Below are 236,009 nucleotides of genomic sequence, written 5' to 3'. Positions count from 1 at the left end.
CATAGCTTTGTGAATCTGCTCCTGGAATTCTCAGGCATTTCCTCTTCACCTGCCACTCACTGGGAATGCTTCACTTGAGTCTGTTTTCCTTAGTCATTCTTTGCTTTATTCAACTTTTTTTTACAAGTTTACGGGGAGTGGCCTCCATTTCTAAAATCTCTCCCCTTATCAAGATGGGATTTTCTACCAAGCTATCCCTTTTTAATAAGGAAAGAAATAGTGGTATATAATTTCAGTAGTGATCTTTGTCTACTTAGAAATCTATGTAGTATTTTTCTTCACTTATAAATAAAAAACAAAGATGATTTGGTCTACCCCCTTTAAAAAAGACTTTCCCCAGTTGTAGAATAGAAGTATTTTAGTTGTGTAAACTGTTTTTGGCAAAAACAAAAACAAAAAACCACTGAAGCAAGAAAGAACTATATGTAGCTGTGATGAATAAAATTGCATAGCTAAACTATATACTTCTTTGATTTTAACATCCTTAAGAGCTGGGTTTAATTTTCTACTGTTTATCATATATAACTGTGTTTTTTGATTGAATAAATATTCATTGTGGCTACTATATGCAAAGAGGTATGATGCTTAGTGCATGCTGAGACAAGGGTATTATTGTTGTTCAGTCATTTTATATCTATCCAACTCTGATCCCTTTTTTTTTTTTGGGCAAAGATACTTGAGTAGTTTTCCATTTCCTTTTCCACTCATTTTACAGATGAGGATATTTGAGACAGGCAGTGTTATGTGACTTGCCCAGGGTCACATAGCTAGTAAAGAATGCAGAAGTTGAACTCAGGTCTTCCTGACTCCCAGCCTAGCACTTCACTGCATTATGTAGCTGTTCCTGCTCAGAAGGAATTAAAAGTGCTTAGATATGTACAAATGTAATACAAATAAACTTAAAAGTATCAGAAATTATAAAGTACTGTAATAACTATTGAGAGGGATGATTTAGAAAAGAACAGGAAAACTTGTTCAATAAAGATTGGATTTAATCTTGGTTTTATTTATTAGGTTGAAAAAAGTATGCTACATCCCTATTTTTTTTCCTTTATCCCTTTGTCCATATGATAATGGTTTTCTGTTTTACTTTTGGTCTTTGCAAATATCTCAAGAGAATCTTTTAGAATGATAGGATTCATTTTCCTCTCATGAGCATCTTTTGTTGAATTATTTTCCGATTATATGTGTCTCTTCTTGATTCCATTTGGGGTTTTGATGGCAAAGAGATATTAGAGTAATTTGCCATTTCCTTCTCCAGCACATTTTACAGATGAAGAAATTGAGAAAAACAGGGTGCCCAGAGTCACAAAGCTAGGAAGTATCTGAAACGAGATTTGAACTCATGAAGATGAATCTTGTTGATTCATCTTCAAGCCCAGTACTCTGGCATAGGCACTATGATACCTGGTTGTTCTCTTTCATCAACATCCTAACTTGTTAAAATTCTGATCACCTTAAAAGAATGTAGTTTCAGTTTCTATTTCTCCTTCATTCCCCAGTTAGATCATGAATTGTAATTACCATCCATAATCAAGGTAGTGAGATTATTTAAATAGCACTGAATTTGGAATCAGAGGACAAAGGCTTAAATAATGGCACTAGTACCACATATATGCCCTTGTGCACTTTTGTTTATTTCAGGGCTTTTCTTTCAGTATCTGTAAAATGAAGAAGTCAAACTTGATGGTCTCTGCTATCTCTACTAGCTCTAGATCCTGTGGTCTTTTTTCTTGATCTTAAGGACTTCGCAAGAATTTTTCCAAGGAACTATTTTTTTTTCTCTAAACTACTTTCATCTCACTATTTGAGGTTAGGACTAAACTTGCTATCCTTCTGGTTGCTAAAGTTGCTATTCTTAGGATAATTACATTTGGGTCATGTTTGTACTTTGGAAGCAGATTTTAGGTGAATTTGATTTTTGTCCTTGTCTATGGTGGCACCACAGTGCTTTTAATTGTGGAGGTTCCAGTAGAGTTTCTTATTAGTTTATCTTAATTGAATCCTGGGTAAGTATCAATGTTTTTTTCCCCCCTTTCCTCCTACCTTCTGGCTAGATCTCTAATAATATTGTTTGCCCAGGGAGAAGAGCAGACAGTTTAGTCCTCAGATGATCCTAAAGGAAAGTTTGAAAAAGTGTGCTAATACTGATAACTCACCTAACTAGCAAAGAAAAGTTGTTTAACAATTAGAAAAATATCAAAAGTAGAGTAGTTTTTTTCCTCAGTATGGGTATTCAGAAGGAATCAACATGAATACCCATTGGGCTTGTAGATCAGGTAAGGATTGTACTAGAAGACTTCTGAAGTCTCTTTAAATTCTGTTGTATTCTCTTAAAATCTCAAGGACTTTATTTTTGCTTTTTTTTTTAAAATTAAAGTTTTTTATTTTTCAAAACAATGCATGGATAATTTTTCAGTATTAACCCTTGCAAAATCTTGTGTTCCAGTTTCTCTCTCTTCTCCCATCCTGTCTCCTAGATGGCAAGTAATCCAAATATTTTTGCTTTTAAAAATTTAAGAGTTAATTTGTTAATAGAAAGGATTATGAATAATCATTTAAATTTTTTTGATTAAAATGTTTTTCTTTGCTTGTATAGTGTTTACCTAATTAATAATTGCTGAAATAGCATTTTTCCTACTAGAAATTTGCTTGATATGTAATTTTTTTTTAAACAAAACAAAAAACTTGTTTTTATTGTAAGGGAACTTAATTGCATTTGGTGATATGCACCAGTTTGCTTTTGTTTGTAAATTAAATTTTTCTCAGAGAACATTTTATAGTGTTATAATCATAGATTTAGAATAGAAGGAACCTCAAAGGGCATCTGGTCTAAACCCCTTGTTTTTCAGAAGAAGAAGAAACTGAGGCCCAGGAAGATTTTTGACTTCCTTAAGATCACACAAGTAATAAGCATGGAATCTAATGTATATGCTCTTTCAACTTTTTATTATTGGACATTTAAAAATTGAATGTTATGCAGAACATATTTTCTGTGAAACTGTACAAAACAGGAAAAATAAAAATGAACTTCAAAAAGACAGAAGTACCCTTTTTACTTTTGGGAATAGTACTCAGGATTGTTCTGGAACAGGGTAGGTTGTGGTGACATGACTGGAAATGATCATTACCTTCATTTTCCCTTCCTTATCCCATCCTGTTTGGTTTAATAACTCAGTGGTGAGGCAGTTAAGTTGTTTTGTCTTTAAGATCAGTTTCAGGCACTCCACTGTCATGAGTGGCTTCTTTGCCAGTCCAGAGGCTAGAATTCTAGAATTTTGATCCTTAGATGAAAGGACCATAGACCTGGTAGACAGCTTAAGAGACTTTGTCCAAGATTCACTGAAGTAAAGCTACATTTTCTTAAGTCTTCCTGTTTCTCCCAATCCTGGATGTTCTTTTCACTTATGACCTCATGTCCCCACCCACCTCTCTCCACCCCATCCATCCCCTAGAATTATGACAGTTTTACTTATAGAAAATCTTAGGATTCAGAGCTGGAAGGAACTATAGAGATCATTTACTCTACCTTCTCATTTTACAAGGGAGTGAACTGAAGCCCAGGGTGGGTAAGTGACTTACCCATAGTCACACAGCTAACAAGAGGCAGAGCCATATTCTAGTCTTGTTTTCCTGACTTTTAAATCCAGTGGAATGAAGTGAATTATAATCCCTAATGCATACTCCCATTTAAAGGAAATTTATACGGTGATTTATACATAATAAAAATAGTCCTCTAGTCAGACTGTTATAAAATTCTGTATTGCTTTGGATGTACTTAAAACATATTGACAATACCACAGTGAAAAAATGCATATCAAAACAAAATAAAATCTTAATTTTAGTGATTATAAATATTTAAACTTTTTTTCTTCCGATTTCTTAACTTGGAATTATTGCTTTTCTTTTAGGGATATTCAATTATTGACCAGTCAAGTGCAATAAAATTTCCCTTAATTCTCAAAGTCTGCCAAGTAAGACTGTAACCAAAAGAAATCAGATCATAGAGCATAGGAAATACTAAACTCATATGCTACCACTTTTTCAGTTATCTGTTTTTGAACTTTGCCTTTTCACCTTGATAAAATTCCATTTTTAGGATATTTTAATACTATAGGGTCATTTTTACAAATTTAATTTCACTAGTTCCATAGCTTTGTTTGAACTGTAGTTTCAATAAAAAGGATGGAGTAGAGGAAACATTTTTAAAAAATAAAGTGCCACTAATAATTAATTAGTATTAACTAACAGGAACAAAATACATTGAGGGCCATAAGTAATGTCATGTTAGTTTTCTTTTGTTTTTGTAAATTGAAACTAGGAAGTTTTATTTTATTTTAAGCAGCATGATATGAAAAAAAATTTTAAATTTAAAAAATTATATGTATTGATATGTATATATATTTCCTTCGGTTAAGGAAGAAGACAAAGTGAATATAGGAAGAATCAAGGTATATTGACAGCAGGGTGGGTCAGATGTGACTGGCCAGTACCTGCAAGAGAGCTACAGCTCCATGTGCAGGGAAAACAATTGGGTACAATTAGAACAGTAGGTCACAGTAGGAGGAAATATAGAGAGTATGTCTTCTGAACCAGTCAGATGTTTTAAGAAGTAATATTGACATATGAGCAGAGCTTGGATAATCATTGAGGTTTGACAGTAACTATTGGGTGGATTTTTTTTAAGTATTAGGTATGTCAGAGACTGAGCATCATCACTCTGTGGCATGCAAAGGTGAGAAAAGTAAAACTCCAGTTATTGGATAGTCTGAAAGTACTTGAATCTTGCAGGAAAAGGGGATCTTGGTATGGTACTTCAGCAGAATCATAGACTATTCAGAGATGATCTAGTTCAGCCTTTTCTACATCTTCATATGTGTCTTTTGTTTTTATGTAATCATTTGTGGAATTGGAGATGCCTTCTCCTTGCTCTAGAAAGAGCTACCCTTGTGTATCTTTTCTGAATCCAATTGGTTGATAATGAATTTTTTTTTTTTGTTACATTACTATTGTGTCTGTAAGGATTTTATTTTAAATTTTTTTCATTAGTTATTAATGAAATTGGTCTATAATTATCTCTATTTTGTCTCTCTCTGGTTGGGTTATCAAAACCATGCTTGTCCTCTAAAAGAAGTTTTTAATTTCTCTTTTTGAGAATAATTTTATGCCATAGGAATTGTTTTCCAAGGTGTCTTCTAGAATGTATTTTGAAATTCATCTTGCCCATTTTTACCCCTATCCCATGTTGGCAGTTCTTTTGGGTTGTTCAGCTTCACTTTCTTAGCTTAGGTTGAGATCTTTGTTTTTTGTTTTGTTTGAGTTTTATTTTTGTAGAGATTCTTCTGTTTTGTTTGAAGTCTCAATTTTGCTTGTTTATAATTATATATAGTCATTTGTGAAAATTGTTTATTTTCTCTTTCATAAATTTGTAATGTTCATTTATTTTTGTTTTGCTTTTCTCAGCTTTCCTGAGCTTATTTATTTATTTTCCAATTATCAAGGAGTCTTTCCCCCTCCCCTCTACCTGCTCACTGAAAAGAAATACAAAACTCCTGTATTGTAAATATTTCCTTATTGATCACATCCAAAAATGAATATCTTACTCTCCCTATTTAGTTCATTATCATTCATGAGATTGGTGGCCACTATTGAGTTTTCCAAATTTGCTGACATCTTTTCTTAACAGCACAGCAATACTCTATCACATTCATCTACCACATTTTATTTTTCTGTTGATGAGTGTCCCCTTAATTTCCAGTTTTTTACTCCCACAAAAAGAGCTGTTGTGCATATTTTTACATATAAAGTACCATTTCCTCTTTCTTTGATTTCCTTTGGTTTTAGATCCAGCAGTGTTATAGCTGGGTCACAGGGCACCCACTGTTTAGTAACTTTTTCTATATAATTCCAAATTGCTTAACAGTACATCAGGATGCCTATTTTACCACAGTCCCTTCCAGCACCTGTCATTTTCCTTTTTTGGTCAGATTTGCAGTTCCAATAAGACCTGTAAAATAGGTCCTCAGAATTGCTTTAATTTTCATTTCTCTAATTATTTGTGATTTGGAGCATTTTTTTTTTAACATGACAACAAATTAATTTATGTTCTAATCCAAAAGAAGTGCAGTGCTAAGGAATGTTCAAATTAGTGAACAGTGGCACTCATTTCAGCCAGCAGGGTTTTGCTTAAGATTCTGTAAGCTCTAGAATTCAGCAAAATGTGAACTAAGAATTACCAGAAGAGCAGGCTAGTTTTTGAAGAGGCAGACAATCAGCAAAAACCAAATTGCCAGAATTTGTCAGGTTATGGAGAAAACAAGGGAGTTCCAGAAAAAACACCTGTTTTCTGCTTCATTGACTACATTTTGACTATATGATTGTACAAAATGTAGGAAGTCCTTAAAGAGATGGGAGTACCAGATCATCTTACTTGTCTCCTGAGGAGCCTGTATGGAACAAGAAGCAACAGTTAGAACCAAACATGAAACACTTGATTGGTTTTAAGATCAGAAAAGAAATATGACAAGGATGGGTATTGTCACCTTATTTACCTTTTATCTAGATCAGTTATGCCACTATTCTTGTTATTCTACCAAATCCCAGATTCCTTGAATTTAGTTTATTTATCTTTTCTCATTTTTTGTTCATATGTCATATCTTGCAATTTTTCTTTTTATAAGATATTCATCTTTTCCTCTCTATTCACATAGCCACCTACTTTGTTCAGGTCTATCACTTTTCTAATACTTCCTTAATTGATCTCTGTGTTTCAAGTTTGCTTTCTGTCCATTCTCTACTACATTCTCAACAAAGTTGCCACAATTTTAAGTGCCTACCATTATTCATTTTTCCCCTTCAAAACTCTATGGTTCAACCAGTGTGTCTTTCTTTGATTCCTTTACCCATGAAATGCTACTGCTCATCTGTGCCTTTTGCCTAGAATGTATCCCTGCCTCACCTATGCTGCTTATAAATGCATCTCTGCATCTTTTACAAGGAGGGTAGTACCCCCCCCCCCCCCCATATCTTCTGTTTATTTTGTATATACTATTATGTACTCAGTGTCTCTTTCCATAAGACAAACTCCTGGACATTAGAAACAGTTTCCTTTTTATTCTTTGTACTCAGGGCTCAACACAGAGCTTAGACAAAGTATGTACTTACTAAGTACTTGATGGCACATTGCCAGAGTCAGCTAGATGGTGAAATAGAGCATTGGATATGGAGTCAGATTTGGCCTTAGACACTGATAAACTGTGTAAGTCAGATTTCATTTGCCTTAATTTCCTCATCTTTAAAGTGATAATAGTAACAACATTTTTCCCCCAGGGTGGTTGTGAGGATAAAATGAGATGATTGTAAAGTGCTTTGGAAAATCTAAAGTGAAAAGTTCTCTGTACCATAAACACATTGGTCTAGTTCTTACTCTTTGCTTTTCTTATCATAACTTTTGCTTGCTGATGTCATGTTTTCCTCCCTCTGAACTTTTAACCCTTTCATTTGGACCAGTGAGCTGCACAAATATGGAAACAAATCTCAAATGTTATTAATTCTGAAGAGAAAGGGGACTAAGAGAAGACCAACAACGAACTATGTTATTCTTTTCCATCTCTGTAGAATCTTTGAGAATTGTCCACACGTATACACCCCATACGTTAACTGTGTTCTCAGTGAAAACATGGAATAAGGAATAAAAAGGCTTTTGCAAACAGTATTCAACAGTGAACCACGTATTTTACCATATTGTAAATGACTACAAGATGTAAAATATACAAAACCCTTAAAATTTATGAAAAAGCTTTTTATTCTTTTGAGCAAAATGTTCTTTTAAATGCTATCTTTTGACAAAGTATCTTCCATTTATGATTTGAAAACATTAAATGAACCTTATTCATTTGGTATACAAGAATGGGATTCCAGAATAAAAGACAGTATAGAATTTAATTGATTTAAAGGGTTTAGATTGTGAAGGAAGGAAAGAGAAGACAACTCAGTACAAATGACCTGTGAAAACTATTTGGGGATGAAGTGGTTGGAGGTCAAGCTGAAAGGAAAGACTAATTTTAGGAGGACTAAAGCATAGGGACAGAGAGAATTATAGGTTATGATCAGATAGCAAAATGTTGAGATTTTTTAATTGTAGAAATGGGATATGTCTGTAAAATGACATCAAGAAGTAGATTGTTTTGGTCTGAATTGGAAGAAATGGGCCACATCTGGGGAAATTTAACTATTTAATCCAACAAATATTAATGTAGTTTCTTGAATTTGATAGTTTTAAGTTTTGTTCTTTTAACCCCATTGCCTAGCACTCTTATAGGTGTAGAGTAATACTTAATAAATGCATATTTAATTGATTTGAATTAAGTGCCTACTTTGTGGCAAGTCCTTTTTCAAAGGTCAGCAAAAAGCATTTACTTGGGCAGCTAGGTGGTGCAATGGATAGAGTACCAGTTCTAAAGTCAGGAGGACCCGAGTTCAAATCTTGTCTCAGACACTTGACACTTCCTAGCTGTGTGACCCTGAGCAAGTCACTTAATCCCAATTGCCTCAAGGGAAAAAAAAAGCATTTACTTTTAAATAAATACTCTAATAGGATTGATAAAATATATATGCAAGTAAATAAATAAATACAATAAAATGCATAAATAATCAAGTCATTGGTATAATGGCATATTATATATGTGTGTATATATGCATGTATATATATGTAGTTCCTATATAACATAAGTATATAAGTATAAGAGAAATGAAAAATCATTTTTACCTTCTTGGGAGCATGAGGGGAGGCTTTATGAAAGAAGAGAGTTTACAGATGGCAGAAATATGTAGATGATATTTCAGCCTCTGTATAGGAATAAGCCTGTGTAATGTCTACAATTAGGAGAAGTTATCAAGAGCTAGTTGTTCAATTTAGTTAGAACTTACATTGCGGGGAAAAGGAGTTGAGAGTACTAAGTTTAAAAAAATCGGTAAAAGATCTTAAATACCAGAAGTTTTGGTTTTTTTTCCAAAAGCGATGAGGATACAGTGAAGGTTTCTGAATATAAATTGTGCCTTAGTAACATTAATTAATATTAATTAAATTATTAGTGATTAGAATTAAAAAAACTTGACTTGAAATGCCATAACAAGATCCTATCATCTTATTTTTTAGTATGTTAATCTTATAGCTATCTGTTCCTTTTTCTTTTTGATACCTTTTGATTCCCACCCCCACCCTCCACCCCTCCAATAATTACAGGATGAAAAGAAGTTAGTTAAAAGATCTGGCATCAGATGGTTATTTATTTATGGAATTTCAGTCATTTATTTCTAAAATCAGATATCTTGAGTTTATACATCATAACAAACTTCTGTTCAAGGAGGAGGATGATGTCTTTTATGGTACACAATACAAAATGAAAATTATTGATCTAAATTGTAGTAGAAGTGGTCTCAGAATACATCTTCTTTATTTGCAACAGTTTTTTGAGAGACTATAAAGAAATAAGTCATTTACATTTAGGAGTTGTAATGTTTTAGATTGGGTGATTTGTTTAGAGCATGAAAAATATTGGGGATAGCCTTGTAAGGTAATATAAATGTCAGACTTAAACCTTATTTGTCTATACTTATAACGTGAAGATGGTTCGTGGTATTGATTTAAATGGAAACTAAAAATTAAGAATTAATGGAGTAGGTTTTCCATTTAACTCCACAGAATGATTTACTAGGCCAACCTATTTTGATGCCTTTGATATTTATAGAGTTGTTATTTTCATTTTGCTTAGTGCTAATTTGTTTTTATGCACTGGTTGTATTTTCCTACAGACTGAAAGCTAGCTATCATTTTTTTAAAATGTTAGGAGTAAAATTAAAAATGTTGATAAATAAATCCCAAGAAGACATTGTCTCTTGACCTTAAGGAATTGTGAACTCTGAGTTGAGATGGGATATTTCACTTATGTTATTCACCACTTAAATTTACTTGGATTTTTGTTTTATTCTTACTTTGGGAAGATAATTTCTCCTTCTCAACTCCAGCTCTCCTTTCTTGTTAACTTGATCTTAAATTGATAGGACTAATCCCAGTGATGATGTATATACTAAAGGGTGATGCTGGTGAGACAGGAGGACAGAAATTTATTTCAGGATAATTGATAGAAAAGGTAGAAGACCAATTTGTTTTTCATTTCATTCAATATAAGGTAATGGTTCCTTTCTAAATTGAAATGATAAAAGAACTTGTCACAACATTTAGTTGGAGTTTGACTATTTTAAAGTAATTTTCAGCTTTAAAGGATTTTCAGTGATCTAGTGAAAAGACCACTGGATTCAGTAATAAGACCTGCATTTAATTCTCAGCTATGGTACTAGATCACTTATATCTAACCTTAAATTCTTTGGGCTTCAGTAAAATGAGGAGTTTGGATTAATCTCTTATCCTCTTATAGCCATCAATCCATGATTCTATGTTCAGCCTTCATACTGATCAGAAATGGTTTCTTTATTTGTTCAAATTGTTTATTTTTAAGAAGAGATGGCAAGGATTCTAGATTTATATTTTGAGTTAACTGTTTCATAAAGGGTCCAGTAGGGCTCATTGAAACAATATTGAAATTTTATTGAAATGTTTATTGAATTTTTATTTGAAAATTTATTTATAAAAGCTTCATGCATAACGCTTTTTGTATTTTTGTGTATACTATTAAATTCCAACTAGAATAGATGTATATTATTTTCTAGCAAGTGATGATTTAAAACAATGAAACAACACCTTGGTTGCCCAAAAAAACAAACAAACAAACAAAAAAAAAAACCTGAAAGCTTATTGTTAACTCCTTAACTTTTAGTTTTTTTCTTTTGTCAGATTTATATCATTGTAATTATTCCCTCAGATAATTAGATCATTTAAGTCATTAATGATTTATAAAAGTTAGGAAATATTTTTCTCTCAATTTCTCAAGATATGGGTTATTTCCATAATTTTCACACCTCTAAAATTTTATTCATTTTGTCTTGTTTCTATTGTTAATAAATAATAATTCTTTCATTTGTTTGTGTATGTATATTTATATATTTCTCCTTCTTTGGGTTCAAATAAGAGTGAAATTCAAGTGTCAACTGTCTTCCTACCCCTAATCCTAACTCTTCTTTCTTGTTTATGTGAACATAGCTTTTGCTCTCTGATTACTGATTACATGACATTATTTTCCTTAATCTTCCTTTGCCTCCTCACCTTCCCTATTGCATTTCCCCTTTATTTCTTATCTCCCCCCTCAACACCCCCCTACCCCCTACCCCCCCCCCCCCCGACCCCCAGGCAATTGGGGTTAAGTGACTTGCTCAGGGTCATACAGCCAGGAAGTGTTAAGTGTCTGAGATCAGATTTGAATCCTGATTTCAGGGCTGGTGCTCTATCTACTGCACCAACTACCTGCCCCTCCCATCAACCCAAAACCCCTAACTTCTGGGAAAAGAATTCATTATTTGGTAAAAACTGCTGGGATAATTGGAAATTAGTATGGCAGAAATTAGGCATGGACCCACACTTAACACCATATACCAAGATAAGATCAAAATGGGTCTATGACCTAGGCATAAAGAACGAGATTATAAATAAATTAGAGGAACATAGAATAGTTTATCTCTCAGACTTGTGGAGGAGAAAGAAATTTGTGACCAAAGATGAACTAGAGACCATTACTGATCACAAAATAGAAAATTTCGATTACATCAAATTAAAAAGCCTTTGTACAAATAAAACTAATGCAAACAAGATTAGAAGGGAAGCAACAAACTGGGAAAACACTTTCACAGTTAAAGGTTCTGATAAAGGCCTCATTTCCAAAATATATAGAGAACTGACTCAAATTTATAAGAAATCAAGCCATTCTCCAATTGATAAATGGTCAAAGGATATGAACAGACAATTTTCAGAGGATGAAATTGAAACTATTACCACTCATATGAAAGAGTGTTCCAAATCATTATTGATCAGAGAAATGCAAATTAAGACAACTCTGAGATACCACTACACACCTGTCAGATTGGCTAAGATGACAGGAAAAAATAATGATGAATGTTGGAGGGGATGCGGGAAAACTGGGACACTAATGCATTGTTGGTGGAGTTGTGAACGAATCCAACCATTCTGGAGAGCAATCTGGAATTATGCCCAAAAAATTATCAAATTGTGCATACCCTTTGATCCAGCAGTGTTTCTATTGGGCTTATATCCCAAAGAAATACTAAAGAAGGGAAAGGGACCTGTATGTGCCAAAATGTTTGTAGCAGCCCTATTTGTAGTGGCCAGAAACTGGAAAATGAATGGATGCCCATCAATTGGAGAATGGCTGGGTAAATTATGGTATATGAATGTTATGGAATATTATTGTTCTGTAAGAAATGACCAGCAGGATGAATACAGAGAGGACTGGCGAGACTTACATGAACTGATGCTGAGTGAAATGAGCAGAACCAGGAGATCATTATACACTTCGACAACGATATTGTATGAGGACATATTTTGATGGAAGTGGATTTCTTTGACAAAGAGACCTGAGTTTCAATTGATAAATGATGGATAAAAGCAGCTACACCCAAAGAAAGAACACTGGGAAACGAATGTGAACTATCTGCATTTTTGTTTTTCTTCCCGGGTTATTTATACCTTCTGAATCCAATTCTCCCTATGCAACAAGAGAACTGTTCGGTTCTGCAAACATATATTGTATCTAGGATATACTGCAACATATCCAACATATAAAGGACTGCTTGCCGTCTAGGGGAGGGGGTGGAGGGAGGGAGGGGAAAAAAAATCGGAACAGAAACGAGTGTCAATATAAAGTAATTATTAAATAAAAAATTAAAAAAAAAAAAGAACAAAACAAAATAGCACATCTTCTAAACCTTGTCTAAAGGACTCCTTCTGTGAATAATGATGATAGAGATTAGAGGGATGCTTGTATCATCTTCTTATATTCATACGTAAGCAGTTTTCATTCATACTTACCTTTTTGTGTGGTTTTTTTTTTCATTATTGTGTTTGACTACCAAGAGTTACTCTGTATAGCGCTGGTCTTTTCATCAGGAATGCTTGGAAGTCGTCTGTTTTGTTAATCCATCTTCCCTTCACCCCGTTTACATTGTACCATTATACATAGTTTTGTTGGGTAAATTCTATTTGGCTCTGTTTATATCTTTTGCGTTCTGTCATTGCATATTTTATATTCTCAATTTCTTTATAGTGGTGGCTGCTAAATAATATGTGTTTCTCACTATGGCTTCTTGGTCCTTGAATTCTTTTTTTTCTGTCAGTTTGCAGTCTTTTTTCTTTGACCTGAAAGCTGTTAATTTTGCCTTTGTTTCTGTAGGATTTCCTCATAAGATCTCTTTCAGAGTGTGATCTTTGGACTTTTTTCTATTTCTGCTTTCCTCTGTTGTTCTAACACTTTGAGACAATTTTCTTTAATTATTTGTATTATTAAGTCAAGATTTTCTTTTTGCTTGTAGCTTTCAAGTAGTCTAGTTATTCTTATATTTTTTCTTCTTGATCTGTTCTACAAATGTATTGTAGCTGTTTAGGGGAAGGAGAAGCTCCTCCCCTTCTCTTCCCCTTCCTCCCCCCCCCCCCCCCCCCAGTATCATTTTCTGCAGATGAACTCCAATTTTCCTTATTCTCATAGTAACTTTTTTTAAATTGGGCTCGTCTCCTTTTTCTAATCCTTATATAGTAGATTGTTGGTATAATCTTCTTTAGTCCTTCAGTATGAGGGATGGTATTTTTGGCTTCAAGTCCTCCATCAGTTTTCCCATCTGACCTTATAGATATTTTGGAGCCATTCTCTTCTGGTTTGTGGGCAACATCCCTGCAACCTTAATAGCTCATTGTGATGAATTTCTTTTTTTGTTTTCCCATTCTTCCAGGCTACTTTCTTCAAACTTGATATTAAGGTAGGATTCTGCAGTACTTACACAGGGGAATGTCTGATCTGGTCCTGTTGTTGAGTATTGAATGTTGTGTTGTTTCAAGATCTCAAGGACAGACTTGGGACTTGCAAACTTTCCATGATCCCAAAGGGGTCTGATGTGAGGGCAAAGTCTGTGGCCTCCCTGTCTGCGCTCTGCAAGTTCCTTAGCTAGATTTGGATCTAAGCAAAGGTAAACGGCAAATTGGACTTCATCCCTTTACTTAGCTAGAAAGCTTTACTGGTTCAAAACATCAGCATTGTAGGCCCTTTTTGGACTGAGATTTTCACCTTGATTATTCCTCTTTGAGTTGGACTAGATGCTTGCGGTGTGATCCTGCTTTTTGGCTAAGGTTTGTACCATGCTGCTGCTGCTGTGGCTTCTGAGTTTCCTCCCGTCTCTGTATGTGGTCATTCAGGTTTCCCAACCAGCGAATGCTACTCCCCTGCACAGAAGAAGTGAGGCCTTCTCATACCACTCTAGATTTGTATAGGGGTGACAAAGCTGCTAGTTTGTACTTGTCCATATCACAGTGGCCCTTGTAAGAATCTGGGAGTCCCCTGAATCTGAGACTTTCTTTTGCCCCAGTACACAGCCACTCTACAGGTAATAGAGCACTCCATATGCCATGTGTGCCTCTCCTGACCTCTCCTCAGGGCCTAAAGACCTCCAGTCTATTTCCTAATTGCAAGCTGGAATAGACAAAGAATTTACTGTGACTTTTTATGGATTTGCACACCATGATTCTGTCTAGCATATTTTCTAGATATGTTTGGAGAACTTTGCCCTGTCTTGTGCTAAAAATATGTAGAAAGTTTTCAAGACTTAAATCTCCTTCCTTTCTTTCATGGATTCAAATCCCAGCTTTGCCAAATTTTAACTCTTTAACTTTGGGCAACTCTATTTTGCACTATTATTCCTCATTTTGAAAATAAAAGATTCGGACTAGATGATCTCTTAAATCCTTTTTAAGTCTGAACATGTGATCTTTCTTATCTTCTTAATATGTGTTATTCCAATCTTTCTTTCATTCTTGTCTTTTATCCTGCACTGAAATTAAAAAGAAATACTCTTTTCTGCTTGGGCACATATTATTATCATAGGGTGGATTGGTGATTGATTTTATGTACATGTATATATAGGTGAGACTAAATTTAACAACCTTTATTTTTAATTAAGCTTTGTTTAAAAAGCCTTTAAAGCCAAATTTCTCATTTATATGTACTCTTTTTATATGCAAGCAGACCTATTCATAGTCCATATATAACACTTAAGAGTCTTTGTGCCTATTGTCTCAGAACCTTTTCACTTTATTCTTCAACTCATCCTTAGATTCTTTCCTTCACCTTCCAAACTTTTGAACTGTTCAATCTGATTCTCCTTCTGAAGTATATATTTTATAATTTATATTGATTTTTCTTCATTTTCATAGTGTGACTACCTTTGCCCATTTGTGCTACAGCCTTGTAATCTCATACTAGACTGCTGTAATTGTCTTGTAGCTGGCTTGTTGCTTCACTGAATTTTGAACAATGTTGTCAGAAAAATCTTTCTTGGACATTTTGATTTTGACATTTTTTGCCAATAATTTCTTCTGATGGGCTAAGTAAGTAAACCTTTCCAACTACCCGGATTCAACCCTTGGAGTCATTCCAATTTACCCACATATTCCCTTGGTCAATCAGTTGCCAATTGCTCATTTTTCATCCCTGAGCTTTTATTCTAGCCATTCTCTTTACTCAGAAGATACTTGGTCTCTTCCTCCACTTACTACTTCTTAGAATTCCTGTCTATTTTCAAGACTCAATTATGAGAACCAACTTGTGCAGCAGGCCTTTTCTCCTCAGCTGGTCCCTTCCTCAGTGAGGTTATTTCCTGTCTTTTTAAAAATGTCTTTTAGCTGATGTGTGTGTATGTATACATATGTGTATTTATATGTGTGTGTATGTATATATATGTTATGTGTGTGTGTATATATATATATAAAATATATCTGTATAAATAATATGTGTAAATTGTCTCCTCTATGTTGTGCTTCTCTTTTTTGTTTTGGTATACCCAGTGTTTACCATGGTGCTTGATACTTGGTATTTGCTTAATGAATGTTTGTGGATTAATTGGTTTTATTTTCACCATACCTCTGGTATCTATCTTCTCTCTACTCATAGGATTGTAAAGCCTCTTTATCACTTGTTGCCTGGGCTATTGTAATAACTCCAAATTGGTATTTGGCAGACCTGACTATGTTATCTTCTTGCTTAGTCACTTCAATGACTCCCCATTACCTCTAGGAAAATCTCCAAACTTCCTTGTTTGTTCTTTAGTGCCATTTGTATTCCAACTCTAGCATACCTTTTTAGGCTTATTATACATTACTTTCCAAACTAGACTACTGACTACTTCCCATACACAACATTCTATTTCCTACCTTCATACTTTTACAATTTACTGTGTACTTGCCTTCAATTCATAGAATACTAGCTTCCTTGTACTCAGATGACATCTCCTAGATTAGATCTATTCTGTTCTTTTCATTTTTAGCATCCCCTATTTGCTTTGTATTACAGCTTTTATTTCTACGATGTGCATATATGTTATGTTCTCCCAAATGGACGATAATCTCTTTGAGAGTTGGAATAGTTTTAAGTTTTCTTTCTGTATTTTTAATGCCTAGCAGAGGCAGGGTTTCTTTCATATGTTGAATAAATGAACGAAACAAATATATTTGGTTTCATGTACTATACCTTTTTTCCAAAGTAACATAGCAGCAATATATATCTTTATAATGGTATGATGCCTATTTTATCATTGTGTATTTTTATGGGAAAATCATAATCCATCTATCTTTTGTTCTTCTGAAAGTCAGTTTCCCATGCATTCTTGGTTTGGTCATGCAAATTACATGTATGAATCTTAGGTGGGCATGTGAATAAAAAGGGAATCTGTTTGCTTTGTCGTATGTTTATTTGGCTTAGTTTCCTGCTGTTCATATGTAGGAAAGGAGAGTTTTAGGAAGCTGAAAACTCTTATCTCCAATATCATTTTTTATTGTATGTACTTTGATTCATCTAAAATAAATCTTTTGCTCTCCTTGCTCATATTCCAAGAATATTTTTATGTTATAAATCTTAAAGGATACATTAAAAGCATTTGTTTTTAAATATTTAATATGTACCTAGTGCTATGTTTTATAAGCATTGGGATAGAAATTTTAGGTGAGACTTGAAGGAAATAAGGAAAGGCAGTAGGTAGACATGAGGAGCAAAAACATACCAGATATCAGGGACAGTCAGAGAAAATGCCCAGAGACAAGAAATGGAGTATCTTGTTCCAGGAATAACAAGGAGAGTAGTGTCAGTGGATCAAAAAGTATGTGATGGTAAGTAAAGGTATAAGAAGACTGGAATGGTAGGGGCGGGGAATATAATGCCCATATCTTTTTCTCTCTTTCCTTCTCCTCTCCTCTTAACCAGCTTTTCTTTCTTTAAAATTTCAATTATATTTCAATTTATATGACTTGGCTAAGACATCTCAATTTACTGTGATGAAGAAAATAAGGAGTTTTACACTGATCACTTTACAATTTGTATTGTTTTCTTATATTTTTGAATAAGCCTTAAGTTTTTTAGTAGTTATAAAATATGATTTCAGAAGCAAAATACCATAACTGTTGCAATTTCAAAGATTCAGCCATTGCTTGAAACTTTTTGAAACTCTGGTTTTTAAACTTAAAGGTTCTTTTAAATATCTTCATTGGTGGTAAATTTTTGGTAAAGTGATGGAAAATTTTGCTAGAGTATGAATTAGAAAGATCTGCCTCAAAGATTTAGCATAGTATCTCTCATTTAATAGGCAGTTGATGTTTATTGCTTGCTTGATTGATTACCATAGGCATTTGTTAGCTCTATGATCTTGGACAAATCACTTAATCTTTTTCAGCCTATTTCCTCATCTGTAAAATTAGAATAATATTGGAAGATTTAAATAAGATATTATATGTTTGCATATATGGAGTCTGTATATGTGTATATGCAGTACTTTAGTATTTGTGTAGCACTTTAAAATTTGCAAGATGATTTATAATATTTCATTTTTGTCGTCATAACAACCCTAGGAAATAGGTGCTGTTATTTCCTTCATTGTAATAAATGTAGACGCTGAGGTAGACAGAAATTAAGTTACCTGTCCATAGCCACACAGATTGTAAATGTCTGAGAGTGGATTTGAACAAGACTTCTTGACCCCAGGAATTAGACTTTTTATCCTCTGTACCATTTAGTTACTCCTAAAGCCTCCAAAATGCTCTATAGCACTTGTATGAATGTTAGCTAGTATTATCTCATTTTAGAATTAGAAGAGACTTTGGAACTCTTGTTATCTGATCACCTCATTTTGTTGGTGAGAGAAGTGAGCCAAAAGAGTTGAGTGGTTTGGATAGTTGAGTAATTCTTTAATGGTAGCTTTGCCCTTAAAACTCAGGGGTTCTGACTACATTGAATAATTAGTTCAGGCTAGATTTGAAAAGGCAAAGAATGAGTCAGTATTATTTCATTACTGTATCACATTGACTTCGTCACATCAATCTTTATCCTATTTGTTTGCATTCCCAGTGGAGCTTTCTTGTTCTTTGAGTTTAAGACGCATTTCCTACCTTGACCTAATTGTTCCTTCCTTCTTTTCCTTCCCAGTTCTCAAAACTCTTTTTTTCTTTAGGATGAGTTAAAAAAAAAAAAAGACAACTTAGCTGGATTTGACCATTCGGAGTCAAAATGTTAATTTGTTATTATAAAAGAAGTGAATGATTTACTTATGTGGCTTATGAACAACACTAACTTTTATGGTTTTTTTATGGTTACAAAGAATTTTTCTTTATCTGTAATAATTTTAAAGTGAGACTTTGTTTGGAAAGTGAAACTTCATCTGAGAAATAATGATTTAAAGTGATCGGAAATATAGAGTTCCAATCTTTTTTATTTGGTTTCCTCCTAGCCTAAGATGCCCAGGAAGTCCCTGTTTGGGCACCAAAATGTGGTGTTCTCTTCTTTTTTATAATATGATTGTTCTCTCTGGGAGCAGGTTTCTTGGGGAGGTTTTTTGGAGGCAGCCTTAGTATCAGTTCAGATCAATAATCACCCCAAATACCGCCAGCTGATAAAATCCAAACATTTATTTTCCCCTTCCAAGTCTTATCTCTTTCTTTGGACCCAGTTAGCTTTCTTAGAGGCCTCTCTCCCTCTGATTCCAAGAGCTCTTTCAGCTTGTCTTTTAGCTCTTCCAGCTTCTGCCTCTAGCTCAACTCCGACTCCTGGCAATCTTCCTAACTGACTGACTGACTGACTGAAGCTCTAAGAGCTTCTTATATATGATCTCTATGAACCCAGAGGTTGACTCCTCTTCTGAGAGAGTGGGATTGTGGGTTTCTGACTTGTGAATCTCCAGAACTTGTGAACTCCAATGTGTGAGCTAATGTGCGAACTCTCAAAGGTGTGAGCTCTAATGTGTGAATTCTCCCAAAGGTGTAAGCATTGTTTCTATCAATACTAGTGACTTAACACCTTGTAAGGATTTGCTCTAATGTGTGACCCAATAAACATTGTATCAATTCCATTGAGTTAACACTAGGATTCTAACAGGAAGTGAAACTTAATCTGAGAAATAATGATTTAGAGTGATCAGAAGTGTAGAGTTCCAGTCTATTTTATTTGGTTTCCTCCTAGCCTAAGATGCCATTAAGTTAAAGCCACCAGCAATTTTTGTGGCACACTGAGAGCTAGGGCTCTGGATTTTGGAGTATACAGGGAGTTCTCTAGTTAATCCCCAACTGGCATTTTTGTCTTCAACTTTGTAAACCATATTTTAGGAAGGACACTTAATAAACTTGAGAATATCTGTAAAATGGCACCTCATGTGATTAGGGAAAACACTGGGACAATTGGCCTGGAATAGCAAAGCAGGTATAATGGGGAGAGGGACAAAGCAAACAAGAAAAAAAACAACTATTTATTAAGTACTTAATATGTTCCAGATTCTATCTCTGTGGATAAAACAAAAGTTGGAAACATAGTCTCTGATCTGAAGGTGCTTATAATGTAATGAGGAGAAAAGATGTAAAATATTGTTGTAGAGTGTATGTGTGTGTATGTGTCCGTGTCCACATATCCACATTATATGTAAATGGTGGAAAGTAATCTCAGATCAAAGGCACTAGTAGCAACAGGGACAAGGAAACAGAAAAAAGTTTGCAAGTATTTAAAGGATTATTTGTGAAAGAGGGAATAGACTCTTCTGCTTGGCCCTTGATGATTGATTCTGGAACAGTTAGTCACACAAGCATTTTTTAAGCAGTTTGTATTGATTGTGTGCTAAGAACTAGAGATACAAAGGCAAAAGACAGTTCCTGTTCTTAAGGAATACATAATTTTAATTAAAGAACAACATGCAAGCAACTATATACAGACAACCTTTGCCTCTCCCCCTATCTCCCATATACGTGTGAGTGTCCATGATAAATTAAAGATAATCAGCAGAGAGAAGGAACTTAAGATTAAGGTGAGTGAAAAAAGACTTCTTTTAGAAAGTAGGATTTAGCTGGAACTTGAAGCAAGTTAGGGAAGCCAAAAGACAATGATGAGAAATGAGAAAATTCCAAGTACAGGGGATAAGTTAATAAAAACACCAGGAGTTTGGAGATGGAATGTCTTATGCAAGGAATGGCAAGGAAGCTAGTGCTATTGTCAGTTTTCTACAAATGAGCCGAATTTTTTTTTTATACAAATGAATGCTTCTAGAAATGTTAAAATTTTTTTTTCAATGAGATCAAGTTAATTAGTGCAATTTTTTTATTGTTTTTAAATCAAAAATAAAAATAAAGTAGAAAAAAAAGTAGAGCCTGAGCTGTTTCTAAGATCCTGTTCTTCAAAGTCTCTCCTCCCCTACCCTTACCCTTTTTTTTTTTTTTTTAACAGGCTGGGTATGTATAGGTTCGAGGCAAATGGGGCTGGGGTCCTAGAAATGGAATAAAGCAACTTCCCATTTCAACAAGCAGCATAAAAATCTAGTACCATTCTGACTGGGCTCTAGTACCCACTGAGGGAGGTTGTGTTTTTTGTTTTTTGTTTTTTAACAGGGAAAGGGAAGAAGAGAAGAGAATAGCTGTCTATCCAGTGTTGAACCTTTAATACATTGTAAAAGTAGAGATGGTTATGTTGGGCCATAAAACCAGTATTTATCTCAGAATAAGAGCTGATCTGCCCAACAGAGTATGGTGGGAAAATAGTGTGGCTATTTTGGCCAATGATTATATGGGTGTGGGTGTAAGATATAATAAGAAAATTAGAAAATGGCCAGGTTATGAAGGACTTAATATGGTTCCTGGAGTTGATAGATGGTACTAGAATTTATTGAGTAGGGGCAAGAGGGAGCATGGTCAGACCTATTTTTTTTTAAATATCATTTTTAACAGCTGAATTGGAGGATAGACTAGAGGGAAGAGAGACTTGAGGCAGAGAATGACCAACCAGAAAGATTATTTTAATAGTCCAGGCTTACGATGATTAGGATCTGCATTATGGTGATATTGCAGAAGGGAGCATATCTTGGAAATACTACAAAGATATAAATTCAGCAAAGAGTTGAGTTAGAGATAGTGATGAGTTGAGGGTGATACCTAGGTTTTAGGCCTGGAGGTCTGGGATGACTGTACTCTCAATAGAAATAGTGAGATTAAGAAAAGATAAGGATTTAGAAAGAGAATTCAGTTTTTAAAAGGCATGTTGATATGTTCAATAGGAAGCTGGAGATATGACACTGAAAGTCAGTAGAGAAGGTACAGCTTGATAAGTACATTTAAGAATCATCAACAGAGATGATAAGTAAATCCATAGAAATTGATGAGAACACCAAATGAAATAGTATGGAAGGAGAAGAAAAGAGGACATTTTGGTAAAATAAGGGAAAAAACTTCCTCAACAACTCCATGACAGAATGATTTTGTCTCAAGAAGTAGGGGTTTTCCATATAATTTGCAGAGGTGGTATCCAGTTATTGGAGAATTTGTGCTGAGAAGATTCTTATTGAGGGACAGTGCATCAAATGACTTCTTAGTACCTTTTCAACTTGGAGATTTTTGTAATCTTTATTTGAATGGAAAGATATGTTAAAACATAACCCAGAAAACTTGTTCACGGGAATTTTCTGTTTATAGGACTTAAAAGCCACAACAACACTTTTTTTTTTTTTTTTTTTTGGATTGGACCTGTAAAAGTAGGGAACCTAAACCAAAGAGCTTCCTTTACCAACTTTATTGAAATGCTCTGATAGCTTGACAAGATTGTGACTTTTCTAAGTTTGCAAACTAGTAGAAACTCTGTATGATTTGGAAGCAATTCTAAAGCTACTTCTGAGCACAGGAAATTTACTTTTCAATATAAAACTATGTATTTCTTTCTTTTCTTTCTTTCTTTCTTTCTTTCTTTCTTTCTTTCTTTCTTTTTTTTTTTTTTTTTTTTTTTTTTTTTTTTTGAATCTGAGATTTCAGATTTGGGGCATGATTTTTCACCAATCCTATATTCAATGTATGGCTTTCATAATCAAAGTAAGACCTTCTTTTTGTTTCCACTTTTTTCCTTCATAAATACTTTTTTTTCTCTAAGTCTTTTTTCATTTCCCTCTCAGAAAATTAAGCAATGTTCTAAAAGTTAGGGCTCCCTAAAAGTAAAATAAGCCATATCAAGAAGTAGTAGATTAAGAATCATTGGAAAGATAAGCTGTTCTTGTTTACTTTTCCCTAAAAATAAGAATTTATTTGTCTATAACATACCAGTAGTTGAATAAGTATAGTACAGTGCCAGTATTTAGTATGTATAATTTTTACATTTTAAAGTTTGTGACATTTTTTGATGTCTCTGAAGTTAAGTATTTTGAAGATATGCTAAAAATTACACTACTTAATATAATCTCCCCTCCCTCTTCCTAGTAAGTTTTTAATCTTTGCCAAGATGAGGTTGAAACAAAATAAATTATGCATGCTTTGAAATTTCTAAATAACATAGTTCCCTCTTCTGTCTATTGTGGCATACTGCAGCATATAAAATATTTGAAATTCAGTTCAAGAAATTATTATGTAGAAATGTCATAAAGTGTGGCCAATAGAGAACTAAATTGCTTTGTGAATCCCTGGAGCTCTCAAGAAAAAAATTCAGACTTCCCTTCATTTCCCTCTTTTCCTTTTTCCTTCCTTTTCTTTAATTTAATCCCACAGTTTACCAGGAACTGGGAAGGAATGCTTTTTAAACAATAACATTCTTGCTTTTTTTTTTTAAAACTGTAACATTAGGGAATGGGGATAGTCAGAAAGAGAGTGAACACATTGAAAACTACATAGCTTGAGTAGTAAAACTTGACATCAGTCTCAGAAATGATTGTTCTTTATGAAGTGAGGCGTAGGTCATCTTGGAGGCTAGCTCTAGGATGGCCAGATTTACATATTTATAATTTGGATTATATGTTTGAAGTAGGATGAATTATCAGAACATCATATAGTTCTCATTCATATTTTTCTTTATTTATTCATTCATTCATTTTTCCTCCATTGATTATCCTGACCTCTGTTGCCAAACCTATCACTCCAGAGGAGATACCATCTCATTCTAGTATTTTTTTCTTCAAGTTTCTTGGGTTTGTTACTAAAAAAGAATCAAAACACTTGGACCTCTATAACCTGAGGCAAACGAGTAGCTATTGCCTTCCAGATCTGATTCAAGCACAACTTTGCAGTGTTTATTCATAACACTGCACATTCATAATACATCCAACTAAATTTCTTATCAAATCCTGATCCTCTGCCCTTACCAAGTCAGCCTTTGGCTTTGCTCTCTTCAACCTTGGAGTAAATTGCCCTACCTTTTTATTCATTGCCTTTTTAATGTTAATATCTCTGTTGGTCTAGGGTTAGCTTAACTATAAACTTTCATCCAATTAAAGGTGATTTCTTTCTCCTTGAGTCTTTCTCAGACATTGTCTGAATTCTTTGTTCTTTTAATCATTTTATAACTTTTAACATAGTTATGTACATGTTTCTTTTCTCATTTTCCCAATAGATTATAAGCTTCTTCAAGGAAGATAGCTTCTGTTTATGTTTATTTCTGTAATAAGTGGTTTTTAAAACTGAATTTAAATAAATCTGAATATGAATTATAAACATTGTTATCACAACAAATATTAATATGGATAAATCTGTCAGTCATTTTTTCTTCTTTGTTTCACATAATCAAAAGAGCAATGTGATATTTATTCTTGCCTTGTCATTTTATCTCCCTTTCTGTTTCTTCTGCTTCTACTCTGGGATGGGATTCATATTCCCATCATTCCACTCTGTATTATTACATTTGCTTCCTAATTGCTATCTTGTTTCATTCTATTCCTTTTTCCATGGTACACTGTTGCAAGATTAATTTTCCTAAAATATTTATATCACTTTCTAGCTCAAAAGCTTCTTTGGCTCCTTTTTGCCAGCACAACAAAGTCTAAAATTCTTAAGTTTTCATTCTTGGTCCTCTACAGTTTTGCTCTCTCCTAAGTCTTTCTTATATCAACCCATAACTCCACCTCATTTAATCTATACCCTATTTCTTGAATTCGCCATCTGTATTTCTTGGTTATAGTGTCATCCCTTCATTGTCCTGTTATAAAATTCTATCTTGCCTTTTCTTTAAAGCCTAATTCATGTACCATTTGTTTCACAAATTCATACATGAACTCTCCCCTGAAATTACAGTGCTTACTATATCACTTGGAGCTTTGTTCTTTCCTATTTCTTGACACCTTGAATATTTTTGTCCTCTTGTCATTGAGAGAGAAAAAATGTGATGTAGTGAAGAAAGTATTCTGTGAGACAAGCTGAGCTGGATTTGAATCAGGCTTTTGCCATTTACCAGTTAGGTGATTGTTTTTGAGTAGCTACTTCTCAGAACCCTGTTTTGGCAACTAAAAATGTAAGGGATTATAGCATCTCTACTTATCTTATGGTGCTCTTGTGAAAATGAAATAAGGGAATAGTAAGAAAGCACAATTAAAGTGTTAGTTAACTACATAACTTTTTGTTTTTCTCTTTTCCTTCTCCATTCTAAATTCGCTTGAGTATAGGAGTCATGTATAGGGTGTGATTATAAAGTAAGTAAAAGTATTTTTTTTAACAAGCCATGCCAAAAAAAAAAAAAAACAGTTATTATCTTTTAGTCTCTTAATCTAATTCTTATGACTCCCTTGTACCTATCAAGTTGTCATATAAATAAAAGATGATAAATATTTTTAAATGGATAATTAAAATTTCAGGTTTAGATGGATTGTATCCTACAGATTTAATCTGAAAATTTATAGCGAAAAATTAAAATTTGGCATATGGTATTCCAAAATGTGCTGAGGAAGTAGGGAGCATGAGGAGAGAAAGAGGAAAATAAGGGATCTTTGAAACTTATAATATTAAGTTCATAATTCTTTCGAGACTTAAGATTTAAATATGTCTAATGTGTAAATGCATAACATTCTATTTTTCTTAAGGGACATTTGAATTTTTTTTCCCCAAAAGAATGTTTAGTGCTATATTGGACTTTTTTTTCTTTCTTTACAATACATTCTCCCCAAATGTATTATATAGCCAGAGTAATTTTTCACATTGATATATGGAAGTCAGAATTAAATTTTTTCAAAATAGTTATTTGCTACTGGATAGTGCTTTTATTTAAACACATACACACACGCCCTAGAAGAGAAAAAAAACTGAAAATATGTTTGATATTTGAAGTAAATGAGACTTGTTAAATTTATAGACATAATAAAAAATGCAATTTAATGTATGATAGAAACAACTTAGTTTTACATTAAAAAAATGATGACTGTAGTCCTTTTAAAAACAGTATACATCAAATAAAATAATTGTCAGGATATTTACCTTGATTAGTTTGGTTAAATGTGTCATCTTATGCCAACATAACATAACTTTACAAACAGTTGGTTACAACTGTTTAGAAAGTACGAATGTGGGAGAATTTTTTCCCTCTCTTTATTGGAAATGAAATTATAAATTACATTTTAAAACAAAGTATATGTGTGTGTGTGTGTGTGTGTGTGTGTAATATATATATATATATATATATATATATATATATATGATCTAATAGATCAATTTAGGCTTGATTGTTGTTTGCTTTGTTCCAGATGAATCATTGTCAGTCTGTTATTTGCAGATTTCTCAACATTTCTTTCTGGTTATTAAAGTATTTTCATTTTTCTCTAAAGAAGGTAAAATCATTTTTAGTACTCTTCTCTTTAAATGTCCTTATTTTTGTGTTTTCCCCTAAGGCTTTAAAAAGATAATGGGATAAATTTAAGTATTCAGTAATTTTTATACTTTATTGAAGAATACTTATGTAGTTTAATTATATGATAATTGAATCATTGGCATTCATTTACTTTTGTTTCATAGAGGTAACTAAAATTTTAGCAGTAGTAGCTTTACTATTTTTTCTAAATTATCTTGTGCTTGTTTTTATGATGTCTTTTTCATTTGTATATATGATCTTGCCTCTTGCCCTATCTATATGCATCTTGAAAATCAATAGTACATTAAATTAGCTGACATAAAGGGAAAAATCATAAATAATGAATAATAGCCTTTACTGCTCACATTTAATTCCTATTATAGCATACTCTTGGGTTTGAAAATCTGGAGAGTCCACAAGCACTTAATGCTTCTGATTTCCTAATTATGTTGTTGCTTTATGTTTTTATTCTGAAAGTGTTTAAATTGTAGAGCTAAAAAATGTTAATAGTTTTGTTAATATTAGCATGTGTGAAAAATTTTATGCAGACATACCTGTAGTGTACTGGAAACAATTAACTAAAAGTTTATAGCTGTTGTACTTCTTGAAAGAGTTTTTGCAACATATATTAGTAATGCCTTTGCACATTAACAATATATTAATTTTGGGATTCCTTCTCCAAGTCTCCATTCTGTATGTTTGTTAAAAGCATCTCATCTATAAGACCTTTTCTAATAAGTCTGACAGGCAACTAAAAATGTGGCAAGACAACCTATAACTGGGTTTTAGATGTTCTCCCCAATATTATGAAAAATTTCAGCAGATAGTACTTTAAATTTTCCATATAATATACTCTTTCGATGAATAGCTATGTAGAAGCAGCACAGAACAAGCAGAGTCCTTGGCAATACCAGCTCAATTGCATCTGCAGATCAGGATTTAAAATTCTATGCAGCAGATAGTACCTCCAGCAAGCGAGTAAAAGGTTACTGCATTGTTTTGCTTGTTTGTATCCCTAGTCTTTATGTAGAAAAGATCTTTTAAAAAAAAATTCAATTTGAAGTGCATGCCTCTTATTGGAAACTGATTTAACAGAAACGTGAATATGAAAAGGGAAATACAAGATGAAGAGAGAGGCATTACCAACTCATTTTAGCTTTAAGCCAAGGAAAGGAGAGAGTCACAAATAAGGAACCTTTCTTTCAGTGAAGAAGATCATGAAAAGTTTTTTCTTTATATATATATATATATATATATATATATATATATATATATATATATATAATACACACATATACATATACCCACATACCTTAAATTAAGCAGTTCTACTTATAATTTAAAACTATATCTAAAGAGAAGTTTGTTGACAAAATAGGCAATTGGTACCCAGGAGATGTTCCAATAGGTGAAACTTACTTGAAATAGAATTACTTTATAAATGTGCAGAACATTTATTTATTTATTACTATTACCCTTGAACCTGGAAACTATAATGTCTCATAAATAGATGGAGGAAAACTTTTTTTTGGGGGTGGGGTATTACTGTCAAAGTAAGAACATGTTTTAAAGTTTTTTTTTTCAGCTATAAAATCTTAAATTATTAGTAACTACTTTTTCACTTTAAAAAAAAATTGACTGTTTGGATAAGGTTAAGACAGAGCATTTAATTTTACAAGTAGTGAAATCTAGTACCTAGAACACTTGGTTCTACTTGATAGTTAAATTACTCTCTTTGCCCAGCTGTAGCTATGCATTTCCTTTTTTCCCCCTTTAAATACTTTTCTAACTTTTTTATTTCCTTTTGCAATTCATTTCACATATTACAAAATATTGATATTTTATATATTTCTTTTCCAGTTCTTCTGTAGTTAAAAAAAAACAAAACATAACTTTTGTTTGCTATATTCCCTTCCCCTCCTCCCCCTGTGTATAGTTTTATATTGGCCACATTTATTAGATGTACGTAATTTTCTTTTTATTCCTATGTTTTTAGTTATGTAGGGTTAAAAAAAAATGTAGTAAAATAATGTTGTGCCTAGTAGTAAAATTAGTTTATCACTGAACACAGGCAAGTATCTGGCAGATCTTGAAGTGTAGAGTCATAAAAGGTCAGCAGTTCTGATTGGTAAGTTAAAGAATCCATCCAATAATTCACTGCCTGTTATTTTTGTAAGCAATGCAGCAAGCAGTTCTTTTCCAGGTATTGAGCTGTTCTTGAACAGTGTGTATATGGCAAGGGAGGGGTGAGGCTCGTTTCTGTTGGTCGTGGAAATAGTGTGCATTTACAGAGGAAACAGGTTGGATAGGCTGAGCTGAAGGAGTCATTAAACAGATTTAAAGTGATGGAAGACAGAAGCAGTGATTAGTGAAATTTTAAGGCATCTTATCATAAGTTTACTCTTTTATTAAGTACTTCAATTCCACTACAAAGCATTTAGGAATCTCTAAGCAACTTACCTTTAAAAGAGGACTCTGGGAGACTGCTTTTTCTTGAGTTTTCCTGGTGATGAGATCGTAGCTGGTATCTGGAAGATCACTGTTGTTCTTTCAGTCTAGCAGTGTTTATTTCAGCTAGGGAGCTGCAGAATGAGGCAGACAGCCAATTTTGAGTATATATGGGGCAGTACCACTTCTGATTTCTTAAGGAGAAAACTCATCTGATGAGCAAGTCAATGTGTGGCTGTAGCTGCAGCATTATTTCTTCTTTCATGAAGAGGCTGGGCCGTTCGACCTGCTGCTCCGATCTGCTCTCTTGCAGCCATACATCAGACCAGTTACAGAGACTATCCATCGAATGTCCCAGTCAACCAAAGGTAACTGTGTAGATTTATTTCAAATCAAAATAATACAGTTAAACCAGATGCATTATAATTTGAAACTAATGATAAAAGATAAATTTAAGGATGTTCTTAGCAGTTTTCTTGACCTTGCAGTAGCTATCCAATATCATTTTGTCATCATCGGGTTGTGTAGCAATGGGAATGCGCTGCAGTAATTGATTTTGTAATAGGATCAGGTGATTTACTGGCTGCACTGACAACCACTTGCTTGCTCTGAACTGTGCAACACACTAATGGATGTTGTGATTTCAGCCCAGAGTTTATCTGAAACTGCCGGACACTTAAAGCCATAGCACTTCTTTAGAATCAGGATAGGATTTTTGTTTGGCATAAATCCAAAAATATTATAATAGAATTACAGACTTCTGTGGAATGTTATAAATTGTGTATTTTTTCCATTTGTTTTTTGTTCATAAAATGTTGGTAGAAATTAGATATTATTACCTGCCTTTGATATGATTGAATATAATTGTCCAGTTTTTTAGTTCCTGTTATTTAGTACACATTTGCATGAACATTGTATATCTTGAAAAATGAAAACACAACTATCTTCATGATATGATTTGTATAACTTTTCTTAATGGCCTACGAAGCTTACCTAAATGAAACCAAGTGTATATATTGCTTGGCTTAAAACTGAAAGTTTATCACAAAATCAAAGTATCTAGAATTCTGTTATTATTATTATTAATTATTATTACCATGATTATCTTTGATTCAGTATTTTAACTTCATACTAGATATCTTGACAGATATATCCCTGCTGGCTTGATGTTTATATAAGTAGAACAACTTTTCTAATATATTATCTTGTTAAACTTTTCTTAAAATGCCTCGGTGGAATGTATATCCCTTGTAGAAGCCTGGGCCAACCAAAACAAACAAAAAGAAATGTGGTTTAGAAGAATGTCATAGAACACCTAGTTGTTATACTTATGGCATTGAAAAATTATTTTAGTTTTTCAAGGATTGCCAGTATAATTCTTAAAAATTGTCATTTTAGCTTCTTAACCAGGAACATATCAGATTTCTATTATTTTCTATATACTTCAATGAGATAATAGATATTTTATATTTGATTATAAATAATATAGTATAGAAAGTGCTCATGGTAATTAAGAAAAGTGCAAAGTTAAGTTAAATTTTTTTAAATTTGAAAACAGTGGTGGATAATATAATAACACATGAATTCATATGTCATAGCAACATATTAACTAATAACATAAATGGAAGATTTAGATAGTATAATGAGAGAATGTTATTTGTGATCTAGGAAAAATATGGAAGAAAGAGGCAGAGAAAAGGTAGAGCTAAGAATTACAAAGACAAGCTCAACGTATTTTGAAATTTTGCTTAGGGCCTACCCTGTACCTAAAAAGTAGAAGGAAATTCTTGTTTTTCCTCAACTTGGTACCACATGGCTGATTGTTCCAGGAACTAGAACCCAAGCTAGTTTTACTAATACCATAGTTCAATTGCCTTGTGTTTAAATAGTCTTTTGTTTGTTGGCCTGATTCTTAACTTGGAAAATACATTTGGGATTCTCAATTGCTTTCTTACTCATTAATTTTTGGTCTATACTCCATCGCTAGTATAAGGAGTATAAGAGACTATCTTTACCTATTCTTTAGGCTAATTTTATAAAAATAAAATCTTTACTGATTAAAACACTTGGCAATGTTTTAGTGATTAAATTGTGAAGGCAAATTTTGATTCATTCATATACATATATACGTATATATATATATATATACGTATATATGTATATAAAACAATGTATATTATGCTCTTCTAGACACTTAAGGGAGATATAGATTCCTTGCCCTTCAGGAATTTTAATGCAAGTAGTGGAAATAAGATCTACTTTATTTCAGTTTTCAGTCTTTTCATTGGTACACATTTCAACTCTTACATGACTTCTCATCTCATGCAATTCTGTGAATTTTTCACAGGGATCTTCCTGTAGCTGTCTTGAATATTGCCTGAGTACCAAGATCTTTTGCTCTCAGTATATGACCAGTATACCTATTTTGGTAGCCATGTAGTTTTCCGAGTTATTTGAAAAATAGCAGTTCTTTATTGGTAATGTATTGGAAGCTGCTCATGCCTGCTATGTAATTCTTCATTGCTCTTTACTTTAATTCTTCACAGATTAGCATCCCTTGCTCTACAGCTATTTAACATTACCAGAAATTTTGCAGTTAAATGTTGGGACTTTGTGTCAGGAAAGATCATTAAAAACATAGTGTCATTTCCCAAATGAAGTTTAGGCTGTATGGTTTATACAATAGACTGCATAAGCAATTATAAATCACAATTGAGTGAAAGTGATATAAAGTGCTCTGGGGGTTCCAAAAGGGCAAAAGTGATCTCAAAATATGAAATAACTAAAGAAAACTTCATGAAGAAGAAAGCATTTGGAATTGAGCCTTGAATAATGGGGGAAGTGAATTGGCTGAGCAAAAGGACTAGGACATTCTAAAGAAAGCTGGGTTAAGGGAGGGAGTAGAGATCTGTATTCCAGGCAAAGTAAAGAAAGTCACAGAGGTGGGAATGTACTATATTTAGGAAAAATAATTCATTTTGATTATAACATGAAGTCTATAAAGATAAGAAAATATATGTAAAAAAAACCCCAAATACTAAACAGGATGGAAAATTTATGTTAGACTTTAGGAATTCTTTTAAGGTTTTTTGAACAGGGCAATGACTTGAACATATCTGTGCTTTAATAAGATTATTCTTATAGCATTTATGTAGGCCAGATTTGGGGTGAGAGAAACTTTTTCGTAAGGAAAACAGCAAAGAAGCTAACATAGTCTGGGAGAGATGAGGGCTGTAACTGGTGGTGGCAGTAGAAACAGAGAAGAGAGATAGAAAAATACTTTGTAAGCGAACACAGCTCAGCCATTGATCTAGCATGGAAGAGAGAGGACTAAATGTAACTGATTTCTCATATCTGGCAGATGAGAAAAATAATACATTTCATTTAAAAATTCTCAAACTTTTTGTGTTTCAGTGCTTGCTTATAACATATATGTTGCTGTTGTTCATCCTTTGTTCTTGAAGAGGATCAATGACATCAGGAAGGTGATGTCTTGAATTGCGAATGAATTGTTTTTAAATGAGGCAGAACTTGGAAGAATAGTTGACAGCCTCACTCCTCCAGAGTCATCAAAGTCCAGTGGCAAGACAAAAGTCAAGATGACTGGCTATGGCCTGAGATGTAGTGGATGACCTTGGCCTTTCTAAATTAAGGTCTTTCCCAGGTCTCAGTTTGTCTAAGCCATGCCCATTCTATGACTAAAGGCTAGGTAAGAATTGATGCAAAGGATGGGCTAATTTACTATCACAAAAATATCCTTTTGGGAGAGGAAGATCTTCAAATTTCTTGCTCAGAATGTTATTTACACTCATTCTAAGCTACCAAAACCTAAACAATGAGCCATAGTGGCTTGGGCTGAAGACTATTATTGGACAATGAAAGAGATTTGAGTTTAAAGGCTAGTCTAGTAACTCCATTTCAAACACAGTGGACTAATCCAGAGAATCATTGGATTTTTTAAAAAAACATTATCTTTGTTTAAAAAGTCATTTTTTTTCAGTTATAATTCAAGAATCATATGTGAAAATTGCACAGGACAAAAAAGTAAATTTCCCATATTTAAAAAAAAAATTAACCCCCCAACTTCAAGATAACATAAACAACCAAAAATTGTATTCTTACAGGCAGAACCCTCACATATAAAGAATCGGAGCTCCCCATGGTGAAAGAAACCACATCTAGTGTGTGGCTGCAAAAGAGGTGGAATAGAATCTCGAACCTCATTTTCCCCCACCCTTTTCTAGGAGACACATGGCTTTTATCAGAGGTAGTTCTGGTGCTCTGAAAGCCCTCAGTTCTTCCAAGATGGCATGATCCAAGGAAAGGTATGGTCACTACTCTCCTGACCTCTGCTCTGTTCTGTGAGTAACCACAAGCACTTTTCACCACTCTGGAACCATGACCAGGGCCCCTGTACCCCACCTATAAAATGTGAATAATAATAGTACCTACATCCCCAGGAATGACCAGTGTGATTGAATCAGCTATTAGTTATTATTGGAACTTTACTTGAAGATGGCCATTCCACAACTTATCTTTCCAATAGTTTTACAGGATATTGGTATATATTCTTTTTTTGTGAATTAGATAATATTGTACTTAATTCAGTTTTTTCATTATAGCTAAGTCTTGCCATAGTATTTTGGGGGTCGTTCTGCATGTTGGTTGTCCTGGAAGTCAATTATACTATAGCATAATCTTGATTAACCAAAATTTAAGTAGTTGAATTCCAGATGTAAATAATTTTAATACATTTTTCCTTTTAGGGAAAAAAAAGTCATATCACAAGAAAATAAGACCATAGCACAAATTAATTTGCATAAAATAAAACTGGTAGGATTTGTACTGGGGTTAGTATAAGCAGATTCAGATCTGTATATCTTTTTTTTTTTTTTATCTGCAAGAGTTTTGTTTTGATTAAGGCAACATAGTATAATAGATAGAAAGCTAGCTTTCAGGGTTAAAAGACTTTATAATGACTGAGTGACTATGGGTAAATTACAACTTCCTGGTATTCTCTAGGAAACTTCAAATAAATTGTTTTTTTTTTTAAATTATATATTACTTTGTTTAATTAGCATGAATTCATTTTTTCCTCTTTCCTACCCTAAACTCCATGTCTCCTTTTAAATGTTTACCTATGTCAGGAGGGAGAGATAGGTAGCATGTTTCATGATTAGTGCTCTGGAACTGTGGTTGGTCATTATACAGATTATATTTCCCATGTCTTTCAAAGTTGTTTGTCTTTTCAACATTGTTATTGTATAAATTGCCCTCCTGGTTCTGGTCACCTCACTCTGCATTATTTCATAAAAGTCTTCCTAGATTTCTCTAAAACCATCCTTTCATTCTTCTTATAGAACAATAACATAACTTGTTTAGTCATCTGCCATTTTATGGCTACCTTTTCAGATTCCCCTTTTTTGCCCTCTCCAAAAGAATTGCTATAAATATTTTTGTTCTTTCATAGAGACTGTTTCGTTTAGAGCTGACTCAGTCCTTTAATCTATCCTCCTTCTAATTTCCTTTTTCTCTTTTCCCTTCTGTTATATATTCCCTGTTGAATGAGTACTTGGTTTCTCCTTTCTTTCCATTTTGTCTCAAGATCATAAATATTTAATAGGACTAATCCCAGGCCTTTTACCTAATTAGACTTCCATTATAGGTTTCCTTGATGATGATAAGGGTCAGTGGGGGCCCACGTAACATATTCCCAGATTAGAATGTAAGCAGTTTATTCTTGTTAAGTCCATTATGATTGTTCATTTGTGTTTTACCTTTTTATGTTTCCTTTAATTTCTTTGTTTGAATTTCAGAGTGTCTTTGTAGCACTGGTCTTTTCATTCACTATGCTTAGAAACCCTCTATTTGATAAAAGGTCCATATTAATTACAGTGTGGACCAATAACAAAAAAAATTAATTTAATCTACCTTATTGTCTTAAGAAAATGGATTGTAAACTTCAAGAAGCAGTATGAAATTTAATTTATATGTTGTTCAAATGACATCCAGAGTGATTCTTGGTAGGAAGGGTAGTGATGGTGATGGTGGTTGTAGTGACCCTTATGGTAGTTGTGGTGTATGTGCCTTATACCAAAATCCCTGGTCAGTTCCTTTGCTTGGAATTTAGTTCTATGTGAATTTCTGAATCAGGGTTGTTGGGGAATGTCTTAGAGCTGACAAACTTGTGAATAAGTTTTTATGGTGTAATCGAGCCTATAGTTGGAAGTCTTCCATCGAGAAGAAAATTAGGAACTAAGGTAAGAGACATGTATTCTACCACAGAAATTTTAGAATTGATTAGCCTCTTTGTCATAATGAGTTATTGATTTAATATACTATTTATTTATTTTGTAATGCATCAGTCAAGTGATAAGCATTTATTAAATGCCTACTTTTTACTAGATATTGATAATACAGAGTAAAAAATGAAACCATTGCTGCTTTTAAAGAACTTACATTCTATCAGGGAAGAAAATATGTGCAATATGCAAAATAAATAATTTTATTATATTTTAAAAACAATTTTTATTAAATTATTTAATAATTTAAAGGTAATTAATTTTTTATTCCAAGCACAAGATAATGTTTTACCCTAAGCACTACCATTGCGGGATATGGTGGAAGATGAGTAAAGGCCTTGTGTATAAGGTGGCACTTGAACCGACTTTGGAAGGAAGTGAAATATTCTTAGAGGCAAGAGGTGGGAAGGATATCATGGATGACATATTCACAAGTCCAGAGATGTGACATGAAATGTCATGTGTGAAAGGAACAGTAAGAAGGACAGTTTGAATATGCTGAAGAGTATGTAAAGAGTTATAGTGTAGGTTGGACACAGATTATAAAAAGATTTAAATGACCAATGGAAGGGTTTGTGTTAAATCTCAGAGGTAGAATCAAGGAGTTTTTATTGACCAAGGAATGGATTAATTAGAACTGTGATTTAGGAATATTACTTTAGCTTCTATGTGGAGAATATCCTGGGAAAAGGAGAGAATAGAAGCAAGGAAAACATTTAGGGGGCTTTTATAAGTGGTTATAGTGAGAGATCATGAGAGGCTTTACTAAGAAAAGAGTATAGTTGGAAATAGGTGGAGAAATTAAAATTAACAAAACTTGTCATTTCATTAGTTATGTGAGATAAGATGGAGAATGAAGGATGGTCTGGGTTCCACATTTTTATATTTACCTTTCTTGTCATGAGTACCAATTCATTAGCTACTATGTAATTTAGGCAGGGTTTCCTAAAAGAATAAGGTAAATCTGTAATGTATAAAACTTTTTGTTTACTGTTCAACTTATTCCACTGAGAGTTTTAAGACAGACAGAATAGGAGAGTGAAGATCACAACTGCCTAATTTCATGTAAAATATATACAAAATGGCTATTGGAAAGACCAAATTAGATTCTGAGTAGAAAAACCAACAAATACTCGGAGTACATCATTGTCACAGAGCAATTTAGGGAGATATGCAGACACTGAAGTGAGAAACTAAAATTGAAGCTTGCCGGGAGCACACCACAGTTTTTGGTAGAAGAATAACCAGGCAGTGTCCCTTGGATGGGGATAGCTTTTTAAATAGCTTTTTATTTTAATACATATATGCAAAGATAGTTTTCAGCATTCATTTTTGTAAAATCTTGTGTTCCAAATTTTTCTTCCTCCTTATGCCCCTCCCTATAGATAGCAAACAATCCCAATATAGGTTAAAATGTTCAGTTCTTCTAAACTTATTTCCATATTCATCATGCTGAACAAGAAAAATCAAATCAAAAGATGAAAGAAAAAATCATGATAAATCCCCCCCTCCCCCAGCAAACAAAAAACTACAGAAATAAGGTGAAAATATTATGCTTTGATCCAAATTCAATCTCCATAGTTCTCTCTCTGGATACAGATGGCTCTTTTCATCCCAAGTCTATTGGAATTGCTTTGTATCCCCTCATTGTTGAAAAGAAAAGAATGTCCATCACAGTTGATCATCACATAGTCTTGTTGCTGTAGACAATGTTCTCTTAGTTTTACTCATTTCAGTTAGTATTAGTTAATATAAATCTTTCCAGACTTTTCTGAAATTAGCCTGCTCATCATTTCTTATAGAACTATAATATTCCATTATACTCATAAATCATAATTTGTTCAGTCATTCCCCAACTGATGGGCATCCACTTGATTTGCAGTTCCTTGCTACTACAAAAGGGCTGCTATAAACATTTCTGCAGATGTGGGTCCTTTCCCCTCTTTTATGATCTTTTTTGGTATACAGACCTAGTAGAGGCACTAATGGACCAAAGGGCATGCACATTTTGATAGCCCTTTGGGCATAGTTCCAAATTGCTTTTCCAAATGACTGGGTCACTTCACAACTCTAGCAACCATGCATTATAATGCCAGTTTTCCCACATCCCTTCCAGTATTTATCATTATCTTTTCCTATCATCTTAGCCAATCTAAGAGGTGTGTAGTGGTACCCCAGAGTTGTCTTAGTTGTCTCTAATCAAAAGTGAGTTAGAGTATTTTTTCATATGAATAGAAATGGCTTTAATTTTATCATTTGAAAATTGTCTGTTCATATCCTTTGACCATTTATCATTTGGGGAATAGCTTGTATTCTTATAAATGCATAGAGAACTATATTCTTTATGTATTTTAGACCTTAATCAGAAACATTGGATATAAAAATTTCTTTCCAGCTTTCTGTTTTCCTTCTAATCTTGGCTGTATTGGTTTTTGTTGTATAAAACTTTTTAATTGTAATTAAATTCATCCATTTGGTATTTCGTAATGTCTCTAGTTCTTCTTTGGCCATAAAATCCATCCTCCTCCACAGATCTGAGAGGAAGCAAAATATCGCTTGTTCTCCTAATTTGTTCATAATATCATCCTTTATGTCTAAATTATGAACCCATTTCGATCTGCTCTTCGTGTATGGTATTAAATGTTGGTCATTACCTAGTTTCTCCATACTATTTTGCAGTTTTCCCAGCAATTTTTGTCAAATTGTGAGTTTTTACTTCAGGAGTTGAAGTCTTTGGGAAGGGATAGCTTTAGCAACAGTAGCGGGAGCACCAGACACAAACATTGGAATGTCAAATCAGCTGGATACTTAAATGGAAAGAGATTCCAGGGGATCCCTTTGCTATCCTTAAGTGCAGGATCTAGGGCCATTTGGCAGTTTCATAGATTATTACCCAATTCTAGAGTACTTTCAGTGAAGAGAGAACTAGTCCCAGTATGTGAGATGGAAAGATGAAGAACTTACAAGATATGTATTGTATGAATCTCCCCCCCCCCACTTTTGTCCTGCATAAGTATAATATATGCAGACATATTTACTTAACATTAGTCAGTGACATTTATCAGTACTTGACATTTATTGATATTTAGTCTATTAGCTTGACCACTGTCAACTCAATTATCTAAAGCCTGAAGGCCTAAGTTTTGGTTTCCTAGAAATCAGGTGATTTTGTAGAAACTAAAACCTTCCATCCCAATGTTTTCTGGTAGCAACAACCAGTTAGATGGCCCCACGCCTCTCAATGCTCTCTAACTTGTGATGTAATCCCTTGTAACAAAATCTATAAAAGCTGTGTGTATTCACTGATTCTTCTGCCCTCCTGCTGTGAGTACTTTCAGTTCCCTTTTTCGCTCATTGCTGGATCCCCCCACTTCTCATGAGATTCTACAATAAACATTCTTCTACTTTCTACTTTGAGTGATCTCTGAGTAGTCGTTTTGGGTAAGGGTCCTTGTGTCCCCACACAACAGTAATAAGAGATCAGGGACTGAATCTGGGTAAGGATTTGAGCCCAGAGCAGGACACCCTCTCTGGATCACATCACTGTGGAAGTATAGAAATCTTATAACCCCCTTCCACTCTGAAATCAAGCTACAAAAGCTCAAAATAGTGAACCCCTCCAGAGGTGAATCGATCTGAATTCTAATATGAAGGCCAAAGTAAAGAAATAATCTGGAAAAATGTTGAAACGAACAAAAAGAAACTTGATCATAAAAATTTCTCTGGGGGCAGGGAACCTTAAGAAACAAATTTGGATAAAGGTAACATCTTGAAAACATCTACAAACAAAGCCTTAAAGAAAAGCACAGGTAGGACTCGAGCCCAACATGAATTAAAGAGATTTTTTAAAAAAATGAACAAAAAAAAATTTTTAAAAAATCAAATAAGAGCATTAATGAAAAAGTTGAGAAAAGAAATGAGCAATACAAGAAAATTATGAAAAGAGAATTAAAAACCTAATTTAAAAAAACTTAAAACTTCACTAAAGAAAATAACTCCTTAAAAATTAGAATTGATTAAATGGAAGTTAATGACTTCATCACAGATCAAGAAATGATGCAACAAAATCAAAACACTGAAGAAAAGTAGAAGGAAATGTGAAATACATCATCAGAAAAACAACTGACTTGGAAAATAGATTGAGGAGAAATAGTTTAAGAATAATTGGATTATCTCAAAGCCACTATTAAGAAAAGAGCCCAGATAATCAGATTTCAAGAAATTATAAAGGAAAGCTGCTCAGATACCATAGAGCTAGAAGGAAAAGAAGAAATTGAAAGAATCTACTGTTTACTTCTTGAGATACCAAAATGAAAACTCCTAGGAATATCATAGCCAAATTTCCGAGCTCTCAGGTTAATGAGATATTGCTACAAATAGCCAGAAAGAATCCACATATCATAGTATCACATAGAAGTGGAGAACTTGTAATAAAATGTTCTGAAAGACTAAGGAGCTGGGATTGTAACTAGTTAACCAATCCAGCAAAACTGTTGAATATACAGTGTTACCTTGGTACTTAGCCTTAAATGGTTACAGAAGGCATGAATGAATTTTTCCATAAGGAGTACATCTCCATTTCACAGCTTAACCATTCCTCCCTACCCAGTTCCACAAAGAATCAAGAGGAACTTTGAGTTGTGGAGAAACAAGCCTGCTCAGCCCAGCCTAACTAGGTTCCTCTTTTCTTGACACAAAAGCATTTTCTGAGAAGAATTGAGACCTTTATACTCTTCCCTCTACTCCACATCATCCAGTCTTCCTTGGGGGAGAGGGCGCTGCCACAAGTCCTGGTTCCATGCTACTGCCTCCACTTACACTTGAGACTATGATCCAGAACAGTGTTTGGGCAGTGCAATGGAGCCCACTACTTATGCCATCCAAGGGTCTCATGTAATCGACTTCTGGCTAGTTTTTTGATCCCCTTATAATCTGTGGACTAAGAGCTCCTGAGGCTGTTACTCCTAATTCAGTTTCCTATGAAGAGTGTTCCAGTTTGCTGGGTGTGTGGTCTGCACCAGCCTATGTTGGACTATGCTCCACTCTTGTCCCAGTAAGACAGAACTTTATTGATGACTTTTTAAGTTGTCTTTGGCCGGAAAATTGTCTTAGCCATACTTTTATTTGGTTCTTCTCCAGAATTCATTTTGAGTAGTTATTTAGAGAGAATTTGGGAGAGCTCAAGTAAGTCCCTAAATTTACTCTGCCATCTTTATTACTCTCTCCTTCTACAAAATTCTTGAAGGAAAAATTAAAAGGAATTACAGGAGGTAATAGACAAGTAAAAACATTCTGGTGAACATCAGTTTACTCTTCTCAGAACCAGACACATCTAACCTTAAAATAAGTAAGGAAGAAATTATGGAGATGTGTGATGACCACGTATTTTAAAATCAACCAGAGTCAGGAAATGAGGTTAAGGGAAAATCTTCAATCTTCATTCTTTTTGAGGGGAAGGGGGATTAGCAGTGTGAGCAGCTGCAACAGGACCCAGCTAGCAGAGGTGAAGGGAGATCGCGATTAGCATTGTGTGCAGCTGCGACAAGAAGCCAGCCAGCAGTCCCTCCCTGCTTCTCTTCCTGCTCCTCAGCCTCCACCCACCAAAATCGTCATTTCCTATCCAACACATCAGGACTTGCACAAAAAGTGGGCGGTGGCTTGGGACTTCAGTGCATCAACTCGAGCTTCAGCCTATTACAGAGATAATACAATTTTAGAAAAATTAGGTATGATAGATCTCTAGAAAAATGCTTAAAGAAATATACTTTTTTTTTAGTTTGTACATGACACCCTCATAAAAATTGAACATTCATAAAAAAGTCTTAAACATGTATAAAAACCTCACAAACAAAAGCTTATGCCTTTTTGAAACCAGTATGCAATTTAAAAAAAACTATTTGATAAAAAGTCATGGAAACTAGTTCTAAAGAATAAGTTGGTCAAAGATCAAATCATAGATAGTATCAATAAATTCATTAAAGATAATAAGAACAGTCAGGCAATATATCAAAACTTGTGGGATGCAATCAAAGCAGTGGTTAATGGAAATTGTATATGTATAATATGCTTATGTTAATAAAAGAGAGAAAGAACAGATCAAATTGTACATACAATTTACACCAGTGAAGCCTCAGATTCTAAAACAAACACTGGAATCTGTGATGCACTGGAATGATCTTTAGATCACAACAGGAGGAGTGGGTGGTGATAACCATTTGCCAACTGGGCATTTGCAATCTTTGATGATTTTTTTTTTTGATCATTCTGTCTTAGAAATTCAGTGTTTATTGGAGAATTATTGGAGAATGCTGAAGATTTCTGTATTCCTGCGTTCCTTCTTTACTATCGTATCTGTTCCTGTAGTTTTCTCAGTAGTAGTCAAGTGGGTTTTACAGAATAACTTTTGGTGGGGTGGTAGATGTGACTTAGAGTAGAAAATACATATTATCCATAGGGATCTTGGAGGGAGTCTTCTTAGGGGACTGAATGTCATGCTCTTGTGCTGTTACAATGTCAGAAAGCAATGAGAAAATGAGAAAGGACAAATGAGAGCAGGGGTTCATTGTGAGTACAGAAAGCACACAAGGGATAGTTTATGTAGGTGAAGAGAGGGGGCCACACTTGAGCCTCACTTTCACCTAAACTGCTTTAGGTAGGGAAGAACACCTGCAGAAATATTTTTAATTCCACACAGGTGAGGGAGATAAGGTTCTAAGAGGTTAAAAAACCAGACCCAAACAAAACAAAATAAGATAATGAGCCGGAAGATAATAGTTTAAATCTTGGCTCTATGGGCAGGTCATTCTTCACTGAGCCTTCTTTTTCTTATCTATAAATAAGGTTGAGGGAAATTAGAATTATTCAAAAAGGTCCCTTTCAGTTCTTTATTTTTTTTTTGATTTAGTCTCTAATCACGTGGAGCAGGAATTCAAAAGCCACTCTTTTTTTTTTTTTTTTTTTTAATTGAGGCAATTGGAATTAAGTGACTTGACCAGGTTCACACTGGTAGGAAGTGTTAAGTGTCTGAGGACGAATTTGAACTCAGATCCTCTTGACTTTAGGGCTGGTGCTCTATCCAGTGCACCACCTAGCTGCCCCAGAAGCCACTCTTTAGTCTAGGTTTTTGTTATTCATTCATTCACACACATGTATTCTATCATGCTATTTCTTATTGCTCTATAGTGTTGTTAAAGAGAGGACTGGACTCCTCATGTCTGAGATTTAGTGATTGAAAACTAGTTAATCTTTATGTATGTTAATCACCTCATCTGTAAAATGGAAATAACTCCAGTCCTGCCTCAGGGTTATTATAAGAGGTAAATGAAATAAATGCATTTTAAAATTACTTTATAAACTTTATATAAATGTTAGCAATTAATATTCTTGAAAGGACACAGCAACACTTTATAAATCTTATGGTGTATAGTATAAGTTGATTCTTGAATAACAACACTGTAGGTATACTTTATATAGGATAAGATTCTAGGAAAGTGGAACATCAGAGACATTTTTAAATGAGTCTTCCAAATTCATCTCAGGTACTATTATATATAAATGTTAAATAAGACTCATTTCCTAATCATGGAACTGATAAAGTCTTGCTATTCCAGGAAACCATTGGACTAATATTAATATAGTGATTAACACATTACTTAAAAGACATATTGGAAGTAATTGTAGCTATCTCTTCTAAAAAGCAGCAAAAGATTTGAATGCATCTGCTCAAGATTTCAGAAAACCAATACCTAGTAACTTCCCCCAATATGAATTATATTTATCTGCCAAGGCCTATCTCTTCTGCAGATCCCTCTCTTATTACTTGTGGGCCTCAGAAATGTCTCTCTTCTAAAATACTATAGAACTTATTTCCTACTTTTTTGACTTTTATATTTCATTATATTTTGTTTATTTTTCTTTGTACATACATTATCTTTTCCAACTTCCAATGGCAATTTTTTTTGAAGAAACTTGCTGTTATATGCCTCAATGAATATATTTGTTTTGTGATTAAAGTTTCTGCCGGTTGTCTCACTTTATGCAATACACATTATTTCTTCAAAGTTTGTATATTATCATTTAAAAAGAATCATTTCCCATTACTTTTTGTCATAATTTCAAACAAGATTCTCTCATCTCCTGTTTGCTATTATTTACCTTAAGTATCTTTTTCCTTATCTCAATCCAATTGAAGATGGATTTAAATGTACTGTTGGCAAAATTGGTGATCCTGATCCTTTATAATCCAATAGATTTTTATTCAATTATATTTTCTAACAATTAATATACTCTGTATCAGTCAAATATGTATTCATATTCATATTCATACTTCTTACTGAATTTTCTGATTGCTTATGATGTTTCATAATGAATTCCTCTTCCTATTTCTCAAATTGAACAAGTTCCTAAAGATCCAAGTACATACTTTTTACCTTTGTGACCTTGAGACAAAACACTTAACCTTGCTGAACTTTAGTTTCCTCATTTATTTAATGAGAGTTGAACTATATCTCTAAGGGTTCCTCCAGTCTAGATTCTCTGATAAGGAACTTGTTTAAGTTGAAGTCTCTGAGGATAGGGAATTCCTGAGGGTTTTTGCCTTTGCTTCTACTATACTGCACTATGCCCTTGTGTAAAGTAAGCATTTAAATGCTTCTTGATTGAATTAAAAAACTAATAACTTTCTTCTAGGTTGAGTGGGAATAGGGTGAACTGGATGGTAGTCTTTCTTGGCTTGAAGAGAATGGAAAATATGAAATTTTTCCTGAAACTTGAGATTCTGAGAAAATTCATAGAACAAGCTTCTTGTCAGGCATTGTATAGGTGTTCAAGAAGGACTAGTACCTCTGTGAGAGCTTGCTGAGAGCCATTTTCAGAGCTGTTTATCCACCTTGGTATCTATCTAGCACTCATCTCCCACTTGTGGCTCTAAAAAGTTTTAGCAAGTACAGTGGCCACATGGCAGAAATTGTCTTGGCAGGTGGTCTAAACCAGGTTAGGGGTAAATGGGCTTGGTTGGTGAATTAGGGAATGTTTCCTCAAGCAGATAAAGACTTTTCTTAGCAAAATGAATAGTTGAGAACAATTTGTTCCAGTGGCCAAAAGTGACTGAAGCAGGCACTTTGGCACACTTAGAGCTTGATCAGGCATGGAAGATGCCAAGATAATCTATAGCATCCTGGGCATTGTCATGAGTCATCTTGACTTTTGCTTTGTTGCTGGACCTTGATGACTCTGAAAGGGAGAGTGAAGTTGATGACTTTGAATTGGTTTTAAATAAGGCTGAATTGCACTATCACATGTCAAGATGAGTCATTGGTCCTTTTCAAAAATGAATGACAAACAACAAAATGGTAAATGATTTGGAGAGTTCTGCGGGTGAGGGAAGCTGAAGTGATTATGAGTTTGTAGTGTGTCTAGTTGATTTTTTTTTCTTTTGTTTTTAAAGAAGCAACTTGGCATTTGTTAGTTGTAGAGGTTTGGCAAAGAATTGAAGAATCCTAGGATTCTGAAAATATCTTTGAAAAGACTGCTAAACACTGATCCAGGTTGTATGGAGAGGTGAAAGAAGGAGGTAAACAAGTAGAGATTGTGGTCAGTCAGAAAAGAGAAATTTTAGGGTTTGAAGTCTCTGAGGCAAAGTGATGATAGATATATTTGTGTGACTGAAATAGATTAGAGTTAATGTGAATTGTGATGGAGGTCAAAGGACTATAAGGTAAGGGAGAACTGTTTAGTATTCCCTTCACTGTTACAATTAACAACCCGACCATGTGTTAGCCTGAATGATTCTTATTTGTGTTCTTTTATAGACCATCTACAGAGGAAATAACCAGGTTGCTAGAGGCCTTTTAGGACTTTTTATGTTTTTATTGATATAATGGAGTACTTGAGCTGTTAACCTCTTGTGCTTCACATTTGTGACACAAGTGGTTCATGCTCACACATTTCTTCAGTGGTAATCTGTAAACTACTTTTTGGCTTATATGTCAAGAAGTTAATATCGGATTTCTTAGCTTGCTTTTTCAGATCTTTAAAGGATTCATGAAGAGATTTCATGGGGGTCCACAAATTTGGAGGAAGAAAAAAATAACATTTTTATTTCAATAAAATTTATTTTTCTGTTATTTTATTTGATGCTTTTAAAAACATTGTTTAAGAAGAGTTCATTTGACTGCCTGCCAAAGGGGTCCATAACACAAAAAATTAATGGGTCCCATTTTGACAATTTTTTCTGTTCAGATATTGATGATGATGAGCTGTTGATTTTTTAAAAGGTTTTTAGATAAGGTTTTCTCTTGAACTAAGTTTTTTTTCCTATAATATTTCTACTCTTGAGTGAAGAATGCTATATTTAATGTTTTATCAGCACTTCCATTCATAGGCTTTTCCAGTTTACTATAAAAATTTTCCTAAACTGGATCTAATACTTAAGTGTAACAATTAAAAATAAATGTATTTTTGCTTTTCTTCCTCCCTCCCTCCTTCCCTCTCTTTTTCTCTTCCTTCCCTCCTTCCCTTCTTTCTTCTTTCCTTCTCTTGAGGGATGAGACACCCCTAGCAGAGTTCGGGCCTTCCCAGGTTGGTGTTGGTGTTTCAGGTATTGTGAAAGAATTCACAGTCTCAGTCTCCAAGTTAAGTTGGCCAAAAAAAAGAGTTTATTTTGACACTGAGAATTCTTAGTGGGTTATGTTCCTGTTTGGGAAATAGAAAGCATTGAGAGACAGAGGACAGCCTTTAGAGTTAGCCTTAAGAGCTAAGGTTAATGAGTATGTGTTGATTCTATGTTTAGGGAGCAGTCTCCAGATGAATTAAGGATGGTAGGCTAGGGAGTAATCTCCAGATGAATTAAGGGTGAAGGGTGGTGGGCTAAGGATAATCTCCAGGAGAATTAAGAGTGGTGATTATCCTAGGAGTTTCCTGGAGGCTAGAAGCTAAAGAGTGGTCAGAGTCAGGAGAGTTCTCTGAGATTCCAAAGCCAGAAGAATCAGGGTTTCCTGACCCAGCCTTCTCATCCCCTTCCAAAAATTAGGAGACCAAAGAATCCTGTTACATCCCTCCATCTATCTCTTTGTTCCTCCCTCCCTCTGTTCCTCCCTCCCTTTCTCCTTCCTTCTTTATTCCCTCCCTTCCTCTCTTCTTTTCTCCCTTCCTCCTTCCCTTGAATTTTAACCAGACGTTAAAAATTGTTTTCCTAATGTTTTTGAGAACAATATTTTGTGGTTTTTTTCATAACTGCATGATAATTAAGAACATAGACTTCTTTTCTACTGAGAAAACTTTGCTGAAAGGGAACTTGATACCTTGGAGACTTTCCATGTTATAAAACTAGAAGAGTAGAAGGAGAAAGAAGCAATTTTGATTTATCAAAGAAAGGTTAACCAGCTTTCCACAAGTCATATAAATTTGCAAATAACCCCAATCTCCTTTTAATCAGATTGTAAAATGAGGTAGAGTTGAATTATAATAGTGCTCAAGTTCCTATTTTTTCCTTCCTCAATTCTCCTCATTTCTTTACAAAATTTGAGATGTGGCATCCTGACGTGGAGTTACCTCAGACCTAAGTCTGAAGGTCAGATAAAGTCTGCTTTGGTACAAGAAAAGGTGTAAGGTGACAAATTCCCTGAGCTCTAGCTTTCAAGCATAGGTAAGGAGCCGTTTTAAATTTTCTCCCATACGTGATGAAATTAGATCTCATTGGCATCTGTGCCTAAGGAAATTTATTTGGCTCAAGTTGAACATTTGTTTTTTTTCCTGCTAGTAACACTGCTATTTTGCTTTTAGAACTCAGAACAGAGATAAAACAGGTTTAAGTATTACCTTATTTTCTCATTAGGGTATTGTTCTTTTTTTTAATAGCTTTTTATTGACAAGTTATATGCATGGGTAATTTTATAGCATTGACAATTGCCAAACCTTTTGTTCCAGTTTTTTCCCCTCCTTCCTCCCACTCCCTCCCCCAATGGCAGGTTGACCAATACATGTTAAATCTGTTAAAGTATAAATTAAATACAATATAAGTATACATGTCCAAACAGTTATTTTGCTGTACAAAAAGAATTGGACTTTGAAATAGTGTACTATTTGCTTATGAAGGGAATAAAAAATGCAGGCAGACAAAAATATAGGGATTGGGAATGCTATGTAATGGTTCATAGTCATCTCCCAGAGTTCTTTCGCTGCTCTATTGGAACTGATTTGGTTCATCTCATTGCTGGAGATGGCCAGGTCCATCAGAATTGATGATCATATAGTATTGTTGTTGTAGTATATAATGGTCTCCTGGTTCTGTTCATTTCACTCAGCATCAGTTCATGTAAGTCTTTCCAGGCCTTTCTGAAATCATCCTGCTGGTCATTTCTTACAGAACAATAATATTACATAACATTCATATACCACAATTTATTTAGCCATTCTCCAATTGATGGGCATTCACTTAGTTTCCAGTTCCAGACCTGCCACAAACATTCATGCACATACAGGTTAGGGTATTGTTCTTGTCTTGTGTCATAATAAGTTATAAATCTAAGTTTCATTATTATAATGTGCCATTTAAACACTTTTATTGTTCTCTCATTAAAATGATTCTAGATTTCAAAATAATGTCTCTAGGTCTAAAGAATGTTCCCTACTAATCTTTACTATGTTCTATGTATTGGTGCTGATAAAAAGAGAGACATGAAGTAGTTCCTTCTTTCAGGGAGTTTTTTTTTTTTTTTTTTTGTGGTAGACATTGCACATGCAAGTATAGTCAAGAAAAGTGCAAAATAAATACTAGTTAGTTTAGGGATGGTGAACAATTTTGGGATTGGGGGGAATCCAGAAAAACCTCATGTAGCTCTTAATATGTACATATATACAAAATAGCCCTTGAGTCATTTGGAAGGAAGGAAGAGATTCTAGGGGAAGGTCTGGGAATCCTTAAATAGCCTGAGGTTTTAAAAGAATTTACACTAAGCCAGAGTCAAACTTAGAGGTCCTCTCCTATCTCCCGGTTTTATAGGCAAGGAAATTAAGATCCAGAAAATGGAAAGTGTCTTGGTGTCAATTTACTATTTTCAATGATTGAGCTGCAGTTTTAACATAGTTTTTCTGATTCCAAACCCAGAGTACTTTTTGTGGTATAAAGATGACTTCTTATTCTCATCTTCACTTTTTTTTCTTGGAATAGGAATAGAGCCTATTCTGTCTTGTAAAATCTTCCTATCTTTATACTGGAATTAGGCTGATGAAACGTTATGCATTTTCTTATAACATTGATAGTTGAACATAAACTGCCTCACAAGTATTTCTTTCTAGTTATACAAAAGTAATTAGATAATAAGAAATATATTTACCACCCCTAATTCCTACCTGATCTTCTTCTGTCAAATTTCTAGTTGATGGTTCTTCAAAGAGAAACTGGGATTTGCAATGATAGATATGTTTTCAGGGTCATGAACTGTTATAGACTGAATAAGATTGCTTATGTTTTTTAAGGTTTGCAGATCTGATGAGATTTAAATGGAATGTAATAAACTATCAAAGCCTAAATCTAAACTTGGTTTAGGAAGTGCTGGGCTGGAGAGGAAAGAAAGATGGCTTGATGATGCTATGGACCTGGTTTCAGTAAATAGTTTCTTGACACTAGGCGAGTTACTTAACTTCTTTAGACACAGTTTCTTCGTTCTGTAAAATGAAAGGGATTAGGTCAGATGAGAGGCACAAAATCCCTGCTAGTAGCAACACTCTTCAGACCTCTGGTTTTGTTTTCAGTCTGGTCCTTACAACCTTCATTCTGGTAAATAACTTTCTCAACAGAGGACTAACGTCTGTGGAGAATGGACCAAGAATCCTCACCAACTGTCAGCCAAATGGCATGCATGTGGCAGGCAAGCCAGCTTAGGTGAGAGATAGGGAAGGAGGCAGCATGTGCCAGACAAGTCAGATTCCTACCACCTCCTTAGTTACCATCTTTCCTTGGATCCTGATGGAGATAGCCCAGGACCCTGAGCCCAAGAGCCTTGGAATTAGCAGTGATTGCAGCTCAGTGCCCTCAGCCATCATCCTTGGAAGCAGTCCCTGGGGAGATTCTGCCTAGCACCTGCTCCTGCCTCTGCTAGTAATAAGTAGTTCTTGCCACTAAAGTCATTGGCACTGGCAAATGGTTCAAAGTATCAGAAACTGATATTTTATCAGTGGAAATGACATTAAGGAAGAGGCATTTAAAAATCTGGGTTGCCATTGCACTTTAAGGACTTTTGGGGGTTTCCATTTGACATCTAGATGAAACCATCTGCATATAACCATCCAGATGTATGTTGTCTCCTCCATTAGAATATGAACTTCCTGAAAGCTGGAACTTTCTTACTTGCCTATTTTTAGTGCTTAGCGTAGTTCTTTGTCCATAGTAAGTCTTTAATAAATGCTTCATTCGTTTCTCCATTCATTTGGTATAGTGTGGTACATAATAATGATGTTCATAAATAATGCTTTAAAGTTTGCAAAGCTTGTCTTGAGTTTCACAAACAACCTTGTGAGTTGGGTACTATAGCATTCATTTTACTGCTGAAGAGTCTGAGATTCAGCAGTTTAGTGACTCGTTCATGATCACAGCCCTATACTTGACTCCAAATCTCTCCTGTGACTCTTTAATGAAAGAAAAATACTGCTTGGTGACAGGAGTCGTAAGTTTGAATGCCAGATATGTGGCAGGTCATTTAACCCACAATTTCATTATATGAAAAAGGCAATAATACTTGCTTGTCAGGATTGTTTTGATTAAAAATGTTATGTAATCCTTTAAGATCTTCATTAATGCATTTGTTATTATTGTGGAAAGAGTTAAATGTTTTTGAGAAGTTATAGACAGTAGCTTACATATAGGGCCTTTGAAATTCAAACAAAAAGAAATGTTATTGGAAATTGTTTCATGAAGGTTTTATTTTGTATGAGGGAAGTTGGGTTGGAAGCTCTTTGTAACAGGGATACTTCGTGGTGGAGCTTGATGTCCAAATCATTATCACCTAAAATAGAAATGCTTTTGTACACAGCAAGAGTAGGAAGTATTCAATATTCTGTTTACTAAGTTAATATCCTGATTTTGGATTCTTCTTTTATGTCTTCTTTCTTTTTTGGATAAGTATGTTTTTCTTTAGACTTTGCAATCCAAAGTTTTGACACTGATGGTATGTTTGATAATTCAGTTAATAAGCCTTTTGCTGTATATTTATTTCAGCTGAAATCTTTTATTGCTTATTATTATTGTTTATTTATACTCTACAAGGAGGAAAACTGGGGAAACAAAATAAAACTAAAATCTGTTACATATAATTTTAGAAGTTTATCACTATGGAATAAGTTCTATGGAAATGATAAGCAGGATGCTCTCAGAAAAACCTGGAAATTCCTCCATGAACTCAAGCCAAGTGAAGTGTACTGTGTACATAGTAATAGCTATGTTGAGGGATGATTGGTTGTGAGTGACTTTACTATTCTCAGCAGTACAATCATCCACGACTACTCTGAAAGACTTATGATGAAAAATTCTATCCATATCCAGAGGAAGAACTGATTGTGTCTGAATTCAGATTGATGCACACTCTCTCTCTTTTTTCATACTTTGTTTCTTGAGGATTTGTGTTGTTGGGAGGAGGAAGATGTATGTTTTCTTTTACAGCAACATGATTTGTAAGGAAATGTTTTGTGTAATTTCACATGTACTTTTTTAATGGGGATTGGAGATGGAAATAAGGGAGAGAATCTGGAATTCAGTTTTTGAAAAGGGTAAAAAATTTGCTTTAAATGTAACTGGGGAAAATATATTTTTAAAAACCCTCCAAAAAAATTAAAAAAAAAAGAAGTTATTAACATCAATTATATGTTATGACAGGCAAGCCAGCAATCATTTACCCGAAATATACAGCCATTTACTATGTTTGTTGTAAAATAAACATATAAATAAAAAACCCCAGAAGAACTTGAAGCAGACCTTCTTTTGAGATAGCTATTATTATTATTTTTAGAGTACATATGGAAAAAACATGTGGCGTTTTGAATTTAAAAAACCTTGGGTTTAAGCCTCAGGTCTGCCATTTATTTTACTTTGAGATTTACAATGGATTATATGGAGGGGAAGATTGGTTATCTACTCCTTCTCTTAAGTCTCACTGATAACAGGTTGAAGCCAGCATTTGAATCTAGGTATGTCTTCACTTTAATTGATTTATATCTAAACTGTCTCCTTGAAAATTCTGTTCAGTACTCCTAGTTTTTGGACTGTTGGAGTTAGAATAAGCTCTTCCCTTTTCCCATATGAAAGCCCTCTGTCTGTATCAGATATTATCAAACTGTATCTGTATTAGTGTAAATGTCCTCATTCTCCTTATCTAATCGTCATCTGGCATGTTATTGATAATCTTGACCATCTCAGATGCCCCTCTGAATTCTTTAAAGAATTCTTTAATACTCAGATCTCCTTCCTAAAATGGTAGTACCTAGAACTGAACACAGTACTCCAAACTGAGTTTGAACAGGACAGAGTCCTTGGCTCTCTAGCTCTGGACACTGCTTCTCAATTCGGGCTACAATTTCATTACTTTTTTTGGTTGACATATTAAACTGTTGGCTCATGTTGAGTTAGCAGTTCACTTCTACCTCCTCCCTTCTCTGTAATTATTGTCCTTTACATTGTCCATATAATCATTTTTCTGGGTTTATAGTCTCCCACCTTTCAGAGTACCAGTTCTCCATTGGAGCTCCAGTTGCACATCACTAATCCTTTCCAAATTAAACTCATACCAAATTCCCAATCTTTTGTCATAAACAAGATACTATTCTCTTTTACTATGGAAGAGTTCTTTAGTTTCTTTAAGAAATATGTTGGCTTGAGAGCCTCTTGTTTTATTTCCCTAGTCAGTCCTTTGTTTTTCTGCCATCTCTCCTGTTCATTTTCTTATCAGGAGACTAGCAGCTATTTTTCCTTTGATGTTCATCCATAAACTTGATAAGTGTATATTTCACATTCCCCACTATCTTCTATATTTCCTGTTCCTATTTATTACATTGATTCACTGTAAAGGGCTTAATAATATTAATCCATTATGTTTCAGACCTGTTTTTCTACCATCACTTTTCTATTTCTTTAAATTCTGCTTTCATTTTTGGCATCATGGTACCTTAAAATAAATTCTCATGATAATTAAAAAAAATTCCTTAGGTTGATCATATTTTCAAAAAGAAAACTCTTGAGATAGTTATTTCTTTGGTAGTTGTACTTATCAATAATTCTTATCTTTCTTTTGTTTGCAAGTTGAATAATTTTTTGCATATCTCTTTTTCTTGTCTTTTATTTAGATTTCATCTTTTTTCATTGATAATCAGATTTAGGTTTGAAGGATATATAATTTTGAGTTGCATATTGAACTGTTTTTCTTTGTGGAATAATATATTCCACTCCCTTCTCTGACCTCTAGTGGGTACAGATTAATCTTGAATTATTCAAATTTCTTTTGCATTATCTTTGAATGTGTATTTCCTAGATATTTGCAGAATTTATTATTCATCATTGGAATTGTTAAATTTAATCACTACATGTCTTAGGATTTGATATGTAGGATTTTATTGTGGATATGAGCTATGTTTCTTTTTTTTTTTTTTTTTAATTTTTAATGCTTTGTTTTCTGTTTTCAAAAGTTTTCAGTATTTTTTGTTGTTATTTCCTACCATGTTTTTTGACTTGTCTTATTCTTTTTGGAGAATTATAATCCTTAAATTGTGTCTGTACAGCCTCTCTGAGATCTGTGGTTTTTGCTTTTGAAAGATAATGTGTTCTTTTAATGTTCTTGCCGTTTTCTTTTATGTTATCTTTCCACTGAAAATTTTTCTAATTGCTTATTATTTTTTGCCATGAAAGCATTAATTTCTAAGCTTTTTTCCCCTTCTAACTTCTTTGTTTTTCATTTCTCTTTTGACGTAATCTGGAACATCTTCTTGTTTTTTGTGCTCTGGGAATGTAAGTTTTTGTATTCCACTAGACCTCCCTTCATTTTGTAATATTTAAGAGAACATTGCGATTTCTTGGAGAATGTAGTATTATTACTTGGGGGGATGGCTACTCCAAGCACATGAAAGCTTTCCCTGGCAGAATGGTGAATGAGAACATGTTGTTTCAAAAACTCTGAATGAAGATAACTGAAGCAGGCATTATGGAGCATGGTTAGGCTTTGAAGACCCTAAGGTTATCTGCTGCACACCAGGCCATTGCTAGTCCAAACTTTTGTCTTCCTATTGGACTTCAGTGACTCTGCAGGAGCATGAGGCTGACAGTTTTGTGCAGCTGTGTGCCTTATTTAAATTCATTTCATATATGAGTCCCATGATGCCATTGATCCTTCTCAAAAACAAAGGATAAACAACAACTTTATGCTCATCCTTCCTAGTATCTTTTGATTTGTCAGCTAGTGCTCTAGGGTATTGCTTGAATTTCCTTTCCCCTCCCCCCTCATCTTTAACATTTTAAACTTCAAAGCTGATTTAATTTTCTCAAAGAAAAAGATTTCCTTTTCACTGACCTTGAAGGCCTAGAAAGATAGGATTGAGCCCAGTAGTTTTATTTCTCTTTTGGGCATATTCTACTCATACTGGTCCTCTGCTCCCGTTTCTTCCCCAGTAGCTGGTCTACATCAGCTTCTGACTTTTTTTTTTTTAAAGAGTATTGGGAGTAGTGGTCTGGACCAAACTTTGTCCTTCTCTAACCTGAGGCTACTCTAATTCCAGTACTGATGCATACTTATAGAGCCTCTATAAGAGAATGGGAATTTCTATGTATACTCCAAACACAAGCTCATGATTGAATTTGTGCATTGCTACTTGAGCATCAAGGCTGATTGGGGAGTGTTGCTGAGTGAGCAGTGCATTCGCCATTATTGAGCATAGCATTTGGGTTTCTGTTTCTTGTCCTGTGGATTGAACTCTATTTGCTTAAAGTCTGGTTTATAATAACTCTTTGGGTACATTTTTGAGAAGTTATAGAGAATAAGGGACGGAATCTCATCTTAGTAGTTAGATAACCAGAATCTTAACCATGAGTTTGTTCTATAACCAAAAACCTGTCTCTGCCTAGATTGTACTGCTTGCCATATAATGAATTATTTTTTATTATCTATCTTTAAGGCAGTGATGAATGCAGATGATCTTGTGACATCCCAACTAGTATGTTCTGTTCACTTGTTAGGCTCAAGCTATCAATTTATTAACAAGATTTGTTTTTAGTAACAACTAGCATCAGTCCTCTATGGACTTTTAGATTTTTTTTCAGCTTCATTCTTGATGTCATATAATTCATTTTTGGTGTCAGTTGAACCACCTAATATATTCAGGTGAGTCTGCTGTTTAAAAGAAAAACAGCTATGGCTAACAACTTTGGAATTTGTGCAAAAAGCAAGCATTTATTTTCATTTTAAAGTTGACTTTTTATTTTGAAGCATATAGCTTTTAATTTTCTTTTATTATTATTATTATATTATTATTATTATTATTATTATTATTATTATAGCTTTTTATTTAGATGTTATATGCACAGGTAATTTTATAGCATTGACAATTGCCAAACCTTTTGGTCTAATTTTTCCCCTCCCCCCCACTCCTCCCCGAGATGGCAGATTGACCAATATGTGTTAAATATGTTAAAGTACAAATTAAATACAAAATACAAAATACATGTCTAAACAGTTATTTTGCTGTACAAAAATAATTGGACTCTGAAATAGTGTACAATTAGCCTGTGAAGGAAATCAAAAATGCAGGTCGACAAAAATAGAGGGATTGGGAATTCTGTGTAATGGTTCTTAGTCATCTCCAAAGTTCTTTCACTGGGGGTAGCTGGTTCAATTCATTCCTATAGCTTTTAATTTTCAAAGAAAAATGTTCTTTGCTCTAATTTTGTTTCCTTAACTTTTTGTTCCTTTATGTTTTTAGGGTTCTAGACTTTTAAAAGTCATTTATAATATATATATTTACATGTTTGAATTTGATAGTTAGTTACAAAAGCCATTGTTCTGTGAGACTATATTTTTCTCAGAGTATACTTAAAATTTCAAAAATAGTTCTCTTGTAACATCTCATTCTCAGAAAAGAATATAAGCCCTTTGAGATGATCCCACACTACTGTTTTTTTTTTTTTTTTTCTTCTTCATTGTATCCTAGCACTTAGTAGAAAGCCTTCAATATATAGTCCTTAATAAGTGCTGGAAATGAGTAAAATATTTGAAAATTGGTAGCTGCAAAATTTCTTGGAAAAAAATCATGGACCTTATGTATATCTTCTCCATCCTATGAAGGAGAAAAAAAAAAGAAAGAAAAGAAAAAGATGATCAGGAAAACATACTTCACTGGGATAATGTTCAAAAACCCAGCATCAATTCTATTGTAAGATGAAGCATCAGAATAGTACTTGATATAAATACCATATCATTAAGGGAATATTTTAAAAAGAGATTCAAACTTTCTCTTGAAAAATTTCTGTAATAGTATCTTTACTATTTAATGTTCTGATACAGATCTTAATTCCTTGATATCTAATATATTTGGTAGTAGAATTTTACCTGGGAGATGAACCTATTTATATAACTTGCTGTCCTTTTATTTTGCTCTTTATGAAATTAGAAAAAAGAGAAACTATTTCCATTGATCTTGAATTATAACATTCTGTGAGAACAAAGCACAATGATAACTCTCTCTAATCTTCTGCGGCCAAAAAAATCCCATTTGTTCTTTATGCCTTTGGTCTTGTCACTACCCACAAGTGTTCAGCTTCCATGTTCATGAATTTTGAAATTTCCTTATCTGATCATAATCTCTTGTCATTCCATCTTTTCTTTTGCCTTACATCTCTTAATTCTATTCTTCATCTTCATCATGACTTTCAGTTTTCCTACCCTTAAGTTCTTCATTCAGTAAGTTCTAACATTCTAGGATTGGTTATACTTTGCTTCTAACCGCATCTTGATCTTATGCTGAACTAAATCATCTCTAAACTGCTCTCTAGGTTTTTATGATATTCTATCCTGACTTTCCTCCCTATTTAACCATTCCTTTTCAATACTCTTTGCTGGAACACCACTTAGTTTATGCCTACTATGCTTCCCCTCCAACTCTCTATCCTGAACCTTCTTCTCTTTTCTCTCTGTTGATCTTTTGTTGATCTTTTCATTTCATGTGGATTCACTTATCTCTATGCTGATTATTCTCAGATCTAACTATCTATCTTTAATATTTTTCCTGATTTACAATCTCACATTTCCACACATTGAACCTGGGCATCTCAAATTGAATGGCTCATTCCCATTTTAAATACAGCATGTCCAAAACTGAACACCTTATCTTTCTCTAAAAATTCTCCTTTCTTCTTAAATGTTCTATTTTTTCCACTATCTTACCAGTCAGCCAGGTTCATAATCTAAGTTTCATCCTTGAATCTTTATTTTCTCAAGGCTGGCTTAAGTATCAAAGTAGGCAAGACAGGTATATACTATTTTGACTGAAATGTAAGAAGGGTAACATTAAACGATACTGGAAAAGGGTAGATTAGATTCAAATTGTAGAGATCATTTAACACCAAATCAAAGCTTTTACACTTTGTCCTAAAGGCAATAGGTTAGCCACTTGTGCTTTAAAAAGATGATTCTCTTCCTTTCCCTCCCTCCCTCCTCCCCAACCCAGTTTTCTCCCTAGCTGTGTGGAGGAGAGAAGGAAGAAAGACAACGCTGGGAGATCAGTAAGTAAGTTGGGAGAGTTGTGATTGAGATGTACAAGATATAGTGTAGATAAATTGATAGGGCTTGATGATTGATTAGGTATAAGGAGATAAGGGAAATAGAAAAGTCAAATATCATTATGGGGCAATGATCCTTAATCACTAGAAGGATAGTTGCAACCTTCATAGGCATGGGGATGTTTAGGAGAGGGGCAATATTGATGAAGAAGATGACTAATTCTTTTATGAACATTTAGATTTTGAGATGCCAAATGCATGTTCAAGTCAAGGCCAACAGTCAGTTGGTTATGTGAGACTGGAGTCTAGGGGAAAGATATGGTTCAATAAAAAGATTTGAGAGGCAGCTGTATAAAAGTTATATATAATTGAGGCCCCACCATAGATAAAATTGGCAAGGAAGAAGGCGCAGAAAAAGAAAGTGGTCCATTTATATACCCATATACAGGGTCAGGAGATAGATTATGATCCTTCAAGGAAAATGAAACATTCAGAAAAGGGAGTAAATCAGCAGAGAATAATTTCATGAAAGCCAAGGGAGGAAAATATTCGGGAGAAAAAGGATGGTTTCGAATGTCAAAAATTGCAGAAATTTACATTGGGATCAAAAAAGAAAAGGCTAGTTAATTTTGCCATTGAAATCACTGGTAATATTTATAAGAGTAGTTTTAGTAGATTGATAGTTAGAAACCAAATCAGAATAGTCTGAGAAGTGAGTGGGCTGTGTGACATGGTTTGTTTGTTTCGGGAGTTTGGCAAGGGACAGGAGGAGAGGTATGGGATAGTAATTTGTGAAATTAATAGGATTATGTGAAGATTTAAAGATTGGAGAAAATGTTCTGGGCCTCAGTTACCTCTTCCATTGTTTGGACCAGATGATCTCCAAGGCCCTGAAATTTATTCTTTATTTATTATTCTATTAGATATGTCCCCAAATCCCCAAAATGAGTAAAAAAGAGACAAAGTGAGTCACAAAGTTCATATATAAAATAAAGTATGTCTTTTTTTCAATAAGAAAGTCCATCAGTTTCTTATCTTACTTTAGAAGTAGACAATAACTCAAAAAGTTATCAAGCTGTGCATACCCTTTGACCCAGCAGTGTTTCTACTGGGCTTATATCCCAAAGAGATTGTAAAGGGGGAAAGAGACCCACATGTGCAAAAATCTTTGTGGCAGCCCATTTTGTAGTGGCAAGAAACTGGAAACTGGAGGCCCATCAGTTGGAGAATGGCTGAATAAGTTATGGTATATGAATGCTATGGAATATTATTGTTCTGTAAGAAGTGACCAGCAGGATTATTTTCAGAGAGGCCTGGAGAGACTTACATGAACTGATGCTAAGTAAAATGAGCAGAACCAGGAGATCATTATACACAGCAACGAGACTATATGACGATAAATTCTGATGGATGTGCTCTCTTCAACAATGAGATGATTCAAACCAGTTCCATTTGCGCAGTGATGGAGAGAGCCATCTACATGCATAGAGAACCATGGGAACTGAATGTGGAACACAACATAAAATTCTCACTCTCTGTTATTTGCTTGCATTTTTTTTCTCAATTTTTCTTCTTATTGATCTGATTTTTCTTGTGCAGCAAGATAATTATATAAATATGTATACATATATATTGGATTTAACATGTATTTTAACATATTTAACATGTATTGCACCACCTGCCAGCTAGAGGAGAGAATGGGGGAAGGAAGGGAGAATTTGGAACAAAAAGTTTCAGTGTTGAAAAAATTACCTATGCATATGCTTTATTTAAAAAAAAAAAACACTTTAATTAAAAAAAATGAGATTGAACACCTTAAAACTTACTTTAATTAGGATGGGAATTACTTGATTAAGTCAATCAACTAATTTTCCACTTAAAATCTGTTCTAACAACACAAACTGATAATTTTCACCAGTGTTGGGACAATAGAAAGCATTGTTTTTATAGTAAGGAGTAATATGGATTGGGGTTCTAGTTCAATACATTCTGAATAGCCCTGGGAAAATTGCTGAGGCTCAATTTGCTCTTCAATAAAATAGGAATTTTTAAAAAAGATAGTAGACTATAAGCCTACCAGTTTCTCTATTTTTCAATACCCAACACATTAGAAGAAGGTATACTACTAGAGGTATGCACTGTGAACAGAAAGTGACAGCTAATAGGGAGAAAGAACCTGAATTATAAGAAGTATACAGAGGCCAAAAAAAAAATAGGAGTCTTGTGCAATTTGGGGCATAGCATATCATTTCTATATTGATCTTGTACCATCAATAAAATTATTTTGTAGGGGCAGCTAGGTGGCTCAGTGAACAGAGCACCAGCCGTGAATCAGGAGGACCTGAGTTCAAATGTGGCCTCAGACATTTAACACTTAGCTGTGTGTCCTTGGGCAAGTCACTTAACCCCAACTACCTCAGCAAAAACAAAAACAAAACAATAACATTATTTTGTTATATAATATACTAAAAGACAAGAATGAATAGGTACTTTTAGCAAATTTTCATCTAAATTTGTTAAAATTATGTAAAGTTTATATAGTAGTCAATCTTCAGTTATACAGAAACTTCTTGATGGGTCTGTTGAAAATACATGGGAGAACTTTAAAACTAATGAACTTTTTCTACTAAATTGCAAAACAGTTCTGCTTAGGTAGTAAATATTCCAATGAAAAAATAATTTACGGTAGTTATTTGCATTTCAGAGAAAAGAGAACAGTGATCATAGATCTTAGCAGGGAGTCATCAAAAAGTTAGGATTTAAGCAAGAAGTTGAAGGTTAAGTGGTATTTACAAGGACTTTAGAATCATAGAGATAGAAAGACTTCAGAAGCTAGTCAGGCCAATCTTCCCATTTTTACCAGTGAAGAAACTAAAATTGAGATATGTCAGATAGTAAAGCAAGATAGTAAGTGACAGAGCCAGAATTTAAACCTTGAACTTTGAACTCCCAAAATAGCACTCTTTCCACGTAAATTATACACTTAGATTTTTTTCCTCAAGCTATTTTTATTGCTGAGATCACTAGATCCCAAAGAGATGTATCGACTTGCCCAAATTGCTAATTTTCTAAGTATTTGGATCTTAAAATAGTTTTTGTATAGCATTTTAAGGTTCACAAAATACTTCATTATCTCTCATTCTCACAGCAACCTTGGGAGATAGGTGCTATTAGTATCCTTATTTTACAAATAAAGAAACAGGCAGACATAGGTGTAAAGTGTCTTGTTCAGGTTCCTACAACTAGAAAGTGTCTATTGCTGGAGTTGTACTCAGATCTTACATTCTTAAGTTCAGCATCCTATGCACTGAATTGTCCAGCTATTTTTTTTTTTTTTTTTTTTTTTACCTATAGATATGTCACTTTCTTAAGAGGTATTCTATTTCTTATTTCTCATACTATACTAGTTTAATGTGTTTTGCACAATAGATAATCAGTAAGTATGTTAGTTGATTGATTTGTAGATATTTATAAACATTTTGGATTTCAGAAGAGTATACCTAGAGTTAATTAGCCATATATAATCTTTCAATTCAAAGCTTGTATCTTAAAGACCAAGGAGTCTAATTTAAAGGAAAGAGGAATAGGAAATACACTAATTTTAAAATGACTAATAGTAGATCATTTCCAAACATTCATCTGGTGTTGCATAGCAATTAGGGAAAACAATTGCAATTTAGCTCTTCTGTTTTCTTTCTTTTAATTGTTTCGTTATTTAGAATAAGAATTTCAAGACTTTTCTTGTATTTTGTATGAGAAATCTGCACATAAAATGATGATCTGCTTGTAATTGAAATATATCACTGGTATATAACGAGGAATTCCTTGCTTTTTAAGTTTCAAGCCCAATTCTTCTGACATAGTTGTAGGTGCATAGCATAGTTTATAGTGGGTAGTCTGTAAAGCACTTATTTGGTATAGTTCAGGTTCAGAGATAGTGGAAGGAGTTGAGAAACCTCTGTATTATATAATATGATGCAAAGGGTAATTAGTTCTTCTGTAGCCACTTGTGAGCTACTGTGTATAATTTTGATTTTTTTCTTCTCTCAAAAGATACATGTTCATTTTGGATGGAGGGATGGGATATAATATCAATGAGAAGTCTGGATCAATAATCATTTTAATAGCTTGAATAAGAGTTTCATTTTAGGAGGCAGAAAGATGCTTAAAATTAAAACTTGATAATTCTAGCCCTTCCAGTTTAATACTGAGTATACCAGAATAACTAGTTCCTTTGTTGATTACAGTTAAGGTGATTTTTCAAAATATTTATAACTCTTGAGGGACTCATTTTTGTCAGTCCTTTTCCTTATGTAGTTTACTTTCTCTTAGAAAACCCTAAAATTTATGTACTCTAGTTTTTAGGAAAAAATCATTGCTTAGTAAATCTGTATTTGGTAATCAGTTAGCACTTATTTTATGCACAATCATATATTATGAGTGAATTATGTGTGGAAGAATATCCTGTGGTTAGTATTGTTTCTGAAAAGAATCTCATGTAAATATACTAGCAATTTTTAAAAAAAACATACCCAGCTGTTTCAAAAAATAATTTAATAGCTAGCATTTATGAAATTTGGCTTTTATATATTGTTTTAAGTTTTGCAAAGCACTTTATATATGTTGACTTCATTGATCCTTAATGATAATCTTATGAGGTAGATTCAGGTGAGGGAATGGAGGCAAAGGTAAGTTAAAATAACTTTTCCCTGTGTCATATAATTAGTGAATGTATGAGGTAGCATTCAAGTTGATTCTATTTGACTTAAAATCCTGTGCTTTATTTACTGTGCCTCTTAGCTGCCTAAGTTGTCAAATATTTTTAAGCATCTTGGGAGTTAAGATCATTATTCTTCTAGAACCTGTTTAAACTATCATAGATTTAGAGCCAGAATGAACTGTGAAGGTCATGTAGCCTAACCCTTTCATTACAAATGAGGAAACCACTCCAGAGAAACAGCTTTTCCAAAACTACATAGGTAACAGAATATGAACCCAAGAAGATTCATCTGATTCCAAATTTGGTGCTTTTTCCAATCTACCATACATCTGCTTACCTATTGTTTATGTGGACCTGAGTGTAGTATGTTAAATATTAGCATGAATCTCAAATTAGGAGAAATTGGGCAGAGAGAGTGTAAGAAGGGAAACTATATTCTTCAATCATGCCTGCCACAATGATTTTTTACATAATTACCTTTGCAAATGTATTCAGAAATATCCTTTAAATATTTCCTATACTTACAATTGTTTTGAACAAATAATAAGTACCTTCTATCCACAAATTACTTTATTAGATGCTTAGATTTATCAGGGCAATTAGGTACCACAGTGGGTTAGAGCACTAGATCTGGACTCAGGAAGTCTCCTTTTCCTGAGTGCAGTCTGGCCTTAGAGGCTTAACTATCTGTGTGACGCTAGGTATGTCACTGAACCCTGTTTGCCTCAATTTCCTCATCTCAAATGAGCTGTAGAAGGAAATGGCAAACTGCTTCAGAATCTTTGTCAGGAAAACCCCCACATGGGATTGTGGAAAGTTAGACATGGCTGAAATGATTGAACAACAGATGTAGCAATATACATCTGAATATAACAATGGAAATGAAAATGACAAGAAAAATAAAAAAAAATAAAACTCAAATGATTTGCCTTGAAATAGTAGTTAAAATAGTATGCCTGTAATAATTTCTGAGATGGGAGTTGAGGGTGAGGGGATGCAATTTGGAAATATGGAGATGCAATTTGAAATCTTTTCCTGAACCTTTTTTTTTTTTTTTTCCCTGAAGTAATTGGGATTAAGTGACTTGCCCAGGGTCACACAGCTAGAAAGTGGTAAGTGTCTGAGACCAGATTTGAACTCAGGTCCTCCTGACTTCAGGGCTGGTGCACTAGCCACTGCACCACCTTGCTGCCCCTCCTGAACTATTCTTTAACAACCCTTTCTTTGTTTTTCTTTTTCTTAATAACTTTGATTTCAAGTTATAACAAACACTTTCTGGCTTTTACTTAAGCTTAAGGTGAGCCTTGACAGTTCTGGTAGTACTAATTATTTACATATGAATGCATATTCCTATATTTGTACTTTATTAGATACTTGACTAAAAGTTATAGCTGTAAGTCAGACAAGAAGTCAAAGATTCAGAGATGTAAATTTTAGTTTAATATGAATTTCTGCCTCAAGTGCAATGAACTTGTTACTAAATGGGAGTCTTATAAGCAGAGGCTGCCAGATGGTGTAGTGGATACATGCTGGATATAGTCTTATAGATTATGAGACTCGTTCAAATAATACACAGTATTGCTTGATCAACATAGTAGAGAATTGTCTCTCCCTCCCCCCCCCAAAAAAAAAAAAAAAAGCCCTGTGATGTTCAAAGGGGAAGGGTTTACCAAGTAGAGGAATCAAGGAGAAATTGGCATTTAAGTTGGACTTTAAAAACTGGGTAAAACAGGTAAAGATAGAGGAGAGTGGGTCTTCCCATAGAGGTGCAATCTAGGTAGCAAGACTATTTAATTGACTTTATTGGGAGAGTTTTTTTCCTCTGCTGCTGCTCTGCCAGGACTTTTCCCATGTGATTATTAAGCTCTCTTCTTATTTTAATCCCTTTATTCTAGTGAAACTGAATTCTCAATTGTCAAAAGATATAAAACATCCCCTTCTACTCTGTATTCTCTCATTCCTATCCATCCTTAACTGAACTCCTCCAATGTCCTAACTCCAGTTCCTTCTATACATCTAGGCTATCATACCTTTACCTGTGGATGCTCTGCCTAAAGGAATGTAAATTTTGATCCCTGAAATCTCTCTAGATATATTGAGGTATATGGTCTAAGACCATGCCTTAAATCCCAATTCAGGGCTATCTCCAGTCATTCTGATCTCTGTCTGGCCACTGGACCAGATGGCTCTGGAGGGGATTGTCCTTTTTAAGAATAAAGGATAAACAACAAAATACTGTGTTACTCAAGTTTTAGTCATTCTACCTTCACACCTCACTCCTTCCATTGCCACAACACTAATAAAGCCTAGCCATATAATCTTGGACATGTTACTTAATCTTTGGGAAGGGTCACTTATCTCATTTGTAAAAATATCTTGCATATTTAAAGGTAGTATGGATGAACTAAGTTGAATAAACTTGGAGGCAAATTGCTGAAACAATTGCTTTGAAATATTTGAAAGGCCGTCACCCAGTAGGATTAGATTTACTCTGCTTTGCCTTGAGGGGCTGAGGTAGGAACAAAATGTGAAAGTTACAAGGAGGCAGGTATAGGCTGCAAGTAAAGGAACTGTTCTTCAATAGTAGATTATTCCAAAAGGGAGGTACTTAAATCTGTTTCTGGAGGTTGTAGCTTTCCTATCAGTAGAATTCTTATATTGGATTGCCATTTATTGAACTAAATGTCATCCAAATTTCCTTTTAGCTTTTAGACTGAGAGCAGATAATCATTTGAGGCACTTTTAAGTACAAGTTTATTACATATATATGTATACATATATTTGTATGTTTAATTTTGATGCAGGAATCACCAATATAATTTCCTTTTGGAAATGATTATGGCACTTTGAAAAGAATGATAACAACCTTCATTTCAGAAAATTATAATAGCCATAAGAACTCTATATTAGCGTACAAATAATTGTGGTTTTATTAAATTCTGACCATACCAAGAATTAAAAAAAAGAAAACTATTCCTAGTAAGAGAAATATTTTTGAGAGGACTTGGCTGAATAATAGAGAGAGAGAGAGAGAGAAAAAGAGCGCGAGTGTGTGTGTGTGTATGTATGTATCTGAGAAGAAAAATACCATTTGTTAAATACTCAATTAGTCTTTAAAAAATAATTATAACTTTTTATTGACAGAACCCATGCCTGGGTAATTTTTTACATTATCTCTTGCACTCACTTCTGTTCCGATTTTTCCCCTCCCTCCCTCCACCCCCTTCCCCAGATGGCAAGCAGTCCTATACATGTTAACTAGGTCACAATAGATACAATATATGTGTGCAGAACCGAACAATTCTCTTGTTGCACAAAAAAGCATTGGATTCAGAAGGTAAAAATAACCCCAGAAGAAAAACAAAAATGCAAACAGTTTACATTCATTTCCCAGTATTCTTTCTTTGGGTGTAGCTGCTTCTGTCCATTATTGATCAATTGAAACTGAATATTCAATTAGTCTTTATCTAGCTATGATTTTTTGTCGTTTTCATTTTCAACATTACTAGGCTTAAATCTATCTTTTCTGCTATATAATTACCTTAAAGTTTTCCTTTAAAGTTTATATATTTTTAGGTGAAGAAATTTTTTTCATGTCCTAGCTTGATAAAACTTTTTGTTGTATGATTCTATAAATAGATATAATTAGGTAAATGAGGGGAAATGATCATTTTTTTCCTTTTTTTAAGTCGGGAAATTCTTGGCATAGATATGTTTGCTACTTCAAGACTACATACAATACACCCATGATAGAACTAGGAACTAGACTATGATATTTTCTGTAATAATCAAACAATTCTCAATCAAACAACGTCTCCCATTACAATTTTTAGAGTTGATTTTTAAATTTTATTTAAATTTTTTAAAAATGTAGATTGATTATTAAGTAAGTATAAAATGTCTAAAAGTAGCTTGTTAGCCTTTTAGCCAATTGATAAGTACTTAAAGTGGAATGCTGTGGACATACTTAAATTTTTAGGGCAGCTAATTTATCACAGACCTGATAAAATTGCCTATCTCAATTTGGAAGGAGTAAAAAATTTTTTCTGCAGTTTTAGTTCTGTCCCATTGGAAAAAGATTGGAATAATTTTCCTAGCCATTGGGGTTGTACAACTGAGGTTAATATGATTCAGGAAAACTTATATTGTACTGTTTTAAGTGTGTGTGTGTGTGTGTGTGTGTGAGTGTGTGTAATTGAAATCATTTAATGCCTTTATAAATTTTACAAAAATGTGTCCTCTCACCTTACTTTAATTTTTGAGTAGTTTTTCCTTCCTCTCCCAAAGGTTACTTTTTTTCTGATTATTTGGCGTATTTAGCATTTTGTTTTAAATTTTTATACAACATAGTTTTAATATTCTAGCTGATGTATATTTATAGTTTTGTGAGAAATTTGAAATATTTTTGAGATTTTGGAATCATGTACTAGAAACCTCAGAGATTTGATCTTATACAATTTACCTAAATTAATGCTATTAAAAGTAAAGTACCATATGAATTTTGTGATTTTTTCATTGATGATGTAAAAGTACTAGAAATGTATTTCTTCAAAACAAATGAAAGTTTTGTAGTAATGATATTAGTGACTGTTTTTTAGTGAAAAGATTTTGTGAATGTGTAAATGTACTATCTATCTGTACATATGTTGTTGCATATATTTTAAATTTTTAAAACCATTCTGATTTTGTTGCATTATGTCCTCCTCTATATCTGATCTGGCACATTCATCCTCCACCCCTTTTTATCCCTCACTTATTGGTCATAATGTCCCTAGCTGCATGTCAGAGTCTGTAGTGTCAAAGAAAAGGGATACAGCATCTAGGATGTGGAATTATGAGGCCAGTATGTCCATTTGAAAAATTTATGTTCTTGCCACTGAGAGGAGAGAATACATGAAAACAAAATATGCTGAACTTCTAGGGTAAGCAAAGGGGAAAAGAGGCAGTCAGGTTGGTTGAGATGTCCTGGGCCTATTTCAGGTATTGTGGTATGGTACATTGTGGTATAGTTTATTATAGGGTAGGGTAGGATAGTATAGTATAGTTTAGTGTTGTATAATTTAATACAACATAACATAATACAGTGTAATATAGTAAAAGATAGTATGGCACAATTTGTATTATAGCATTGTGGTACAGTATAGTCTAGTAAGGCACAGTTCATTTTTCCAATTTTGTTCTTTTGTTTGTGCAGTGTGGCCTACTGGATAGGGCACTCGACCTGAAGTCAGGAGATCTGTTCCTAATTCTTCTACTGATTTGCAGTTTGAATTTGGGCAAGTAAGTTTTTGTTTTTTGTTTTTTGTTTTTGTTTTTGTTTTGTTTTTTGGTTTTCTGTATCTATTTGCTCCTGGATAGAACGAGTCTAAAAATATCGGTTCACCCATTTTCCACCAAGAGAACTTGTGAGATTGCATCTTCAAAATATGTGGAATTTGGAAATTTTAATAATATGTAAAATAATATTTCAAAAATATTTTAAATTGGTATTGTCGTAAGTATAGAAAAAATTGTCTATTACAACCTTTTTAGTAAATGTGACATTTATGAAAAGATAAATTATCTAACTACATCTTTACAAGTTAATATGGTAACTATTGATATTTTAAACTTTGAATTCATGTTTACAAACTTGGAATTTGTTATTTTTGTTAAGCAAACTTTTGGTTATTTATAGTATTCACCCAGTGTCTCAAATATTGGAGTTTTTTAAACTTGATTTTCTATAATGGATGCTGCATATAGTCATGTTGAACAAAGATCAAATGGCATAACTGAAATAGAACATTTTACTTTTTGAGCTAAAGAAGTATTCGTTAGTTAACTCTTTGTTGGCATGCATACACAGCATTTACTTTTGTTGAAAATAAAGGGGAAATGGTAGAACTCTTGAATTGCTCCAACTCTTTTGGAAAGAAGTTTGGAATTTTAACCTTGCAGGGGTCCTCAAACTACAGCCCACAGGCCAGATGCGGCAGCTGAGAATGTTTATCCCCCTCACCCAGGGCTATGAAGTTTCTTTATTTAAAGTCCCATAAAACAAAGTTTTTGCTTTTACTATAGTCTGGCCCTCCAATACTCTGAGGGACAGTGAACTGGCCCCTATTTAAAAAGTTTGAGGACTCCTGCAACTATGCATTGACCCAGTGATATCACTATTGGGCATATACCCGAAAAAAAGAGAAGGAAAAGACTTATGTTCATAATTAAGCAGCACTTTTTATTGTAGCAACAAGCTGAAAATAATGTCTGTGCCCATTACTTAGGAAATGATTGTACAAAGTATGAAATAAACTGATGTACCATTTTTGTACTACATTAAGTGGAATAGATTCAGAAAAAGGGAAAAAAACTGAGAAATTTTTTGTAAACTGGAAATGTGTGAAATGAGCATGAGTGAAGAATGGTACACTTTTGAGATCTTGCCAATGTGTAAAAAAAATTTTTTTTCTAGACTTATTTATTATGAGAGGGCTTTTTTTTGGGTGGGGGAAGGAGCAGTTGTGGAGAAAAGTTGGAGATAGTGATGGTAATGTCAAAGTAAAAAAGAAAAAACATTTTAAATGCACAGTAGAGAAGGAAATTCACAAGCAGAATTGGCAATACCATATTTGATTTAATATACTTAACAAATAAGTTGTAATAGATTCATAGTTTCATAAAAATAAAGTTTTGACTGAGTCACTTATACAAGGGAGCCAACTCTGAAAGTGTTAATGCAGAAGACCGATTAAGCAAATTTAATTAGCATATAATCCACTTGTTTTCAAATCTGTTTAAAGATGTACAAGTTAAGTAAAATGTAAAATTGAACAAGATTAAATTTGGGTTAAAGTAACTGTTACTATGTAAAGAAGTCTTAACTTTGAAACATGGTTAATTATGTTTCTTCAGTAAATAGGACTGATCACTATCTCACCCTGCCTTTTTTTCTCTGTTGGTATTCTGTTAATCTTGCCCTATAAAATGTCTTGCTTGCCTCCAATCCTTGGAATGACTCTATAATTCTTCTCTCCATCACCAACTATATAAATGATGCATGAATATAGAATGGTTTTGAATCTTTGATCATTATTTTCAGGTATCAGCCTTAATATATTAGCTGAATTACTTTTCCTACTTTATCTTATGAGTAAGAAATCAATTTGTTTTCTGGACTTGTTCCTTAAGTCTCAGATCTCTTACTTTGTTGGGGTATAAAAATGTGCATTTCTGTTGTAGTATGCACACTTAAGTTAATTATAAACATGCCAGACCTGGAAATTTTGGGGTTCTAAGAAATGATACATTTTATTTTTTCTCACACAGATTAGACAATCATCATTTATAGATTATTTTTGTGAGCAACTAAATTTCTGAAAATCCTTTCTCTTCTTACTATATAAATTATAAGTAATAGAAAACCAATCAATTTTTTTTCTTTTTTTCCCTTAGAACTCTCATTTCATTGGTTCAGATAACTCCTAAGTGAAGAAACTTCCCTCCTCTTATTCAGATCAAAACCAGAGTACTATTAGTGGTTTTGGAGTTAGCAAGATCTGAATTTGAATCCTGACTCACACCTAGCAGTTTGATCCGGGACAAGTCACTTAACTTCTTTATCTGTAAAAATAGAGAGCTGGTCTCAGGTAGCTCCAAGGTTCCTTTTATATTTTGAACTATGAATAGTCTTAGAGAATTTAGGGCATTGAGAAATTAATTTGACTTGCATAAAGACATATCTAATTATCTATTACTGGTGTTAAGACTTGAACTCCAGTATCTTTTCTAAGTAAGTTCTCTAGCCATTATATCATACTTATCTCTCATGTTCATACTCACACCCACATCCACACCTACTCACCTACACAGGTACATGAATGTTTTATTTTGAAAGATTTTATATAAGTTGTCACGTTATCCAAAACAGTTTGGTTTGTTATAAATGAAATGGCAGTTTCAACTTCTTCAAATAATATCTTTGATTTCTTTGAGCAAACTTGGCACCATGTTCAAAATTTCTAAGTCTTATGATTTAAACGATGAAGCTATTTCCTCTCCACTTTCTTGGAAGATAGCCTTTAAGTTGCTGCAACCCTGAGCAAACCAACCTTTGGCTTGGTGATGATTCTTTTCAATTATGTTTGAGTTGGTTATACTCAATGAGTTTTACAATAAGTGGTTTTTGAGTCACTGTTACATGCACAGTAGCATATTAGACACTGGTGTTGCAAAAACAGCAGAGAACTTAGTGTCATCTCATTATAAGTAAAAACTCCAGAGTTTGAATGTAAATCAACATATTATGCTAGGTTCGCTTTTTTTTTCCTGGTTTTTTTTTTTTTTTCCTTTTGTGGTTTTCCCTTTTGTTCTGATTTTTCTCCACCACTATGATTCATAAAGAAATGTGTGTTTAAAAAGTTAATATATATATGTAACCAGAAAAAAATATTAAAACAATTACTTAAAAAGCCAACAGTGGTGTTCATCATGGAGTTTGTAATATTGGCAGAATATGTATCGTATGCTTTGGGTGACCAGATGGCTGTAAGCCAAAGTGGTCTGGATAGGAAGTTAGGAAGAAGTGGCACTTCCAGCTGATGCTAAACATATATTCATCATCTACTGGATTTGAACCTTGCTGCCTAACCAATTATTTTTACCCTCTCTGAATCTGACCCTTACCTATATATCTGGAACTTTATGTTGCTTTTTTTTTTTTTTTAATGTCAGTTTGAATCCTGCCTTTCTGACACCATTTTGCCTTTTTTCTCATTAACATTTTCCTAGGTATTCATTTCACTTTTGTGTAATAGTAGCAACAGCAACCGCAACATCTAGCATTTGTATAATGCTTACCATGTGTCAGGCCTTGTCCTGAGTACTTTAAATTATAGTTGCATTTGATTTTCATAACAGCCCTGGGAGGTAGGTACTATTCTTATCCCCATTTTACAGATGAAGAAGCTGAGAAAAACAGTGGTTTAGTGACTTGCTCAGGGTTACACAGCTAGTAAATGTCTGAAACTGGATTTGAACTCAGTCTTCCTGAGTTTAGGTCATATGTACCATCTACTGTATCACTTAGCTACTATGTATATGGCTGTGTATGTAGTTGTATATATATAGGTATATTCTTATACATGTGTTACAGGTGGGTACTTAGTCCTTCCAGATTGCTTTGGGAATGATCATTAGGTCAGTTTCATCTAGTTGAGAAGAATCTTAGTCCCTTTGGAGAAAACCAGATTTAAATGTCATGGTGAATCCTTATGTATAGGATATCAATATGAAGCATTGAAAAATTGGTGGTAAATTAAATTTTAGGACAGTGTTATTTAAGACATGTTCTAATTTATTTCTGTAATTAAGTATTATCTTGGAAATATCTCTCAAAAGTATAAATTCTTTAGATATAGCTTACACAGTTCTCTTACAATCATAATATTATGAAAGTGTGATTATTATATTATCAAATTGTTGTAATTTTCTTTTGACTAATGAGCTGAGTACTTTCTGTCCTTCTATCTTCTCATTCTCTGTTATTATAATCCTCTCTTTTCTCACTTTTTAAATCTCTCCTTTCTGGCAAGCATACTCAATCTCACCTATCCCTCTTTCTTTCTTTATATAGTATTGTCCCCTGTAAGCTAACTGCACCTTAAATTTAGTTATTGCAATTGCTAATTAGTATTATTTAATCATACATCATAGTTATTTTGTATACACTTACATTCTTTTGAATGTAATGATTAGGGTAAAATTGTTCTTCTAATATTTAGAGTGTATATGTTTAAGAATTAATTTAGACTGACACCTCTGAATATTATATCATCTAAATGTTTTTGTTTATGCCCTCTTGCTTACATATAGATTAAGTCTCAGGATTTTTCTCTGCCATAACTGGCAAACAGCATGCTATGGGTTACTGTGGGCTGCTTCCAGGGTATCCTGGGATGATCATTCTTCTTGCTAACTAAAGGAAAGAGTGGATTATATATAATTTTGGTATCCAAATTATCCCATATCCCTTGGTGCAGATCATTGCGGGGCTAATTTTTTAAAAATTTGCTTGGCTTAAAATTTTAAAATAATAATGGTGTTGTGTGGTTTGTTAAAATGCTAGTATGAAAACTTTTTACATAGAATTTACATATTTTGTATAAACTTTTATATGTGATTTCACATGAATTTCTTAGGTGTGCTTATTAGTATTGTACAGTATGCTATTATAGGATATCTAATTGTCTGCATCTTTTTTATTTTAAAGAAATTTTTCATTTACATGTTAATTATTCTAAATGTTATGGTATTATTTTCATTGTGTTAAGTGTATTTATAAATATCTTCTTTTTTGTTAAAGCATTGTTTTTAATTGAATTGTGATTATCCCATTTATGTGGCAAATGAATCTCTTCTAGTGATTCATCAGGACATGAAGGTCAGTCACTCTAGATTTCTAAAGGCTATGCTAGTGAAACATAAGTTTTTGCAGGGCCCCCCAAATTTAGAAAGGCTTGGAATATGCCTTTTCAGCAAATTTTGTGTCTGTCAGAAAAAGGTCTCATTAGCAAAGTTCAGGGAGATTCATCAATAGTGTTGACCATCAAGTGATAAATTATTTTGGCCACATCAACTCAAAATGTTATCTACTAAGTTCTTTTTAAAGAGATTACAAAGCTGAGTAGAAATAAAAAGTTTAGAAAAATTAAAAACAAAAGAATTGATAAATACCATTTTTGTCTTAGAATATAATGAAATTGACAGATCATTGATAAATTTAATAGAAAAGCAAGTGTATACAATCAGGAATTCAAATGAAGAAGGAGAGAAACAAAACAGAAGAAATTAAGAATATTACTAAATAATGAGATGCATTGATATAATCTAATAAATTTGTGAACTTAAAGGAATATAGCTATCTTAATTAATCTTTTTAGAACTGACAAAACAGGAAAATGATCATTTAAATAAATATCAGAGGAAGAAATATCAACACATTTTCTGCCTCCCTCTTTTTGCACTTTTCTCAAAAATTCTTAGTCTAGGTTATTCGTAGCTAAATTCTTTCAAATTTTTCAAGCATAAATGTATGTAGATTATATAGATTATTCAAATGTGGAAAAAGATGAAAACACTATCCAGTACTTTTATAAGGCAGATAGGCGATTCACCTTAATTCCTAATAAAATTGACACATATTCCTAATTAAATATAGGTACTAAATTGCTAAACAAAACATTAGCAGTTAAAATGCAATACTGTTTTAAAAAAGGATTATTAACTACAATCAAGCAACAATACATTTTCATCATGGATGCTGAACTCATTCAAAATCAGAAAAACTCGTAATAAAATAATGTGCACAATGGAAGAGAAAAAAGTCAACATCATGATTTAGATGGATGCAAAAATAAAATTTAGCAAATGTTTACCAATAAAATATATAATCTCTCTCTAAAAAATCCTTAAGACCTTGTCATGAGTTGTTTGTGGACAAAAGTATTTATCACTTGATGGTCACACTGCACCTACTTTTCCTCATATAACAACCATGAAAATAAGCACCTACTCTCAAAGTCAGGCATTTTGCCTTAAATCATAATATTTCATATACTCATTCTCTTTTCTAGTTTTTTTTTCCTCCATTATAGGTGTATGTGCCATATAATACTGTCAGTATCTTGGGGCATACAGGTGGGAGTGTGATGACAGATTGGTATTCCGAATATAGCTGGAAGAAGACAATATTTATATTATTTCAGCCTGTTGACTGATGTACTTTGGCATAAGAAAGAGAATACTGGGAGTAAAGTCAGGAACATCTGAGTTCAAATAATGCCTCCAGTAATGAGTAGCTAAATAATTTTGGAGTCATTTAAAACTCTTTTGAGCCAGAATAATTCCCTAAACTTTATTAATTTATGTATTAACATTGCAGGGTTTTAATCTTATGCTAAGCAGCTAGCTGACACAGTGGATAGAATGCTAGACTTGGAATCTGGGGAAGATCTGTGTTCCAGTCTAATCTCAGCTACTAATAGTGTGACACCGAGCAAGTTCTTTAATTTCTACCTCACTTTCCTCATCTGTAAAATGGAAGTAGTACTAGACCTAAATTCAGGATTGTTGTGAAGAGCATATAAAATATATTTGTAAAGGATTTAGCATGGTGCCTGACACAGAGTAGTTGTCTACTCTCCTTCAGTATTTTTGGGTGTATCAAATTCTGGTGATAATGGCAACAGTTCTCAACAATATAATTAAAAGAACATGAGAATGGAGAAATGCTTATGGCAAATATGACAGGTCAAAACTTGACTTCTAAATTTAAAAGGAATTGTTAAAAAAAAATAATGGTGTAATTCCCCATGCACTATAGATACATGATCAAATACTATGAACAGTTTTCAAAACAAGAAATGTAAAGTATTGTTAATCTCTTGGGGGAAAAAAAAACTCAGAAAACTGCAAAATAAAACAATATGTAATTCACACCCATGAAATTCACAAAAACAATGTAAATCTATGCTATGTTCACTTCTTTTTTCTGTTTTTTTTTCTCTTGTAGTTTTCCCCTTTTGTTCTGATTTTTCTCTCCCAACATGATTCATAAAGAAATATGTATTTAAAAAGGTAATATGCATGTACAATCCAGAAAAAATAAAACAATTAATTAAAAAAAAGAAATTTGTAAAAACCATTTGGTAAGTATTGAAACTCAGTATGTAAAGGGTAATGGAGAAACAGGAACTCTTTCATTGCTGGTATACTTGCAAAACTCACAGAATCTTTCTGGATACCATTTGGTGGCATACAGTAAATTTTAAAAATTTTCAAAGTAGTATTGGTAATTGCAAAAAACAAAACAAAAACAAAAAAAACCCAAAACTTGAAAGCAACCTAAATGTCTACCAATGAGGCATTTAAATTGTACATTGATGAAATGTAATATAATGTAATTAAAATTGATGAGTATGAGGAAGAAAAAGAAATCTACAAAGATCTTTATGAAATATTTATAAGTAGAGGAATGAAGAGCAGAGCTATAAGAACAGATTATCTAGTAAGTATGATCATATGAGGAAATGAGAATCAGAATGGATGGACAAAGAATCCTGACAGACTTAAAGAGGAGTGCCTTAAAACTCCTGCTATCTTCAATCCTGTCATCTTCAGGTGTTTTTTATATATATATATATATATATATATATATATATATATATATATATATTAGCACCTCTGGATGGTATAGCCTTCTTATTTATCTAAATATTTGGAAAATACCAGAAAAAAATATTTTTTGTGAATAGTTTTGTGGAGTCAATATGGGAAGGGCTTTGGAACAATAAGCATACTAAGGTTCTCTTGTTGGACTTATGAATTAATATAATCATTCTTCAGAGCAATTTGGAATTATCCTAAAAAGAAAGTGACAAAAATATACATATACTTTGACTCCAAGATCCTATTGCTAGTCATAATTTCTAGGAGGTCAAAGAGAAAAAGTTTAATTTACACCAAAATATTCAATAGCAACATCAAAATGTTCATAGCAGCACTTTTTGTAGTAGCAAAGAACTAGAAAAAAATAATGACCATCAATTGGGAAATGACTAAATGAACTATGGCTACATTAGGAAATTATCCTTCTTTAAATGAATGTAAAGAAATCAGAGAAGCAATAAAGGATATCAATTGATGAAAACATAAGCAGGAGAAAAGGCTGCACAATGAGTATGATAGTGTAAGTGAAAACAGGAAGGGAGGGAAGAAGGAAGGGAGGGAGGAAGAAAGGGAGGGAGGAAGGGAGGGAGGGAGGAAGGAAGGAAATGGTATGTAATTATAATGATCAAGTTTGGTGACAGAAGAATTGATACAAAAAATACATCTTCCTCCTTTCTTTGCAGAAGTGGGACTCTTTATAGGTTTGGACTATTGTCAATAGTAATAAACTTTAGTTTTTCCAAGCTGCTTTTTAAACAAGGGTAATAATAACAACAGAAATAGTATTAATGTAGTACCCTAAGACTTAGGAATTGTTTTGTTAATATCTCTTTTTATTCTCACAACACCACTGGAAGGTAGATGATATTATTTTATTTTACAGATGAGGAAACTGAAGCACACAGGTAAAGTGACTTTTGTAGTCATAGAAGATTGTGTGAGACTAGATTTGAACTCAGATTTTCTTAATTCTAGGTCTTTATCCATTGTGCCACCTACTTATTTTGTTTCCCCTCTTTTAAAATATTTGTTATTGTGTGTAGATTGCTGGAGAGGAGAGGGAAGGAGAGAGAAATTCGGATAATAGAAATGCTATTATTAGTAAAAAAAAAATTAGATGGAAAAACAAGGTCTTTAGTAGTCTTACATTTTTCAGGGAATGGAACACTGACACTGAAAAAAATGGTGGATCACTGTAATAATAATAGGGTTTTTTTAAAGTCTAGAAATGGTAGTTTTAGATCTTTGTTTTTCCACAACTTCATTTTCAAATACTTAAAACTGCCCTGACTTTTGAGGTACTTTGTATATCCCTTCCTTTTCTTCCCTGGGAACCATCTTTTATAATGTAGAATAAACAGAATAAAAAAGAATGTAAATAAGGATGGGACAGTTACATCATACCTGACCTATTCTTATTTGCAAATTACCATATACCTAATTTTACAAAAGAGGAAATACAATAAAGTGTTGAGCTTGATAATTGTAATTGTGTTCAATTTCTGAATGTTGTTGTTTTACTATATTTTGTTTTGGATGAGGTGGTAGGATCATTTACTTATTATTATATATATTGTTTTGCTTATTTTGTTTGCTTTACATTTTATCAGTTCTTGTTAATCATCCTGTAGAGTGCTCAATTTTGTCACAAATTTAGCATTTTATTATGCAAAGAACAAAAAAGGATTTTATATGAAACTTAAATTATAAAAAGTATGTATATTGTCTTTGCATTAAGTATGTATATATTCTTTGTATCTTCATATTCATTATTATTGAATAATATTAAATAACAAAATTCCTATTGTATTTATTTAGCTATTCCATTGTTGATGGGCATTTGTTTTCTGCTTTTCTTATGACAGTAAAAACTCAACCATGGTGTTGTTTTTTTTTTTTTTTTTTTAATGTATATAGGACCTTTCTTGATGGAGTGTATATGGGACCTTTCATGATGGCATATACCTAGAAATGATATGGCTTTAGTCTAGTATAATTCCAAATTGTCTTTTAGAATATTTCAATTACATAGTTCTGGTAGCAGTGTGATATTATTATTATCTTTATATAACACCTCCAATATTCACTCTTCTCATCTTTTGTCTTCTTTACCAATTTGATGGGGATGAAGCAAAATCTGTTTGAATTACAAGGATCATTTAATTGGTTGCTAATGATTTTCAGTAATGTTTTTGAGGATTAATTTTAGAAGTGTCCTTTAATCATTTATCCTTTGGGGAATGGTTCTGGGTCTTAGAGAATTGTTTCAGTCTCCTATATGCCTTTTGCATATCAGTCTTCAACAGAAATATTTGATATAAAGATTTTCCCATTTGAAAGGTTTTATAGCTGCAATGATTTTTTAGAATATAAAACTTCACATTTGCAAAATCAATTACCTATTGTTTCCTCTGTAATCTCTGTCTCTTGTTTAAGAATTCACTCAAAGGTATCATATTTTCTTCAAATTAAAAAGACCTTTAACATTCAGATCTCAATCATTTTGTGCTCACCTATCATGATAGATGTAAGATGTTGAACTAAATTTAATTTATACTAGTTGAAGTTTGTTGATATTATGTTACCACTTAATATGTATGCGTATTAATTTGATCCAACTATTTCAGCTACATCATTTATCAAAAATTAGGAAGATGAAGTTGTGAAGAAAAAATAATAGATTTGAAGTTAAAATACTATTACCTTCTATCCTTAAGCAACTAATTTCCTTGTAAAAATGAGGTTGGACTAAATTGCCTCTACTTAGAATCTCTTCCAAATCTAAAATTCTGTGATATTTATGACTTGGTAGTAATTCTAACCTAGTATTTTATATTCTTATAATACAGTGTTTCTAGAGGGGGAAATGGCTACATTAAAAAGAAATTTATAAAAAGTTAGTGATATTAGATACTATCTTGTTACTTAATGATCCTGGTTTTTGGTAGCCTTATAATATCAAATTTGTCACTGTGGTACCTTCAGACCTTTCATTTTTTCTCCCCTATTGCCCTATTTATTTTACATATATCCAGTGTTTGCTTTTATATGAATCTTCTGTATTCCTTGAAAGTAATAATGTAAAATCTTTGAAGTCATAGATTATCTTAATTTTATATTGGGGTTCCTTAGCATATTATCTTATGAAAAGTTCATGCTTACTAAATGTTGCTGTTTCTTTATTTCAGTTTCAAAGAACTAGAATTTTTGTGCCATATACAGTTTCTTGCCTTGTCTTCATCAGTAAAGAAATTTGTTCAAAAAAACAACAACAATAAAACAAACCCTAAATTCTTTTTAGAGAAATCAAAGAAAATAATTTGTTAGTATATAAATTAAAACTTTTAAAAGAAGATAACAAATTTTTAATTTCCTTAGCTAGAAAAAAGTTTTGGTGGCAATTCCTGATCTTTTGCTTGATTAGGCAGATACATTTTTTTTTGACATTCTAGAAGTTAACTTATTTTAAAATTCATTTCCCTTTCAAAATGTACTTTCTTGAATTACATGCAATGTTAATGATAAAATACTATAAAAGCGTGGAATCTTAACAGTTAGAAGAAGATTCTCATGGTTCTCTGTTCCAATTTGTAGATGAAATACTTTGTTAAACTTCTCAAAATGTATATGGTCCTATTGTTATTTGCCTTTGTGGGGATTGTGTTAAAAATTTTTACTTTCTATTTCTGGCAGACGTTTATCAAAATTGGCCTTGGAGATAAGACCTTGGGCAACTCAAAAAAACAAACAAAACAAAACAAAACAAAACAAAACAAAAAAAGAACAATCCCACTCAAGTCAAAAGCCATTTGATAAAATGATTCTAAATAATAAAGAGTTTGATGGCTATAAGATTTACCTAGTGGATTTTTGTAATAATAATAATAATTCTAAATATTACAGAGAAATACATTAATTATCATTGACTTGTAAGTATAACATTCTACAGGATCTTTATTAAAGATGTTTTCATGCCATTTTAGGAAGAAGAATCAGTTAGGATAGTCTGTGACCATTGCATGATGAAAGATCATTTTAGTTTATATAAAATTCACTTTAAAGACTGTACTGAATACTATAGATAGGTTTGGATCCCCCTCTAGTGGTGACAGATGGCAAAACTGAAATTTTTTTTCTCAAGATTTTTGTGACAGTTTTAATATTGACTTACTAATATTTAACATAGAAAGTTAATGCTAGCAGATTGAGAATACAAAGACTAAAAGCAAACATTTATATGCCAGTTTATGTGCATCATTTTCTGTGTTTCCCTTTATATCTCAGATATGGGTTTAATTTTTAGTCTGGTCAATGGGAAAAGTTACTGAAACCAGATTACTTTAGATGTGATATACCTATGTTTTATAATTCCAACTATGATGTTCTTATACTCATACATTAAGTTCTAACTCTCCATTTTTCATGTGTTATATATCTTATATATCTATATCTATATATTAAAGAGTCCTATACTAAATTATTTTTAGTTAAGCATTCTAGTTTGTAATTATAGTAAATATGTTTTTATAACCCAGGCAAAATTACATGTATAAGTGCCAACACTGGTGAGAAGAGGATAGAAAAAGTGCTTCCTATATTGTATATTTAGAATAGATATGAATTGATAATCCTAAACATTATTATTCAAATAGCCTGTTATTGCCTTGATGACTCCAAGCTTCCATAGCTTTTAAAGATGCTTTTGAGATATGACCCAGAACTTTTTGATTTGAGAATGAAAGAAAAATAGATAAATAGTAAAAATATGTGTTTTTTTTTTTCATTTTCTCAACAGAATGTGAAAACCTTTGCATCTTCAGATAGTCTAGCCAAGGTCCAAGAAGTAGCAAGCTGGCTTTTGGAAATGAATCAAGAACTGCTGTCTGTGGGCAGCAAGAGGAGACGAACTGGAGGCTCTCTAAGAGGTAATTCTTCCTCAAGCCAGGTAGATGAGGATCAGATGAATCGAGTTGTGGAGGAGGAACAGCATCAGCAGCAACAATTACGACAAGAGGAAGAGCACATTGCAAGGAACGGGGAAGTTATTGGTGCAGATCCCAGACATGGAGATCAAAATGATTCCCAGCAAGAACAATTAGAAGAAAATAATAATCGGTTTATTTCAGTAGATGAAGAATCCACAGGAATTCAAGAAGAACAAGAGGATGATGAGGAACATGCTGGTGAACAAGATGAAGAGGAGGAGGAGGAGGAGGAAATGGACCAGGAGAGTGATGATTTTGATCAATCTGATGACAGTAGCAGAGAAGATGAACACACAAATAGTAACAGTGTCACAAATTCCAATAGTATCATGGACTTGCCTATTCACCAACTTTCTTCCCCTTTCTATACAAAGACATCAAAAGTAAGTATGTTATTTTTCAATCTATGCTTTTGTTAACTAAAGGGAAAACTCTTGTGTTGTCATTCTTATATGTGACCATATATATGTTATGTTTACATAACATGTTAAAACATATATCACCTTAATTTTTACTATGTTCAGCCAGAAAACTAAAAGCCATAGGTATCTATATATTTATCCATCAAATTATTTGTCACTTGCTTAATTATGAAATTAAATATTTACATTCACACAAGCTATGTTCAATTTCAAGCATAGTAATAGTACTTCAGCAGTCTTCTTATAGATCATTGTGAAGTAATTTGACAGATTCCTTTGAAAACCAGAATGTGAATAATTCTTTCCTTTGCTTCTTAATATGCTATGAGTTACTTTGTGATTTGTGGCCACCAATAATATGGATGTCATCTTCAAAAATGTCTGCTTGCATACCTGCTACTACAAAGCCATTTTGTTTAACACGTAGTGATAATATTATTTAGATCAACTGTAATTTTTGTAAGTAAATCATTTAGAATTTCCTTTACAGAGCAGACATTATATGTAAAAATTATATTCTTCAGTTTGATTTATAAATTGCTATTGGTAGTCCAAAATTTTCTCACTGTTTAAGGTGATTAGAACATAATTCTCTATTAGAAAATAGTCCTCAGTACAAAAGTAAATAGGCTGTTACTTCACATAAAATCTAAATGAAGTATCAGCCTGAAGTGAGAATTTTTAGAAGTATTAGAAATATCAGTTACTAATATGCTTGTTTACTTTCTGGAGGATTTTCCCTTTTTCTTTTCATGTAATATAGAGATCTTTAGTACTTTTGTTTTAATAAAACTATTTTACTTAATTTTTTTATATAACAATTGAGTACTATATTCCCATAATATGGATATAGTCTTCAAAAAGCATCTGTTCACAGTCGTATTACCACAAAGCCATTTTGCTTGACCTGTGAACATAATATAGCTCCAGTAGGGGTTGGGATCAAATAAATTTTCTAACTTATAGAAAATTACTACCACCAGTTCATTCTGTAAAGGTAGCCATGCTGTTCCTGACTTTGGCTCTCCTACAATTTGTGGGGGGCAGCCAGGAATTCTGTTAAAGCAGTATATGCTTCACTCAGCTTTACCTAGTGACCATGTTAACCCAGGACTTTAATGACTAGTCCTCTAGTACTTTGGGAAGAATAGTCCTGCTGATTGGATAAAAAACCACTTTGGGAGTATATTAATCACTACTTTTCCCATTCTAGAGATAAAAAGAATGGAAGACAATGAGTGATTACAGGAAAAGAGGAGGAAATGACGAATTGTTAATAAAAGTGTATACTTACACCTTTGAGTTATCTTGTTCCCTACCCTGAAAAAGCCTGCATTCAAAATTTCCTGGATCTTGTACCACCCAGAACTCTTATTTTAAGCAAAATTTTGGAAATGGAAGAAGACAGGGAAGTACTAGTCCTCATAACATTTCCTATGTCCAACAGAGTACATCGTTGGCTTCAAAGTTCTTCTAGACCTTGGTTTTATTGATTGGGACCTAAGTCAAATCAGTGCTGACCCTCATTCTATATAATTTATGTCCTTTGCATAAATTGGTAATAATGTCAAACAATACAGGAAACTCAGTTAGGGCATTAATATTTTGGATAGTACTTGAATTCTATTCTCAGAATATTAATAGAAAAAGGCATCAACCCTTTGAATGGTAATATGGATGTAGCTGTCTTATTAGGTATCATAGAATTAGGAAAAGGAAGGAAATACATATTTCAGATTGAATAAAGAGATCTTTTAGATTTGCCTCTACCTTGTTTTCTCCAATTTTTTTTTTTTTTTTTGAGCTTGTATGTGAATACATGTGTGTGTCCTGTTGGATTTCCTTTTTGGAGTTTCGTTGAGAATAATGAATGTTTGTGGTACAGAAGAGCAGCTGAATAATTATTTGTTAAGCTAAAATGGTTAACCAGCATTTTATCTCACTCTATCCCATACACAGACAAACTATTAAAATCAATTCTGATGAATTGACTTGCAGATAGGCACAATAATACAGTTATTTCAATATAATCTTGAGTAAGACTTTTTCCAAAAGTTGGGAGTTTGCCCTCTAGAATTTCAACTTTGTCTTCCTAGAACTTAGCATATCACCTTGCTCATAGCAAATGTGTAGAAAACTCGAACCCTTTTAGATTTTTCCCTGTGATTTCATTTGTATAGGAAAATCACTTAATGAATGTAGATTGACTCCTCTTCTGCAATTCAGAAGGTTAAGGGTATTTCCTCTCTAATGTTTAAATTGAACTTAGATCACTATGTATTGAAGCTTTTTATAAACAAAAATGTTTCTAAAATATATTATTAACTTCCTACCTTATAGAATATTCAAATATATAATTTCACATTTTCCCAATAACTTTAAAACTATTTATGAACAAATTGTATTAATACTTATAACCACAATAAGTAGTATTTATGTATAATATTTTAAGATTTGTGAAGTGCTTTACATATATTATTTTATCTGATCCTCACAACATCTTAATTTTATATTTGAAGAAACAGAGGAACACAGAGGTTAAATGACTTACTTTCAGTCACATATTTAATAATAATAGCAGGAACAAAAGTAATCTGAGACTGGATTTGAACTTGGCTTTTCCTGATTTTAGACCCAATGATTCATCTTTTCTGCTATCTAGCAGAAAATTAATAACAAATGTCATGGAAGCTTAGGAGGGGAAAATCATATTCCAGAGATATCAGGAAAATCTGTCGAAAATGGCACATAGACTGGCCTGGCAAGGGCTTCTATTACTAAGGGGGCAAACCACTTCAAGGGCAAAGCAGAAGGCATTTTGGAATAGGGCAAGTAATGCCATTTAGCTAAGTTTCTTTTTTTATTTAACCCCTTATTCCAGTCCATTTCTTTATTTTAGATTTGGTTTAGGCTGGAGTGAAGGTCTGGGCTGATGATCTTGCTGGTTTCTTAGATTATTAAATGTTGTGTTATTCTAAAATCTCAGGAAGCCACTGGGGACTTGCAAGCTTTCAGTGTTCAGTGATCTAAGGCAAAGTCTATTTGCTGGTCTGAGGTGTGTAAGTAGCTGTTCTGGATTTGGATCTGAGCAAGAATAGATTGTTTTTGGATTCCACTCCCATCAGTCAGCTGGAAAGCTCTCTTGGTTTAGAGAATCAGAATTATATGCATTCCTGCCTTGTTTATTAGGATGGGTTAGATGTTGGAAGGCAGACCCTACTCAGATCTTGGAGTCTGAGCCTTACAACTGTTGCTCCTGATTTTAAACTTCCTTTTTTTTTTTTTTTTTTTTTTTTTGATATGTCATCCAGAATCTTCTTCCCTATAAAAGGAGATGTGTAAACTTCCAAAGCACTTTGCTCTGGCTTTGTGAACTGGGAGTAGAAAATGGGCTGTTAGTGGTGCCCTTGTGTTAGTCTAGGTATGCTCCAAAAGAGGCCTGGGATTTCTTTTTGTGTTGGTGCATAGACTTCCCTCTGAGCCATGTGCTCTTGCTCTAACTCTGTTTCCAGGATCTATAGACCTCTCAGCTTCTCTCTGCTGACCTGGGACAGACAAAGGACTTGCCAGATTTCTTTAGATTTCTCCATCAGTATTCTCTTTGGTGTTTTTGTTTGTTTGTTTGTTTGTTTTAATGGAAGAAGTATAGAGAGGATTTCAGCTGCCTTGGTTCATTCTGTTCTGCCATGTTGCCATAATCTTCCTCCATCTTCCCAACTCTTTCCTTCTAAAGTTCGTAAAAAGTCTTTGAAAGGAACTTCAAAAGATAAATTCTGAAAATATTTTGAGTAATCACATCATCATGGCACAAAGGCTATGACTTCACAAGATTCCTGCTTTGAATATTAGTGTAATCATTGGTTATATAGATTTTTGTGCTTATTTATGTACCTTCTCATTAACTTTTAATCAAATCTCTTATTTTAAGTGGTTGGTTCTTCCTTTATTTTGGCAGGTAAAAGGCTAATTTGGAAGGAAGATAGGTAAACTGAAGTCCAAACCACTGTCAATTCCTCTTTAACTTTTAAAGGACTGACACGATAAACAAAATCTAGTCTAATCATAAAGTCACTGTCCAGCCTAAACTTAATAACTTCTTACACTTAAAATAAGAAACAAATGGTAAGTGGCACTTAGAGGCAGATTGAATGTTCTTATGACTGGACGACTTTGCAACTTCCAGGAGATGCTAACTTCTCTATAATTGCTAGTTTTCATTTTTCACATACTGTTTAATAAGAATTTTTTTTGGTAATTGTACAATATAGCTTTGAATATTTTTTTGGTAATTGTACAATATAGCTTTGAACTTAAATTTATCACTAAAATTTTAAGTTTAAGTAGTTCTCAAAATTATGTTTTCAGAACTGCTTGTAATTTTAAATATTGTTGAAGACCCTTTACTTTTCATCCCCCCTCCCCAAGAGATTTTGTTTATGTGGGTTATATCTGTCAATATTTACAGTATTAGAAATAAAAGTCTTAGTATTATTATGAAATAATTTTATTTGATCTTTTGAGTCTTGGGGCTACCAAACAGCACTTGAAAACTCCACTGTTGTAAAAGATACAAAGCCTGTTATTACATTGTGAAGTTCCTTTAGGACAAAAAGTATGTCTTTTTGTTATTTTTCTTTTCTTTCTCTAAAGTCTTAACATTATGCTGGTCTCCATGAAGTAGTCACTCAATAAATTTTGGCCAGAAAAAAAATGCAATATAAATTGTGAATCATGGACTTTTCTGACAATTGCTAGACTTGAGAATGACACCTTAAGGGTGATAGATTCTCCCAAGTCTTTCTCTGGATAAGACTATCATCTTCATTCTTTCAAAATAAATCAACAAATTAAAAAGTTAAGATATTTTAACTTGTTTTAGTATGTTATTTTTCCTTGAGGTTGATTAATTTTTTTCTTTAACAGCCTGTAATGAAAAGATTTTTATCATTGTTTATTATTCCAATATAAAAGGAAATAGAGCAATTTATAATATGAATTTTAGAGCTCTTTAGAATAAAAATGAATAATATATATGTATGTATGTATTTTAAAATTAGTTACACTAACTTAGAAATATTCATTTTCTTAACAACTCCTTTATCATGGTAACAGAGGAAAAATCATAGATCACAACTACATATTAATTTTTCCCCTTCTCATTGTGTGTTTTGTAATATAAACACATCATTTATCCCACTTGATGCCTGTCACAGTGAAAAAGTTGATGAGAAGATAGGAATGAAAAAAGGAGAGGTAGAATTTAAAAATCCTAAGATAGACACTGTTCCTGATAATATATATGTGATATAGAACACAGACACACACACACACACACACACACACACACACACATACACAGAGTTACTTTTTATTTTTATCACTATTCAGATTGCAAAGTAAAAGGGTGATTAAATATGTAAGATATGAAAATAGACATGAGAAAAACATACAGGAATTTTTAAAATGACAGAAGTAGCTTTCTTTTTTACAGATTTTAGAAATGATTTTTAATAGAGAGGACCATCGTAGGATAGTTGTAGCACAAAATATCATCAAGGATTCAAATTGGTTTTAGAAATGGGAATGCCCATAGAAGTCTTAATTAACTGGATGCCACATATTCCTACTGCCCAAGAAGGTCTCAGATATGCTCAAGGGCAGACATTCATCACAGCCATGTTATACTTCAGCCAAATATTTCATTTACTCAGTAAACATTGAGTGCTTACCTAAAGTGCAATGTTCTACTTCTAGTAAAGAAGTGAATACTGGTAAAGAATAAAGAGTAAAGAATGCTCGTCAACTATATTGTAGAAGAGTTTCTTTACTAATTGCCAGTCAGACTAAGTTTTCTGAATTCTTTTCACCTCTGAAATTCTGCAAATTTAATAAAACAGTTTATTTCCTTTTTTATTTTACATCATTTACATTTTACTTATGCTATACATATTATATATTTGTTGAATACTTGTTTTAAGAAATTGATAATTGTTATAATAAGGGACAAAACACCATACTGGGATAATGCCAGTAATTATTTAGTGACCCTACATATAGTGTATACAGCTAAAGTTAGAAAATTAAACTTTTACAATTGTGCTTGTCAAAGCTAAGCTCCAAGACTATTGGAGAATCTTCAAAAGGTATATGAGTAAGAATAACTTGAATTAAAATTTGAAATGTGTATGTGGGAAGTTTCTTAAAAGGAAACAAGGCTTTGGGGAGTAGGACTTATCCCTGTGACTGACTGTTCTTTAGTTATGTAGCTAGCCTTTTTATTTTTACTTCTGTCACAGAAAAAAATATTTTGGTCCTGTCACTAACTTAGTCTTTAAAATTATGAATGATACACTTTTAATTCTTAGTCTCTTAAGACTTTGAAGGTCCTTTTCAGCTATAACGTTTTATGGATCATAGATCCAGAGCCTGTAGTAATTAGATCACTAATATCTTATTTCATTGTTAAACACTAGAGGGCATAAATGATCATCATGTTATATTTAATAGTCAAAGTTACTTAATGCATTTGATGAATGCTTTTTTCCTTTTCCCATCTTTTGGTGTAATAGTTTTACAGTTTTAATGAAATATTCCTAAAGCCGATGTTGGAATAAAACATAATGTTGCATTTGGCCTTGTAATTTGGTAAGAAACTAAAGAAATTAATATGCTTTAATTTTGCTTTAAAATAAATACTGATTAAAAGAAAGTTTTTGGAGCATGTGTATGTATTGGATCTAACTATTTTTGGTCATGGAACTATTGAGCCCACTGAAGGCAGTCCAACCAAACAAAGCAGGTTGAGTCTGCTACCATTTCCTGGTAGTGGATACCCATTCTGCATTAGAGGATTGTTTAGAATGGTCTCTTCCAGGTAAGGTTGTCTTCCTTAATTAAGTTTTATTTCTCAAATCCTTGACATATCTAATCATCTATTCTCTTAGTTGTTTTAGGGGAAAGTCTTATTCCTTGAGTTTGGTGAGGTAAATATGATAAGCTATGGTTTTATTTGTTTGCATTATTCTTTTACAGTGCTATGTAAAACAAATTTTTATGAGTTATGCTTTTTATTTTTTATCATTTTTTGAATTAATTGATTTCTTGAGGGGATAATGGCTACTTGAGCTTAAAGACTGCTTAAAAAAAAATGCCTGTATCCCTTGAAATTTGGCTGGGTTACTATTATTCTGTAGCTCCTTTTGTTCTTTTGACTATTCAAATTGAAATGATTTGAAAAACAGTACACTTGCCTCAGGCCTCAAAGATGTTTAGGGCCTAGATTTCAGGTCCCTAACCTTTATTCTGTCATGGACATTTTTGAAAGTGTGATGAAGTAGATGGACTGTCAATATTTTTAGATGCTTAAATTAAAATATGTAAGATTACAAACAAAATCAGTTATATTGAATTATCCTTATAAAATAGATTTTTAGAAGTGAGGTCACAGTTTAAAAAAAAAAACTGTTGTCATTGAAACCTTAAACTTTACTTTTGTCTTTGAAAAAAGATTTGAGAGAGATCATTTTATGGCAACATTTTCTTATAACAGATTCTTCAGAGTCTTCATCATTTCTTGTTTCCATTTTCTTTTAACGTAATTTAGGTGAAGTCTGGAGAAAGAAGTTAAGTTCATGTTCTTAAAACCCCCAAAATAGATATATTGGGAATGGATGGTTATGTAGATAAATTGACAGAGAACATTTAAGTACCTATTGTGTGTCAAGCAGTCATTTCTAGGAAATTCATTGTAATGATGGAAGATAACACACACACACACACACACACACACACACACACACACACACACATACATACATACATACATGGATTGGAAATGGAGGTGGGATCTAGATAATCTAGAGTGGAGGAAACCTAGGTAGCCTGTACTCTTCCTAAAAATAGTGGGCTAAGCAGGAAATCGCAAATCAGAGGAGGCATCTTTAAGGAGAGAATGATTTATACAGAGATTTGGAAAATCAAGAGTGAAGCTGGAAAAGAAAGGGAAAAAGTAAAATTTATGTAAGAAAATAAACTGAGCATTAGTTTCTGAAATTTTTAAATATGAAAGTTTATTATTTTGTGTTATTGTAAAATCTCTTGAAATTATTTTCTCTATGGTAGAATAATCACTTCAATAGTAAAGTGAGATTCTAATCTCTTGATGATAGTAGGATAATAATTATTGGTAGGGCAGCTAAGTAGATGACTAAACTCCTTGGCTTCTCTTCTTACATGGGAATGGATATGAGCTCCTAGTGATTTCTATTGAGGAAGCTGGAGCAGGGACAGGGGAAGAGAGTGTCAGAATAATCAGACTTAATTGTCCTTTCTTTGAGAACATCAAGATTTTGTCTGGAAACAATTTATAAAATGAAAATAGTATCCTCATGTTGAAATACTCAAGCATTTGTTCAGCACCAGACGAAATGGAAGAATCATGTGTTCACCTGGCAAAATGATGAATTCTCTCTTTTGAAGATACGGTAGTAACAATTATCTTTTTAGATGACTGTTTTAACCCAAAGTTGCTATGTTGGGAAAGCTTGAAAACATACTGGGTTAGTGAAAATCAAGGAGGATGTAACAAGGTGGAATAGAGAATAGAACACTGGGTCTAGAGCAAGGAAGACCTGAATTCAAATGCAGCTTGAAGACTGTTACTAAATGTGTAATCTGGGTTGAGCAACTCACCCTCTGTTTGCCTCAGTTTCTTAGATGGTAAAATTAAAAATAATTATGCACCTATCTCTCAGGCTGCTTGTGTGGTTCATATAAGATCTTTGTAAAGTGCTTCACACGGTACCTGAGAGATAGTGTACATGTGATAGGTACTATATAAATGCTGTGCTGATGATGATGATGATGATGATGATGATGATGATGATGATGATGATGATGGATGCACAGTCCCTTTTTAAAAAATGAATTGACTTTTTGCCACCTGATGCAAGATCATGTTTAGTATCTTCAGCAGGTATATCAGATGCCCTGGGTTGTTACATTAAGTCTTCTCAGTAGTGCATTTAGCACTCTGATAAAATAAGTAATGTTTGGCATTTTAATTTTTTATTCTTTGTGAAATTAATAGACATCTTTTGAGAATTAAACCCAGGCAAGCTTTGCCTCATTAGATTGATACTATAACAAGCTCAGCTATCTTGTCCACAAGGTTGTGCCTTACACAACCAAATAAAATCTCACAGAATCATATAAAGGTAAATTAAATAACTTTAGCTAGCTTATTTTCATTCAGTATACTAATCTATCTTTGAAAGGCTAAACCATTCCAATGATATGTTAAACTTAACCTGACAAAGAGGAACAATATTTCAGTTAATTCACAATCACCTCCTAATGATAATACTTGGAGAAGATGCTTGACGTTCTTGGACCTAAACTTCCTCTCTGGACTAGTTATTTTAATCTCTATCATATAATAATAACTTATTATTACTGAAAATGAAATTCATCCTATCTCTACCAATTTTAATTTGATCTCCATTTGGCTCTTAACCTGGGAAAAATATAGAGAACTTGAATACCAAACGTCTTAATCTGGAGGCTTTTAATTGTCACATGAAAACATTTCCTGTAGTGTCATTTTATCCCACCAAGCAGAAAAACCAAATTTCTTCAAGTTTGATTCAGGGTGGCTTTAAAAACAAAAAAAGAGAGAATTTTCTATGCATTTTAAAAAACTTTATCAAATTGTTAAAATCATTTTTGGGAAAACAAGAACTGTTCAACATTATCATAGTATCTAATAGAGGTTGTTATAAGTAAATAGAGTTGTTAACAGCAAATGTAAAATTTGACTCTTGTTAAAAGCATCACTACTTAGATGTGGGGATAGAAACACATTTATTCTTCCAAGTAATGGTACCATATCTGAAGTATAATTTTAGTCTGTCTTTTTTTTTTCTCCTGGCAATAGGGATTGTTTATAGCATAACATTATAAATAAACAATTTAAAAACACTTTATTATATGAACTATAAAATGATCAGGAATTTTAAGAATCAGAAGGGTTAAGAACTATGCATTTGTTAACTATAGCTTTTTTAGGTTCTTGACTAATTTGTCCTATATAAATATGCCATTTATCCTTCAAGCAGATGGTTGTATTTATTAGGCTAAGTTTCTTCAGCCCAGAAACTAAAAGGACTTTTAATAAATGCCATTATTTTCAGAAGTCAGAAGAATTTAATTTTAAAAATTTTTTGCCTTAAATTGCATTTATTATGAAATTTCACATGAAATGGACAATAGGAGTGGGAAGGAAGTAAAAACTACTTCTGATATATTTGGGGAATCTGAATAGTTTTTTTACTTGTTAAGCTTTTAATGTTGGTTTTATATCTCTGTACTATTAATGAAACTTCTGGGAATAAATGCACTTTGAATATACTGCCATTTGCCTTCCTATTTAATAAATGTAAAAGACTGCTATACCTTTTCTCTCTCTTTTAAAAATTCAGTTTATGGACTTTTATGTATACTTCTGACAACTAATTGTACTATATTAACTGATTTTGTGATAACAGATAAAGCTTTCAGATGGAATGCTTATTACATCTGTATTTTATTTTTAGATAAATGCTTAACATAATTGATTTAAAGCTTGAAGGAACCTTAGGAGTCTAGTTCAGCCTCTCATTTTACAGGTGAACCTAACATTTATACAGTGCTGTATAAAGTGGTAAACTACTTACCTTCTCATTTAGACCTTGTAACTGCTTTGTAAAATAGGTACTAGAGATATTGTCCCCATTTTATAAATGAGGAAATTGATCTGACAGATTAGTTAATTAATTAATTAATTTTTTGAAATGTATTTCAGAGGTGAGAATCAAACCTAGGATTGTCCTTCTAAGTCTACAACTCTATCCACTATCACACATAGCTTCCATGTAGCATATAAGTTACTCAAAGTTTAAAAAAAAAAAAAAAGTACCAAAAATTATTTTGGTACTTATCATCTTTAATGGGTAGCAAATCTTGACTTGTGTAATACGAATACTACTTCTCTTTCTATACCTGTTACCAGTTTAAAGTTTCTATTTTTCTTCATGAAATATATTTATTTCTGAATTTTAAATTGGCTTTAATAGTATTTAGATTTTTTTCATTTCTCTCAACAGAGAGATATCCAACACAGAACTGTAAGAAATGCTTTTGCTGGATGACATTTTTCTACATTTAACAGGCGCAAGCAAAATTCTCAGTATTTACTTTTAATGGAAGAAATGTGCTACAATGTGGCTAAATAAATTTTTCAGAAAACACTGAAACCATAGCATGAAAATTTTAAAAGATTACCTAATGTGAAGGAAATTGTGTTTCAGTGCCTTTTCTGCATTTAAATAATTTTGAGTACTAGAGCAATGATTTCTCACCCTTTTTAAAGGTATTGTATGGCTGTTAAGTAAAAAACTTTTCCCAAAGCTTCTAAAATAAATTCTGAATTTGTAGATGATTCATGTCATGGAATATTTGTTTGCTTAAGTATCTATAAAAAAGTATTTATGCCAATATAATAATGATTTCAAACATATTTTATGCCTACTTATCCACATTATTATACTTAAGAAAAAGTTTTATAGCTGACCCATAATTTTGGCAAATTTATGGGAAGACATGTTCAAAAATTTCACAGAATGGATAGCTTGTTGTAATTTGCATCATTGGAGGGAACTCCCAAAATGATGAAATCCAGTATCCATAATTTATCATTGTCACCCTCTCATTTTAGATATTGACAGGCTTTTTTGCTTTTGTTTTCTATTTTTATTAGGCCATGAGAACAAAAGTACTCACATTTCACTCATTAAAAACTAATTGCCAAACCAAAGGAAATTACTTTAGAATATTCAGTAATTTGTGCTGTTGTTCTAATTTATTTGAAGTTTATATGTACAGTAATTTACACAGATGATTTATGTCCATTCTCTGCATTGGACTCCTTATATTAATCTCATCTACATTAGATTATTAGCTTCTTCAACATCCTTATATTTGCTAAAAAAACAAAACAAAACAAGACAACTCAGTGTAGTATAGTGTGTACTATTGGCATTATTTCAAGAATATATGAATGTAAGTACTTTATAGAAAGTATCAAATGTGTTTATGCTTCTCATTACAGAGATCTCTATAGTCTTATTAGTGTAGTATGTACCAGCTTTAGTTGGCCACTGAGTCCCTAGTTCTCTTGAATATATTGCCTATGATTTGGAGAACCAGAAGACTATCCCACTTTGGTTTTCTCTAACCTCAGAATGTGTGAATGAGGAAGGAAGTTCAAATGGGGTTCTACATTTATTGGGCACATGTAACTATTTTTGACTAATGAAATGATGGTCATACATTTTCCCTTTTGGGGGATGTGGCAGTTTTATCTACTTGACAGTAAACTAAAAGAATGCCTATTCCGCTCTTCCTTTCCATTAATGGAACTTTTACTAGAGGTAACAGAAGTAGAGGATGCATTCTATTCATTTCAATAAGCATTTATTAAGCACCAGCAATGTTCATGGTATTGAGAAAACAAAGTCAAAATCAAACTATGATAGCCTTCTAAGAGGATATATTTTAAAAAGCAATAATCTAGGCTAAGGTAATTTTCAGACTTACAACTATCAAAATGGGACATCTATATAATGAGAATTTTTCAGAGTGAAGTCATATTTCAGGTAAGGTCTTTTTAAAATGTATACTTCTAATGTCACATGTAATAGAATAAATTATCCTCATTATCTTTTAAAGTTTTGGTTCATGAAATTTTTGCAGATTATTGTTAGAAAAATAAATTCACAAAGTTAAGATAAATTTGCATAGCTGTCTTGGCATAAGTGGAAAAATATATTTGCTCAGGGTTATATAGCTAGTTACCTTGAGACAAAATTCAAACAAAGCTGTTCCTGATTGTAGCCCCCAACACTCTTTCTGATAAATCATATGGCCCAATTTAATTGAATGCATTACTTGTATTGTTCAGTCTTTTTCCATAGATTAGATGAAATTTCAGAATCAGAATATTTAACTCAAATTTAGATCTTATGGATAATTAGATAAAGTTTTTTGAATATGCTATTTTAGAATGATTGTTTTCACCAAAAAACAACCAGATTTACCCATGAATTATTGAACACATTATTTTCTTTGACTTAAATAGAAATAGGCTTAGTACTGTGTAATTTTTGAAAATTTACTTTGTTAAGTTTCCTATTCTGTAAAATAGGATAACAATAGCTTCTATGTCCCCAGGGTTAGAATAAAATGATATAAAACTTGAAAAACACTTTGCAAACTTTAAAGCACTTTATAAACATCAACTATATTAATAACAGAGTAGGTATTTGGATATTTTAGATATTTCAGTGAAAATATGAAATGTTTATTTTTTTTTAAAGTTTTCAACTAGATCAAAATAAGAAGCTTAAAAAAGTGAGCTCTGCTGATCATTTTGGTTTTAGACTATATTATACAGGTAAATTTTTCTCTCATTGTCAAATGATTTTTCAATTTTAAATAAGTTACTTTAAAGGAAGAAAAAAAATTTCCCTTCTGCATTTGCAAACTCTCTGAAAAGCAGCTTCACTGGTCCTTGAGTTTGAGGTTTGAAGTGACTTTGATTTGTTATCTGGGATAATTTTATTTAAAATATCTTTAGCAAGCATATATGTCTTATACAGTTTACCCTTAATCTTTTTTTTTTACCCTTAATCTTAGTTGTTGTTTTAGAAATTTGACTTCTGAATAAACAAAATTTTGTCAGATCTGTGACTTATTTTTGTATTGAATAATAAAAATATTGAGAAATTAAATTGAAAGTATTAAGAAATAAAAATAAAGTAAATCAAGTGATTTGTTTTTGTTTAATTTATAATTTCCCAAAAGGTTACAGAAATGTGGTATTTCAAATAGGATAATATGTTTAAGCCATAGTAATTATTGAAAATGTTTGTAAAAAAACTTGAAAGCCTAATAAATATTAGCTGCTATTATTGTTGTGTGTTCTAGATCAGAGCGACTGCCTTTTTTTTTTTTTTTTTTCTGAGGCAATTGGGGTTAAGTGACTTGCCCAGGGTCACACAGCTACGAAGTGTTAAGTGTCTGAGGCCAGATTTGAACTTAGGTCCTCCTGACTTCGGGCCTGGTGCTCTATCCACTACACTGCATAGTTGCCCCAAGTGCAGGGCTTCTTAAATTTTTCCCTCTTGTAACCCTCCCTTTTTTTTTTTTTTTTTTTGCCCAAGAAATTTTTGTGTGACTCTGAGTGTATATTATATAAAATTGCTATATTAGTCAAACATTTACTTATAATATACTGATAATAATTTTGTGATCTCTACATTGTAAGACTCTACATGGAGTGAATCACAATTTAAAGAAGCTGGACTCTAGATAATAATTTTTTTTGATGAAAAACCCTTAATTTTCTTGGGCAGGGAGAGATAATGTTACATAGTGAGATAGATATGTTACATCTTGAATTGAGAAAGTAGATATAAATGCTGACCTTGGCTATATATTAATTCTGATCAGCAGTACACTCTCTAAGCTTCATTCTCCCCATTTGTACCTATCTGTCAAGGTTGATGAGAAACCCAAAGCGAGAATATTTTGTAAAATATAATGCTCAAACATTAAAGGGCTACAAATATGTCATTTTTGTTTATCAGTGTCACCCTCTCATTTTAGATATTGACAGGCTTTTTTGCTTTTGTTCTCTATTTTTATTAGGCCATGAGAACAAAAGTACTCACATTTCACTCATTAAAAACTAATTGCCAAACCAAAGGAAACTATTTTAGAATATTTAGTAATTTGTGCTGTTGTTCTAATTTATTTGAAGTTTATATGTATAGTAATTTAGGAAATTAGGAAAAGCAGCATAATGCAGTGAAAGGATTATGGGCCATTGAAAAGAAACTTGGGTTTAAATCCTGCTTCTAAAATTATATGGCCATGAGCATATCACTTAACCTCTTAAATCCTCAATTTCTTCATCCTTAAAATGGGACTAATAATGCTAGTTGTTTACCTCTCAGAATCAGATGTGAAAATGTATACAAAATGCTTTGCATATGATAAAGTACTGTGTAGGGACATTTTTTATTATCTATATTGCTTCTCAAATAACGGCCATACTTTGAGGTCACTTTTCCCTTTAGCATAGACAATGCAATGTTTTCTTAAGCTGAGAGTTTTGCGATACTTATCCCATCTGCTCTATTATTCTTGAAAGTTTCTCATTCATACTAAGAGTTGCATATTGAACTGAATTTGATGAAAAAAATTGTAGTGTTGAGTTTTTGGAGATTGTAATTAATGAGCTAGTTTTGAGGATGCTTAAACTTGGAAGCAAAACTATTTGCCACATCTTCTCATTTAAAAGTATCTTGGGAGAGTAGATAGAGTGCAGGTCTTAGGAGTGGGGAAGATGGGAAGACTTGATTTGAAAAGTTCTAAGATTCTTTTCTGAGACTTTGTTACAGAAAAGTTGTGGTTCTACATTGGTAGATAATAATGGAAGGTAATGAAAGGTTCTTCCCTAGAGCTCCCTATAATGGTGAAATTATAGCTCTACCTTTTTTTAAATTCCCTCACTTAAATCTCAACTCTTCAGCCTACTACTGGGTCAGTAAAATAAATCAAAGTCAACAAGAGAGACACTTTTTAAAAAATCATTTTTTCCCATATATGTATACACTACGACAACCGAGGGATAACCTGTGCATTACAAATAGTAGCTGGTAAAATGCATAGTTCATAATTAATTGAAGGACAAAGAAGTTTTAAAAAGTAAAGCAAAAGTTTTGTTTTTTACCCAGAATTTAAGCTTAAGCCAAAGGGCTAATATTGATATTAAGGGGTTGTAGTAAAAATAATAACACCATTTCTTCCAAACAAATTCAAGATATACCCTCATGATATAACCCTGGCATAACTCAAGGTGAAATAGCTCTTAGTAAGCAGTACTGGCTATTTTGGGTCTTCTGGGGAACATGCCATTAAAATAACTATCGCCTTTTAGCCAGTTTAAGTAGTTATTCAAAACTGGTTTTTATAATGCCAATCAGAGTAGTATTTTAATACTTACTTAATTTATTCCATCTTCTATAATACTGTTAACAAGCCTTCCCTACCTATTCACTTGCTTTGTTTCAGTAATAATGTTCTGATATAGTAGTGTTTGGGAGTCTTAAGTCCAAACTTGTAGGGGAAAAAATAAAACTCACTTTGTCTGCTTAGCTTCATTGTCTGTCTGTCTGTCTCTCTCTCTCTCTCTCACACACACACACACACACACACACACCCTACTCCTTACACCCTTACCCCTCCAATAAGTATAAGACTTATAGTAGGTAAAAGTAAATGGTCAGAAATGAATCAATTTAATTTTAATTTTTGTTTCTTGCAGTTGCAGTACTGCAAGTGTTGCAGTACTTGATTATATCCAGTTGAGGGCGGTTGTTAGCTAGTTAATATAATTTAAATTTTATATTAGTTAAGATCAAGTTATTCTTATTCTCCTCCCTTATGTCCACTGAAACTTAAAAGTTGTGGACTTTTCCTCCTTTGTATAGCACAATGTATATATCACATATATGTTTTGTCATCTGTTTTTTTTTTCTTAGTTTTTTTTTTCTGTACTAATTTTTTACAAATATAAAAAGTAATTTTAAATCAGAACTGCTTTTTCAGTATGACCTGATCTCAAGGAAATGAGTGATAAAAAACCTTTTATTCCCAATTTTAATTTTGCCACTTTGAGAATTCAGTTTCATTCATTCATATCTATCTATATCTATATTTAGATAGATAAATAGATAATAGATATATAGATATATACTTTTAAAAATGCTTGTCAAAGTTTTTTTTAAAGGAATTTTATAATATGTCATTGAAAATTAAAATCATTGTCAAGAAGTTGGAAAATCTTGCAGTATATGATCAAGTAGCCACATTTGTTACATCACTGTGTCCCTTGTTGTTTTTTTAGTTGTGAAGGAATCTGCCATAAAAATATCAATTAATAAAAATATGTGTTATTTACTATTTCATTTGAGTTTCAGAACAACCGTTGGAGGGTAGGAGCTATTATCTCCATTTTAGAGAGGAAGAAAGCTGAGTTGAGAACTGTCAAGTGATTGATTGGCTCGCTATTAAGCTTCTAAAGCAAGACTGGGACTCAGTACTAATGTAATTGTCAGCATCAATGGAATGAACCAGATTTAAGTCAAAAAAAGATAATCTCACTATCATTTAGGGAATGCCCAGAAATGTAATTGGGGGGGAGGGGAGGGGTTATCTTAGAAGATGGAATAACTTGTCCCTGAGCAACATCAAATCAAGGCTGAGGATATTAAGAGGGTAATTTTTGTTTCAGTGCAAATTGGAATAGTTGGTTATACATCTAAAACTGGAAAGGATAGAAAAGACATTTTACTGAGGAGAAAACAAGAGTTCCAACAAGGTGGGGAAATTTTACCAAGATAGAACAGATAGTAAGTGGCAGATGGGATATTTGAAACTTTAAGCTTCTACTACTCTTCTGTTTTCATACTTCCCTAATTTGATGAATAGTCACATTGGTTGTGTGCAATGTAAACATGTGTCTTTTTCAGTATTGTTATTTCTAGAGATGGAGGGGAAAGCATTGACTTTAGAACTTTGATTTGAATCCCAGTTCTAACTAGACATATGTTTTCAGGTCACATTTCACTTGAACCTCAGTTTCTTCATCTGTAATATGAAAAGTCTTTAAAATTCTTTGAGTTTAGAGACTAATTTTTATCACTTTGGGCAAGTCATTTAACCCTGTTTTCTTATCAATTTTTTCATGAATAAAATGAGCCAGAGATGGAAATGACAAAACCACTCCATTATCTCTTCTAAGAAAACCTAAAATGGAGTCATAAGTTGTACACAACTGAGCAATAACAAAAAAAACATGTTTTATCTGTATTAAGTATGTTTTAATGGAAATTTTTTTTTCTAAATAGCATGAATGAGGTGTTAACAGCTGGTGGATGCAGAGCTAGACAGCATAAGGAAGATCTGAGTTTAAAATCATACCACAGATACTTATTATTAATGTGCACTTGGGTAAATTAATTTAATCTCTTGGCCTTAGTTTCCTCATAGATAAAAATGATGGAATTTGTTAGTATCTACCCCACAGGTTTTTTGTGAGAATCAAATGAGATAACATTTATTGTACTTTGCTTATTATAAGTGCTTATAAAATTACTATATATGGGGGCAGCTAGTTGGTGCAGTGGATGGAGCACTAGCCCTCCAGAAGTCAGGAGGACCTTAGTTCAAATCTGGTCTCAGACACTTAACACTTCCTGGTTGTGTGGCAAGTCACTTAATCCCAATTGCCTCAGCAAAACAACAACAAAAAATTACTATATGAAGAGAAAGTATGTAAATATCAAATTTTCATATTCATTGGAGTGGACTCAGTATCATTGTAAGACTGAAATGAATGTATTGGGGGGGAAAATATCTCTCAGTCATGCCCTAAAATTTAGATAATGGTTTTCATTATGAACTTTCACCTAAATTAACCTAATCAATTGACACATTAATATAAATATATAGTTTGCATATCTATATATATACAAACATATATTCACATGGGTATATATACACCTAAGCCTCTCATCATACATAACAACAGGATTATTATGAAAGAACTTCATAAAATATAGAGCGTTAAAATGTAAAGTATGATATATATAGAGAGCGTTATAATGTCAAGTATGATATACATATGGACACCCATATATATATCATACTTGACATTATAACGCTCTATATTTTATGAAATTCTTTCATAATAATCCTGTTGTTATGTATGATGAGAGGCTTAGGTCAAATTACTTATTCACAATCTTAAGAGCACCTAAATGCTGGTGCTCAGAGTGGAACCCAGCCCTTTTAACACTAAATCTAGCATTCTTCCTACTAGCCTACAGTCTTTCTGTGTCTATGTGTGTTTATATGAGTAGGATCATTGATTTAGAGTTAGAAGGAGTCTTGGAGGTCATTCAGGTTTGGTTTTTTTTCATATTGCAATTGAAGAAACTCAAGGCCAAAAAGATGTGAAATGCTTTGCTTCATATTCCCAGATATAAAGTGCCAAGTCAGGATTCAAATTCAGGTCCCCTGACTTCATTCAAATCCACCATCCACTGTGCTGCTTCTGTTAGTGCACTTCTGATTAGTTTTTAAAGTGTTCTTTAAATGGTTTTCAGTTTTAGTATAATTCGGTTTCCAAATGTTGGCAAAGAAAGATCTCAAATTTTCTAAGAAAAACTCTGGTTCATAGTTGTCATGTTAGAAGGTGGACGTTGCAATTTAGTATAGCTTTCTGTGCATGTGCTTCACTACTTTGCATGGGAGGTCTACCAGCTGTTTGACTGGCAGGAGCAGACTGCTTTCATTTCAGTCGTTTATAATTCCTGGCTATTCTAGGATAGTTTGCACTTTACCAAGCAGCAGACAGGTCAGGACATTAGGAGGAGAAGTTTGAAAGACATAAGCAGCAGGCTTTGGGTTCTTAACTTTTATTTTCATTTCAAGAAATATTTTTATTTGGTTACTACTGGACCTAGCAATGTACCAGAGTTATATATAAAGTGATCAACAACTGTAAGTTTTTTAAAATGTCAAAACCAGGAAAAACTACTATAAACCATGGCTTGGTTCCTGTTGATCTCAAAAATCCAAAAGAGCCTCTACCTCACCAAACTGTGATGAAGATTTTTAGCATTAGCATCATTGCCCAGGGCCTCCCCTTCTGCCGGAGACGGGTAAGTCTGGAAAGGTTGTAAAATATCATCATATAATGAGTATTTAAAAAGAAAACATGCAAAAAATGGTTTAGCACACCATTACAGAATTTTGAAAATCAGAGTACTTATGTGTTTGAAATCATGTCAAGTCATTCTATAATGTTTAGATTGTTTCATTGTTGGGGTGAGAAGGACAGAGTACACTGGTCCATGTTTTTTTGGAAGTGTCTATATTTGTTTTTATGTGGTAAGGATCATGAAACTGTACTAACTGCTAATTGTACATTTTGAAATCTTATGAAGTAAATACAAAAAAAGAAAAATTATTCAGTTTTCTCATTTTTTTGGTAGGGGGAAAAATAAGAATATTAAATGCTATATTTTTGCAGATGGAAAGTACAGTTTTGGTACCTGAAAAGATTTTTTAGGAACCAAATATTTGGAACTGTATACATTATTTTTTCTATTCTTGAATTTAAACTTTAGAATTAATAGAATTTTATTTATTTATTTTTTGCTGTTGCAGAAAATAAAAATAGCATGTTACTCTGTGGAAGTTGTCATATAGTTTATATATAGACAATCCTGAACTGTTAAAGTAACTGTAGAATTAGATTTATGCTATTTTGCTAGTAACCCTCATATTATTATTTGTGGCTTTGGGGCTATGATTTTTAAAAGCGATATAACAACTTAATAATTAATTTTTTGGAATCATAACTAGTATGGTGATTTTATTTTCATCTTAGCTTTTTACCATGAGAGTTTTCTGTAGTATAGTAAGTTATTAGGTCCCAAATATACTTATTCAGTAAATTTTTCAACAAGAGAGCTTAGTTGGGTAGAATTGATGTAGATGTTTGAGTATAATAATTCCAAGTTCTGATCTTTTTTGTATTTAGAAATAAAACAAACTTCTAAGAATATTTTTTCTATTCTAATAAATTCTTTCTTCAATTTTGCATATTTCTCTTAATTCTATATACACTTACATACATACATATACACACATAGTATGTGTTTTTTGTTGTTGTTGTTGTTGCTTGTTTTTTACATTTTTCCAACCCTGTTTTGCCTGATGGGAGCCATATTAAAACAAAGTTAAAATATTTTGTACATATAATTTGAAACATTTTAAATGGATTCAGATATTACAACTTGCCACATTTCCCATTTTGGTATTGCTATGTGTCTCTGAAGAATTTGCTATTCTTTCTTTCTTGCTTATTCTAATAGAAGTTATTGCTATGGAGTTATTAATATACTATGTCTATTAATGTTATTAATATGTTACTATGTCAATATGTTGTTAATATACTATAATATTACTAATATATAAGAAGTTATTAATATACTGTGTTTATTAAATGAGCACCACTGTTGTATTTTAAGTATGAAAGCTTCTCATAAGTTTCAGATCATGATAAATTTATCACTTTGAAAATTTATACTGTGTAAAACTCACAGAATTATCATGCCAAATTAAGAAAATAAAAGATTATTTTCTAGAATTGAAATTCCAGCAAACTTGTTTTTCTTTTTCCTTGGTAAATATATTTTTAAAAGCTACTATATTTCATTATTATGTAAGTTTTCTGACCTCCTAAATTTGGGTGTGTTTGGTGCATTTATTAAAATATTCTTGAAAGTTTTTGATGAGATAGCATTGTTGCCTCTGAATGTATAATACTTGTTAGTGCTGTCTCTTTAAAAAGCTCCACAAATCAACCCTTCATGTTGTACCATTTTAATTAAGTTTAGAAGATGAGATTTAAACTTTTTTTTAGGATTCACAAATTGTTTTAGCGAGAAGTAACTTTGTAGTTATAAGTATTTATACAAGGATATTGCTGTTGAAGTGTCCCATTTAACTTTTCTTAATATTATATAGATGATAATTTTGTTTTAGCAATATTATTGATTTAAATATAAATAATAAAACTGACATTTGAATGTGTAGAATATACTTTTTGTTTGCTTCCCAATTGATTAATGCCTACTGTATTATTTAAAATCTGTGAGTATTAGCATTATAGGGGGGAATATGCTAATAAAATTTAGTTATGTCTTTGCTTCTGGTTATGTCAGACTATTCCTTGTTGAATGACTTTCTTTTGTTCAAGTTTTTTTTTCCCTTAAACTCTTTAAATGAAAAAAAAACTCAAATGTATATATTCTGTTTTTCTTAATTTACTATAAATGGTCTCAATGCACAAAACATTACCATCTATAATTTGGAAGGCGTTTTGAGAGTAATATTGTATAGGGTGCTGTTGTTAAATTTAAAAACTAAGGTTTCTTAAGACTGAATTGTCTTGGACTATAACATGTTAGTGTGTTCTTTAATAGTTTAAATCAAACAATATTTGAAATGACTAGTGTAAAGGTTAATGCTATGACATTTAAAAAAATACACCAGACTGTGACAACTACAGTCTTAATTATTTTCACTTCTAGAAATAATTTCATGAAATTTATGATCTTAGTGTCATGATAAATTGATAGTGTAATATGTAGGTGTATACTCAGCATGTTTCTTAGTGCTGATTTATTATTAGTGCATTTAGTAGTATTTTCTTTTTTTAAAGTAAAACTATATTTTTACTTCATATTTTCCTTATTTAAGTATTCTGAATAATATATTAAAATGTATAATTAAATATTGATGTTGAATAAAAATTGGTAAATACCGGTTATTTTCTCTCTCTATATTTAAAGTAAAGAAATAGCCGACTGCCATAGTTTATAGATGAATATTGCCCTTTAGTGTTTCATATGCCCTTGGACATGAATCATGTACTAAATGCGTAGTAGAGGCATCAGCATCATTTCCTGCCAACGTGAGGAGATGGCCAAGGAAGGTGGGTGGGGCATACTGATCCCTCAGCACAGGGGCTTGGAGTTCATTGGACCCTTCATTGTGTTGTCTGAGCTGGCCAAAGAAGGAAATATGTGAATAAAATAATAATTGATAGTTTAAAGGCAATTTTCAAAGGCTTATATTATGTGAAATACACACACACACACACACACACACACACACACACATACATACACACACACACACACACACGCACATATATACTGTTTATCATAAGACATTCCTTGAGCTACAGAGACATACCTTTTAAATAGCCCAATAAAAGATGTGGACCGGCTAATATCTAGAGACACACACATACATGAAACTTCCTAAACATAGTATAATTAAATATATATATATTCTTTAAGGATGTACTAGGTTGAGGATATCATACTAGACATAGGAGATTAAAAAAAAAATCGGTTCTGAAACATTTCTGAAAGTGGCTGCATTATATAAGGAAGAAATAACATCCAGTGGAAATAATGGAGTATAGGTTGAAAATGAGAGAGTGAGAATGCGAGTTGTCACTTAAAGAGATTGGCAAGTAGTGAAAGAAGGCTTAATAGAAGAGCAGCGAATCTGTTCTTGGTCCCTGATTCCAGCTTCAGTCTGTCCATATCCCTTATAAAGGAAGTCCCCAACTAGAAAATGTGAGAATAAATAAAATATGGACTGACAGTAGGGAGTTGAGGGCAGACCAGTGGAACCTAATATAGGAAGGAAAGTAGTACAAGTTAAAAGTCGGAAAGGGAGGTTGGTGCAGGAATAGTGTCTCAAATAGCAGAATCAATTATTTATACTTCCTGAGGCCATGGGTAATCAATGAGCCTTGAATTGGAAATTATTTTGAGCAGAATGATGCATTAGGAAGATTAGTGAGTGGTGATGGGGGAAATGGATCCTTTCCATGCTTTTCTGCCTGAACCCAACTTCCACCTCAGATCTATAGGCTCAAGTGCTAACTCTGGGAACTTGGACCTCTGAGTCACTACACCATTTCCTGGCCATCTCTCTGCCATACTCTATTTGAGGACAGCAAATAATTAAGCAAGTAAGCAAATAAATAAATGGAATTGCCATTTCTGGGGGAGGGGGGGATTGTGTCTCAGTTGTCTTAGCACTTCAATTGCTAATCCCTTTGAGTTACCTCTTCAGAGCATTCCTACCTGGCCACTATGTCCTTATATATGTTGTCCTATTGTTTAAGAATATAATCAGCTTGACATTATGGACTATCCCTAGCCTTTAGCACAATGTCCTGGTACATATTAAGCATTTAAATGCCTTTTGATTCATTCATTCATCATTCAATCAATCAGTCTAGAGGAAATAAAATGGAGTAAGTGCTACCAGTTAGAAAGATATCCTAGTGATCTAGGGGGAAAAAAAGGTAATGAGGGATGCCCTGAATAGAAATGATTGTAATAGAAAGCAAAAGAACATGATGGTTGTGAAATTGTTGTGGGTGGAATTGGTAACTGCCAACAATTTTTAATGGCAGGTGGTAGAGGGATGAAGTCCCTCTTCTATGCCATTTCATATAAATATATAGACCTTCAAGCCAGTTACCAAGCTGTCTTTGAGTTAATGGTTCTCCTTGGTGGCTCACTTAGGGAACCAAACCAAGGAACTACTGTCTCTCTATCTCCTTTGGCTCATATGTGCTCTTCCACTCCTCCATATTCTTCCCTTACTCTCAGGCTTTTATTTCTCATAAAGAATTATTTATGAACATCTTTTCAATTCTTGTCTAGATATCTCAAGAAACCTTCATTCCTTTCCCACTTATAAATCCAAACAGAAAGATTATAATTGGTAAATAGTGCTAATAACATACTGGTATGTGAAAAAACCAACAAACTCATAAAGGCAGGGCTGCTTATTTATTTATTTGTTTGTTTGTTTTAAGCATTAAAAAAAAAAAAAAAAACATTTTGAATTATAAATTGTCTTCCTTCCCGCCCTCACTTGAGATGGCAAGCAACACGATGTCAATTATAGATGTGAAATCATGTAAAGCTTATTTCTGTATCTTTTTAAAAGCAATAAAAATAAAGTGAGAAAATTATACTTCACTTTGTTCTCTCTCTCTCTCTCTCTCTCTCTCTCTCTCTCTCTCGAGGTGGATAGAATTTTTTCATCATCAGTCCTTTGGAATTGTCTTGAGACATTGTATTAATCAGAGTAGTCAACAGAGTTTTAAGTTTTGAAATAAAATTAAGTATAAAAATAATCTATCTCATCAATTCAACATTTATTCAAATTGACAAACATATACAACATACTTAATATGTAAAATGTACTGCAAATATAAAGATAGAAGCAAAACGGTCTCTACCATTTTGGAACTTATTATGTTCCACTTCTAAAATCTCTGAAAGTACCCAGAAGTTAATTTTGACACAAGTCTTATCTCCTGTTTTCCTTTATAAAACAATGTTTTCCCTCAACATCAACATTCAAAATTAATAAAAACTCTTGTATGCTGATTTTTCTTGATTACTTTTATACAATAATTTGCAGTTATTTTCATTAATGTTTCAGATGCTCTGCAGTTAAATAACTCAAGAATCTGGTTGGTTCTATGGTTTAATTTTCTCTTGGAGAGCATAGTCTAACCTTCAAAGAATTGACTTAGAAATGATATTTTGGAGCAAAACCTATACATATATATGTATACCGATTTGAAATTTCCTGTGAACATTATACGTTTAGAAAATTATCTCCTGTGATGGGCAAAATTTCAAGCTTATGTAAACTGCTGATGTCTTAAAACTTGTGCCCAGTTGGGAAATCTTAGTGGTCATAAAGGAATATATTTTTTTAAGGTTGTATTATCTTAACCAGCCTTATACTATGCTTTCCCAGTTTTACCACATTGTTGAGTTAGTACTGCTTAGCAAAAATGTTTTGATAGATTTAGACTTGTAAAGGATATTAGAATCAATCAGGTCCAACCTTTTCATTTTATAGGTGAAAAAATCAAGACATGGAATTGAATGACTTACCTCAAATCACAAAGGCAGAATTTGAATTGAAAACTTCTTGACTCCTAAAGCAGTATCATATCTACTCTGTTATGCAGTTATGAATAGAGACGCACAACTAGAACTTTAAGAAAATTGGAAACAAATTTTGATTAAGATTTAAATTAAAATACTTTAAAAAATTCTAGTATCACAATAGAATATTGGCATTGTGCTTTTTGATGAATTTTTTGTTCATTATTAAAAAACAGTTTGCTTTGATGATATTGGAGGGACTTATGTTTAAAAATCCCCTAATTATTATTTTGTCCTAATTCTGAGATATTTAGATGCATTGTGCTTTTTTGACTTAAAAATTTGTGTGCCTATTTTTCACTTTGAAAATATCTTAAGCTAATTGACTTTCTCTAATGCTTTGACTTATGTTTCTTTAGGATTTGTCCAATATTTTAGCATTTAACTAATCAGCTCATTGTGACCCAGTTCTGCAAAAGGACTGAAAGGATTTGGCCGTTTTTCAGAAAGCAACTGGTTTAGTTACAATCTTTTTAAAGTTCAGTAGGTACTGTAATAGATCCAAGAGTGCATACACAGGGGCCTGATGGAGAGTCAAGAGTCAGGAAGACTTGGTTCAAGTTCTCCCTCTGACATATAATAGCTCAATGGCACTGGCACTTTATTTAATTTCTCAGTGTCCCAGAGTATTCTCATAGACTTCAGAATTCAAGAGGACCTAGTGATCTACAATGATGAAGGGAATTTTCATACTAGGAGTTCCCTTCAACAGTTTTGCCTCTCCAAAGTTAGTATAGACATGGAAAGTCAACCATCAGTATTTCTGGTAAAATGAATTATGTATAGGGGGTTACTATTTGCATATTCCCTAAATCCCTTGAAAGAGAATAGATGGAGATTTGTAGCAAAAGCAATCTCTTTATCATGTTCAAGAAAGAAATAATGTTATTATTGGATTTTAGGAATGAAAGATTCTATCACAAAATTTTATGTTTTGTATTTTCTCATCTTTATATGATTGTCTAATATGATGTAAAGAGAAGAGGGTAATTTGGAATATTTTTAATCAGAGTATTACTGTTAGTAAAGTCCCTTTAAAAAATAACTGTTTCTTTAAGTCAAACCAACTACTTGAACTGAAACAGTTCTCTGCATATCTTTATTATTTGTCATGAAACAACTAAAATGTTGGAATAGGCTGCTTCTTTCATTATTTCTTTAAGTTTAATACTTTAATTTCTGTTTTCATAGTCTTATTGTTTACTGAACTTCTGCATTTGGGAGTGTTTAGTGCATTGTATGTGCGGTTCAAATGGGAGCCTTTCCCTAAGCATGTTGCTATTAATAAACAGCACCATAAGATTACTTCTCACATTAACTGCAGCAGCTGACCGGAATGCTGGCATATTTCTTAGAGCACCACTGCATTCTATCTTAACATTTTTATCATAGCTATGTCATATAAGAAGAGTCATGTCTTAACATTTTTTTTGGTTTTGTAGACTACTGCTACATTGTCAACTTTATTGCTATTTATTTACTACTTTATAGCATTGGAAATTGTCACATATTAAAATAGTGTATGTTTATATGTATATATGTATATATACATATATGCATATATGTGTGTAAGTATATATATATATATATATATATACATACATATTTTTCAATTAAAACTATCAACACTGATTCTTTTCCTGTATTTTGTTTTGCCTTCTTTCAGTAGAATTCAATAAATATTGTCTTCTATTTACTGGGTTCTTCTTCTCTTCCCTCCTCCTTCCTACTTCCAGTTCTCTGTAATCTTTTACTTTATACCTGGATAAGCTACCATAGACCATCTTGCATAGCATTCTAATTTTTCAGAAAAAGCAACTAAGGACCACTGAAGTGAATTATGCAATTTTGCATAATTAGTGATGGTTAGTGATGGACACGATTTGTTTTTGTGTAAGTGTATCATTCTATGACTAAAAAGGAACGAGGTGCTTAGTAGGTAAGTGTCAGAATGAGGTGCTGGGTGAAACTGCATCATCATAACACATATAGTTGTCATTTTTTTTGGTGGTGAAACACCCAGAAACAAATTGTGTACTTTAGCACTAGAACTAGATGAGTTTAACCATTCTTTAACCAAAGAAGTCCTTTGGCAATCTGCTGAAGCCTATGGTCGTCTTCTCAGAATGTCTTTAAATACATAAAATAAAGTATTATATTATAAAAGAAAATGATTATTGAAATATTTATTAAAATAATTTTTAAAAATGAGTTCATGAACCCCAGGTGAAGAATCTCTCCCTTAGAGCACGCCTAAATTCCAGTGGAATTAGAGTTACAATGTTCAGGCTAAGAATGTCTCTGCAGATCAACACCAGGTGGCAGCAGCAGCTTCTACTTTGGCTGCTACCTGTTAATCCAGACAGCACAGAAATGTCAGGAATGAGATGAGAGTCATTGTCACATTCCAAAACTTTATCTTGACCCTGATTAGAGGCCTATATTAATGACTGTTTCAGCTTCACATAGTGATTGCTCTACTGGATAGATTACTACAGTTTAAGCACATAAAACCTTCTTAATATAGGAGACAAATCACAGCAACTTAGAGTTAGAAAGCCCTTTGAGGCCATCTACTTGAACATCAACTTCGAAACAAAGGGACTTAAATAATTTTTAAAAATAAGGCTTTTGTTGATAATTTAGTCTGAGTAAAGTAATTTTTTTCTTAAGAAACTGAATCTCATATTGATTAGTTTTATAGAACTGCTCCTCCTACCCCTTGCCTTTAATTTTTTCTTCAAATAAGAGTTATTTCTTTAGAGAGAGGAGGGGTGTAGTTGAAAAGGAAGGTGTTCGAGAATCAGAAAAGATCCTAAAAATTAAAATGAACAGAAATTTTATTAGAGAAGCTTTAGGTTCACTTAAATGTTACTCGTATTGTATACTAAACCAACCTGACTTTATAGTTGTAGGATTCTGAAAGTCAGTTAATCTCTGTGAACCTCAGTTTGCCCATTTGTAATATAAGGCAATAACAGTATTCACTTCATAGGACTGTGAAAATCAGTTGAGATCATATATGTAACGTTTTATATATTTCAAGTTATTGTTTTAATAGAAGTCTGAGGACTTGTTGCCACTCTTTGATTTGTAATTTGGATTGACAAGCATTTTCCATTAGCTCTGAGAGATTGGTTTTGTTTCCAATCTGAGAAAGGAGGTAAAACAAGTCAGTCCTGAGAATTCTTAAAAGTACACATAGTCTTTTGAGATACAAACTGAGGGGAAGTAATGGGGGCTTCAAGAATTGAGCTGCTTCAAAAGAGTCAAGATAGCATCCCTGGCTCTGCCTAGAACTTAATGAGATGGACCAGAAAGAATTGGACTATAAAGGTATGTATGGGCAAACTGAAGGGATGAAAATAAAAGGAATTTTGAGTAGCAGTGAAGGAAGGGAAAGAGAGGAGCCCCTATGGAGAAAGACAATTGTTATATTTTTGTTGAAAATTGAAACATTAAAGTTTTTTTAAGTCCTTAAGACATTTCTACATATATGAAACACTGACTATTGAATGTGGTCCTCTTTGTGAGGTAGAATTTGTGAAATTTTAAAATCTCCCTATGAAGGACTTTTGTTCAATTAATTTCAGATTCATATATTAATGATGTCTCTTGATTTATCATTAAAGCAGAGGGCAGAACTATTCTTCTGTGCAAACAAGACGAATTTATGAATTTGCTAATCTGCTTTGAATGTCAGCTTTTAGTTGTTGTTTTGTGTATGTGTGTGTGTACACATTGAAGATTTCTGAATGGAGGAATAACATGGTCAGAACTCTGTTTTAGGCAGCTGTTTGGAAAATAGATTGGAAAAGGAAAACAGGAAGGAGCGTATTGCAACAATACAGGAAGTTCTGAATAATATCGTTGGTGAGACTTCCTCCAGGTCATATAAGTAGTCAAACATCTTTGGAAACCTAGTAAGATATTTTAAGTGAAGGTGGTTGTAGTAGTCAGGAAACTTCGTACTATGTAGTAAATCAGAAAATTAGTTACATTGTTACTGGATACTAAAGTTAAATACAATAATAATATATAATATTATAATATAATATCTAATAATAATAATAATAGCTAATATTTATGTAGTACTTAATATATTATAGGCCCTGCTAAGTGCTTTATAATTATTATCTCATTTGATCCTCACAACAAGGTGCTGTTATTACTCACATTTATAGACGAGGAAACAGGCCCACAGAAATTGTGACTTTCTAATTAGTGTTTGAGTTTGGATTTGAACTCAGATCTTCATGCCTTCCGGCCAGATGTGCACCATCATTTAACTATGCTTTGTATAGCTGTCCCGTTAATTAAAAAAAACTACATGGAAATGTATCTAGTTTTGCCCACTATGTGCTGATACATTACTTTTTTTTTTGTTGAGAATTTTAAGTGCTTGCTAGTTTTTTCCCATCAATATATCTTACTCCTTGCTGTGTTCTCTTTGAGCCAATGACCTGGTCTTATTGTTCCAAGATAGCCCATCTGTAGTCATGTGTATATCCTGTTTGTGTGTTTGTATGTATATTATATTATATACATATATACATATCTACTTAAGTGCATATACATGTTTAAGTGTGTAGAAGAAAAAGATGGACACTAAAGAGATGCCCATCAATTGGAATGTTCATATTGTGGTATATTAATAGAATATTATTGTGCCATTAAAAATGATGAGAAGGGACAGTTTCAGAGAAACTCAATCAAAAAACATTTGTTAAGCACCAATCACTTGCTGGGGACTGTGCTAAGTGCTGGGGATTCAAAAAATAGGGTAAAGATCATCCCTGTTCTCGGGAGCTTGCAGTTGATTGGAAGAGACAGCAGATAAACATATACAAAGCAAACTATATAAAGGATGAATAGGAAATTTTTAACAGAGAAGGAACTGGAATTAAGAGGGGCTGGAGAAAGCTTCCTGTAGAAGGTGGGATTTTAATTGGGACTTAAAGGAAACCAGGACGATGAGTAATCTTAGTGGAGGAGGGAGAGAGTGTTCCAGGAATGGGGACAGCCTGAGGAAATGCCGGAGGTTGAGAAATGGCGTGTCTCGTTTAGGAGGCTTTGGGTCAAAGATTACTTGTATGAACTGATACAGGGTGAAGTGATCAGAACTGGAATATTTTATGTGGTAACAATGTTGTAATGGCAACAACTTTGATGAACTTAAGAATGCTGAACAGTTCAATGACCAGTCATGATTCCAGAAGACTGATGATGAACTCTGCTGCCCGCCTCCTGACAGAGAAGTGGCAGACTGAGGACACACACAGAGCATGGACACGGGCAGTGTGGGAATTCTGAAGTAAGTGAGGTTAGAGATTCGGAACCTCTCTGGTATTGTGGATACCACCATTCCTTCCCCTATTGGCAGTCTGTTGAAGTCTCTGAACCCCTTCTCAGAATTATTCTCAGAAGAATATTTTTACATGCATCAAACAAAAACTATATAGGATTACAAAGGGAAGCAATTATATTGAAATAGTTAACACATTTTTTTTTAAGTTCATAAATCCTATGTTACGAACATCCTCAAATAGATCATCAACAAGTATAAAAGTTACTTAGATAGTTCTAAATTATTTAATTAATTTCTCAAAACTCTTTAGTTTTATCCTGTCACAGCCCCAATTAAAAAAGGGTGAAATTTAAACCACTTAACTTGGCCTTTTAGAAACTTTTTCCTCTGTAATTTCTTTTCATTTGTATTGTCTTCCTTGCAAAAACTCTGTAGTCTAGCCAGATTAGTATATTTGGTTTGCCAGAAATATGCTTTGCCCTTTCTATCTTTTCTATCTTTTTTGTTCAGTTGTCCCTGCTTAGAATGCCTTCCCTTCTCTTTACCTAGCCAAATTATGCCACTTCTTTAAGGCCCCACTCAGATCCTTCCCTCTTTGACCATTCCAGTTATTCTCAATCTGCCTTATCTCCTGTGTTACTTTCTTCGCCTCCTTCTCTTCCTTCCTCTCTCCCTCCCCTCCTCCCCCCACTCATTTTGATGCTGATCATCTCCTGTCTTATGTTGTTCTTTACATGCTCTGGCTATACCAAAAGCTCTTTGAGAGTTGGGCTATTCATGTGATTTTCCTTAGATTTGGAATTCAGTACTGAGTTGTATGAAACATTTATTAAACAGCAGAAAATTTATTTTGAGAAGTTTCAAAAGAAAATTTCAGTAAGAATATGATTTTTTAAAATGTTTTCAAACTAGTTCTTCAAATATGAATCTGAATTTTTTTTATTATAGCTTTTTATTGACAGAACATATGCGTGGATAATTTTTTAACATTTACCCTTGCAAACACTTCTGTTCCAACTTTTCCCTTCCTTCCCTCTACCACCTTCCTTAGACGGCAGGCAGTTTCCTTATACATGTTAAACATGTTAAAGTATTGAATCTGAATTTTAAAAATATTTTCATTTCTTTATTCAGACTTTAGTTTACTGTTTAATTTTTAAATGATTATTTTTTTGTAATTTGTAAAGTAATATAAATTTACTTAGAGGTATGGGTTACTTGACTAAGGAAAAATAAATGTACAATCATTTATTTAGTGGGATTTAATTCTGGGAGTATCAGAAAGTTTTAAAGATTATTATGTATCTGTTTTAGTGGAGAGGATAATCAATTTTTGATGAGCAAAGGAACTGTGGAGTCTAGACATAGGGCACCTTGATCCCCCTTGATCCATTCTTTGTTTTCCAAACTTGTTTTTAACTATCTCTTGCTTTATCTTCATTTTGCATTTGACTAAGGGCCAGATGTTGTGGTCTCATTTTTAAGAAATGTGACTAATAGAAGAAGTATAAAACCTTAAGCTATCAGTTTCATAATTTAGCTTAATACAATTCATTACAATTTCAAGGGATAAAGTAAAAAGTAATGCTGAAAATCTTAAATACTTAAAAAGTTTAGAATAAATGTAATTTGGTAACTCTGATAATGCCTGATAATTCTTCAAAAGCAGTATAATCAGTATTTTGTTCAATGCTATAGTTTTAAGGTAAATAGTTTACATATGAACTCACTCAAAATTTAATGTGTAAATATTTAGCACTCCTCACTAGCATAAATGAGGCAACAGTGTGACACATTAGATAGAACACTGGGTCTGGAGTCAGGAAAATCTGAATCCAAATTTGTCCAGGTATATCAAATAGCTTTTATGACTCAAGCAAATCACTTCCCTTCTTCTTGCTTCAATTTCCTTATCCATAAAATGGGATAATGAGCACTCTTGCCTGTCAGGATTGTCATGAGGATCAAATGAGGTAATATTTATAAAATGCTTTGCAAACCATAAAGCATGATAAAAATGCTAGTCCCTAACATTAATATAATGATACATTCTAATCAATGACTTCCTATTAGAATGTGTTTTAATTAAATGTCCTGTTTTCCCCTTATGTTGCTTTAGGAATGATTTTTTTATTTTAATGTACTAGTTTCAAACTAACTTATATTAAGTGTCTACTATATGCCTACACTTTGACAGATGCTGAGGCTACAAATGTAGTAAATAAAATGATCCCTACTTTTGAAAAACTTCTGGACAACAGGGACATGTATAAAGAAAATTTACACAATGGATTTAGGAGGGAGAAAAAGAGAGACAAGGAGAAAGAATGAGAAAAGGTTTCATGGGCAAGATGGAGTTTGAGTTTGTACTTGAAAGGAAGAGAGGAATTCTGTGAGGCAGGGGTGAAAAGAGGGTGAACAATGTAAAGGCAGATATTCAGGATGAATAGTGTAAAAACACTGAGACAAGAGATAAAGACAGTGTCTGTTATGAAGGGGAGAAGACCAGTTTGGCTTTATTTTGGAAGTGTAATGTTCTTTGAGGCTAGAAAGATAGTTTGGAACATGTTGTGAAAATAATTTGAGGATAGATTGGGACCAGGCTGTAAAGAAGTTTAAAAGCTAAACAGAGTTGGTTATATTTCATCGAAAAAGAAATAAAAGAACCACTTCAGTTGATTGAGTTAGGGCAGAAATATGGTCAGATTTGTGCTTAAGGAAAATTGCTTTGGCAGCAGTATAGAGTATGGACTGGAATGGAGAGATACTTGAGGTTGGAAGATTGGTTAGGCTATAGAAGTAATTATGAAGATGGATGTCATAGCTGAAGCATTGAAGGTAGAATTAGCAAGATTTGGCAACTGATTCTAAATGTAAGATGAAGGAGCATGAGGACTTGAGGATAATATCACACTTATATACCTGGAAGGCTGTGAAGGATAGTGGTGTCTTCAATAGAAATAATCAAGTTTGAAAGAAAGTGAGGACTTGGGGAAAATAAGGAGTTTTGTTTTTAATGTTTATTTCACACTAGGCTGTATTCCATCCTTCCTCAGAAAGTTCTTTATCCTGGAGAATCACTTCAGTTTTAATTCACGAACTCATACTTCATAAATTTTTTCTGCTCCTGGGACCCCTTCCTCTGTTTGGAGAGTTGAGAGTTTCTCAAAATCTATTCAAGGATGGTCATAGTTTTCATTAGATTTCTAAAGGCATCCATGACAAGACAAAAAAAAAACCAAAAATCTTCTGCTCTCAAATCATGAGAGATTCTTAAAATCTCTATATTTTCTATGCAATTAAAAGCATTTCCTTTTACAGCTAAGTAATGCGAATTTATACAACTGATCTTTTTGTCTAATTGTACTTAAGAACTTTTTTAGTGGAATATAAGCTTCTTGAAAGAATGAACTCTTTCAAATTTTTTCTTTTATTTTTCTAGTCTGTCAAAGTGCCTGACAAAAGTAGATGCTTAATAAATAAATGCTTATTGAATTTTTTCCCCTGAATGTGAGTATTCTTCCCAAAATGCATACTGTACCCCTCTGTTGCATCCATCTTACAGATCTCCCTTCTACCTATTTCTCATAAGTTCACCGTAAAAGATATGCTACTCATCATCATTCTGGGATCCTTCTTTATGTTCTTCGCATCACAAGGATGCCATTGGCACACATGGGAACATCTATCAGTTGTCCTTTCTCACCATGTGACCAATCAGTCTTTTTTGTTTTATAATTTTTTTATTAGCTCCTTTATATAACTTCTCTTCTGTAAGTCTTTCTTGATAATATAATAGAAGTAAAGCTTCAGGGAAAAAACTATTATACTATTAACAACAGTATTGGTAATGTATAACAAAAACCTGCCATCTGATTACTATAATTGTACCTATTTTTCATGATTTCAGATAGTGTCCACAGATAGTAGTATGTGTATTCTGGAGAAAGAAACATTATATCAGAAGTAAAAATTATCCTTTTCCCCCTTCTCTTTTCTCTCAAAATTTGTTATGGCTAGTGAGTTGCAAAATAGCTGTCATTTCTCATTTAGTGAACTGTTGCTTCTTAAGTACAGATTCTATTCTTTATTTTTCTTTTGAAGAAAGAATGGCCACATTTTGTTAATTGGGGAAAGTAGTGGTAAATACATATATGTCTAGTAGCTTAGGGTTTAGCACACGATTTAAACAAGATTTCCCTAAGACCATAGCAAATTTGTCAAGTGTTTTATTTAGTTTCTAATTTGTTAATAACTTGCACAAGTTTTTTGAAAAAAAAATTTTTCATAATAGGAAAATAACTCTTAACTCCATTGATTTATTAACATAGGCAATGATTTTTGACTTTCAGAAGCCTTTCTTTTTTATTTATTGGCTTAATTCTATTATGCAGCTCTCTTTATCACTATTAATAGGTTAAGGTAGGATTCTTAGATCAGTGATTATTTGCCAATGTAAGATCATCTTTCTAAGAATCATAATTTTTTTCTTTAAGGTTATCCAATGTTTGTCTTCTCTGAGATTTCTAGAAACTTTCATTAAATCCACTCATGCTTCTTGATAAATCTAATTCTGACCTTTTTGTTAATTTTTCTTTCACTGATTACAATACTGTTATGTCAGTTAAGTCTTGGAAATGAAAGTTAAGCATTGAATAGTAAACTGACATATATTTTTGGGTTTGTTGCTCGATGGCCTAAACACATATATGTATGTATATATGTATAGTGTGAGTTATTTGTACCTGTATTTAAAGGTACAATTTAGTTGAAAGGAAATGAAAATGATCAAGTCTGGAGAATACATATGTTTAAACTGAAACATAGATCAGAAGATCTATGATTTCATTGCTGTAGGCATTCCGTCCATTGAGTCCATCAATCATTAAACATTTAGCACTTAGTCTGTGCCAGGATTGTTCCTAAGCACCAGTGATATAAAGAGAGGTAAGAAATGGTACCTTTTGAGATAAATAGACCCATAAACAGGCTATTGCAGTAATGTATGCATGAAGTGATATGCGCTCCTCCCTCTCCTCCCCATTTCACCATCAGCTTTATGTTACAAAAGTAATATCAATGTGCTTTGGCAACAGACTTGATATGGACGGTGAGCCAGAATTAGGAATTAAGGATGACACCTAGATTGGAAGCCCAAGAGACTGAGAGGATACCAGTGCCCTCAACAGTAATAAAGATGTTTGGAAGAGTGGAAGCTTGAGGGAGAGGAGGGGGGCAGATAATGAATTCTGAGCCATGTGGCCACTTATTAGTGGGAATGACCTGAATGAAGATACCTCAGAAGAGACTGAGAAGGAACAAGGGTCTTCCCCATTCCTTGATATATGATATATGATCTTCATGATCTGTTTTAATCAAAAAAATCTGGTGGCTAACGTGTTGAAAAGGAAACCATCCAGATATGGATTAATCTTTAGGTACAATATAATATATGTTCTGCAATTAAACTTAATATGCTTGTAGTCACTTTTGTTTATAGAACTTAATGGAGGATTAACTTCATAAGTGAGTGTGTTTAGATCAGCAAAATGCTTCATGAGTACTGTCTAATTTTATACATACAATAATTCTGAGACTATAATGGGATTATTATCCTCATGCTACAGACACAGGAAGTCAAACAGAGGTTAAATGACTTAGTTAAGGTCATGGTATGGTGGTGTCTGAGGCAAGATTTGAACTTGGACCTTCCCGACTTCAGGTCTGGTCTTCTATCCATTGTAGTATCTAGTTACCTCAGTTCAGAAACTTTAAACCTATATAAAGATAATTTAAGGTCAAAAACTAGTTTTTAAAAATTGAGCTGTTTGTGCAATAATGGGCTTTTTAAAGGTTCAAGTTCTCTTTAGAAATAAGTGCATTTAGAAATAAGTTGAGACTTAAAAGGGGTAAAATGACACACCTTTACATTGTGACAAGATTCGAATCTCTTGGTTTCCTTAGAGCTCTTTGCCCTCCACACTTATGTTTAACTTATGTTTCTCATGAGCATTGCCTCAAGAAAGAGAAGATGAGGAAGCTCATTGGCATCTTGTTATTTTCAAAATGAACTATGATGGAGAAATCAGAGCTAAAAACTTGTGGACTTTATGGAAAAGAATATTTGTACATTATACTTTCTTTTCAATAAATTTCTGTAGAATTTTTAAAAATTAACTTTTGCTATTCTTGATCACAAATTAGGAAAAAATTATTTTTATCCTCTGTCTAATATTTTATTATTGTTTTATGTGGAAAAATTAATATCATTCATATGTGAGCAATTTTAGTTGAATAATTTAGACATTCCACTACAATGTATTTTTATTACTATATCAGTTATTTAAAATTGCATTGTTACTTACTGGCATGAACGTGTAGGGGCAGTATTGTACTATCTTCTTACTATTTTGTTGAATGATTCATTCAGCAAAGTAGTAAGAATGTTTTGTGTGTATGTATGTATGTATATAAAAGCTAAGAGTGTTACTGATAAATATCTTCAAAAATATACTTTAGTACTTAAAGCTGGACTGATTGCTATTTTAATAGCTAAAAATGGTTGCAAATTTTAATTTTTATATAGAATTTATAATTGCTACCTACTGCTAGGCATTAACTTTTCATAGAAACTTTTGTCTACTATTTCTGTTTGTGATCAAAGAACATGTTAGTTTAGTTAGGAAGAAAATGAATACAAAAGGAATACAAAATCCAAATGAGCTTCATGTTTCTTAAATTCCATTTATAATGCTTTAGTCAAAATGTGTTCCTCCCTTCTCTCTCTCCTTTTGAAAATTAGCAATCTCTTACCCTCATTCATTATCAACAAGCTATTCAAAGCGAGGAGTATGTATATAGTATAATTAATTGTATTTTGTTTTTGTTTTTGTTTTTAATTTTGTGTTGCACTTTTCTATTTTCTGTCATTTACTACATGTCTAGTGGAACACAACATCCATTTGGTAAAAAGTATCTTTACTTCATTATTTGTGGTTTAAATGAAAAAGTATTCTTTTAGCAATAAAACTATATTTCCATGACTAAGTATTAAAAATAAAATGAATATTTTCTTCAAGATCTAAACTTCCGTACTTTTTTCTTTATTCTGTAATTATTTCCAGTTGGTCTTTGTCTTATAAGATACCCTGTTTAGCAGAGGAAAAAATTATCCAACCCATACCTAAAATTGATTTTTTAAAACGGGGCTTCTTAAACTTTTTCCACTCATGATCCTTTTTACTTGAAAATTTTTTATGTGGTTTTGGATATTTAGGTATATAAAATAGGTATACAGATCAAACATTTGCTGATATTATAATTTCACAATCCCTACTTTCAGTTGTATGATTCCATGCATGACCTGCAGTTTAAGAAGCTTTACTTATAAATACATTTCAGACTTTTTCCATATACTTTTAATATAATCAATCAAACAGTCAGCTCTACTAATAGATTTCTTTAATTTGCAAAATGAGAAAATATTCCTCTATAATTTTGAAACAGCACAATTTCCTTTTGACAATTTTTGGTAATTCTCTGATTTCATGAAAAAAGAAAATACTTAGAATTAAACATATGATTAATCAGTAATTATTATCAATTATTTGATTATTTGGGGATCCTGGATATTTCCCTAGAATTCCAAAAATTTTAATTCCTTCCCAAATTTCTCAAAAAAGACATGAAGTAATAATCATGTGAAGGGTTTAATTAACTGCTAAAAATAATATCACTTGTGCTTACCTATTTTGTAGATATATCATAAAGACTAGTGAGAAGAACTGTCTTAAATTTAGCTCCCTTATCTAGATGAAAAAAAAAGCATACCTTCTTGATACTTTATTGGGTGTTCTAAGGATAGCTCTCTAAATTATATTTACCTCAGTTCAGCATGAAAATTCTGAAATGTCATGATTTGTTAGTACATAAAGTATATTATCTAATGGATTAATGTATGTTACTGAAAAATACTCTCAGTGAAACAATGATTTTAAATACTGAAACCATTTCCCTTTCTTCAGTTTCACAACTGAGTTGTGAATTAAGGAATGTAAGTATTCATGAACAACCTACCTTCTTTGAAAACTTTACTGATAAAGATAATGTATAATATATCATGAAACTAAAGAAATAAGAACTTAGAAAATCTGAAGAACTGGTTCATACATTTTAGCAAAAGTATCTGCAGTTTAGACTTGGGGGTAGCAGAGTCCAGGGTGGTAAATTGTGGTCTCTTTAGTTCTTTTCATTGTCTAGTTATCTGAAGACCCTTAATTTAAACACAAACCTCACCTCCTTCTCCATCGTAGTTAATCTGTTAAATTTGAACTGCAACTGCTTTATTGAGTAGAAGCGTTATCCTGCCCATTTTGCACCAGCTTTGTTCCTGAGCAGGATTTTTCAGCTGTTTGTGTGCATTACCATACAGCTGGTATGTAGAGGGGAGAAGGAAACAGGCAGAAGCTGCTCTGTCTGCAAGTCTAAGAAGCTCTTTTGCAAACAGGGTGCTAGCAGATGGGGCATGTGTTTGAACGGGTTTTACTGATAACAGAGTGCATTAAAAATCATTCTAAGGAAGTCGAAGGTCGGCCCCATGAATTCAAATCTTGAGAGGTATTCAGCCTTTTGAAAACCTTTATAGAATATTAATTAACCATGGTACATGAAAGTGATAAATGGCCTATGGGGCAAGGAGATACCATCCATATTGTTTCTTCTTCAATTTAATATGCTTTTATAATTTCTTAATAAATTTTGAAGATATTCATATCTTTGGGGCTTTGTCTTCATCTTATAGTGGATTTCATATTTCTAATTGGTTTCATTTACTTAATTTTTTTCACCTAAACATATTATTATAGACAAACTGTTTCTATAAAAGTAGTAAAATATGTATAGACTTGTTTTATTATGTCATAAGAAGGATAGCCCATTTAAAAGGCTTCTCATCCTTTCCATTTAAAGATATTTCTCCTCTAATAATTTTTAGTTCCATTATATATTTTGGTAGTTTGACATGTCTACCTTAAAAATTAGATGCCATTGTATATTTACTATATGTATATGGTATTAAAATTTCTCTCTGAATCTCATTGTTAGAGAAGTATTTTGTGAGCATGATGTAGTGAGAAAAGTACTGGATTTTGAACCCAACACTGTTCATCATGTGGTCTTAAGTAAGTCATTTAACTTTTCTTTACCTCAGATTCATCTATAAAACATGGAAGATATAATAGCTGTAAATTTATAGAAAAACACTTGGCCAAAATTATAGAGTTTTTCTAAGGACCTCTTCTCTTCCACATATAGTATCTTCTTATATGTCTGCTGCCAGTTGATAGTAATTTTTAAAACTTATAGAAAATTGAAAATAGACATTTTAAAATAACAAAATTATGTATTCAGCATCAACATTGTCTGCTAATCTATTTCCTAAGACAGAAAGTCATGAATCTCTTGAATTATGTTGTTAGAACAGAGATCTTAGCTATACAGCTTTTTGCTAAAACGTTAATTTCATCCTAAAGGCAATGGGGAAGTCATTGAAGCACTCAGTTATCATGATCAACTTAGTATAATGATTAAATAGACATGGGTTGGGCCATGAATAACTATATTGCCTAATAGCTTGAAATCAAGAGTCATAGCAATGATGGCATCCACTTACTTCACATCTACAGATAATGAAAAGAGACCACAGGCTATCTTTTTGTCTATTTATGTGTCCATCTTTCTGTATCTGTCCATGTTTTTAAAATCAGCAGTGTTTACTTACGTAAACTACACTACATCAAACTATGGCAGGGACAAAAAAAATGTAGAGAGCTTATTCATTGACCTTGTGGAGCTTACTGTATGGTTAAGAAATTGAAATGTGAGTTAATGAAAAGACCAGAAACCAATACAAGACATTATATAATCACATGCTCATTATTTGGTAGAATCTTTGATACTGTTAAGAATTCTAAGAAAATCTAAGGAAAAGGACTATGTAGGTTGGATAGTAATAAATTGACGCTCCTGAATTGACCCTCAAGTACTTTGTCACAAAGCAGATAAATTCTTCAACATTGCCCTTCCAGCATCCTCTTTCATTTTCTCCCCTCTTCTCTGGAAAACCTGCAATTGAGTTCTTCCTCATTTTATTTGAGAATACTTTATCATTCTTTTATGTACTCATGTTCTAAATTGTAGTGTATTTATCTACATATTTCATCTTCCCTTAATAGATTGTAAGCTCCTTGAAGGCAGGAGACTTGTTGTTTTTAACCTTAGCATCTTTATGACAGAACACAATGCATTGTAAATAATGAGGTGCTTAATAATCTTTCAGTTCCTAAATTTAGGTAAAGTTTCCTAGAGCAATGGATATATATTCAGAATTGAATGCCTGTTAAATCAGATTTAAATACTAGACATGAAGGTCATAGATCTTTTCCCTCAAAATCTTTTTTTGTTATTGTTTTTTTTAAACTTATGTTTTATAGTATCATAAGATTTAGGACTAGAAAATATCCTTAAAGAGTAAATCACCTTATTGTACAAATGAAAAGAATGAGCTCCAGAGAATTTGAGGGATTGAATCAAAGCTTAGCAAATATAAGAACCAAGATTCTTTCCAGAGCCTCTGACTTCAAATCTGGTATTCTTTCCATCATATAAAAATGCTAACAAGTGAGTTTTCCAAATTAGATATATGCATGAGGGTTTTGTTTTTTGTTTTTCCGCATTATTGTACATGTAGTACCATTTGAAATGTATTTATGGCTCTAAGAAAGAAATTACTTAAAATTACTATCATTTTTGGCCTCCAGTATTTGGATATGAAGCTTAAATTATTTCCTTTTTTTAATCAACTACTAAATATGGTTTTTTTTGCATTATATAACAGTGATTTTAAACTACAAATGATATTGATAATATAATGGAATTTTTGATGGGATATTTGAATTAATCTCATTCATTAATTCATTATTTCATCAGAGAAATAATTCTTTGCAGTATTATACTCTGTACCCTATAGAGCAATTTTATTTTTCATACAGAGAAATAGATCCTTCATATGTATAACAACTTATCCCAATAAAACCCCAATGTTTAGAAAAGGACATCCAAATAAAAATTCTTTGTAAGGAATCTTAAATTATTTTGTGTTTCCTATTAATTATTAGCGCTTCTTCTCTTAACAACTCTTGGAAGTTATTCCACTTGTTTAATCTTACAAAGTTTTTTCTTAATTTGGAAAGTATTTCAGGTTGGAATAAAACTAAAAGTAGAACCTTGATGATAAAATCAAAAGGGTCAGTTCCAGAGGGAGGTGCAAAAGAATATATTTCAAGAATTAACACAGTATCTATTGTTGACATCAGAGCATTAGAAACATCAAATTTTTTTGTATGGACTTTGACTTTATATTCATTTCTATATTTAAACGATTCCTCATAGAAATGTGTTTTTTCTTATTGCACATCTTTTGAACTAGAATAGATTTGTTGAAAAAGTTTGAAATCAGCTTTTAAAAGCGTCCTTCAAGAGATTAGCCAATTTTTAAAAATGTATATTCATTTCAAATTTTTCAAAGATTTTAGTTAAAATGCTATATATTCTATAAACAAAAGAATGTCTGTGTTTCTTTGTTAAAAGTCATATCGTGTGATGGATAGAGATAGTCATAGAGTCAGAAAAACTTGACTTCAGTCCATTGACTTCCACACTCCAGCCATGTTACCTTGGGCAGGGCCCATAACCTAAATTTAAGGCCCCCAGGATGTTCTCTTAAGACCATGAGTTGCAGAGTAATTGCTAATCTGCCTCTCTAGAATGAGTTTCTCACAATATTGACATTTTAAATTCAAATAATAAAATACACTTGATATATTTATGCTTGTCATTCTGTTCTGTTTCTTCTTGGGCAGCTAGGTTTCACGGAAGATAGAGCACTGGTCTGGTAGTCAGAAAAATCTGAATTCAAATCTGGCCTCCAATACTTATAAGTTGCATGAGTGGGAAAGCCCCTTCATTTCTGTCTGCCTCATTTCTCTCTATTCTAAAATGGGAATTATTATAGTATCTACCTCCCAGGGTTGTTATGATGATCACATAAGGGAATAATTTAATGTAGATGATGTATGTTAGGTACTTAATAAAGGTTTATTTCCTTTATTCCCTATGGTTAAGAAATACAATATCTCTGTGTCTAACACAGGTAGAATTTTAGAAGCATGTCAATAAAATGTCCACATCTTTTGATCTAGTGATTACTCTGTTAAGTACCCCAAGGATATCAGTGATAAAATAAAAGGCCCAATATTCACAAAAAAATATTTATAGTAGCAGAAAACTACAAACAAGTAGATAGCTATTGACTAGGCAATGGCTAAACCAATCCATATTTGCCAGATTATAGTAGGTGAATATAATGGAATATCACTCTGTGATATAAAAAATATGATGAATGTAGAAAAGCAAGTGGAGACCTAACATGAACTGATGCAATGTGAACCAGAAAAACATTATTTCCAGTGATTGCAATTGAAACTGCTATCGAATTGTAATGACTAAGTTTGGTCCCAAATAAGAAGGATGAGAAGATACCTTCTTCTATTCTTTACAGAAATGGGGGATTATAAGCAATAGAACATTATTGATGGCTTTGGACATTTTCATGTCTTAGTTTTGCTTAGATTTAGGTCCTGTAAAATAAAAAGATTTTCACAAAATTTATATTAAAAAGAACCATATGTCAAGTATACTGAATTTTTTAGTTTTTTCTCCATTTATAAAATCATTTAAAAAAAACTTAATTTGCCAAAATATTTAGACATTATTGTCTTTTAAATTCAACATGCTTGAAAATCAAACCTCACACCTAGACAAAATATTGTATGAATACTTTTCAATATAAGCCCTGCCATTTCACAACTAATCAAAAGGGACAAATTTAGATCAAATCCCTTCACAATAAAAATAATTATACTAAGAACATCTTTGTGAGAAAAAGTGTAATAAGCTCTAGTCCATGGTCTCCTTATCAGTCAGTAAACATTTATTAAGTGCCTGTCCTGTGCCAGGCACAAAGTGCTGTGGATAAAGCATTGGACTAAGTGCTTAGGATACAAAGAAAAGCAAACTGTTTCTGCTCGCTGAAGTGGCGGTGTCAGAAGAGGAAGCCTTTGCAAGAAATTTTATGAAGGTAAACTTAACAAATCTTGGTAACAACTTGAATATGCGAACCAAGACAAAGTAAGGAATCAAGGATATTACTGAGATTGCAAACCTGGAGGGGTGGTTTTTTTAAAGAAAGAATGGAAGAATGGAAATTCGGGGGATGTAGGAGGATATAAGTTCAATTTTGAGCATGTTGAATTTAAGATGTTTATGGAACATTCAGTTCAAACCACTCAGTAGGCAGTTGATGGTATCAGTTTGGAGATCAGCAGAAGTTAGGTTTGGATAAGTAGATTTGAGAATCATTTGGTTACAGATCATAATTGAATCTGTGAGAGCTAATGAGACCACAAGTGAAATAGCATAGAGGGAGAAGTGAAGAAAGCACAGGACAGAATCCCAAGGGATATCCAGGGTTAATAGGAGTAGCATGGATAAAAATCCAGCAAAGAAAACTAAGGAAAGATCAGATAGGTAGGAGGAGAACCAGAAGTGAAGAGTGTCACAGAAAACCGGAGAGAAAAGAGTATTAAGGAAGAGTGGATGGTTGACAGTATCAAAGCCATAGAAAGGTCAAAAAAGTTGAGGCTTCAGAAAAGGCCATTAGATACGAAGAGATTGTTAAGTCACTTTGTAGAGAGCAGTTTCAATTGAAAGCCAGATTGTTAAGAGTTAAAAAAAGAGTGAAAGGAAAGGATGTGGAGGCATTTATTGTAGAGAATTGTCTTAAGAGTGATATTTCAAGTGAGTGTTTTTTATAGGTGAAGGAAACACGATGTAGTGGTAGGCAGTAGAGAAACAGCCAATAGACAAGAAGAGATTGAAGATAGGTGAGATAATGGGGATGAGAGAAGATGATCTGCTGGAAAATGCAGGATGGAGGATCATTTGTACATGTAGGAGAGTTTACTTTAGCAAGAAAATGGCTACACTATTATGTAAGATGGATTTAACATGGAAATAATGGCAGAAGATAACTCGGCAATGGGACTTTGAGGAGGGAAAAAGTAAAAACAAAATTTGAGCCACATATGTACATCTATTGATCGATTTTAAATGGGAATAGTTCTATATTGAACTAATATTTATATTTCTCTTTTCTAATTAAAATAAAGGATCGATTAGCAAATTCTTTCTAGGTTCTGTGCTCTATTGATGAGAACATCAAAAAGTCACATGCATTTAACATATGAAAAATAGAAAGTCAAAGTATGGATATGGTTTCTGCTTTCATTTCTAAGAGGAATTATCACTGAAAAGGGGGATGCAACTTTGTGTATGTATGTATATGTATATGTGTCTATGTCTGTTTTATGTGCTCATGGACTCGGGCATTGGGAGACAGAAATAGGAATAATGGGAAAAATACATTAAAAAGAGATATTAACTAGAAGGAAAAAAAGGCTACAGTTACAGAAAAAAATTTTTTAAAGGGAAGAGATACTTTTTTTCCCCCTCTGAGGCAATTGGGGTTAAATGACTTACCTAGGTCACACAGCTAGGAAGTTGTTAAGTATCTGAGATCAAATTTGAACCCAGGTCCAACTGACTTCAGGTATGGTGCTCTATCCACTGTACCACCAAGCTGCTCCAGGAAGAGATACTTCTTAAACTGAATTTCCCATCATTAGAATTTACGATTTTTATAAATCTCTAGATTTTCATTTATGATTTAAATCCTGAAATAATAAGGATTTATTTAAAGCCATCCCATCCTAGATTCATTTGATATCATTTTTGCATTATTAAAGTATATTAGTGTAATGTTCAAGAGTCTACTAGATAAAAGCTAAACATAATGTCTATCTTCAGAAATGGTAAATTTATTAATCTATCAGCCTAATACTCAGATCTAATCATCAAAAAAAAAATTAATGAACTATCAATTTGAAATGCATAAGAGTTGGGAGCAACACATACTATTCGATTGTTTTTATTATTGAAAACAATAAAGGTAACATTTTAACATCATGAATAAAGTTATATAACAGATAAAATCCTTTTATCATAATTTCCTGTAGAGCATCCTGTTTTGTTAAATGGACCAATGAATTAGCAAGAGATAAAAAAAAAAAATCCCAAATATGTGATTTGGGTGAGTGGGACAGTGATTATGGGAGGCATGAAGAACACTTACTTTTGCTCTAATTTTTTTTTTTTCGATTCCTCCAAATTCTTGGAACTTTTCTATTTCCTTGAGTGCAATTGATGTGGCATATTTTCTTTTGATGAGTAATTTGGAAGTTTAGATGGAGCTTTGGGATTTTTGAATTAAGAACATATGAAAAGAATGAAAATGCCATTGTTAAAAAAAAAGAAAGAAAGAAATGCACAGGGTTCAATACTCTTAGCTCCTTTCTTTGCCTAAACTTCTTTCATAATTTTCATAGCAAATGAGTGAGGATTATTTTTTATACTGTCTATATTCTTTTTTTATATGTGCTATAGGGATTGGAGAAAAGTTTTGTTGAACTCATGGTAATTAAATTATTAGTACCTTTATGTCCATTTGCTGGGTCATTCTTTGTTTTAGAAAACCTTTTGTTTTTTATAAAAGAATGTTCCTATATAAGAAATCCCATTATAGATTGTCAGGTACTCCAAGAGGTCTCAAAAATGAACTGAATTCTTCATAGTAAGTGATTTAGTAGTATATGACATTTCTCTGTTAATTTTCATCTTTTGCCAAGAAAATAGCTGATCATGGGCACAGAAGAACGCTACATTCATCTATTCTATCAAGAAACATCCTTCCTCTTTAAGGATCCTTACAACTTCACCAGAAAAAAATAATACACACTTAAGCTGACCACCATGGGTGAGTGGAAAGCACATTAAAAGGAAAAGAAAGCACATTAAGATAGAGCACAACAGAAGAAAGTATTTCTTGCCCAAAACACTTTAAAAATATATATATCTTGAGTTTAAAACCCTTTAAAAATTAGTTTATTAAACTTAGCAGTTTGCTATAATCAGTTTAATAAATTAGTGATAAGTCATTTATTAAGAGCCTACTATATGCCAGACACTCTGCTAATCATTAAGCTTTGCAATGATGTTTGGCATCAGTTCCACTAGAAAATTGAAAATATGACTATTATGTATTTTTTAAAAATCGGGAAGCTTCCTTAGAGTTCATTTGATTAAAAACATTTTCTCAGCACTGCATCTATGGCTCCTTAAACTAGTTTCATGATAGTCTGACCAGCACTGTTTTCTTGGAAACTGGGAGAAGTACCATTGTATATATTCATTACATATACATACACACACATACACACACACACACACATACACACACACACACATCACATATACATATACATTATATATATTACATATACATACACATATACATACATTCATTACATATACATATACATTCAAATCTGGCCTCAGACACTTAACATTTCCCAGCTGTGTGATCTGGGTAAGTCATTTAACCCCAATTGCCTCAGGAAAAAAAAAAAAAAAGCCCAACAAGAATAAGGTCCAGTATGTCCTCCTAGACTGAAAAGGATTTTGTAGTAATAATAATAATAATATTTATAACAACAATAACAATAATGGTGAAAACTTATGCCCCACATCACTGTAGGCTTTACAAATTTAGCAGCTGCTGAATTCTGAGCAAGACATGATCTGATGGCTAGTGCTATGCATCAGAAACTATATATCCTATATAAGCTATAAAATAACAAATCTCCATTTAGGTACAGAGCTCAAAATATCCTGGATAACTACCAAGAAATGATATTCAAAACAATCATTCTCTCAGACCAAATGGTATTCACAAGAACACAACAAAACATGTTCATCCATAAAATTTAAGAGTATCATTTTTTAGTAGATGTTGCCATCCCAAATACTCAACCTCTAAGTGACATCGAATGAAAAGTAAAACTTTCAAAATAGAGGGAACTAGAAGAGGAGATAAGTCATGACAGAACAATATGAAGTGGATTTCATCCCTGTTTTCCTATCCTTTTTGACTTATACCAAAGATTCTTTCAGTAAGCCTACAATGGACAATGACTTTACATTCCTTATACTTTATTTCTCAATAAAATGTTGTTTTTTTCCATCTGTGTGGGAGTGAGTAGACTACTGACTTAAAAGTTTATAAGTACTTTTCTTTTTTTTTTTTTTTCTTAAAAAGAGACTTTTATTTATTTATTTTTCATAGCTTTTTGTTTACAAGTTATATGTATGGGTAATTTTACAGCATTGACAATTGCCAATTCTTTTGTTCCAATTTTTCCCTCCCTTCCCCCCACCCCCTCTCCAAGATGGCAAGATGACCAGTAGACATTAAATATATTAAAGTATAAATTAGATACACAATAAGTATACATGGCCAGCCCGTTATTTTGCTGTACAAAAAGAATCGGACTCTGAAATAATGTACAATTAGCCTGTGAAGGAAATCCAAAATACAGGCAGGCAAAAATAGAGGGATTGGGAATTCAATGTAATGGTTCATAGTCATCTCCCAGAGTTCTTTCACTGGGCATAGCTGGTTCAGTTCATTACTGCTCCATTGGAACTGATTTGATTCATCTCATTGCTGAAGATGGCCAGGTCCATCACAATTGGTCATCATATAGTATTGTTGTTGAAGTATATAATGATATTCTGGTCCTGCTTATTTCACTCAGCATCAGTTCCTGTAAGTCTCTCCAGGCCTTTCTGAAATCCTCCTGCTGGTCATTACTAATAGATTTAATTCTGCTTTGTGGATAGAATTCTTTGAAATATTTAAAGTTTCACATTGTTATAATAGTTAAGGGCAATATGTACCTTAAGTAAGTAAATAGAGAAATTTTTTCTTCTATGTGAAAAAAAAATACTCATTTTAATCCATCTTTTGAAATATACAGCCTAGATTTTTCTTGTGAGATGTTGTTTGAAAACTGATTCTTTTAAAGCAACATCTTGTTCTTAATTTCTTGTAATTACTTCCCTGAGATAAAATGACCTTTTAATATATGAATTAGTGTATTTATAGCTGTAAAACTTAATGGGTAGGTTTTCTTTTTTCATTTATAAGGACTGATTATTGATAGAAAATAAAGTGTTCATTTGCTAATTGCTGATTAAATTTAGGCTTGAGATTAAAATGGTTCATGGAACTGAATTGTTGTTTGTACCTAATCTTTTTATTTTACATAATTAAAATTCCTGAAAATATTTTTTCTTTTTCCTCTGCCTCAAAGAAAAGTATGTATGGGAGGAAAGTAGGTTTGCAAATTAACAGTTTTGAAACTTAACATGCCAACTGTTTCTGATCCCCCTTCCCAAATACCTGAAAAAAGGTAAGGGAGATACATTTTCTTAACCTTTCTCATGGATAAGGTTTTATTCTCTATATTTTTGTGTCAACATAAAGATGCCATTTTATTGAGAGTTAGTGTGACAAAGTAGAAAGAAGTACGAATCTTGGAGTTAGAGATCAAGTTCCCACTCTTCATCTCATATTACCTGTCCACATAGCTAAATCATGTTATCTCACTGAGATGATATTTCCTATTCTGTGAGATAGGAATAATCCCACCTATATTATTTAATTTATAGGGTTAATTTTTGGTTCATGTCAATAACAAATATAAAATGCCTTATAAACTTTAAAGTCTTGTATAAATTTTATTTATTTTCTGAATAATTTTACTATTACCTCTGTTTAATAAGAGAGCCCTGATAATAGTAGTAGCTCCTGCTATAAGCACCACCTTCCTACAAAAAAAAAAAAAAAGTCAATAACCTGTGAACACTCAACTCTCTAATTGATAAATCCCCTGAACTCTTGTAGAGAAATACTCTTTGGCTTACTTCAACTTAAAACTTGATGCTTGGATTTCAGACAGAACTCATATCAGGAGAAATAACAAATAAGGCCAATTAATTTCTGATTTTTCTGAGTATATTTGGATAGGCAGATCCTATAGTAGATCTATATATCTACTGTACTAATCTGATAAGAAATAAATACTTTTCTAGCTTTTTTTATGTTTAAGATTTTGATGAGAATTTTTAGTGAAAATCAACCTTCTCTCAGGGTATTATATTGATAATCTTTCTCTTTTAATTTCCTTAATGAAATATAAAAATCCTTTTAATGATTTTTTTTTATTAGAGGGGAAAATACCATAATTCTCACATTTTATCCTAAAATCGAGTGGGGTGAAATGATGGAGAATAAATGGGAATATAATATAAGCTCTCTGAAATCCAGAAGTTACAGTCTCAAATCTTTTCACAGAGAAAAATAAATGTTCCCAGAAATTAGTTAACTAGACGAAACTATTCCTGAAGGTGTAATGTGATAGAGAGCACACTTTGAAATTAAGGAATAAAACATCAAGTATATTGAAAGAATTCTTGAAAAGTAAGTGAATATATAATAATCATTATTAATTATTAGGTCCCTTTTAGTTTTAAACTTATGATCCTATTAATTATTGAATTTATTCCAGTATATTTAAAAAAAAGTAATCTAAAATGTTTCTTTCAATGTTTTGATGTCTACATGCAATTTTTACTAGCTGATAGTAATGGAAACAGGAACTACATGAATAATTGAAATATATAGATAATGCTCTTAAGCCCCTGCTCATGCCCACTATCATGCATTTCTAACTACTTCAGGCCATATTAGTCTTCTCTGAATTCCCATAACACTAATATTTCATATCACACAACTTAGCACTTGATTGTATTCTGTCATATTATTGTTCATCTTAGCTTCTTGTCTCTTCAATCAGCTTGTGAGCTTTTCTCAGGCCACTATCATATTCAGCAATTCTCTTCTGTCCTCAGTAGCATTGGTCTCCAAAGTGAGAGGATGTGTGTGATCATTCACTTTGGGGGAAGGAAGATGGATCATATCCTTCCTTCCTCAAAATAGCCAATTGTGGGGAGGGGAGGGCAAGGGGTGGTTCTCTAACGTCATATCTACCCTCATTCCTCTATTCTGGCCACTCCCTTCAGTAAGCTCCTGGTATCAGTTTCTATATAGATGCATATATATAGCATCTTCACAGATACCATTTGAAATAACTCCCACTCTCTTTGCCCCCCGATTACCTGTTAATAAAAGATCTCCCCCCCCCCTTTTATATTGAGTAGAATAGAATAAATCTCCCAGAGTGAATGAGCTGGAAGGGTTGTGATCTTCAGTATAAAGATATTACATTATCTGCCCTTCTTCCTTACGATGGAGGGAACTGATATTTTTACAATGATTCAAAATCCCAGCCTCAGCTTTATCCTCTAGCTACTCTTTCTCAACGACATATCCAATAAGTTGTCAAATCTCATTATTTCTACCTTTACAACATCTCTCTTATCTATCCCTGTCTTTCCTTTCTCATGGCCACTACTATAATTTTGCCTTTAACCATGTCTTGCCTGGACTGTGGCAGTAACCTTCTAATTGGTCTCCTTATCTTAGGTCTCCCCTCTCTAATTCATATTCTTCACAGTTAGTGGTGTGATTTTCCCTACATAAAGTTCTGACTTTGCTACTCCCCTCCTCAGTAAATTTCAGTGGCTCCCTGTTTATTTTAGGGTGAGATGTTATGTCATCTTTATCTCATCCTTTAACTTGTATGGGGGGGGGGTGTTGGTTTGTAAGGTACATAATTATTAAATTCAGTAGCAAGATAGGGCATTTATTTGTTGGTATAGGAAACACATTGGTCAAGGAATTCCTTCCTTGCTGCTTAGAGCCTTGGAAAATTGCCTAGAGCTCTTAATTGACCTGACCCAGGATTACAGGGCCATTTTATATCCTAGTGGGGCTTGAATCCCCTGTCTTCTTGGCTTCAGGGACAGTTTTTTGTTTCCTATCCTACACTGCTTCTTTTAATACAATAATGCATTTATATTTATAAATAGGTAAATATACACATAGAGATACATGCTAACTAAAAAAAACTTATAGGATCAATACATTTTTGATAAAGCTGCTCCAGAGAATCATTACTTTGTAGATGGTTAGCAAATATTTGGTTGGTGATTTAAATTGTTTCATTTTGAACTGGTCCTGTGATTTCATTAGTTTAGAGAATTCCCTCTACCCAAAAGATTGACCACTCATCTGCCACTTTATGGTTTGAGGCATTGAGAAGTTTAGTGGAATTGATCAAGGTTATATAGCTGATATATGTCAGAGGTAGAGTTTCAAACTAGGTTTTTTTAATCCATTACATTACACTGCATCTCAGTTGATTGCATCCTTTACAAATTTCCTCTATCCACTGCTTTTCATTTTCTTTTTTTGAACTACCAAATAAATTAGCTAATTCAGGGTTTCCTACTTTCCATTCCTTCTTACTTTCTGACAAGGGATAACATGGCATTTAAGAGTAGCACTTGAGTTATCATCTTTAGATTGTGTATCCAGTCCTAGAAAAATAAAGACTTACCTACTATTCACAGAGGCCAAGTGTAGAATGTTGCTGCTATAGTTTTTTCTGCCTTGACTCATAGGCCACCTTATGGACACTCAGGTTGAATCTTTCCTGGAATACCAGAAAAAGCACCAAATTGGCATTTAGGAAACTAGATGCTTTGTGATTCTGCACAAGCATAGCATTTAATCTGTGAACACTTTTTAAGTACTTGTGCCAGGCACTGTGCTAACTCCTGGTGATACAAAGAAGGGCAAAAACCAACCAACCAAACCAAAAACAAAAAAACAAAAAACAAACAAACAAACAAAAATTACTGCTTCTACAGATTTCTATATTTCCGAATGAAGGAGAAAATATGTAAATAACTAGGTTCATACAAGATATGTACAGAGTGAGTCTTAGTTTTCTCATTTGTAAACTAAGACAAATGTTTTCTGAGATTCCTTCCAGCTCTCAAAATTTTTTATGAGCCAGGGATCAAGAATGCCGGAAATGTCATCAGGAAAAATACAGACTTTAAGAGAGATGAGCAGTAACCAAATGGGAACTTATTTATTCTTTATTAACATAAAACTTTCATGCCTCACATTTAGACTTTTTCATTCTTAACCACAGCAAAGAAAAATCCAAATAAATATGAAAAATCAAACTGGGTAAGAGACTTGTGTGTGAATCTTTATGATTCTTCTTGAAAGGTTATATTCATTTACCAGTGTGAAAGATAAATTCTTTATTCTGTGTTTTGGGAAAAGTTCTGCTTAGGACAAATTTATTAATTGAATTATACTAATGTTAAGCATCTTTGCTTAGAGATAAATCCAAAAAAGGCATAGTTGATGGTTTAGTAAATATCTCTGACCTAAGTCATTTCTACTTATAATGTATAGTATTCCCAAACAGGAATAAAGTCTCACAACAAAACAAAACATAGTTACAGAGCTCAAGTGAAACTTTAACAGTTTATATTCATGAAGCACAAAATAGTCACTTAACTTTTGGCATACCTTAGAGAAAAATTTTCTTAAACCTTTCAGACCTTCTTAAGTGACTCAATCTAAGTATTCTTTTTTCCGTCTGGTGAAAGATGAAATCAAGAGATACTTAACTGAATTAAATATTTTTCTTAGATCATGCACTTCATAGAGGAATAGGGACATGAGAGTTTTGGTATCTCAATATGCTTTCACATCAACCTGAAACTTTTAAGAATTTTTAGGTTTTTTAAGTTGAGGTATTCTCTATTGATTTATTGGGATTTATTGTCAATTGTTTTCATTAGCATTGTGAAAAGGACTGGGCACACAATAGTATTTGAATTTAATAGTAATTTGAATTTGAATAGTAGTAGAATTTAAATTTAATTTGAAGTTAAGAATTTAACACTGAAAACCTGTTTTGTGTAATTGTTTTCCCCTGGGGGAGATGAATATGAGTAGAATTAGAAGCAACTTGACTTGATGGAGAAAGATTGGGTTGAATCAAGAAAATTGAATCAAGAAAACCTAGAATCTAAGCTGTGGAAGGGAAAGTGAGGTAGGTGACCTTGCTCAGTTTTCTCTTACTTTCAATTCAGTTTACTTGCTTGTCATGACATCACCTCCTTGATGTCATGGTCCTCTTTGAGAAGGAAGGACAAACAACAAGATTTTTCTTAGTAGCTTGGACACAAAAATAAGTATAGTTTTTTTTTTTTAATGAAAGTTCCTAATATAGAGTGAAATACCATGATTTTCATTTCATTGATTTAGAGCTCAAAGCAATCTTAAAGTTCATCTGTTCCAGCCTCCTCATCTTGTTTTACAGAGAAAGAAACTGAGTCATAGACATGGTTAAAATGTGATCCAACAAATCAAAGTCAATTTTCTAACCTCTAGAAGGTGGAACTTTGAAGAAGTATACTTGAAACAAGGAGTTAACTCAGTGGGATTGATGAGATAAAGGTTCTCTAGTTCACATATATACTTAGTACTTAGTATGGTGATGTAATGGTTCTCTAAGTTCACACATATCAGTATACTGTAATGATGTAATTACAATAAGATATATAAGGGCTAAGGAGGACTGAATGATAGACATTCTATCAGGGAGACTTGCACTCTAATATATTTAAGAGTCCACTGATCTGCTTCCAAGTTACCAACATCAAAATCTACAGGAATCATTGGATTCCCTGACACATGAAATAATGGACAATAGATTGGTTTTGGACTATCTCTTGGCTACTGAAGGAGATGTATGTGTGACTGTTATTTATAAACCCTCCTTCTAAGACTTATGGACATGTATAATTCCTCATATTCATGTTGTTTGCTGCATCACTACTAGCCTAAGTCTGAATTATATTACTATATTTGTGCTTGTGTAATACCTCCTATGCTGATGGATTTATGTATACCTGTTTCAAGTAAGACCCTTCAGCCCAGAGGAAACCTGCTAACAATATCTGGTTTGATGTTCTCACCTTCCTGAGAAGTTAGGGAGGGCATGATCACTCCCTTTTTTTTTTTTTTGTTTTGTTTTTTTTTTTTGTTTTCACCTCCCTTCCTAAGAAATCAGAGAGGGTGTGACCACTTGTGTTCTAAAACAAAAGAAAGTGGGAGCTGTAGAAGGCAGAACTTTGGAGAAGTATACTTGAAACAAGGTATTAACTCAGTGGAATTGATGAGGTAATGATTCTCTAGGTCACACATAATCAGTATGCTATAATGATGTAATTACAATAAGGTATATAAGGGCTAAGAAGGACTGGAAGATAGACATTCTATCTTTGACCAGCCTCGTGGTGGCTCTCATGCCTCCTGCACTAAGATCAAGAGTGAGCCAGAATAAAGAAGCTCTGTTCTTGACCATTCTCATGGTGTCTATCCTGCTGAAACTAAAGCCCTTCTGGAAAACCTCCAGAATGCTAGTCCAGACATTACATTTTGGCACCCAATGTGGGGTATAAGGACCTATGCTCAGCAGTTCGACTGACATGATCATGAGGTCAGTGGAGAAGTCCCCAGGACCCAGAAATAGGGTGAGTATAAAAATAGACAAGCAGGAAGCTTTGATAAGGGCTAAACTAATCACCTTCATTTTTTAGCTGAAATGGGGCAAATACTAAGAAAAGAGTCTCCCCTAAGGGAAGCATGTACAGTGCATAGTTAGGTTAATAAAGAAGCACGGTTTGTTGGTAACTTGGAAGCAGATCACTGGACTCTTAAATATATTAGAGTGTATGTCTCCCTGATAGAATGTCTCTCTTCTAGTCCTTCTTAGCCCTTATATATCTTATACTCTTACATCATTACAGCATACTGATTATGTATGAATTTAGGGAACCATTACATCACCATACTAAGTACTAAGTATATATGTGAACTAAAGAACCATCATCTCATCAATTCCATTGAATTAATACCTTGTTTCAAATATACTTCTCCAGAGTTCCAGTCTCTACACTAACCAAGGCTTTGACACATACTCTCTCTCTCTCTTTCTTTTTCTTTCTCTCTCTCTCTCTCTCTCTCTCTCTCTCTCTCTCTCTCTCTCTCTTTCTCTGGGAGTACAGGGTATGGTGAGGAAAATGATTTACATTGTCTTTTTAAATTTTTCCCCCCCAAAATGTTTTATTTTTTATTTTTGCTCTTTTTTTTTTTAATTTCTCAGACTTATCCCAGAAACAAAAGCTGAATTTTTAACAGTTTTTTATGACTATCATGGAACATTCAGGTGTTTCAGGAATTAAAAATGAATATTAGCGAGAGGGCAATGAAGGAGACATGTGGTTCAAATGATCAGGCTACAACATGTACAAATAAAGAAATTCAGAGGGGTAAAGCATGTCATCAGGGAAATTCAAGAGTGAAAAAGATGAGTCACATTGTGAAAGCAAGGGTTCATAGTGGGGCAATACAAGTATTCTACTGATATCCTAGAGAAGTATCAATAGAAAGTAGAAATAGAAATAAAACTTCAGTCAGTTAATCTGGACAAACAGGATCAGATCAGGATGAGCGATATTATACTGAATGGAGAAACCTTGATTATTTACACCTTTGGAAGTAATATCCTAATCAATGAAGTTATAGCTCTACTTGACTAATAGTCCTTTTACCTTTAAAATAATCCTTGAAATTTAGATCCTTGTTAATGACAAAATGGTTTTCGTATTTCAGCCACATCTCCAATTTTCTTATTTATTTCTATATGGCTTAGTGATTTTACCAGATTTATAATATGATTCTGTATTTTGATCTACAACAAATCAGTGCCTCTCTCCCAGCTCCTTATCCCCATATCTGCTTCATAACTGAAAAGTAGTTTAGTTGACAAGGAAAATATTCTGGTAAGGTATACAAGTGCCTCCTTGTCCAAGTGAAAATATGAATGATAGACATAGATATTGTTTTAACTAATGATTACTGTTATTGAACAGACTCATTAGCTTGCCAAATCCAGTTGTAACCCTGTCAGTATGAAATTGCATACCAGAAGGTTAATGACAATGGGTTAGTGAAGCTTCACTAAATTGGGTATGACCTCTACATGCCCGACATTCCTTTCTTCCTGGGTCAAAGTTTTAAATGGTCTTTCTTGGATCCAGAGGATGCCCAGGGCCAGAAACCTAATTGTAGCAGGTATTTTTTCCATTGTAACAGCAGAATAAAATTGTCATTACAGTAAAACCAAAAGGATTGTTGATACTTAAGAATTATGACTTTTAACTAAACCCAGTAAGATACAATGACTTCACCAAAGTTCACGGATAAAATTGCATGAAATTAAGCAGATACTAGTCTTAAGAATTTCTGATTAAAATCTTATTGAAAAACAACAACAACAAATTTTTTAAAAAATCATATTTATGTTGAATTTATTCCTATTGACCCATGCATTTTGATGCTAGGTATATATCACAGGAAGAAAAAAGATAGAAAAGTATAATATGCACCAAAATATTTATATTTATACATTTTGATAGTAACTTGGGAGTGGGATGCAATAGACACTTGTTAGTTGGGAAATTTCTAAATAAATGAATGAATGCAATGGAATGCTATTGTGTCATATGATATAATAAATATATAGGATGCAGATACCTCACATGAAAACTTCTATGATTGGTGCAGAGTAAAAAAAAATGGGGAAAAAATACATATGATTGAAAAATATCTCTCCCTTCTATATAGAGCAGGAAGACTAAGAATAGAGAATATTATCAGACTTGGTTTATATATTAGTTTTGCTGAAATACTTTTTTTACTTTATTCTTTGTTATACCTGATGATTTCATGAGTTTAGGATGTTAAATAAAATTTTAAAAAATCGATTAAAAAAAAAAACGAATTATGACTTTTTTTTCTCCTGCTGGTTTAAAAATGGGATGTAAAACTATTGAAAGATTATCATAATAGTTTAAAATATCTGCATTGTTGTTTTATGTTTTTATAGGAAAAGTGAATAAAACCTTTGCTTTTACTAGTACCACCAGTTAACATAATTTTCTATTTGAGTATGGCTATGAACCCAGTGGCTCATCTAATACCACTTTCTAATGCTATGATTCTAGAAAGGTTGCTCATTGGGTTGGCATTTGTTGTTTAATGTTATTTGATATTGGATCCAACTTCAAACCCAATCTCTAAAAAGAGTTACTTTTCTTCTTACTAGATACACAGCAGTTCAACTAGATAATTTATTGCCATTATCTCAGAATTTCCTGGCCATGTTATGATAAAATTGTGCCTTTGATTATTTTTCTAACCTTTCTTTTGTCCTTGTTAATGGCTATCTTTCCCACTTCATTTCATCAAGAAACAGCTGATTGGGAAGTCCTACTTATCATCTGTTCTCCATATATACCTAATCCAGTGAATTTGTATTGCAACAAGCATTGTGTATATTTTATGACTGCTTTGTTGATGGGTACTTAATTTAAAAAAAAAAAAAAAGGTTTATAAGCGGTGAAACTGCTAAATAAATATATTCAAGATGGAAAACTTTTGTGACTTTAGCCTAACATAAAAATTTATGGTTGAGTTATAGGATAAGCTAAATTCATATTTAGATGAGTGAAATTGGCTGTTTATAAGTATTTAGACGAGCTTATATGTAATTGCTGCTCTACTTACAAATATTTGTATGATAAAGAAATAAATTTTTTTCTTGTAGCTATTTAGGTTTTTTTTCCCTTTGGTAAACTTAATTACATTCCAATAATTTTGTATACAGAATGTCAAAGATAGCTTTTGATATAATTTAACTTTTTTAAATCATGGAAAGTACAAGTTTGCAATGATAAAATGTTATTCTCACATTGAAAACTTTTGCATCTTCTTGAATAGATATGGTACAAGCCTTTCCATAGTGATCAAATAATATGTTCTTCCTATCAAATTGATATCATTTAAGATAATTTAGCAATTGGCACTCTGGAAATTTTCATTGAGCAACCACGTGGAAACTGACCACTGGCTGCAAGAACTCAAGCTACTTTCTCCTGGCTTGCCTATTTAGAATTTGACTTTCCTGGCCAATGAGCTTCTGCTTAAGTTCTAGGACTGATGATGACAAACTTTATGAATGATTTACTTTCTTTTACTCTTCTGCTGATTTCTTTGATAGTCTCTTAAACTTTTTTCAATAAATCTGGAGTCTTCATGGAAAGAATGTTTTAATTATATATGTCACCTCAGAATTGTGTGTTTTTCTTCTGATGGATCTACACATATGTGTACATACATAAATATACTTAATTCTCCCTCAAGATCAAGACTTTGTTATCTTATATTGTACTCTGTTGTGTCATATATGATGTAATATCACATCATATTGTATATTGCCACCAGTAGAATTTTAAATGGAGTCTCAAAATGGTCTATTGTTCTTTGATAATGTTAATATAATTTTCAAGTGACAATTATGTGAATGTCAATGTGTTATAGAGAAGAGTATGTATGGGACTTGTGATTTAAGGATAGTTAAATAAATTAAATTAAATAGTTAAATAATTTAAATTAAAGTTAAATAAAAGGATAGCGCTGCCTTAACCATTGACTTAAACTATATGATTTTGGGCAAATTATTGAACCTTTGAAATCCAATTTCCTCAGCTATATTATGGAGATAATAATAGCCATGTACCTTACAAGGCTGTTGTGAGGACACAACAGGCACAATATAAATGTGAATTACTATATAGTATTGATCAAACTTATATTTGGAATCTTATTTTTATGTTTATAATCACTGACCTAGGGTTTAGTCTTTCATCTAGTGCTGCAATGAGAAGACATGCTGTATTAACAAAGAAAATGACAAATTCTTAAAAATGTTGGCAAGAGAAAATATTAGGTGAGATATAGATATATAAACACATATATACCCATATATATACACACACATACATATGTCTATCTATACATATATCTATATAAAGAGTTGCAGCAATTGGCAGCTCCAACTCTGTACCAACAGGTATTTCAAGCCATTATTGATTGTCTTGAAAATTTGTGAGTAAAAACATTTTTTTGCTATCCTGGACAACGATTTAGTATGTTTTTTAAGATAGTGATTAAAAAAAATAATAATAAAGGCAGTTAATTACTACTACAGATGTAATAAACCCCATACTTTCAATCTGCTTATAATATAGTACATGATTGAGGAGAGTAGGAATTAGTTAACTAGACTATATAATAATGGACCTTTCTACTCTTAAGAAATCTTCTAATACCTTCAAAGCCAGTTTTCAACATTTTATAAGATGACAATTGGTACAGATTTAACTATATTAGTATTTAAAATGTGTTCCTAAGAAAATTGAAATAAATTTTTAAAAAATTTGAAATAGACTTGTGCCTCTATGTGAACTGGCAAGCATGAAGTCATAAAATGAACCCAGTTCATGTGCCAGAGTTGAGATATGGGGTGGGGTGGGGGGGTGAGGGGAGACACCTTTCAGCAAAACTTTTATATGTTATCCTTTTGACCACTGCTAAGCCATCAGCATTCTGGTGGTAGCTTAGGTTCATGTAAATGTGTGAGAGGAGGGAGTGTTCCTGTCTTCTCTTTTTGGAGGATAGGGAACAGAATGGGAAAGTATGGAGAGTTGCTATTTTCATTAAATTTTTAATTGACTTCAGCATTACAGACTTCAAAATTCATAAGCAAATGTCTAATCCATATTACATAATTGTTACCAATGTTGTGCCCTCCAGAGCTGTTTATTCTGTTTGCAAACCCTGCAAATAATATTTTATTCCTCTCTTTGGGATTGATGACTCTGCATCCCCAGTCTCCCCAGTCTTCTCCAGGACTACAGTATCATCATAGTTAGGTCCAAATAGTCTGTTTTACTAATGCTCCTTCAGTTGTGTAAAAAGGGTGAATTGGTAAAAATGTCACCTGCCCGTTAATGCTTTCCTAAAATCCTATGTTCTTTTAAGATGAAGATAAGAGACAAAAAGTTTGGGGAGGGGACGCTGGCATAGGGGTTGTCTCATTTCCTGCCCACATCCTCCCTCTGTTCAATGCCTTGTGTGCTTACGGGCTCCCTGGAGCGGATCACCATATAATTGATGTGCAGTCTGCATTGCTGAATCCTGGACTGCACCATTCTGTGTTCGAGGGAAGATGTAATCTGATCCCTCTGCTGCTAAGGGAGGAATCTGTTCAGTCAAGGCTTTGACAGGGCAGAGTCTCCTCCAATAATCTTCTCCCTTCTCTCTCATTATTCCCTCGAGTTCTCTTCAGTCGGGCTGCATGTATGTATGTGTGTCCTGAGAAGCGGTTTGATACTGAGCTGCATTTGCCTTTACAGTGGAGTTTTGTTGCTGGTTCTGCTGCCTAATCTTCCTTTTCTGACGTGCCTGAGCATGTCCACATTAGAGTCTGTGACATACCTACCTGAAAAAGGTTTATATTGTCAGAGACTGCCAAGCAGCCGGACACGCGGGGGCACAGAATCACTGAAGGGGAAAAATACAGAAAACATGGGGTTCTACGGCACATTAAAAATGATTTTTTACAAAGTAAGTAATCTGTTTTCTTCCTAGCGTGTGTGTGTGTGTGTGTGTGTGTGTGTGTGTGTGTGTGTGTGTGTGTGTGTGTGCTTGGCTAAGGAGGAAAATCTGTATCATCAGAGATGGCTGCAGTATCCTCTAATTTTGGTGGGTGGCTAGATGCCTGGTATTCTGTTTTATGCTGTGATTGAAAGCAAATAAGGAAGAGAACATAGCCGTAAAAAGCTCGAATTTAGGAATCTGAATAAGTAGTGCCATTTTAAAACTGAGCATTTAGCACCAGAAATCTGTTATGACTTTGAAATGTAGCTCTCTAAATGCTGACCTGGAAATTCTTTAACCTTAGTTGGTTGTTAATGAATCTTAAATCTGATTTTTCCATCTTATACATGGGTTTTTCCCCCCTTACTTGGTTGTGGTGAAGTGTAGGATTGCTACAGCTCTTGAGAATTAGATTTGCATTTCTTTTAAAATTCATTCAGTATCCTTCTCTACCAAAATGTGCAAAAATTGATTATATTTGCAAGTCAGGGTTTCAGTAAACTATATGTCATTTAAACGACTTTTGAATTTCAGTGTATATATTTGATTTTTTTTTTTTCTGACAGTCTTTTACGAGTATTTCCTTAAGGCATTACATTGGGCAATTTATTCATTGGAGAATCTGTAAGATAGGAATAAAGTTTTTTAGTGTGTCAAATGGCAACTGCACCCGTATTATTTATGAGTGATCCTGAGAAGTTGTGAAAGCCAGTCCTACTTACCAACTTAATTAGAACAGATACCCAAGGTTTTTTGTTTTTCCCATAGTAAATGTTAAAATATGCACCAATGAGATAGTTATCCAAAGACCAGAACATTTTTTTAAGGCATTCTACACTCGTCCTTTGGTGCATGGATGCGTGTGTGTATACATCTGTATTTCGACATACATCAAATAAGAATTTTGTCCCAGCTTTTATTTTGTTCTACTTCTTTAAAAAACAAATCTGCTTTAGGAAGGAGAAACAATGATTTCTTTAAGAATGACTTTAAAACAGATTTAATGAGCAGGGAAACTTCTTCAAGGTAGCAGAGAAGACCAGCTTTAGTCTTCTCCAGTTAGCTGTTGTGAACCATGGAATAAACTCTCTGTGTTTTTGCTGGTTTTTCCTACATGATGTTAAAAAGATGGTACTCATTATCCCCAGCATTGCTCTGCAGGTTTGTTTTGGGAGCTTAGAGTTCTTTTTAGTTTTAATGTTGTATAGCATGTTTTTCTGTGATGTTCCCATGTGAGGCAATAGGCAGGAAAACAAGGTTCTTGCAATGTAAGCTGCTGCTGCTGCTTCTTTTTTTTTTAATCATAGAAATGAAAGAGGCTATCCATCACTTTGGAGGCTATTGGGTTTTCTCATATACCTTGAGTACAATAGTAAATCAGGGAACAAACATAGGGGAGGAAACATTTAAGGCTGGGGGGGGGGAGTTGAATTTTTACCATCAGATTTAATTCTTTTTCAGTTTTTAAATAAATGTACTTAGGGGCAAACTCAACTGACAAATATTGAAGTATGTTCTACAACTTAATATTCTACTATTCTGCAAAAAGTAAAATGATATGAAAGTGAACACATAATATCATTATCATTAAAACAGCATTCTTAAAATTTTTTTGTACAGTGTTGTGTAGTGAAGCAAGATGTATCATTTAAAACCTGGATCTTGCATTTGCCTCTTAGGATGGCACAACTATGTAGATATTAATTGTATCCCTTGCTTTGAAGATTTGGAGCATTTTAGAGTAGCATTAGATTATTTTAGTTTTAAATGTATGTATGTGCATATGGAAACTTAATGATGCATCCATTGATTTTTTTCCCCCCAATCATGTTATTCCTTTTTCTGATAGCTAGCCCTTTAATTTTATGATTTTTTTCTTTCAATATGCTTTCTGCCTGTTATTAATTATTTAAATCACAGCTGATATTTACAATTAGATTTAATGACTTTTATTTTCTTTTCCTTATAGTAAATGTCAATGTGTTTCAAAAGTTCATCTAATTTTGCTAAAAAAAAAAAAAAAGTCTAAGAAATAAGCCCAAAATGCTGTAAAATTAAATGTAGTTCAAGAGGAGAGGGGTACGTCTTAAATTTGCTCCTTATCTGTATGAGCTATCATGAGACATGTTTTTCTTACAGAAAATAGATGACGGAAATACATAGTAACAAAGTCATACCACATCAACAAAAAAATAAATAAGTGAAAAAAAGATACTTATATCTGGGCATTTTGTGAATTAATGTACATGTATCATAATAAAACTTTAATATTTGTATTTATTTAATTAATGGCATCCTGCTAAAATTCTAAGCTTTTTTTTTTTTTTTTTTAATATTCTGTTTTATGGTAGATCATTTCTGAGATTCCTTCCAGCTGTGACAGTTTGATTTAGGTGAAAATTTAAAAATGTTCAGTATTGCTACCTAAAAATGGCATAGTGGAAAAAATTTTAAAGCATGTACTTTTTTATCTTGTAGATGAAAAGAAAGTTGGACCATGGTTCTGAGGTCCGGTCATTTTCTTTGGGAAAGAAACCATGCAAAGTCTCAGAATATACAAGGTAATTACATGAAATAACTCTCTTATAATGTTACATATGTCCTCTTTTTCCAGTTGGCTATGACAAAACACAGCTTTTCATTTATTTTAAATTGTTGATGATTTAAAATGATTATATTTCATTAGTGTTAAGATTTTTTTTTTTTTAATAAAGGAGGGGTCAATGTTTCTTATTTAAGAATTTGTGTTGTTCCAACAATTACCTATGGAGCAAAACATTTCATACATAGAAGCTTTCACTGAAGACAAAAATGTGAACTGAATACAATTTTAAAAGCACAGTCCTTAAGAAATTCTGAAAAGGAAATCCCAAAATGTGAGTATCATGTTGCTATAGCAACTGTGATCCTAAGGTAGAAATTTATACATGCAAAATTGAAGTCTCAATTTTAAACTAATAATACAAACCTCATAATTACTAACTAGAGTTTATTTCTTGAAATTATTGTTAAAATTCACATTTTACTTGCTTAGTAGTTCTTACATGTTTTCAGAACATACATTTCCATACCAGTCCAATAGTTACCATAACAACTAACTACAATTGTTCTCTTGTGTCTTACTGAAGCATTCCATCATTTGAGGATTTATACGTCACTACAAAACTTTTCCTACTCTCATGCTAATTAGCCTAACTTAAGCATACTATCTATTAAGCTACCAATTAAAAGTAACTTTTGATGGTGTGTGTATATCCTTTAAAAATTAAAAAAAGGTATCAATTCTTCGGAATTTAAATTTATATTTTCCAATTGTCTTCAGATTTCTTTGAATATATACCAGAATGGAAGTTGGCATGTAAAATTTTTATTGATGCATTTCTTTCTTTCCTTCTTACTCTTGATAAATGTTTAGGAGAAATGATTCTTATGACTTAAGTTGTTGCTTTTATATAAAACCAACCACCAGAAATCCCACTCCCCATCCTTCCCCTACACACACACACACACACACACACTCTCTCCTTCATTTCTGACTTATGTTTACTTCCATTAATCTACTTGCAATAAATTTTTTCTTTAGTTCAATTCCAGAAGACATTACTTTTTCAGATTCTTCTGTTTAGAGTCTCATGATTCTGTATAATTATGACTGTTTATAGTACAAGACAATTGAAGGGAAGGCAATGTAGTATGAAAAAAATGTATACTTTTTCCCTCAATCAATTCTTAGTTCTTCTAGTACTGTCTTAACTCTGATTTGTAGATATTCTCTGTCTTAGGTTTTTCTTTTCTTCTTGCTTGCCTACCCTTAGACAGTTTCACTGTTTTTGGGCAGCAGAGGGTGTGAAATGATAAAGGGAATGAAACTCTCAGTCTGTTTTCTTATTTTTATTAGCTGCCTTGCTAAAGGATTTGATAACTGGGGGAGTTTCAATTAGTGGCAAAATGAGAATTAGGATGTATCTATGGATTTCACTGTTATTCCTGTGCTCTATTAGCAATGATAATTGATGTGAACTGGGATGTATAAAAATATTTCATATTAATTTTTAAGCATCATGAAAACTTTATTTTAGCACAGGTATTTCACTTGCCTTATTACTAAGGGCAGTAAAATGAAAGAAATTAGCTTTTTTCTCTTTTTTAGTCTAATAATACTATATATAACGCTTTATAGTTTGGCAGCTAGATGGCATAGTAAATAGAGTGACTAGCTTAAAGTCAGGAAGGCTTGTCTTCCTAAATTCAAATCTATCCTCAGGTGCTTGCTAGCTATGTGACCTTGGGCAAGTCACTTAACTGCCTCAGTTTCCTCATCTGTCAAATAAGGTAGCGAAGGAAATGGCAAATCTGTCCCGTATCTTTGCCAAGAAAATCCCAAATGTGAGGTCATGAAGAGTTGGGCATGGACAGCAACAACAACAAAAAGCATATTATTTCAGTTATTCCTTATAGTACTGTGCTACACACATGGACACACATACACACACATATATACACCTCACATGCACACACATAATTACTATGGTATATTTCACTATATAAAAAACTTAGTTTAAATTGGTTTTCCATACAAGTAAATAGCTTTAGAGTTGAAAAGGATCTTAGAGGTCATTGAGTCTAACCTCTTTAGCTTCGCCAATGATGTTTCTCCTGAATAATTAACAATTTCAAAGAAAGGCCCACTTTCACTTCTTGAATTTTATTTGTATTTATTTTTTGTATTCTTAGGAATATAACCTTTTTGGGTTTAGTTCGATGTCACTTTTTCATAATATATCCCAGAAACAAGAATAAAAAATAGGCTTTCATGATTTTCTGATAACCATAAAAGAAACTAGTAGGTTTTTCTTTTGGTTGATTTAAAACAAGAAAAGGTAGAAGTTGAATTAGCTTTTTCACAAATAATCTCAGTAAATAGGATTAGATTAAATGTCTAATTTAATTTTGGATTATTTTGGATGATTTTCCAGTTATCAAAATTCATGTTTGCCATTTTGAACATGTGATAATGAGTAAAGAGATCTTTTTCACATCATATTGTGCCATACAAGACATAAGCATAGATCATTCTTATTTTAGAAAATGAAATTAACTCATTTCCTCTTGAAGAGAAAAGCAGAATCTTCATTTTGAAATTTGGAAGTAGGAAATTAGTAGAAATAAGCCAAAGCAGTTTAAGGCTACATGGTGTTCATTTTGTAGTCTGAAATATTTAAATTATAGAGCAGGAGATTTTGTAAAGAATAAGACTGTGAGAAATGATGAGAATTGATAAAGACGTACAATTATTTCATAAGTTGACATTTTCATCAATTATCAAAACATTGATAATCACCTATAGCAATAAGATTCCATTTATTTCCATTGTTTAGATTTGAAAACCCTCAGAAGTAGCATAGTGAATTGAATTTGTAATGTATTGCATGTAGTAATTGCTTTAAAAAAAAAAGTTAATGGAATAAATGTAATGTATTTTGCTATTGTGATTTGCTTGCCCTTGCAAAAGCATCACTAAATATATTCATTGAAGGCCTCTAGTAAGGAAAGATTAAAATGATCACATTTATTCTTGATTTTTATGACTTCAAACAAATTTTATATTTCTTAATTAAAAAAATAAAATAGTATTATAATTAAGATTAAGACAGTGTATTATCAGTAGGCATCTGTATGTAGGAGCATATAATTTTTAGAACTACAAAAGCCTCCTTTGAGATCGTCTACTCTAGTGCCCTAGTTTTACAAATGAGGAAACTGAATTATTAATGTTTTTCCCCTAAAAAGTAATCTTTCTACTTAAATTTATTGAACAAAAATATTTAGGTGTTCTCTATTATATTTTAGATTTACATTTTTCCAGTCTCTCTTCTCTACTTAGATATCTTCTGCATAAAAATGATACAAAATTTCAAACCAGAGAATATCCCTGTCAGTTATATATAATTAGAGAGGACTAGACCATAATAGTGAGGGGAAATTATGAGGACATGCAGAGCAAAATTCAGAAATAATTTGATTTGCAAAATTCAGAACCATTGGATCTAATGCTTCTATTTTTTTAGGTTCTCACATACTATGCAGCTTATTAAATATAAACACTTAGATTATTTCTCCTGGATAATTGAAACTCTATCCCAATTCTCTTCTAAGGAGATAATTTAAACTTTAACTTTCAATGTAAAGTAAAGCTGAGAGGGAGGGTACATCCACAGTCTCAGGTAGTAGGATATGTGAGTTCTAAGATCAATTAAATATTTTGATGTCATTTGTTTACTTATTCCCTACTAGCAATTTACATTAGCAGCTTTACCATGGAGATTTTTTGATTCTCTTGAGAGGAACTGTACTGTTGTGATAGTAACAGGTGGTTATGTGGGAGGGAGGAAACTAAGTCTAAGAATAGAAAAAATAAGTTTTACTTATCTCCATGTTCTCTGGGGAATTTTCAAATAAATGGTTAATATATGTAATATGTGCCCTATCATCATTACCTTTTGGAATTAAGAAACTCCTTATTTTAAAGTTTGGGGGTGGGTAGGTAGAGAGCAATTATCTGTGTAGTACCATCTCTGTTGTTTGTTTTGCAGCACTACTGGCCTGGTGCCATGCTCAGCAACACCTACTACATTTGGGGACCTCAGAGCTGCCAATGGCCAAGGTCAACAAAGGCGCCGAATTACATCTGTCCAGCCACCCACGGGCCTTCAGGAATGGCTGAAAATGTTTCAGGTGACAAATCTAGACTTCAGATTGTTTTCCTTAATCATTAGTTATAAAAGATTAATTTAAAATTTTGAATAGCAGTAATTTTAAAAAGACTATCTAGTGTTATCCAGTCATTAAAACCTTTTGATTTTAGATCGAGAAAATTTCTTTTGTACATTTGTTTTTTGTTCATTTATTATACTTGATTTCTGGTGTTGCCTTGCAGCTTTTGAAACCATATTGCTCCATGCCCCAGCATTATGTTAAGATGCTTCCTTAACGTACTTCTCTTTAGTATGCCAAAGTGGGCATTTACTACCTCCACTAGTGGCCCAAAGGAGTTAATGCACCTTACATAAGTTCCAAGCTCACAGCAAGAAGTAGCTTTCTAAACACTTAAACCATTTAAGACCTTTCTAACTACCTCATAAGTCTTAAATACTGAAAATTTTGAGGAAAAAGCTGGTATACTGATATACTAGTATATTGCCTACTGATACAAATAAGGTAAGCTGAAAGTGCTTCTTGGATCTTCAGCCAAGCATACCACTAAACAAGCTAAGCAAATATGACTTACTGCCTCACTCAACACTCTGAACACTCTCACTCCCTGAGGGTCTACGAATGCAGAGAGGAAGGTGTCTAACAAGAATATACTTTAATTATTTGAAGAGATAATTTTAGATTTCAAAAATTGTCTTCATTTTGTAACTGGGTTCTTGAATCTAAGCAAAAAAACCAGAAAGTACATTTTTTTAAAAATTACTTTTTAGGCACTTAGGCAGCAATGTAGATTTTAAAATTATGTCGATGTACTTAAACACATCCTTTTGCATCCACCAAGTTGATTTTAGTTGAATTGTAATCATATATTATTTTAGATAACAAACTAAAAGCTAAAGGAATTGAAAAATGTACACTAGATTTTCCCCTACAATGAATGACCTAGTAGTAGCCCTACATGTATTTCCTAAATAAATAAGAATATATTTTATGTAATATATAATTATAATATTTACATATTAAGTATATCATTTAGAAATCCATTATTTACCAACTTATTTGAAGACAGTTTTCCTTTGTTTTAACTTAAAATTGAACTTATCTGTGATTTCAGTTTTTATAGTAAAACATCCCAGTATTGGCATCATTTCTTTATAAACATATTTCTTTATAGTGAGAGATGGAAATTGCACGTTTTAAGTTTTCAAGAGCTACTTTGAAAAACAATTCATATAAGAGATTTTAAATTTAGCTCTCTGATGAATGCAAAAAGGGTGTAATTGTTTATATATGTATGTTTTTAAACTTTTCCTTCTTTGAGGTTTACTGTTTTCAAAAAAGAACATAAGCTGTTTTCTTCATACTCTAATACCAACATGATGGAAAATTAGTAGTACTAGTAATGAGTGAAATTTTCATCATGGCAGCCTGTCTCAAAAGAAAATGTTTAATATGAGCAAATTATCTCAAATTTCCACAGTGTCAGAAGGCAGCCCAGGGCAAAGTTTCACTCCTCATTTTAATGACCTAACCAATTATGTTTTTGTTTTGTGGATGGAGAACCAAAGTCATATTTGATTATTTGGTTTTATCCCATTTTTCCTCATTGATCAGCCTGCAGTGTTTGGCATCTGGGCAGTACTTTTACAAGAATGTTTTATTGATGATATCTTTTACAATGTTTATTTGTTTTGATGCTGTCTCATCTTATTAATTATTAAGAATCCCATAAGTGAGTAATTACTATCAGCTTTCTAAAAAATAGAGTACATAAAAGGGAGAAAAATGTAAAACTTGAGACTTGGATCAATTGAATTGCCTGAAAGAAGGACAGATATCCCCAACAAAATCTAAAGTGGTAGGCTATCATTTGTCAATGTGATCATTGCTTCAAAAGGGAAAAGGTTTCAATGAGCAAAACTTGTTTGTGATTACCAACAGTGACATTTCAAATTATCCCTAGAGGTAGACTGCTTTTTTTTTTCCACATAAGTTTTCTGTAACAAAGAAATATATTCACAATGAAAGGCTAGCTAAATAGGTAGTCTTAAATTTTTTTAATTTTTAAGGCATAAAAATATGCCTTAATTTTTTAAGTATCAGGTTTCTAACACCCCCAAAATGTTGATGTTTTGCTATACTCTTTATCTTCAGTATTTGTGTCAAAGCTGCTAGAAATGACACTCTCTACTAAAGACTCATCTCTTAAAAGTTTATTTAAATGTCCAACTAGTAGATTTAATTTTATATTAAAAAGAGACATATTCATTGTGTTAAATTTGACCTATGTGATATAGCAAAAGTATAATGAAAATGGCATGATTTCTGTGAACACACTGTTGGGACATACTCAGTGTTGAATTTTCTGTACTTAACTAGCAACATGGGATATCTTGTCCCCTAACTATTTTGCAATTGCTCCTGAGCCACTGCTATAGCTCTGGTTTGATCTAACTCCATCAGTATTGACAGTATTTCTTTAGTCATTGTAAATAGAATGGGCATAAATGAAAAAGCATTTTAGATCAGAGGAAACTAAAAATTAGTCACTTTGCAAAAAGAATACATATTAAAGACAAACAAGACAAAATTTTAATATAGTTCAAGTTTTTGTTTTACCAAATTTGGCTTGTTTTTTGGGGGGTGGGGGTGGGGGTGGGCAACCACAACTAATGTTTCAGCTGGTTTTAGGTTCTTTTGGGTGCCATAAGATTTTTCCCTCTTAAAAAAGATTCAGAATAGTTTAAAATATAAATAATATAATTTCCTTAATCTGTCTTTTTATTAAGATTTACTTGGGGTTGCCCATAGATGTATTTATATTTTGTCTATGAATATAATATCTATATTTGTTCATAGATATATGAACTCCAGCTGCAAATTACAGACTTTCCATAGCTTTTTGTTCTTTATGATTTTTGTCCATGACCTCCCATAAATCCTCCCCGCATTTCTCACAAATTAGAAATCTCATGTTCTTTTACACACTTCCTGAGTACTTATGTATCACTCAGGTTATCCATTTATTATCACTTATTCTGGATTCATGAATAGTCCATCTGTTCAGAACATGTATTTTCTTAATAATATATTGAACATGTGAGGGGTGAGGAGTTGTCCTTGAGTTCAAAGCAAATTTTCAGAAATAATTAATTGAAAATACTCTTTTTTATTATTTTTTAGAATTTAAATGTAGTGACAAAAGGAACTACATTATAGTAGGTGTAATGTACTAAATGATTCCCCTTCCCCCTTTTCATGTTGACCCTTGGAAATAGTGGCACTACATACTCTCTAGCATTTCTTTCCATTCTTTCTCATTTTGTTTAGATACTCTTATTTTATATACTAATGGGCTTTCACAGTGCTTTTTTCACAGAAAAAAAAATTATAAGTATTACTTAACTATTAGTTTCAGACAGTATTACAAAGAAATCAAATCGCAAAGAGTGCTTGAATAACTAAATATATTAGCAAGGGAGAGATGGGAGATATGGTATATGGAGACTGTCTTGTCTATCTTTAGATTGGGGGAGGCATACTGCAGTGTGCTATTGACTTGAAAAGTTGAGCTAAATGATGTCTAAATTCGCTTCTAACTCAAAATTTCATGAAATAAAATATAAATTCAACAGAGAATTTTAAACCTTGCAATTGGCATTTGCTGCCCATTATTTCTCTACAAATTGTAGCTTTTCATTTCCTTACCCTTCAGTTATAACTGTTTCTCTCCTATGATATCTTAAAGTAGAAGACCAAAGAAAAGTATATACTTATTTTGGGGTTGGGGGGAAAGGGGGGAACAAAGGATAATTATCTCCATTAAAAAAATAACATAACAAATAAAATTATGGAATTTTTGAAGTAGAAGAGACCTTAGAAATCTAGCTATTCCCTTTATAAATGAAGAAAACAAAGCCCAGAGAAGTTATGTCCTACCTGAAGTCACAGTTAATGAATGGTAGTTGAATTCATCATTTACAGTTTTGTCGAGCACTTTTCCATCAACTCCCTTATCCTCATTTTCCCTTCTCAGTACAATAATTAGCTATTCTCATTGCTGCAAAGTCATAATCAAATGTAAAATTTGGAGCTAAGCTTATCACTTGGAGTAAGTCTATACATGCAGGGAATTCATTTTGTTGTTTTCCAGAAAGGTAGTTCATTGTATTTTTTTTTTTTTTTTGGTGCCAGAATAGTGAAGTGTGACAGAGAAAGGAGGAATCTTAAGAGTTGTGTCATTATTTCAAATCAAATATCAGACTTCAAATGACTGATTTTCTAAAGGTCCTAATTAGGCCTGTTTGTCTATAATTGATGAATGTCAAATCTTACTGAAACAAAATTTAAGAAACTCATTTGCATGGCTTTTGCTTTATCCAATATTATTTGAAACAGAATGATATTAGGTCTGTGAAGATCTCTTAGAGGTTGCCTAGGCTAACTTCTTATTTTACAGATGAAGAAGCTGAGATCCAGAGTTAAAGTGACTTGTCCAAGTTTTTTTACATAGCACATTAGTGAGCCAATTCAAAACTAAAATCTGGATCTCCAGAGTCTCAGACTGGTGCTATTTAAACTACACTTACCTTACCATGAGTTCTTTTGTGAGAATAAAATGAGACAATATATTTCAACAAATGAAATAATTTAATTTACTTCTCTTTCCTAACTTAGGGTGAGAAAAAATGGTGTATACAAAGGCAAAGAGACAGAGATAATCTCTCTTTATTTCATTATGTAGCATAGTGATTTCAACTGAAGGACAACTTTAAAGTAACGATATGGATGTGTGTGTGTGTGTGTGTGTGTACAGTACATCATGCATATATATATATATAAATTATGTAAATGTACATGTATGCATATAGGTATCATGTAAATTGTACTTTTAAAAAAAGGTATTTAAGTAGAAATCTCCAAAGATGGCTACAACAATATCTGAGCTAGTTACATCATAACTTCAGTTTGCTTTTATCTGCAGTACAATGTCAGTTATTAGATCAAGTCCAAACTCCCTGTCTTGGCCAGAAATAGAGTAAAGAATTAATTTTCTTCATCTAACTCTGTCTCTGATTTGTCTGACATTAGTTTGATGACTTTATTAATTCTCAAAAATGGGAGTATTGCTTTATTTGATCTGAGTTTTTAAACCTTTGCTTTAATAGAAAACAGTATATGCATGCAAAATAATACCACTTTATATTAATGAGATAAACAAAGGACCTAACAACCGTGGTCTTTATTTTAAAGAAGTTTGAAAAAACAGATTTAATATTTTAATACCCCCTTGCCCAGTGCCCTTTTTTGTCTTGTTATATTCATGGATGTCATTTTAAAAACTTATATATATAACATGTGATTATGTATTGATTTCCAGTATTGTGGCATCCCATTTCATGTCAACTTTTTTTTATTTCTTTATTCAGGTTCTAATTTAACCATTTAAATCAGTTACCATTTTTTATTGTTCGTGGGATTTTAGTTGAAGTTGTTTTGGAATAACAAATCAAAGGCCTTTGAGTTTGTGGAAGACACACTTGTCAGATGTGCAGTATGTTCAGTTATTAATTTTTCTGCAAATGATGTTGTTAATCTGCTATACTCTCAGATGAGTGCCTTATTAAAAACATCCAATTTTATGGTGCCCATTAGAAAGAATGTAGAGAAAGGAAAATTACCAATCAAAATTCCCTATTTACTCAGTAATGTAAATTGATGTTTACAGAACAAAATTTTGGTTTACAGCCAGAGAATCCTGGTTACAGATGAACATGCAACTACAATAATGTAATAAATAAGTTTCAGCTTTATGCAAAGCATTTCATGAAATAAGCTTTGGTGAGTTGAAATTGCCATTCCAAAGGAAATTTTTGGTTTATTTTGTGAAACTTTAAAACTAAATGATTTTATCATTTAAATTTGAATGAGGAAAAAAAAGATAATCTTATTAAAAAAAAAAAAAAACCTTCCTGGTTCACAATCCATAAACTTTGCAAATATTTTTAAGCTACTCTAACTTTAAATTATAGTTTTATTTTACTTGTGTTCAACTACAATATAATCTTGTCGTGTTTGAAAAATTAATTTGGTTAATGAGTATTGTGCGGTAATTAAAAATTTTTAAAGGGCAACTTACTATTTAAAAGCTAAATTTCAAAGAATTTAATCAATTAAATTTTTATTTTCTTGATATAGAAATCTACCTCAGGTTTTATATTCAAATTATTTTTTAAGGCTTCTATTGAAATAATACTAATGCTAAGGGTATTTTCTGTTTGACAGAGCTGGAGTGGACCAGAGAAGCTGCTTGCTTTAGATGAGCTTATTGATAGTTGTGAACCAACACAAGTAAAACATATGATGCAAGTAATAGAGCCTCAGTTTCAGCGAGACTTCATTTCGTTGCTCCCCAAAGAGGTGAGGATTATCAATTAATGTTGGGTACTAGGTGCTCTTTACCTACATAAAGCATCTTTTGCTACTTTCAAATACTTATATGCTAGTTATGGTATTCAGTATTGTCAGTTTAACACAGTTAATTGGTGTTAAAGAGGGCAGTAAGTTAACAAAACTGCCTTGACTTTAATAATGTAATTCTCAGATTAATGTATTCTCATAAGCTGAGAGACTTCTTTCCACTACTGGGATATTTCCCATGTAAAAAGGGAAAACTCTAGTGAATTCTGTTACTTTGAATGTCTCATCAAGACTTTTTCAAACTCCCAGACTATTGACAAGTCTTCATGTATTACTTAGGTTGTTTCTGAATCTTTAGCGTAATGTTTTGAAAGTTGAAATTCTAGTAGGAATGGAAAGACTAGTGGCTTTTAAAATTTTTTTAAATTTCTTCTGAATTTATCAATTTATGATCCTTTTAAAAAATTTAAGTTGCCTGGTACTTGTTTACCACAATTCACATTTTCTCTGGGCAATTTTATTTTAAAGAAGTGCATGAAATTAATGGAATTTAAATTTATATTAGCATTTTCAATATGTGTTGGGGGGATATATAATACACAGAATCAATTTCAAGAAGAAATAAACATATATTTGAAAAATTACATCATCTTGTCAAGGGGTTTATTCATTTGCTTTTGGGGCAAATAAAACTGATATGTAGAATATTTTGTGAACATCATTGTAATTGGTATTTACACAGCTCATTCAGTTTTATGTGTATATCACTAGCTATATGGAGATTAGGAAAAAAGAAATTGTGAAAGAAATATACTGCCTTATTTCAAATAATGCTTATAGCTATAAGCAATTTGAGTTTGAAAGAGAATTCTTTTCATATAACTATTTCAAATGGCTTAAGGATCCTGAAGGTGCATAATTATCATTTCAGATATGAATGTAATTAACCTGATGACATAATTAATGTATACTGATATTAAGTATAATTCCAGGGTAAGACATCTGGGAAAAATATCTTTGCTGGGAGTGTATTTTCTTTCATATAAAAGAAAAGAAAATTTAGTCCCACTTGTAACAAAACTTTGTTTTGTTTTTTGTTTTTCCCCTCCCAATAATTCTTGTAGCAAAACAGTCAATCTTTTGGGTAAAGTTGGCTTTAGAAAGTGACATGGGTTTCTTTGATTTCAGAAGAAGATTAATAATGAGAAGCCGTTTTACAGATGTTGGACTCAGTGAGTCTCTTCATCTTTGACCTTTGATTTATTTCCCAGTTTCTCTCAATACCCTTAGTCTAGAGGCTTTTATTTTCATTAAAATAATGTTGCTCTTCCTTGTAGCAGTTTTCTCTCTTTCTTTCACCAAGAGCAAAGCATTTGACTTCAGATTTTCATAGTGACATTATTTTGGAAAAAAAAAAAAGAATCATTTTATTGTCTGAATTAAACATAATAGGGAAATATCTTAAGAGGCTCAAATTCAAATATAAATCTCCAATAACAAAAGGCAAATCATTTTATTGACTTGACTTAAGTGTTCTTTTGTAGTGTATTTAAATGAAAAGTCATTTTAAAGGGAAGATATGGCAAAAATTGGTTCAGAAATGGGGAAAAGTCTACAGACAACTTTATAGATGAGTATTGTTTATGTTGTACTTTTCAAGTACCCATAAAAATTCCTTCTAGTTTAATAGAATGGTTCCTTTCATACATGTAAATATTAGTAAAACATAATTTCTTGAGGAAATAAAACTGAAACCAATATTTAATAATCTAAGAACTGTTATCAATTTGCATAATATAATCTATATAGCAGGAAAATGGTCTTTATATATATATTTAGTAAATAATACATAATACTTCTTTGCTCTCCAGTGTCTTTCTGTGCTCTCCAGATTCCTTAACCAGTAATAGATTATTAGGCTTATAAAATCTCACAAAGGTCTCTTAAGGCGCTCTTAAAAAAAAAAAAAAATGACATTTGTTTAGATGATGTGGGTCAAAGCAAATATACTAAAAAAAATGTAGCAAGTAAGTAGAAGAGCTGACTGTAACATGCATGGTTCTCAACTCATTCTTTAGGTCCCTGTGGTGCTTTACTCCTGACACAGAGCCAGTGAGGTTCCATGTAGCAGCTATTAAACTGCCCTAAGTAGTTAGTGGAAGCAAAAGCTTAACAAAGCAATTGCAGCAGGCAAAATTACTTGCCCAAATTGGAATTGAAATCCCAAGGGTTTGTAGAAAGCATCTTTGTCATCTTTTTCAGAAATCATGAAAACTTGGATTTCATGGTTCCAAGGGCTTTTTGAACTTCTTTACTTAGACCCTGTATGACTGAACAGAGTCAGATTTGTTCACTTTAGCAAGTCAATTAAATATTTCTAATAGGTGGTATTTTCCAGATTTTGATCCAATTAAGAGATCCTTTTGTTAGAAATCTTTCTATTTATTAAAAAAACAAACAAACCAAAACAAAAATTGTAAACTTCTCCTGTTCTGACTTGACCCTATTGAGTTTCTCTTTTACCCTCATTCATTTTGGTACCATATAATTACATTGTCTGTCTTTGATGTAGAAAGGCAACATGATGTTATAGAAAGATCCCTTCTTTGACTCCCCTTGGTCAACCATGCAACCTAAGTTGCAACGTTGGGTAACTAGGAAGATGGAAGTACCCTTCCCTCTTAATAAAGGATGCTTTATCAAATGCTTTGTCATGCTTTATCAAAAAGATTAAGGCTATCCTAATTGCCACAATTCCATATCTGATATCCCCTCAACAACCTCCATTCTTTCATAACTTGACCTTTTTTTTAAACCAAGGTCAGCTCCTCTACTTCTGCCCTTGATTTCATTTTTTCTGGAAATCTACCTTTTCACATATCCCTTTTCTCCTAATCTTTAGTCTTGCTTTATTCACTGATTACTTCTCTGGTTTCTTATATCATATAAAAAAATCCCATTATATTCATACATCACAAATCATTTAACTCCAAATAATGGACACCCATTCTCCTTCTTTACTACAGAAAAAAAAATACTGCTATAAATAATTTTGTTTATATAGAATCTTTCCCTCTTTTTAAAATTTTTTTATATTCCTTAGATAAAAGGCTGTGCCATGTTAGTGAATTACAATGTAATACAAAAATAAATGCTAGATTCGGTAGACCAGTTTATAGTATTACCAACAGTGTATTGATATGCCTGTCTTCCCATCATCCCTCCAGCATTTGCCATTTTCATTTTTGAAAGTTCAAGTTCAAGGCAGATACTTTTCTCTTTCTTCCTGCTCCCAACAGATCACCAGTCCTGGGATATAGTTTTTATGATTTGACTTTACTTCTTACTTCCCTGTTTCTCTCTAGGATGCTACATCTTCCTAGTTATCTAGCTTTGCAACTTGGGTCTAATCTTTAATCATCCCTCTCTCAGTCCAAATCTGTCCAAAATCTTACCAAATTGTTATTGATTCTACCTTTCCAAGTTCCTCTCATACACACCTTGTCACCCACGGTAACATGGGTTTCCTCCTGCTCCAGAATTGTCTTCCATTCAGCAGTCAAAGTCATATTCCTTAAGCACAAGTCTGATCGTACCACCCCCTCACTCAGTCAATTTCAGTGCCTCCCTGTTGTCTCCATGGCCAAGTATAAATTCCTCCCTTTGGCATTCAAAGCCCTCCACAAGCTGCTCTCCGTCACTCCCCCTTCCAGTCTTCTCACCCCGCTCCCATGGATTCTTTTGGTCCCATGTAGACTTTGGTGATATTGGCCTCCTGGCCGTTCCTTGCACACAAACTTGATCATCTTCTGATTCTGGACGTTTTCTCTGGCAATCCCTAGGACTTGGATGTATTTTTCCAATGTCGTCTTTTGCATGTTGTCTCCACCATTAGATTCCGCAAAAGCAAGGACTGTTTATTGTTTAATTTTTGCCTTTCATTGAATCCCCAGTGCTTATTACAGTGCCTAATACAAAACATGTGCTTAGTAAATGTTTGGCTTTTCTTTGTGGCGCGTAACGGCCTTTACAATCTGACTCCAACCTGTATTTCTTGATTTATTTTATACTACTCCCACTCACTCACTCTGAGAGAGCCCAACTGGCTCATTGGCTGATTCTTGCTTCCATCTCCTTCTCTGTGCCTTTGAAGAGGTGACCATGTCTGAGAGATTCTGCTCCACCTCTGCCTCAGGAGTAGAATTCTTAGGTCCTTTCATTTTCAACTCTAGCATCACTCACACAAGACCTTTCCTCATTCTTTTGGTTTTTAGTGTTTACACCTACAGAATTATTTTCTGTAAGCTTTGTATTTACTTCTCTGCGTGATTTAATTTTTATCTTTTTGTATCTCTGGAAACTATTACACTGCTTAACATAGGTGTTTGATAAGTGCTTCTTGGATTGAAAGGCCACGCATAAATAACTGGCTTACTGAACATTTGTAGTGAGTTGACATTTTGCTGTTGTTTTCGCCCTGTATGAAGGGGACTGGCTTCTTAACACTTTGGAAATTCCAAGCATTACTTATCTTGGTTATTGTCCAATTAAGCAACAATTAGCTTTATCGTGGGGGGAGGAGAGGAATTACTAAGGCAGTCGAGGAATTTTTATTACAGTAAATTTTCATAATTATCATTAAGCCTATATACATTATATTTCATATTGTTATTAAGTATGACCACTTTATTAGTTTAGAGTTCTATTGAAATTAGTGAAAAAGTAATATAATTAACTAGTAGTAAAAATTCTTTATAGATATTTTTAATAGATATTGATGAAATACAGTTTGCTTTTATTGTATCTTTTCAGGGGATAAAATACCCTCCTCCTTTTTTGCCAAACCATGTTTAGATCTTCCCTAACTTAAAAAAAAATTAAAACCAATTATCACCCCCCAGAAAACAAAAAAACAAAAAGTCTTTATCTTGACATTGCCCTTTCCTTAATTTAGCTCCTCTTAAAATGTGGCCCAGGGATCCACAAGATCAAAAAACTATCTTTATAATAATACTGATGTTTTAATTTATAATATAATAAGTATCAATAGATAAAATCTACATAAATAAGAATTATTGTGAAGGAGGTCTTCAGTAATTTTTAAGAGTTTATATATAGGGGTCCTGAGACCAAAAAGTTTGAGAACTGTTGCCTTAAGCTATCATCTGATAATGTCTCCCCTGCTTCGTTGCTAAACATAAAGAGTAGTGTATAATCACTGCCTTTGTTCACTACTCAATTTTTTATAATATGACTTCCATCCCTATTATTCTACTGAAATTTGTTCCAAGGTAATCTTTTATTCATGAAACCTAATTACCTTTCCTCAGTCCTTATCCTCCTTGATCCTTCTTCATCATTGGACCATTGACCACCTGATCTTTCTTGAAACTCAGTCCTCCTTCAACTGTTTTACTATACTGAATTTTCCTGGCTTTCTTACTCTCTTCTCTCCCTGAGGGTTTGTTCTTAGTCTTCTTTAGTGGTTCATCATCTTTGTCTTGTTCACCAAGGATATGTCCCTGTGAGCCTTCTCTGTCCTCTACTCTCTTTTTTCCTTTGATAATCTCACCTGATACCATGGATCTCATTAGCATTAGTTAATCTCCTGTAAAATTAACTCCCAAATCTTTATCTCCAGCCTTGATCTCATAAACTGTAGTCCCAAATTTTCTGTTGTCTGATAGATCTTTCTTCCTGAATTTACCACTAAGATCTTAAACTGGCCTATTCAAAATTAAATGTGCCTCAAAATCTGCCTCTCTTCCTAATTTCCTAATTTCACTCGAAGGTACCACCATCTTCTTAGTTAAGATAAAGTTGATGATGTCTCAAAGCCTATTTGGCTCTTCACATTTTATCTTTTCTCACTTCCAGCCAGTTCCCAACTTCTATATGTCCCCTTGTAGGAATTTACACTGTTGATACCCTAATTCTTCTCTTCCATTTGGATTATTTTAAACTCCCTCACCCCTTATGAGTCTATATGATTCTTTTCTCACACTCTTTAATCTGTCCTTCACATAGCTGCCAAATTATTTTCTTAAAACCTAGATAGAATCATACAGCTCATCTCTTAAAACAAAATTCCAAACAAACAACCTGTGATGTGCTTATTTATTACTTCAGGATAAAATATACAATCTTGAGTTCTTTTAATTTAAAGACTTTATACTATTTGAAACTAACCTGCTTTTTCTACTTTTAATACTGTTCCCTTTTGTGTACTTTATGTTCTTGCCATATTGGTTTGTAGCTACTCTCTGATCTTTTCTCACCTTCATGCATTTAGTCAAGCCCATCCCCCAAATACAGTTTTCAGGTCTGTGCCCATTGAAATTGTTTCTTCCTGTAAGGTTCACCTCAAGAATCATCCTCCCCCAAACCTTTTCTCATTCTCCCCAAACTAAAAGTGATCACTGTCAACATTTCTTAGAGCTCTTAACACATTTCCTTTAATCTTTTACATTCTTCCTCCTTGAAGACAAAATATATACCACACACACACCATTTATGTGTTTGGATGTGTATAAAATTCAGAAATCAAAATTCATTTTTTTTTCATTTTTCATCCCCAATACATTGCAGAGAATAAATATTAATATGTATTTATATGAATTATCATATATCACTGCATTGAAATTTTTGGAAACTTTCTTAGCTAATAACTAATTCATCATGCTCTTTTGAATTATTATTGTTTTAAGAGAATGATAAGAAAGAGTTGAGGCTCTTGTTCCTTTTATTTCTACTCAAAACTTCCTAACTACAAATTGGTCTTACTATACCAAGCAGGAAAACTGCTAACTTCAAAACCAAAAAGAATTAAACCATTTCTCAATATTTCTGGTTGTCACTCATCATATCTTGCAATGGGGATGTTGCATTAGAAGCTAGCTACTGAAAATAGTTTCTTATCACTTCTAAAGCTTCACATTTACTGTATAGAAACTTATCACACAAGAAAGAGGCAGTATAATGCAGTGGAGAGAACTCTGGTCTGAGAGTCAGAAAACCTTTATTCAAATCTCACTTCTTGATACTTAATTATCTGCTTGATCTCTGGTAAATCACTTCATTTCCCTGCTCTTCGGTTTCCCTTTCTTTGAAATGCAAAAGTTGGACTAGATGACTTTTGTGGTCTCAAAAAAAGAAACTTAAACTTTACTTTTATTGAATGGCAACTTTGTCCCTGGTCTTTATACTTAGGAGCACTCTTTTTTTAATCACATGAAACATTTTGGTTTATGGGAAAATACTAAAAGTTTTATGGCTTCCTTTTAAAAAGCTTGAATGTCCAACCTCATTACTTTCTTTGGTCATGTTTTCTTGTTTGCCTTAGTCATCTTAAATTTGATCATTTTCAAATTATTTGTGAAGTTAATTTTATAATTTTGTTCATTGTTTGTCCTTCGTCTCTCCCTCCACCCAACTCTCTCCCTTCCTCTCAACATTTCCCAATGCATTTTGCAACTTAGCCTTTTTGAGTTGCTTTTCCCACCTATGGTAGTTCTACCTGTCTCACAAGGGTGTTATAGGGGACTGAATAAAATAGGGTGTACAAAGCACTTTGTTAACTTTTCTGAACTATATTAGTGAACTTTTCTTTACTGAAAATAAGTTGATGTTTATCATTGATGTACAGATGTTATGTTGAAGACTCTCTAAACTAATAGGGGGCAAAAACATTCAATTCAGTAAATAAATATTTCTTTTTACTCTCTCCAAAGAATTCACAAGAACAATTTGGAGAAATTATAACACAATTATTTTGATACAGTCTAGTGAAAAATAATTTTCCAGCCAAAATAATTACTTCTTTTCATCTTTCATTGCCAAGAATATATATGTTGAAGAAATTCAACAATTTGATAATAACTTTTTTTTGATAGTTTGTATTATATGTTAACTAGAAGGTCTGGCTTTCAGCCTAAGAATTCCCATCTTCCTTTAAATATCTCCTTAATATGATTCAGGCCAGTTCCAATGGCCTGCGATGGAAAGAGTCATCTGCACCCAGAGCTCTGATTTGGGGACTGAGGGTGGATTACAACATAGTATTTTCACTTTTTTTGTTGTTGTTTGCTTACATTTTGTTTTCCTTCTCATTTTTTTTTTCCTTTTTGATCTGGGGTGTGTGTGTGTGTGTGTGTGTGTGTGTAGCATAATTGTGGGAATATGTATAGAAGAATTGCCATGTTTCATATATATTGGATTGTTTGCCATATAGGAAAGGGATAGAGGGAGGAAGGGAAAGAGAAAAAAATTTGGAATACAAGGTTTTGCAAGATTGAAAGTTGAAAACTATTTATGCCTATGTTTTGAAAATAATTTTTAAAAAAATCTCACTCCTTGATTTTCCCTCATTTTCATGATCCCAATTCAGTAATTATCTCCTCTGACATTGCACTTTGGCATCTCCCTTATGTACTAATCATATAAAAATATATATTATGTGTTATTTCTTATATGTTTTATAATCCTGTGAAAGCATGGATTCTGCCTTATGTAAGCATTCCCTTTGGCCTAGCATAACACTCTGCATACCTAGTGCTTCATCAGTTTAGAAAACAGTTCAGTTCTGTTATGTTTCTTTAGACAGTCTATGTTGGATAGATAAAATGTTCCTGTTGAAGGAAGCACTGAAGGGGGAAATGGCAATATTGTAGAAGGAAAGTTCATTTTAACACATGAAAAGTATTAACAAATAACATTTAAGTAGATGCAAAGCAATAGGCAATTGGTAGGATATAAGTCCTGCTAGTCATAGTATAACGCCAAGAAAAGAAAATTGATCAGCAAGGACTTCTGGGTTAATTGAACAACATAAGTCAATTAAGAAAGTTAAAAGGGTAGAAAAGTTTTTTTTTTTTTTTTTTTAAGAATTGAACAAGATAATAATGTGATCCATTTATAATTTTAAAATAAATATGTTGGGAAACAACTATCTATTTAGATTAGTGACAATAACTTGACCTTTTAGATCCTTTTGCTTTTTCCAGCAATCCTACCTACCTTTGGATATATGATAATCATTTGAGTATACCAGTCTTCATCTTCTGGGAGTTTGAGGATGTGTTTGTGTACAGTGGTTATAAGGTTTTGGTGATGATGCTTTAATTTGGCACCATTTTCTTCCCAGCTGGCACTTTATGTGCTTTCATTCCTGGAACCCAAGGACCTGCTGCAAGCAGCTCAGACATGCCGATACTGGAGAATTCTGGCTGAAGACAACCTTCTCTGGAGAGAGAAATGCAAGGAAGAAGGTAAGAGCCAAAATCTTCAACCTGTTTTTTAGAAAGAAGTGGTGCCCAAAATGGAGCACTTTTTTAAACGGTGAAGGTAGTTTTGTTTATAGATGAGAAATTGGGAAAATGTCAATTATATAGTTGGATGAAAAGACAAATATAAACTTAATTTATTTTCTCTTGTAGGCCAAATGAGCATATTTCACATAATTACAACTTTGAATAAGACACATTTGAATACATAGGACCTCTTAATTCATTATTTGAACTAATGGGGACCTGGCTATGGTATCATCTATCCTACTTCATAGAGTTGTCATGAAACTCAAATGAAAGAGTTGTCATGAAAATAATTTGAAAAATTAAAAGCACTCTACAAATGAAAAGTATTATGATTATAATAATTTAGTTTTTAAAATAATGAAGAATAAATAGTATTTATACATTTGTTTGAGAAAAAAAGGAAATATTCACAGTGCTTTTATATGTAAATTTTGTGTTCTTAATTATGGAAATTTTTTTTTCATACTTTTTCAAACAGGGATTGATGAACCACTTCATATCAAAAGAAGAAAAATCATAAAGCCAGGTTTCATACATAGTCCATGGAAAAGTGCGTACATCAGACAGCACAGAATTGATACAAACTGGCGGCGAGGAGAATTGAAATCTCCAAAGGTAATAGAGATTTCTAAATGACATCCTTTTATGGTAGGAATTAGTAAGCATTTAGCAGCTAGCCATTGCTGTTCTGGATGAGTAATGTAATTTGAGACATCTTTCTTCTAAGAAAGAACCAAAATCTTTTAAAGTAATTGAACTAGATTTCTGACAGACATACTTCTGAGCAGAACCAGGTGGACAACTTTATTTAATAACACTAATATTCTAAGGACAAACAGCTTTAAAAGCTTAGTAATATTATTGTTGTTGTTTAGTCATTTTCAGTCACACTTAACTCTTTGTGACCCCTTATTTGGGAGTTTTCTTGACCCAGTTTAGAGTGGTTTGTCATTTCCTTCTCAAGCTCATTTTACTGATGAGGCAATTAAGGCAAATAGGGGTCAGTGACTTTTACTCAAGGTCACCCAACCAGTACGTATCTGAGACTGAACTTGAACTCAGGTTTTCTCGACTTCAGGCCCAGTGTTAGATCTACCATGAGACCTAGTTGCCATGTTCCAACCACAATTCTTAAAAGCCCACCTTCTGACAGACACATGATGGCCTAAAGTACAGAATGCGATTTTGGGGTGAGGTAGAACAGGGCATGATCAATGTAGAAATTTGTTTTGCTTTATTATCCAAGTTTGTTAATAGGGGTATTATTTTGCTTGCTTTCTCATTGTGGGGAAGGAAGAAAGAAAGAAGAAAGTTTTTCATGAAAATAAAATAAAATTTAATTTAAAAAAATAAAGAATAATTGTTGAGTTCTATAGTGAATTTCTTTCTCTAATCTGAAAAAATAATTAAATCTGATGGGGAAAGACATGTAAAATTGAGTATGACAATGTATATGTTTCTACTACTTCTATTTGCAAATGAGTGAAAAGTTTTGAGCATCCTCTTGGATTTTATAATAAATCATTTACAGATTATACACACTTAGTGTATATTTAATTGCTCAGTTTTGTTGGCTGTTTCCTTTAACTTTTTAGTAGCATTTTTTATACTGTGAGATTTGCATGAATTTAGACTTTATTTCGTATTTTCTATGCATTACTATAGTTTTCATGTATTGGAAAAGTTAAAGAATACTTGAAATTTTTGATACACACATACATATATATTTATTTAAAAGAAAGCGTGACTTTTGTCAAAAAGTTTTAATTTAATATGCCATCTTAGCTAAATAATGAAACATATTCATCTAAAATAGTATTTAATTTTCTTCTTAAAAGAAAATAACTTCCTATAGTGGCTAAAATACTGTCTTTCATACTTATGTAAATTTTAAAGATAGTTTAGAAAATCACTGTCTAAAAAATAATTAGAACTAGATAGATCAATATTTAGCTTCTTGAATACTCAATTCATATGTAAGAGCTCTTCTCAACTTCTCAACTATTTTTAAAATGAGATTGGTTCAGTAAAATTTGTAAATTTTGAATTTCTAAACAAAAGTAATGGATAATAGGATGCATTTGCATTTAAATTTCCTAAACTTAGTTCATCTGCCATAAGAATGAGATTTGGTATATTTTATATGCATTTTCATTCTAGATAGTGTATTTAAAGGTATTTCTTCTTATATGTACTTTTTCCCTTGTGTAATATGAAAAAAAAAATTAGTTACACTTTTCTGGTTCTTGTTTGTCTTATCAGGTGCTCAAAGGACATGATGATCATGTGATCACATGCTTACAGTTTTGTGGAAACAGGATAGTGAGTGGTTCTGATGACAACACCCTGAAAGTTTGGTCAGCAATCACAGGCAAAGTGAGTTTGCTTTAAAGATCATGAAATCTTATATTTATTTTTTCCATGTAATGGCAAATGAGAAAGTATGGCAAATTATTAGCACCCACTTATTTTTAGCAATAAACAGTTTATATAACAAGCCCTAGGTTTGTGAAAGTCATCTTGATGTAATATGATCTAGTCATAGATAAATTGAGAATTTGAGCAAATGTACTTTATCTTCATTTAACTTTTAACTTTCTTACCATTATCAACCTGAATGGCATATTACTTCTTTTCTTTTAAAAAAGTTGTGATTGTGAGAGATTTGTTTTCCCTATGCATCTGTTCCATTTATAAGCTACATTTAATTTAAAAATTAAATGTTTCATGTTAGATTAAACTAATTTCAGGTTATATGACATAATACTGAACAGACAAAGCATTGAAATTGAAGTTTGATAGGAAAAAGCAGTCCAAGCAGTCACCTTGAAGACACACAATAGTATCCCTTGTAATAGTACTGAAGTCTAGCACTTATCTGTCTAGTGCAATAGCATTGCACAGATTGATTAATTGACCATTTTTCTGTTAAAAAAAAAAGTTATAGTAAAAGGAAAGGAATATATAGAAAATTTCCAGTTTTGTTTTGTTTTAACAGTTTTTTATGCAGTACTTCAATTAGTAGTCGTTAATCTTCTAAATATCTCAAGTCAGATTTGAAGATAAAAAAGGAACTTCACATTTCCGTGGTGTAATATTAGTGTGGGATTTATCTTCAAGGTTTAAAGTCTGTCTTTACATGTCTGGAAGTAGGTTGGCTGGATCATAACTACTGCCTTCGGGCAGGCTCAGATGAAATGTGGTATGCAACCACACCCCATACTGTTGGCATTCTTTGACTAAAATCATTCCCATGAAAGAAACTAAGTTACAATTTAATATTCTTTCATCAAAAAAGGCCAGCCTGGAACTATCACACCTTAGTAATAAACATTTGTTTTCTATCTACTTAGCCCTTTGTGACATTCATTGTGACATGCTGCTGAATGTATGAGTTGACATGATTCTTATGTCAAAATTAAAAATTATTTTCTGATGCTTCTGGCAACTCAATGTTGAACCTTTTTCAACACAGATTTTAATGAATGATAAAAAGATTTTATGAATGATGTTTAAATTTTGCTTTTTATTCAAAAGTAAGATCTTGAGGTTAATTTTTTTTTCCAGTGTTTGAGAACATTAGTAGGACACACTGGTGGAGTATGGTCATCACAAATGAGAGACAATATCATCATCAGTGGATCTACTGATCGTACTCTTAAAGTTTGGAATGCAGAGACTGGAGAATGTATACATACTTTATATGGACACACCTCCACTGTTCGCTGTATGCACCTCCATGAAAAGCGGTAAGAGCAAAAACCTTGGTAAAATGATTGTCTTGCATTGCTGAAATCAGTTTCTACTGACTACTATTAGGTATCAATTATACAGTCATTTTCAGGTTTCAACTTTAAATAGGCATTTAATTGCCTTTAAGATGCTATTTTGTTGCCATAGATGATGGTGGTGGTAGTGGTGGTGATGACAATGACAACGAAGACAACAACTATTAAGCAGGAATTTACACTAACATTTAGTGTCATTTGAATTTTCTTAGCCAGCCTTTCAAAATGATCACTGTTATGTTGTTTGTAGATAGTATCTTCAGTACTCCTGTGTGAAATAAATTTTTAAGTTGGTCTGAAAAAAATAGAGGGTTAGACTGGACCATTACAACACTAGATTCCCTCCTTCCTTTCGCCCCAATCTGATTGGATTCTTGGCTTTGTCACTAAGATGCCGTAAAGTTTTCCCTTTTCTAGGCCTTAGATTTTTATCTGTAAAATGAGTATTTATGGTTGCCATTCCTAAAAACTCCATAATTCCAAATTACTCTGGGTTATTATCTGTACACTTAAACAACAATGTTTCCTCTTACCTTCCACACAGGAAAGTTGTGTGAGAGTACCAAAGAATCCATATGAATACATTTTCAGACAAAAATGGCATAATAGTGCAAAGTACAATAGTGCAGGAATAGTAACTTTTCCAAGGAAAAAAAATTAGAAGTTTCAAAGAAGTCATACTTAGACTTACTATACACACACACACACACACACACATATATATATATATATATATACATATATATATATATGTATATATATAAAATAAATAAAATATAAAATGTTTATAGCAGAGGACCATGGATATGAGAATTTGTAGTTAGAATCACATAGAGCAATTTATAGCAAAGGAAAACATCTTTAAAATAACCTCTACTTGGTAATCTGGTCTTCTATAAACCTGACTTTTTAAACCTATTAAGCCTCTATGTGCCATTGTATTCCAATTCAATCCATTACAGTGTGTCCTAATTTGTAGATGAAATGGTACAGAATTCTTTAAAAACATTTTTTTCCTCAATAGCTTAGGGACTAGCTGTTTGAAAAACCATTCATGTGAAAGTTTGTATAAATGTGATTGTAATGTAAAAATAAAAATTATTATATGACTGTCTTAGCTTGAGCAAATCACATCTAATACAACACAGAACATTTAGTTAATGCTCAAGATTTGTTTTCTCTGTTGAATTGAGTTGATTATTAGAGTACTCATCTGAGCCTAATGTGTTTTTCTTAAAGAACTTTTTTTTTTCACCTTTGTTTCCACACATACATATATAATCCTTTATTCCATGTCAGCTTTTTTTGTCTTTTCTCATGTTTTTCATTCTTGATACTGTTTTCCTGGTTCTTACTTCATTGTCGCTTCATATTGTTACATGCAGCCTAGTAATGTTACATTGCATTTCCTATAGGGAAAGGATGAAAAGAAGGAATAAGCATTTATATTGTAGGCATTATGATAAGCATTTAGGTATACTGTCTTTTTTAATCCTCACAACAACCCTTTGAGATAGATGCTGTAATTATCCATATCTTGCAGTTGAGGAAACTGAGGCAGACAGTTAAGTAATCATTTTTTGTAAATATCTGAGACTATATCCACTGTATCATCTAACTGCTTAATTTGTTTAAATGGAGACCAGTGTGTATTTTACAGTAATTAAAAAAAGAAATATATGAAACTAGTGTATTCTTTAAGCAAATATTTCTATATTATATCCCTTATTATGACACCATTTCAGTCTTCTTCTACCATATTAACAGTAACATTGTTCTCAGTAAGAAAGTAAGAACTATTCAGCATATTCCATGTTAGAATTTTGATGTGTAGAGATAGTGAAGAATATAGAATGTTAATGCAATGTCTTAACACAAGTGGTTATGAATGAATGCAGTTAAATTCTATTTTCATTTCTAATTTGAATTGAATTGGAAGCTATTTAAGCAATGCAAAGACACTATGATCTGCTAGGTAAGTCTATTAGATTAGGCATCAGGTAATCTGAATTCTAGTTCCAGTTATGTTACGTGTTAATTGCTCTTTGCTTATTTCCCAAATGTGGGTATTACATCCATCCCTAATTCTTAAAAATATCATAAGACCAAATGTGAAAATGTGAGAATTTTGAATTCTTTTGAAACAAGTTACTTTATAAATACAAAAGGTGTTTGTTTAATTATTACATCATTTTGACCTTCAAGAATCACTGTAGCAGGTATGATATTGAATACATTTTTCTAAGAGTTATGTGGTTCTTAAATGCACATGCTTCCTTTTCATCCTCCATATGCTTTCCTCTCCTTAACTAATGAAGTATATTTTAACTTCTGTATCAGATTCATTTTTAACTCTGTTAGACATGGTCCACTGTCAGACACTTAGATTTTAAATTGTGTTTTTATTTTTTTTCCTCCAGGGTTGTTAGCGGTTCTCGAGATGCTACGCTTAGGGTTTGGGACATTGAGACAGGCCAGTGTTTACATGTCCTGATGGGTCATGTAGCTGCAGTCCGATGTGTTCAATATGATGGCAGGAGGGTTGTTAGTGGAGCATATGATTTCATGGTGAAGGTGTGGGATCCAGAGACTGAGACTTGTCTACACACACTGCAAGGGCATACTAATAGAGTCTATTCATTACAGGTAAGAGATCCTGTGTGATACATCCCAGGAATGTTTTACTAACTAATCATATGTTTGTAAAAACTGCAATAATAAATTGTCTCATAAATGATGTTCCATAGGAGTACAAGAAAAATAGTAAGAACAGAATTTTCCTATAACTTGTGTACCACTTATACCATGAGTATGAGAAAAACATGATATTTTGGAATGATGTGTTTTACCATTTTCTACTTTATTATGTAATTTCATTCAAAAATAGAAATATCTGTGTTTAAAAGCTGGAGCCTGCTACTTTGGATTCTTTAGTTGTGCTACAATAGATATTGTTACCAGAGTAAACCTGGTTTTAATTCCCTCCTTAGCCAAGGATTAATTTAGCCAAAAAGTTCCCCTTGACATTGGTAGCTTGAGTTTGATGGACCATGTAATTGGGATTCCATCCTTACTCATAACTGCAGCCTACTGCAAGAGGCTGCTGTTTCTCTGCCAGAGGTGTTCCTAGATCAGTTCTTATAAGGAGATTTCATCTAACCAGAGGTTCTGTAATGAACTGACTTTAATTTTTTTATAACTATTTTAATTGGTTTTCTTTTGTAATCATTTATATACATTTGGCATACTTCAGTCTGTGGAGAAGCCCTTAGATTTTACCAAATTGCCTAAGGGATCCATAAGACAAAAAAGTTTCAAAAATCCACTTCTAGACTGGATTTTTAACACTTCAATTTAAGTGTTTCCTTAAATAAATGTACCACTGTTTTCAAAGTTAAGAAGCTAAACTGATGTGCTCTTTAGAAAAAAAAAATAGTTGTTACTATGTATTTGGTTCCCCCAGATATTCTCATTTTCATTTAAAAAAGTTTTCATGTACATTTCGCTTCACTAGCTAATGTCCATCTATAATCTGTATGTGATAGATTGCTTATATTGACATTTTCATTTTCAAATTAAAACTTGTTTTAGTAGATGCAGTACACTGTTGATTTTGGCACCATTGCCACCTTGAAATGATTTTTGACACTGGACAAATGATTTGGTGGTGATGGTGGTGGTGGCTGTTTAAGAGGAGGAGGAAAGTTTTGTGGGACAATCAGTTTAGAAAGTTTTTTTTTTTTTTTTTTTTTTTTGTGAACACTAATAACACTGAAATTTTCATTTAAGTGAATCATTGGTCCACAAACTGAAAATGACAATGTTGGCATCATCTTAATTTTGTTTGGGTTGATGGTCATTTACTCGGTGGAAATAAAAGTAGCAAGGAATGATATGGGTCTTGCAGTAAGTCTGTCATCAGAATGGCACCATTCCTAATTGCAAACATGATTCATTATTTGTTAGCATATTTCCTAATTAGTTTTAGGTTCTTATAAATACTGTACTACTTTTCTATGCAGTTTCTAAATGAGATTTGAGCACTGTGAAAAGTTGTCTCCAGTCCTTTCCTATATTTAGATGCTGATAAGCACTTCCATTATCACAAGTTATGTCAGCAGGTTCAACTTCCTGCTGGAGGTAATAGTCATTGGTTTTCTCATTGATGCCAGAACCATCCCAAGGTATGTAGATGCCAAGGGGGATGGGTACTTCTAAAAAATAAAAAAGGCTTAAAAATGAGATGTTCTGTGTTCACTTTGCATTTATGAAGTATTAGAATTACTGTTGTACAATGTTGCCTTTTTTCTCTTTTTCTTTTTCTTTTTTTTTTTTTTTTTTTTTAGTTTAAGAGTATTTCTGCAGCCAAGTGATATAGTGCCATGCATTGGTAGCAGAAGCTTTTTGACAACTTGCTCAGTGTGATTTGCTTGATTTCACTGGCCTGAGTGACTTTGCATGAGAGTTGAGTTCATGTCTCCTACAACATGGGTTCTCATCATGACAAATACCATATTCAAGTTCATTGCTAATAGAATCTCTTTCTTTTAGTTTGATGGCATCCATGTGGTGAGTGGATCTCTTGATACTTCAATCCGCGTCTGGGATGTGGAAACAGGGAACTGCATTCACACATTAACAGGACATCAGTCATTAACTAGTGGAATGGAACTCAAGGACAATATTCTTGTCTCTGGAAATGCAGATTCCACAGTTAAAATCTGGGATATAAAAACAGGACAGTGTTTACAGACGTTGCAAGGTGAGTTTAAGTAACTAAATTTAGTAGTAATTATCTAAAGAATGTTGAATTGTCTGTTTCTTTAAACAGAAACTGGATTGCTTTTAATTTACATGATCCTATGAACATTTTTTCCTTTGAACTACGCCTGTAAGGACCATATTCAATTTGGTGAAAAAAAGCTTTATTTTGAAAAGGAAAATTATTTTAATGACTTACTACATGTATCCAGTAAACAGCCCACATAAAATTAGAGTGTAGATTCTTTCTAAAAACAACATTGCACATAAGAAAAACTTAACATGTTGCTTTCAGAATATACCAATTATATAGCAATTTGTTTAAGGGAACATGTGGAAGGTAGAACTGGGATTCAACAACTATTTAACTTGAATTTAACATTTGTTTTTGGGTGAGGAGTAGAGTTGCATTGGCATGAAAACTTGCATTTTTAAAATTTCCTTTATAATTCGTTAAAATCACTTTAATATTTTTTTTCTTTAAGGAAGTCTTTTTTTTTTTTTTTTATCACGTATTTTACTGAACATAAAGTAAGCTGAAAAGGAGACTGGATCAAACATTTTTTTTTTTATAATTATAACTTTTTATTGATAGAACCCATGCCTGGGTAATTTTTTTTTTTAACAACATTATCCTTCAAGGAAGTCTTTAACAAATATTTTGTAATGGAATCACTTGGATGGGAAGTAGCATGTTGTATGAGGGTAATCCATTGAAAACTCCCATTTGGAAATCAATCACTTACGAGTTTCATTTCATGTTTTACTGTTATTTCATGCTCTCTAAATCAGTTTTAATGGTTGTCTCTCAAGTGAGATTCTTAATTTTTTTATTCTCAAATTTATTCTGATTTTCCCAAGTTTTAAACATTTTTTCCTACAGTGCTTGCAAACTTTCTGTCTTGTTAGACTTCCATCAACTCTTGAATACTCTTGAATACTGTGAGAGTTTGAGGTCAATTTTGATTACTCATACTCTTAAGCAATTATAGAGAAAAACTATTTTTTCAGCTAGACATTAAGGTGACAGCAATAGCAGTGTCTTGTTTTATCGTTAGAGTCGTACTCATTAAGTTGTGTGGTACTTTTGAATAAACAACTGAAAGGTTAAAGGTGGTGGGTCACACACAAAAACTAGTCCTCAACGCAATGCATGAAACTGTAATACCACTACTATAACTCAGAAAAAACTTTTATCCTGGCATTTTGAAAATGAAATATTTCCAAGGTTTCTGAATAAATAGATCTCTAGAAAATAAATTTCAATCACAAATGCCTCCCAGATTTCCCCATATCCATACTCGTCTTTTTTTTAATTTAAAAAAAAAAAGAACAGAACAAGATTTCTAAATATGTAAAGCTTTAAATATTTCATTTACTGCATGTTCTAATGTAGAAGTCTACAAATTACTATATATATAACCCATACCCATGGTTTCTAACCAATAACTAAATTTTTGTGGTTTTCTTAGGTCCCAACAAACATCAGAGTGCTGTGACCTGTTTACAGTTCAACAAGAACTTTGTAATTACCAGCTCAGATGATGGGACTGTAAAACTGTGGGACTTGAAAACGGGTGAATTTATCCGAAACCTAGTCACATTGGAGAGTGGGGGCAGTGGGGGAGTCGTGTGGCGGATCAGGGCCTCTAACACAAAGCTAGTGTGTGCAGTTGGAAGCCGCAATGGGACTGAGGAAACAAAGCTGCTGGTGCTGGACTTTGATGTGGACATGAAGTGAAGAGCAGAAAAGATGAATTTGTCCAAACATGTAGAAGATGTACTCCCTGCCCTTCCCCCTGCAAAAAAAAAAAAAAAAATCCCTTGTTCTCCGTGGTGCAGGATGTTGGCTTGGGGCAACAGATTGTAGAGACCTACAGACGAAGGGGAAGACGAGATGACAAACCGTAGCTGACAAGCGAGGCATCTGCTGTCTCATCACGTACAAGGCTTCACTTTGGACTGGGGGCAGCTTTGCAAAATATGACTTTCTAAATCAAACCAGGTGCAATTATTTCTTTATTTTCCTCTCAAGTGGTCATTGGGCAGTGCGATGCTGAAACCTTGTTCCAAATCCTGCTAACTTGTTCTTTTACCACCGAGGTCTAGAAAGGAGCTGCAATAACATCGAAATGTGGACTGGTTGCCTTTTCAAATTAGAGAGAGCATCTGCAACAAAAAAAGTCATTTCTGGAGTGGAAAAGCTAAAAGTTTTTACTGTGAATTGTTTTTGTACAGTTATCATAAAAAAAGCTTTCTTTTTTCTTTTTTTTTTTTTTTTTTTTTTTTTTTTTGCCAACCATTGCCAATGTCAATCAATCACAGTATTAGCCTCTGTTAAACTATTTCCTGTTGCTTCCATTTACACTCTTCAATGCATATGTTGCTCTGAGGTGGCAAGTTGTCCTGGGTTCTGTGAGTCCTGAGATGGATTTAATTCTCGATGCTGGTGCTAGAAGTAGGTCTTCAAACATGGGATTGTTGTCCCACCCCTGTACTGTATTCCCAGTGGCCAAACTTATTTATGCTGCTAAATGAAAGAGAAAAAAAGCAAATTATTTTTTTTTATTTTTTTTCTGCTGTGACGTTTTAGTCCCAGACTGAATTCCAAATTTGCTCTAGTTTGGTTACGGAAAAAAAAAAAAAGACTTTTTGCCACTGAAACTTGAGCCATCTGTGCCTCTAAGAGGCTGAGAGTGGGAGAGTTTCAGACAATAAAGAGTGAAGTTTGCCTGCAAGTAAAGAATTGAGAGTGTGTGCAAAGCTTATTTTCTTTTTTTTTTTTCTGGGCAAAAATGAAAAACACATTCCTTAGAACAAAGCTATTCCAGCCTGTTCTGTTGGGAAACTTTTCTTTTTGAGGGCTGTGGTGAATGGAATGAACATACATAATAAAACTGACAAAATATTTTTTAAAACTATAAAATACAAAATGAAAATACAGTCGCTGGTCAGTCTTAGTGTTCTACAGTATTTGGGAAAAAAAAAAAACAGCTGTTACAGTTTTATTGCTGTGAGTAACTGACAAAGCAGAAACGATTTCGTTTTTGTAGTAAAGGCGTCACATGCAAACAAACAAAATGAATGAATAAGTCGAATGGTTTTGCCTCATTCTCCAAGAGCCACAACTCAAGCTGAACTGTGAAAGTGGTTTAACACTGTATCCTAGGCGATCTTGTTTTTTATTCCTCCTCCTGTTTTTTGTTTTATTTATAGTCTGATTTAAAACAATCAGATTCCAGTTGGTTAATTTAGTTATGTAACAACCTGACATGAGGGAGGAAAACAACCTTTAAAGGGATTGTGTCTATGGTTTGATTCACTTAGAAATTTTATTTTCTTATAACTTAAGTGCAATAAAATGTGTTTTTTCATGTTAGCATGGCTGTTTCTTCCTTGAGGCAGTACTGCTTCATTGCAAATAGTTCCTTTTTTTCTTCTAAAATTTAAAACAAGAAAGCTTCTTCAGTTCACATTGTCTTTGGTTTGAAATGGGCATCAATATCTTCTAAGTCCATTTTACACAACTGAAATTCTATAAGAAAAACAAAAAAACAAAACTGCTTTATCATTTCTGTTGTCTGATAAGAGTAGAGGATGAAATTCATCATCTTTTATGTTACATTGGTGTGTATTATTAGCTATTTTTCAGCAAGTTACTTACCCATGCCTCATTTTTCCTCATTTGCAGAAAAAAAGAAATTGAACTAGATAATCTCTTTTAGTTCTAATGCCTCTAGCATGTATAATACACAAATATAAAGACATTTCATTTTCAAAGAATCACTACACCCCATTGGCCTTTAAAAAAGAAATTTCTAGAATTCCTAATAATCAATAGTTCCTACACTTTTGACTTATTTAAGAGTTCATTTAACAAGCTAAATTAAAACAAGATCAAAAGCAGAATTTAAGGTTCTTGCATCTCCAGGGATCATTCTATTAGCTAAATAAAGCTTTTATGCAGATATTTTGTACTGAAATCCACAATTGTTGATTATTGATTAAAATTGGGCGATTTCGATCAATATTCAGCAATTTAAGCTATCTAGATCAAACTTCCAAATTTGGAATCAAGCACAAAAGTAAAAAAAGCCCTAGATAAAATGCTTTGCAAACCTGAAAGCACTATGCAAATACTGTTATTGAGTTGTTGTTGTTGTTCTTCTTCTTCTTACTGATAGGAGGAGAACCCCTTAAGTTCTCAATCAGAATCTATTTACTTTGACTTTTGATACAGACATTACAAATTTGGTTATCTGGATTCCCTGCCCATTGCAGCTTGAAGGCAGCAAATTAGAATCAATATAAGTTATTCCAGGCAAACACTGAAAACAGTCTGAAATGACAAGTGATAGAAAGGGAGAAAATTAAAACTAGAAAAATTTAATTATGAGAACTCAAAAAACACAGTAGCCTAGGACCAATTAAATTAAAGGCAAATAGCCTACATATCTCGGTAACCCCTGAGAATTTCACTTTAGAACACAGTCTAATAATTAATTTTTCCCATTAATAATTCTGAGTCATCAAGGAAAAGATAGATTTGTTCAGGATTCCCTTTAGGAAGGTAGGGAAGACACTTCAAATAGATGACCATGGAAAAAGGGATTGCCATTTGAAAAAAGCATATAAATACAAACATTTCACTTATCTGGGAAAATTCACTTTTATAAAAGAAGTACTATTTCTTGGGCCTTGCATATACGTATCTAATAATTGCTTATTAGATTGATATTGGATATTGGATAGAGGGCTTCTATCCAATAATAATATTATCAATAGAAAAATAGGCTCTTTTATTGGAGTCATTTTTTAAATGAGGCAGTTTTTAAAACATTAACTTCCAATTGTAAAATTTAAAGATGTGACTGAAGATGGTCTATTGCAAATATGGAAATATGAGATGATCCAAATTTTAAAATCAAAATGTTTGTAAACTTTTCAGGTACATGAGAGCTCATGCCATATATGTGTGTGTGTGTTTTGTTCGTGTGTGTATGTGTATATACACATATGTATATATGGAACTGATAGCATAAATGCATATTAATAGTTTGTCAGTAGGATTATTTTTAATACTTCATTATGTGCCTTGTGATACATAATTTTTAATGAGGATAATCCTCTCTTGTAAATTGAGTTTCTTTTAAAATGATATTGCAAGACGTCCCTTTCAAATTCTGTTCTGAAGATTCTATATTGTTGAAGACCAAATATAGCTTGTTTTTGAGCTATTATCTTTATTCATTCAGATGTTAGAAAACTGTTGATTGAATAAGTAATGATTGACAAGAACTAGAGTCAAAGAGCCTTATACCCTAGAGAACTGTATGTTCCTTTACTTAGAAATTTGAGGTTCCAAGTTTTTATATTAGCTTCATAAATTGAAGTAGAATGTTAAAAGTGTATACTTTTGTTAGTGAGTTTCTCTGATTTATTCTTGGAATGACTGGCTACTCGCTACAAGATGATGGCTTCTTGTAACAGCTAATTTCCATTCCATGACCACAAAGTTAACACAGGGCAAAATCTGTTGGCCTATCAGGTTTTTAAAAGATAAGACAGAAAAGCCTGTCAATTGTTATTACTCTTTTATTATGCTTAGAATGATCGTGTTGGAGGAGGAGAATACTTTGTTCCAGGGATGTAAGCAAAACAGCATATTTCTTTGAGCAAATCCCAAGGGAAAAAATTTCTTTGTAGTTCAATTATTTTCTTGCAAATCCTGTCCTACATTAATATAAAGGTTAAAGCTCAGAATGGTTTTGACCTTTCAGCTAGAATTCTTTAAATTAGTGTTCTTGAAGTGGCAAATTTCTCTGTTCCAAAGGTAAAATTATAATACAGAGCAGTGATCCACAGAGACACATTGCAAAATTGTATAATTGTGAGAACAGTGTACTAGGCATGGGGAGAAATCTTTGTTCAAATCACAAGTCAGACTATACCTATATAACCATTAGCAAGTCATGTCACAGACTTAATTTGTTCATCTGTAAAATGGGAGTAATTATTCTTACCCTACTTTCTCTCAAAAGTGAATGTGAGCAAAAATACTCTATAAATTGTAAAGCTCTTCATAAATGTGAACTATTACTATTAGTAGACAGAATACTGATCTGAAAAATTAGACTTACTTGAGTCAGTTTTAAGTAGCTGTGTGATGTTGAGCAAGTTATTAACTGTCTCTGGGTATCAGATTTTGATCAAATGAAAGCATTGGCTACATAATGTCTAATGTCCGAAATGGCCTGTGATTTTATGTAGCCATCAGATGCTACCTACTGAAATAAGAGAAGGTGATAGACCAGCTCATTTGTGCTATGTGAGGATTGCTTAAGATGCTAACATTTTTTTTTAAACCTTCCTCCCTCTTACTTTAATGTCATTTGCTACTGGCGCTTACTATTCAGAAACAATGGTTGTCGTGAGTGGTCAGCACTAAGTGAATGAGTCCCTTTGAACTATTTGTTTGATTCCATCTCCCCACCTCAAAACTGAGTCTTAGTTTTTTTCTTAGTCTTTTACAAATCATTTTCTGTTTCCCCTACCATCATTATAACAATAACAGCATTCATATAGGACTTATCGTGTGCCAAGTACTCTGCTAAATGCTTTGCAAATACTTATAACCATTTGAATCTCTCAATAACCCTGGGGAGAGGGGAGAGTAGGCGCTATTATTTTCATAGTGAAGAAACTGGAGGGAGCTAAGTTACTTGGTCAAGGTCCCCCATTGAGTGTCTGAAGCAGGACTTGAACAGCAGAATATGGCTGGAGGGTGTTCCTTTAGCACTAAATTGAGAAACTCCCAGAATAAATCCAAAGACGTGTGTATATATATATATATATATATATATATATATCCCTTCTGTTGTAGAGAGGAAGGTGGATGGGGATGATCAACAAATGATCAAGAAATGCCTAAGAGTCCCAAGAAGAGATTCAGCAGTGGCTGCAACCAAGGGTACAGATTAGGGCTGTTAAACTACCATCTCCTCTCATTCATCTGAGATTAAGTATGTTTCTTGACTGTCATTTTAGGGAGTCAAGAGAAGGATTTAGGGCCAATCCTTCCTCATTTTGCAGATGAGTAAACTGAGATCCGGAGAAACGATGAGCAATATATCTTAGAACATATAATTAGGTTAGGTTATAACCCTAATCTTGGGCTATAGATCTTCTATCTTCCGCCTTTCCCCTACTTTGTCCTGCCTCCTTTAGAGAGAAGCTTCTGAAGATCACCCTGCTCACACTTCTCCGTCTTATTTTTTTCCTTGCCATTCAACCAACCATTGCCAAACATTTGTCAAAGGTCAACTTTTTTCTTTGCACTTATTAGATTGTTCATCAGATGCTAGGCTAAAGTCAGAGATTCATGTAGGTGAGACACTGATCACTTCCAAGATGCCTGCAAGCTCTTTCCAAAGCTATGGTCCTGTGATTCACAAGACCCACAGGAATTCCTATACTGAGGGAGCAGGGATAAAGTTTTCATATTGATTTAGCAGTGTAAAACAAATGCTTAACCAGTTAAGTCATTGAAATGCTTTACTTCTTTTCAAAGCCATATTTTCTTTAAAACTCATGCTGAATCCTAGAAGCAATGGGACAAGATGGCCTTTTTTCCTGAGTCATCATAGTAGCTGCTTCCTTTTACTTCTTCTCTCCTCCCCCTTTCTCAGAAACAAAATTTGGGTCAATGAAGAGAAGTAACTTAACACTTCTTGAACTTGAAGGTGATTTTTTTAAAGGTTTGTTTGGTTTCTATGAGTTATATAAATATATACATATACAAATGTATATGTATGGTATGTCTGTAAAATGTGTGTATCTATTTTGGGGTCGTGGGATTGTAATCCTAGAAGGGACCAGCTAATCCAACATCCTCATATGGAAGAGAAAATGGAGTCTCAGAGAGATGAAGGTACTCAAGGTCACACAGCTAGAGTGTAGCACAGCTAGAATTCTATAATTATCATTGAAATTTTATATTATGCATCTAGACATTGAATTTGCAGAGTAAATCAATAGCTTTTTGTTTCAGTATCTTCCTGCATCCCCGAGGAGATGATTTTAAATTTGCTTTAAGGTGGCGGAGCCCAGTAACACTTCATATCAAGAGAGGTGGCTTAGTCATTGATTTGAGCTGAAAACAAACTCAGCAAATGTTCTAGTATTGATGAGTCACCCATCTCTCCCACTGTTCATTCTGTTCAAGGCCAGTGATTGCCAGCTTCATCCCTGTGCCGCCACCTCTATTTTTACAGTGTGCCAGAGACGAACATTCATAAGATGCTGCCCTTCAGGGGAAAGGAAAATTCCTGAGCAATGAAAGGACTCATGAGGAGGAGGGGGACTCTTCCAGACTTAGCAATCTCATTCAGAAATCTTGAGTGGAAGAAGCAATGATAGATGTCTGGCCTTACAGTCAGGAAGACCTGAATTGGGGCCTTTCTTGAACTCTTTATGACTTGTATGATCCTAGATAATTTATTTAACCTTTCAGTGCCCACTATGGTTTACCAGATAGTTTTCCAAGGCTATAAGTTGCAGAGAAGATGCTGATCCATATTGGTAGAAGGAATTCCTCATCAATGAAATCACAGTTCTTGTTCCTCGTCCTCTTACCCATTCTACCTCTCACCACTCCCACCCCCCCAAAAGGAAAGAAATATTCTGTCTGGCTTGTCTTACGGATGTTCTAAGAAAAAAAAAATATCAAGTGGATCTTTAGAGTCTTCACAGCTTCCTTTAAAAAGTCTGGTTATAGAAACTATGAAAAATGGAATGATAAAGTTTTCTAATTGAAATGTGTATGGACATATACATATTGTATTTTTAGCGTTTTGATTGTTAACATTTTGATGAACTGGATAAAATCATAAATTTTCTGCATAACATATTTGCAGATAACACAAAGCTGGAAGTAATAGTGGCTAAATAAGACTTTTAAAAAACTTAATAGGCTAAGTCATCAGATCAAAAGACCAAGATGATTTTTCATAGGGATAAATGTATTAAGTCTTACACTTGGGTTCAAAAATCAACTTTGCAAGATGTCTCTAAAGATCTGGTTGAGAGGGGCAATCAGCATTGCCAGATGGCACCAAAAAGATGAAATTTTAGGCTATATTAAATACTTAATAAGTACTTGATTTTTTTTTTTTAAAGCATAGTATTCAAAACTGGGGGAATGGTACGTTCACTGTAGACCATATCTGATATGTTGTGTTCATTTATGGACATATTTTAAGTAAGGATATTGATAAGCTAGGGTGTGTCCAGTGAATGATTAGGTTGGAGATGAGACTTGAATTCAAGTCATATGAAGTCTAGCTATATAAAGACTGGACTAGAAATATTTAGCCAGAGGAGAAGACTGGGGCAAGAGATGGGGTAGGAATAAACAGTTTTTAAGAATTTAAAGAGGATATATACTTATTTTGCTTGGACCCAAAAGGAGTCTCTAGTGTGTGTGTGTGTGTGTGTGTGTGTGTGTGACACAGAGAGAAATAGATAACTATTTCAATGCAATTGCTTTGCTTTTGTAATCCCATACATTGTATTTTCATTCATTTAAAAATATTGTTGTGGAAAGGGGGCCACAAGCATCACCATATTGCCAAAGTGGCCCATGACATGAAAAATGTTAACATGTTAAAATCTAATCTGTGACTAGGATCCCCTCTCCCTCATACCTAACAAGTTGTCATGCATCCTTTGAAGACCAGTGAACAAGGAGATTCCACTGCTTCCCAAGACAAGTTATTCCTCCTGGAAGAAAGAAAGTTTTTGTTTTTTTTCTGACATCACAACTAAATTAATCATTTTTCTGCTTCTATTTGTGTCTTTAAAAAAAATAACTTTTTATTTTCAAAATACATGCAAAGATATTTTTCAACATTTACCCTTGCAAAACCTTGTATTCCAAATTTTTCTCCCTTCCTTCTTTCCATCCCTCCCCAGACAGCAAGTAATCTAATATGTGTTAAACACATGCAATTCTTCTATACATATTTCCACATTTATCACGTTGCACAAGAAAAATCAGATCAAAGATGAAAAAGAAAACAAAATGCAAGCAAACAACAAAAAAGTGAAAATACTATGCTGTGATCCACACTCAGTCCTCTCTGGGTGCAGATGGCTCTCTCCATCATAAGACCATTAGAACTGGCCTGAAACACCTTTCTGTTGAAAAGAGCCACATCCATCAGAATTGATCATTACATAATCTTGCTGTTGCCATGTATAATGATCTCCTGGTTCTGCTCATTTCACTTATCAGTTCATGTAAGTTTCTCCAGGCTTTTCTGAAATCATCTTGCTGATCGTTTCTTACAGAACAATAATATTCCATAATGTTCATATCCCATAACTTATTCAGCCATTCTCTAACTGATGGGCATCCACTCAGCTTCCAGTTTCTTGCCACTACAAAAAGGGGTGCCACAAGCATTTTTGCACATGTCTACCGGTGTCTTTTTAATTTTCTTCTCTGAAACCAAATAAAACAGGCCTAATCCTTCATCCATATGAGAACGCTTTAATTTGCTGAACAAAGTTGTCATCCCTTCATCATCTTACCTCAGGCTAAGCATCCTCAGTTTCTTGAATGGATCTTCATAGAGTATAAACTCTAGTTCCTTTTAGCTCTTGCATGCTGTCCTGTAGGTTCTGTTCCTGTTATTAATGTTTTTTCTACATTGTGTTGCCAAGTATTAAATTTAATATCAGAGTATGGAAGTATACAATAGAACTGCTATTTCTCTATTCTAAAAGATGATGCATCTCTCTCTTTTTTAAAATAATATTTTATTTCCCCCAGTTATGTGGAAAAACAAGTTTTTAACATTAAAAAAAATGAGTTCCAATTCTCTCCCTCAAACAACATGATATAGATGATACATGTGTAATCATGGAAAACATTTCCATAAAAGTCATTTTGTGGAAGAAAACTTTAAGAGAAAGAAAGTGAAAAATAATATGCTGTAGTTTACATTAGTTCGTACTCTGGAGTTCTTTGGTATTGTCTTAGATCATTGTATTGCTAAGGGTAGCTAAGTCATTCACTATTGATCTTTGTATAATATTGCTGTTATCATGTAACAGCATATTCCGGTACTGTTCACTTTACTGTATCAGTTCAAATAAGTCTTAAGTTTTTGTTTTTTTTTCTTGAAATAATCCTGCTCATTTCTTATCCCATTGTAGTATTCCATCACAGCTTTTTTCTGCCATTCCTCAATTGATGATATCCCCTCAATTCCCAATTCTTTGTCACTAAAAAAAGAACTGCTATCAATATTTTTTGTACAAACAGGTTTTCTTCCTCTTTTTCTCCTTCCTCCTTCCCTCCCTCCCTACCTCCCTTCCTTCCTTCCTTCCTTCCTTCTTTCCTTCTTTCCTTTTTTCCTGCCTTCCTTCCTTCCCCTCCCCCCCATATCATCTCATCTCATCTCTGAGATACAGACCAAGTAATATTATTGCTGGATCAAAGAGTATGCATATTTCATTGCCCTTTGTGTATCACTCTAAATTGATCTCCAGAATGGTTGGAGATAATGCATCTCTTAATGTAGCTTAAAATTGTAATAGACTATTTTTGTCTGATTTTGATTTTACAGCCCTATCACAGTTGTTTCACATTGATATTATTTAATAATGTAATTAGTGGATAGAAGAGACCTTAGAGATCATGTAATACACGCCCTTCATTTTAGAGCTGAGGAAACTCAGTGACTTACTTTGGATACTTACAAGTTGTGTGATCCTAGGCAAATCACTTAACCTCCGTCTGCCTTAGCTTCCTTGAGTGTAAAAAAGGATAATAATAGCACCTATCTCCCATGGTGCTTGTGAAGATCAAATGAGATAATAGTGCCTGGTGGGGTCTGGGGAGAAGGAGAGATGTGTGGAGATAGGATGGCAAGGACTCAACTGAGCTCTCCCAAAATCCCCTCCAAATAATTTTAAATCCTCAAAACAGCAAAATCCACAAAAGGATGAGATAAAACAGGTTGGCAGGAAAAATCTATCACACTGGAGTGAGCATAGTCTAATTCAGGCTGCATTAGTATAGGTAGCACCACAAGGAACCAGCAGCAGGCCCTGAAAGTGATTTAATCAGCAGTGGCAGTGGCTGTTTTCGCAGCTCTCAACCCACAGAGAATAAGGGAGTTAGACAACTGGTCACAAGATTATAGGGATCCCTTTGCTGTTACTGGGATTAGGACTCTTTCGCATTGTCCAATACATGAATCCCAATGCAGTCTTGGGTCTCAGTTTCAGGATAAGGAGGAATATTAGCATACCAGAACTTGTGGCTACAGGGAAAGAAAGGAAAGAGAAAGGAAGTGGAAAATAACATTCTGTGGTCTTTATTTATACTCCACTAGTTCATGTTATGGAACATTTTTCATTATGAGTCCTTTGGGACTGTCTTAGATCATTGTATTGCTAAATAACTCATTCACATGATCTTTGCATAATGCATAATATCGCTGTTATGTACACTGTTCTGATACTTTTCATTTCATTGTATCAGTTCATTTAAGTCTTTTTATTTTTTTCTGAAATAATCCTGCTCATTTCTTATACCATAGTAGTATTCCATCACAATCATATATCACAGCTTTTTCTGTCATTCCTCAATTGTTGGGCATCCCCTCAATTCGCAGTTCTTTGCCAATACAAAAAGAATTGTTACCAATATTTTTGTTTAAATGGATCCTTTCTTTTTTCGTCTCTTTGGGATACAGACTAAATAATGGCATTGTTGGATCAGAGGGCATGTACAATTTCATTGCCCTTTGAACTTCAGAGGAGCAGGAACACTGGTCATAGTTTCAGGAAAGAAAATTATGCCTATGGTCACTCACAGAACAAGTCCCCAATGGTGGAGAAGGGAAGAGTAAGAAGCTTGATAAAGGAGATACAAAAAAGACTGAAGGAAAAACTTAAAAAACAGAATGGATCAAGTGGTAAAAAAAAGGCACAAAATTCAATGAAGAGAAGAATGTTGAAAAGGATCATGAAAAAAATAATTCCTTAAAAATTAGAATTGGGCATGCGGAAGCTAATGACTTTATGGGACATCAAGAAACAATCAAACAAAATCAAAAGAATGGGAAAAAAATGTGAAATATCTCACTGGAAAATCAACCGACCTGGAAAATTGATCCAGGAGAGATAATTTAAGAATTATTGGACTACTTCAAAGTCATGATCAAAAAAAGAGCCTAAACATTTTCTTATAAGAAATTATCAAGGAAAACTGCACTGATATTGTAGAACTAGAAGATAAAATAGAAATTGAAAGACTCCATTGATCACCTGCTGAGCTGAAATGAAAATTCCCAGGATTTTTATAACCAAATTTTAGACCTTCCGGATAAAGGAGAAAACACAGCAAGCAGCTAAAAAGAAATGATTTGAATTTAGCAGCTTCTACAATATGATATCCCAGAGGACAAAAGAGTTTCTCAAAATAACCTCAGCAAAACTGAGTATAATCCTTCAGAGCAAAAGAAAGGTGAGAGGTGAGGGGTGTGTGTGTTTGTGTGTGTGTGTGTGTGTGTGTGTGTGTGTGCACAGATGGACCTTAAATGAAATAGAAGACTTTCAAGCATTCTTTATGAAAAGACCAGAATTGAATAGAAAATTTGACTTTCAAATACAAGATGCAAAAGAAACAAAGAGGTAAACTGGAGAGAAGAATCATAGGGATTCACAAATTTAAATTTTATATTCCTACAACTTTCTTATTATTAGGGTAGTAGAGAAGACAGAAGGCATAGATGTTAGCTGAATGTAATGGTATGATTATTAAAAAAATTAAGGGATGAGAAAAAATTAAATGGGACAAAAGGAAAAGAAGAATTAGAATGGGATAGATTATTTGATATGAAAGAGATTTTACAGTAGAGGAGAAAATTGGGGATATGGGGCGAGAAACACATGAATCTTAGTATTATCACAATTGGCTCAAAGAGAGGATAATATACACATTTAATTTGGTATGTTGATCTATTTAACCATACAGGAAAGTAGACAGAGAAGGAGATAAGACAAGGTAGGAGAGAGCTGAAAGGAAGAGCAGTTTAGGGGAGGTAAAGATAAGAAGCAAAATACTTTTGAGGATGGACATGGTAAAAGGAGATTGAATAGGATAAACAAGGAGGAAGAGGATAGAGGAAAATATATAATAAGTAATCATTACTGAAAAAAATGTTTGCAATGAGTTTCTCTGATAAAGACTTCACTTCTCAAACATGAAAAATGGAGTCAAATTTATAGAAATAAAACCCATTCCTTGATTGGTAAATTGTCAAAGAAAATGAACTGACAATTTTCAGACAAAGTAATCAAAATTATTTATAATTATATGGGGAGAAGCTCTAAAACTATTGATGAGAGAAATGTACATTTAAACAACCCTGAGGTATAACCTCATACCCATCAGATTGGTTAATATGACAGAAAAGGAAAATGACAAATTTAGAGGAGATGTAGGAAAATTAAAAGACGAATGCACTATTAGTGAAGTTGTATACCAATTACAACTATTCTGGAGAGCAAATACCCTTTGATCAAGCAACACTACTACTAGGTATTTATCTTAAGTGGATAAAAAAAAAAGGAAAAGGGTCAACATGTACAAAATACTTACAGCAGCTCTTCTTATGATAGGAAAGTAAAGGGAAGTCCATCAATTGAAGAATGGCTGAACAAGCTGTTATATATGAAATATGATGAAATACTAATTTACTTTAAGAAATGATAAATAGGATGCTCTTGGAAAAACATGGAAAGACTTACATGAACTGATGCAAAGTGAAATGAGCAGAACCAAAAGAGAACATTGTATACAGTAATAGCAAAACTGTATGATCATCCACTATGAATAATTTAGCTATTTCAGCAATTCAGTGATCCAAGACAATTTTGTAGGACTTACAATAAAAGCTGTTGCCCACCTTTAGAGAAAGAATAGGTAGAGCCTGAATGCAGAGCAGAGATACTTTTTCTTTACTCTTGCTTTTTTTTTTTTTTTTTTTTTTTGGTTATTTTTTGTCTGTATTTTCTTTCTCAAAATGACTTACGTGGAAATGTGTTTTGCATGACCACAAATGTAGAACCTACATCAAACTGCTTGCCTTCTCAATGGAAGAGAAGGGAGAGGAAAGAGAGGAAGAGAATTTGAAACTGAAAATTTGAAAAAAATAGAATTCTTTTTGCATGTAATTTGAAAAAAACAGAAAATATTAACTAAGAAAAAATAAATAGAAAAAAGATAAACAGAAAAGAGAAATCACAAGGAATTTAATAAGGTTAAATTATTTACATTCCTACATGGGAAGATGATACTTGTAACTCCTAAGAACTTTTTCATTATTGAGCAGTTTAAAGAAGTATACATAGGCAGAGGGCATGGGCATAACTTAAATATGATGGGATGATATCTAAAAATATATATAAAATTAAGGGATGAGAAAGAGGGAGAAGGGGAAAGGGAAAAATAGAATGAGGTAAACTAACTTACATAAAAGAAGCACAAAAGAGCTTTTGTGGTAGGGAGGAAAATGGAGAAGGTAGGCGGGAGCACTTGGACCTTACTCTTATTGGTATTGGCTTGCTGAGGGAATAATATACACATTCAGTTGGATATAAAGATTTATCTTTACTTACAGGTAAGTAGTAGGAGAAAAGGATATGAGAAGACAGATGAGATTGATAAGAAGGAAGAGTGGGTTGGGGAAAGTGGTAGTTAGAAGTACAGGGCCTGGTACATGATAGGCGCTGTCCAAATGTTTCTTCCTTCTCTTCCCCTTTCTCTAAGATTATATATTTAATGAGTTGATAGGGCAGGACTCCAACTTAGTGCTCTTTTTGCTGCACCCATTTACCTCTGAAATGCGTAGCCAGGAGTTGAAGTTCCCTCCTAGCATGAAGAAGCACCCGTTGTGCCTCTTTTTGGTGGAAGTTTATCCCATTCTACTTCTGCCTTCTCCCAATGTATTCCTTTTTCTCATCCCTTAATTTTATTCTTTTGGATATCATCCCATCATAAAAGGATATATCTGCCAACAGAAATAGTATTCTCAATCCATTCTTTTCCCATCCAAGAAAAGAAAGCAGCATTGTTTACTGAGCTACCACTTACCCTACAGATGAAATCTGGTTAGTTCCTTCATTTTCTAAGAGAACCAAGGACCACATTTAGAACTAGAATGAACCTTCAAGTCCTTTGACTCTTTTATTTCCCAAATGAGGATATTTGTGTTGGGTGGGTTTAAGTAACTTGTCCTAGCTTGTATATCTATTTAGTATTTAGTATTTAGTGAAGTCTCACTCTCTCTCCAAAGCTGAAAACTCATTGCTTTCACTCCCAATTCAGTGTTTTCCCCACTGTTTCTTTCCATTGTTACAAAGCTTTTTTCAAGTTATCTCAGGAGTTAAAGAAATCCCAAAGGCCATCAAGTTCAACCCATAGCTAAACCAGAACCCTCCCTACATTATTCTTGATAAATGGTTATCTGGCTTTTACTAATAAGTCTTCAGTGAGAAGGGAACTCACTAATTTCCAAGGCAACTCATCCTAATTTTAGATGCCTCCAATTGTCTGGAAATTTTTCTTTACCTTAAGCAAAAATTTCCCCTTTTGTAATTTCCACCAGTTGGTACTATTGCTACTTTCTGAGACCAAACAGAACAAGTATACATCTTCTTCGAATTCTTACAGACAGCTTATTCCTTCCATATCTCTTGCCCCAGTCTTCTTTTCCTCAGGCTAAATATCCATAGTTCCTTTAGTTAATCTTTATATGGCATGAATTCTAGGATCTTTTCCATTTTGATCATCCTCAGGACACATTCAAGCTCATAAAAGTCCTTTATAAAATGTTCACAGCAAGAAACAATATTTCAGAGATAGTCTGCAGTGGGACTATACTTCCCCAATTTTTAATATTATGCTTCTTTTGAAGAATTTATTAAGCAATTAATGCCACATGACATTATTGGCACCCTTTGAACTTAAAAAAAAATCCACTAAAATCTCTAGAGCTTTCTCAAATGAGCTATTTTCTAGGCACGTCTTACCCATGCCTTTGTGAATTTGATTTTTTTTTAACCTAAGTGTAAGTCTTTACATTTATCCCTTGTTCTTATCCTTTTATCATCATGTTCTTTTTGTCTAATAATCTAACCTATTAAGATCTTTTTATTAAAGTCCAGATTGTCTTTGTTATCTATTACTTCTGGCTTTATGTCACTGGCAAATTTGTTCAGCATAGAGTTTATGCCTTTATCTAAGTCCCTGATAAAAATATAAAACAATACAAGTCAAGCATATCTCTGGGACAATGCTCTGACTACCTGTTTGATGACCTTGAATGATTAATGATTTGGGTCTGACCATTCAACCAGTTTCAAATCCACCTAACTGTATAATTACTTAGTCCAGATTACTTTATATTTTCTATAAGAATATCATAAAAGACTTTACCAGATTCTTTGTTAAAATCCATGTATATTATATCTCTAAAATTTCTTTGTTATATCAGTTGAGTAACCCTGCTTTTTAAAAAAGGAGGAGGGAGGAAAATATGCATAATCAATTTTTGATAAAATCACATTGACTCTCTTTAGGATCACCACTCATGTTTTTAGATGTTCACTAATATCCCTTTGATGTTAGGTTATAGAACTTGTCAGAAATAAAAATCAGTTTCAGAGGTCTACAAATGGTAGACTCTGTTCTCTTTCCTTTTCTGATTATCAGGGCATTTGCCATTTATTAAGAATGCAATATGGTCTCCCATTCTCTATAATCTTGAGCCTCAAAAGGGAAAAAATGGATTTTCCATTATATGTACATGAATGCCTAGAAGAAATAAAGTAACAGATTAAAATTAAATAAACTTAATAAATTAAATTCAACAAAAGCTCCAGAAGAAATAATTGGAAGGAGAAGAAATAGTTTAAAAAGAAAATAGCAAACTTTATTCAAGTAATGGACTCCCTGAAAATTGAATTAAGTAGAAATCAATGATTACACAAAACAGCAAGAAATATTAGAAAAAAATAAACAAAAGATTGAAAAAGAAAAGAGAGATAAAGTGTCTACCATGAAAAACAACTGACCTGAAAAATAGGTCAAGAAGAATCATTTGAAAATTATTGGATTTCCTGAAATTGTGATTTAAAAATAACAAGCCTGGCCTACATTTCAAAAAAAAAAAAAAAATAAGTGGAAACTTCCCTGATCTATTAGGGCCAGATGGCAAAATAAAAAGAGAATGAATTCTATTGAAAAAACCCTCTCGAAAACTGAGACACTATTCTTGGTGAAATTGTGAATGGATCCAGGCATTCTGGAGAGCAATTTGGAACTGTGCTCAAAAAATTATCAAACTTTGCATACCCTTTGATCCAGCAGTGTTTCTTCTCAGTTTGTATCCCAAAGAGATCTTAAAGGAGGGAAAGAGATCCACATGTGCAAAAATGTTTGTGGTAATCCTTTTTGTAGTAGCAAGAAATTGAAAATTGAGTGCCCATCAATTGGAGAATGGCTGAATAAGTTATGGTATATGAATATTATGGAATATTATTGTTCTATAAGAAGCAATCACCAAGATGATTTCAGAGAGGCTTGGGGAGACTTACATGAACTGATGCTAGGTGAAATGAGCAGAATCAGGAGATCATTGTACATTTTAACAACAAGATTATATGATGATTAATTCTGATGGAAATGGCTTTTTCCAACAATAAAATGATTGATATATTGCATTTAACATATACTTTAATATACTTAACATGTTTTGAACTAGGGGAGGAGATGGGAGAGGAAGGGGAAAATTTGGAACACAAGGTTTTGCAAGGGTCAATGTTGAAAGATTACCCATGCATATGCTTTGTAAATAAAAAGCTTTAATAAAAAAAGGAAGAAACCCTTAAAGAAAAATCCCCAGGAAAATCATAGCCAGAATACCGAATTTCTATGTCAAAGAAAAAATATTGCAAGCAATTAGAAAGGGAGTGGTCAAGTGGAATATATTAGTTCTGGAAACTAATAATAGAAATGAATATGGATATTCCAAAAGGTAAAATGTTATGGGCCAGAACTTGAAACAAAGTGTTAAGTCAGTAGAGTTAATAGAAACAATGCTTATGTAGCTGGTTCACACATTGGAATTCACACCTTTGGAGAGCATATATAAGCTAGGAGCCTCAACTAGGATTGACTTCGGGAGATTCACAAGTCCAGGAGATTCACAAGTTCAATGGAGGAGACTCACAAGTCACAGCTCCCACAATCCCACTCTCAGAGGAGGAGTCAACCTTTGAGTTCACACCTTTAAGTGATCATATATAAGGAGCTCCCACAAGCCTACTAGAGACTTTTGGGAGATTGAGAGCCAGGATTCGGAGAAAACGAGAGGCTGAAGCTGGCAAAGGCAAAAGACTAGCAGCAAGAGCAGGGGCATTTCATGGAATGAGGAACTTTCAAGTATTCCTATTGAAAAGGTCAGAACTGAGTAGGAACTTCAAAATGTAAACACAAGTTAAAAAAAAACTTTGAAAAATAAATTAATTTGAACAATTAGAAGTGGATATGATGGTGATGAAAGGCTTACATTCAAATAGGGTCAAAAGAAATGTGTGGTTCATTAAGAAAAAGAGGATCTGAAGGTGCAATGAGGTTTATTCCTAAGATTTCTTTTTTTTTTTTTTTTTTTTTTTTTTTTTTTTTTACTGATTATCAAATGCTATTTTTTTAAATTTTTATTTAATAATTACTTTATATTGGCAGAATCCATGTCAGGGTAATTTTTTTACAACATTATCCCTTGCACTCATTTCTGTTCCGATTTTTCCCCCCCCCCCCTTCACCCCCTCCCCTAGATGGCAAGCAGTCCTATATATGTTGGATATGTTGCAGTAATATCCTAGATACAATATATGTTTGCAGAACCGAACAGTTCTCTTGTTGCACAGGGAGAATTGGATTCAGAAGGTATAAATAACCTGGGAAGAAAAACTAAACTGCAGATAGTTCACATTCGTTTCCCAGTGTTCTTTCTTTGGGTGTAGCTGCTTCTGTCCGTCATTTATCAATTGAAACTCAGGTCTCTTTGTCAAAGAAATCCACTTCCATCAAAATAAGTCCTCATACAATATCGTTGTCAAAGTGTATAATGATCTCCTGGTTCTGCTCATTTCACTCAGCATCAGTTCATGTAAGTCTCGCCAGTCCTCTCTGTATTCATCCTGCTGGTTATTCCTTACAGAACAATAATATTCCATAACATTCATATACCATAATTTACCCAGCCATTCTCCAATTGATGGGCATCCATTCATTTTCCAGTTTCTAGCCACTACAAACAGGGCTGCCACAAACATTTTAGCACAAACAGGTCCCTTTCCCTTCTTTAGTATCTCTTTGGGGTATAAGCCCAATAGAAACACTGCTGGATCAAAGGGTATGCACAGTTTGATAACTTTTTGGGCATAATTCCAGATTGCTCTCCAGAATGGTTGGATTCGTTCACAACTCCACCAACAATGCATTAGTGTCCCAATTTTCCCGCATCCCCTCCAACATTCATCATTATTTTTTCCTGTCATCTTAGTCAATCTGACAGGTGTGTAGTGGTATCTCAGAGTTGTCTTAATTTGCATTTCTCTGATCAATAATGATTTGGATATTCCTAAGATTTCAAGAGGGAAACCAGCTGGATAAATGTAGAAAGGAGGAAAAAAGGGAGTAGCTTTTCTTATTGTTCTTAATTGGGGAATGACAAGAGTATATTGACATGGAGGGAAGATTGGGGTGAATGAACATCAGATGGACTTCACTTATTTGAATTGGATAAAGGAAAGTTGTCCACACACATGCACTTATAAGAAAAGAATTTTGTATTCAACTCAACAGAAAAACAAATTCAACATGTAGAAAAAAGGAAAGAAGGGAATAGGGGAAAGATAATGGAAGAAAGGAAAGGATGGGAGCAAAATAACTTTCCTCATCCTGAAGAGGTGATTAAAAGAAGAAAACTAATGAAATGGAAAAAAAAAAAACCTGAATTCTAAGAGATTGTCCATTTATTGGTAAATGGATGGGGGGAAATGTAATACATGAATGAAGTGATACAAGGGATCATTTTGGAGAATCATGGAAAATAGGAACTCATTGAAGAGAGAATTGGGGAGAAGTAGAACAATTTGTATAGTGACTACAATAATGTAAAGAAAAACAATTTAGGAAAATAAGATCTTGGATCCAAAAAATGACTAGACATGTCTCTAGTGATCCTGTGATGAAACATACTGCCCACCTGATAGAGAAGTAATAGATTGAAATCATGGAAAGAGATATACATTTGTGGATAAGTAGATTTATTTTATTTGACTGTTTTTATTGGTACAAGGGTTTTTTTCCTTTTTTTGTTCTTTTCAATTAGTGGGAGGAGGAAGACAACAATGATGATGAAAGGAAGGAAAGAAGGAAGAGAAGGAGGGAGGAAGAAAGGAGGGAAGGAAGGAATGAAGAGAGGAAGAGAGGGAGGGAGGAAGGAAGGAAGGAAAGTGGTGAGGGAGGGAGGAAGGGAGGAAGAAAAAAGAAAGATGGAGAGGGGGAGAAACAAAGGGGGAGAGACAGAAAGAGAGAGAGAAAGAGAGAGAGAGAGAGAGAGAGAAACACACAGAGAGACAGAGAAACAGAGAGAGAGAGAGAGAGAGAGAGAGAGAGAGAGAGAGAGAGAGAGAGAGAGAGAGAGAGAGAGAGAGAATAAAAGAGGGAAGGAAGGAAGGGAAAGAAGGGAATGAGGGAAAAAATTTCTGATTAGGGTAAAAGTGGAGCTCAGTTTAGTGCAGCCATGAATCACTGGCAGCAGGAGTGGTTTCAGAACTCTCTCCTCACAGAACCCAAAGATACCTGAGAAGTTCAAAAGGAAGAGTTTGTGGCACCTGGATGAGGAAGGGGCACAGTCCAGTGAAAACTGCACAGTCTCAGCTGTAGCTGTAGCCCCATCCTCAGCAAACCAGTAACAGTCCTGGGAAGCTACAGAATCATCTGTAACAGCTACTGGTTCTGGAATTCTCAGCCCACAGATGGCAGCAGGGTCAGAAAAAGATCTCAGGGGTCTCTTTTGCTAGTACTAAGGCAGGACTCTGTTTCTTTGATTAAAGTCCTGAATGACAGTCTCAGGGAGAGGAGAAGCACTAACACACTAGAACTTGCGGCCATAGTAAAGGAAGGATTCTTCCCTCCCTTCCTCCCCTCTTACAATTCCAGGGAGTGATTGTGGTTCTTCACAGACCAGGGCATGGAGCAGGAGAGGAAGAAATAGCTTTCTTTATGTGATACCACCTTTAAGAAATGAAAACGTACAAGTTGATAGAAGTATCTTTGAAAACAGCAGTACAAGACCCCTGAAGCTTGGGAGAGTACATTCTCCACTCTGAAAGTAGAGCTTATTTTACCAAAAAAGGTAAAAGGCAAGTAATAGCCCGGAAAAATGAACAAACAACACAAAAAATTCTGACCATAGAAAGTTACTATAATGACTAAGGAAGATCAAAACACACACTTAAAAGAAGATAACTAAGTCAAAAATCCTACATCCAAAGCCTTCAAAAATATGAGTTGGTCTCAGGTTATGAAAGAGTTCAAAATGGACTTTGAAAATCAAGTAAGAGAGGTAGAGGAAAAATTGGAAAGATAAATGAGAATGATGCAAGAAAAACATGAAAAATGAGTCAACAGCTTAGTCAAGAAAACCAAAAAAAAAAATTACTGAAGAAAATAATACCTTAAAGAACAGACTAAACCACATGGTGAAGGGGGCACAAAAAGCTAATGAGGAAAAGAATGCCTTAAAAAGCATAATTGGCCAAATGGAAAGAGAGACACAAAAATTTTACCGAAGAAAACAACTTTAAAAAGTAAAATTGGACAAATGAAAAAGAAGGTACAAAAGCTCATTGAAGAATTCCTTAAAATTAGAATTGAGCAAATGGAAACTAATGATTTTATGAAAAATCAAGACATAATTAAAAAGAATGAAAAAAGAGAAGACAATGTGAAATATTTCACTGGAAAAAAAACTGACCTGGAAATACATGCAGAAGAGGTAATTTTAAAATTATTGGGCTACCTGAAAGCCATGATAAAAAAAAAGGGGGGGGCGGGGCTAGACATCATCTTGTAAGGATCAGGGAAATCTGCCATGATATTTTAGAACTAAAATAAAATAAAATAAAAATGGAATGAATCTACCGATCACCTCCTGAAAGAAATCACAAAATGAAAACTCCCAGGAATTTTTAAATCAAATTCCCAACCTTCTAGACCAAAGAGAAAATCTGCAAGCAGTAAAAAAAAGAAACAATTCAAATATCATGGATCCAGTCAGGCTAACACAAGACTTAGTAGCTTCTATAATATAAAGAAATGGAAGGTTTGGAATATGATATTCTAGAGGGCAAACAAGCTAGGATTACAACCAATAATCCCCTTCTAAGCAAAACTGAGTATAATCCTTGGGGGGTGGGGTATGGGAAGGGCAATTTAATGAAATGAGAATTTTCTTGCATTCTTGATGGAAAGAGCAGAGCTGAATTGAAATTTTGACTTTCAAATACAAGACTCAAGAGAAATATAAAAAGATATACAGGAAAGGGAGATCATAAGGGACTTAATATAGTTAAATTGTTTACAGTACTACATGGGAAGATAATAAATATAGCTCATAAGAACCTTTTCATTATTAGGACAGTTGGGAGTATATATAGCCAGAGGGCACAGGTGTGAATTAAATATGAAGAGATGATATATAAAAATAAAATTAAGGGGCGAGGGAGGAATGTAATGGAAAAAAGGGAAAGGTAGACTGAGATGAATTATCTCACATAAAGGAAATAAGAAAAAGCTTTTACAGTGAAGGGGAAGAGGAAAATTGATAGAGAGTGGGTGAATCCTACTGTCATCATAATTTACTCAAAAAAGAAATAAAATACATACTTAATTGAGTAAAAGAGTATCTTACCCTACAGGAAAGTAGAAGGGAAAAGGATAAGAAAATGTGATAGAAAAAAGGGCATATTGGGGGAGGGGTAGTCAGAAGCAAGTGGGGTGGGACAGGGTAAAAGAATAGAATAAACAGGTGTGAAGAATAGGATAGAGGGAAATAGTTAGCAAAAGTAACTATAAAAAATATTTTGAAGTTTCACTGATATTCTAATTCAGTCTCTGTGTACCCTACCATCCAGAAACATCAGCCTGCTTGTAGTTTCTTGCATATCACACTCCATTAAATGCTTGATAAAAATATGTTACTTGACCACCTAAGGGTATAAAAACTTTGCAACCCTTAAAAAACTATGTAAATGTCAATTGTTGTTATTGTTGTTAAAATGTCTCATTCCTCAGAAACATGACTTGGTATTAGAGACAATTTTCATAATTCATCGAATGCTAGATTTAAGACTTTTAAGTCTTATTAAATTAAGTCTAATTTTATTAACTATGTCATTGGACAAGTCAATTAATTCTTTTCAACCTCAATTTTCTCATCTATAAAATGGGGATGATAATAGCACCTTCAGAATTATTAAAAGAGACAATGAAAACTTAAGTCTTAAATTGTGAACCTTAAACCATATAGATATGTGAGCTATGATGATGTATCATACTCCCTTAAACCCATTAAGTGGGTTGTTTTAGGAACAAGATAATGCTTGTGGGAGACAAGTGTTGTCTCTCAGATTATGGTATCTCAGATCTGAAGCTTGAATGGACCTCAGAGATAATCTAATTCAACCATCTCATTTCACAGAACTCTAAGGACATCGTGAGGACATTTTCCAAGCTTTATATAATTAGTGGATAAGATGAGCTCACTGCTAAAATATCCAGTGAAAGTCGATATGTGGTATCAAGATGTATTTCCCTTAGAGATCTTTTTACTTCAAAAGAGATTCTTTACCATAGAGTCTATATCTCCTACCATATTAGCAACAGCCTCTTGCCTCAAGCCACAATATGATGGTGTGCTCTAGAGAGACTCATGAATTTTAATGAGAAAACAGTAATCTTTGTATCACTCTTCTAGAACGCATCTCAATGAAGGGTTTACCTTTGGTACATAAAGTGGAGCTCACTGTGAATTTATTCTAGCTTTGGTAGATGAATATATGCACTGCCAAGCTAAAGACTTTGTTGATGTATTTTTTGTTTGTTTATTTTTGTTTTTGAATAGTACTTTATTTTTCCAAATACATGTAAAGATAGTTTTTTTCCCAATTTTTCTCCTTCTCTTCCTTATCTCTTCCCCCACAAGCCAGCGAGTAATCTGATTTAGGTTAAATATGTGCAATTCCTTCAAACATATTTTCATATTTGTCATTGTGCAAAAAAAATTAGATCAAAATGGAAAAAAGTCACCAAAAAAAAAAGCAAAAAAACAAACAAATAACAACAATAAATGGTAAAAAATTCTATTCTTTGATCCTCATTAAATCACCATAATTTTTTCCCTGGATGCAGATGTCACTTTTCATCCCTAGTCTATTGGAATTGCTTTGAATCACCAAATTGCTGAAGAGAGCCAAGTCCAAGTCCATCACAGTTGATAATTATACAATCTTGTATTTGCTGTGTATAATGTTCTCTTGGTTCTGCTCACTTCATTCAAAATCAGTTCATTTAAGTCTCTCCAGGCTTTTCTGACATCATCTCATTCGTCGTTTCTTATAGAATAATAATATTCCATTTCCTTCATATACCAACATTTATTCAGCTATTTCCCAACTGATTGGCATCCATTCAATTTCCAGTTTCTTGCCACTACAAAAAAAGACTACCAATTGACTTTTTTTCTTTTTGAAGAGCTGCTTAGATCCCAGGATCCTAGACTAGAGTTAAAAGAGACCTCAGAGGTTCTCTTGCTCAACAAGGAACTGAGGCCCAGAAAGATTTAAGCGACATGGAAGGTACTATAAACATTAAACATTAAACATGGGATCTGTACAAAGATCCTCTGATTTTAGAGCTTATTCTCTTTTTTTTTAAACCTCCATTTTCATTTGACCAATTGTACTTTTAAAGGAGTTGTTCAATGGATTTTTTTTTCATTTTGCCAATTCTATTTTTAAGTAGTTGTTTTCTTCAAAACATTTTTCACCACTTCATCAATTTTATTTTTTTTAAGGAGTTGTTTTCTTCAGTCAAGTGCTTTTTCTTTTCTAAGGAGTTAGCTTTTCCTCCCAAACTTTGATGAAGTCTACTGCAATGCTCTCATTTCCTCTCCATTTTTTTCCACTTGTCTTTTTATATTCTTTTTAAACTCTTCCAATAAAACATTTAGAGACCAGTTTATATTCCCCTTTGAATTTTCATCTTCAGGCATTTTGCATTTACTGTCCCCTTCTGGGTTTGTGTTCTGGTTTTCCTTATTTCTATAATAGCTTTCTATGATCAGAGCTCTTTGGTTTTTTTTTTTTTTTTTTTTTTGCTTCTCTTTAAAGGTTGAGTTCTACTGTTAGGGCAAGGTGGAAATTGTCCTGAGCTTCTCTGCAGGGCTACAGGGATTTCTCACTGAATGTTCTGGGGCCAGTTCTTCAGATATCCCCACTGCCCTGAATAGCCTGGTCAAGTCCTGCCTATTATGTCTTCTGTGATTGCCCCAGAGGTCTCACATCTGGTCTGCTGATCTGACCTTCTAGACCAGGATAGAATAACAAACACTGCTGTATTTTGGTTAGGAGCCTCCCACTGTATTCTCTGCTCTGGGCTTCTCCCACTGGATTTCCCCATGCCCTGCTGCATTGCACCTGCACTGGGCCACATATCCTTTGACCAATTGAGACAGACCTTTTCTGAAGTCTTTCCAAGGTATCTTAAGCTGAAAAATTATTATACTCTGAATGCTTGTGGGTTCTGTCACTCCTAAATTCATTCAATGGCTTGATATAGTGTTGATTTTGAGGGAAGCCAGGAAAAGCACGGGCAATGTCCTGTCTACTCTCTATCATCTTGCCTCTTCCTTTCCTTCCCCTCCTCCCAGATTATTCTCTTTTTTGATTTAAATAATTTGGAAACAATTTCAGAGACAAGATCATCTAACCTTTTAGCCTAGTCAAGAGAGAAATAAATTTGACTACTTATACTTAGTGGCCAAAGAAACCGGTTTTCACCTCTATTCTTCATTCTGGAATCAATTTGGAACTATGTAAAGTTACTAAATTTTGATTCAGAAATACCAATGTTAGGCCTATTCCCCAAAGAAATAAAAAAAAAAGAAAAACAATCTATATTTGTTGCAGTTCTTGGGGTGAGGGAGAGGGATTGTGTGCAAAAAATTGAAAGCTAGCAGAAAGATGCCCATCAATTAAAGAAGGGCCAAACAATGCCATTGTGCCAGATTGTTATTGTTGTTATTGTTGTTGTTGGGTCAATTTGGGTCAATTCAATTGGGTCTGACCTCATTTGGGCATTTCTTGGCAAAGATACTGTAATGGTTTACCTTTTCCTTCCCCATCTCATTTACAAATGAGAAAAGTGAGGCAGACTTAATCGATTTGTTCAAGGACATAAAGCTAGTATATGTTTCAACTCAGATTTGAACTCAGGAAGATAAGTTTTCCTGACCCCAAGGCCACCCAACTGCCCTCCATAAGAAATGACAATAGAGATAGTGTCAGGGAAACTTGGGAAGGCTTATGTGAATTGATGAAGAATGAAATAAGCAGAACCAGGAGAATGATGTCTACAATAAGAGTAACAGCATTGTCAAGACAAATAATTTCAAAAGACTTACCAAACCAATCAATACAATGACCAACCATAAGAAGCATGCTACCCACCTTCCAGTGGAGAGAAGCAATAAACTCAAGATGTAGAATAAGACATATATTTTTGGACATAACTGAAGTGGGAATTTGTTTTCTTTGACTATGTTTATGTGTTACATGTTTTTTTTTTTTTTCCTCTTCAATAGGGAGAGGGAAGTTGGAGAAAAAAGAAAAAAAAATTCTTTGAAAACAACAAAAATAGAAACACAGTAGTAAAGCGATTCCTTCCCAAACAACAAGCTAAAGGAGAAAAAACCAGTTGTTAAAATTGGCTTTTAAAGACATTTAGGGAATGGGGGCATTCAAAAAGCAGAAATATGCAATTTCCCCCACTGCTACTGTCAACCCAGCTACCATGTCTCTATAAAGTAATACTGGCTCAGATAACAGAGAGGTGATGTGAGAGTTAAAGTTAGAAATGTACATATCTAGCTTTCAGTTATACATATTGGACACAACTGATCAAGAAATCTCTTTGGATAAACCACAGTTTCTCTAAAAGCTTTGGTTCTTATTTAAAGATAGATTCTAATGGCTAGATTAGCCAAAGGATTCAAGACTTCTAATGGACTGTTTCATTCATTCGGCACCCTGAGTCCATCTCTTTCAGCAGGTGAGAGACAGGATTGATCCTCAGCTGCCATGATTTCTAGTCAGTCATTGTTTTGAACATTTATTAAGGCTTCCAAAATTGTTCTTTATCAGTGTTATCATTTTTGTATAAATTGTTCTTCAGACTCTATATTCACGTCACTCTGTATCAATTTATACAAGTCTTCCCAGGTTCTTTGGAGACCGTCCCTTTTGTCATTTCTTATTGCACAAGGGCATTCGCTTATATTTATCTACCATAATGTGTCCAGCTATTCCCCAATTGATGGGTAAATTCTTTTAAGTAAAGGTTCATAATGAAAAACAAAATGGCAACTTTAGAAATAAAGGGAGGTGGAGGGAGGGGAAAATCTCTCTTCCAATGACTATTCTCCATTTTTACCCTGAGCCAGGAACTTGACCTCATTATCTCATTGATTACAACAGGTCTTTTCTCCTCATTCTCCTGACACTGGCTTCAGGATATGCAGAAAGGAGACTTGTATAATGAATTAAGTCCTGGAATTGGAACCCAGAAAAGCTGGGTTCAAATTTCATTTCTGACATTTATTAGGATATGCTAACAAATAAGTCTTTTAACCCCTCACAGTCTGCTTTGCCCTATTATAAAATGTGGAAAGTAAGACTTTTGCAACCTCATTCAAATGATGACAGTTGTGAGGAAAATGTTTTGTCAACCATAACACACTATAGAATGTAAGATATAAATCATACCCAATATATTATAAGTGTATATTATATATAGGCATATAATTATAATGAGTGTATATTATATAATATATAGCAAGTATATATATGATATATACATATACATGTTTATTGTATTAGAATATTTATTTTCTATTTAATTTTAAAAATGAAAAGTACCTATACATACTCATATCTACACATATATAATATCTACCCAAGTCTCTGTTGACAGATATCCAAGCTAAAGTAGGACGGGCTGTTAACATGCATTAGAAATAGTCTACCCAATCTATCTCAAATGGCACATGCATGCTGTTTGCTAATTCTTAATCTGCATTGAGAGTGCTCTGTAATGTTTCTAGGACCTGGGTAGACTACCAATTCATGAGTCTCCTGCTGTCAGTCTAACTATGCTTTGGAAACCCTGAAGCATAAGAGAAATGTGAATTGTTAAGATTACTCTACAGGGTAATTTCCAAGGTCTAAATGATAGAGAAAAGTCAATATTTCCATGAGAATTTTTGCCAGATTCACATTAGAGATAAGTATGTGTGTGTGTTTGTGTGTGTGTGTGTTTGTTAGCAAATCGACATGGTACAATGGAAAATATTTTGGAGATAGGACTTATTTTGCTACCTTAGACAGGTCTCTTGATGTCCCTGAGCATCAATTCTACTTCTGTACAAGAAGAGAGGTGAACATGATGACCCTTAAGATCTCATTCCAGTTTAATCCATGAGCTTATGAAATCTTAATCTAAAAGACAGCAATGAAACTATGTCTAAGTTAAGATGCTTAACTTTGCTCATTTAGTGAGATTTTTCTCAATAGACTTCTGACTTTCTGTTTATACTGGAATGGGTTTTCTGATTGTAACCAAGATTCTTTTCATGCAAGGCATGAAACAGATAGCTACCTGTTCTGTTAGGGTTCTTCTATCCATCCTGATTAATCTATTTTTTGTTGTTGTTGTTGTTGTTGTAAACCACACTCAGTCCCCACAATCCTCTCTCTGAGTGTAGATGGCTTTCTTTTTTTTTTTTTTTAATAATAACTTTTTATTGACAGAACCCATGTCAGGGTAATTTTTTTTACAACATTATCCCTTGCCCTCGCTTCTGTTCCGATTTTTTCCCTCCCTCCCTCCACCCCCTCCCCTAGATGGCAAGCAGTTTTATATATGTTAGATATGTTGCAGTATATCCTAGATACAATATATGTTTGCAGAACCGAAGAGTTCTCTTGTTGCACAGGGAGAATTGGATTCCATCCTGATTAATCTAGAATGGTACCTGGAAACTTTTGCAGGAATGAGGAAGCAGTTTGGGTTTGGAACTTGGATTTCTTTCACAGGTATCCCTGTGAAGCATCTTTCTCTCCTTCTAATAAAGCAGATCGGAAACAATTTTGCAATTTATACTCTTAGACAAATGCTTGAGGGTACTAAGAAGCTAAGTGATTTGACCAGAATCCTCTAGCTAGTATGTGTCAGAGATAAGATTAGAACATCCTAACTCAGATGCCACATTACCTCTCATAATTAATAAATGCTTATTGAATTGAATTGAATTAATTCAATTTTAAATATTTATTAAATATTCACTATGAGCAGAGAGCTATGGAAGGCTTCAGGGAGACTGAAAATTTAGATAAGATGCAGACCCTGTTTCCATGGAATTTATAGTTTAGTGAGAAGGATGGGAAATATACAACAATACACAAGTATGCATACAAGGAACTGACAAAATATTATGGGAAATTTGGAAGAGGAGAGTGAAGGTTTCATGGAGGTATGAGTATTTTAATATGAAGGAATAAGTATTTGTGGATAAAGGATAAGTACATTCCAAGTGTGGGGAATGACATGTTGCCATTGGCATTAGTTGCCAAATCTTGTTGGTCTTCCCTTCAAAACCAACTTCAGTTGACCATAGAATACAGAGAAAATAGTATCATACAAATTTGGATGTTTAGGAATATGTAATCACAGGATATGGAAAACCTTGAATGCCATCTTGGCAATTGAACTTTATCTGGTAGGCAATAGGGAATCACTGAAGATGTTTGAGCAGAAGAGAACTAAATTCATTTGTTTGTTAAATGAAAGTCTCCTGAAAAGACTGAAGTCATTGCTACTTATTGGTTAGAGAGACTAGGCAAGGATTTCAGAGATATATGTGAATATTCCAGGCCCACCACATATTACCTTCAATGTCTTTTTTCCTAAAGGGAATATTTCTGAAGGCCTCAGTTTTTAGTTAATAAATGATTATTGTTCAAGATAAAACTATTCAGAATGCTAATTGTCTAGAGTTATTTTTCCTGTTTCTGAGCCCTAATATTATCAGAAAATAAATACTAAGAAGAGACAAATTTTCATTCCATTTTTTCAAGTAGCTCTTCCTTTGTGTTCTAGAGAAGAGTTTTATACTTTTTTTTGCTCATGAGAAGCTTGAATCTAGAAACATATCAGTATTGCTGTTTATCTTTGCTTGGCTAAAAATCTCATTGCATTGGGAAAATAAATTAGAACTCAATTAGATTGAGATGCAGAATCCAAGAAGCATGAATACAGATAAGCATTATTGGATGTTTTATATCTCTACAGCCTGAGGATGAGCAGGGTATGTGTGTATGTGAATTCCTCTATTAGTATGATCTGGCTAATAAACCCCAGGGAATGGAAATCTGGACAGGATCCAAATCTGGTAGGCTAAATATTGAGTTGACCCAAGGTGGGTCTTGTCAAAAAAATCCACTCACAATAATTTCATTCCCAAATTGTTAAAATATCAGTTTTTGTTCATTTTCTTCCCCTACCCTAGAGAAATCCAAATGTGAAAACTCTCTTCAAAATGATCAACAGAGGAGAACAACTTGGCCTACTATCAGTAGCAGAGAAGACCAATTAACAAATTCATGATTCCTGAGGTTAATTATATTCCAATAATAGCTTCTGTCTTAATTACTGGGCTCTTAGTAAATGAAAATGTGTTTGCATTTCACAAATATGTTTAAATTTCAGTATCTTGCATTTTTTTAAACCGGGATCTAGGCTCAGCCAATACTTTCTAAGTCTAGGAGACAAAAGATCTTGTTTTAAATAATTATCCTTAAGAATAGAAGTTTTAAAAGAAGCTTAATTAAGGAGTTTCTTAACATATAAGATCTCATTTTTTCTCTTCTTTGAAGGGATGAGAATTGCTTTTACTTTCTTTGGTTCTATCCAAGCATCATGTTCCTCCTTGTGCAGCAGTATTTTTCTTTCTTTCTTTTTTTTTTTTTTTAACATTTGTTTTTAAGATTTTTGAGTTCTAGGTTCTCTCCCTTATCCCCACCCTTAATTAAGAAACCACATGAAGTTATGCAAAACATTTCCATAAAAGTCAAGTTGTGAAAGAAAGCATAGATCTTCTACCCTAATGAAAATAAAAATCTTCAAGAAAAATTAAATTAAAAAGAGAGAGAAAAAGAGAATGCTTCAATCTGTATTCAGATACAACCAGTTCCTTCTCTGGGTATGGATAGGATTTTTCATCATAAGTCCTTCAGAGTAGTCTAGTCATGGATGGTTGTACTACTGAGAATAACAAAGTCATTTACCAATGGTGATTCCAGAATATTGCTATTACTTTAACTACAGTGTATTTCACTTTGTCCATGGAGAACTTGCCAGGTTTTCTTTTTTCCTGAAAGCATCCTGCTCATCATTTCTCAGAAAATGATAATATTCCATCAAAAACACATACCACAGTTTGCTGAGCCGTTCTCCAATTGATGGGCATCTCCTCAATTTCCATTTTTTGCCCTGAGAAGAGAGCTGCTCCGAATATTTTTGTAGATATAAGTTGTTTTCCTTTTTGGATTTTTTTTTCCCCCGCAGCAGTATGTAACTGCCTGCATATTGTTGTCTATTGTGGGTATTATTCTCCCAGGCCCAATATCCATGTCACTTCATAAGTTTCTTGGTGCACTCTTCTTTATTTCCCCCCTCCCTAATTCCTTAATGAGCTATGTCCTCCCTTGTTAGGATGTAAACTCCTTTAGGGAGGATGATTTTAGTTCCTGATTTTTTACATTCCCAGTCTTCAGTTCAATACCTGCACGTAGTAAACACTTAATAAATACTCTATATTAATGCATTTTTCTGTCATCCAAATACATATCATCTCCTTTTATCTATCATCTATCAATAATTATGACATTTCAACATTATGACATTCAAACATTTCTGAACCTTACAGAGAAAACATCATCCACAATTAGAGGCAAGATGTAATTCCCTGTTAGGAATGGATGATGGTGGAGAGACAGATTAGACAGAATCTGAGAGAATAGGAATACCAGTACAGCTTATTCCTGCAAAATGTGGAACAAGATCATCTTATTTTAGTGGGTATCAAACTCATTCATTGATATAGCCCAAAATGCTATATCACTAGTGCACTGTTGCATATAGTACACACACACACACACACACACACACACACACACACAGTATACATTATATACTGCTGAGCATAATTCAATTTTTTTCCTGTGAAGGGAGTTCCTGGCGAGAAAATCCTCAATATAGGTCAGAAATTGCCTTAGAGAATTGACTAAGGTACTGAAAAGTTAAATAAATTTATTGCCCAGAGTTACCCAGAAGTAAAACTTGAATCCAAGTCTTCTTGACTTTGAAGTGGGCTTTCTAATTAATATGTTACACACTTTTCATTAGATTTAAAGGTAGAAAGGAGAACTGGAGAAGAATACCTGGGGCTGAAGTCACTGGAAAGCAAATACTTTCATCTAAACGGCCCAAAGCGATTTGTATTTTTGATCAGAGGATTTTTCCCATCACTTCCATCTTTTTCCTTGACATAATCAATGCCTATCAGGCACACGGTAGGTGCTATAAAATATCTAAGAATGTTACCTTATATATCTATAGCTATACCTATATCTAAATAACGTCAGGATCTGAACACCTAGATTTATGAAACAGTAACAAGGAACTTAAAATTGGAAGATACCACTATAGTTCCTTGGTCTAATTCATAATCTGAAAAAATTTTCCACAATACTTTTGTTTAGTTATATCTGACTCTCCATGACCCCATTTGGGGTTTTCTTGGCAGAGATACAGGGATGGTTTTGCCATTCTTTCTCCAGATCAGGAAACTGAGGCAAACAGGATCTTCCCCAGGGTCAAACAACTAGTAAATATCTGAAATCAGATTTGAACTTCACTCTTCCAAACTCCAGACCCAGCACTCTATCTGCTGAGCCACCTGGCTGCTACAATAATATACCTGACAAATGGTTACCCATCTTTTGTTTTTATAATTTCCTATAGGGGAGGGAGGCAGGGACCACTGCTCTTATGCTCCATTTCATTTCATTTTGTTACAACTCTAAACAAAAAAATAATCATCCTTCATAATATTCTTTTAAGTAGCAAATTCTCTAGGATTCATTTGATGAGGAGGGTGGGGATGATGTATTTGACAAGCATTTATATTAACTAACAAGAAACTCTTGTTAGACTTGAGAATTTTCTTGAATATGGACCCAAGAATTCTTTTACAGAGGGAGCTCCCAATGAAGAAATTCCCACTACTAATCCAGGTAGCAACTATTCTCAGATTTATGACCTAAAGAAAACTGCCAGGAGAATTGAGAGCTTGTGACTTGCCCAAGATAACATAGTATGTGTCAAAGGCAGCTCTTGAATCCAGCTCTTCCTGACTTCTAGGTCTATTCTATATTCATTACTGAATATTAATTTTCAGCTACCAAACTACAAGAATGATACCATTCCAATCCTCAAGGTTGAGCTTCAATGATTAAGATTCAGTTTTTTAAAAATTTTAAATAAAATTAAACATATCAAGTTCAAAAACATTATCCCATTGATCAGCTGTGATGGACTTGGATCTCTTCAACAATGAGATGATTCAAGGCAATTCCAATAGACTTGTGATTTAAAAAGCCATTCCCATCCAGAGGAAGAACTATGGCGACTGAATGTGAATCACAGCATAGTATTTTCACCTTTTGTTGTTGTTGTTTGTTTGTTTTTTCTTTCTTTCTTATTTCTTTTCTCTTTTGATTTGATTTTTTTGTGCGGCATGACAAATATAGAAATATGTTTAGAAGAATTGAATGCATTGAACCTACGTCTGCTTGCTGTCTTGGGGAGGAGAGCGGGGTGGCAGAGAGGGAGAAAAATTTGAAATACAATTTTGCAGAAGTGACAATTGAAAACTATTTTTGCATGTATTGGGGAAATAAAAGGCTATTAAAGAAACACCAAAAACCTTATCACATCAAATAAGATACAATTCTAACCAATGCAAACTGACTTCAGTCCCCTAAAGTGGGGATGGGAGCGGCTCTGAAACGTCAGACATTGAAAATGGACAGAACTCCGGATCATAGCTTCCAGTTCTCCCCTCTGCCTCTCCCTGCTTTCATTTTACTGTCTCCTGTTAGAGAAGCATCCGAGTCTTCGGATGAGAGCGATCCAGCCTCACAAGGGATAGATTGTTGGATAGACCCGAAGGCCAGAAAAATAACCGGCCATAAAGTTTATGGCTCTCACATCAGATGAAGATAGAAACTGGCAGTTCATCCCTCATCTCTAAACAAGGAAAGCCTTTTTTTAGCGCTGCCTGAAGTCTCTTGCCAGATCATGGCTTTTAATTTAAGCGTATGGTTACTGCTGCCCGAAAGTGGTTGGCTTGCCTTGAAGAGCCTCTCCACTCCAAAGTCAAGTCGATTGGTGAATGAGCTCTCTTCAGATGAGCACTGGGCAGTATGAGTTTTGGACTGGCCCACTTGTCCGTCTCCCACGTACTTGATTTTTCTACGGCACCCTTTTACGGTACCAAAGTGATGTTCATTAAACTGTGAACAAATCAGAGTTCAGTTTCATGATGGAAAAGATCTAATTAGCCCATGCATGGTGGTTAGACTTCCCTTAGGTGGGGGCAGAAGTCTGATACCTCTGCGTTCATTCTGAGTACAAAAGGAAATGACAGAGGAGCTTTTTGTGGGCTGCCTTTGCATTCAACTGGCAAGGAAATTTAGCAAAAGTCTGTCTGTACCCCTGCGTTAAGAATGTAATTTTCTTTTGGGGTTCTGCCACTATTTTGTCTTTAGAGAAACCAAAAGTAGTTTAGAGAAATAGGATGCTTGGGTCGTTGATAAATACAAGACTATTTTAAAAAATCAAGCTCAAGCAGAGTATCGGGTCAAGAGAACCTTCTCTGAGCTTTGGAGATCACTATGGTCCAATGGAAAAGAGCTGGGTTTGGAGTCATAGGCCCTGGATTCAAATTTAATCTCTGCCATTTATTATTTGAGTGCCATTCGGTATCTCCCTTAATGAAAGTGAAACTGAAACTCAGTTTCCTCTTCTGTAAAATGCAGGGATTGGACTAGAATATTTTTGAGGTCTCTTCCCACATGAAATCTGTGAAAGTATGAGATGGCCCAGCCACATGATATTATTCCTCATCAAAATGGATTGGGGAGGGGGGAATAAATAGACCAAATTTGCATCCTGTCCTAAAACAACCTTCTAAATGAATGTGGCTTCCAGGAGGTGCTGGTATAGCCTGGTATCTGCTTTATAGTCCACTCCATGTTCTGAACCCAACTGGAGGGGATACAAGGGATGAAAAGAAATGAAACCCCAATGGAAACTGAATCTTGTCAGACATATTGTAGCACGGAACTACAATCTCCGGAGGATATTTGTAAATAATGAAATGCCCACTGTTGAGACCTCTCTGTTGAGATTTCTATTTTCAGGGAGGCTGAACTCAAATCCTTTTGGGACTGTGTTTGAGTTAGCAAAGCTGATATGTGCCTTGCTTCTTTTCCCATCCACCTATCTCCATCCCACTGTCCTTCTCCTGTTGTTCTGCACTGGCCAGCGTGAAAGTTAAGGCCAAGAGAAAATAATAATGCCTTGGCTCTGTTTGGAACAGTGGTGCTCAGTGGTTCTCAATGTGGTGATCTTACAGGTCAGCTCCATTAACGGTACTCAGGACATCATCCTTACCTCCTCCCAGCTGTCAAGTTAGACTCTACCCTTGGAACCACCCTGGGCTTGGATTGGGGAGTTTTCATCTTATCTTGGCAGGATCCAGGCTTCTGCACTGTTTCCTGGTTATCTCTGATACCTTCATCCACTACTCATTTTCCATCATCCCTTTACTTTCATATCTTCTTCCCCTATTATGTAAATTCTTTGAAGGCAGAGACTCAATGCTTACATTATTATTCTTGACATTTAGCGCACATTGCCTGGCGCATAATAAATGCTTTAAAAATGTATTCTCTTTTTCTCTGCCTCTGTCTGTCTTTGTTTCTTTCATCTATCTTATCATGTCAAGAGTTCAGTTTTTTATGAGGAAAAAACCCACAACTTCTTAAATACTCTTCTTTGATCACTTCCTATATAATCTAACAAATGTTTGTTAAGAGCCTACAAGTTATCAGGCACATATTAGGTTCTAGGATATACATATAACATAGTTACTTATGAAGCTTAAATTTTAGGGTCTCTCTGTGTGTATGTGTAACATGTAAGCAGATGAAATGTGAATGATACTTTTTTAAACCATTTGAAACAGATGAGTTTATTTCCTTTTTAATTTATTTTTAAAGCTTTTCATTTTCAAAATATTTGCATGGATAATTTTTCAACATTGACCTTTGCATAGCCTTGTATTTCAGATTTTCCCTTCCTTCTCCCCACCCCCTCTGCTAGATGGCAAGCAATCCAATATATGTTATACATGGTAAAATATATGTTAAATCCAATATGTGTAAACATATTTATACAATTCTCTTGCTATGTGCATGATAATTTGAAGAAGAGAGAGTGAGAGTACTGCTAGCTAAAGAATCAGGAAAGGCTTCCTGTAAGTTTTGGCATATAATAGAATGCAGGAGATGAATCTCAAAGGAAGATGAGGCGGGCAGCTAGTTGGTGCAGTAGGTAAAGCACCAGCCCTGAAGTCAGGAGGACTTGAATTCAAATCTGGCCTCAAACACCTAACATGTCCTGGACATGTGACCCTGGGCAAGTCACTTAACCCCAATTGCCTCAGCAAAAAAAAAAAAAAAAAAAAGGAAGATGAAGACATTAAAAACAGCATTGAGAAAAAAAAAATACATCCCAGAAGATAGCCTATAAAAAGCATAAAGTTAAAAGATGCAATATTGCATATAAAAATGACAAATAATCCCCTTTGACTGGAACAGTGAAGGATTTCCTCAAGGAGCTTATATTTTGCACACCAAATGTGACCATAGTTTAAAGTCAATCTGGGAAGGGCTTTAAACTCCAGTGAGGAACATGTGTTTTATCCTAAAGGCAAAAGGGAGCCATGAAATCTCTTGAGATAGTGGTCTTAACATATTTTGATGGAAGTGGATTTCTTTGACAAAGAGACCTAACTGAGTTTCAATTGATAAATGACAGACAGAAGCAGCTACACCCAAAGAAAGAACACTGGGAAACGAATGTGAACTATCTGCATTTTTGTTTTTCTTCCCGGGTTATTTTTACCTTCTGAATCCAATTCTCCCTGTGCAACAAGAGAACTGTTTGGTTCTGCACACATATATTGTATCTAGGATATACTGCAACATATCTAACATATATAAAACTGCTTGCCATCTAGGGGAAGGGGTGGAGGGACGGAGGGGAAAAATCGTAACAGAAACGAGTGCAAGGGATAATGTTGTAAAAAAATTACCTTGGCATGGATTCTGTCAATATAAAATTATTATTAAATAAAATTAAAAAAAAAGAGATAGTGGTCTTAAATTTGTGCATTTGGAAGATTATATTTCCCATCTAAAAGATGGATTGGAGAAGACAAGAATTGAAGCATGGGACAATTGGAAAGGGATTTCCTCCTAAGAGCACGTACTGGAAGTCCTTTCACAAGGTACCCAAAACTCCAGGTGATAATGATGACTCAAGAAAACTTCATCCTTTCTGAAGTCCTACTTAAAGTTAGTCAGTGTCTTGAACCCGGGACATTTTTGCGAGTGGGGACTTTACACTTTGGCCACAACCCTGTTAAGAGATCATATCACAAGCATGCATTTCAACCAAAGCAATAGAAGAGGGAAGGATCACTCTGGTAGGAATCTTACATTTGACCACTAGATTCTAGCCCCAAAAGAAAGGACAGATTCAAATCTTCTGCTCACTTGAAAGCGTTCTCTTTCATCTCAGTTTTCCAGAGCACTTCATCTGAGTCTCCAGCTTGCCCCCAACACTCATTGCTTTGTTTAATATGTAAATGTAACATCTGCTGCATCAGAAATTAAGTTCCTTGAGTGCAAGAATGGGTCATTTTTAATCTGTGTCTCCCAGCACCTATTTCTTGTTGTACCAAGTAGATGCATAATAGAAATAGAGAATTCTATTATAAATAGCTGGATATAGAATTGAAGAGTTCTATATCTATATGTAGATTGAGATTCATAAACATGGAACTGGAAGTGCCATCAGAGACCAATTTTATAGATCTTGTTAATATCATAGATATTGCTGATAATAGTTACTACAAATAATTTCCTAATTTTATAGATGGACAGACTGAGACATGGAAAAATCAAATAACTTATCCAGTCACATCAGTAATAAATGACAGAGATAAAAATAAATTTTTTTACTTCAGGTATGGTGCTCTTATTTGTATCTGCACCTCCAGTACCTAGGACATAGCAGGCACTTAATAAATGCTTATTATTATTGCTTCATCGGAGTCTGTAAGCTGCTCAACATGTAGCCAGAGGTGGGCACCCACTCATGCTACTAGAACAAATTTTCCCAAGTCATGAATAGCTGAACCATCCAATCAAGCTCTTTACCATGTGAGCTTGTCTTCTCTGATCCACCGTCCCCTTGCTGTCACTTTCCAGAGTGCTGATTAAAGAGTCTGATACTCTCAGAGACAAGACTTAAGAAGTGAGCCAGAAGTTCAGGCTACACCTAGTTCTTGTAAAGGGTCTGCTAAGTGACCTTATGACCTCCTTGTACCTTAGTTTTTCTACTAATACATTAGGGAATCAAAGCACTTACTCCCATCACAGGCAAGAATCATAAGAATGATAGCCAAGCATTTTGCAAGCTGTAAAGTATAATGCATATTTTAAATATTTATAGGGTGAGAGTGAATTGACTTCTTTGCCATTCCTTGGTATTAGATTTTTATATTAACTCTACTGCAATGGGGAAAATGATATATCCCATTTCTTGTTGTCCCCTTCCTGGCTCATGTACCATATTAAGCATGTGCAAGCTTGTATCTCGGGCATCAGTAAAATAGTCTCTGTCACTGGTGTACAGCAGGGTAGAGGGTTCCCCACTTCCCTTCATCTCTTTGCTCATTATTATCATCTAGCCTTCTTCTTCTTTTCTGGGCAAAATCACAGAAAGCTTTTATATATGGATGTTCTAGCCTGGCAAGCTTTGTGGCAATAGTGAGCTGTCCTCAGATGTGCTGGGCTCAAGTCCCACCTCAAACAAATAATAGTGGGTCAGCACTCTGGAGAGCCACAAAGCTCTGTCTTGTATTAGTTTTCCACACTCACTTTTGCAAGATTTTGATTTCCATTTTTTCTCCTTCCCTCTCCTGCCCCTTCCCCAAGAGAGCAAGCAATCTGATGTAGGTTATACATGTACAATTACATTAAACATATTTCCTCATCAGTCATGTTGTGAAAGAAGAACAAAAGGAGAAACCATGAGAAAGAAAAGAAAACAACAACAAAAAAAGTGAAAATAGTCTGCTTCCATCTGCAGTCAGAATCCATAGTTCTTTCTCTGGATGTGAAGGGCATTTTCCATTATGCATCTTTTGGAATTGTCTTAGGTCATTTTATTACTGAGAAGAGCAAAGTGTCTCAAAGTTAATCATCTACACAATGTTGCTGTTACTGTGCACAATGTTCTCTGAAAACTTCTTAGATCAAGGAAATGTGAGTCTGGTCCTCAATCCCTATTACTACTCTTCATCACAGTTGAGGGATCCTCCTGACCCATTCCTTTTTATTTCTTTATAGGAAATGCTTGATGTTGTGGATAGAAGTGAGAGGTCTCAAGTAGAAAGATTGGAGCAGGGGTTTGCTGGAGTCCACTCTATCCTTCTAGAGAGAGCTGATTGTTAAAATTTCAGCTTGAGCATTCACCTCAAAAATTGTCCAGCATTGCAAACCAGAGATTGATTTATTGTTTTGTTGATTGTCTAGACTAATGGTGTCAAAATCAAAGAGAAATGAGCCCAGTAAACTGTACCCTGCTGGTACATATTGACTTAGAAAACCACATATTAAACATGTTCTATTGTATTTTTATTTATTTTGTTAAATATTTCTCAATTACATTTTAATCTGATCGGCTAGAATATTGTAGGTAAATTGCCTTTTTGACAGGTCTGGCATTGATTTAAGGAAATGATAGAAAAAATGTTAACAGCATAAATTAAGCTTAAAAGTGTCAGATACATTTTCCCCTTAATTCTTAAACATTTGCCTGAACACTACTGGCTTGGAGGACCATAAATCTAGGAGTGGAAGGGACCTGAAAGGCTTTCATCTTAAATATGAGGAAACTGAGGTTCAGAGAAATGATCTGCTCTAAGTGCCACACGTAGTGGGTATCGGAGGAGAATTTGAATTCAGCTATATTACTGTTTCCACTGTATTGCACTATCTCCTAAGCCCAAGATTTTTAGAGCAAGCAAATTTGAGGGAAGGATTTCCAACACCTTATAATAGACTCACTTAACCCATGCTTGAACTGCTCCAGAGTTGTGGGAGGTTTTTTAATTTACATTTTTTTCTCAATATCTCTGAAGTTATCAGAAACACCCTATCTAGTCACAACCCCCAGACTGAGAATTTATCCTAAAGTTCATTTGTTGGATATTTTTAAAATAGAGAAACAGCAGTTAACCTAAATTACTTCAAAAACCCTTTCAAAGAAGCACTAAGTCTTAAGACAGATTCTTCTATCACATAATGAATGTTTCCCTTCTATAATCTTATCAGAGTAGAGAATAATAGATCTTTGAAGACATCTAGTCCAACATCTTATTTTGCAGATGAGAAAACTGAGATTCGGCAAGTTGAATCACTTTCTCTGAGTGAGCATCAATAGTAAGCATCAGAAGTGGGCTTAGAACCCATATCCTCTAATTACAGAACCAATGCTCCTTATCCCACACCAGGCTCAATATCAACTTACATTGGCTGAGCAGTGTGTATGTGTGTGTGTGTGTGTGTGTGTGTGTGTGTGTGTGTGTTAAGTATGGTATGTTAAGTATGCTCAATGTATTTCAAAAGGATCAACCAAGCAGCTAATCTATGATGGTATTTTCCAAAAGAAAACCATTCCTCAGCTTTTGCTGAAGACAGCCCAGGAAGGAACATGAGGCAATCCCAATAGAATTTAGCTGAAAAACAAATATCCTGGAAACAGTAGTCAACCATCAGGACAAGCAGAATCCTTGTCAGGTAGATAATAAGAGGAATCTTCTGAGATGATCTAAGTTAATTGGCTGGCCACAAAGAAATGGAGCATGGGATAAATCAGACATTATAGGATGAAACCAGATCCTCCCCATAGTCCATCAAATTGTCCCAGGAAGAAAGGGATATTGACAACTGGGGAAATGTGCATGTTTCTGCCATTATTAGAATAAGGTGACCATGGAAATCCTTCAGTATTACAGTTGGAAGAAATCATGGAGACCTTTGAGTCCAAGGGTTCTTAAACTGGGTGTCCCTGACTTTTAGATAGATAGATAGGTAGATAGATAGATAGATAGATAGATACTATTTCAATGTTACTGATTTTCTTTCTAATCCTATTTCGTTTTATTTTATGCATTTGGAAAGTCTCTGAGAAGGTATCCATAGGCTTCCTCAGACTCCCAAGGTGGGCCATGACACACACACAAAAGATTCAGAATGTCTAGTCTTGTCAAATTGCCTCATTTTATAGATAAGAAAACTAAGACCAACTCAAGTCAATGTTTACCTAGCCAAGGAGTTGATCATTCAGCATTTTTTAAATGCTGGCTAAGCACCAGGAACTGTCCAAGGCACTGGTGGAACAAAAACTGAAAAGAAGCCATTCCTGCCCTCAAGGAACTTACATGCCATTGGAAGCTATGTCCCACGGTTTTGTTGGAGAAAATATTGATAATAGTTAGGGGTATCAGAATTGGCTTTATGTAGAAGATTGCACTTGAGCTGAATTTTGAGGGAAATTAAAGAAATTTTACAAAATAGAATTAAAAATGGGTCTCATTCCAAAACAGCTTGATCTGAGCCTCTGCTGTAATATGACCATACAAGTTAAAAATGACTATGTGTGATAATAATGATGATGGTCCGAGGTGTAATGGTAACATGTAGCCTCAATGATCTCCTTTACTAGGTCTAGAGGATGACGTTCTATACGTTTTCTCTCATGGGGACACCTTCTAGGTCTTCCTTTCTTTCTTAGCTTCCACTGAGATGGGAACTGTCTCCATTTCTTAAAGAGTTCAGTCTCCTCACTCTTCTTCCAGTACTGCTCCAAGCCCCATCATTTACATTAGTCAGGATCTGGTGGCCACCAGCTTTTCTTTTTTATTAAAAAGAACATATTTAAAACAATGAAAAGGCAGTAGCCATTTGGGGAGTGGTTTATTTGTAAGGCCAGCTGGCTGCTTAGATAGCAATACGGAACAGAATAGTCTTCTCTCCTTCTACTTTTTGTGCAATACAAAAGGGAGGAGAAGCAGAAAGTAAATATTTGGACAGCCCTTGAATGGAAATTTAGTTACCAGGAGTTATGAAGGAAGAAAGTGTCATGAATTCTACATGTGTACAGTTAACTAGCCCACTGGTATTTTTTACAGATCTGAATTTCTATTCCCAATAGTGATGGGGGTGAACTCAGAAACTGTTCAAACTCTCCTCTGAAAGAGACCCAAGTGGGGAATGACATAAATTGAGATCTTTTGGGGTGACTGGATGTGTATCCCCATCTGGGGAGCTCTCAGACCCTGGGAAAATCCTGCAAACTCTGAGTTAAGTGGTTTCATTCATTTGGAGATCTTGGTCAATCACCCTCCATCAAATTGCCACAAACAACTTTGAGTGGCTGGAAACTCCCAGTTAAGTAATTGCATTCAATTTTAAATTGAATTGAAAATTATTCTCTCAGGAATTGGCCCTTGTTTCCGGGCCAAAGGTTAAAGCAAACTCCAATATATCTAGATGTCTTTTGCAGATGTCCTGAAACAAGACCTTGCCCACTGTTAAGATATCTTCTTCTCAGTGTTAACCTTTGCTACCTTTCTAACAGGACCTTGCCACTAAGGAGCCTGTCTTCTAGCAAGCTGGTTTCTCAGTGCAATAAATCCTTTTTGCCATACAGATTTTGGGTTTGCGAATTCTTTTGCATTGGACCTTCTCTGACCAGAGGGGATTTCCCACCCCAATCCTGGCTCTACACTAATACCACTAACCTCATCATCTGTACCTCATCAATAGCATTCTCCAAGAGTACAGACCTACAGGGGCAGGTCACCTGGGCACAGATTATATCTCTATGACTCCCTTCTCCTCAGTCTTCCCTGAATCCTTCACAAAGTTCAATCAAGTTGGTTTCCTTCATGACCTCAGCATCTCCAGTGCCAAGGTCAATGTGAGAAGTTCTGTGAATTCTGGATAAAAACTGCTTAGTTGTCAACATTATTTCCAGCATCCTGTTTCTCTCTGGAAAAGCTTTCTAGACTAACAAGCTGTGAGCAGCTCTGCTTCCTACAACAATTTCTCTTCAGCTATAGCCTCCCTCAGTGATTCTTTCCACTTCTGAACTCCTGTAGCAAAGAGGGTCTATATCCCTGTAGATTATCAGTAAAGTCTTGATAGTTAATCTGGGGTTCCTTGGCCGTGAGTCCTTGTATCAGCAACTAGTCTTTCCTTTTATCATGGATTCTTAGATCACAGCATTTTTGCAGACACCATGGACCCAACTTTGCCTGACTTTTCCACTTATGCTTGATATCTGACCATCTCAGATCTAAACTCCTTGGTCCCAGGCAACAATGGCTTAATCACTGGCAATTTTAGTTCGGCTTCCCTGATAGACAAAGATTAGTGGCCTCTAACACACAGTTATATTGGCTCACACATTTAAATATTGATTTAAAGTGATATATAATTAATGATTTACTTGTTAATTAAATTATTAAATTAAATAAATATAAAATATTAAAATTAATTTAAGTATGAAATTGTAAGACATTTGTGGGCAGGAACCACATCACGAAAAGCATACAAGTTGAATTGATCAAGATAGAAGCAAATACACCACAAAGAGAGGGACTTCAAATCTTGACTGTTTCTAACTCACTATTCTATCCTTTCCTTCCCTATGGACAACCCAGTGCTGGGAGAGGCCATACCCAGTAGGTTTCTGTTCATCTGTGACCTGAGATCAAATTCTAGCTAATTTGTGTGACCTAAAGTATTGGGAACACGACATACAACTTTGCTTTACCTCTGGTAGACTTTTCACTCCAGTTTGATATAATGATATAATCACTCTGGATTGGTTATATCATTATATCAAACTAAAGAGATTATATCATTATATCATACTAGATATAAGTGAACTAGAGAAGCATCATCTCATCAATTCCACTGAGTTAACACCTTGTTTCAAGTATACTTCTCCAGAGTTCTGGCTCTCTACTCTAGGGCAACTCAATCTGGGTCCAAATTTCTTTTTCTGTCACATAAAGAAACTAGATGGCTTCCCAGGTCCTTTCTGGTAATAAATTGATGATACAATGATCCCAAAGATAATAGGATGGTACCTTGTGGCTATCCTGCTATAGTCAAATGATGAATTGTTTAATCATTTAAATTATTAAATAAATAATCAATTAAATGATGAATTAATTGTTTAATTCCCACTTACCTGCAGCACTGAATTTCCCAGATGGCAACAGAATTGGTGACGTAAAGACCAAAAGATCAGAAGGAATAAAAAACCAGGAATGTCAGATCATTGGGATGACCATTCCACAGCCATGATATCACTCATAATCTATGTCCTGCATTGGAACAATTGGCAATGAAAGCATTAACATAATGCAAATGAACAAATAACATGATTTTACAATAAAAAAGAGGTTTTCAATATTCTAGGGCTTAGTACTACTACAAGCAAAATGTCATCTCTAAAAAACAAAAACCAAAAACAACAACAAAAAACTCCTGGAGAAACTCACTGTAGGAAATCCCTCTCCATTGAGACTTCATTCAGTATTATTGTTCGGTAAGAAATGACCAACAGGAGGATTTCAGAAAGGCCTGGAGAGACTTACACGAACTGATGCTGAGTGAAATGAGCAGGACCAGGAGATCATTATATACTTCAACAACAATACTATATTATGATCAGTTCTGATGGACCTGGCCATCTTCAACAATGAGATGAACCAAATCAGTTCCAATGGAGCAGTAATGAACTGAACCAGCTGCACCCAGCGAAAGCACTCTGGGAGATGACTAAGAACCATTACATTGAATTCCCAACCTCTATATTTTTGCACACCTGCATTTTTTATTTCCTTCTCAGGCTAATTGTACAATATTTCAGAGTCCTATTCTTTTTGTACAACAAAATAGTGGTTTGGTCATGTATACTTATTGTGTATCTAATTTATATTTTAATATATTTAACATCTACTGGTCATGCTGCCATCTGGGGGAGGGGGTGGGGGGAAGGAGGGGAAAAATTGGAACAAGAGGTTTGGCAATTGTAAATGCTGTAAAGTTACCCATACATATAACCTGTAAATAAAAGACTATTAAAATTTAAAAAAATTTATATATATATATATACAGAGAGAGAGAGAGAGAGAGAGAGAGAGAGAGAGAGACTTTATTCAGGCAGCCTCAATGATGGAGACAAATACTCATAACTTTTCCCTCCCTGTTTGAAGTCTATTTTTAATGGTGGTGACAAGACAAACCCATCCCATTGATTGAATCTATCATAAAAAAAACCCCAGAAAAAAACCCTATGCTTTTAACATGTTCAGGGGAAGCACCTTGTTGGAAGAGATCTTTTAAGGCCATTGCTTGGGCTATTGAATCAAATTTTTGTTTGGTTTTACTTTATTTTGATTCGATCAATAGCTAACAAACACAGGATTTATAGATATAGATATAGATATAGATTCTATCTATATCTATCTATCTATCGATAGTGCTTTTAATAAACTGTGGCCTGTTGTTAAAAAAAAAAATGATTGAAAGTCCAACCATTCCCTTCTTATATTTTCATCTAGGATACTCTTAATCTGCATGTAGATTATTGTTGTAGAAATTTTGAAATAACTTTTTATTAATATGATTTCTTTTTAAATTATCAAAAATTTATCATAAAGGTTTACGCAAATGAGAGTAGATATCTGAGTAAGTAGCTGTTTCCTGATTCCCCCCAGTTGCTAAAACTTTTCTTCCCCAAATTATTTTGAATCTATTTTATGTGTATGTGGATATTCCCTATTATAAGTTCCTTGAAGACAGGGACTATTTCAGTGGAATCTGGGACACAATAGTTACTTAAAACACTGTTATTGACTACTTAATTAAAAAGATGCTCATGTCAATCAATCAATCAATCAGCATACATTAAGCAACTGTAAGTAACTTTCTTTTTTCTATTGAGATATAGTGACTTTGGGGCAATCACAGTGATTAGAGTAACAGCCCTGAAGTCAGAAGGATCTGAGTTCAAATGTGACCTCAGACACTTAACACTTCCTAGCTGTGTGACCCTGGGCAGGTCACTTAACCCCAATTTCCTCAGGGGGAAAAAAAAAAGATATAATGAACTTCATTTGAAGAGGGATGATACCATCAGTGACTATACCCAGTGATTTCTAATTCTCTTCTTGAAGAAACTTTTCACGCCATTACATCTCTTTTCTTAAACTTTATTCTAAATATTGATGATTTTTATTGTTATAATGGAAAATCTTTACACTATGAACTTAATAATTATTCACAAAGACCATATGTAGTAATTAGTAATTGGTAATTTCTACAAAATAAAGAAATTTACATAAAACCCTGATAGCAGAAGCAAACAACTTAATAGAAAACAAATAAACAAGAAATGCATTTGTTTTCTGTCATCAAGGCTCCACATTCCCTCTGTCTTTGTTCACTTTTTCTTGTATAGTACCCTTTTAGAAATGCGTGGATAAGGAGTCCCCCACATATACTTCAGAGCAGGCACAGGTTTGCCTCCTTTCTGCCATGAGGAATTGGCTAATTAATTAATTGGCTAATTGGGTCCTGAGCTGGGGTTTTATTTGAAGGAGAGTGGCCCCGCCCCGAGGTCTCTCCTTGCTGGCACAAGCTGTAAGGGCTCTCTGAGCTCCCAAGGGCCAGTGGGTGAATGCCAGACAGTGAGCACGTGGGCTCTTGGGCAATCTTTTGCTTGAATAGGACTGCCTCCTGTTTGTACCTTCTTTTTTGGGGTACAGGATCTTGGGAGAGCTCAAAAGGTAATCGTTGTCTCTCCTTTCTCCTTCTCTGCTTTCTGGGCACCTGAGTAGTTGGGTATTAGCCTCTGCAGCAGTCATAGTGGCAGAAATAGTGACAGCTGGCAACTAGAAGGGATAAGAGAGACAAAGGCGCCCACTGAGAGAAAAACCTCCCAGAAGAGAAGAGCCCCTTTGGCGTTAATTAGGCTGCATTCAGGGGAGGTGAAATGCAGCCCTTGAGCAATGAACTTAAGTATAACTGCAAGGTCAAGTAAAGGACAGGAATTAGTGAAGGTTGGCAGATTGCTCTCAGTGCCTAGCTAGGAACAGTTGGAGCACAGTCTACTATTCTGCTCCACCTATTTATATGGGTCTTGCTATCTTTTTCTCCCTTCCTTCCTTCCTTCCTTCCTTCCTTCCTTCCTTCCTTCCTTCCTTCCTTCCTTCCTTCCTTCCTTCCTTCCTTCCTTCCTTCCTTCTTTCCTTTTGGCAAGGGGAGCTCCAAAACCCTCTCTAAATCTCCTTAAAGGAGAGATTCTCCTTGAATCCTGGCCTCTGTAAAAGACCCGGCCCAAGGAAAACAGGAAAACAGCTTTGTTCTGTTATCTAGGTGGAGCTAATTGAATCCAGAGCTGGAGAATTACAACCTTATCGAATTAAAAGATTAGCCCAGAGACTCATTCAATTCCAAGATTTTCCAGCTCAACCACATCCAGCCCCCATCAAGAGCAACCCCCAGCTTTTAGCCAAGACTTATAAAATGAGCCAACTTGGGGCTCAGTCCTTGCAGAGGACCTAATATGCCAAGGACCTCTTCCTGGTATAGCAGCAACCTCTGCCCGCTGAAATGATATTCTCTTTCAGTGTTACCCTCTCTTTATTTTCCTCACCTATTCCCTTAACAAGACTTTATACCTTTCTGAGGGGATTTCTCTGCTAGAAACTTTACTTCTTTGTCAGACCTTGCCACTAGGCAATTCAGTCTTTCTATTCATGCATAGCAAAGGCTGACTTCCCAATGCCTATAATAAACTTTTCCCCAGTCTAGCTTTTCAGATTCATAAATTCCTTTACAAAGGACCTCTGTGCCACCAGAAGGGGGTTTCCAGAACTCCCTGCCATGTGCTGAATCCTAAGGGGATTTGGGGGAGCCAAACCTCTTCATTTGGTTCCCTGAACCCCGAATCTGCCACTAATCTTATTATCTAACTCCCTGACAACCTAGAACCCTAACCTCATCAATTCCTTCCTTCCTTCCTTCTTTCCTTCCTTCCTTCCTTCCTTCCTTCCTTCCTTCCTTCCTTTCTTATTCTTTCTTTTTTTTCTCTTTCCTTCTCTTTCTTCCTTTTCCCCTTCCTTCCTTTTCTTCTTCCCTCTATTCTCCCTTCCCTCCTTCCCCCATCCTGCCTTGTTCTCCTCCTTTCTTCTTTCTCTTTCCTACTCTTCCTTCCTTCCTTTTTTCTTTCTTTCTTCTTTTTCTTTCCTTCTCTTCCTTCCTTCCTTCCTTTTTTCTTTCTTTCTTTTTCTTTTCCCTTTTCTCCTCTCTTTCTCTCTCTGTCTGTCTGTCTCCCTCCCTCTCCCTCTCTCTCTCTCTGTCTGTCTCTCCCTGTGTGTCTGTCTCTGTCTGTCTCTTTCTCTGTCTCTCTCTCTGTCTCTCTCTCTCTCCCCCCCCCCTTTCTCCCTCCCTCCTTCCCTCTCTCTCTCTTCTCAGATCTGTGATTTAATTGGGGATAGGAAACCTTACAATAAGAAAAAGCCCTCTACTTATTCTAAGAACACAAATCAGCATTTCTTTTGCAATTTATTATATTCCTAAATATTTGCCAAAGGGTACTGAGAAGTTAAATGCCCAGGGTCAAATAGTCCCTATCTATAGAGACAATTTCAAAATAAAAATCTTTCTGGTTCCTGATACCTATTCTTACTCTTACATTTTGTAAACTATCATCAAATGAGACTAAATGATATATTCTAATTCATTCAACCACTCTCAAATCATTATGCATATAAGTTATGATTAATTCCTAGCATAAACACATTTTTGCAATTAAAATATGAATATGAATGTATGTTTTCATTTTTGTGGAATTTTAAAAATAAAAATTGTATGATATCTCTTTTTTTCCATCACCCAAATTTCTCCCAATGTCCTCATTCCCTTGTCTCCTCGGAGATCTGAAACCTGAAATTTTGTATTTTAAGTATTAAAAGAAAGAAGAGGGGAAAAACAGCAAAACTAATCAAAACATAGAAAAAATCTGAAAATACTATGTACCATAACTCTGAACCTCTCGCTCTGCAAAGGGATGTCTTCCTATATCTCTTCTTTGGGCAGATTTCCTCATTGCAATTTTGCAGTCTTCATTTTGAATTGCTTTGTGGTTCTTTCCATTTACATTGTTGTAATCATTATGTATATCATGTTCTTGGCTCTGCTTATTTTCACTCTGCATCAAAACAATAAATCTTTCCATGCTTTTCTGTAGTCATCAGATTCCCTGTTTCTCTACAGCACAGTAATACAGCATTATATTCATGTACCAGAATTTGCTTAGCCATTTCCCAGTCAATGGACAACTACTTTGTTTGCAATTTTTTTCTCTAGCTTTTAATGGAAATTTTAAAAATAAAATCCTAGTAAAGGAATTGCTGCATCAAAAGATATGATCAGACTCTCATTGTAAATTGTCATATTAATTGTTCTACAAAATGGATACATTAATCTATAATTCCACCACTGTTAAATTGATTTTATTTGGCATTTAAAGCTTTTTGTAGCATGATCCCACTCTATCTTTTAAGCATTATGACATAATCTCTACTATAAATTCTTCAGTCCAGCTAGATTACCCTTCTTATTACAAAGAATATGTCATATTACTTCTCCTGCCTCCATGTATTTGCATAGGTTGTCCTCCAAACCTGAAATCTTTCTCCTCAGCTCATCCTCATAGAATTTCTAGTTTCCTTCAAAACTTAGCTTTGACAGCTCCAATAGAGCAGTAATGAACTGAACCAGCTACACCCAGTGAAAGAACTCTGGGAGATGACTATGAACCATTACATAGAATTCCCAATCCCTATATTTTTGCCTGCCTGCATTTTTGATTTTCTTCACAGGTTAATTGTACACTATTTCAAACTCCGCTTTTTTTGGTACAGCAAAATAACTGCCAGGACATATTTGCTTATATTGTATTTAATTTATACTTTAACATACTTAATATGTATTGGTCAACCTGCCATCCAGAGGAGGGGATGGGGGGGGGAGGGGAAAAATTGGAACAAAAGGTTTGGCAATTGTCAATGCTGTAAAATTACCCATGCAGATAACTTGTAAATAAAAAAAAAACTATTAAAAAACACACACACACACAACACACACACACACACACACACACACACACACCAAAAACTTAGCTTTCAGAATTCCTTTAATGGGAAGTCTTTCCTGATCTCTTAAGTTGCTATTATTTCCTCTCACAAATTATCTTTATTTTGTATATATTCAGCTGTCATTCAATGTATCACAGTTTATTGAAACTGTTCCCCTATTTTTGGAAATTTAGATTGCTTTTTTTTTTTTTTTTAGTTAGCTATAATGCTGTGATGAAAATTTTTGACCAGATATCTTTTTCTGCTATACTTGTCTTTAATAACACTTCCAGGGTATGTTTCTAAGAATGGAATTTTGTCTCCAAAGGTATGATTATTTCTGTAACTATTACTGTATACCACCAGATTGTTCTCCAGAAATTTTTATACATTTTCAGTCCCACCTGCAATAAATGAGTGCCACAATCATGTTAGCATGGTTTCATTGCTTTTATTTTATCCATTTTGATGGCAGTGAGGACCTATATTAAAATGGTTTTAATTCAAATCTCTTTTACTATTAGTGAGGGTGAACATTTTATTCAAGTTTTTTTTAAGTTGCCTGATCATATTCTTTTGACTTTTTTTCATGAACTTGAAGTTACCTTTGTAAAATATCAAGTGCTTATATATTTTAGAAGTAAAATTTCTACCTGTAATTTTTGTGATAAAAATTTTCCCAATTTAGAAAAAAAATTCCTCAATTACATTATTTTTATAAATATCTTTCATTTTAATTCAGTGTTTCTCTCCTTCCCTAATAATGCTTTTTATTTGTTCAACAGAAATACAACCTTCTCCTACATATGCCATTCCAATATTGTTCATATTTTAATAGTTTTCTAATATTAAAAAAAATTATCTTCTTCTTTACTGCCTTTCTCTATCCTACCCTCTGTACTACAAAGTATGCTCTGGAGACTTAATCCTTTCAGTTCTGGAACTATCACTTTGGCATCTAGTGCTGTCCTGATGGTAAGTGACTCACATTGCCCACTATAGCTACATAGCCCCAAGCATGCTTCTTCACTTTATATTCCCACTATTTTATCACAGCTTTCCAGCTTTGAAACTATAATCAATGGTTGAAGTGGCTATTGATCCTGGAAGGGTGCCAATCTATTTGTATATCACCCCATTCATTATCTTTAGTACTTTCTAAATCAAAAACCTTTCGGTGACCATCATATGTTATCTTTCTCTTTGAGAGTGTAAATTCCTGAAGGGTAGAGACCATCTTTTTTGTATTTTTATCCTCATTATGTACATAGTAGCTGGCATATGGTAATCATTTATTAAGTGCTTTTTCATGTATTCATTAAGTCTTCCATCCAACTAGAATCCATTGTGGAATATGCTATGAGACCTAAGTCTGAATCTCTTGCTTAATAAATTGCTAAAGAATTTCTCCAAGGACATTTGTTAAGTAATAAGTTCTTTCCCTAGGTTTTTTTTTTTTCCTCCAAGTTTGTCAAACATTAATCTTTTGTACACAGTTGTTTGAGTGTCTGTTATCTCTATTCTAGAGACTTAACTAGTAAGTGGCAAATAGAGCTTTGGCCCAGGACCCCAACACTGAAGGGGAATAGGGCACAGGAAGATGAGCTTGCTCTCCATAGAGCCCAACTGTTGTTCTTGTGTCTTGCCTTGAGCCAATAGTATGTCTCCATCAGTACACATCCAACTATTTCCCCTGCCTTACCACTCTCCCCCCCTCCCACCCCAATGAAATGATTCCTTGTCATGACCATTGCAGTCTGATTCATGGATCTCTTACTCTATTTTTCCATTTTAGATAGTTTGGTAAGTGATTTGTAATACGTTTTAAAACAAGACCATTCATTAGCTCTTTCTTTTCACTAAACCATGATCCAGGTCTATTAAGAACTCTTTGTTATTTTTAGTGGTATTCTTTTACAGTAATTTTCATTATTTCCTTCCAATAATTTTTAAAACATCTTTTCATTCTATCTTGATTTCCTCTTAGGATATTTTTTATATTTCTTCAAACATCTTTTTACAGTCATTTGGTTTTGTCTTATAATTTTCCTAGTAGTATTCATTCTTAATTTCTTTGAATGTGTATTTAGCCATTTGAAAGATACTCTGGTGATATCTTTGTGTGGTTTCTTTTTCTGTCCATCGCATAGTGGGAAAAGAGATAGATTAGGAAAGCAAGAAATCTGAATATACATCCTCATCAAATATTTCCTTACTACATTGTGGTAGGCAAATCATGTAATCTCTCAGGGTCACATCTCAGTTTCTTATATATAAAATGGAGAGAATCAAACTTACATTACCTGCCTTTCAGTGTTGTAAGAAAAACACTTCAGAAATCTTAAAACATTATTTAAATGTGATTTGTTATAATTACTTTTTAATTTAAGTTACTTCTAAAATTTTAGTTGGTTCAGTTGCTTTTAGTATTCCTTTTTCATAACAGCTCTTTGCTTCTTTTTAATCTTCATTGATTTTTGTTTTTTTAAAAAGCATTTTTTCTTCTTTTTGACATTTCTATTTTTTTTTTTTTTTCAGGGATAAATGAGTAGCCTGACTTCTTTCAACATTCCCTGTACATTTTAATTCCTCTTTCATTTCTTAACTCCCAAATATATATTTATCATCTTATTTTTCATTGCTTATTTATGTTCCCTCTAAGAGTTTACTGAAGTCACCAAGAGTCAGGATGCATTTTGACTTGGTTCTGGGGGTGTAGGCAAGTTCTTAGAATTCTACTTTTTTTTGATCTGCAACAGATGTTGGCACATCTGCAATTATCTTCATGGTTTTCTTGGTCATGAGCAACATCAGCACTCCAAGGCAAAATGACAATGCATCCCATTATATGATGGCACATAATCATTTTGGGATATACAATAAAATACCTATACTTCCCTCTCCAAGGAGAACCTGTCAACCATCTTTCCATCGAACTGCATACTCTTTACATCATCTGATTTCATTTTGGAGAATACAGGAAAGGTGACATTTTATAATTCATGATATGCTGGATCTTGAGTCAGAAAGGTCAGGGTTCAAATCCAGTCTCATGCTTCCTGGCTGTGTGACTGGGGCAAATAATTTAATTTCTCTCTGCTTTAATATTCTCATTTGTAAGATGAGAATTTTAACATTATATATCACATTACAAAATTATTGTGAAGATCGAATGAGAAAGTGTGAAGATCAGCTTGTTATTATTGTTGTTAAATTATGTCAAGATGAATCAATACTTCAAATACTTCGTTCTCATCTTTGTGCCTGAGATGCACTGGGTAACTCATGCTTAGAATGAACTTTTCTCTTTTCTCTATCTAATAGAGTCCCTCTCTTTCTTTAAGATTATGCTCAAGTGCCATCTTCTCCATGACTTAAGGAAAGAAGTCTTTCTTGATTCATCAATCACTAGTGACCTCCCTGACTAAGTACCTCATATATAACTAGTAGCTTCATATTTGTTAAATCTCTGTACTATATTCTTATAGATGTACTTTTTGTCTCCTCATTAGAATGTACAGTTGTTGCAAGTAGGGATGATTTTATTCTTGGTACTTGGGTTCACAGTACCAAGCACAATGCTTGGGACATAGTAGGAGCTTAATAATACTTGTTGATTGGTTCCTTTTGTGTTATAATCAACTTGTTGGTCATTGGACAATAATTTCACATTTATAATGCCCATGATAAAATTAAATATTTTAAAAGAGAAAATATTCTTCTAGTTCCTATCAGCTTTTGCCTCTTTTTTTATACTTTACAAATGTCATTGTGAGTGCAGAAGTAGGTTAATTAAGATAACTTGCATTTTTTCTTTGTATGAAACAAAGAATTGACCATCTTCCATCCAGCCTACTGGCAATGAATCCCTTTCTATTTATCTAGACTGACTCTTGGGCAGCTCTTTGGTGGCCAGGATTATCTTCAAAGTCCTCAAGAAGATTAAAGCAACTTCCATCCTAGGTCAATCATAATTCAATAAATGATTTTAACAAAGCAGGGTTCCTAGTGCTCTTTTTGTTTTGGGTTTGGACATTCTCCCTTTTGTGACAAAGAAATATTAAAAATTTAATACAATCCTCTAAACATAGTTTCCTTGGGGTAGATCTCTAAATCGTATTTCTCTCTAGATGCAGCATAAAAGTATGATGGCTTTTTAAAATGCTACTATGTCATATTACTGACCCTATGTTGAGCTTTTCCATCAAATAAAATCTTAATCTTTTCTTCATAATCTCTTGTCCTCCCATTTATCCCAAGGATTCCTAGACTGTTTCTGATTTTTCTCCTCCTCTCAGCATAGCTTATTTTCTAAAGTCTTTATTATCATTATCATTCATCATCAGTTTTATCTTTGTCTTTTGCATGGAATTTAGAACTCCTTACTTTCTTTATACAAAGCCATGCCAAACTTGCATTTTCTTTCTCTTACTCAACTTTGTACCCATTTTCTATACATCTTTTGAGAATGTAAGTTTATTGATGCATATATTGTACAGTCCTTTAGACAGCATCCCCCTTTTTATTCCTCACATATGTGTATTTCCTAAGCATTTCCTGGTCGAAACTTTTTTGTGTCTCTTGAGCTTATTTCTTGTGTATAATTGTGTGAATAACAATTTTATTTCTGAAGAGGAAAAAAAAGTTGTTCTATTCAACTGGACCAAAGCTATCAGAGGAACCACCATTGGGTGCAGCTGTGAGGTCTCATGGTGCCGAAGGCCATGGTTCACTGAGCAACATTACATATAGGTAGAAAATGAGAGCTTGTTGGCATTGTAGGAAGACCACAGAAATTTGGGATTATCTGAATGAAATACAAAATTATCTACAAGTTTATTTCAGGCAGATATGAACAATAAAAGCAAGAATAGGGATCCTATTTCATTGATCTTTTATTATTTTACTTAGTTCATTTGCATGCCAATCAGGGAGGATACCGGGAACAAGACAGATCAGTTTGGCCCAGCCTACTACATAGTACCCTGTGGGCAATTGAAGGAGGGAGCTAGAATCCCAGCTTCTTTGAATACACGCTCACATTAAAGGGCTTAACGTTTGTTACAGAGAATTTTCTAACTCCAAGTGATACTTGTCTCTAAAAGATGAGGACTAGATGAAACCATCCAAAAGAATAGACTTAATCTTAGCATGGGGTATTATTCTGTTGGCTTTTGTTGGTTCCTTTCCTAAGTATAGTGGTTCCTGGTCTCCACTGAGCGCAAAAAAGAGCATCAGTCTGCCTTTTTCAGGGAGAGGTTTTCTAGTCACTCAACTCTGTAGATAGGAATAGAAAGTGCCAGATTGTCGGAAGAGCTGAAACCCAAAACATGGTGACAAACAATAGCTCCACAAACAAATAGATCAGTAGGAAAGCCCAGCAGGAAAAAAATGTTCACAGCAGAAAAGAGATGTGGTAGCCAATAGGTAGTACTGATGAGGTTCAGCACAGGGCAAAGTTGTGGGAACCCCTTCTGGTTGGTGCAGGTCCTCCATAAAATAATTTACAAACCTGAAAAGTTAGACTGGCAAAAGAAGTTTATTGTTGGAACTGAGAAGCCAGCCTTTGCTAGGAAGACTGGCTTCCTTAGTGGCAAGGTAAAGTTCCTAGCAGAAATCCTGACAGAGAGGTAAAGGGGGTGTGGTCCTGTTAGAGAAAAAGGTGAGAGAGATAAAGAGGGGTTAATGCTGAACAGATAATGCCTTCTCAGTGGGCAGAAGGTCCTCACAGGCAGCTATGCCAAGGAGAGAGAGAGAGAGAAAGAGAGAGAGAGAGAGACTGAGAGAGCAAGAAAGAGAGAGAGAGAGAGAGACTGAGAGAAAGAGACAGAGAGAGAGAGAGAAACTGAGAGAGAGAGAGAGAAGAGAGAAAGGTGGGGAGGGGTTTCCTTGGCATGGAATGTTGCTGCTTTGGGCTTCTGCAAAGAATTGAGCTTCAAATGCCTATTTTATATTGACTGGACGCTGGGAGCAGTTTAAGTTGAAATCCAACCAAAATCTTCGAATTGAATAGAAATTTTCCAATGGAATGAATAGTCCTAGATTAATCTCCAACTCAATAGAGGTCAATAGAAATCTAGCTCTCTCCAGCTCAGGCTAAGTAGGAGTGGTCCTGGACTCAATCAGTCCCACCCAGATAACAGAATGAAACCACTTTATCTTGATTCCCTGGGGCGGGTCTCTCCCAGGAGAGTTCAAGGAGTTTCTTCCCTTCAAGGAGTTCTCAAGCATTTACCCCAAAGTCAGGGCAGTTTCAAGGTTCCCCACATCAGTATCATGATGATTCTAGTATCTCTAGTGTTGCAAATATGAATTGGCTGGCTCCATGCATCTACAACTGACCACATATGTCCTTGTGTGCTCTCCATACGTGTACCCTGATCACATCCTGGCCATGTCATAGTGTGTGTCCCTTAAAGCACATACCCTGATCACAATTGCCACTTTCCCCAATGGTGATGTGCTCTATTATGAGAGAGTGTATTCCCTCTGTCCATAAGAAGATTTTCTCATGTCACCTTTTTTGCTTTTCTGTTTATTAAATTTCTTTGCTTTGAACTAATATATCTTTGGCAAATGCATAGGATTGTAAAGTTTGGTTTTGAGTAGTGAATGGAATAAATGAAGATTTCTCAGAGACTCAGGATAGAGTAGGTGAGACCTCGAGCCTAAATTTCAGGAAGGCACATGATCCCCAGGAAGTAGAAAGCATTGTTGGTCCATTGATCAATAACCATTTCCTTGTTTCTGAAGAATTCAATCCATCCAATGAATTTAAAAATCAACAGGAAGAGGGTAGACATGCTATTTAACCCAGATTCCACTTCTGCACTGCCTAGTTGATATGTTGGCCATACCAGCCATTTTCCATCAAATAAAGAACTAATTAAATGCTTTCTGTTTGAATCTGAAGACTCCTCTGAGTAGTCAATTTGGGTAAGGTGGGGTCTAGCATCCCATCCCACAACGTAGGTACCAAGCCACAGAGGTGTTTGGGCATGGGAAAATTTTTCTGAGGGTGCACAAATCCCAGGTGCTATAATATTAAGATAATCATTAGTCGGAAAGTAAATATAGATGTTTTTAAGGATTATATACAAAGGCCAATTCCACATGTTTAGAGCAGGGGTGGGGAATGTGCAGCCTGTGGGCTGATCCATGAAATCAATTGCTAAGGCAACTGCAGTCAATAATGAGCTGAAAGCTAGGTACAACACCTGCCCACTCCTCAAATTTTCAAGTAGATAATTTTGTATAATCCATGAATATTTTATAAATATCCAAATGGCCCTTGGCAGAAAAAAGTTCTCCAACCCTGATTTAGAGGAAGAGATTGACATAGATTTAGACATGGACAAGGCCTTAGAGATGAAGTCTAAGACTAAGATCCAGAGAGATTGAGTGACTTATTTAGTGTTATATAGCTAGGAAGTGAGGTTAGATTTGAACCCAGATTTTCCTCACTTCAAGTCCAGATCTCTATGCATTATTCTTTGCTGCCTTTCTCCTTACATCCCCTGTTTTTCAGAACAGAAAAAGAATTGTTTCCTTTGTGTTTCCTTCTTTCCTTCCTTCCTTCCTTCTTTCCTTCCTTCCTTCCTTCCTTCCTTCCTTCCTTCCTTCCTTCCTTCCTTCCTTCCTTCCTTCCTTCCTTCCTTCCTTTCTTTCTTTCTTTCTTTCTTTCTTCCTTCCTTCCTTCCTTCCTTCCTTCCTTCCTTCCTTCCTTCCTTCCTTCCTTCCTTCCTTCCTTCCTTCCTTCCTTTCTTTCTTTCTTTCTTTCTTTCTTTCTTTCTTTCTTTCTTTCTTTCTTTCTTTCTTTCTTTCTTTCTTTCTTTCTTTCTTTCTTTCTTTCTCTCTTTTCTCTCTCTCTCTTTCTTTCTCTCTCTTTCTGTCTTTTTCTCTTTTTCTTTTTTCTTTTTCTCTCTCTCTCTTTTTCCTTTCTTCCTTTGTTTTTCTTTTATTTTTTCTTTGTTCCTTTTTCCTTTCTTATTTACTTTGTTTTTCCATTATTTCCCTTTTCTCTTCCTTTTTCTTCCTTCCTTTTTTCTTATGTTTTTCTTTCCTTCATTTCTTTCCTTTCTTTCCTTCTTGCTTTATTGTTTCTTTGTTTCTTGCTCCCTTTGTTCCTTTTTCTTTCCTTCCTTTCTCCCCTTGTTTTGTGAATATGTCTCTATTGCTTTATCTCTCTATTTTTCTGTCTCTGTGTTTGTCTCTCTGTCCACTTCTTTCCTCCATCTTTACTCTCTACCTTCTGAAGGGGTTAAAATGACCAAAATAGTATTATTATGGAGGGGTTGTGATCTGTACCTGCACTGGTAGAATAAATAATAACTATAAATCACAGATATTTTGAAATGTTAAAAGATCTTATACACAAGATCACCTGAAATCTTTATCAGACTAAAACATCATTCCTAATGATCACAAGTCAGCCAATTACTGGTGTCCTTCCTGTTCTAACAGCTGTCACTTATGAAGGAAAATATAAAGTTGTCCCAGAGACTCATCAAAGGCTAATGAGGATCCAAGCACTTGGGTATAATAAACTACAGCAGACTTTTGAATAACTAGATTTCATTTGCTGACCCTTCCTTTGTTCCTGTGTCTAGGTCAGAGGAAAGAAGTATTGAAATGAAAGTTTATCTACATTTGGTGTTGGTGTATCACTGTCAAACCAGCTCATTTTTTGTGGAGTTCTCAGTTCACTATGAAGAGTGGTGAGAACACATGGCAGCGAATGCCTAGGTAAGAATCTGGGAAGCTTGCAGTGGCTTATCTGTAACAGTTTGAGGTTTCCTTCCCATTTTCCTCTCTTTTTATTTTGTATGTCACTAGCTATTGATAAACTGGGAAGGGCAATAAGGAATTCTTGTGATTCTCCAGGTATCCATGGTTGGTCTATGCTTGAATTCTCTGCTTTTCCTAAGCAAGAACATAAAATATATTAAAGAATAAATCTGAATAAGGATAAAATATTCTGAAGATTAGCCCAGGATCAGATAGCATGATATAGCTCAAAACTAGTAGAAAGATTGATTGGAGAAAATGTAGAAGTTCCTTTCACTTATTTTTGGTTTTGCATTACATTATTCTTTTGGTTCCCTCCTTCCCTTTTTTTCATTTGTTTATTCATTTGCTTGTTTGGTTTTTTTTTTGCACTGAATATTGCCATATTCACACAGCCTTCATTGGTAGGCCCAGCCATGGGTGACTACACCTGAGTTCTTCACAGGAAAAGGAACTAAAAATGCCAGAATCAGGCATGAAGATGATAAAGTGGTTGTCTGAGTATAAGGTCAAACTTCATGGAAGAATAGTGAGTGGTAGTCACTATGCCAAAGGAAATAAATAACTGAATAGAACACTCTAGTCTAGAATATAGAAAGGGCTGGAGCTAGGGCAAAGCATTATCAGATTGTGCAAGAATGGTTAATGGTCAGGGAAACCAGATGAAGGAAAGAACTTGGAACCATCAGTTACTGATGTCCTTAGGGTAAGCCTTGGTCTAGCATCATAATATCCAATGTCACTGCTGACCCCCATTACAAATTAGCCACAGCTACTGTGAATGATGCAGCCTCCTTTCCCCATTCTTTTTCCTACCTCCTCTCCTCCCACCATTGTTCTGTATGTGCTCCTACCCTCTCAGTCCATGTAAAACAGAACTGGACTTTTAGAACTATGCTAAACAGAAAACAATTGATCAATAAGCATTTATTGATTGCCATGTGCCAAGTGCTGTAGTAAGCATTGGGGTTAAAAAGAAAGGCAAAAAACACAATCCCTTCCCTCAAGGAGCTCATATTCTCATGGAGGAGATAATGTGCAAACGTGTTATATGCATAGGATATGTATGACGTAAGGGGAAGGAAATCTCAGAGAGAAGATACTATCAATAGGTGTAACTAGACCACCAGAAGGTGATTTTTGAACCTGAAGAAATCCTGGAAAGTTAAGAGACCAAAGGAGGAAGGAGGGAGAGCATTTCAGGAATGGGAGGACGGTCAGCATGAAAGCTTGTGTCTTCAAGAGATAGAACGTCTGCAAAATAACAGTTTGGACATGTATACTTATATTGTATTTAATTTATACTTTAACATATTTAACATGTATTGGTCATCCTGCCATCTAGAAGGAGGGGAAAAATTGGAACAAAAGGTTTGGCAATTGTCAATGCCATGAAATTACCCATACATATAACTTGTAAATAAAAAGATATAATAATAATAATAATAATAATAATAATAATGAAAGAATGTTTGCTAGAATGTCAGGTGCAGGGAATATTAAAATTTGTTACATACATGAAAAGAAATCATGAACAAAAAACTTGGAAATGTAGGGAAGGTCGGGCTGTGAAGGCCTTTAGAAGCCAGAGGATTTTATATTTGATTCTGGAGATAAGAAAGAGCTCCTAGAATTTAATGAGTATATTGGGGGTGGGGAAGGGTGACATGGTCAGACCTGCATTTGAGGAAAATTACATTGGCAGCTGAGTGAAGATGGATTGCAGTGAGGAGAAACTTGAGGTGAGGAAAATAACCAGCAGCTATGGCAATAGTCCACGAGTGAGGAGATGGAAGTCTGCACCAAGAGAGAGGTTTTGCAAGTGAGAAGAGTATATGAAAATGTAGGAAGGGCAGAAATGACAAGACTTGGCAATAGATTGGTTTATATATGATAAAATTGACAACATTTGTCAATTGACAATTGTCTATTGACAATTGACACTAATTCAGATTCTCTCAGCTTTCGCCAAGTATCTTGAACAAACGATTCATTCTCTCGTTTGTACTCTCAAAATCTGTTATGTCCTTCATGAGTCAGGGTGTGACTTCCAGTTATCTACTGGACCAGTGACCAGCGTCAAAGAAATGTACTGACACATCTCTCATGGCCTGCAGAGAGGAGGTGCTGAGCAGTCATCACATCAGGCAGCAACAGCTTTTCTCTACCTTATGACAGAACCACTTGCCATGTTTCCCCCACCAGCATCAGACACTAGATTGACAGACCTAGAAATTACCTGAGAGATCATTTAATCGAAATTCTTTCATTATACAGAGAAGAAGACTGAGACAGCTGAAAGAATTTATGTAA

At 33.7% G+C, this 236,009-nt stretch overlaps 1 protein-coding gene across 3 annotated transcripts; it reads left to right on the top strand.

Moving 5' to 3' along the window:
- Window positions 1-66,687: 66,687 nt before the first annotated feature.
- On the top strand, window positions 66,688-176,155 carry FBXW7 (F-box and WD repeat domain containing 7). Of its 3 annotated transcripts, XM_051966181.1 has the most exons (12): window positions 66,688-66,768; window positions 79,490-80,062; window positions 144,261-144,343; window positions 148,376-148,517; window positions 154,782-154,916; window positions 164,059-164,182; window positions 164,706-164,842; window positions 166,490-166,603; window positions 167,795-167,976; window positions 170,436-170,661; window positions 172,567-172,777; window positions 174,249-176,155. In XM_051966181.1, the coding sequence occupies exons 2-12, from the start codon at window positions 79,559-79,561 to the stop codon at window positions 174,515-174,517; spliced, it is 2,127 nt and encodes a 708-aa protein (XP_051822141.1). In that variant the 5' UTR covers window positions 66,688-66,768; window positions 79,490-79,558; the 3' UTR covers window positions 174,518-176,155. The 3 variants fall into 3 exon arrangements, with proteins under 3 accessions (XP_051822141.1, XP_051822143.1, XP_051822142.1); XM_051966183.1 differs by lacking the exons at window positions 66,688-66,768; window positions 79,490-80,062 and adding an exon at window positions 99,616-99,930; XM_051966182.1 differs by lacking the exons at window positions 66,688-66,768; window positions 79,490-80,062 and adding an exon at window positions 141,293-141,749.
- The last annotated feature ends 59,854 nt before the right edge of the window (window positions 176,156-236,009 follow it).

This window comes from Antechinus flavipes, chromosome 6 (assembly GCF_016432865.1).
Source record: "Antechinus flavipes isolate AdamAnt ecotype Samford, QLD, Australia chromosome 6, AdamAnt_v2, whole genome shotgun sequence".
NCBI lineage: Eukaryota > Metazoa > Chordata > Mammalia > Dasyuromorphia > Dasyuridae > Antechinus > Antechinus flavipes.
The sequence above is the reverse complement of the archived record's forward strand: the minus strand, read 5'-3'. Positions and strand labels throughout refer to the sequence as shown.

Coding starts and splice junctions, on each gene's coding strand:
- FBXW7 (XM_051966181.1), top strand. CDS start 79,559: ATGAATCAAGAACTGCTGTCTGTGGGCAGCAAGAGGAGACGAACTGGA. Junction 167,977..170,435: donor ATGCACCTCCATGAAAAGCG/GTAAGAGCAAAA, acceptor TTTTTCCTCCAG/GGTTGTTAGCGGTTCTCGAG. Junction 172,778..174,248: donor GTGTTTACAGACGTTGCAAG/GTGAGTTTAAGT, acceptor TGGTTTTCTTAG/GTCCCAACAAACATCAGAGT.